This window comes from Triplophysa rosa, linkage group LG18, assembly GCF_024868665.1.
Source record: "Triplophysa rosa linkage group LG18, Trosa_1v2, whole genome shotgun sequence".
NCBI lineage: Eukaryota > Metazoa > Chordata > Actinopteri > Cypriniformes > Nemacheilidae > Triplophysa > Triplophysa rosa.
In genome coordinates this window covers 8,390,714-8,675,087 of record NC_079907.1, presented here as the reverse complement: position 1 = coordinate 8,675,087, position 284,374 = coordinate 8,390,714, and the positions used below count along the sequence as shown (strand labels likewise).

The 284,374-nt window shown below is 38.2% G+C and overlaps 24 protein-coding genes and 1 long non-coding RNA gene across 48 annotated transcripts in view; 12 read left to right on the top strand and 13 right to left on the bottom strand.

Annotated features, from left to right (window-relative positions):
- Positions 1–29,152, bottom strand: part of myo1d (myosin 1D) — a 73,760-nt gene extending 44,608 nt beyond the window's left edge. Inside the window, exons 1-11 of the mRNA XM_057357742.1 lie at positions 28,575–29,152; positions 16,226–16,434; positions 14,845–14,938; positions 12,999–13,164; positions 12,776–12,829; positions 12,343–12,438; positions 10,198–10,314; positions 9,817–10,020; positions 9,445–9,590; positions 9,232–9,346; positions 8,975–9,145 (exon numbers count right to left, since the gene is read on the bottom strand). Coding sequence (XP_057213725.1) covers positions 8,975–9,145; positions 9,232–9,346; positions 9,445–9,590; positions 9,817–10,020; positions 10,198–10,314; positions 12,343–12,438; positions 12,776–12,829; positions 12,999–13,164; positions 14,845–14,938; positions 16,226–16,434; positions 28,575–28,669 — 1,467 coding nt within the window. The 5' untranslated portion in view covers positions 28,670–29,152. The remainder of the gene's footprint in view (positions 1–8,974; positions 9,146–9,231; positions 9,347–9,444; positions 9,591–9,816; positions 10,021–10,197; positions 10,315–12,342; positions 12,439–12,775; positions 12,830–12,998; positions 13,165–14,844; positions 14,939–16,225; positions 16,435–28,574) is intronic.
- A 560-nt stretch (positions 29,153–29,712) lies between these two features.
- On the bottom strand, positions 29,713–32,719 carry LOC130569481 (uncharacterized). Of its 2 annotated transcripts, XM_057359154.1 has the most exons (8): positions 32,671–32,719; positions 31,977–32,051; positions 31,808–31,873; positions 31,649–31,711; positions 31,480–31,543; positions 30,630–31,076; positions 30,457–30,552; positions 29,713–30,354 (listed from the first exon to the last, which is right to left on the bottom strand). In XM_057359154.1, the coding sequence occupies exons 2-8, from the start codon at positions 32,049–32,051 to the stop codon at positions 29,951–29,953; spliced, it is 1,215 nt and encodes a 404-aa protein (XP_057215137.1). In that variant the 5' UTR covers positions 32,671–32,719; the 3' UTR covers positions 29,713–29,950. The 2 variants fall into 2 exon arrangements, with proteins under 2 accessions (XP_057215137.1, XP_057215138.1); XM_057359155.1 differs by lacking the exon at positions 31,808–31,873 and having other exon boundaries at positions 31,649–31,752; positions 32,671–32,687.
- Positions 32,720–36,104: 3,385 nt separating this feature from the next.
- On the bottom strand, positions 36,105–43,199 carry pdk2a (pyruvate dehydrogenase kinase 2a). Its single transcript, XM_057359297.1, has 11 exons — positions 42,950–43,199; positions 42,365–42,506; positions 41,483–41,554; positions 41,162–41,346; positions 40,993–41,082; positions 40,802–40,879; positions 40,588–40,664; positions 40,391–40,489; positions 37,789–37,899; positions 37,542–37,655; positions 36,105–37,434 (listed from the first exon to the last, which is right to left on the bottom strand). The coding sequence occupies exons 1-11, from the start codon at positions 43,065–43,067 to the stop codon at positions 37,291–37,293; spliced, it is 1,230 nt and encodes a 409-aa protein (XP_057215280.1). The 5' UTR covers positions 43,068–43,199; the 3' UTR covers positions 36,105–37,290.
- Positions 43,200–45,187: 1,988 nt separating this feature from the next.
- Positions 45,188–91,612, top strand: tbkbp1 (TBK1 binding protein 1). Of its 2 annotated transcripts, none has more exons than XM_057358477.1 (10): positions 45,188–45,405; positions 63,670–63,911; positions 66,421–66,486; positions 73,035–73,139; positions 73,812–73,956; positions 77,715–77,914; positions 80,915–80,976; positions 85,457–85,572; positions 87,585–88,363; positions 88,449–91,612. In XM_057358477.1, the coding sequence occupies exons 2-10, from the start codon at positions 63,687–63,689 to the stop codon at positions 88,578–88,580; spliced, it is 1,830 nt and encodes a 609-aa protein (XP_057214460.1). In that variant the 5' UTR covers positions 45,188–45,405; positions 63,670–63,686; the 3' UTR covers positions 88,581–91,612. The 2 variants fall into 2 exon arrangements, with proteins under 2 accessions (XP_057214460.1, XP_057214459.1); XM_057358476.1 differs by having other exon boundaries at positions 45,190–45,405; positions 66,361–66,486.
- A 26,144-nt stretch (positions 91,613–117,756) lies between these two features.
- Positions 117,757–133,313, top strand: tbx21 (T-box transcription factor 21). The gene is made up of 6 exons (XM_057358772.1): positions 117,757–118,550; positions 128,046–128,200; positions 129,418–129,539; positions 130,381–130,539; positions 130,848–130,909; positions 131,132–133,313. The coding sequence occupies exons 1-6, from the start codon at positions 118,009–118,011 to the stop codon at positions 131,913–131,915; spliced, it is 1,824 nt and encodes a 607-aa protein (XP_057214755.1). The 5' UTR covers positions 117,757–118,008; the 3' UTR covers positions 131,916–133,313.
- Positions 133,314–133,444: 131 nt separating this feature from the next.
- osbpl7 (oxysterol binding protein-like 7) lies at positions 133,445–147,618 on the bottom strand. Of its 4 annotated transcripts, none has more exons than XM_057358769.1 (23): positions 146,311–147,617; positions 145,180–145,408; positions 144,744–144,884; positions 144,587–144,640; positions 144,390–144,503; positions 144,141–144,296; positions 143,753–143,873; positions 143,149–143,267; positions 142,986–143,069; positions 142,650–142,676; positions 141,572–141,731; positions 141,298–141,428; positions 141,023–141,115; positions 138,722–138,878; positions 138,081–138,367; positions 137,662–137,799; positions 137,528–137,591; positions 137,328–137,406; positions 137,103–137,247; positions 136,858–137,008; positions 136,591–136,717; positions 136,009–136,131; positions 133,446–135,931 (listed from the first exon to the last, which is right to left on the bottom strand). In XM_057358769.1, the coding sequence occupies exons 2-23, from the start codon at positions 145,309–145,311 to the stop codon at positions 135,823–135,825; spliced, it is 2,712 nt and encodes a 903-aa protein (XP_057214752.1). In that variant the 5' UTR covers positions 145,312–145,408; positions 146,311–147,617; the 3' UTR covers positions 133,446–135,822. The 4 variants fall into 4 exon arrangements, with proteins under 4 accessions (XP_057214754.1, XP_057214752.1, XP_057214751.1 ...); XM_057358768.1 differs by having other exon boundaries at positions 147,438–147,617; XM_057358771.1 differs by lacking the exon at positions 141,023–141,115 and having other exon boundaries at positions 133,445–135,931; positions 147,438–147,618.
- Positions 147,619–147,786: 168 nt separating this feature from the next.
- mrpl10 (mitochondrial ribosomal protein L10) lies at positions 147,787–150,315 on the bottom strand. Its single transcript, XM_057358767.1, has 5 exons — positions 150,208–150,315; positions 149,581–149,750; positions 149,202–149,366; positions 148,921–149,065; positions 147,787–148,817 (listed from the first exon to the last, which is right to left on the bottom strand). The coding sequence occupies exons 1-5, from the start codon at positions 150,284–150,286 to the stop codon at positions 148,582–148,584; spliced, it is 795 nt and encodes a 264-aa protein (XP_057214750.1). The 5' UTR covers positions 150,287–150,315; the 3' UTR covers positions 147,787–148,581.
- A 160-nt stretch (positions 150,316–150,475) lies between these two features.
- Positions 150,476–153,198, top strand: pnpo (pyridoxamine 5'-phosphate oxidase). 2 transcript variants are annotated; one of them, XM_057358644.1, is made up of 7 exons: positions 150,476–150,682; positions 150,992–151,116; positions 151,247–151,346; positions 151,483–151,497; positions 151,597–151,725; positions 151,850–151,920; positions 152,086–153,198. In XM_057358644.1, exons 1-7 carry the CDS (start codon positions 150,494–150,496, stop codon positions 152,249–152,251), a joined length of 795 nt encoding a protein of 264 aa, XP_057214627.1. In that variant the 5' UTR covers positions 150,476–150,493; the 3' UTR covers positions 152,252–153,198. The 2 variants fall into 2 exon arrangements, with proteins under 2 accessions (XP_057214627.1, XP_057214625.1); XM_057358642.1 differs by having other exon boundaries at positions 151,444–151,497.
- An 872-nt stretch (positions 153,199–154,070) lies between these two features.
- On the bottom strand, positions 154,071–154,385 carry prr15lb (proline rich 15 like b). Its single transcript, XM_057359227.1, has one exon. It carries the CDS (start codon positions 154,383–154,385, stop codon positions 154,071–154,073), a length of 315 nt encoding a protein of 104 aa, XP_057215210.1.
- Positions 154,386–162,057: 7,672 nt separating this feature from the next.
- Positions 162,058–165,890, top strand: cdk5rap3 (CDK5 regulatory subunit associated protein 3). Of its 2 annotated transcripts, XM_057358629.1 has the most exons (14): positions 162,058–162,223; positions 162,482–162,527; positions 162,714–162,845; positions 162,950–163,050; positions 163,147–163,195; positions 163,284–163,462; positions 163,550–163,686; positions 163,773–163,917; positions 164,036–164,143; positions 164,232–164,307; positions 164,555–164,643; positions 164,728–164,933; positions 165,060–165,231; positions 165,530–165,890. In XM_057358629.1, exons 1-14 carry the CDS (start codon positions 162,218–162,220, stop codon positions 165,593–165,595), a joined length of 1,512 nt encoding a protein of 503 aa, XP_057214612.1. In that variant the 5' UTR covers positions 162,058–162,217; the 3' UTR covers positions 165,596–165,890. The 2 variants fall into 2 exon arrangements, with proteins under 2 accessions (XP_057214612.1, XP_057214613.1); XM_057358630.1 differs by lacking the exons at positions 162,058–162,223; positions 162,482–162,527 and having other exon boundaries at positions 162,756–162,861; positions 165,530–165,889.
- A 1,655-nt stretch (positions 165,891–167,545) lies between these two features.
- On the bottom strand, positions 167,546–170,706 carry si:ch211-194k22.8 (uncharacterized). Of its 6 annotated transcripts, none has more exons than XM_057358511.1 (7): positions 170,294–170,706; positions 170,084–170,167; positions 169,271–169,336; positions 169,075–169,183; positions 168,733–168,983; positions 168,267–168,453; positions 167,546–168,185 (listed from the first exon to the last, which is right to left on the bottom strand). In XM_057358511.1, exons 1-7 carry the CDS (start codon positions 170,378–170,380, stop codon positions 168,001–168,003), a joined length of 969 nt encoding a protein of 322 aa, XP_057214494.1. In that variant the 5' UTR covers positions 170,381–170,706; the 3' UTR covers positions 167,546–168,000. The 6 variants fall into 6 exon arrangements, with proteins under 6 accessions (XP_057214494.1, XP_057214495.1, XP_057214496.1 ...); XM_057358512.1 differs by having other exon boundaries at positions 169,075–169,180; XM_057358513.1 differs by having other exon boundaries at positions 169,271–169,308; positions 170,084–170,706.
- Positions 170,707–175,749: 5,043 nt separating this feature from the next.
- nfe2l1b (nfe2 like bZIP transcription factor 1b) lies at positions 175,750–182,656 on the top strand. 4 transcript variants are annotated; one of them, XM_057358380.1, is made up of 8 exons: positions 175,750–175,917; positions 176,127–176,312; positions 176,420–176,459; positions 176,746–177,580; positions 178,219–178,446; positions 178,587–178,676; positions 178,767–178,925; positions 179,351–182,656. In XM_057358380.1, exons 4-8 carry the CDS (start codon positions 177,029–177,031, stop codon positions 180,719–180,721), a joined length of 2,400 nt encoding a protein of 799 aa, XP_057214363.1. In that variant the 5' UTR covers positions 175,750–175,917; positions 176,127–176,312; positions 176,420–176,459; positions 176,746–177,028; the 3' UTR covers positions 180,722–182,656. The 4 variants fall into 4 exon arrangements, with proteins under 4 accessions (XP_057214363.1, XP_057214362.1, XP_057214361.1 ...); XM_057358379.1 differs by lacking the exon at positions 176,127–176,312; XM_057358378.1 differs by lacking the exons at positions 176,127–176,312; positions 176,420–176,459.
- A 1,532-nt stretch (positions 182,657–184,188) lies between these two features.
- On the bottom strand, positions 184,189–186,572 carry cbx1b (chromobox homolog 1b (HP1 beta homolog Drosophila)). 2 transcript variants are annotated; one of them, XM_057358384.1, is made up of 7 exons: positions 186,424–186,572; positions 186,055–186,115; positions 185,891–185,957; positions 185,415–185,589; positions 184,796–184,946; positions 184,573–184,667; positions 184,189–184,430 (listed from the first exon to the last, which is right to left on the bottom strand). In XM_057358384.1, exons 3-7 carry the CDS (start codon positions 185,934–185,936, stop codon positions 184,286–184,288), a joined length of 612 nt encoding a protein of 203 aa, XP_057214367.1. In that variant the 5' UTR covers positions 185,937–185,957; positions 186,055–186,115; positions 186,424–186,572; the 3' UTR covers positions 184,189–184,285. The 2 variants fall into 2 exon arrangements, with proteins under 2 accessions (XP_057214367.1, XP_057214366.1); XM_057358383.1 differs by lacking the exon at positions 186,055–186,115.
- A 7,662-nt stretch (positions 186,573–194,234) lies between these two features.
- LOC130569212 (uncharacterized) lies at positions 194,235–199,222 on the bottom strand. Of its 2 annotated transcripts, none has more exons than XM_057358701.1 (10): positions 199,088–199,222; positions 197,198–197,768; positions 196,810–197,108; positions 196,499–196,706; positions 196,320–196,412; positions 196,104–196,237; positions 195,808–195,990; positions 195,502–195,722; positions 195,179–195,397; positions 194,235–195,072 (listed from the first exon to the last, which is right to left on the bottom strand). In XM_057358701.1, coding segments are annotated over exons 1-9 (1,725 nt in total). In that variant the 5' UTR covers positions 199,102–199,222; the 3' UTR covers positions 194,235–195,072; positions 195,179–195,395. The 2 variants fall into 2 exon arrangements, with proteins under 2 accessions (XP_057214684.1, XP_057214685.1); XM_057358702.1 differs by having other exon boundaries at positions 199,093–199,222.
- Positions 199,223–202,176: 2,954 nt separating this feature from the next.
- phkg2 (phosphorylase kinase, gamma 2 (testis)) lies at positions 202,177–211,075 on the top strand. Its single transcript, XM_057359141.1, has 10 exons — positions 202,177–202,321; positions 202,603–202,706; positions 202,803–202,978; positions 203,064–203,118; positions 203,213–203,278; positions 203,617–203,780; positions 207,533–207,623; positions 207,760–207,913; positions 209,476–209,601; positions 209,687–211,075. The coding sequence occupies exons 2-10, from the start codon at positions 202,612–202,614 to the stop codon at positions 209,930–209,932; spliced, it is 1,173 nt and encodes a 390-aa protein (XP_057215124.1). The 5' UTR covers positions 202,177–202,321; positions 202,603–202,611; the 3' UTR covers positions 209,933–211,075.
- Positions 211,076–211,094: 19 nt separating this feature from the next.
- cfap119 (cilia and flagella associated protein 119) lies at positions 211,095–214,104 on the bottom strand. 2 transcript variants are annotated; one of them, XM_057359142.1, is made up of 9 exons: positions 213,986–214,104; positions 213,838–213,872; positions 213,384–213,449; positions 212,625–212,788; positions 212,463–212,533; positions 212,235–212,351; positions 212,058–212,130; positions 211,857–211,970; positions 211,095–211,255 (listed from the first exon to the last, which is right to left on the bottom strand). In XM_057359142.1, exons 1-9 carry the CDS (start codon positions 214,007–214,009, stop codon positions 211,095–211,097), a joined length of 825 nt encoding a protein of 274 aa, XP_057215125.1. In that variant the 5' UTR covers positions 214,010–214,104. The 2 variants fall into 2 exon arrangements, with proteins under 2 accessions (XP_057215125.1, XP_057215126.1); XM_057359143.1 differs by having other exon boundaries at positions 211,857–211,958.
- Positions 214,105–214,561: 457 nt separating this feature from the next.
- Positions 214,562–223,576, top strand: rnf40 (ring finger protein 40). The gene is made up of 20 exons (XM_057359287.1): positions 214,562–214,607; positions 215,295–215,438; positions 215,700–215,867; positions 216,043–216,346; positions 216,775–216,966; positions 217,074–217,195; positions 217,343–217,489; positions 217,884–217,958; positions 218,067–218,186; positions 218,333–218,512; positions 218,611–218,746; positions 219,024–219,145; positions 219,572–219,834; positions 220,119–220,236; positions 220,328–220,477; positions 220,622–220,834; positions 220,978–221,103; positions 221,233–221,373; positions 221,462–221,563; positions 222,445–223,576. The coding sequence occupies exons 2-20, from the start codon at positions 215,301–215,303 to the stop codon at positions 222,619–222,621; spliced, it is 2,994 nt and encodes a 997-aa protein (XP_057215270.1). The 5' UTR covers positions 214,562–214,607; positions 215,295–215,300; the 3' UTR covers positions 222,622–223,576.
- A 766-nt stretch (positions 223,577–224,342) lies between these two features.
- LOC130568911 (tumor necrosis factor receptor superfamily member 12A) lies at positions 224,343–230,255 on the top strand. The gene is made up of 5 exons (XM_057358137.1): positions 224,343–224,733; positions 226,941–227,045; positions 227,284–227,421; positions 227,519–227,570; positions 228,050–230,255. Exons 1-4 carry the CDS (start codon positions 224,640–224,642, stop codon positions 227,557–227,559), a joined length of 378 nt encoding a protein of 125 aa, XP_057214120.1. The 5' UTR covers positions 224,343–224,639; the 3' UTR covers positions 227,560–227,570; positions 228,050–230,255.
- Positions 230,256–230,473: 218 nt separating this feature from the next.
- Positions 230,474–240,065, bottom strand: znf646 (zinc finger protein 646). Of its 2 annotated transcripts, XM_057358133.1 has the most exons (5): positions 239,953–240,065; positions 239,556–239,704; positions 234,984–237,871; positions 233,504–234,586; positions 230,474–232,926 (listed from the first exon to the last, which is right to left on the bottom strand). In XM_057358133.1, the coding sequence occupies exons 3-5, from the start codon at positions 237,626–237,628 to the stop codon at positions 232,026–232,028; spliced, it is 4,629 nt and encodes a 1,542-aa protein (XP_057214116.1). In that variant the 5' UTR covers positions 237,629–237,871; positions 239,556–239,704; positions 239,953–240,065; the 3' UTR covers positions 230,474–232,025. The 2 variants fall into 2 exon arrangements, with proteins under 2 accessions (XP_057214116.1, XP_057214117.1); XM_057358134.1 differs by lacking the exon at positions 239,556–239,704 and having other exon boundaries at positions 239,953–240,058.
- A 40-nt stretch (positions 240,066–240,105) lies between these two features.
- On the top strand, positions 240,106–243,268 carry znf668 (zinc finger protein 668). 2 transcript variants are annotated; one of them, XM_057358136.1, is made up of 2 exons: positions 240,106–240,220; positions 240,940–243,268. In XM_057358136.1, exon 2 carries the CDS (start codon positions 240,950–240,952, stop codon positions 242,879–242,881), a length of 1,932 nt encoding a protein of 643 aa, XP_057214119.1. In that variant the 5' UTR covers positions 240,106–240,220; positions 240,940–240,949; the 3' UTR covers positions 242,882–243,268. The 2 variants fall into 2 exon arrangements, with proteins under 2 accessions (XP_057214119.1, XP_057214118.1); XM_057358135.1 differs by having other exon boundaries at positions 240,108–240,220; positions 240,943–243,268.
- Positions 243,269–249,631: 6,363 nt separating this feature from the next.
- gjz1 (gap junction protein zeta 1) lies at positions 249,632–254,178 on the top strand. Of its 2 annotated transcripts, none has more exons than XM_057358530.1 (5): positions 249,632–249,731; positions 251,493–251,533; positions 251,622–251,670; positions 252,162–252,305; positions 252,480–254,178. In XM_057358530.1, exon 5 carries the CDS (start codon positions 252,509–252,511, stop codon positions 253,205–253,207), a length of 699 nt encoding a protein of 232 aa, XP_057214513.1. In that variant the 5' UTR covers positions 249,632–249,731; positions 251,493–251,533; positions 251,622–251,670; positions 252,162–252,305; positions 252,480–252,508; the 3' UTR covers positions 253,208–254,178. The 2 variants fall into 2 exon arrangements, with proteins under 2 accessions (XP_057214513.1, XP_057214512.1); XM_057358529.1 differs by having other exon boundaries at positions 251,622–251,691.
- Positions 254,179–254,342: 164 nt separating this feature from the next.
- On the bottom strand, positions 254,343–255,350 carry LOC130569125 (uncharacterized). The gene is made up of 4 exons (XR_008964791.1): positions 255,297–255,350; positions 255,094–255,161; positions 254,708–254,839; positions 254,343–254,626 (listed from the first exon to the last, which is right to left on the bottom strand). It is a non-coding gene; the product is annotated as an uncharacterized LOC130569125 (long non-coding RNA).
- Positions 255,351–255,472: 122 nt separating this feature from the next.
- On the bottom strand, positions 255,473–268,155 carry cd37 (CD37 molecule). Of its 3 annotated transcripts, none has more exons than XM_057359411.1 (9): positions 268,096–268,155; positions 258,331–258,398; positions 258,176–258,239; positions 257,945–258,075; positions 257,593–257,667; positions 257,280–257,387; positions 257,005–257,178; positions 256,836–256,919; positions 255,473–256,227 (listed from the first exon to the last, which is right to left on the bottom strand). In XM_057359411.1, exons 2-9 carry the CDS (start codon positions 258,394–258,396, stop codon positions 256,156–256,158), a joined length of 774 nt encoding a protein of 257 aa, XP_057215394.1. In that variant the 5' UTR covers positions 258,397–258,398; positions 268,096–268,155; the 3' UTR covers positions 255,473–256,155. The 3 variants fall into 3 exon arrangements, with proteins under 3 accessions (XP_057215394.1, XP_057215395.1, XP_057215393.1); XM_057359412.1 differs by lacking the exon at positions 268,096–268,155 and adding an exon at positions 267,287–267,306; XM_057359410.1 differs by lacking the exon at positions 268,096–268,155 and adding an exon at positions 259,074–259,250.
- gall (galanin-like) lies at positions 260,138–262,370 on the top strand. The gene is made up of 6 exons (XM_057359413.1): positions 260,138–260,249; positions 260,823–260,897; positions 260,995–261,049; positions 261,120–261,218; positions 261,411–261,464; positions 261,540–262,370. Exons 2-6 carry the CDS (start codon positions 260,823–260,825, stop codon positions 261,587–261,589), a joined length of 333 nt encoding a protein of 110 aa, XP_057215396.1. The 5' UTR covers positions 260,138–260,249; the 3' UTR covers positions 261,590–262,370.
- Positions 265,770–276,909, top strand: valopb (vertebrate ancient long opsin b). The gene is made up of 5 exons (XM_057359409.1): positions 265,770–266,139; positions 268,110–268,320; positions 268,833–268,950; positions 269,155–269,394; positions 275,967–276,909. The coding sequence occupies exons 1-5, from the start codon at positions 265,770–265,772 to the stop codon at positions 276,171–276,173; spliced, it is 1,146 nt and encodes a 381-aa protein (XP_057215392.1). The 3' UTR covers positions 276,174–276,909.
- Positions 276,910–284,374: the final 7,465 nt, after the last annotated feature.

Sequence of the window (284,374 nt, the reverse complement as noted above, 5' to 3'; positions counted from 1 at the left end):
GAATCACAAACCACATCCCATTATGCAAATTGGAGTGCAAAACAAAAAGGGAGATGAGTCACAGCAGGAGATCAAAAGGCTTGGTCAGAGAGGTCATATCTTGAAATGTAGGACACCCTGCCAATGAAAGCTTCAGGTACCAAAAAAGAAAAAACATCCCTTTATGCTGATAAAAAAAATCAATGCCTTTATGCAAAAGAACACCTAAAACAAGATCCATTAAGGTGCCTTACTGGGAAATAACCAGCAAACAAGCTGATATATAAACATTTAGTGACCACATCTGATCACATAAATGAGAATGGACCCATCATATACAGTACAACATTCACATCTCATCTCAAAAACAATGCATAAACCATAAATACACAAACCATGTCCTGACTCAGGGCAGCTTTTATAAAAGTGTTTGATTGTACTGACAGGTTTAAGCCTGCATCCTGCTGGTCCCACAGATGTCTGTCCATCCTCCTCTCTCCACTTCTATTCACACCCCCCAGGACCACACCATCCTGTCTAACACCTGCGGTTCTCACTACAGTATGTTGGTTAAGCCAACCAAATAAATACAGGCTGCGGCAATGGCACCTGCCACCAAAGCCCGAAATCTGCCATTCACACATCACTGCAGCCAACAGGAACCAGGTATCTAAATCACACGAGTCTTGATTTAACACAGCGGGTCAATGTCTTCATCTTAAAGCATTAAAACAATGAAGGAAGGAATGCAAGCCAGGTTCAGTTTGCACAACCAGTTGTACGCGAACAGGAGATAAAACTAAAAACAAGAAATATGTGAACAAGAAAAAGACTAAAGTAAGGCGCAATGCTTCAGGAATTGATCAAATTGTGAAAAGCGAGTGTTCCATAGCTGAATGGACTCTCACGTTGCTGTACATAAATAAAGAAAATCACATCTAACACTGCACTGCACCAAAATTAAAATCCTTGGCTGATGCCGAATATAAATGAAACTCTTGGCCGAAGGCCGAATACCGAACACTGAACATGGCCTTTTGTATTTCTTCCATTTATTTAGCCAATTTTTTCACTATTGCATAAACTGAATGGTCAAAATGTGCTTTTTATATTTTGTCTTGCTTTTCAATATACAGTAATACAATATAACTTCAAATAAAATTGAGCAAAACAAGTAGGCGAAATTAAAACAAGAAATTCTTGAATAGCCTATATTAGGCCTATGACTGACTGCTGAAAGAATGTACTGTACTCTGTACCCCTACAGCATTAAAAAGTGTCATTCAACATTATAAGATAAAAATATGAATAAACGAAAACTGTCTGCAAAATGATTTAAAGAAAAAAAACATCCATGCAAGCAATTCTGACTGACGACCATTTCAGTTCACGTCTATCCCCCAAACCCCAGCCACAAAAGATGACTGTCATTAGCTGCGTTTACATGGACACATCGGATTAAATTTAATCAGATTGTGCAATCTGAATGTAGTGTTTACATGAAAGTAGGGCTGTCACGATTATGAAATTTGATTGACGATTAATTGTCTAATAAATCATTGCGATTATGACGATTAATTGTCTGTTTTAGGGCTTTGACGATTATGACGATTAATTGTCTGTTTTTTAGCTTTGACATTTTATTCTTATTCATTTTTGATTCAGCGATTGAAACGACCATATTGTTCTGAATACAAGACTATGTTTTTTCTTGGAAATACATCGGAAAAAATTGGGTCATCATATATTTAAGGTTTAGGCTTTTACCTGTCAATAATACAACCACCAAATACTTGTAAATGAAGTAAATTGATCAGGTGTGAATTGAAGCCACCATTAAAATTTGATTTCAAATTTTTTCTCACTTGCAAGACTACAGTAAAATTTTACTTGTGTGTTAATGAAATTTTGGTAGACTGGTTTTCACACTGAGATTTGCTTAAATAATATTAAATTGTACTGCAGGTAATTTGTATATGTTTTAGTTTTTTTTTTAAGTGATTGTGTTGTGGTGGTACATTTTACAAGTATTACCATGCTTTAGTAACAATATATACACTAAAATATGCAATATGCAGATGCACTACAGCTCCCCCTAGTGTCTTCTATAGAGATGTGCGATAATTGCGATGATCTGAAATCATCGCGATGAGGTCAAACAATCGCGATGAGACGATTATTTAATAATCGTGACAGCCCTACATGAAAGGTAAATTAAGTGATCTGATTAATGTGCGTGTTTACATGACAAGCTTCAAATCCGATATAATCTGCTGACATGCGCACACTGCAAAAATGTTCACCTAAATACCCACTAAAACAGTGTTTTAAAGCACATGTTGTGTATATTTTAATTTAGAGTAAATTAAATGTCTCGTGCCAATGAAGCACGAGCACATCCGATGCGGTTTTACCATGGTAAAACCATGACAAAACTACCAAGACCCACCAATGTTTAGAAACTGCTAATACCGAACTTTAGAAGTGATTATATGCGGATTCATATATCAGCATTTGGTAAACAGAGACGGGTGCGGGGGACGCGGGTATCATTATAATATTCAGAAAACGGCTACTCAACCAATGTTGTAAGCACAGATGTATTTATTTTATGTCACAGACACCAGCATAATAATGTACAATTCATAAACGCAAAATAAGGTCATATCATTAATGAAGCAAGGTCGTTACAGCGACTTACCATGGTAAAAACAGTTAATCCTTCCAAAGCACATAGTAAACGATCAATAAAATAAATGTTCGGTAGCCTACTACAAATATAAATGAAATTTTATCATTAGATATTTTAGCCTACATTATGTTTGTACATCAGCAAATGTATCGTGTTTTAAAAAGGAACTGAGAAATTGCGGTTAAAAACTCACTCCAGGGAAACAGTTAAGACATTTTAAATGCATAGAAACATTAATATGTTCCTTTAGAGGTGACAAGCATATGGATATTTGTACCGCTTTGTCAGATTTATGGTTTTTGGTTTCTTTAGCAACAGCTGCTCCGTTCCGTGCGTCATACGCCCTTACGAGCCAGCGTCGTCTTTGCACATGCGCACAATTTCCTACTTCGGTTTTTAATCTGATCAAGTGTTTACATGTCCTATCAAGCAGATTACAAACGGCATAAACCACCCCTTACAATCCGACTGAAATTTCAATCGGTTTGGGCATTTTTAATCTGATTGACGTGTTTATATGGAGCGTTTTCATTCGGATTGGATTTTTAATCGGATTACATTGGTCCATGTAAACGCAGCTGCTGTTCTCTCAGAAGGAGAATGTGCACTCATGCCATGGCTGGGATGCAAAGAACATACTTTGACAAGTTGTTTAGTGCAGGCCAGGAATTTTGCGCACGCGACCACTGTATGATGTCAAGGATGTCGCGAGTGGCGGGGCTTCAGTCAGAACGCCCGCTCCAGTCTGAAGTCAAGTTACCGACCGGTAAAGACGCTTTCATTCGGAAATTTACTCTGGCGCTGCAAGTTCCGTGCTGTTTCTCTGAAACTTTAAAATGCTCCACACACTGCCGACATGTTTGCTGCATTAAAGGAGTCATTCGCCGAAAGTACGTGTTTTCTTTGTCTTTTGTGTGTTATAAGTTGCCCATGCATGTATTAGACACGTGAAATTGAAAAAATGTAAGTGTCGGAACAAAAAATGTACTTTATCTAGAAGCGAATGCTCACCCAGACCTGCCTGAAACGCCTCGTGTAACCACACCCCCACAACTTGACGTCAGCTCGTGGAGTGATTTGACTAAAACCACCCAAATCCACACGCAAGTAATGTGGATGGTCTTGTAAATCTCATTGTACCACCGCCGGAGCAGCCATGTCATTTTCAACCTCAGTGGGCATTTTATTACAGTTTTCACATTTGCACCTACACATAAAAGGTAAAATAATAAAAGTATGTTTTTAAATTTTGTTATAATTCGTTGTGATTTCATTACACTGACGCCAAATCTTTATAACGTCGTATATAAAAGGTAAAACAGTTAGCTATAGTTTTAAACTATTTAAAGTAGTTTTTAATAAAAACTTAACAATCCTTAACATCCTGCTAGAGTCGCACTGGCAAAGTTAATGTATCGGCATGATCTTCATTCTCCGGATCAGATTCGGGTTCGAATTGATAGGGAAGTATCGATGCCATTTTATCACTTGTCATTAGCTTTGAAACCTGATGTTCCAAATATGGTAAGAGGCATCACATTTCCGTCACACAACTGCAGTATTCCACCAATCACTACGCAGTAGTGAACTGGCCAATCATAGCACACCTCGCTTTTCAGAGCGATGAGCTTTGTAAAATATCCTCGAGTTTCAGAGTAGTGATGGAAATTATGATTCATTTGAGTGATTCGTTCTTTTTCAGTTCGTTCAACAAAATGATTCGTTCAGATTCGTTCACTGATTCGTTCAGTGACCATTTCTATAATACGCCAGCAGGTGGCGAAAAAGAGTTGTGTTATGTCAACGAACGTATTGATGGACGTATAAACTGATTACAGGCTTTATCAAAATGTGTGTCTCTGATCTACTCATTAAGTAAATAAAATAAGTCTAAATAAGTGGTTCAGATGACCAACGCACAAGGTTTTTCTGCATAATTAAAAAGTTAATTGTTTGGTCATTTACACATTCATAAATCTGGGATTATGTTAAACGTAAAGTTTATGTATTTTAAATAAACAAGCGTGCAAAGTAGCCTACTGTAACTGCGCTTTGCATCCACTTTCTGCTGATTGCTGAACGAGACTCACATGCTAAATGACCGACCTACCCTGTACACTCTCGTTCATTTCGTTCACGAACGAGATCTCTCTCTCTCGTTCAGACTCAACAGCGACCTGGTCAGTGTGGGCGTATATTCGTTCATTGGAAGATCTAACCAATTACACGTCCCTTCACAGCCGGAACTGGAATGCTATTTGCTGACGTGACACGAATGAGAGCTAACCAATACTTTTTTGTTTTACAGTTTTTAGAGAAGACTAAACGTAATGAAGTCGTTTTTATTTGAAAGAACAATAAATGATACAAAATGCACCCAAAACACCTGTGCTTGCAGTACAATAACTGAGTAAACAGGGCTTGACATTTTCCATGCAATAAAAATGACAATGTTCATTTGTCTTTGTTACATTTAACCATCAGCTTGCATTATTTTATTATTTTCGTAAGGATCTTTACATTGTGTCCGTTTCTGTACTTTTTGAACAAGAGACCTCATCTTTCATTTCGTTTACGAGTGAGAAGTAACAGCTCGTTCACGAACGAGAATCAGCGGGTCCTGTCGTTCACTTACGAACGAGATGACTGATCGTTCATTTCGTTCATGAACGAGAATCAGCGGGTCTCGTTCAGACTCAAACACAGGCTCGTTCAGTGAAGGGCGTATTCGTTCAGTACATTCAACCAATCATATGCTTTGTCAAAGCTCACCCTCGAACGCCATTGGCTCGTGCTTTAGACACTCTTTTAAGCCAAGACGCTCTGTGCTCGAGGGAGAGATTTCAGTGAACGAGAAATATGAGTCATTGCATTTCGTGAACGAGAACGATTCGTTCACTTAAAAGATTCGTTCAAAAAAGAACGATTCGTTCACGAACGAAACATCACTATTTCAGAGAGGCGGGGCTAAGAGGAGATACAAACATGCACAGTATGTGGAAAATACAGCGTTTTTTTTTTACCTTAAATCGTGTATACACATTGTAATACATCTAAAGCAAACAATAATATTCATTTTAGCCGCGTAAAATGACTTCTTTAATAAAGCACGTCTCTCTCTCTCTCTCTGCGCTGGTTGCTGCTTGATCATATCACACGTCATTTATCACACACATTCATCAAAATTTATTCGGCCATTTCACTTATTTTCGCTTGCCAAACATTCGGTGAATCCCTACTTTTTAGATCTCAAAATTAAAATCCTATGACATGTCCAAAGTACATTACTCTCAATCATTTTCATCCAGCAATTATCTGCTAACATACGTGCTAACCGTGATTCGCACATCGGCGCAAAAACACCGCAATTACTTCCACTGCCATGCAAATGAGTCATGATCTCTTCCTAATGAACAGTTGTGTGGAACAGAAGGCCACAGAGGCTAGAGAAGCTCTTCACCGGCAACAGAAATCAGCGGCTAATTGGCTGGTTGCTCCGGCCCAACAATCCCCCTGTTCCAAGAGCAGGAAAGCTTGATCTGATCGGATAATGAGCTTGCCATCGTCTTCGCACGACCAGGCGCCCGTGGCAGCACCCGCTCACAAGGCCACACCTGCATGTGGCACGTGCAGGGAACAGGAAAAACAAGATGAAGAGTGGAAGAAAGTGGGATCAAAGAAAGAAACGGGGGAGAGGCAAAGCCCCCGACGCGTAACGTCAGACGAAGAACGCAGACGTCTGTGTCAGCAAATAACAGTAATTAAGATCTGATGGTGAAAGAGGCATTTTTATAACGCATCTGGAAGGATCAAAGCCATTTTAAGGTTGTGGGAAGCACAGAGAGCACAAAGAGCCTGGAAGGCACATGGAGGAAGAGGTAAACAAGCCGATAAAGAAAAACGAGAAGGTGAAAGTGACGACAAATAAAGCATCCTATTGAGATGGATATGGCAGCTCTAGGCGGGATCAAGCATTCTGTCTGGTGCGTTTTATCCTGGATAAAGTGTAGCGCATGTAAACACTGAGGAAAGTGAAGATGACAAACCAAACGCTTTTTTTTTTTTTGAAGTACTGCAAATATGAAAGAGGGCTTTCCTCTGTCAGAAGAAATACTAAATATGTTTAAAGGATGTTCTTTATTGACTGTTTTTTGGTTACCAGCATTCTTCAAAATATCTTCTTTTGTGTTGCATATACACTGAAAAAAACATCTGTTGGATTAACATAAAAAACTGCCACAGTTCATCTGCTCCGCAGAGCTACTTGTAGTCAACCGAGAGTAAAACTTTCCTCCTGCAGAGAAAAATAAGGAGGAATTTGCAGGCCACAGATTTTTTACAAGCAGCCATTAATTATGCCGCGAAAGCGGTTTGCATATGTCACGGCTTCCGGAGAGGATGTCTATCACCATAAACAAGTCTGGAAACATCTGTGAGGTGGCTGTGAAAGAAAGTGTTGGTCTGATTTAAAAACGTGAAATTGGCCCGTTTAAAAAACACACCCCTGACACGCACTCCCACCTTTAAATAAGAATATATTAAAGTCATACATATTCACCTGCTTACCTGTCCGTTCCCCTCTCATCCACATTTTACCAGCTGTAAAGCCACTCTTAATGCTTGTTGCTTTGTGTATCTAGAGTAGATGCTATTTTCCTATAGTTACTTTGTGTTAAAGGTCCATTGTATGAAATTTAGCGGCATCTAGTGGTAAGGTTGTGAATTGCAACTGATGGCTCATTCCACCCCCCCTTTTGAAGCAGTACGGCGGCTGACACAGAACTAAGATGTCTTCGCTTCTTTGCCGAAGAAGATAACGTATTTACGAAACACGCTCTGTAAAGCAGTTTGTCCGTTTAGGGCTACTGTAGAAACAACATAGCAAATTCCATACAAGGGGATCCGCTGTGTATGAAGACAGAAATAGCTCATTCTAAGGTAATAAAAATATTAATTATGTAAGGTCTTTAGACACCTCTGAAGACATAGTTATGCATAGTATATTGCATTTCTGTCAACAGATCCTCCAAAAAATTACACACTGGACCTTTAACTTTGGGTTAATCGCAATGGCAAACGTGAATAAAAACAGGTAAACTAAATACACACGTGCAGATTCGTGTCTGTGCTCACTCGCAGCAGGAGAAGGGCACATCATCAATCTCTGCTAAGCTAACAGGCCTTAGATGCCTTCACACTGACGAGTAATCCTCTGCATTACAAATGAGCTCCGAAGGACACTTATTATTCCTGCATCCAGGGAGACTTTTGATTATTCAAACTGTGTGACACTGAGGAATTGTCGGGGGGCAGACGACGCCTGCTCTTCTCTCACCCACCCCACAATGTGAATGCGGCATGTGTAAGCCAAGGGCAGATTGTGAACCCAGAGAGATAAAGTCGTACACCCTCAGCTTGGTCTGTGCCCACTGCACTGCATGATACACTGATCAGTGTAGAGAGATCAGGTCTGTGTAGAGCATACAATGTAGGTTTAGGTTTCCACCTTATTTTGCTTTGTTCCATTCTTTTTTATTTTGAGAGCTCTGCCTTCTATCTTGGTCTCGCTCTATCCATCACTCTCTTTCTGCCGTACTCACTCTCCCTTTCTCACTTTTGCCAAGGCTGGGAGACATTAGTCTCACTAGCTTCCATTGGTTGCCAGTGACATCACCAAAGGCTGGTAAAGAGAAATATTTGAGAAATTGTTTTCACTGGCTGTTACTGCCCCCTTGTGTTGATATAAGGTAATGCAATGAAGCAACGACTGATTAAGGGAATAGTTACCCCCAAAATAAAAAAATCAGTCATCATTTATTCACCCTTGTGCTGTTTAAAACCAGTATATGACTCTTTCTTCTGAGTAAAGCAAACAAAGATATTTTGATTAAATGGTTTTGTGTCCACACAATGGGAGCCAATGTTGTTTACCAACATTCTTCCAAATATCTTCTTTTGTGGTTTGCAGAAGATAGAAAGTCATACCGGTCTGGGTGAGAAAATAATGTAAGAGATGTCATTTTTGGTGAACTATCCCTTACAGTAAATGGCCCAACTGAAATACTGTATTATATGAACACTTGTGCAGTATTTAGTACGTATACCATGCAAACAAAATGTAAAGTGCAAAATGCAGTCTTTTTGCCAAAATGTGCACAATTCGCTTAACGTGACCTTCTTTTTCCACTGTGGCAAACAAACAGGAAGTACTTGCAGCCATGATTTTCAACAGCTCTTTTCTCACTCATTCTCACTGGCGAAACTTATTACACTGTATTGATTTGAAAATACACGTTTCAATACCTTGCGGCTCGTGTAGTGCGCATGCTTCGCCAGCTTGCCATCGAGCGCTTGCAGGAACATCTCATCCGTTACTTTCCCCACATTCATACACGCCTCATCCAGGACAGCAAAAATGCCTTTATGCTGTTGTTCCACCAGATCCACGATGATCTGATTGTTAAAGTAGTCGATCTGATTCAAAACACAAAAAAACATAAATAAAGACGTTACAAATTGCTTGCGTGTCAAACCAACATAAAGCAGAAAACAAAACGCACATGTTTCCAGGGTATTCCCTCTCTCTGATATTCCTCCTGCTCTTGTTTCAACACCAGCTGAATGAAGAGTTGCTGCAGTTTCTCATTGCAGTAGTTTATACAGAATTGCTCAAAGCTGGACAAAACAAAAAAGATACAAAATAATATCTCACTATGCTGAATGCAAAGCATTAGAGAATAAGATATTATACTGCATAGTGTGTGTGTTCTCACCTGTTGTTCTGGAAGATTTCAAAGCCGTAAATGTCCAGGACTCCAATGACTGTGTTTTTCCCATGAACCCTGGCATCATAGTTTCTCACCTCGATGATGTCATTGATTCTCCCCACAATCCAACAGAAAAGTCGCTCATAAATGGCCTGTGAGAGGCAAAACAAAAGACGACTGGTGAAGTACTCCAACTAGACTACCCAAGTCTCTCTTTGTGTCTGGGCGTCTTTTTTATTATCAACATACTGGATGCAGTATTTACATCAAACTTTGGCAAAGAGTTCTGGCATTACAAAGATTGTAATACATTACATACAGCTGTGCTAACACTCGTTTTATTTGTCTATAATAGAAATCCACAGTCTCTATTCATACCTTGGCCAGGGCATCGCGGCCATAACTGGCCTCTTTGTCAGTGTGCTGTTTGTCAATGACATCACGGCCGGTGGCAACCGTACGGTAGAGCAGGGCCTTCTCAACGTTTTCATCTTTGGTGGACAGCAAATCTCCCAGCACCGCCACTACCTTAGAGTTCTCGATGAGGATCACGTCTCCATCACTTCCGAATTTCAGATTGCCCTGCACCAAGAAACACATTCCACATTATCAGGTAAACAATAGGAGGTAATGCATTTTCCACTTATGGTCCAATGGAACAAGTGGTGTAAGAACTCAAATTTTGTGAAAGTTCATAAACATGACAAAAAGCAAAGCAAAGATGAGAACACAAATCTAGAAACAAAGAAAATACTAAACCAGATGCAAGATGGTAGCCAGGATCTTGTAAACTGTCTGAATCTCCTCTGCGGTGAAGCCTATCACCCTCATGGCGTCATTGACAGCTTTAAAATCAGCACTGTCATTTATAGAAGACTGCAAGTAAAGAGAGATTCAAGTGAGTTTTAGTTACAAAAACAAAAGAACATGCTGTTAGTTTTAGCCAAAGCCATTGAAAGAGAGAGTCACGACAATTGAAGTTCAACTTTTTTATGCGTAACGTGATTCACAGAGCCTTCAGATATTTCCAGGAAGTTTTTTCTTTGAATTCTTTATTTTGTTCATTTTTCTATTCATTAAACAACTTGCATCTTTAAATGGGTTCAAAGTTCACCTCAATCGGTCTGTTTTGCTGCGGCTCCATGCATTGCTAGTAACTTTCAGGAACTATTAAGAGGCTACATGAACCCGTAGCCTCTTAATAGAGGCTTTTTGAAAAAAAAACTGTTCCATTGGAGTCTACGGAGTTGACACGACTCTCTCTCTCAGTGGCTCTGGTTTTAGCATCCCGCCTAAAACTTCCTGTTACTGGTATAAAAATGAGGCTTTCGAACAACAGCCAGTTGGTCTTTCCAAAATACAGACGGGCTGAAACCCCTCAGTCGAGGCAAATCAATTCTTCTAAATTCCTTAGACTTGGGAGGTCATTAAACCTACTATTACTTTCATCGAATTTACAGCCGAGCAATTAAAACCTGAAAACTGCTTATGCGGCATCTACATCCCCTTACTTCCAGAAACTAGAGAGCAACGCTGGAGCTGCTAATTATTCTGGCGTGCCGGCGACTAACAGATCCTGCAGAGAAACGCTGATTTCATACAGCAGGAACCTTTCACAACCACCGTAGTGCTGGATGGAGTGTGAATGTGAGCTGGCATGTGCGCTAATAAAAAACTGGCAAAAGTTCGAACTGCTAACAGGCTGTCGGTGTGTTCCATGACGACCTTGTTTGTTGCTATAAATTTGTTTTCGCTCCGACTCATTAAACTCCCTGCAGATGCAATAGAACATCGCTCAGTAATCTTGCGTTCTGACTGAACAGGCTAGAAACATACAAGAGAATTACACCCAGAGTCATTGTGTGTTCTTACCTGTGACCTCTAAAGGAACATTATAATCATATTCACATAAACAGCTTATGATACCATTTCTGATTTTTTTCCTCCGCAATCCCAAGAGGCCTTGACATCCTTTATGACGTCTTTAAATATCTGGGAAATTTTCCGTACAACATTACACAAGTTGAAGTCGCATTAAAGGGTTCATATGGCACGAATACGTGTTTTTCTGTGTCTGTGGTGTGTTAGAAGTTGCCCATGCATGTATTAGCAAAAATGAAAATTAAAGTGTCGGAACAAAAGATGCATTCTTTCTAATAGCGAATGCTCACCATGACCTGCCTGAAATGCCTCGTGTAACCACACCCCCACAAATCTACTTCAGTTCGTGGTATGATTTGACTAAAGCCCATTGCACATTGCGTCCGAAATTTCCGCACGTTAAAAAATAAATGCGACCTCACGTTATGTCAATCACATTTACACACTGCCTCCGATATTTTCGTCCATCATAAAAAAATTCGGACTGGGTTCGATTTTCTGCGTTTTTCGCATCCGTAGCAAGCATTTTGAGAGGCCTTTTTTAACAATTCAGAGACACCGTACAAACGAGCGCCAAATACGAAAAAACGCTTATTTTACGCATAAATTACGGACTGTATGTGCAAAGACCTTAAGACCGTCCAAATGTATACGCAAGTAAGGTGGGTGTACCTGTCCGTACAATTGCTCGGGAACATGATGTTCCAAATATGGTAAGAGGCGTTACATTTACGCCACACGTTTGCAGAATTCGACCAATCACTACGCACTGGTTAACTGGCCAATCATAGCACACCTCGCTTTTCAGAGCCATGAGCTTTGGAAAAAATCTGCGCGTTTCAGAGAGGCGGGGCAAAGAGGAGATACAAACATGCACGGTATGTGGACAATACAGCGGTTTTGAACCTTAAATCGTGTATACACATTGCATTACATCTAAAACAAACGATAACATTCGTTTTAGCCGTGTCATATGACCCCTTTAAGGCCCACAACAGTCTTCATTTGTTCATGATGCAATACCTTTATTTGGCCTCCGACTTTAATGTAGCTGTACACAGTGGGATCTCTCTGAATGTGCAGTGACCGCAGCTGAGTGTCCGGAGCTCCTTTGACCATCTGAAAAAATATATTTAAATAAAAAATATTTTTATTTGACATGAAACAGGGAGAGCATGCAAATGACAGTCTTTATAATAATGGTCTGTATGGCATTAGCAGGCAGGCAAAATAGTTCAAGATGTTTTGATGTCTTAAACATGTTTTGAAGCGCTAGGATATTATTTTTTAGGGGCAATAATAATAGTGCTGAACCAAAGCGCTTTGACTCTATAGTCATAACCACACGTTCACATCTGTCTGGTATGAATGTAAAATTATAGGCTGTGGTAGAAAAACAGAAAGACTGGCAAAACAAAATAAAGGAGTAGCTTCACTTCTGACACGAAGTACATACCTGGTAGAAAGAGTGAAAACTTCTCTCTCCTTCTTGCTGGAAGATTACTCGAGACTAAGGGAGAAATGAAACAGCTGTGAATAATGGGAATTTAATACAACATAGTAAAAACGGTTTTGTACATCACAGAATAACAAAATACAGTACATTGCAAGACACTCCGGACAAAGTCATATGAAAGATGTACAAAAATATGTCGTGTCTCTTCATCGCTGCCCCCTACCTTCTCAAGCAAATAGTTGTTGATATGGCCGCCAATGGGGTCTCCTTTAAAATCAAAGTTGATATCCATGTACTTGCCGAATCGGCTGGAGTTATCATTACGATTGGTCTTGGCGTTCCCGAAAGCCTCCAGGACGCAGTTGGATTTCAGCAGCATGTTTTTCACCCTGTATAAACATGCACTCGTTTCATTTCTGCAGTTTTATTAGCTACTCGTGCATCACCACTACAGCTGAACTAGTGTCTATTTCAATACGAGCATGAAGAATATGATTGCTTTTGACATTTAGTGCAACGACAAATACACACATTTTGGTATTATATTACCTTAGTCATATGCATGTGCCCATGGTCATATCTGGATATTTTAATGTATACAGTATCACCATGTGGTATCCAGCACATGGGGTTGAAAAGGTTTTAGAAGATTATTTATGGGTTTTGCTGTGTGGGTCAGACCACAGAATGCTTAGCAATGGTTCTCCATGTATAAAGCCATCTACAGTATCATTTAAACTCGTATTGGTTCTATATCCAAATGACATTTTTATTGCTCAGAGGCGGCACTTACCTTAAGAAGCTCAGGAGACTTGAACTAAAAATACAGTAACTGAGAACTATATTATGTATGAACTTGCAATACACTGCATACAATAGCTCAGATACAGTAGTTTGGTTTTGGAAGAATTGCATAACAAATGTTAGAAAGTAAACTAAAACCTTTTACTTTTGATCACAGACTTTGGGACAAATCAGGTTAAACATTAACATTTTATCTGAAGCTCTTTGTGAGATATCTAAGGAATTCTCTTTCTGTTTATTCTTCGCCGAGTATAAAATAAAGATATTTAAGAGATTTCACTTTTTAGTTTTATTTCTATCCTGGTTTTTAGTTTGACTGTGCATGTCCTGAAAAACCCTTTCCACTGATCAACCCGCAGTTTCCACAGACCTGAAATCTTTAGCAGGCAGGTAAAATAAACCATATCTACAGGGGCAAAAGCACAAGACGTGCTGATAAGATAAAGGACTATATACTGTATATTACAGTGCTTAGCAGTCACTTTTTCAAGGCAGTTCCTATAGTCAAATGAAAGAAGATGCATGGCACGTTGCCCTAGAGCAATATAAAAGTTTTTATGATGAAGTAAACATCACAAGCACTCCTACAGTACATATTCTCATTTCAGATGTTATATTTCTCAAGCAATAAAGAAGAGATACAATGTAGAGCAAAGTTAGTTCCGTAAGTAACACAGAGAAGGATATTTAGAAGAATGCTTGTCACCAAACAGTTCATGGCCACCATTGACTACCATAGTAGGAAAAATTACAATGGTAGTCAAAAGTACAGTACCCCAGAGCTGTTTGCTTTCCTACATTCTACAAAATATCTTCTTTTGTGAACAAAGAAAATATACAAAGCAGTTTTTTACTATGGTAGTCAATGGTGGCAAAGAACTGTTTGGTTACAAGCATTCTTCCAAATTTCTTTCTCTGTGTTCATCAGAACAAAGACATTTACACAGATTTGGAACTTGAAGGCGATTAAATAAAGACAGATTATTCATTTTTGGGTGAACTGTTCCTTTAATCTCTGCCCTGTATTTAACTTCTGTCACGTTTATCTTTGCCTCCGAGGTCAAATTATTATTCACTTTTATTTAGGTCTGCTTCTACATTAGCGATCTGTTCTCCTTAGGCATTCCTAAATATTCAGTGATATGAATTATTATTAGAAACAACATCAAAGGGGTAGGAATGCAATGTTTTGCAGAATAGTCCTGACATGACTCATGACTGCAGCAGCGTGGAGAGAGAAACAGGAAGCCTTTTGTTTTACATACCTCTCCACCTCTGCTCTTTGGCTGGGATTGGTGATAGCAGCAATATATTGCATAATGTATTTACTGGCCTCTGTTTTTCCAGCTCCGCTCTCCCCTGCAAAACAAACAAACATTGACTAATGCTCAATAGATATAATACAACGATTTGACATAACAATAATTATTGCTACATGAGATAAATGTAGTCATTAAATCATTTGAAGGTGAGGTGTGTGATTTTGACGCTACTAGTAAAACCAAACAGACTTGATAACATAACGACACGTTTGTCTTCTGATGCTCACTATTGGTTAAGCCAATTTGACTGTGTTGGGCCGGACGGGTCACTCAAACAAACCGAGCACCACAAGTTTTGAAAGCACCACAGAGCTATTTTGTGTTTTTCGTAAAGTAATCTTGCTAAAGGTTATCCATATGACAAAATAGCAAAAAGTATGTTATCTAAAAGTTATAGAAGTCAGCTTTAAATGTGAAATTCATTGTATATAAATCATTCAACTTTTTTAGGGTAGATGCCAGGTGTAGAGAAAGAAATTATGAAGTACATAGTAATTCTAATAACTGTTTATATAATATATAATAAAACAATGAAATGAATGTATTGATGATTATATTTTCATATAATACTATAATACAATATAATTCCTAATTCCAAAGATGAACACTTTTTTTTCAATTCTTTAGCAGCACACATGAAACATATTAGGTATACAAAATAAAATGATGCTCATCATACAACTCATTCCAAATAAATAACTTGCAGGTCATTATGTTGGCCACAAGAGGGCACCACAAATACCAAATACTTTTGCAGTGTTGTCACAATCTGTGGTCACTCTCTGGATAACAATCAATGTTTTCTTATTGAGGAAACATTTCTTCATCTCAGCCGTCTCCAGATGATTCCCCTGAGCTATGTGTCCCACCTTCAATATAGTTTCACATCGCCCCAGACTGAAAACAAACATTGCACGTCGACATTTGTCGTTGGAAATATGAACCAACCATTTTTTGGTCAATCTTATTCACACAATGAGGTTTCTTGGGAAAGCGAATCAAGCGATTTGCTCACACACGCCACTCCATTGTGAGCAATCTCTGCTTAAACAGTCAACTGTGACTCGAAAACCACACGCAACAGTGCGTCAGCGCCTAGCAATTCTGATCTGACCACGAGTCTAATCACATCATTCCCAAACTGCAGAACTCACACAAAGCCTGCATTAAAGTCTGTGATTTATCACGATGAGAAAAGTATTATTATTGGAAATGAGGTAGCTTTAAGATGTTTTTCCTAATCCCACATTTAACATCCCTTCACTGCCTTTTTTCAGATCAGGGCTGAAGTTCAAAATCCATGGCTCAAAGCTCAATTCAATACCTGAGATAACAATGCAGGTGTCTTTGTTCCTCCGCTTCATGGCTTTATATGCAGCATCGGCGATGGCGAAGAGATGGGGTGGGCGCTCGTACAGCTCCCGGCCTTTGTACTGCTCGATGGTGTCCCGTCCATAAATGTTCAAGGCGCGGTAAGGGTTAACCGAGACCACCACCTCTCCGATGTAAGTGTAGATGCGACCCTTTTCAAACCTACGGCAGAGACACAACAAGATCAGCTGTATTCACTGTATTTTTTTACTGTAACCCTTCAGTAAATCTGTTTTGTGGTTTGTACAGAGTTCATGACCTTATGTAAAGAAAGACCAGACTAGGGCCGTCACGATTATGAAATTTGGCTGACGATTAATTGTCTAATAAATCATTGCGATTATGACGATTATGACGTCTGTTTTAGAGCTTTGACTTTTAATTCTCATACATTTTTTATTCATTTTTATTCTGAATATAAAGACTATGTTCTTTTTCTTGGAAATACATAGGAAAAAATTGTGTCATCATGCATAAGGTTTAGGCTTTTACCTGTCAATAATACAACCGCCAAATACTTGTAAATTAAGTAAATTGATCTCGAGTGAATTGAAGCCACCATTAAAATACTATCAGTCATAGAAAAGCTTCTAGTAGTCTGTTTTTTTCTCACTTGCAAGACTACAATAAAAATGTTAATGAGATTTTGGTAGACTGGTTTTCACACTGAAATAATATTCAATTGTACTGCAGGTTATTTTATGGTATATGCTTTATTTTTTTAAGTGATTGTGTTGTGGTGGTACATTTTACAAGTATTACCATGTTTTAGTTACAATATATACACTAAAACATGCAATATGCAGATGCACTACAGCTCCCCCTAGTGTCTTCTATAGAGATGTGCAATAATTGCGATGATCTGAAACCATCGGGATGAGACGATTATTTAATAATCGTGACAGCCCTAGACCAGACTGATGAATTATCTCTTTCAGCAACTAAAAAGTAAATACGACAGAGTCGAGGTCATGTTTTGTGAGATCCGCATCTGTTTGCGCAATAGTAAAAACTAAAAAGCATTTTTCTTTTTGACTTTTCATGAACTCTAACAAGAGAAGATTACGGACATCTAAAAACAGTCTGGTATCCGCCCTACAATGCAAACTCCTGCCTTCCACAAAGCCAGTAGTTAAAGTTCACTCTGCCTCGCAAAAGCAGGCCGTTTTGAGCTCCGTTCCCAAAGGAGCTGAGATCACACTTCCCTGTTCTTCTGAGCAGACCTGGGTCATGCCTAGAATAAGGCATCCTTTCTTCTCAACCTGTGGGTTTGCCAAGCCTCCCTCAGCTCCATCCTGCCCCAGTCAATACGCTTAGAAGTTTGATTCATGACTTCATAGTTACATTCTGAATCACTGGTACACTACTGAAGCTTAGCTCTGAGGATTATTTATCCTCCTTTAAAAATACAAGGCTTTGATTTTATCTACTGAATAATTTAATAAGAAGTAGCATCAAGTTATATTTTGCCTCAGAACTGATACGGTCCTTGGAGAGCGGCCTACCTTACCAACACCCTGCATAACACAACAACATTCACACAAACAGCCCATAATTCCCTCAGGTCTTCTTGCAAATACATCAAGGGAGTCATGAAAAGAGCAGTGACCCTTTAAATCAAAATTATTCACCATGGATGCAGATTACAGCGTATTTAAACCGCTTGCGTGTTTGCTATTTAAAGCTCACTTAAAGAGACAGTACACCCAAAAATGCAAATTCTGTCATTATTTACTCATCATCTGGTCCTTCAAAACCGATATGACTTCTCTTCCATGGAACACAAACGCTGCTATTGTTTCTCACATAAAGAGAGCAGCTCGAACATTCAGATTAATTTCCCTCAGATATCAATTGAAGAAGCAAAGTCACACAGTTTTGGAAACACAAGGGTTATTGAGTAAAACGGGATTTTAAAGGTCCAGTGTATGAGATTTAGCGCCATCCAGCGGTGAGGTTGTGAATTGCTCCTCTCCTCCCTTTCGAAGCACAATGGTGGCTGACACAGGACTAAGACGTTGTCATGTATTCGCTTCTTTCCCAAAGGAAAGATTTATGAAACGCGTTCTGTAGAGCAGTTTGTCCGTTTAGGGCTACTGTAGAAACAACATGGTGAATTCCATGTGGGAGACCCACAGTGTATATATATAGAAAAAGCTCATTCTAAGGTTATAAAAACATAACACTTCATTATGTAAGGTCTTTAGACACCTCTGAAGACATAGTTGTGTATATTATATTGCTTTTCTGTCAATAGAGCCTCCAAAAAACGACACACTGGACCTTTAAGTAAATGTCCTTTAAGCAAATGTTTTAGCTTAGTCAGTGATTCAGCACTGTGTGTTATACGTATATCAGTGTTTGTGTGCTTGGTGATGTCAGCAGATGGCAGGCAGGGTGGCACGGGCGGCCCTCAAGCAGCGTGGATGAAAAGGCTCTTTTGAAAGAAGCATGTGGAGTGGGATGCTGCAGTGTGCCCGCTCCATTGTTCTTCTGTCAATGCGAGGTCTGTGTGTAAGAGCGCAGGCCAGACCTCCACACCCCAACACGGCAGGCTGGCTCTACTCACCCACATCATCGCTTCAGGGAGTACAATGTCATCTAATGACAATGAACGATAATTTCCATAAATAATAGTTCTACAGCTGTATCTTAAAGCTGTGCTATTTTGTAATATATACTATTATTTATTATTGTCCACTCATAATGGTATTTTAAAATTTTGCATTTCACTTTTAGATGTGGAAAGAAAATTGACATGTCTCTGATTTTCTAAACCTGTTAAAGGGGTCATATGACACGGCTAAAACGAATATTATTGTTTGTTTTAGATGTAATGCAATGTGTATACACGATTTAAGGTTAAAAAACGCTGTATTTTCCACATAACTAGCATGTTTGTATCTTCTCTTTGCCCCGCCTCTCTGAAACGCGCAGATTTTTTCCAAAGCTCATGGCTCTGAAAAGCGAGGTGTGCTATGATTGGCCAGTTAACCAGTGCATAGTGATTGGTCGAATACTGCAAGCGTGTGACGTAAATGTAACGCCTCTTACCATATTCGGAACATCAGGCTCCAAAGCAATTGTACCGACAGGTACGCCACCTTACTTGCGTATACATTTGGGCGGTCTTAGTCAAATCATACCACGAACTGACGTAGATTTGTGGGGGTGTGGTTGCACGAGACGTTTCAGGCAGGTCTGGGTGAGCATTCGCTTTTAGATAGAATGCATCTTTTGTTCCGACACTTTAATATTTGCAATTTTACGTGTCTAATACATGCATGGGCAACTTATAACACACCAAATACACAGAAAAATACGCATTCGCGCCATATGACCCCTTTAAGTCCCACAGCAAAGAAATCAATTGTGCATGTAACAGAACACAGGGAGTGGCAGAGGCTCTGACATCTCATCCTCTCACTTTCCTGGAAGGTCTGGGAGGGGTTGCCGTTTCATGGAGATTACTAGGGATGCGTGTCGTGCTATAACCGGCTATTTTTTTCTAACAGCTGGATGTGCTCCACAGATAAAGATGTCCACTCGAGCACTCCACTAGACTTTGTGCATACCGACATTAACTTTTCTTTCTTTACATCAATTCAAATAGAAAGACTTTCTGTAGTTTGGCCATCAAGTCCCACACTCCAGGACAATTGACACCATTTTTAGAATGGGATCACTTGCCAGGCTCAGTATAACTACCGGTTTCAGCCTTGTTTGGGTGGGTCTCTTGCGGTTATTTGCCTGTGGTCGACCGGGGCGGGGTGCAGCCACTGACATTCCCTTTATAACAGTAAAAAGTGAGTGGAGTGAAAATTACTGGACAGCAGTTGCAAGGGTACAAAGATTATATAAAGACGGTACCACAAACAGGCCTCAAAGATACACTGAATATTCATGATTTATATAAAGCATAACATAAAAACCTGAATATACATGCATATTTGTCCTTGTTTACCAAAAACGTACAACTCTTAATGTCAACGTATAACGTATGGAATTATGAGATGATCCAACCCCTAGATAAGCCTGTGTATTCACAACCTCAGCAAAGAGAGGATAAGCTGTCCTTGATCCATGGTTATCCCTGCACACAATTTACCAACAAGCAATCAGTGTTACTCGGTCCACAGCTTAACACACATGCTGAGCATGCTGGGTATGACCTGATAGCAAATCAGCCTCCGGACTGTTTATCATCTCTGTTCTGTCTGATTTATTGCTCAGAGGTTGCTCTATCAAAGCTCATGAGACTTACTGGAGATCGCAGTAAACTTAAGGTATCAACTTTGTCTCAGATGTTTCTAAAGTGGATAGCTGGATTCTGAAACTTTAGCAGAAAGTTCCCCAAAAATGAAAATGATTATCCTCGTGTCATTCCAAACCTGCATGGCGTTCTTCTGCAAAACACAAAAGAAATTTTGCGGTGCAATAAAAACCAAACAACCCTGTCCCCTGTTGACTCGAAATAAAAATTCTGTCATCATTTACTTACCCCTTTTGTCATTTCAAACCTATATGACTTTCTTCCGACATTTTGAAAAATGTTGTTAACTGGACACCATTCACTTGCATTGGTTTTGTGTCCATACAATAGAAGTGAATGGGGTCCAGTGCTGTTTGGTGATCAACTTTCTTCAAAATATCTTTTTTTGTGTTCTGCGGAAGAAAGAAAGTCATAAATGTTTGCAATGACAGGAGGGTGAGTAAATGATGATAGAATTTTCATTTTCACTATGACTTTAAAGACACACTTTAGAGCCATTTCACAAAATATCTTCTTTTGTGTTCCACAAAAAGTCATATAGATGTTTTGAATTACATGAGGGCAAATAATTAAAATATTTAATTATTTTTTAGATCTCAATGTCATCAAGTAGAAACAACAACCAACATATTATTTATGAAGAACGCAATTGGACAGTCAATGCTTTCTGGCATAGCTTACTATATAGAATTATTGTGAAACAAAATTCTCTGCTACTTTTACTACAGTACATTTGTTCACTGTTAAAAACCATCTGCTTCTGTACTTGCTAAGATCCTTAAAAGCTTAACACTCATCCTTCAACAGAAAAACTAATTTTTCTGAGAAGTTAAATTGTTCACGCCCGTCCCACTGTGCTCAGTTTTTCCTCGCTCAAGTTAACCTCTTTTACAAACATGCTACCGTGGACAAAGCCTGAATAGGGAAAATGTGTGTCCCACTTGGCAACGCTTTAACAGTTTGAAACGTGCAGCTTTCACACTAACTTTCATTAGCTTTGCAGCGACTTTCAGGAAATGAGAGCCAGGTGTAAATGCCAGAGCAAGCCAGCGAGCTGAGGTTTTTTGTTTTGTTGGCCCACTCCCTTCATTGTCTCCCTGAGATCAGAGGAATGTTTTGTTCTCCAGTCAGGATGAGGGGAAGGGAACGATGGAAAAAAGGCATGTTTCGCCGATTACGTTTCAGAGGTCAGCGGTAAAGCGTAAAAGGGGTTTCTGGTGGCTGGACGTGGCCCTGAGCCCATCTCTAACACATCTGTGCTTTTAGCACATGGTTCGGATCCCAGTATGATGTCACTGAACAGTAGCGGATGAAATGACGGCCAACTCGAGAAAGAAAATAGACAGAAATACAAGAACAGCCAACTGGACTCAGACGTTACTCAGCAAGCTATTTCAAGAAGTGATCTCCGTCAGGGTAAAAGGAAGGCGAGTACCAAAACAGACAAGAGGGGAAAAAGAAATACACATAATGAGATAACTGGCTAAACAACAGAACGAAGAAGAAAGAGTGAGAGTGAAACGGAGGAAATTGGTCTGAATGTTTTTAAGGAGGACCTGAAATTCGAATAAAAGAAAATGAGAAAGAGCTCTTGCTCACACATCCATCGTTCTGTCTCATCTAAATGTTATAAGACAGAACAAAGGATATATAATATCATTTATTGGACTCTGTAATGTAATCAAACCATCGGTTGGAGAGAGGAAATGGGCTTCCATGTTAATGGGACTGGCAGATGCACAATTTGGGATTTATTTAGGGGCCACACAAATGAAATTTGGGTTTCCGTTTTTAATACAAACCTGCCGATAACTGTAAACATGAGACAGAAAAGGGTGAAGTATAAAAATATAGAGACCGTAAACCCTAAAGACAGGGAAAAAACCCCTAACATGATTCGTCGCCTCAGCGCCCGTCGCCAAGTCACACAGTCCACAAATGAGACGTCTGTGGAGTTTAAAGCTTATTCTGGGGGAAAAAATGCAAAAAAAGCGCAGCACTGTTTATGTAAGGCCGGGGATATGTTTCAGATTACAGGGGGTTGTACGGAAATTCTTAAGAGCAGACGGCTCTTTTCCTTCTCTGTAGAGTAAAAGAAGAGGCTGTTTGTTGGATCAATTGACACAGCATCCCTTTGCACCATTAAAATCTTCAGATTTAAAATAAAAAAACCTGACTAAATGTAAAGCCAGTGACTGAGCAACAAGATGGGATACGTTGCTAAGTATTTAAAGAAATGGGAAAATCATCCTCCACAACAACTGGTATAGAGTAGGATCCTGTCATAAATGAAAGAGACAAATTGCACAAGCTATTTTTATATTGTGGTATTTTTCAGTTATGATGTACTCCACGCCAATGGAAATTTATAGAGGAATTCAATGGAAACAGCAGCTGCATGATGGCCTAAAGTAGCCTGACCATGTAAACTTCTGCAAAACTTTTTTTTAAATGACACAGTTGTTGTCTCCATATAAACTTCAAAAATATACATTTATGAAAACAGTAACATAACATATGCACACATATTACAGTACGTTCAGAGGTCACCACCACCAATGTGTACTGTATGTGCGCAGGTACATACTGTTTATTTACAAAATAGAATGCATGCAATATTTTGACAACACTGCTGACTGTATGCAAACATCTTTTTTTTGTACACTGTTGTCAGTATAAACCACATTAGACCTTGGTTTAAGGTCTTAGAAAAGGTCGTCAAGCAGATAAAATCCAAATGAAATTAAAAGAGGTTTTTTACTGTCTGTGTTGATGGAAATTAAGTGTGAAACTCAAAGCAGGTCAGACAAAATGTACTGAGTCTTTGGTCTGAGGCCATTTACATACAGTATGGCATCATACAGCAAATCTTTCGGAATTTCAACAGTTTTTTTTCCCCATTGATATTCTTTCTCTCTTTTGCACCAGAAATCTAATCAAATCTATGCCGATCAGGGTACCTGAAAACTACACTTGTATACTGTAGATAAACTTAAATAAATGTAACAAATTTCTTCCTTACAGGACAAAATCCATCTGTAGATGTTAGAGAAATTAAATCTTCGACCTTATGTCTGGCTCGGCACAGTGCACCTGAGCTTTGAGAAGACTTTGATCCCTCTGTTTGCTTTGCTGGACTGGACTCAGGTTGCCATGTGTCACAGCTGGACTCCACATGGTCCTGCTATAAAGGCAACAAATGGCTTTTTACACCGCTGATATGGGAGAGGCTGTGTTTGTATTCAACAAATAGTTTCACAGCACTGAAATAGTAAAAATAGACTTTACCTGTGATGGAAGATCAAACGTGAGTGCTACAAATTTCCAATTCTAGTCTATATGATATTTTGCCTTAATGAAAATGTATTTCACATCAAGATAAACAGACATCTTTGTTTTCTTTAGTTTAAATGTGTCTACATTTTTATATTAGTCAATTGCAAGTATGGGACAAAAATAGGAACGTGGGCTTAGTTTTCATAGTTTGTAGGGGAGGAGTTGTAGTTTAAAATCTAATTTTACACCCCCACTTTTGAATACTGTCTTTTGCTCAACAAAAAACATGATAAAAAGCAGTGAGAAAACAGCAAAACTAAGCTTTGAAGGTTTTCCTCTATAACTCTATAACCACAAACATGTCAACTACTAGACAATTTTCTATGCTGGATATGCAGTTATTCTAGGAAGAAAATAAATAAATTCCTGTATACCTAAAAACAGATGCCTAATATACTGCACATAAAAAAACACAATGTTTAACATTTGCTGAATAATGTGAAACAATAACTAAAATGCATCATACAGTAGAGGTGGGCGGAATGGCCAAAAATCTATTTCACGGAATGAGTCATTTTATTTCACGGTAACGATATATTTCATGAAAATATAATTCTATATTTTATACCTCATTTTTCTTAGATTGATTTAACTAATTTATTTATTACAGTTCATTTAAATGCTCACCATAGTTAAAATGTAGACAAGTTATGAAAATGTACTAAAGATATCAAATTAAGTTCTGATAATCAGATGTATTATTTATTCATATTTATCTTCTGGCTATATCATATGTATACAGTAGGAAGATAGACAACATATATAACAATAAAGTATGAATATGCACAAACAATGAGAGTACAGTATATGACTAGTGTTATAAACTGGTGTTCATGGGGTCTGTACTGTAGGTCTTTATCGCTCTTCACTCTCTATTAGATGAGCAATTTTAGTGTGTTGCGACTCTCTGTCTTTAGGTTTGTTTTTGCACTGCAATTCTCTGGTGACTCCTCACGCGTCTCCCAAAACTGGAGGTAGAAGCGCGTCACATCAAAGCGCTCGCCCGCTCGCGAGCATCATCGCGCATTTCAACGCAAGTTTCACCTTGGCTCGCCTGAAGTTAAACTTTATAAAACTATTAACAGCTTTTCAAAACAACCTGACTTCTGAAATACGTGTTGAGAATGAGCTTTTCTAAACACTGGCGCAGATCCCTGCACGAGCACTGCGGGTGAGAGAAGCGCCGGACTGGAGCGGATCACTAAACTACAGACTGAAAGAAGGTCAAAAGAATGTTTGATACGTTCATTTGTTACGGGTGGATTAATTCATTCGTTTTTTTCAGAATAGCGCCTAATTTGCAGAGCCCCGAGTTAACCACGCCTACTTATTTACATTCCGCGGAATACACGGAATAGAAAAATCTCTTACGGTTGACATTTTATTCCGCAGTAACGGAATATTCCGTCATTCCGCCCAGCCCTATCATACAGTATAAATCAATTCAACTAAGGTTTATAGAATTCATTTGTAATCTGTGACTTTTTCAACCTTTCTCTCGTACACCAGACAGAAACCCTGGAACAAAAAAGCTCATTACTCTAGTTGGTAAATAGCAAAGGACTGTGTGAGGGTCAAAGGTGACGTCTCCAGTGCAGGAAAATGTCAATAGGAAGTGCAGCAAGACCTCACGAGTTGACAACATCTTTTTGTCAGCCCATTCTTCCTGTCATTTCCAGCAAACAGAACAGTACAACTACATGAGAGTCAAAGGTTAAATACATAGTGTAAACCGAGTGGAAATGTCACACTGTTAAGGAAACACTTAACCATATACTGGCCTGGAGCCTCATACGACTGAATCGGAGTCGTGCTGAAAAATACAGCCACCCACAACAGCACAATTCATCCTCCAAAGCCATCAGACTTCTCAAAAACCTGTGACTGGCAACAAATACATGTAAATATAACCTTAAACAATCTATGCAATCTTTGGACATTTAAGTTCAAAGAGGCAATCCTACTTAAAAGCAAAACCTGAAATACATCTGACCCACCTCAGGCCCTAGTATCAAAGACTTTCAGATTTGGTTTCTGTGCCACCTTTGCTTAAAGATACCTTGAGAAAACAGAGTTTCGTAAAAGTGTACAAGCAGCTACAAGGCACTGACATGGTGTAGTGGTTATCAGCCTTTTTATCTGCAGTATCAGAGCCAGAGTATGAAAGAATTCTGAAAATGTCTCGGGCAGGCAGCACTTGTAATTGTTTCAAGGAAATGCGCAGAGGATTGCCTAAAATTCCCCAAGATCCTAGGGGCAGACAAAACAACACTGCCATATAAAGTAAAGCACTGAGCACACATCAATTTAGCACTGATTCCAGAGTAACCCCCACATATTCTTGCTTGAATTAGGGCATTGTGTAAACACAAAACTATATTTCACCAGTCTTGAAACTTTTCTGCTTTTCTGTAAGTGATTTAAGCCCCTTACAATGAGGTGGTAAACTGACAGACTTACTTTAAATCTCTTGGCAAAACATTTTGTCACATAGTTTTGCTAAGAAAGGTTGAATTTCAACTTGTTGGAGAGCGTTTTAAGACTTTCTTTGGGGGAACCATCACAGACTGATCCACCGCAGTGTAAACACAGCTGATTTTACTGGATACATTTTCCATCTCAGAGGACGACCAGATATATCTGCATAGCCAGGTCAAATTCAAATGAGTTTCATTAATTCATAAACTGCGCTTTGTCAACACAAATGGTCTTCCTGAAAACGTCCTTCAAAAAGCATCGCAATAAAAACACATTCCAGTTTAACAACAGTTCTCTTTATCACTCCAGAGGGCACAGGATGTGACCTGGCATCACGTAGCTGCAGCTATTCCAGCTGTAGTCCCAGACACAGATGTGGAGACTGAAGAAGCAGGACGCATTTGGACACACCCTCTGCAAATAACAAACTGCACACCATCTCCAAGCTACGGAGAAACCAGGCCACGGCTGTGAGGTGGGAAAAAATAGACACCTTGTGCTATGCGTCACTGGAACCTGTAAGCATCCTTTGCTGCTTGTTTGTGGGCAACATGTTTATTCACAAAACTGGAAATTCCATGAGTGTGGTCTGAAGAATGAATTCAGAATGCTTTATATAGACGTTTCATCAGACACACACGCCTGGCTCAAAGTGAACTTCCAGTCTGTGTTTGGTTATAATATAACTTAGACAAGGGTTAAAGGTTTCAAGGTATACTGCGGTTTGGAAACGTCAAGGTTTTAAAACCACTAAAGTTTATGTTATACCGTTCCAAAGGAATGAGCTGTTTCGTGCAGGAATCCATCAGGTTCTGTGCTATATTTTGTTTATGCTTAATTAGTTGTTTGCTCATCTGCATTTAATTTATTTATGTATATGTATATATATGTATGGATGAACGCATGTAAGTTTAATTACTGGAAATGCATTTAAAAGAAGACTAGAAAGGGGTGCCATGCTTCCAAAATGTTCAGGAAGCACTGATTTAACCTGACATACTGTACATGTTTGCTATTGTTCCAGATATTTTGTGTTGCTTAAAAATCAAATCTATTGCGTTCAAAGTTTTTTACTCAAACATTTAAAATAACACATTTTTAAGCTGCAACAGCAATACCGCGAAACTGTGATAGTTTGACTTAAGGTTACCATACCGTCAAAATCTCAATATATTTTATATTCAATTTATATTCATATCAATTTATATGAATACTTATTGTATATCAATTTATATGAATACTTATTGTATATCAATTTTATTTTATTAAAACTACTAAACGGTTATTTATTCTTTGCGAAGGTCTACCGGAATGTTGTCTGAACTGCATATGTATCTTTCATCTGCTTTTAAATCGAGCAATATTTCACAATTCACCAAAAGTCACTACTATTGATATTATCAGAACTATAACCAAAGGAATAAGAAAAATAAGAATATCAAATATTTTAAAGCAAATTTAGTACTGTCGTGAGACTTTTATAAATAGGTCACTCGCAAACATCAAAGGGTGATAAACAGGAATGAATAGCAGTTTTCATATAGCACTGTTATATTAAACATGAACAAAAAAAGTGAGTTACACTGCCCAGCCATACTGCTCATCTTATCAATGCCATCAAGTCATTTATTGACAGCGTGTTGATAAGGAAATGCATGTGGAAAACTGAAAACACAAAGAACAAAGGCAGGATTTCCACTGCAAAGTTGCTTGAACAATAAGGCCAATCAGAAGGGGGTGTGTTACCATGACAGACATACTGAACTCTGGCTCAGCAGGTGCAGCCAGTTGGATGAATCTCACAACAATAGAAAACAACAACAATAGCATGTATTCATTTAAGGACCTGTCAGATGTGTATTGCGTCATTGTTATATTACCCCCTAAAAAGCTATGAGCTAATCTATTCCAGATCTGATCAGAGAATCAATGAATTTTCCCTTGTCTTTTCAGATCAAAGCCTTCCAGGTCATTTTATTTTGCACTTCATTCATTTTTCTGTTAAACAACTACAGATCACCCATTGGACAACTGCACAGTGATAATATGGCAAACACAACGGGCCACAACATTATGCATCACACGTCCCTTAATTATTCTGCAAAACTAGATAAAGATGCGAACTTGCCGCTATAATACAGCACGTGTTTAGTTGTGATAGCATCGTTCAGCCCGTCTGCTCTTAAATGGCAAAAGGAACCTTGTCTTGTCTTACCTGAGTTTCAGGTTGGCCATAAACTCTTCCAAAGACACGTTGTCCAGAAGAACAAAGTCCGCCTTCCCGAACTCCAAACTTTCGTGTTCTGCCATACTAACGCGTTCACACAAAAAAATACAAACGCAATAATCTAAAACTCGTCTTTGAATATCCCACGAATACGCAAATCAATTCGACGGTGCCAAACTGGAGTGTTATTGCAATGAATTTGTTTACATTTGCCTAAACCGCGTTATGTCGGCTTGCATTCATGTCAGTAGGCTATTAAAGGGAAATGTAAACACGCATTGACTATAAGTTGTGTCCGTATGTTCTGCTGTTAAAATCCTCAAAGCAGTACGCTCCTCGCTGGCTTCGAAACTTCACACAACTTTGAGAGCCTCCCACCGTTTACGAAGTGATAATCCGCTACATCGAGCCTCTCATACCTACTTCGTGAACTACGCTGGTCTCTATCATACGGTGGCTTCGGTAACTACGATTGGAATCCTGCCTGTCTCGCGGTCGAGGATGCCCCTCCTATTTCAGGCAGAGTTCGACGCGAGCGCTTCACCTATGACTTCTACATGTATGAATGGCTATGTTAAAAAGTTAGAACGTTTGGCGACCAACTCATTATCATAAGAAATGTGAGCGGGGAAGTCACGTCTAAATATGCTTAGTTACATCATCACAGAGATTGTCCCAGGAATGTCCGTTTGTCCTTTAGCCATATAAGGAGATGGTTACAATCTTATATATTTTACAACAGAATTTACCACAATTAATAATTTAATATAACATAATATAATGTAATATAAATACCAACTTTAATTGTAAAATGATTCCCATTTAGGCTACACGTGCTCGCGGGTTAAGCACGTTATATGGTTAAAAATCTTGTCTGTTCATTTTTTTACATTGTTAAAACATTGTGTTACAGCATTGTGTACACAGGCGCGTGCCGCCAAAGTGTCTATGGTAACCTCGAGACAGAGGACGCGTTTAAGTTTAATGAGAAGTGAAGATGCGGCTTCAGGTTCCTCTGTGTGCAGTTTGTCTGTGGTCAGTGTGTCATCCGCCATTGAACAAAATGACTCTGCTGCCCCCCATCTGTTACTCAGAGACTCCGACAATATACACAACAGTTCTTTATTCGTCTACCAAGGTACTTCTCCACTGTTTAGTATAATAATTATAATAACAATAATGTATAATGCATATTTTAAAATGAAAATTAAGATAGAAGTTGCAGTGTAGCCTTAAAATGTTTTTGGTTGAAAGAAAAAAAGGTAAAACAACGAATACACAGCAGAACATCTGAAGTCATATACTGTACGTGTATTATCAAACTGGCTTCTCATTGAACTAAATGCTCATTCATTCATTCATATTTAGATTTTTCTCACCATCAGTAATGAACCCCCAAAAATGATGGTGTTGGATGAAGTGTTGGCCCAAGAGCGGCCACGATTATGGGTCACATAAACGGTAGCACCCTTGCGCAAAGTTGTCATGTACGTAGACAGATTTCCAACTGAGTTTGGGCCCTGAACATTGCTATGGGAAACAGCCACCCAATAACCATTTACAACGAGCCATAGGTCCGTAGACCCACTACCACCAGTCTGTGTGGAGAAAAAGAACTGATAGACCCCTGATACTGGAGCTCTGAATATCCCGGTACGATTGTTGAAAGCCCTGCCTTGATTCACATACACTTTCCTGTATACAATCTTGTTCACTCTTCCTGAGATCTGGCCCGGGAAGGAGGCAAAAAAGTGGATTTTTGCTTTCACTGCATAAAAAAAACATCCCATTAATCATCTTTATAAGGGAGAGTAAATGTAATGAAAGGATTCAGTTTCACAGGGATCTTGGATACAAAGACAGGCCTCACCTCTATTTCTGTTTTTCTGACACATCCAGGTGATTTTGTCTCTGGTTATGCAAGATTCACTTTTTCTGCACTTTCCACACACAAGTGTGTTGATATCTAAAAGAATTGTCATGCAACAATCAGTAATGTATGTTGTTCACCCTGCAAAAAATATGAGATGTTTTCGACCTTACCTGCACAGTATGCCGTATGACACGCTACCGGTTTGACAAACTTGTAGACGTAGTAATTTCCCATACATGCTTTCACTTGAATAGGAGGTGATCTGAACAAACAGCAGTTGTTTTTCCAGTTTCCACACACTTTGCGAGTGACCACTCCGTCTCTTATCCGTGGGTGACCCCCGACGAGCCACAGAGGCGCGTGCGTGCCACACCTCTCTTTTCTCACGCACCTCTCGGGCATCTGGATGGTTTGTCCACGGTAGAAGAGACGGTACCAGCCCTTCCACTGCATGCTACGGTCACAAACAACTTTCTTGGTGGTGTAGTTTGTGGCTCTCCAGGCCTGGTCAAGTGCGGTGTAGTGATTGCAGGGGTTAACGCCTTCATCATTCTCATCCTCACCAGAACCCTCTTCATCTTCAAACTGGCTGAGGGTATTGAATAGATGCTCGCTGCCTTAAAAAGAATATTTTTCTCTAATTCAATTTTTATCCAATCGCTTATGATTAAACGCTTGAAATTAAGTTTTGTTAACAAAAATATATTGCACTCGGAAAAGATATTGCTGTCTTTTTTTAAGTATCAAATACAAGTCACATAAACGTATTCAATTTTTCTGTTTCGTTTCACATTAATTTAACTCAGCAAAATAAGTTAAGCAATTTCAAATTATTTTTATATGTTGCAGCAACTCACCACTGGACAAATTTTAAATTAGTCAATCGAAATGACTTGCAAAGCCAATTTGACTGTACTCAAAAATGTAAAAAAAAATACAGTCTGCCTGTATGAATTTTTTTCATGTCTACACCTTAAATAAACATTAACAAACTAATTACTATTAACTATTGTCACTTACCACTTAAGGATGTCAAATTCATGTCCACATCTGTATTGAGAGGCTGTGAACAGTGCGGCAACGCCTGCAGTAAAACAAGAAAGTTTCACAGAATCTAATGTAAACATTTTCATTTGTCAAAAAAGGGTCTCAATTTACATTCAGTCAACAAAGAGAACAGTAGTATTACCTGACAAGTGACTTCTTGCTTTTGCTTCATCACTGCTTGTTCATGTTTCAAGTTTTCCATCTCCTACAGAAATAGATGAAACGCAATGTGTGCATCATTCATTCCTCAAAAAGAAAAAGAAACATACACAAAAAAACATTCAATGTTCCAGTAGCCTACCTTATACACAATAGCTAGCTGCTCGTGCAAAGGCTTGTCACCCATATTCCAAGCACTAAACACAGTCTATAAAACACAGTCATAAAAGAATGTGAAAAAAAACATATTATAACCTACTTACAGTTGTTCTTATATGTTCATAAAAGAAATGATAAACTGATCTGCTTACTGAAATATCTTTATTCTCTGTGCCAGTTGCACAGATCACCAGCACAGCTATCACTTGGATGCACAAGGCAAGCATCTAAAGTAAAGAGTTAAAAACGGCATGTAAAAATTGGGCATTTCTATTAAAGAGACAGTTCACCCCAAAATAAACATTCTGTCATCATTTACTCACCCTCGAGTTGTTTCTAATCTGTATACAATTTGTTGTTCTGATGAACACAGAGAAAGATATTTGGAAGAATGCTTGTAACCAAACAGTTCATGGCCACCATTGACTACCATAGTAGGAAAAATTACAATGGTAGTCAAAAGCCCCCCAGAATTGTTTGCTTTCCTACATTCTTCAAAATATGTTATTTTGTGTTCAACAGAACAAATAAATTTACTAGGCAATTTTTCCTAATATGGTAGTCAATGGTGGCCAAGAACTGTTTGGTTACAAGCATTCTTTGGAATATCTTTCTCTGTGTTCATCAGAACAAAGAAATGTATACAGATTTGGAACAATTTGAGGCTGAGTAAATGATGACAGAATTAGCATTTCTTGGGTGAATTGTTCATTTAAGGTCCTAAAGCAAATTTGAATGTATACTCTTGATGTTTACAGCTAATTAAATTGCTTTTTTTGGCTTTTTTCTTTCATAATTATATGCCTTTTCAACAACAACAAAAAACTGTAAACAGTAACAACTTACCTTGTCACAGAGAGCAGATCTCTATGTGTTGTATACAAGTTAACAGTTTATATACTGCATCTGTTTAAGGGTGGATGTTGTTGCCATGCAAAAGGAAGTTACTGGTTTGTCTTTCACACCAGTGTGCTCTTACATCCCAACATGGTCACACTGTTCGCAGATAAGGTGCTAACATGCACTTAAAAATCGCCACTGGCCGTTTTTGAGTTCATGAGGTCAGCAAAAAATTCTGTGCAAAAAAACATTCACATATTTACAAAATACTGTTCACAAAACAAGGTCCACAGTTCTACACGTTATTTTGATGCATTGCATATGTGGATTTACTCAGGCACACTCAAAGATAGAAATAAAGATGTCCAAAAAGTAATAGTAAGACATTAAGTTAAAAAGGGTGAAACATTTTTTTTCACAATAGTAGACTGCTTCGATAGCATTTAAGTGATAGTTCACCCCAAAATGAAAATTCTGTCATCATTTAATCACCCTCTTGTCATTTCAAACCTGTTTCAGGCATTCTTTTTTGCGCAAAACACAAAAGGAGATATTTTGAAGAAAGTGCCGGCACCCATTCACTTCTATTGTATGGACACAAAACCAAGTGAATGGGTACCGCCGTTGTTCGGGTTCCCAAATTTTTTTTAAAATATCTTATTTTGTGTTCTGTGGATGAAAGAAAGTCATACAGGTTTGAAATGACTATGGTGAGTAAATGATCACAGAATGTTCACTATTGGGTGAACTATTACTTTAACAATTCTTTTGACTGTTATAGATTTTGCTTTTGTAAGTATCATTCAGAAACCACATGACAAGTCAATGGTTAGAGCAATTCTTGCATTATCAGCGCAATAATAAGCAGAGGCACATACTGTATAGTGGCTGCACTTTTTTGTGCAATAACGGCACTCATGGCCTGCAGTTGATGTCTGATCTAATATTGTGTATTAGGCCTATCAATATTTATGCACTTTTAGATCAGTCTATACTATATTAGATCTAATATTACAACCTACAGATACTGTATATAAAGGAATGTGATTACTCTCACACTGGGAGAGACAAAGAAAACTGGAGTTCAAAATTAACTGGTGGCCATTTTCATGAAGATTTAAGTCAAGTTATTGCAAATATGTACAGTAAGTTAAATATGCACTTGCTTTCACTAGTGAATGAAGCTCTAAAGTGAATGCATTAAGATTGTAAGTATCTGCAGTTACAAATAAACGACACAAGGTGGTGACATTATTTCATAAGAATTGGGCTTGAAAAATAGTTAGCCTACTATGATACTGTAGATACAGAACATAATTCACAAACCTGCATACTCATGTACACTTTGATGTGCTATTCAATAATACAAAATTCTGATGATAGACTTATTATGTAAGTGTTTAATACAAACAGATCAAACAGACTGAATGGGGATTATGGGAGTATAATGAGTTTCATTAATGGCTCATTAGGTAGATTAAACCCTCTCTGAATACATTGATCTGCTCTTGTCTGATCTGGGAATATAAATCTGAATAGAACCAGCAGGACGTTGTGTTTTGGTTCATTCACCTCTCATTAACTGTAAAAACGTACCATGACACATCGTTTTGTAACGTGTGAAGGCATCTGGCAGCCGCCTCGCCTCTCGCTGTCAATGCCGCAATGAGCAGTCGATTGCATGATTAGATAAAACCAATTCAATCAGTACAATAGTCAACCTGGGTAAACAATGTTCTTGTTTTGATGTGGAACACGGGCACCAACCTTTTAACATAAACAAGCGAAATCAGTAAACAGCCCTGGGGAATGACAAGCACAGCGGAGAGATTAGCTCCCGTTGAGGCCTGTGTGAGATGTTTGCATACATAACAAACCCATGTGCTCACCACTACCTCACCATATGACCCCCGCCTCCACTCGGTCCACTCGCCCGAAGAAAAACATGTATACCTAAACGCCATCATTTATGGGCTGCTCTTGACGGCTGTGCTTCTCCTATCAGGATTCCTGGAACAGGCCCTATACGGTTTGTCGATGCTTTACTCTCACGTTCCTGTAAATTCTAGCACATCAGAGACACAGAGGCCTGGAGAACTGGACATTCAGTAACACACAACTCAAGTTTCTTTTTAAAGGGGCAAATTCTGTCAATATTTACTCACCCTTGAGTTGTTCCAAATCTATATACATTTCTTTGTTCTGATGAACACAGAGAAAGACTTTGGAAGAATGCTTGTACACAGTTCTTGGCCACCATTGACTAACATAGAAGGAAAATTACAATGGTAGTCAAAAGTGCCCCAGAACTGTTTGCTTTCCTACATTCTTCAAAATATCTTCTTTTGTGTTCAACAGAACAAAGAAATGTATAAAGTAATTCCTACTGTGGTAGTCAATGGTGGCCAAGAACTGTTTGGTTACAAGCATTCTTCCAAATATCTGTCTCGGTGTTGATCAGAACAAAGAAATTTATACAGATTTGGAACAACTTGAGGGTGAGTAAATTATGACAGATTTTTCACTTTTGGGTGAAGTACTCCTTTAATGCTTGGATCAACAAACTGGCTTTGACACCTGTTTGCACATTAAGAAGAAGAAAAAACTATTGAAACTGTGCAGAGACTATGGATGTAAACAAGTTCTATATATGGAGGACCAAGTGCCATGTGTATGTGATATGTCAAAAGAGCAGCTGTCTTCCTCTGAAGTAGTTCTTCAGAATCTCTTTTTTTAGTGAGAGCATAGGACTCTGTAGGCAAAATGGCATTGATGTCATACTTTATATTTGGCAAAAGACAATTTAATTTCATGCACATTTGACCTACTGAACTTACTAGGTTAATTTTAAAATAATTAAGTCGCTTCTCTATTTTCTTCAACGCTTGTTTTTTCCAGTCATGCTTCTCGTTGTTACTCAATGACATTCACTTTCCAAATAACCTGTGGCCTTTACCGGGATGTTGTTTACTATGAAATGTAACCTCGGCTCTACTGGGCAAAGGAACAGCACGTAGTGCCTCACTCCACAGCTGTCACCTTAGCTTTACTGTAGCTCAGCTGGTGGAATGTGACGCGAAGGTCATGGATTTAATACCCAGGGTGGTTCCCAGGCTGGTATTATATGATCTGAGTCACTATGGATATATATTTTTATCTTTCTTTCATTGCTTTAATGAAATTAGGGGGATTCTGTGCTTCGACCTGTCATTAAAGGCGTAGTTCACCCCAAAATATGTATACTACTCGTGCTTCTTTGGAATTCATAAGAAGTTATTTTGAGATGTGATTTGGTGTCCATACAATGTAAGTCAATGGGGTCCAATGTTGTTTGTTTACCAGCGTTCATTATATGAACCAGTAAACTTGTGAACCACCCTTAAGGAAACATACAGGTTCAGTACTTGTTGACTCATAAGGGACCACATATCACAGTGCATTATTCACATAAGTGTTTATTTCCATTCCATATACGACGTTTGTTTTAGATGGAAAACGTAATACAAAAATATATCTTAGATTTTTTAGTGCCAACATGTTTTAGATGAAAACAAAACAGACAATTAAATACATAAAACACGGTCTTTATGTGTACGGTTACAGGTAACAAACATTACATGCTCCCAAAAATAAGGCTTGAAGTTGCTGATTTGAAATCTTGACTTTCTTGCATCTGACCTTTGTATAATCCAAAACTAAGGCTGAAAAAGCTAAACAAAGGTCTTGAGAGTTGGCAAACGAACTCTCGATGAGGTATCTAAACTGCTTTAGCATGTTTAAAAACACACATGACCAAAACACTGTTTGCCAAGCTTTGGACATACATGCTGCGAACATGAAATGTTTCAAGTTTAAACTTGAATTATTGAGATTAGTGGTACAGTACATTCTTAACTTGGTTCTTAACACGTCTGTGATCCCATCTTATACATTGAAAGCAAAACTATGAGACGGACTTGTTTGGCAACACACTTGAATCTCATACAGTATGCAGTGATATTACAATCTCAGCTTAATCTCACAATAAAAATACCTTATGTAGTACATTATGTACTCTTCGTTTGCATAATAAAAGTCAGTCATATAATTAGGAGTGTTGTGATGTCAGTGATGCTCGTGCGGTTTTTGCGGTTTTTACATTCTGTTCTTCAAGTACACTCCAACATATATTATCCATCATACGTTTGATATTGACTTTTATTGCCCTGTCATCTGAATTCCTTAGCACAGGTCTGTTGTTATGTGCTAGGTCCAAAATCCAGCCTAGAAATCCACACCCCTTTCTTTTAACACTGCTGTAGATTCCCTTCTGGCCCACGACACATCTGAAATCTTCCAAAGACGGAAGAGTGATTTAATGCAGAATAAAGTGGCGCTCTACCAAAGTCACACTTGCTATGGTCTGCAGGTAACACTGTGACAAAACCTACTTTCTGAAATCAAAAAAGTAAATGATATACTCATGACGCAGAAGAAAACCATCGCATGCGACAACTACAGTATTGCAGAGAGATTACGCGGATTCACAGTGAGTGCAGAGTTGGGGCCAGGCCCAACATGTCCATCCCCCTCACTCCTGTCAGTCATGGAGCTGTACTATATTCCTTCTGGAGGTGCGTTCACTTCTCACTTTGCCAGCCGGAACACAGCCAGGTCCAGAGGCTCTTTGCTGGGGACGCACCAATCATCTGCCCCCTGGCTGACTTCATAGTTCCGTCGAGCTGTCTTGTTAAATACTGGGAGTCTCTCAACCGAGTCAGTAGATAAGGCCTGAGGAGAAAACATGGTAAAGTGCATGTATTACTTTATGTTCGGCAGAGTAAAGAGGGTTCCGGCACCCATGTGTTCCAAAAATTCTAAGTAGGGTTCAGACGTACCTTTAAGTGGATGACTGCATCAGTGCCATGGCCCTCCATTGAGTAGAGCTGGAGATCACCCTGGAAGTACTTGGCATAGAGCCGCGAGATGGGCAGCCCATAACCAAACCCAGCCTGCAGATAAAATAAGACTAATATTTAAGAAACAGAGACTAAGACTGTTGAGGCCAATGTTTCTCACAGAATGGTATTTTTGAAATAGCTTAATGTTTTTATGAAGGATTAAAAAAATGAAATACTGTCTGACCAGAGGAGCTCTTTGTTTCTCGTCCATCTGAGGGGTAGGGGCTGTGGAGTACATGTAGCTGAAGAGATTCTCCATCTTCCTGAAAGGAACTCCACCACCTCCGTCACTCATCTACAAAGATGAAAAGAACATTCTTTTAGAAATAAAACTCAAAAAAGGACAAAAAGAAAGTGAATAAAGGGATAGTTCAACCAAGCATGTCTATGAAAACGAAAATCTTGTCATCATTTGCTCACCCTCCAGTTGTTACAAACCTGTATACATTTCTTTGTTGTGCTGAGCACTAAGCCGTTTAGGGTCACCATTGACTCCCATAGTAGTCTTTTGTCCTACTAAGGGAGTCAATGGTAACCCAAAATGGCTTAATTAGAAACTTTCATTAAAATATCTGTATAAAATATGTTTAACACAACAAAGAAAAGTAAACAGGTTTGTAACAACTGGAGAGTGAGCAAATGATAGATAGAAACAAACAGCTACAGTCTGAGGTGCCAGACAGACTTTGGCAGGCCCTGGCATAAGTACTGTACCAGTGTTTATCAAACTTCATCTGCCATTCCCCACTTCGGAGGTAGGGAAGGGGTCCGAGCCCCACCTGTCCCCAATTGCTAAAAACAAAATGGTAATAAACTTTAGGTCCACTGTCTGTCTTGGTTTTCTCTGCTGGTGCCGAATCTCCAGTTTTCTTTTCATTCCGTGTCACAAACCTCAGATGGGAAATCATTCTGATATCAAGTTCAAGTTCATTTATTTATAGAGCACATTTAAAACGGCCACAAGACTGACCAAAGTGCTGTACATTAGAATGAAAATCTAAAACCACATAAACAGTAATACAACCAGAGGAAAAACAGAACAGCATACAGAAAACGCAGTAATAGGAATAAAAATACATAGTAGAAAATGGAAGAAAAGTGGATTAGTGGTAGGCCAGATCAAACAAAAATGTTTTTAAACGAGATTTAAAAGTGAAAAGAGAGGGTGCCACTCTGATTAAAAGCAATTCTGGATTGAATGGGCAGCCAGTGGACGGCCCTCAAAATAGGGGTGATGTGGTCGTATTTTCGGCTTTTTGTAATGAATCTCGCAGCAGCATTCTGAACCAATTGTAAGCGGATGATTTGTGACTGAGCAATACCATAGTACAGTGAGTTGCAGTAGTCTAGACGTGAAGTGATACAAGCGTGGACGACCATCTCTAGCATTGTAGCGTTTAAAAAGTGTTTGATTTTAGACAGCAAGCAGAGTTGGTAAAAACTGGAGCCAATTACATAGGAGATATGCTTGTCTAATTTTAACGACTCATTAAAGTGGACACCCAAATTGCGCACACGAGAAGATCTAAAGGCTGATAAGCAGCCCAGACCAGGACTGGGAGCCTGAGAATGAGCAGACGGGCTGAAAACAATCACCTCTGTTTTATCTTCATTTAGTGTTAAAAATGTTTGACCTAGCCAGATTTTAACCTCATCTATGCACCTTAATAGGGTATTCAGACCTGAAGGATCATTCCTCTTAATAGGAAGATAGATCTGGGTATCGTCAGCATAAAAATGAAAGGACACCCCATGCCGTCTAAAGATGGAGCCCAGAGGAAGCATGCACAGGGAGAAGAGGGAGGGCACCAACGTGGAGCCATGAGGCATGCCACGTATGAGTGGGGCAGTGGAGGATGAGAAGTTACCTAGTTTGACAAAAAATGTTATGTCAGATAAAAAACGACTGAAACCACTTTAGGACCGTCCCATTCATGCCCACATCAGACTCTAATCGGGATAATAAAATAGAGTGGTCCACTACTATAATATACTACTTTGGTTCCACGTGACATTTTCTTTGCAATCTGATGTTGTTTTAAGTAAGGCTTACATTTAAATGTGTCGTTGTTTTGTTTTGAGTGTATGGTCAATAAATAAAGGAATTATTAGAGATGGGCACAAAAATGAACAAATTTCCACCCATTTGTCACACCCCACTTGTCATGTCTCTATTCCCCGCCAGTGGGGCCCGCCCCACACTTTGAGAAACGCTGTACTGTACAAACTTTAAATCGGCATATCACTGAGGTAACCGAACAACAAGGTCAGTCTACTGAGTTATATAACAGCAGGTGTGCTAGTTTGTACTGCGTCACTGCTGGGAAAATTCAATGCTGGCTCCAGTTATGTCATGATCGAGTTATACAATCGATAAGCATGTTTAAATAGGCAGTTACAAATCAGGCTATAAAAAACGTGGGGTTTCGGCATAGTCTGGCTACAGTCCCAATCTCTCAGTCCAAGTACACGACACAATTGTGTAACTGGGTAGCTGAAGGAAGTCACGTACAACACACAGGTTTTACAACATGAGCGCAATGCATAGTCCAGTTGTAGAAAGATTAATTTGTACACAGTACAAGCTGGACGAAGCTGAGCAACAGTTGCATTATCCTGGTCGGATTCAGTAGGAGATCTTGCTGTACATGACATTTTAAAAAGTCATTGCTTTAGTCCGGTTGAAAACAAAACCTTATGTGTATTGTGCTATTTGAATAAATATATGTATCAATATATATCATGAATAACAAATCATTGTAACCATTCAGTTCAGTTCAAATCACCTTAATAGTGAGGTCTTCTCCTCCTATGGCCACCATAACTTGAATAGGTGGAAGACTGCTGACTTCTTTATGATTTTCAATGGTTGCTCTCATTGCATTCTGTGGAAGAACACATACTGTATTATATATGACAACATTTAGTTTGCTGTGTAAACCGCATTGTCTGGGAACAGAATATGAGATGGCCTATAGCTCACCTTGAACAGTTCAAACAGCATATGGTAGAGATGGGAAGGCACATAGACTATGTTGATAGGCTGGTTCCTATTATTAGCTGAAAAACAAAACATGAAGTAGGATTAGAATCACTGTTATACTGCATACTGACATCAATTTTTTCAATACTACATTATGGCAGAATAGAGACTACTGTACATAACTAATACTGGAATGCAGTGCTTTTGTTCTTACTGTTAAGTTCTTGTAGCACCAGGTCAGGAGAACTGAGGTAATATTGATAACACAGCATCTTGGCACTTTCATAGGCATCTAAACGAAACATGTGATGACACAACATTTTTAAAAACAAATACATGACAAACACTTACTCTACAGCATGTTTCAGGTTTTGGGAATCAACAGACTTAATGCAAATACTGTACCTTTAACAACTTCTGCCACCTGACAATGAGGGTCTATACTGCCAATGGTGTTGGGGTGAACTGGATTTGTGGCACCATCAAAAACAAGAGCTGAAAACATTTAAAATAAATTCAACTAAACAATTCAAGAACAAAACTCACAGATTTTTTTTGTCAAATGTGTGCTTACTGTGCTGGTTGATGAGCATTCTGATAGATATTCGGCTCATGTAGAAACGGTCCATGAAATACTGAATATTCTGATTGGTTACTGGATCTTGATCAAAAACCTCTTTGTATTCAATCACACCTTGGGCCATAGTGGGTACGACATCATTGTGCCTGTTTCGGATGTCGACCAAGGCATCCACAAACCTGTGTGCATAGTTAAGAAGATTAAATTTTGTTGCTTCTGTTAAATGGACTTATGTTTGGGTGAATCTCAATTTCAAGTTATATATTTTTAGCATATTTTGTTTATTTATTTTAATTGTTTTAATGAGATACTTACTCTTCTAATGCACTGTGGTCATCTGGACTTTTATCCAAGAATTCCAAGATCTCCATTAAACTCTGAATATACCTTAGCACACAAACAAAAGCACAGGTTTAGAATTTCACTAAGGTAAAAAACTTTTGTTCGCTTTTAATATATTTTCTTGACACCCTTTTGTAACATGATATATAATCTCTTATTAACTGCAATGTGCTAAATGCAAATTACACTATAAATCTATGAAATTTAAATTAGGATGGACAAATTTATTAAATCATAGGGAAACCTACACAAAAAAACTGACCCTACATCTTTGAAAAACAACTGTACCACAGTTGTGCCACCTCTATGCATGTTAATGGAAGTTTTACTATGTCTAAGTTTCCAAGTTTCCACTCTTCCTTAAAGGCATAACAAGGAGAGTAAACAAGGAGAATGTGCCGCCGGAAGGCACGAGGTAGTGAAAATAGGACAAAGTTCACAGAGACCCTACTGGAACTGGAAGAACCCATCCAGACACCTAATGTAGGACAAAGTTCACACGCTCTACGTCAGCGAATTAAAATAGGTTTGTTTGACTTCATGCGGCGATGCGCAGACTGACAGGCATGTGATATCAAAGTACCGCGATAGCTATTCGAAAGCACAATTTCCGAGTCGGTCTCGCGTTACTTTAATGTCAAATGCACATCGGATTGCGCAGCGCCTCGTGTAATCAAACAGTGTTTGGCCTAATCTTAAGTAGACCACAATGTTTACCGAGTGTGCTATAAATATCCAACTTGTCAGCATGTCTCTATCCATCTCATCACTGTTTTAAACAAAAGTCTGTTGTTTCTACGCCAATAACAGCCGATCCAATCCCTTAAAAAATTAGGTAAACGCTGTATAATTTACCAGCTTTGAACCATCTGCACAGAAGGAGTTGTAAGTAGTTTTTTGGGGAGCAAGTTGATTTCCTTCATGATGTTTGACAGACGTACAGGCAACTCTTGTCTCAGAAAAACAAAAGACGTCTTCTCACACGCGTTAGTCGAACCTGTTCGAAAATAACATCAAATAAAAAAAATCGATTAACAATACACACGAGTCAAAAATGTCAACAATGTAGTAGGCTTGGAACTGAAATGCACACATAGTCTTCATTTAGCTATTAAATAGGGTAATGTACATATCGCTGTGACCCAACACACCAGCAGCGAAATGATGCAACACTACAGCCATAACGTATTCGTTACATTATTTCTGAAATCACTGGAAGTCCAACCTAACCAGCTCATGTAATGCAACATTGTAGCCATGGACAAAACCACAATCATACTATTGTACATAATAGTAACATATATAAGCGCCACATTGTCTGCCTGCTCACGATTGCAGCAAATAGCTAGGCTATGCATGTAATTCTTACAAATCTGAGAATACATAATATTTGATCTACTGCCACATTATAACAAATAATACAACACAGGGATCACTCACCAAAATCGAGAAATTGTTTCATTGAAAGTGGTGAAGGCGAAAATTTGGAAAAGTGCTCGATGTGTTGGGGCGCATTGGCCAAAGCCGCATTCTTCATAATAAACCTGACGAACTTCATTTCGATGACTGGTTTATAACTGATTTAAAGCAAAACCCAAGCTGCAGTTTTTCAATAGATATGATGCTGTTTTTAATGTATCTGCTGCTGCGATGTATGGGGCTTTCTAAAAGGCATCTGTTTGTCCATGAGCACTTCCCAACCAATCAGAGCCCGAGTTTTCCATTACTACCCCAGCTCCGTCCAATAGCATGCGAAGGAGGGGCAATGCACTACTCACGATCATATAAATATGAACAACAGTAGTTGGGGTCAGAGGGGTAATAAACACGTGCAGGTATTTTATGTGCTGTGTCCTTTTTGACCATTGTAAAAAAACATTTAGGCAAAGTAAATTTCAGAATTGCATAACGCATTCACAGTAAGGCTATGTTAATACATTGACTACTATTATAATACCACGGTAAGTTAGAATTTTATTTAATATGATTTTTTCCCTCCTTTTATTCAGAGTACTGATATTTTCAAAATTCAGAATGTGCAAAATTTTCCTGACTAAGGTTTTCGGATATGAATAGTAGTGAATGCATGGTCGAGGACATTATGTTCCATGAAAGAGTCCAAGAACATGAACCGACCAAACACATTCTTGCATAACCAGGACAGTCTCGATAAGAGGCAAATCAAAATGCGTATTTCACCATTTCCATCCAGCCAGCAGTGTGCTAAACAAGCCAGATACATTCCTCTTCGTGGACCTCTTTTACAATATATATTTAAAAAAGTCTGTAGGAAAAATCAGTAGCCTATAAATGTTCGGGGTTGAACCTCATCAGAATTTAATTGTTTTTAACAACAATGGCCAGAATAAATGAATATGTAGTGGCTCATTCCATGATTAAATCATAAAGAACGTTTCCCATATGTTCTAAGCCTACAACTTAACCACTGCGCAACAGCACCACCTCATGGTCATTGTGGGAATATTTAAATTTTCCACAGTTGACGTAGAGCTTGGTATTTTGATGCAGGCTACACTTGTTCAGTCGTTATGCATTCATGCATTTACACACTAATTACGTTTGGAAGAAAAACAAAACGTTGTGTTTTTTCTTATTATAATAACATAAAATGTTAAAATAAAAGATGGTATAAGAACTTTTCATTATTGCCCTACATATTCACAACTCACAAAAAAGCTTCTGTTAAAGCCTATATGATCAGACAAATTGCAGTATATGTTCTTGCCACAATCTCTATTTTGTCAACTCTAAAGGCTGTCTGTGCTGTAGTGATGTAGTGTAGCCTATAGTGCCTACAACCGTTAAGATCTGGGGCATGTGGAGAAGAAAACATTCCCAGTGGAAATTTCTTTTATGGTCAGACACGGGCCATTGGTGTCTTATTTCCATTGTTTTCGAAGGGAGCAGGTTTGATACTCAGATCAATTTCTCTAGCATACAAATGCCTTTACCTTTTTAGTAGAAGTTTTTATGTACAAAGTAGGCTAATATTCAAAATTTGCTGTGTACTGTTGCCTTTCTTTCTTTCTTTCTTTCTTTCTTTCTTTCTTTCTTTCTTTCTTTCTTTCTTTCTTTCTTTCTCTCTTTCTCTCTTTCTTTCGTTCTCTCTTTCTTTCTTTCTTTCTTTCTTTCTTTCTTTCTTTCTTTCTTTCTTTCTTTCTCTCAACAGGTATTGTTCTGGCTTTTGTGGAAACTAGTAACTTGGTATTAGCACTTATTGTATTAATGCCCCTGTATGACATATCGCTTTATTGCTCCCTGAACTCTCTGTAAGTCACTTTGGAAAAAAGCGTCTGCTAAATGACTAAATGTAAATGTAAAAAGATACACATCTATCATATATTAGGTTATTTTCTGTTATTTAGATTTTAGATCCAGATCCCTAAATGAAAATGCCCTCATAAAATGGCTAATGGCTTTTATATATCCTACATGATTCAAAATTTCAGTCATGTTTCCTTACTTGAACACGCTCATCTTTCTAAAACGTCTTGTAAATGTTTAAAGCTTCAGTATCTTCTGGATTAAAATGAGGTCAGAGGACATTTTTGAAAAACTGGTTTATTTTTCAATTATTTGTCCGCACAGAGCAAAGTAAAATCCTGTAACCTCAATCTCAACAGACCGTGAGGGTTAGATGATGCTGTACTGCCAGTGTGTATGGTGTTTTATGTTGACCTCCTTACAATGACGCTCGTCGCTGCGAGAGACGCGCAAACTCTCTCCGATCTCGCGCTGAGCGCAGTTGAGAGAAACTGAACCAATAACAGCAGCGGAGAACAGCGGGCATCCGGCATATACAATTAAGCAGCTCTTCTGGGGTGCCTGGCCCTAAACTGAAGACATGACAGAAAAGGACCGATCAATGAGAGATCGTGAGTGCTTCTATCTTTATTTTTAAATGAATATATCTTCGGCTTTGAGTATTGCAGCGCTGGCTGCATATACAGTGGCATACAGCGCACAGCCATGTTTTACAGAGTGCTCTACAAATGTCCGTGTAAATAAAAAGCAAGAGGACACGAAAAGCGTAGCGTGTTTAAAATGCAATGACAGCACATTTGCATATTTGTATATAGTTCCTTAAAGCCTTCGTTTGTTACTGCTAATACAATAAATACAGCCAGTTTTGAAACAAAAGCCTGTCTTAAAGGAGACGCTCGAGGTTTGACATCAGCATTGCTCAGCCGCTGCAAGTACATCGTCGAAAACTGCACATCGTTATGAAAGCGCAACGGATCAAAATTGAACAACCACGCGAAGGTATTTAATAATATTTTAAGCAGGCAACGAGATTAAAAACAAACTGAATTAGAATAAAGCATGACGATAAATTACACGATCACGCAGGATAGGTTTGTCCCGAGGAACACTATAAATAACTTTTTCCTACTGTACCGTAGAATCAACGCATGACACTTATTGACAAGGTTTATGCCTAAATTCACATGCATTTTGGAGAATGTGGGGGAATTGTTGTCGTAAATAATAAAGAATTCATCATTGTCAACATCTGCAGGGTCTGTTGTGTAACAAGACTAAAACATTACCTGCGCAACGACGTTATAGTGAACCGATGTGACAAGTGAATAGGAAATTCCAATTAACGATGTAATTGCTTCAAAGCGTTGCATTGTTCAAGACTGGCAACTATTCAGTAACGAATGACTGTTGTACCTCCCGTGTAAATGTGGTCAAATTCGGGGAGATCCTAAAACCACAGTTCCAGTGCTACAATTTGTCTCATGTCATCTTTGTTGTAGTAGGCAGTGTTTTGTGGATGGATTAGTGGACAGCAGGCGTTGAACCAGTTTAAAGACTGTGCGCTCTATCACACTTGGCCAATAAATAGATCTAACCTTTTCAAAAGGAATAACGTACCCAAACTGACAGAGCTTGTTTTTAATATCTTAATAAATGTTTGCATCATAACAGAAATGGCTTATATGCAACATTCATTTTATTATGTAAGAGTACTTTGCTTTTGAGTACAGTATTGTTTTTAGGGAAAAGTAAAGGTACAGGCACAATATTCTGCTTGATGCATTGTTATTCAACCACTTATTGATTTCTAATAGCTCACTCAGTAATATATTTCATTTCATTAGCATCATCTTTAGTTCATTCTGCATAGGATTCAGCTTAAAACCAAAATATAACCGCATATACAGTTTCAGTTCTGAAACTAACTACAGCTTTGTTCGTCAAAAGCTTGATTTCCTTTCCTGACAGGCATTATGCGTTCTCAGTCGGATAGCTTATTTTAAAGCGTGGGATGGCGGTCTACATCATGCTTTAGAAATTCCTTGTAAGGAAGTATTGGCAAGAACAAACTGGACATTCGTTTTACAGAAACTGCCCTGCATTTTCATCATTTTCGTTATGTTTGGAGTCTTGAGTTGATTATTATGCACTTAATTAACAGCGCCGCCTTTTTTCTTAGCCCCGAGTCTGTCTGCAAGAGCTAATTTGAGAGTCTGACGTTGGGAGGTGAATCATGTTAGCCTCACAGCATGGTCACAAAGCCCTTCTCATGTTGGTCATTGTTGCAACATGTTTTTATGATCCACGTGTATGGTGTTTTGTTATCAATCCTGTGAAAGGACATCAGATCCAGCCTCTGTTTAGAATGCTCATTGGTTCATTGTTTTCTCTGTATCGACCTACGAGGGATTGGCCAATTGCAAACAGAGTTGGTATGTTAATGATTTGAGGATGAGTTTGTTGAGAAGCAAAGCGCTATGTAGATTTTCTGAAGAGGGTCGTGAGTGGCCAGAAGAGTGTTTGACCAAGAGAGGATCCTCAGACCTGAACCTGTCGTGAGGTTGTAGCCTCATTTTGCTCTGTTAAGTGTTGAGTAAATGGATCAGAAAGCTGGGCAGTTTGAGGCTTTCTCTTTGCTTTAATTTTGTCATTTGGCATAAATTAGTTTGCATTAATTAGCATTAATTCAATAGTTTGGGGAATTTTCCAAATGCTTAATCTTGCACTGAGAGCAAAAGAATTTGAATGGCTTATTGGAGTGACCCAGAGGTCGACTGTAATAACAGTCATTAGTTTCAATTAATGTTTCAGTGGTCTTAGTCAGGCACTGATTGTCTTTAGTTATGCTCCTTTCATGCTAATACATCATTCAGTTTTATCCTTTGTGTTTTGGAGTTTTCAAAGCACAAATTATGAAGCAGTTTTGCAGGAATAATCTATTGCTATTCTGTAGAGGATATGCATTTCTATTATTATCACAATGATTTTTTAAACATTTTATCTCACGATACAATGTTGATTTTTCACTCCAAAAAAATCACTTTTTAATATAATTTTTATATACAAATATTTGTTGGGGAAAGAAGATTGACCTTCATTTAGAGCAGGGGTTATCAACCTTTTTGACTCCAACTTACAAAAATTCACACTGGAATTTTTTAATTCATAATAAAAATGGCCAAATAATAAAACATATCTTGATTTTTAGTTGTTGCTTTTTTACGCATTTCAGTGCTCATTTTGTCTTCATTTTAAATTATTGGTCATCTTGAGGCGTCCTTGTGGGCCACGACCCCCCTGTTGAGAACCACTGATTTAGAGCAAGTCTATAATGTGGCGTATTGTACTGTAGCATTAGATCAATGCATACTCAATTACTCTCATTCGTCCAAAATCCAAACTCTATAATATAATTGCATAACGGTCCGAAACCCAATGCAGATGAAAGATAAACTACACAGTTAAAGACTGCAGTACATTCAGTTTGAACATAAAAAATCGCAATCAAATCATATTGTGACCCAGATATCGACATAATATTATATCCAGCAGGTCTCTGCTGATTTTCACCTCTTGTGTTGAGCTATTCCTAAAGCTGTACGGAATTAAAATTATTTCATAAAAGTGGAACATTTCACCTTTAAGAACTTTCCCAGTGGGATTTGGTTCTCTGGGCAAAACAGAGCTAGCACCTCACCATGTGCACTTGTAACACACTTACACAGTACTTCAGCACCACGTATAGACGATAATCATGATTCACGGCCAAACTCGCATGATTGCATTACTTTCTCGAGTTTCATACCTCCCATGCATAATTTAGAGACAAGTTGGTTTATGTAAGGTACTCGCAGGTTGACAAATGTTTGCTCGTGGGCCACAGCAGCTCACAATGAGCTCTCCAACAGGAGGATATTCACAAGCGCCTGGGCAGGTAAATGTGACCAGTGTGAGAGGTACATAGATATAATAGATACAGAGAACTAAAATAGGATGAGTGGTTAAACCCAAGGTGATATGTTGCTGTTGATCCATCCTTTAGAAATTTGACAGACCTGGCAGAGCTGTCGGAGATTTCAATACTTTCTTCCTGCTTTTTGTTCACATTCCCCTTTTTTAAATCAGCCTGGGGTCCCTTAGCACAGAAGGTAATAAAATGTTCCTTTTGATCTTCTCTTCAGATTTCAAGAATTTTCAGGCAGTTGCACGAATCACAAACATGCTTTGGTGTTTTGAAGACACGGCCTGTTTTTAAGTGCGGGGCATTAAAGGGACACTTCACGCAAAAACAAAAATTCTGTCATCATTTATTTAGCGTCATGTCATTCAAAACCTGTATATGAACCTGCAGAACACAAAAGAAGATATTTTGAGAAATCTCTCATTGGTTTTGTGTCCATACAATGGAAGTCAATGGGGGGGCCAGTGATCTTTGGTTACCAACGTTCTTCAGAATATCTTGTTTTGTGTTCTGCAGAAGAAAGTTGACTAACTTGTGTAAATTCTGACATGAATTCTTTAACTGGCTATTGGGTTATGCTGCTTTTTTTGCAGTCTGAAGGCTTTTTGAGTTGATTGATTGCCAGATTATCAGAGACCCGGCTGTTTGGTAGAAAGTGTTTTTTTCTCGTTTCTGAGTACTTCAACATTTCGGAGTCAAGCATACGGAGTGATTTTTCAAAAATGACATCTCCATCCTGCTCCCGTCTCTATGCCGTCCCCGTGGTTCACATTCATCACCACATCACCATACTGCTGTGTCCACACAGGCTGAATGCGGGTCAATAGCAAGGTGACAGTCATCTGATTGAAAGCCAACCAAATGCTCCCGCATGCTATCATTTATAATGCAGGAACAGTCGAAGCAGATTCACAGTCTAAGCTCACTTTGGAATGACCTCTAGATGTGGTTTGAAGGATGGACAGATTCTTCCTTTCAAAGTGTTGACGCTCTTGCAGATATGTGACCCCTCTATTTTGATCTGCCTTGTTATCTACCTACACAGTTTGTGTTTAGATTATGTACAGTTTTTGAGGTGCTCAGTTGTTGTTTTTCTATCATGTTTAGTTTGTCTATTAGGCCACTTACACTAATTGTTTTTTATCCCAAAATAGGGCCTGAAACGTTTTCCTTCAGTAAAAGGAGGTGGTTGTTTAAAACATCGATCATCAACCTCAGGAGGTCAAACTACAGTAAATAGTATAAACAGTTCATTTTACGGTAACTATACATAATTATACAAGATTATTTTTCAATATTGTGAACTAGTTTATAAGTATTTCAGGTTGGAGTGATGGCCATATTTAGCCATATTTATCATATATTTAGAATATTTTGGAATTTTTAAATATTTTGGAATATTTAAAAAAAAAATCATGTTTAATATTTTTGGTATTTTTTTATTTTTGAAATATATTATATTATTGCTGTTATAGACTGGCCACCTGTTCGGAGTAGTTCCCTGGCTCAGTTGAGTACACTTTGATTGATAAAGACAACATTTTTTTGTATATTCATTAGAAAAATAAGTGCTTGAAAAAAAGAGTACTTACATTTAAGTGTATTTTAGTGCACTTATTTCTCCTGTGAAATAGGAATAAGTGGGACAGATGGATGATTTTGTACAGTCATGTGTTTAAATTATTTTTGCTTTGGTTGATTTTTTTATTCTAGGCATAAAAATCGGCTTTAATTCTGGCTGTATGTAGTGTAATTGATAAAAAAGATGGGATCTGTGCCTTAAAGGGTTAAAAACCTATATGTGCAAAGTGGAGCAACTATTTATCTACATTTACATTTAGTCATTTAGCAGACGCTTTTATCCAAAGCGACTTACAAACGGGGTTAACAATGGAAGCAAAATCTAACATAGATGTAGTCATAGATGATGACCTTGACATTGACATTTACATTTTTACATTTACGACGCTTTTATCCAAAGCGACTTACACTGCATTATCCTATACATTTGTTTCTCCATTCCTTGACAGTCACTTTCAAGGAATGACTGGACAGCCACAACAGCTGCTGTTTTCCATTTGATTCCCCATTTAAATCTGGTTTAGGCCGTTTTGAATGGCACACCAGAGGTGCTTTTGCGCCGCATGGAGGGAGGTATGGATTGTGTTGTTCCTGGCATGACCTTTAAAATGCTTCCAGACTTGTCCACCCAATGCTTCTAAGGTACAGCAGTTTCTTTGGAAGCAGTTTTTAAGTGTTACTGAGTTGCTTAGCATTGTTACCCTCAATAATGTCACTTTTTATTTTCCAATTATTAGTAAAGAAGGACTGACTAAAGTGTTGACTGTGAAAGTGATGTAATTGTATACATAGTGATAGCTTTGGTGATCAACACGCATAACACAAGACCTTACTATGGAGGCGTAACGTAGCATATGTATTTGCAATTGAAAAGAGCAAGAAAAAGAGGAGGTGGGGGTTGTACATTAGGGTGAAAAATGACTAGTGAGGACATAATGAGATGAGGCGTATGAGAGTATGAGGCGTGTTTGCTAGACAGCGTGTTTGCTAGACGTCCCCTACTTAAAAATATTCTTGTCGTGATTCTCCGGAAAACCAGGTTACCCACTTGCATTGCACTCGGTGCTGGACTGCTCAAATTCCCCCAGGTGGCCCTAAAAATAACAAGAGTCCACTTTCCTATAGTGCTATTTCCACAGCATTCTCTCCCTTTCTCCCTCCAGCAGTGCCGTTGTTGACAGAGATGCTATCAAGGGAACGAAGGATATTGCAAACTCGCACATGCAGCGTCGCCATTAATATACTAGCAGAGTTATTAGCAATTGCCTTATAACAGGATGAAAAGGAAGGGGTGTGCCTGTCGACATTAGCGTCAGCCAGCTGTGCCATTCAAAGTAGCTATAATGGATGTAGCGGAGGGAAAAAATGCTCAACGCAGAAAATGTTATCTGTGTAGCAATCATTAGCGTGGTATTGGAGCAAGTGCAGAGAACAGAATGACAGATTCTAAATTGCTGAGGTGCAGTAAAAAGCTCCCTATACTTCATTTTCCCCCTGACCAGACATGTTACTAAATCCCATTCTTGTACTTTTATTGAATGGCTATGCTGTACTTAGTTTTAGCATAATTTTAAGAATATTTAATCTAAACTTTTTTTATAATATATTAACATATTTATTAATATAGGCTATATATATTTTATGTATTAGGCCTGTGTGGAAATATCGATTTATCATATATTGCAATCAGTGTTGGGTGTAACTAGTTACTAAATAATAAGTTACTGTAATTTATTTACTTTTCCCTTGAAAAAGTAAAGTTACTCTTATTTTTTCTGTAATTTAATTACAGTTACTTCTGATGTAATTGAACTAAATACTGAGTAATATAATTTTGATGTAATTTCCACTATTGAATATAAGTATGTATATAAGTATATATGTATATTATATATACACTCACCTAAAGGATTATTAGGAACACCTGTTCAATTTCTCATTAATGCAATTATCTAATCAACCAATCACATGGCAGTTGCTTCAATGCATTTAGGGGTGTGGTCCTGGTCAAGACAATCTCCTGAACTCCAAACTGAATGTCAGAATGGGAAAGAAAGGTGATTTAAGCAATTTTGAGCGTGGCATGGTTGTTGGTGCCAGACGGGCCGGTCTGAGTATTTCACAATCTGCTCAGTTACTGGGATTTTCACGCACAACCATTTCTAGGGTTTACAAAGAATGGTGTGAAAAGGGAAAAACATCCAGTATGCGGCAGTCCTGTGGGCGAAAATGCCTTGTTGATGCTAGAGGTCAGAGGAGAATGGGCCGACTGATTCAAGCTGATAGAAGAGCAACTTTGACTGAAATAACCACTCGTTACAACCGAGGTATGCAGCAAAGCATTTGTGAAGCCACAACACGCACAACCTTGAGGCAGATGGGCTACAACAGCAGAAGACCCCACCGGGTACCACTCATCTCCACTACAAATAGGAAAAAGAGGCTACAATTTGCACGAGCTCACCAAAATTGGACAGTTGAAGACTGGAAAAATGTTGCCTGGTCTGATGAGTCTCGATTTCTGTTGAGACATTCAAATGGTAGAGTCAGAATTTGGCGTAAACAGAATGAGAACATGGATCCATCATGCCTTGTTACCACTGTGCAGGCTGGTGGTGGTGGTGTAATGGTGTGGGGGATGTTTTCTTGGCACACTTTAGGCCCCTTAGTGCCAATTGGGCATCGTTTAAATGCCACGGCCTACCTGAGCATTGTTTCTGACCATGTCCATCCCTTTATGACCACCATGTACCCATCCTCTAATGGCTACTTCCAGCAGGATAATGCACCATGTCACAAAGCTCGAATCATTTCAAATTGGTTTCTTGAACATGACAATGAGTTCACTGTACTAGAATGGCCCCCACAGTCACCAGATCTCAACCCGATAGAACATCTTTGGGATGTGGTGGAACGGGAGCTTCGTGCCCTGGATGTGCATCCCACAAATCTCCATCAACTGCAAGATGCTATCCTATCAATATGGGCCAACATTTCTAAAGAATGCTTTCAGCACCTTGTTGAATCAATGCCACGTAGAATTAAGGCAGTTCTGAAGGCGAAAGGGGGTCAAACACCGTATTAGTATGGTGTTCCTAATAATCCTTTAGGTGAGTGTATATATATATATATATATATATATATATATATAAGTAATATAAATGTATGCTTTAATGTATCCTTCTTACATTTGTAATACTTTGGTCAGTTAATAAGAATAATTTATTTAGTTATTTATTTGAATGAATTAAATAAGCCGTTTCTATCCTTGAATTAATTCTAAACAAGGTTGATGTAGGACAGAAAGTAATTAATAATAAGTAATTAAATACTTTTTGGAGAGAGTCATTTGTACAGTAATCTAATTACATTATTGAATATGTAATTAGTAACTAGTAAGAGTTTCAGTTCAGTTTCAGAGTAACTTACCCAACACTGATTGCAATGTAAATAAAATATGTATTGTAAAGTTATGAGGATTGTTTCATGATTGTTATCATTTTTAAAAATATGTTTTATTTTTCAGTGACATCAATTTGTATTAATTTACTTACAGAAGGTTCAATTAAACATGAAATGTTGACAGTTTTTAACAAAAAACAGGTTAATGAAAATTCTCAATGTTTTGGAAATTTATTAAATTAAATTTTAGTTTCATTTTTTGTTAAATAACAATCCAATATGTATTTTATATGTTGTGTTCAAATCAGATAAACAAGTTTACTTCTTGCCCCATGTTTGACATCAAAATACCCCAACGGTTTACAATTTTGTTATTTTGTAATATAACAGGTAAATGAACAAATGCTTCAGTTAATTTTCCAAGAATAATATATGCATCGTCATCCTGTTTAGGGCTGTCACAGTATCCGATTTTCACAACAATATTATCACAATATCTATTTAAATGTTTTTTTTATCAGTCAAATATCATTACTGCACATTATTATTCAGGGTAGCACCTTAACCCCTTGTCCCCTATTGTTTTTTGTCCTCAACAAGAAGTACAAAACTGTGCTACGAAAACAAAAAAAGCGCTGGCACCCAAATTTGTTGTTTAAACTAAAGTACACTGAGTGTTAAGAAATATGGTAGGTTTAATGGGTGTGACAGCTTTCAAACAGCTTATTTCCTTTTTGTTCGAAGTCAGTCAGTTCACACTAAGGAAAATTATTATTCTGCCTTTCTCCTAAATCAAAATAATATCTGGCATTGGATATATAGATATTTGCGTGTGGGCGTTTGTTTATTTGTTTACATGTGTGTATATCGTGAAACTGCTGTCACGCTTCTGTGCGGGAATCTGAGAGCTAACATCATGACTGTCACTTCTTCAATCACCGCTTGAGATCTTCTCTCTTCTGTTCTTCTTGTTTCTCGCAATGTTGCGTGATCAATTCGTCCCCGGGGCTCCTCCTTCAGATTCTTCCTTTCATGAAAGAACGACAACGCAGATGCTGCTCGCCATCCATATGCGTGCGCGTGACGTCAAAGCCCGCCCGCTTGCCTCTGATTGTCTCTGAGGCATTTATTACGATCCGTTCATCTCCGTTAGGTTTACTGGTGTGGGCGTCAGACTACAACATCCCTTTTGTAACACCCAGTTTATGGCTGTTTCATCAGATCCAAGTGTTTATTTCATACCTCCCTCTCTCTGTCTAACCATCTGTCTCTCATTGCCTTGACCTCTTGTCTGTATACCCCCATAAACCTGATTTCAAGCGTGGATGTTTTGGAGATATTCACTGAAAGTGCTAAATGTCTTTGCCAAGTACGCTTCAGAGATTAAATTTTGGTAATGCAGTAATATATCAACACGCAGAGCGTGAAACCCAACGCACACATATATGAAGTGCATTACGTAAAAGCAGGCCAATGTTTTCCGATAATTCAGTTGCTGTGTGACGAACAATGAAGCAGAACAGCGCTGAGAGTGCTGACTCCCATTATCGAATTTAAATCATTACGGATCTGACTTTCTTACAGGTGTGGACCGGGCGCATTTGTTTTATTTATGTATCTGCAGTATTACAGTTTACATTTTGTTTGAATAATGTCCCCATAGGCTTCATGTGTTCCTTACTGGAGCGTTTCCACTGTGAGCCATTAGTCATTTCTTTCTGACTCACATTCAGATTGTCACTGTGCATATAGATGAATGATTGGATTATAGGATAGACAAACAGACACATAGATGTACATGACTTTAAAGAAGTACTATTCATTTCTATAATAGTAAAACTTTTGATAGATTATAAAAAATACTGCAAGTGCACCTTTAATGGCTTATGTAAAAAAATCAAACCTAATGTTCAACCAGAAATTAATATTTCTCTTTTAGAGGTATTGCTGCAAGGGTAATACCAGGGGAAAGCAAGACTTGTGCTTATATTGCATGAGATGAAAAGATGAGGCAAACAGAGAAAAGAGAGGGAGAAGACCTGGAAATTGGTAGATAGATGAGATTTAGGTGGAGACATCAATAGATGAATGGACAAAGTGTGAGTAAAAATTGAACCCAGGAATAGGATGATGAGAAGTAGGATGGTTCGAGAGAAAGAGAGAGAGTTGTGCAATTTAACTTAATCTCTTCCCCCAATCCATCTCTAGTTCCACCTACAGATGCAGCACCCACACCTGTTCTGCCTCGCTTTCACTCTGCTCACCTTCCATATGCATCCAGCTGCACTGAACACACGCGATTCACTGTATTACCGAGGCCTTCCAGTGTTTTCCTACCAGATGCGTTTTTCATCCCTTACACGGCTATTGATATTATTGTATTTAAAGGAAAACATGATTGACCTTCTCTTCTAGTAAGAACCAAAGCTGCAATCCATAACTTCTGCTTTTATATTGTTGGTTAATTTACAAGCTTGTCTTTATGTGTAAAGTCAAATGATGTCAAACCAGTTTTTTCCCACTATTCAGAGCTTGCATGTATATACAGCCCAGAAAAATTAAGAGACCATTTCACAATATTTTCAGTTTTTTACTTATTATTGGCTAATGGTTAGAGAGTCGGACTTGTGACCAGAAGGTTGCCGGTTCGATTCCCAGGGCCGGCGGGTAACGACTGAGGTGCCATTGAGCAAGGCACCTTACCCCTACTTGCTCCCCGGGCGCTGCAGTGATAGCTGCCCACTGCTCCGGGTGTACGGGTCTTCACCACTTGCTGTGCGTGTGTTCACTACTCTCTGGATGGGTTAAATGCAGAGGTCACATTTCGGGTATGGGTCACCATACCTAACAAATAGGTCACTTTCACATTACTATTAACAATATTTATCCCAAATTTCAAATAAAAATATTGTTTCTGCGGAAAACTGGAGAAACAGGTCCAAATAACAGAAAAGATGCTCTTTATTTTTTTCAGACCTTAAATACTGCAAAGAAAACAAGTTCATATGCACTTACAATACAACAGTAATATTTGTACGTTTAAAAATTTTCAAAAATGATTTTCAATGTAATAACCTCAATTTTTATCACAGTTTTCATGTATCTTGTCATGCTGTCAGTCTTTCACATTGCTGTTGGATGCTGTTATGTCACTCCTGAGGTTTGATGTTGTTGAAATTTAACAGACACAATACATCTAGAAATGCCGACTAAATAAAAATTGGGAGTGGCCAAATGACTGTATGCAATCATTTTTTAATACTTTATGTAGCTACACAAATTAAGCATGAACAAATAAACATAGAAATATAAAAATTGTAATATATAATTATATAAATAAAAATTCAATCACACATTTAAAGATTTTTCGTTAAAATTGCACCTACAACCATCCCACTATTTATTTTCCATTTCAGCAATGTGTTACTACCATATGCTTAATAACTTTTGTTATTTTTTAACGTCACAAAAAAGTTACAGATTACAGCTTTAAAATGTGTTTTTGACATTTATAAGCACATTAAGGTATTCGCTGTTGCATTGTTTACATCTAGTGTACATAATACCAACTTTAATTGCTCGATCTGATCCGCACACATCAATGCATCCACTTCCACAAAAGCCACTTCGGGACACATTTTATGCTGCTCATCCATGAGGACACATCACTCGCCCAAATGAGCACACTAGCTTCTAGTTAGCAATTGTGAATACAGTAGAATATATCAATATACTCGCTTGGCTCTCTTTGCGTGGTAAAAATATACATGTACAGTACACGCTCCGATTTGCCCACCAGGCTCGACCATGGTCCCTCCGCAACACCCACTCAGTTGTGCCGCTGCTCTTGCCAACTTGTGCCGGGCCAATCTTCTTTCCAAATGGAGGCGTTTTGCTATCACAGCAGTCAACACAGTGGCTCTTTGGATAGGGAGTTACTCTTTAACAGTCTGTTTATAAGTTACATACAGTAAAAATAACACTACATTTAAAGAAATGAAGAAACGTGTACATTCTACATTTCATGCATTCTATGTTTAAACAACCAGAATGGGCTATTTCTACCAATAACCCATGCATAGATGCAAACGTGTATGCATGTGTATCTTACACGTCTGTGTGTACTGTATATATGGGTGTGAAGGCAAACTAGTGAGACCTGGTGCACCTGTGGAGCTGCAGTGGTCCTTTTTATCACTAGCATTTAAGTCACACTTCCCCTGCAGCCTTGCTAATAGCCAGCCAAGCGAGAGGCCACAAACCATGCCAGGAACACAGAAGCGCACACACACGCACCCCACCGAAATAACAGGTGTGTGTGCGCGTCTGTTTGGGCATCTGTGCCATTATATCTCTAATACAGCGGCCGGATCCCTTTGATAAAATGGGCTTGTGTCCGATACGGCTTTGTCCCGCTGTCTGTAATTGCGTGTGGCTTGTGGTAAATGTTTAGGACGGCGGCCAATGCGTGAGTAAGTGTGACTGTAGAAATTATGCAATATCACTGTCTGCAGAAGAGCAATGATCAACGGGGAGAGCTGGTTGCTGGCGTTCCTAAATTTTGGATGATTTGACGGATTATTCAATTATTCCGACATTGTATGTGTCATTTGGCTTCTGTACTGTTAGCATAATTTCGACAAGTTAAATACTGAAAAAATTCTGGCCACTTCAAGATGCAATTTTTGCACTTACTCGAGGCTTGATCAGAGAGGCACTCAACAATGCTCAGCTGTTGTGCTGTCAGTTCACTTTTATTTTAGTAAACATTTTGTTGTCGCTTGGTGGCAAATTACCTCAGTGCTATGAGAGCGGAAGTAGCTTAGCCGGCTGAGATTTTAGTGGAAGTACGACAACACCCTGCTTGCATATATTCTTTTAACCAATGCTGGGTTGTTTCAAACTAAAATGCTGGAATGTTTAAGCCATTGTTGAGTCAAATATAAACATTTATCCATCCTTTTTTGATCCAACGCAGGACTGAGTGCATAATGTCCAACGTATCATTAATAGCCTTTTTTAGCGTATTTTTTCCCAAATTCCATTTGATTTTTTCCCAAATTCTGTTTTTCCGTATTTAGTATTTTAATACTATTTTTATAATTTTACTAGCATGAGAAACATTTTGTTCAAGTGATCCTTAACTTTTGACCGGTAGTGTATTTCACACACTTTTTTACTTTTTGCCTGCACTTCACCGCTGCGTATTTACTGTATAGCTGCTTTGATACAAAAGCACTATAGATATTTATTTGATATGAATTGAATACATTTGGATCTAAGGCATCTAATGTTAATGCTCTGATACATTCTTGCAGAGTTTTTATAGCTTAATCCTTAAATTACCTTAATACGTTATATATAAACACAGCTATCTTTATTTACCTTTACATGTTTCGCAGATTTCAGAACAGTTTGTTATATTCCAGAACAGCTCTTTAAAAAATTTCTGCAACCACAATGTTGTCATTAATAATGACTGGCCAAGTTGCTGAAAATATCTCTGAGGAAATATGTGTGTGTGTGTGTGTCCGTGCCTTCTAGCCCCCCGGTAACAAATGACTTCCTGTGGTAATTGCCGTAATGAAGCAGGGAGGAGAGCTGTGGAATTCATAATAGGTGAGCACACAGTGCAAGTGTTCATGAAATTAGGTGCAAAAGAGAGCAAGACAATAGGAGAGATTGAAAAGTGAGAGAGATAGATTTGCGATAGATGTCTGGTGAGCCAGCCATGGCAGGAGTGCGCTATTCGGCTGTCTTCCCCCGTATCTTGCCAGGCTTTTGAGCCATGACAAATTGTCAGATCCGTGTTATAATCCCTGTGCTTAAGCCCTTGTTTTCGCTGAGACTTGGAAAGCCGAATGTTTGTGTGAGGCGCATCTCGTGTCCATAGGAGGTCAAGAGGTTTGCTATGAAAAAAACGTCACATGATACGATTGTATCGCTCTGCAGCTCCGTATCTTCACACAGAGAGAAACCCTGAGTGAGAACGCACTTGTATTAATGTAGTGGGTCGGAATGTCTCTGAAGTGATATTCTTCCACCTACACGTTCACACCTTCATCAGCAACGGCAATCTCTATCATGGCCATGCTGCTCAGCCGTGCCTGTGCAAATGTATTAGTGTGGGTGTGTGTTTTTCTGGATTACCCTAAAGGACGAGGAGAAAGAAAACGAAAGAGAGAGAGAGAGAGAGAGAGTAGGATAGAGAGAGAACACCCAGGAAGAGGTCCAAGGTTTCTTTTTTGAACATTCGTATGCATGTATGTGGTCGAAAATAGCTTGCTAAGAAAGGAGCATGTGACTCATTCTGTGTGCAGTAAAAGCTCCTCACACCTCCATAGTTTATCAGATGGACAACCTGATGCTACTTGCGGCTCTATGCTAGCTTTTTAAAAGCAGCTATTGGCGAACATGTTACATTTTCCTGTTTACTTTATGCATGTGCGTGTGGACATTTTTAGTGAATGGATGTTGGTGATTCATCACGGTGTGATGGGACTGTGGTCCCTGAAGAACTGTTAAGGGCATGAAGGCACCTCACAGGGGAGTAGAGATCACTGACTGACTCTGCAGTATTACACAGCCCATAGCACAAATAAATCCCACAACAGCCATTTAAGTCTAAACATCTCTTTAAGAAAAGGAAAGGTGAGGCGCAGTTTCAGTGTATAAGCTTAAGTAAACCATGCTGCCTTGTAAAATACATTATTGGTCAAATTTTAATGCAGCATTGTGTCCTTCGTTAGCAGTCACACAAGTGCATTTCACAAAAAATATAAGTGATAGACAGGGCGAGAGAAATGTCAATTATTAAGGATGTTCCTGTAGCTCTATTGGTACAGCACTGCATTATAAGTGCAAAGGTTTTGGGTTTGATTCCAAGTGATCACACATAAAATGTATATCCTGAATGCACAGTAAGTTGCTTTGGATAAGTGTCTGCCAAATGCATAAATGGAAATATACAGTAGCCCTGGTTATGGATGGTAGAGGATTGTTCAGATACTAAACTAAGCAGACTGTATAATCACTACTAGGAGTTTAACAAAACACATTTGGAACAAAATGGAATTAAAATAACACACACACACACACACACATGAAATTAAAATAAAAAAATATTTCAATAACAGACAACCTGACAACAAGGTTTAATTGAACCTTCTGTATGTGAACGAATACAAATCAAATAGGTCTGTCACTGAAGAATGAAACTGGATTTCAGCACAAATTAAAATTAAGAAAGTAATTAAGAAAGCTAAAGCCTATAATAATCTAGAATGTATGGCTGTGCATGGCAATGCCTCCCGATACGATACATATCACGATAGATGGGTCACGATACAATACATTGCTATGTATTTCGATACGATACACATTTGCGATATATTGCAATACTTTAAATAGAAAATGTAAAAAGTAGAGCTCGAAATACACCATGCTTGTGCACCACCTGGGGTTTTCTGTAAGGATAAGTGTAAACCCTTACTTCTGCAGAGTGGCCATGATGTGCGATGCGTGCTGTAAATGTGCTGGTGTCACAATAAATGTCATTGTTACTTTTTTGAATATACGTTTTGTCTAATGCACTGCAGTAGCCAAGTGACTTGGTTGGTCATGACTTGCGAAGCTTACAAACAGCATTATTTTATATAACCCATTACTCCATGACTTATTTTTAAAAACAAGGCACACCCACACATCAGCTCTGAGAGCTCGAAGCGTTCTTATATTTTTCGCCATGCTCGCTTCCACTTACTTTTGGCCATATGTATATGACATGATTTTAAAAAATGTATCGTAGAGGTATCACTATAGAAGAAAAAAATATTGCAATAGTTACATGTATCAATATTTGTGCACAGCCCTAATAGAATGTTGGTGTTTGTTGGATAAATATCAGTGATAATTTAGAATGTTGGTGATTCTTGGAGTTTGTTGCCATTTGTGGGTGTTTGTTGACGTTTGTCGGATCAATATCAACGAGAATTTAGAATGTTGGTGTTTGTTAGAGTTTGTTGGAGTTTTTTGACATTTGTTGGATCAAATCAAATGAGAATTTAGAATGTTGGCATTTGTTGGTGTTTGTTGGATCAATATCAGTGATAATTTAGAATGTCGGCATTTGTAGGATCATTGTAAACTAGCCTTTATAGCAATAAGCCAGTCAGGATTTAATGCATAATCAAACAAACTCCGCAAAATTTGTGGTAACTTGAAAAATTTTGAGATTGTGGCAGATTTTCTACATAATTTTGCCATCACATTGCGCATTCCGTCAAGACCTGCTCCAAAAGTCAAGCAGAGATACTATAGAAGGGAGATAGAAGGGTCTGTAACACTTACAATTAGCTAACAACATCCATTGCCATCTATTAAAACAAATCTGGTCTCCTTTCCTTCATTCCGCTGAAGGCGTTAGCATTAGCCGTTACACTCTTTTGGCTAAAGGTTGCAGGCTAATGGCTTTGAGTCAAGTCAGCTTCACCGATATGTGTGTCACGTTCTTAAACAACACACCTGGAAACAACATAAAGCCATCTGATCTATGAAGAAAGCTGTCATGTTTATTTCAGTGTCAATAAACATGATGACAATCAACTAAACGCTGATTTCATAAAAGTATGCAAGGTTCATGGCATAAACTCATACACGTTATCCCAGAGACATTTCCAGAACCATAAACATGAAGTGGCATGAAACGAAACGTGATTGGTTGCTTGACCTGTCAGTCAAAATGGCCTCTTGGGCGGGCCTTAAATTTAAAGTGGCCAAGGTTTACAGACCTTCAGTATGAATCCGCTGCATACCTTTTAATCATAGGAAATGCATAAATAATGTTTTTTCACAGGTAGTTTTAAAGAAGAGCCCTATTTGCCAATTCAAGTAGTATTTTTACCTAAATCCCCCCCAACAATTTTTATCGCAAAATTTGAATAAAGCCGCTGCAAAATTAAGCATTTTTGGCTAAAAAAATAAAATCTCAAAAAATCCTATGGGGACTGATAAACTAAACAAACAAAAAATTAACACTTTCTATGTTTTTCGTTGTTATATGTTTTACTTTTTACATTTTATATGTTAACACAGGTCACATGTTGGCAGCTCAACCCGTAGGATTAAACAGACTTTTTTGTATAGCAATATGTGATACATTAATATATCTTTAGGCCATAATAACTACCAATATTTCTGAAATCATAGTTTTGATTAAATGTAATATAAATATTACATGAAATATTAATAAAATACATGAAAAGCATATTTGTCAGCTTTACAAAAGAAGATTAATGTCATCACCACACACAATGTTCAGCTGATTCTGTAAGTGCTTGTCACAAATGGCAACAGTACAGGTGATTTTAGCATCAGACACTGTTGCTGGGTGGTGATGTCATCATCTTAGCAGAACAGCATGAAGTTGAGTAAGGTCATTCAGCTCAGCTCAGTCAAGTGGTTATCTTGAATAATTTAGGTTGTTTCATTGACAGAGAACAATCCCCATTGTCCACTAAAAGGCCAAACTATGTCCACAGATGTTAAAGGGCATGTGATTGAGGAAAAGGAAACTTCACAGCCCTGTGGTAAAATGACTTTGATACAGTGCTGTTTGGTGTTTTGTATAGACATTGATTAGATGTCAATACTAATGAGAGGCAGCTGAGAAATAACATGTTGTCTTGCATATAAAGAGATGCTCCTAGAGCGAAAATAATGGTAAAGATGAAAGAACCGGCCTCCCAAGACTGATTAGCTCACATCTTTGATTCACATAAACAACCTGCCTCTCTCTCTCTCTCTCTCTCTCTCTCTCTCTCTCTCTCTCTCTCTCTCTCCCTCTCTCCCTCTCTCCCTCTCTCTCTCTCTCTCTCTCTCTCTCTCTCTCTCTCTCTCTCTCTCTCTCGCTCTCTCTCTGTGTGTCTCACAGGTTAAGGATCGGGAGTTATGGAGTCTCTCTTTGGGAGCCAGTTGGGCTTGTTGGGGGGTAATGAGGGTCTGAAAGAAGATGGCTGTGGGGTGGGCTGGTCCAGCTCTCCCTTATCAGAGGACATGTACTCGGCCTCCCACTTCGCGCTCATCAGCGCTTACCAGGACATTAAGACCCGACTGGCTGGACTTGAGAGAGAGAATGCAGACATCAAAAGAAAACTCAAGATCTATGAGATAAAGGTAGGTGTAATACATTCAAAGTACGTTTATCCTCAGATAACAGCTGGGTCACCTTAGATGCCAGGCAGTGGAGTAACTGCAGTGCGGGTTGGGCTGTCATACTGGGGTACGGTGACTGGTGACGTCTGGGCCTCCTAAAGTATATTTGCATATATAAACTACCCCATTTAATAGTCAAAATATATAAAGGAAAGGCCTAGTGATTCTATAGTTTTACCCCAATAGTTGCTTCAAGAGGATCTATAATTTTCATTGTCAGTGTCAATTTTTTTAGATAAATACCTCGCTCTAGTAATATAACTTGACTAGACTACAAGTCTAGTAATATTTAGGCAATTAAATAAAGATGACATTTTATGTAGCTAGTGTTGTACATTTCAAGTTATTATTAAATGCAAACAGGGATGGAGACATCTGTGTCCGCACTGAATCTTTTTTCTCCTTCCCCACACTACCATGTTCTCTCCCTCACATAATTGTGAGAAAAGAGGTGCGGAGGCAGTGACCTGGTCAGAGACATAAAGGACATTTAATTGGAGTAGAGCAGAATAGAGATACACGAGCGATAATATGGATATCCGGCACACGACAGAAAATAACGCTGGGAAGGAACATGAAGAAACAGACATCGCAGCCTTTATGCCTCACTCTGAAAGTTCAGAAAGAGTCAGGCAAACTAGATTCGTGATAGGTCAGTTTAACACAGTGTTCTATATTTTTTATAAAAACTACCGGGAAGGGCATGAGGTAAGAAAATCTGTCACCCTGTTTAGGTAATTATTATTAATGATAAATTAACATATATTTACATTTATGCATTTGAAAGAAGCTTTTATCTGAAGGGATGTACATTTGTTTGATGTACATTTTTGTGTGTTCCCTGGAAACTGAAACCATGATCTTGGAATTGCTAGTGTCATACTTCACTAGTCGTAGCTTAATACTGATCTATACTGCTGTTAAAGTTAATGCTTAAAATTGAGCTGATAAATGTGCCCTCATTAAAAGCTGTGCCTGGCCTTTCATGTATGAAAAACATTTATTTATAACCAGATGGCACGGGAGCCTGTATATAAACAAGTCTGTGTCCTATCCTATGCAAATAGGACATCATACAGACAGCTAGCTAGCTTGCAAACTCAAACAAAAACACACATACTACCTTACACAGACAGACACACACAATGCAAGATATTCCTGATGCTGCTCAAACGTAGTTCTTGCTGTCTTTTATCTTTAAAGAAACTTACTGTTACAAGGGCAGAAAAGAATGGGTAATATTTCCGGATTAGATTTTCCTATTGCACTAGCAATGCCTAGGTCATGGGTTTGAATCCTAAGGAACGCATGGGTTAAAATGTATAGCTTCAAACACACTTTAAGTTAATATGGATAAAAGTGTCCACCAATGCATAAATGTAAACCATTTAATTTTCTTACATGACACAACTAAAGTGATGTTTTATCCGTGTGGTGCATCTGGATCATTCGATGTGATCTGTAGATATGACTCTGAAGGTTGGGCAGCTGTTAGGCCTCTTGGGAGAGCTGCAGGAAGATGCTCCAGGCTGGACCATCTTTAAATCTTTTTGGTTGAGCTCTGCCCAAACATATGCATGTATATGCACCAACGGGCGGCTGTCCTCTAAGGAGCAGCTGTTTTCACAGAAGGCGAGAAGAAGAGCGCCTCCAGGGTTCTGTGTTTATTATGGCTCGCTGCCTGGCAGAGGGCTAAATGTGGGGAAGAGATTCACTTAGCTCTCAAAACTCCAACTGCTAGTCGTGGGAGTGAAAAATATATATGTATCACATCAAAGCACACAGTGTCTGCTGATGCCAAATAGTGAGGTGGATGATGATGTAAAAGCTGAACTTGTAGCCTAAGCGGGCCCTTTTAAATGGAAGAGGACTGTTTGATATAAAGTGACTGGCTAAGTGAGTTAAATCCCCCAAATTACAGAGTCGCCCACTCGCATTTATACAGTGGAATGCCTGTTTGGTCCTTTGCGGATATCTTGGTAATTACCTAAGAAAAAACTGAACTGAAACTCATTATATGGATGTTTTGTGTGACTGATCATAAACTGTATTGCTGAATGGGAAATGATCTCATCTAAAGGTCATCTTAAGGACGTTTCAGAAAAGGTTATAATTTAAATTAGCGTTTTTCAGAATAGTTTACTACTATTTTACTTTTACTGTATATATATTATGCATACTGCAAACTATTGCATTGGCCAAACTGACAAGGAATATTATATTCCGCACTGCATGATTTCAACCAGAAAATTACAAATTGTATGTTATTCTTGTACAGATATGTTTTGAATTTTGCATTTAATGTTGTTTAATATGCCTTTTAAACTATTGCATTCTGAATGATTTTGTATAATGGTGGTTTGTGCATGTGATGACCATTGTGTCGCTCTTTGTGTATGTGTGCATGCAGTTCCCCATGATAAGTGAGTTTGGAGATGACAGAAATTCTTATTGCTCCTTTGAAACCAAGGACACTGCCATGCTCCACTCAGAAAATGGCAGCCTGCAACAGAGAGTCAACATGCTGACCCTTGAGGTGAGGGAAACATACACAAATACACACACACACTCTCCGTAGCTACATTCAACGAATGTTAATGTAAGTCAGTGTCGCGACGCCAAAGAAATCATTCAGACCCTCAAGACTGCTGGGATCAACCCAAAAACATGTCTACAGTATGTGAGCAATGAATATGTTTGTGACATCTGATGGTTGTGCACCATTCTGCACTGAATCATTTTTTAACTGAATTTAAATTAAGGAAATATAAAATTAAGGAAGGAGGTTAAAAGTTGTAACTGTAACACATTTCTGCTGACTTTGCTGACTTAATTTTTAAGTTAAATCAAATTAGCTTTACAAGTCATTCAGTTTCGATGTGGTTGAGCTTTTGTAACTTAAAGGAGTCATATGACATGGCTAAAACAAATATTATCGTTTGTTTTAGATGTAATGCAATGTGTATACACTATTTAAGGTTAAAAACGCTGTATTTTCCACATACCGTGCATGTTTGTATCTCCTCTTTGCCCCGTCTCTCTGAAACGCGCAAATTTTTTACAACGCTCATCGCTCTGAAAAGCGAGGTGTGCTATGATTGGCCAGTTAACCAGTGCGTAGTGATTGGTCGAATACTGCAAGCGTGTGACGGAAATGTAACGCCTCTTACCATATTTGGAACATCAGGTTCCCGAGCAATTGTACTGACAGGTGATAAAATGTCAGCGGTACTTTCCTTATCAATTCGAGCCCGAATCTGATCTGGAAAATGAAGATGATCAAGCCGATACATCAACTTTGCCAGCGCGACTTGAGCAGGATGTGAAGGATTGGTAAGGTTTTTAAAAAATATATTATGTTAAATAGTTAAAACTATAGCTAACTGTTTTACCTTTTATATACGACGTTATAAAGATTTGCCGTTAGTGATCAACCAGTGTTACGCCATGTCTCGTCGCGACTCATCAAAGACAATAAACCCCATTATAAACACGACATTTGTTGCCTCTAGTTGGAACATAATTACTGATTGTTAGGACTTATTGTGACGAGGGAGGCGTGACGAGAGCCATGGGAGGAAGAAGCGAGGCCGGGACGCGATTGATAATGAGTGTCAGCTGGGCGTCATTCCGGCCTCGTATCTCTCACGGAGGAGAGCGGAAGCATAAAAGGACGAACGGCAGGAGAATACTGTGAGAGAGGACCGGGCCCGGACATTAGTTAAGTTTTGTTTAAGTTTGTTTATGTTCGTGTTGCCGGCAGTCATCCGCGAAGGGCTGCCGGCTTGTTACTTTTGTGTTTATGTTTGTGTGGCCGGCAGTCGTCCGTGAGGGGCTGCCGGCCTGTTTTATTGCTGTTTATTGTTTATTTATTTTGAATTAAAATGTTTGATTGTTCGCCGGTTCCCGCCACCTTCCTTCCGTTTTATTGAGCTGTATTACACTTATGTTGTCTTTTTTCACGTTGCGTGCGTGTCTGCATTTGCAGATCACACAAAGAAACAACATACACTACAAACACACGACAAACTCAACTCGCATTAGTCCGTAGCAAAGTCTTTTACAATGAAAATATATTTACAGGCTGCGAATCTGAAACGCCAGATTGTCCTTGCGAAGTTGTAATGGTTGGAATTGCCCCACTTTTTAACAAAAGCTTTTGTGCACAGCCGGCCTTGATCTCTCCCAGGTTCATGAAGCAATCATCTGTGAAATGCGCTGCACACACTTGACTTGAATATTCGGATTGTACTGTTCTGGAACAGTATTATAAATAAAATGTAACCATTCGTTTTTAGTTGTCTCATCTTTTGGAAGAGCAAACAAAGAGGCTTTCTTTTCACAACGAAAAACACAGCGTCTCCACAACATGGCTGCAGCGGCGATGATACAATGAGATTTACAAGTACCCCCACCTTACTTGCGTATAGATTTGGGCGGTCTTAGTCAAGTCATACCACAAAATGATGTAGATTCGTGGGGGTGTGGTTACACGAGGCGTTTCAGGCAGGTCTGGGTGAGCATTTGCTTTTAGATAGAATGCATCTTTTGTTCCGACACTTTAATTTTTGCAATTTTACTTGTCTAATACATGCATGGGCAACTTATATCACATCAAAGACACAGAAAAATACTTGTTCACGCCATATGACCCCTTTAAAGCAACACTTTGTAGTTTTTCGACTTTTCGTATTTATTTGCACATTTGAACCTCCTACGAAAACTTTCCGCCTAACTCACAACACGTGCGTACGCACATGGATTTGTTCTTAACCTCGTCCTAATGTTTGTGAATTTGGAGTATTCTAAATGAGCGGCGCGTGCACAAGTTTAGTCATTTGCATAAAACACACCCAGTCCATCTTCATATTAGGGCTTTCTGCCTAACCTTTCCTTTACCACCTGTCGTCAATTAAGTCAAAGTTACTCCAGGCAACCCCATGTGACGCTGTCTACAGACACGCTCTCGCAAGTAATACGCCCTTTTCACATGACGTCACGCATCTTCCGTTCTGCTGCGAAGCAGTGTATCATTACTTCCGCTAGCACTCCAGTTCATAAGGTGGTGGTAATGCACCTATAAGCTGGTTTGCCAACTGCCAGTAAAACTCAAGAAGAAGAATTTACTTCCGCTAGCGCCTCTGAATGGAGTTTACCAAGTCCCTTGCACATCTGCCACAAATACGGCTAGATGATGTACAACGTCTTGCAGACAAATTTTCGCTAACGACAAGATCAAAGCTAGAGAAAGGATTCAAATTATTCGTTGAACAGTACCTGTTTGATTATGAAGGTAAGTGTTTTGTTTTCTTTTTGTGTTAGCGAAGGTGCAAGGATAAGTACTTGAATACGTGTTCTGTCAGTTTTTTTTCACTGTTGTTAAATTCCAGCGCGACCGCAAAATGGAAGTTCTTCTTCTTCTTCTTCTTGTTTGCTGCAAGACAGATGTTATGATACACTGCTTTGCGAAAAGGCGGAAGTTAAGTGACGTCATTGTGAAAAGGGCCTATTCCAAGTGCACAGACTTCAAAGTCAGTTCATACACAATAAAACACCTTTTAAACAGACACACAGTTTGCAGAGTTCTCGTTAGCCGGCTGTAAAAGCGCTGTTATTCAGAGAAACCTTGCATTCTTTCACTGTATATGATGAAATAATTTTAAAATGACATATACATCCACATATATATACTGTATATATATATATATATATATATATATATACTGTATATATATTATTTAAAATATATAACTATTATCCTAAGATGAAACATGCATTTTGTCATTTTGTCTTAGAGAGAGAGAAAGAGAGGGAGAGATAGAGAGAGAGAGAGAGAGGGAGATGGAGAAGGAAAGAAAGAGACTGGTGATTTTTGCGTACGTGTGCTTTCAACTGTTCCTATCTTTTCTCTTATATTTAGTATACATTTTAGTACGAAAGTTTTTGTGAATCATGATTTGTTCGTGAAAGCATTCGTACGCAGGTTTCATGCACAAATTTGTGCGTACGCATGCTTAGTGAATGAGAACCACTGTCTCTAAAATTATTTCAGTGGTAAAACAACTCTTAATCGGATGAATTCTACTGCCGCTTGCTACCTGAGCAGCCTCATAGCGGCTACAACCACACTCTGTAAGTTCTGTGTTCTGGTCAGTACACACAACCCTGCTCATCCCCTGCCTGTGAAAGAGCGTGACAAGGTTTTCAAAGAACGTTTCAGCATTCGCCGTTTCCATCATTTCAGTAAACAAAGTGTATTGCACTGCCCACGGGGAAGCTTATACAGCAACATTATTTACAACACTGGTAACAGGCAATTGCACTTATCAAACACATGGGGGAAGCCGTGAGCAAAAGTTCTATAGTGTTGCTTTAAAAAAAATGAAATTGGTTATTAATTGAAATAATGTATGCATTGACAAAATTTAAAACAATGAGTTGAAATAAATTGTAAAAAACAATTTGATGTACTTAAAAAAACTAAAAGGCAGCAAACATGTTTAACAGTGCAAATCATGTATTTCCAAAAACATAAAGCCAGCTTTAAAAGTTTACTTACTATATATATTTTACATTTACGTTTAAGCATTTGGCAGACGCTTTTATCCAAAGCGACTTACATTGCATTATCCTATACATTTGTGTCTAAGTATGTGCAATCCCCTGGGATCGAACCCACGACCTTGGCGTTGTTAACGCCATGCTCTAACCACTGAGCTACAGGAACATTCTTCCAAATATCTTTCTTTGTGTTCAGTAGAACATCAAAATTGTACACAGGTTTGTATACTTTAACCACCTCCGAGGATAGTGGGGGTCTCGAGTCACTGGGTTTTTTTTGGGGGGTCGTGGGCCAAAAAGTTTGAGAACCCCTGGTCAATGGTGACCCAGAACTGTTTAGAAAATAATTTTCGGACAACTTGAAGATGATAACAGAATTTTTATTTTTGGGTGAACTATCCCTTTAAGTCACACACATATAAAACACGCTCACAAGACCTTGCACAACACCCAAGAAAGTTTTTCTTCTTGCCTATATTGTTTTTTTTTGGACTAGTAAATATCTTTTGTAAATATATGTCTTGAAAATGCAGTTTAGTAAATTTCCTTTTCTCACATTCCCATTCCCCAACTCAACATCCTGAGGGGTTTAGCCAATTCAATCAAATCCCAACTCATAAATCAAAAGGGAGCCAATTTCTTAAATTCTGAATTTTACCCAACCCTGCCAAACATACACACAGACATCCATTTGTTTCTTAAGCACATTCCATCTGTTATTTTGCTAACTGATACAATCCCTTTTTATATTGTAATTTGGCTCTATTTTGTAGTAAATCTGGATTACATCACAAAATAAAAAAAGATTAGAGAGAAAACAAGATTAGTAGGGTCGACTACTCAACTACTTTGTATGCTCAGTCATCCGTGAAAAAAGCCTTGCGTAACACAGACAACAAAGCCTTTGGTTTTGCTTGCCTAAACCTCACTCATAGCAGTCTCTCTCGACTGGCTGTGATGTGAAGTGTAAATGTGATGATCATGCGCTCTCTCTCTCTCTCTTTCTGCATCAGTCGGCTCGTTGCCTGGCGAAGCATCTCATTAATTAATGATGCTTGCTATGTGTTTCCATAGCCACCCAGCATCGTTTTTTAAAGAGCCAGATTTCTCTTTGTCATCTGTTCTTCTCTCTCCCACACCTCCCTCGCTATCGCTGACGTCTGGTGCTTTGTGTGTATATTTCTTATTCTTCTCCGCTGTCCTCACTTGCCTGTTTCATTCTTCACTTTCTGTTCTTCTGCACTATAGCTACTTTGAGATACTAAATTAAAAAAATTAAATTACAGCCCGGCTACCCTAATTTGCTACACTACAAGCTACTGACAGAAAGTAGCTGATAAAATAAATAGTATTAAATGAATCAACATTTTTTTTGTTATTGGAAACATCTATGCTGTCGTGCTCTTGAACAATGTAGTAAGTCAGTTCGCATTGCTTTATAACTCCCAGGCAATAATAATCTGTCTCCAAGATTAGAGAGGCTTTTGAAAATAAAAACTCTGTTCTGTTCTTTTTGTCTCTGTAAACATGCCACTGTATGAGCTGAAAACAACCATTATGTATAAAGTCAAAGGATCAGTGCAGAAAGGTGCGTTATGGAATAATTGAAGTAGATGTTTACACGTCTCCATTATTGCGAGCGCGCAGGCGACGACACCAGCGTGTTTGTGATGGTATGAGTTTTTGTGGTATTTCTCATCAGCTAGAACACCCTCTGTGTCTATAAATCGTTTTATCCTCATACATATTCTGCTACTTTTGTAGCCAGATGGATTACAGAATTACACAGGCTTTGAGTGGTGGCATAAGAACACCCCCACAGCCCCCTCATGCCAATACGAGCCAGTAAAATCTGGTTGGATTTTGGATTTGCTGGGTCAACTGCTTCTTTCCTGTTTGATTGGTTTCAGGCTATCTCGCTGCAAACCAGGTATCAGGACCTTTAAAATTCAAATTTTCACATATTTTTTAAATACAGTAAAAAATGCCAAATTACAAAAATACGACTGCAAATGTCAGGTGTAAAATAACATGAAAAACATAATTTGACTTGACAAAAAGTAATTTTGCGGTATTTTTCTGGTACCCCGCTGCCGGAATATTAGAGGTTTTTACAGTTAGGTTATTATTCATGTTTTTATATTTTCTTGTATGTATCATGCTTAATTTTGTGCCAAGCCACCTTAAATTTCTCCCAAACCTGAGCTTCACAAGACGCATTCAATATTTTGAATGCATCTTTAATAATATATTTGAATAAAGGGTGAAGGCATCAATTTTACTAAGTTGGACATAACCTTTAGCCGTTATTGTATATCGCAAAAAAAACAACCGAAAGAAAACGTTTTAAAATACAAAAGGGCAGAACAATATCCAAAGTCCACTTTTGCAGGCATGATGTCACTACCTGTGGGCGGGGTCTCACTTCTGGGCTTTTTGAGGGGTCCCTTGTATCATGGGACACCTGCCTTCTATATGGCAAGACAGGTGTGCATTAACTGTTTGTGTATATATGTTCTTCAGCTTCAGAAGAGCAAAGAACGTGAAGAACAGCTGGAAGATGTCATTCAGGCCTATGAGAAGATTCACATGGAGAAGACCAGCCTTCAACGAGACCTTGACAAGATGGTGAGAGTTCTCCTCTTAAAACATTCATGTTATGATTCACACCCTCCCCTGACATCCACCCAGGCTAAGTTTGGCTGCGGAGCGGATGGGCAGTTGTGATAATTAGCCTCCCCATGTGCCACAGGCTTTCATCCAACCAGGTGTCCACTTGATTAATCTTTTACAGTGCATACGTTCTAACTGGCTACCGAGCCGAGCGAATTTGATTTGGCTCCAAAATAGCTCAGTCAAGCCCTTCTATTAGTAGATGATGATATACAACCACTTAATCATATGCACATTTGCATCCTCAGTTTTGAACACGGGTCTCGAATGATTCCGGATTTGACTGTGACCCAGGAACTGGGTTTTTGAAAATTGCATGATGCAAGTGCTTCGGCATCTGTGCCTTCCACTTCTCTAAAACACTCAGCCAGCTATCAGCTGTTACATCTGTGCATGTTCTCATCTTTCATTGCTGGAAAAATTCCTTACGGACACGAAAGCAGAAGTCTTCATGGTGAAAGCAATGGCCTCTTAACACTGTCTACCTTTGATCAGTCCCTCATTGCCTCTCTTACTCTCTGTACTTTACTCTATACTTGTGGTGTTTCATTTTTAATCTTTTACGTCTTACTCTTTCTGAATCTCTCTCTCTGTCCCTTTATTTCTTTCCTTTTTTCTTTCTCTCAGACGTCAATGGTGGAAAAACATGTTGAGCGGATCCACAGTTTAGAATCGGTTCTGAGGCAGAGGGAGAGTTCTCTACACAAGCTCAACACACAGCTACACAACAAAGACATGCAGTATCTGCAGCTGCACAGCCCTGACTCGCATAGTAAGTCTTGCGTTGTTATAATATCATGGAAATGAGAAAAACGTTTCATATTAACCTTTATTACTGTTATTACTGTAAGCCATTAACACTGACAGCGATTTCATCGCTGAGGGTCACCAGGTCGCTGTACTGTTGGCTTAAAGTAGGCGTTCTTACTGCTGGAAGCCCTAATGTTATTGGTGGGCTGTGAAACTAGCCATACTGTTGGTTATGAAAATCTCACAAATGAGAGTACTGCTGATAAAAATTAAAATGTTATTCTATATCGACAAGACATCAGTTTTTTTGCTGCCATTTCTATACAACATTGCATGATGATATCATTACAGAGGATGGTTGCACGGTGTACCAGTGCTATGGCAGAATCGCAATGCTAAAGCTTCAAAATAGCCACGAAGCCGCTCTTTTTTTAAAAACCGTGGTATAGTAGTACCGTAAAGTAATGTTGACGCTTCGTTCTTGAATAAATCAGTCATTTTGAACAAATTGGTTGAATGATTCACTGACTCGTGAAAAATTGCTGCCACGTACTGGCCGTTTTAGTTTCACATTTAAAGTAAGCCTAACATTTTCCTTTATAAACATTGCTGTATAAATTAAATTTGTCTCACATTTTAATTAGTTCCACACGAAAAATGTTCTTGTGTACTTTAGTATTTACTACACTAAACTTTACAAAAAATCCTAGACACTCGTGTTTTTGAGTCATAGTAAATATTAAAGTATAGGCCTATACAGTATCTGCTATGATTTATCCAATAGTTAATACAAAATATTGTAGTGTACGGTATAATACAGTTTACTATAATAAATACAAAATGTTTCATTTAGATCTGTGTATTAAGGAAATATGTATATTGTATATATATAAATATAAATATGTATATATATTTTGTAGATTTCAATTACGAACATGGCACTACTTCGTATCGTGATACTTCAGCTGGTATAGTACCGTAAGATGTTTATGGTACCGTGACAACCCTGTGACAGAGCGAACGATTATCAATGCATGAATCAAATTCACATCATAGTTTAGTTGCAAAGTTTTACTTTTCCTGGGCGCACCATGCAAGTGGTCAATGTAAAAAATTGCCTATTCTCATTTATAATTAAATGACTTCCGGTTTCTTTGTCACTGTAAATTGGTGTCAATGTGAAAGGAGCTTAAAACCTAATTCATTCTTTGCCACTTATGTACTTCCTTCATTTGTATTCCATTTCACAACATTGTGTATTGGGCTCTTTGAAGCATCGTTTTTCATTAAATATGAAAATTTCAGACCAGTATTCTATTAAGCCTAATTTGTTTCGAAGAGCTCCTCTCTTCAAGGACTTCAAACAAGCCGAACATTGGTCATCTCATCTTCATAATTTTTTCATGATACCAGTGTTGCCTTTTCTCTCTGTGTATTTCCTTTTCCTCTCTTTACTATCTTTCCTTCTTCAAATTGATGTTCACAAATAACAAAACAGAGAATCGTAACCTCTCACCTGTTACTCCTTCTGGAATCTAAAACATTTTAAGCAATCCCTAGTCGACTCATGCTGAGATATTTTGCTCGGAGGCTCACAGCAAAAGTTAAAACATTTTAAGCAATCCCTAGTCGACTCATGCTGAGATATTTTGCTCGGAGGCTCACAGCAAAAGTTAAACAATCTCAGAGAATTCAAGCCAATTATGCAACAGAAATGTTCTGTAGCCCCATAAAATAAACACAGCACAGGGATGATGTCAGATTTGTCTGCATGCTCATGAATACACATATTACATGCAAATGTCGAAGAGTGAGTAAAAATCCATTTCACTAGTTTGGTGTGAGATGTAGGCGTGCTGGGGTGTGTTACTTTCTGCTTGCTTATTGCTGAACTGTCACAATAGCTGCTGGCTCAAGGACGGATTTTCTATGAGCTGCTGAATCACTGTGCCCATGCCGGGGGTGAGAAGCAGGGTGCTCTAACAGTAAATAGTTCAGTTTTGCATTCTCCTACTTCAAGGTTTCAGATGTGCATGAAGTGAAGGAGGAGTTTAGTTTGAAACTTGGCCCTATTTGTCCTGGAGCAACCCTTTACTATCATATTCACAGACAGTTTCTATTGGCTGAAAAGTATTTAGATTACAAATCTATTTTGTAATAGATTACAAATCTAATCTACAAAGACTATTTTGCACGATGTAAATAAAACTGGTCCAGAAGCACTTCTGTTTTCTAACACTAGGCAAAAGGTAGAACAAAATACAACTAACATATCATTTAAAACGGAACTGAATTGTTAACATCTTTGAGACTTAAAGGTGCAGTTTGTAACAATTTTGCAGTAAAATATCCCAAAACCACTGAGCTAGTATTATATATTTTGTTCAGCTGAGTACTTACAATATCTCAAATGTTTCCAGCTACTTGTAAATCGTGAGAAAAATTGGCATTCTAAACAGTGACACGGGGCTGTGCAGTCGCCTGTCAATGGCGTCATATCCATGTTCCCCTTTGTTACCGCCTTTACTGACGTAGAAAGCGCATGACAACAGTGTCGTGGACAAATGCGGAAGTAGTGTCTAGCGTCTACCAAGCCACTAACTTGTTTCGAGCAGTCACTTATTTATGCACCACAATTATTCGCAACAAGTATAAAACTTTACCTCATCTGCTAACATGATTTCTCGTTCCCGTCTGATTGATGGCCATCAGCGGTGGAGTTGAAGACAACAGATCCCATCATTCCACGCTCCTTCACAGCGTCATCAAGCTACGGCATTGTTGTTGTTTTGATCGTGTTGTTGTTTTTACAAACTGCACCTTTAATTATATAAGTGAAATAAAAATAAAAAACTGAAACATGAAGTGCTTCTGGACCGGTGTTTACGTTTTGGCAAAAAGATAATGCAATTATGGATCATTTTCTCTCTTGGCATTTTGTCCATAGTGAATCAGCACACTCTTCCAAGAGAATAGATCTGATAATTATGTTGTCCCGTTCACTTTTTCTGATAAAAAATATATTCGAAGACAATTATACGTTTGTTTTCCATTTAAGCAAGATATTTGGAAGCCCTATGTTGTACCAGCATTGTTTTGCCTGCTATTCACATTAATACATTTTGAAGTATTGTTATCAATGAAATAAATGTATGGATTACAATCATGTAATCTAATTTGACATTTTGGCAATGCCACAAATTGAAAATAGACCTGATGAAAATTATGTACCCCTGCAAACCGTGCGTTTCTCATTTACAATTTTTTTTATGTGGATAAGCAGGTTCATGAAAACACAACTGTGACTGAAGTTAAAAAACGAAACATTAATTTTGAATTTATTTGGAATAAAGTGGACATAGCCTTATTGTCTTGTTAAACCTTGTTTTGAGAGGCAGATGAGGTCTGTCTTTGAAGTCTGTAACTTCAAAGACGTGTTTATAGACCATTTGTCCACAGTCTCAGATCCGACAGAATATTTTGAGATGACAAGCTGCGGCCCTTTTAGGAACACCTGGCTGGTTTCGGATCGAAGGAGTGAAAAGGCCAGCAGTCAGCCAGGTGCATGTAGAGTGAAATTGTGATGTTTGATTTCATCTGACAGCTAGAACTCAGATATAAAGTACTATTTTAGGCAGCACTGTCTCAATATTTCCTAAGTAATCTGAAGTTAATTTTACTGATTATTCAACTTTTTTCGCTTAACAATAATATACAATATAAAATAACATATTCAATTTCTGATTTACTAATTTCATTATAATTACTGTCCATTCCCAGTGCTAGACTGCCCCATGACCCTACAGAGCTCCCGAAGCCTGGACACCCTCTCTGACCTCAAATTACAGCGTTTGGAGGCGGAGTTAGAGGGGGCGCGGCATGAGGCTCAGGGTGCGTGTCAGAGAGAGGAGGAGCTAAAGGCTGAATGCGAGCGATTAAGAGAAGAGCTCAGCGAACTGCAAAGCAATCAGAGACAACGGGTCAGTCACACACACACAAAAATGGTTGAGTAACAACAACCCAACATAGGTTAATTCATAACCCAACATTTGTTCTGTCCATATTTTACCCAACCATGGTCCTGTCAGGACCACTGTCGTCAAATATTTAAACTAGGGCTGTAGCTATCGATTATTTTAGTAATCGAATATTCTACCAATTATTCCATCGATTTATCGAGTATTCGGATAAGACACACCTTTTCTTTATTAAAGAGCAATACTAAATATACAGGAGAAAATAAGACAGGTCTCTTAAAATGAACAACTAATTTGTTTCCTGTTTAGAAAAATTAACTTATTTATTGCTGAAATTGCATACATTAATATCTGTGAAAACTAAACCCATTTAGTACATTCCATTGCCATATTACATTCAAAATACAATATATTACAAATATATAAATAAGAAACATAAACAAAATATAAATAATGATTTCCTTACTAATGATAAACCTTAATTAGTTTACATGTTTCAAAGTTCTGTTTTTCTATTTTTAACTTTTAAATTGTAATATATTTGTCCACACAAAACTACTTTAGTTTACCAGACTTTTATTTTGGAAGGTCGTCGGGAGACGCTTATTTTTTAGTGTGTGTTTGATAGCTTCACTCAGTAAAATGTTCTGAAATAAACTCTCTGTAGTGATGGGAAGTTCGGATCATTTTACTGACTCGGACCTTTGAGTCTCGTTCAGCAAAATGAAAGAATCTTTTTTCAAGTCATATCGTTCATTTCGTTCATTTTAGCAAAATATAATTAAAATGTTACATGTTACTTTCCTAACACATCTACTACTTATGCAAACGTTGATCACATTACACGCAATACAAAACTATAATGCTATAAGAAACAGAAAAGATTAATTCATTGTTTACCTGGGTCTTTAGTCTATGATTAGCTCACCACACCTCTTATCTGACAAGTCCTCGGGTTTGACTCGTTCGTTCATCACGTGACAGCTTCGTAAGCTAAACCAATGCAATCAGAGCCGGAAAGAGAATTGATTAGTTCACCTCCCGAGTCTTCGGGTTTGAGTCGTTCGTTCATCACGTGACAGCCCCGTACGCTTAACCAATGCAGTCTGAGCCGGAAAGAGAATTGATTAGTTCACCTTCCGAGTCTTCGGGTTTGAGTCGTTCGTTCATCACGTGACAGCCCCGTACGCTTAACCAATGCAGTCTGAGCCGGAAAGAGAATTGGTTAGTTCATCTTTCGAGTCTTCGGGTTTGACTCGTTCGTTCTCGTTCATCACGTGACAGCCCTGTACACTTAACCAATGCAGTCTGAGCCGGAAAAAGAATTGATTAGTTCATCTTTCGAGTCTTCGGGTTTGAGTCGTTCGTTCATCACGTGACAGCCCTGTACGCTTAACCAATGCAGTCTGAGCCGGAAAGAGAATTGATTAGTTCATCTCCCGAGTCTTCGGGTTTGAGTCGTTTTGTCACTAATTCCAGTACAGGACCCATAGAATGTTGCGCAATGCGCATGCGCGACTGAACGAATCACTCCCCGAGATGACTCGTTCTTCCCGAGTCACATTAAAGATTCGTTCAAAATGAACGAATCGTTCAAGAACGACCCATCACTAACTCTCAGTGCAACTCTGGAGATGAAGTTCATGTGTTGTGTTCATGCCCTCATACAGCGCAGACGCGGACAAATCCATGAGAATCATGTGTGTAGCACGCAGTTCATTCACTTATACACGCAGAACAGGTAGATGGCATGTTTAAATAACAGGATTCCGCGTCCACAAGTCCACATCTGGTTAATGATATATGAACTCAATGCAGCCGGACAACAAGTTTCACTCGCAAAATAGACTAAAACTAATTAAAATGGCAGTGCGCCGTAACGTGACACAGAAACAAGCACAACGACAAACGCACTTCAAACAAACAAGCGACTATGTTCAATGCACCTGCCGAACTGTATCGCGTGCGTGCTACCTTGCATGGACAGAGTGGGAGCGCAGCAATACATGTCCCCCCACCTTAGGGAACTAGAACAGTTCATGATGCGTAACAGGATTAAATTAAAATGATCCGACAGATACAGGCAGATATGGAGGAGATGGGGATGGAGGTGGGTTTTTTATGCGGCACGATTAAGCAGCTGAAGAGGAGCAGAGAAAGGCTACTTAAATAGGACGCAGTCTAGTATGTGTTGTATGCAGTGTTGGGTGTAACTAGTTACTAAGTAATTAGTTACTGTAATTTAATTACTTTTCCTTAGAAAAAGTAAAGTAAGGGATTACTCTTATTTTTTCTGTAATTTAATTACAGTTACTTCTGATGTAATTGAACTAAATACCGTGTAATATATTCAATAGTGGAAATGACATAAAAATGATAAGTCTAACTTTAAAATGTATGCTTTAATGTATCCTTCTCACATTTGTATACTTTGGTCATTTAATAAGAATAATTTATTAAGTTATTTATTAATCATTTGAATGAATTAAAGAGCCGTTTCATGTCTATCCTTGAATCAATTCTAATCAAGGTTGATGAAGGATATAGAAAGTAATTAGTAATAAGTAATTAAATACTTTTTGGAGAGAGTAATTTGTAAAGTAATCTAATTACACTATATATGCAATTAGTAACTAGTAATTCATTACTTTTTCGGAGTAATTTACCCAACACTGGTTGTATGACTATTGGTTAGGTTAAGGTTGATTAGCTGTACCTGATGTGATCGGCTGATGCAAGCTAGACTCACGTGACCTGCCAGAACTGACGCTACGCTTGATATTAAAAACAACCCAGCATGTTTAGAGGGCATGCACTCTATACACCAAAGCACAAAGCGCACAGATGGAAATAAACCTACTGTTATGTGTAGCATTTTCCGGAAGATCATGATTTCATGCCACAAGCCACTGATTTAGTTTTACTGTCAGTTACCCAATTACTGTTTTTTTCCAGCACTTTTCACAGCAGATGTAATACATTATATGTTTCTTTTTTGCATAGGAGGTGAGCTCCACGTGTGGACAGTGTGATGTGGAATGGATTAAGAAAGTTGGCGATGAGCAGTAAGTGTCTACTAACTTGATTTTAACACCCACTTCACAAAACACAAGTTGTATAGTCTAAAAGTAAAGACAATTATATTGTTAGATTGTTGTGTGCAGGTCCAATAAGAAGACACCCATGCGGTGGATTTAAATAATTAGATAAAATAAGGTTAGAGATTAATATTAAATTAATTATTTGCTATAATTTACAAGATTATTTGACATTCATATGTTAACAACAATAATTAAACTAAGCCTTATGTTCTTAGTTTCCCTGGTCCTTGTTATGCGCAAATATCCAGCAGGGGGCAGTATAACTATTGGCAAACCTCCAAACCGCTTCATCAGTGTCACAGACAAGTCTACTGTAAGGCCTAACTGAAGATGAAGAGAATACAGGTGAACTGAAAGTAGCCTTTGTTTAAGTGAACGGGGAGTCTTGGAGAGGAAGGTCGTAGTAATGCCTACGTCTCTCTGCACCTCAGAGTTTCACACTTCACTCCCCCTCTCTGTTCGCTGGTTCTTGTAAGAGTCGTGATTTAACAGAAAAAGCCCAAAACCTAACGTGCAGTTACTCAGTGGTAGTTTTTGATGTTTTCGTCTTTTTTCTGATGGGTGGTTTATTAGGAAAATAGTTAGATTTGTTTTCGTTTTCATTGCCACAGACTCATAGAGAGACGAACAAAATGTGCAGTTTGATTCAGCGGTTGACTCATTGTTTGATTAGCCTTCAGAATGAAATTGGCATTTCTGATTGTTTTTTATATACGATAAATATAAAAGCAATGTTTAAAAATATTAAATATTAAAAAATAAAATAAGGTTAGTAATCAAAGTCTACACCATGCTGTTTATTTGAAATGATTGATCAACACTTACTGTACATAAGCACATATTATGATGCATTTTTATTAATCCACGTTGTTTTATTAAAACATTCATCAAATTTAAATTTTTGATATTTAAAAGGGAATGTGCATGTTTTATGTTACCATTTCTTTTACATTTTTCACCATTTGAATGGCCTTTTTGTGCCTTCACTAGTACATTTTGGATGTTCTTGTGGTGTGCGACATTGATTTTTGAAAGGTTTTGGATTTGATTTGAAAAGTATCTTTTCAGTCTCGCAATTATTGTGAGTTCTAAAAACTGCATGCTATGTATATAAGAATTAGAAAAACAAGCTTTTGACAGAGTAAAGCAGGTCACACCGCCCAAAACAACCCATACTGTCACCTAAATACAACTTTGCGGCTGCTTAAACAAGAACCATAGCATTTTCGACACCTACTGATGAAATACGAGTTATCTAGTGACAGCGAAACACAGCATGGTTTAAATATGCAATCTTATTGATTTCTTTTTAAATCACAGCTGTGATCTTGTACTGGGAGATATTCCTCTGTTTATCCTTTTATGTGTGTGATCAAGTTGCTGACACGATATGCCAGTCATAAACCCGAGAGTGTGGTGATACTTCGCTTGGCTTTGGGGCCCATCTAACTTCATTTTGTCGCTAGCAGTGTATATAGAAACTGCCTCGTTTAAAAGTTTACACTTTGAGTAGTTACTGCTGAGTACAGCTAAACCCTTTCCTGACGTTTTGACATGCAAATAAGGTCTTTCACGTTTTCAAGATAGCTAGCATGTATTTTTGACTAGCATCCACAGGCTATTTGGTTTGAATTTAAAATCATACTATAAAGTATTATTTTCCCAAATCTTTTTTATGATCATTATTTCAACGCCCTCTGGGATATTTTGCTTATTTCTTTTTGATTTTGTGGAATTGATAATGAGCCATGTGGGCTGTGCTGATTAAGTTGGATGGAGATTTTATGGCAACGATTGACTGAAAAATGAAAGATACTGTAAATTCATGAAGCCTTACAGCTAACATTTGAATAAGACAAATATTATATATTCTAGTTTCAGAGCAAAGGTCGGGCATCGCTCAACCAGCCCACACACACTTCCTCCCCACACGGACACACACACACGTACGCTCACGCTACATCATCATCAATATTCACATTAAAAACACACACATCCTCCCACTCGTGCTTTTGTTACATTTTGTACTTGTTCTACAGCTGCTCAACAGAATCACTTTCTCAAACTTCACAGCTCTTATTTTTCAGTTCATTAAAAAAGAAACACAAAAAGGACGCACAGTGTTGAATCACGAATACACACCCGCTTTTCTGCACGCTTACATGGCACATACATACCCTGAAGTATATTTGATAAATATGTAGCGGAATACACATTCACACATTCTTCAGACGTGTCCGCTTAGTGCAAGAGGTGATGCATATTGCTCCATAAATTCATAGACGTGTATGTGTGCATGTGTGTGCGTGTGTGTGTGTGGAGGTGAGAAAAAAATTATCACACGTCGTCTAAATCTGCTGTAAATACCTCTTTGATATATAGTCTCTATCAAATGAGAGTTGAGAGTCAGAAAGCAGAGTTCGGTAATGGAGGACAAACGCAACTCAATACCGCTGACTCGGTTGGTGGACGCTCAGACGCCCAGAGGGCCAACTGAAGGACGCATGTAGTCAGTACGGTAAGGATGCTACTGTATGGCTCATTGGCCGCAGCCGAGTAGAACTTAGAAAAACACTAGACGTTGTGAGCTGGTTAAAACTGATTGGTCGGTGGTTTAATCTGACCTCTAGTCTATGAATATAAACTAAGGCTGAAAGATCTGGTGCCTATATAAAGGGGAAAATTGTTTTCAGTAAGTGGTCTTAATAAAGATAGATGCAACTGTGCTGCTGGTTCTCAATTATTTAGGTTTCGCTAATGCAGGTTTATTGAGGCCGTGTGTGATTTGCATGGGGTTGAGAAAGAAATTTAGTCCTGTTACAACCTTCCACCAGAGCGCTTTGGTGGTTGGTGACTCATTTAAACTCTTCTTATTAAAACACAGTGTTCTTAAAAGGTTTGTTGCAGTCTTATGTTTTCATGTCCCTTTCATTTTTAATCAATGTAGTTATGTGCAACATACAGTATACAAATAACTAGTCCCTTAAAACCGCTTGACAAGTTGTTTTATATCGCTGCTGTCCTTCTGAAAGCTTGTATCTCCATATTTTGTGATTTTTTTTGTTTGTTGTTGCCATAAATCATTATTATTAGTCACCCTTTATATTTGTCACTGGGTTGTGCAAATATCTAACTAATAAAAAGTGCTTGTCAACTCTGTGGTTTTTAAATGATAAAATAACGTGTTGTCAGTGTTTTATCGATTTCCACAAGTTTCCCGTCCATCATTGCAGTCTCCGGACGTTTCAACTGTAAAGTTCCACAACGGAAGCCCCGCCTCTCCATTCATTTGATTGGACCATGGAAAAAAGTCATATGACATCAAGCGCTTTTCTGCTCAGAGTTGATTTTTTGTCAACTTCAGGCGCTAAGAGCGCTCCGCCAAAACCACGAGGCACTACGGGGCGATTCACATTTTGCGTCTGAACCGTGCAGTAAACGCGAGCTGCACTGCTTTCTCATGGCGTGCGGCATTCTGAAAAGTTGGAACTATTTTCATCTCGACCCCGTCGCTCCCTATTTGCTCGCGCCTGCCACGTGTCTGCATTTAAAATAACAAACTAAAATCTGAAAAGTTGAACAATTTCCATTTTCCATCAAAAATAAACTAAGCAACAGCCTGGCAGTTACAATATTTATACTATAATACGAATGGCGCCTCTGTGGCTCTCAAATTCATGCCAATGCATGCAAGTCTAAAAAAACGAGTGGTCTCACGTGCCTACATTCCAAGTAAAACTGAAATGTCTGTCATTGTGTATCTGACACCATCTGAAATGCGATGAGTCTTTTTAAAATAAAGCACTGGAGGTTTTTGTAAATTTGGCATGCATGTAATCAGATAAAGCACGTCTGATGTCAGAGTTTCTGTTTCATTGCATCAATGTGAGCTGGCATGATTTCACAGTTACTAAAACTTTCTGATGTCTAACAAAGAAACGTACTCATTTATATCATTTATTTGATTGATGGTGTTTGCTCTGATCATATCTAAATCATTAATAAACACAAAATACTTTAGTTTAATGTTATAATATCAAGAGGAGAGAGTTCTTGTTATAACGGAGGCTTTTTTGACATCTGCAAATGTACGATATGTTGTTTTCAAGTGACTGGTTGCTATGGTACTGACTACTAATATTACCAACTGAGTTATTTGGAAACTACATTGTGTTCTTGCCGGCGGGTCAAATAGGGGGTCAGATTGCTGGTAATTTTTTTACCAACTGTCACAAACTTAGTTGTTACGCACACAAGCGTGTCACATTATTGCATATACAACTATGAGCTGATGTGATTACAGGATATGATGCCTTCATTTTTTGTCATTGTCAGTCATACAGTAATGTGTTAAATGTTACAACTACAGTATACATGCAGCAAACATTAACTGTCTCTCTCTCTTTCTCACTCTGCTCACTGTCTCTCACCCGTTCTACATCAGGGTCAATTTGGCTTTGGCCTACACTGAACTAACAGAGGAGCTGGGCAAGTTACAGGCTTTGACTTCCAAACAGACCGAGATATTGCGGAAGGCCTCACAGGAGCCAGCAAGCCCAGGTATTAGCATCCACAATCATCTTTATTATCTATATTTTACATTACTGAAACATATATGGCTGCTTGTTGTACAGGTTTTAATTTGGAGGGATGAGGGGGAAAACCTACTGTGATGCTGAGGCCTTGAACTTTTGGAAGGTGTTTTTAGCTCCAGCTTCATGTAGTTTTTAAACACAAAATGACATACCCAAAGTATTCATATTATTATAAAAAACTCCACTTGAAGACGTTTGATTTGGCATTTTGTGATCTTTACCACTGACATGAATTATATAAACATTATTGCTGTATCTTTGCTATTGTTTTCAATTAATTATTATTGCCTGTCGGGATTCATTTTCATTTCACAGTTTAAACAAAGATCACATGTACTCATAATGGCCCTTTGACCACCTACACATCGCCAGCTTTATCCAAAAATAATGTTTTTGTGCTTTAATGAGCCTTTTTTTATAATAGATCCATTTTGTCAAACTCGAGCGCTTGCGTAAACTGGTGCTTTTTTTAGCCTCGGGTACTTGTTTGCCATTTCGTTAAATTCCACAAGGATTATTTCTGCTGACATGATTCTGTTCTGATCGCCTCTCACGCCACAAGTCTCTTCAAGACTTTGAGAACATAAACATCCTTCCTCCTTATCGTTTTAGCACCTCTGCACCACACCACACAAGCTTATTTGATATAGGAAACCAAACCAAAAGCAGAAGCGGAGATGGAGATGGAGAGAAAAAACTACTGATTCATAGATAGAGGGACTGATTTCTCTAAATAGCTGATTGCGATCTCACGATTGCAGTATGTTCAACATACGCACGTTAATCCTTATACAGAGAGACAGATGCATTTTCTGTACAAATTTGGTTTGCCCTCTGGTAGGGGAGCAGTCAGAAAAGGAGTAAAAGTAGCACAGGTGGTGGAGTTGAATGTACAGGAAAACAATAAATAAAAATATCTCAAAGAGGAAACATGGGGAGAAAAGGGGAAGTCATTACAGACTCTGTAGATAAAGTCATGATCGGTTTCATTTATTGCAAGCTTATTTTTCATTCATATTCCTTTCAAGCTATTCTTCTGGTGGTAAGATCAAATACTTCATGTATCAGTCATCAAATATACTGGGTGATCCTACATTTAAAATAAAGTTGAAGTTGAAGTAGTTCAGACTAAAATAAAATAAAATAAATATAAAAAATCATATAAAATTAGATGCATCAATACTAAATTTATCCACTGTTACTGATAATTCACAAGGATATCTCCCGATACTAAGATTAAATTAATATTTCTTAACTTTCTGAATGTTACTAATATTGAACATCAAACTGGTGATGTTTCTTAACATTTTCTATATAGACAAAACAAATTCATTGCATTTTCATTGCAGGACCTATTTTGATTGACAGAATATATCTGCCCTGATCATCGGATGTTTCCAAACTATTGTCCTATAGTGTAAAAAATTGCTTGTATCGACCGATATACAGATAATTGGCCGATATATTGGTGCATCTCAAACTAAAATAAAATAAATGATAAAATACAGAAATGACATTTAAAATAAAATGTTATAAATTTGTATTTATGTATTTATTTTGAGGAAGAGGGTTTGTTCCCAAGTAAAAAATGTAATCTTTAAAGGGACAGTTCACCCAAAAATGTAAGTTTTGTCATCATTTAGTACCCCAATGTCATACAAAAAACTGAAGATATTTTGAGAAATGTCTCAGTGGTTTTGTGTCCATTCAATGGAAGTCAATGGGAGCCAATGTTGTTTGGTTACCAACATTCTTCAAAATATCTTCTTTTGTGTTCTGCAGAAGAAAGAAAGTCAAACAGATTTTAAATTACATGAAGGTGAGTAAATTATGATGCAATTTTTATTTTGGGGTGAACTATCCCTTTAAGGAACCATATTTGTTACATTTCTTATAATTGTCTTCATTATTTCTGTTTAATGTGATTCTTTGAAGCTTATTTCACCTATTTTCTTATCATCTGTGTCTATTTTTCAGTTCAGCGCCACTCTCCTGTCCCTCACCAGAGGCATTCCCCCATTCCCCAGCGTCATTCCCCTATCCAACAACGGCATTCCCCAATACAACAGCGGCACTCCCCTGTGCCCCAGCGCCGCTCCCCTGTGCTACAGCGTCTCTCCCCTGACATGCACCGGCGTTCACCTCTGCCCGATCTGAGCGACGGCCCTGCCTCCTATTCATGCAGGCCCACTTCCCACCACCTAAGGGCCAGTTTCCAGGGACGGCGCAGTTACTCCGAAGTGGCCGATCCGTCGGCTTATCAGCGTCCACCGCGATTCACCCTGGATCCTGTGTCGACTCTGCCGAAACCTCGGCCGTATGTGGACAGCTACCACAAGCAGCAACAGCAGCAGCAACAACAGCAGAAGCAGCAACATGGGGGAGGCCAGCACATGTTAGTTCAAAGACAGAGCTCTCAAGGGGTGGGAGGAGATGGGGGTTTGGCCGAAACTCCACGGCTGTCCAGGGAGCTGTCTTTCCACCATTCTGACCACCTGCACTTTGAGTCTCAGCCCAGCCCGGCATCACTTCACCCGTCTCCGCAGCCTCCACAGTCCTCAGAGGATGAAGAAGAGTGGCCCTGCCCTCATCCCATCAGTCCTTCGCGAACACTGGGTGTGTCTAGTCCCTTGTCAAGTGCCAGAGGCCCCGCCTCTTGCTCCGCCTTCCCCATTCCATCCCGCCCCAACACCCTTAGCTGCCACCCACCTGGATACCTGCACGCAGAGCATGCTCAGTCTTGGCCATCTATCAACGTAAGTAGATATATCTTTTTTTTGTACTTAAAAATCATTAAATATCTGGCATTGGAATCTAGCACCGATTGGATGTTTCTTACAGCTGTGGATGGAGACTGAGGAGGAGGGTGATGTCAGGAGCTGCCCACTGTGCCAGCTTATCTTCCCTGTCGGTTACCCTGATGATGCCTTGATCAAGCATATTGACTCGCACCTGGAGAACAGCAAGATCTGACACCCACATCCGCGCCATGACCTTCAATTGTTCCACAGAAACATTTATTCAAAGCTCCCACTATTTTAAGATGGGTGCCTTCACAAAGAATGTAGGCGATGCTGTGGCTGGTCTGAAGAGTCAATAAATGTGTAAAGATCAATGTAACCTTCACTCAACTCGAAAAGAATCCCAAAGAGAGGTTATGAAAGGTTTATAAGCATCCACGAAATTTCTCTATCAGGTTTCTTTCAAACACAAACTGTAACTTATCATTATATTCACTTTAAATTACACATACTAAACCAAACTGACTCTTTAAAGGAGCCAATGCATAGTGCAATATAAGTCATTTGTGCTTCAGTCCCATAATCCTTTGGATTCACACTTTGGCCATGCGGTCAGTGGATAGGAGAATTGAGCTGACATTATGGTTTTATGCAGGACAAGGCATTAGACACACGGCCCATTTCTAGGTCGATATCATTTAAAGTTCAGCACTTTATATAAGCAATTAACATCCAGTTTACCTTTACCAATATTACTAACACTGAGGCAAAAAAGAAAGAATTTATAGATGTCATTTATTTTTTAATACTTTCCCTTAAATCTCTTCGTTTGATAGGACTTCCCTTTAACAAAACCAGATTCTTTGTAATTATGTGTAAATTCACAATTACAGTTATTTTGTTTGTCTTCCGGGGTGTACAAAAGGGAAGATTTTTCGTAAAGATATTCTTCAAGTATACATATTGAATTCAGCTCTGTGCAGAAGGTTTGAACCAATCACTGACAAAACGCCAGTAACTGTGTTGCTTCTCAAGGCAGTAATACTGTGATTTCTATAGTAAACTTTTATTTACTATAGTACAGTTTATTTGCTGAGTATAAGTTGATCTCAGTATGACACCTGGTACATCGTTTCCAGCTGTCAGGTTTGGTTCTGTGGATGGTTTTGATCAATTTGATCAGTTGATGTAATTACTTTTAAGAAAATTGTTTCGATAGAATAATCTATTTGTTCTTTTGATCATGTTACAAAGCTCAATCAATTTGATCAGTTCTAAACTTTTGTAAATGTATGTACTGCAAATGTATAACTGTATTTAAAGCCAACTACATGTATTAATCTGTAAAATAAGCTACATGATATATAGATATGCATTTTGCAAGCTCAGATGAGAACGAATGGATTGCTGAAGATCAAGCTACTTTTTTTACTACTATAATCCTAACAAACACATCACCCAACAAAACAACAGTGGAGTGGTTAGCTATCTTATCGTCTTTGAGGTGTACCCTATACTATGTGTTATAAAGTCTTTTTACGTTCCCGGTCCGGATTGTGACAGTGAGGGCACTGAATATGCTACCAACCCAAATACCGAGGAGCTAAAATGGGAAAGTGGCACAAAAAAAGTCATCAGTGGTGCGAAATTAATGAGCCAAATATAACAAGAGCAAAATGGGAGACTATGCTGTCTGTCAAATAACTGAATCGAGGTTTTATCAAAATTGAAATCTGGGAATAATCTTATGGCAATGATGAAATATATACTGCCTAGTTGTTGTAAATAACAATCATCTACAGTACGATACACCATTAAATATACCATAAAAGACAACAGCGTATGTGGCAAAAACAAAATCACCCAGAATCCATCCCTGCTGAAAAAAATAAAAGCCTGCCCAAATCACAATAGAAAACTTAATGGATTTAAAGGGACAGTTCACCCCAAAATAAAATTTCTGTCATCATTTACTCACCCTCGAGTTTTCAAATATGTATACATTTTTGTTCTGATGAACACAGAGAAAGATATTTGGAAGAATGCTTGTAACCAAACAGTTTTTGGCCACCATTGACTACCATAGTAGGACAAATTACAATTGTTGTCAAAAGTGCCCCAGAACTGTTTGGTTTCCTACATTCTTCAAAATATCTTCTTTTGTGTTCAACAGAACAAAGACATTTATAAAGCAATTTTTTTCTTGGCCTCCATCGTCAATGGTGACCAAGAACTGTTTTGTTACGAGCATTCTTCCGAATATCTTTCTCTGTGTTGATCAGAACAAGGAAATCTATACAGATTTGGAATAACTTGAGGGTGAGTAAATGAAGACAGATTTTTTTATTTTTGGGTGAACTGTTCCTTTAATGGTTATAATGGGAATTGTAACTATAATGGTGTTTCCTGGTATGAGATGGATTCTATTGCTGGGTTGTTATCTGGCAGATGAATCTTATTGGAACAATACCCAAAAACACAAGAAAAGGAAATTTTGTAATGGTTTTAATGGAAAGGCTAATGTTCATAATGGTATTTTAATAGAAACCATTAGCTTTTCTGTGATGGTTTGCATTGGCTTTCTATTGTTTTTCAGCAGGGATATAATCAACCAAAGACAAAGCCTGCTTGGTTTTCTTTTACTTTATAAGATGATGACCAGGTATCACTTATTAAGCGTACTTTGACGGTGCATTTGGAACATGTGAAACGTTTTTAAAAGAAAAACCTTGGAATGTTGCAGCTACAATGTAAAGGCAATCCATTTCTGCACCTTTCCATATCGAACCTGTCTAGCACCTCTGTCCACACACTTGCAGAATAGCAGCAGAGAAACAAGTATAAGCCACTATTCACAAAGAGTTTGCTCAGGAGTTATTTAAAGAGCTATTGCTGTTTCTCGCTCATGAAGACTCCGTTTTCTCATACAAAGGCAAATTAGCAACCACATGCTTTTCTGGATGCTCAGACGGTCTCTCTTTAGCCCTGTTATTTGGTGTGTGACTTTTTGTGATATTCTTAAATAACTCAGGGGATCAAACTTTGTGAATATGGCTCCTTGACCATGCACGACTAACCTCCACAGGGACAACGTGATAACTCGCCAAATCTCGTAAAGAGCAGAGAGGACAATAAGGGGTGGTTGAGATATTTTGTGATAGCAACAAGGTACTTAAAAAAATGGATAAAAGAATATTAAAAACGAATGCATATTGTGTCAAAGATTTCCTTCTGTAAATACTATGTGAAATAAACTGAAACATGCACTGATCTTGCGTCATACTGTGTTTGTGGATAGACTGAGACAGTTGACAGTTTTTTCAAAACACGATGAACAATCATTCTTGCCCAAAAATTTGTTGATTACACACACACTTTCAATTAGACAAACAAAGCATGTGTAACAAAAAATTACAGATTTTTTCAGCGTTAACTTTTCTAAGCCATTTTTGCAATAATGTTTGCAACACTAACTAGTGTTTCAACTATGTTTAAACAAAAGGACCTTAAAAATAACTTTTTTTCTGAAAGCATCGTGCTCTTCTCGTTCTTTGCTTTCGAATAATAATAGGGAACGTTTTTTCAAAGTTCTGTTTAAAACCTCTTGTATGTTTTCCTCTAATACCCCACCCCACTTCCGACCCTTTGTGTCATTTCTCTGCCATACTTACCCACAGTTCACAGGATGACCCGCCCATCCGCTCAAAACCACATGCTCTTGGTGAAGTGCTCAATACTCTTTCGTCTCTCTTTTCTTTCTGCGTTTCTTTCTCTTTTTCTCTGTTTACCCCTCTTTTGTCTCTGCATACACAAACAAACATGCACATGCATAATAACAGGCAAATGCCACCCACCATTTCAACAGGTATGGTCCAAATATAAGTTAAAGTGGAGTTATTTAAAGCAAAAACACAAAGCTGTTCAACAACCACTGCATAAAGAATAATACTTTTGTTTGCACGTTTATCAACATAATTTAAGTTGAATAAGGTTTTTATACACTTTGGCCTGTTCTTTTACAAATTATTAAAATGTATAGAACTTAATAATATTATTGTACTTAATTATTAAATTAAGCACAAATTGTAATTCTTAAAGTCCCTTTGGCAAAGTTCATGAGTTCATAAGATGCATGCCACAAATATTGCAACGGAGTCTTTCAACTAAGTGACTTTCCGAAGTTCCTGGGAAACTACTAGAAACAACTAGATAAGTGTTAGTGGGTCACACCTTCTTCTCTTCCTGACATGTTGCGGTTGGCGTCTTTCACACATGTGTTTAGTCAAAATCATTAGACCTTTAAAAAAATCCACAAATGTGAGGTCCAGCATTATGCATATGCTTGCATTAGTGGCACAGAGGTGACAAACCGAACCCAGGATATGCCCATCAGGTGTGGCACGTAAACCCTGCATACCTGATGTCACCTTTATCAACACTGAGGACAAACAATGCAAAACCCACTTTACACCAGCATCACTCCTGCTAGTGACAATGATAAAGCAAATCCTAGTACCTCATCACAATGGTTTCTGCATCTTCACCCTCGACCAGTATTCGAATAAAACGTTTACCAGGTAAAACAGTGAAATACTGCATGTGTTTGCCTCAGCACGGTTCATTTTAGGCTCTTCTCTGACATACAATGATGTATATATTAAAGGAACAGTTCATCCAAAAATGAAAATTATGTCTACATTTACTCGCCCATAAATTGTTCCAAATCTGTATACATTTCTTTGCTCTGATGAACACAGAGAAACATATTTGGAAGAATGTAACCAAACAGATCTTGCACACCATTGACTACCATTGTAGGAAAAATTGCTTTATAAATTTCTGCTGAGCGCAAAGAAGATATTTTGAAGAATGTAGGAAAGGAAACAGTTCTGGGGCACTTTTGACTATACTATTGTAATTTTTCCTACTATGGTAGTCAGTGGTGGCCAAGAACTGTTTGGTTATTACCATTCTTTCAAATGTCTTTCTCTGTGTTCATCAAAACATACAGATTTGGAACAACTCAAGTGTCAGTAAATGAAGACAGTATTGTTATTTTTGGGTGAACTGTCCTTTAAGCTGAATACCCTTTTCATCAATGCCTGCATACACTTTCTACATTGGGGTTTCTGTATAGTCAAAGAAATCTTTATGTAAATGACCATTTTAATGAGTTGAAGGATTCTGAAATTATTTAACAGAAGTGACAAAAACAGAGACAAGTGTAAATGTCACATCTAAAATAATTATCATGACCTGTCGTAATACACCTTATGAAACTCTTCACATTTTAGGTTGCAATACCAAACATATTAACATATTGTTATGTGAGGTAATCTCACTATCCTTGTCATTGTCTGTGTCGTTTTAGCTAGCACTAGCACACAATTAGATTACATCAAACGGCTTTTTACCTTTCATCCCACGTGCCTGCTATCCATGTGTATCCTACATTTTCCACTAGATGGCCAGGAAGATCACAAGAACGACTTTATGTACCCTCCCTTGTCGAGCCATGCACAACATACAACTGCTTGTGCTGTTTAACATCATAGGCTGCTGCTTTGCTTAAATGCGAATTTGAGGAAAAAATATATGTGACCCTGGACACCAGTCAACCAGTTTTATGGGTCAATTTTTCGAAATTGAGATTTTTACATAATCTGAAAGCTGAATAAATAAGCTTTCTATAGATATATGAGTTGTTAAAATAGGACAATATCTGGCTGAGATACAACCGTTTAAAACTCAGGAATCTGAGAACGCAAAAAAATCACAATATTGAGAAAATTGCCTTTGAACTTGTTAATCAGGGACACTGTGGCAGACCATCCACTCACAAAAATAAAGTTTTTATATATTTAAGGTAGGAAATTTACAAAATATCTTCATGGAACATGACCTTTACTTAATATCCTAATGATTTTTGGCATAAAAGAAAAATCGATCATTTTGACCCACACAATGTATTTTTGTCTTTTACTAAAAATGTTCCCGTGCTACTTAAGACTGGTTTTGTGATCCAGGGTCACATATGTATGAAAAGCTATAAAAGGCATAGTCCCCAAAAAAACCCAAAATGCACATTAATGTAATTGTTTTTTTTTAACTCCAAACCTCATAGATATCTATTTAAAAATACAATCACATGTCCATCATTATGTCCCACTTTAGTCAAATTTGCCTTGCAAAAGGTAAAAAAAGATACTGTTACTAAAAAATTTTTAAAAGCTTAAAATTGCTCTGTAAACAGTAAAGTTGGCACAATAAGCCTATCCCAGTTGAAAAAAAAATGCTGGGTTAGGTATGTTTTGATGCTGGTTTGACCATCTTAAACCAGCTAAGGACCAGCACATGACCAGCTTAAACCAGCACAAACCAGCAAACCAGCATCAAAACATACCAAACCAGCATATGCTGTTTTTTTTCAAAGGGGGGGTTATGTGTGTGACCTGCATTTGAACCACTGACCTGCGTAACTCACCCCTATTGATGACGGGACATGCAAAACCATAACGCTTCAGGAAGCACAGCCTGACCATGGGCAAGAGGGGCAAGGAGGGTATCAAATGTGTTGAATTGGAACTGAGCATATTCTGTAGGACTGTTTAATTTTAGGGACAGAGAAAAACAAAGAGTTAACATAAAACATACCTCAGGATGTGTTCAAAGTATGTATAAAAATATATATAAATAAATATGTATAAGTAAAAATATGAGTTTTTTAAGGAAGAGACAATGGTGTGTAGATTGAATGGCATCGAGTAGACTGTTATTGACAATTATCCCAGCATGCAATGTGTCAATTATTTTCAGGATCAGTTATTCATCTATAACTAATGTTCCGTTGACCTCAATCACGCAACTAAACACTCAGTAGCACAACAAGGGTGTATAAAATGAGTGTGGATGGCCCTGCTTTACTATCCTGGTGATGATAAAAAATAACATTCCAAAAGTCAACCAAAAGTGAAATTTCTAAAAGTAAATAAATAAATTACTGGTCCTTATGAACACTATAAAAAACTGTAATTTTACAGAGTTTTTCTGTTATTTTTTTGCAGATTTTTCACGTAAAATGTAAATAAATAATGTTTGCTTTTTTTACAGATTTTTATGTATTTTTTTAAATACAGTCAAAAACTATAAAATTACAGAACAAGACACCACATTTACAAGAAAAATGGGGGAAACTATTTAATATATATCCTTGTATCCTATAATTTTACAGATTTTTTTTACGGTGTATTTCTTTTTTCCAGTTTACAGAACAATTCATTTTTGTTTACAGATTTGTTTTACAGTGATAGTGCCAAACCTACATTACTTTATTATTTTGGGAAAAATATCCTCGCCACTCTTTCCATCAGGTTTACAATGTAAGAATGAATTTTTAATCATGGGTGACATATTTCTTATACAGCAGTCATGCCACAAATAAGTACATGTATGTTATTGTGAAACCTGTTGTAAAACCTCTTCATGTTCGAACTTTTGGCCAGGTGACCCAATTTCTCTTAGAATTTGACCTCATCAAAGTGATTTGAGGGTTTAAATGTCAGTGCACGTGTCTTCAAAACATTGTCAGTGGAAAAACATTTTCACAAGCATCATAATTGCTTGACCTCAAGTGTTGAAATTGTTGGTTCAACCAAAAAGCCTTCATTTGCTCTTGTGACTGGTACTGAGGAAATGTTCATCTGTCAGGATGTGTTTCAGCTCAGAGTTCCGCAGATGTGTAGCGGAACTTAGCAGTGCTCATCATTAGCCATTGCCACACGGCAAATGGGTGGCGCAGCCCTTTTTTTCCAGGCGGCAGTATCACAGCTCTGATCTGTCACCCTTTGCTCGACTTAATGTGTGAAAGTAAGACGTGTTGCGCCTATTAGCACTTTCAGGCAAAGCAGGCATGCTGATCTGTCCTCCCTGGGGAGTCAGGCAATATGGTGGCCCGCAGCTCTGGGCCTGCCAGACAGGGGGCCCGCTGTCACTCAACATCAGCTCGACATCAACTGCCCAGTCAGTCAGCTATAACCACACATACAAAAAACATGATTAATTCTCACATGCTCTTTCTGTATCACGATATTTAATTATTAATAAATAGTAAACCAATTGGCATTACCTAAAAAAAAAAAAGATAAAACACAAGATCGATTTCAAGCAAAACACACACACAAAAAAAATCATTTTTGCCAGTTCTGCGTTTTTCCTGCAACTGCTGCCACGGGTTGTTTTTTATTCCATGGGTTAAAAGTAAAACAATTTTGTTCATCTGCGCTCATTTTTTTAAATATGAAAATGAGAGAAATAAGAGTTATTTATAGAAACAGACCGTGTTATCTTCTATACAGTGATTTTAAAGAAATTGTGTGTAGTGAATAACATGTTCTGTAAAATATGCATTGAAGGTATAAAATATATACTGTATTTATAAATATTTAATTTATTTATATATATAAATATATAGTTTAGGCATATTTGAGTTTTAGTATTAGGGATGGGGTTGTTGGGCTAATTTCGGGCTGCTTTTGACACAGATCTGGCAACCCTGGTTGGGGTTTCAATTATTTAACAATAGATTTAAAAACCTGACATTCAAAGGTTTGTTAAAGGGATAGTTCACCCAGAAATGAAAATTCTGTCATCATTTATTCACACTCATGTCATTTCAAAACTGCATATATCTCTTTATTCTGTGGAACACAAAATAAGATATTTTGAGAACTGTGTTACGGGTTTTCTCCATACAGCGAAAGTCAATGGGGACCAGTGTTGTTTGGTTACCAATGTTCTTCAAAATCTTTATTTTTTGTATTCTGCTGAAGAAAGAAAGTCAGACAGGTTTGTAATGACATGAGGATGAGTAAATGATGAAAGTGCCCATTTTGGCTACACTGTGTGTGGTTGGTGGCAGCCTGTGGTTTAAATGTGTTTTATTGGCTTAAAGTTGAACTATAAAATCAATAAATCACTTGAAATAATTTTGATAAATGGCAACCAATATAGAGCTTCAAATCAATATGATCTCAGCATGCTGTAGGCCTCATCCTCAACTGCAGAAACACTCCAGATTCTCATCCAACATTACGATAAAGGTCAAGAGAATAAAAACGTCAAACTACATCATCTTCCAACACCATCTGACTCAGCCCATCAGGAGTCACTTTAAAGGCCACAAATAGTTTGTATTTGTTGACAGTAACGCACATGAAATTCACAGTTTTCTTTATTAATCATACTGTGATGCACACTGACTCTTTACAAATTGAGAAATGGAGAGAGTATATGGTGATATCAGGTCACGTAGCTGAGAACAATCCCAACGCTTGTCCGCAATGTGTTAATCGGACATCACAGTTTCCTGTGAAGCTGGTGAGGTATCATAGCCTGGTGCCAGGGATAGGTTGGTTTTTGACCTGAAATTAATTCAAGATTAAGCGAGGTAGCAGGAGCAGGGATGAAGGCATGCTGGGAGCAGAGGCGTGAGGGGGCAGGGCTGTGTGCTGATCTGTCACAGCACCACGCCTGGCTGCTCAAGTTCATATTAACAGTGACGAGACAACAGGGTGACACGTTCCTGCCCACAGGGCCAACGCAGACACACACAAAAGACCTTCACACACACCAAACACACATACACCCGTGCTCATATGCTCACCGGGGTTATTATAGTTACACATTTTTAATTGGGTTTTTATTAGGTTCACTTAGTGTTCTAGTTTAATTTTTGTCTTTTTAATTGTACATTTATTTATGTAAATAAGTTTTACAATAAGAAATTACATTTCTCAGGGCTCTCTAGTACCAACATAATCTAGTACCATTTTCATGTTTATTGAAAGCATGTTCTAAAGATTTTAAGGTAACACTTTACAATAATGTTGTATTTGTTAACATTACTAAATGCATTAACTAACATGACCTAACAATAAGCAATATAGTTTTCAGCATGTATTAATGCTTGTTAATGTTAATACAATTATTCATGTTCCTGGTGCATTAACTGATGTTAACACGATACAGGGGCGGTTTCCTGGACAGGGTTTAAGCCTAGTCCCAGACTATAATTTAAATGTTAGAGGTGTCTTAATCGAAAACAACTTGCACTGACAAATCTTGAACTATATAAATGTGATTGTTTTGTCTCAAGACCGGTAATGTTTTTTTGTAAAATATATTTTTAAAATTGCTTAAATATCCTAATTTAACCAAGACCTAGTCCTGGTTTAAAGTAATACCTGTCCAGGAAACCACCCCATAATGTTTGATTTTAAAAATGTTTTGTAAATGTTGAAATTATCATAAACTGAGAATAAAAAATGCTGTAGAAGTAATGTTCATTGTTCAAAAAACTGATGAAAATAGTCTGTGCGATTTGCAGGTGCAACAACAATTATGTGTACCAGAGTGCAGTGAGCACGTAGAGATGCTCACACACATATCATAATGGTTCATAAACATCTCGGCTGATGGATAGGGGGTGGCAGAAAGCGATGCCTGAGCATGACAAGATTGAACTTTGGGACATCTCTGCACTCGACAGCTTCAACGAGAAGAGGGCAATGGGCGGTCACCAGGGGCATCGCTACGGTAACCGGGGGATGACACGGTGTAGGGGAGGGGCGCTGGAGAATGAGAAAAAAGATGGTTAGGAGATAAAGGAGGGGGGACATAAGGCGTCATAATGTCGCTGTGCTGTCGGGCCATGTCAGCTGCGATCAGCATTAGATTAGATTTTCTGAGCGATTAGAGCTCTTATATTGAGAGATATGCTGGGGAGAAATACGGCAGACACACACTTATTTAAATAATGGCATATTGTAGACTTATGTTGTTTTAATATAAAGTTACTATTAGTATAATTTCCCACAAATGAAAGCTTTAGCGTTTTAAATAAAATCTTATTTAAAGGGTATGAGTCATTACTCTCATTGAGGATACTCTCAAAATTGTCACACCTTTTTTGATACGCCTCTTTGTGTGAAAGCTGTGTTCTTATCATATTGGACATTCAATGACACGCACCTCAAGAGAGATTATGTCTTTGAATGCCCATAATTCTTTAGGTAGACCTGGTCTATCAAAACAAAAAGAAAAACAATGCTTATCAATGAATGACAGTAAGAGTGCTTGATCTCTGGAAACATTGAGTTAGAGGATGAGAGATGTATTGGTAAGGGTCGTTCTTTTACCACAAAAAGGCGGTTTTTGCACCACCTCCACCAACTAGGGTCTACAGAATGATTGTGAATGCATCTTCCTCCACATTCCCCATATGATTAATGACAAATGAAACCTAAAAGATGACTGATTTAGCAGTGCTCCATCTTTACCCTGCTTGGGCGAAATATACATGACTTATATTATAAGTACAAAAGGTGATCATGACACTAATTATTCACCTAAATGTATGTATTAGTATCAATATGTGTAAACTGTGATTAAAGTGTATAAAGAATATATAAAATTCCTACCAGAAAGCAGAGTGAGTCACAATAGAATAGAAGTGATATAAAATGAAACAGGAAAGACAATTGAAGCATGTGGGGAAAAAACTCAGAATAAGAGTTCATAAGAAAAAGGGAACATAAGAACAACACTCCTCTTTCCTCCACCTGCATGTCTTCCTCCACACTGTTCACAGTTGTGCTTCATACATGCCTGATTGAGTCAGGCGACACCAGCAGTGAAGATCTTGAGATGTCTTCAGCTATCAGCTGAAATGTCTAAAGATCCCTCAGAAGCATCATCCATCCAGGCTGAGACCTTCAAAGAGGTTTAACATCCACTGTACCAGAGGGTGTTGGGCCATGTCACCCCTCTGTGTTACTGACACATGTCTTTTCAGGTCCCGAGCTCATACACGCTGCTTCATCTGGCCCGTCCGCTCATGTTGGAGGCATGCACATCACCAGGCTTAGCTCAGCTGGGGCAAGAGGATTCATCACATTTGAAGTTAACACGCGCCTGCGCGTATAAAAAGATGATATGACGCAAACACATTAAAGATCTCAGATGCTGTCACAGATAGGCTTACGCAGAGAAATGAGATAGCAGTAGCTGCATAAATGAGAGAGGAAATGAGTAAGAAAAAAACAAAATCCAAACAGTTCAACAAATAAATGAAAAACTGCAATTAAAAAATATTTAAAAATAAAATAGAAAAATAATCATTTAAAGGGATAGTTCACCCAAAAATGTTTTGTCATCATTTACACAGCCTCAAGTTGTTTCAAACCTGTATACATTTAATTGTTCCAATGAACACAAAACAAATATTTGGAAGAATGCTTGTAACCGAACAGTTCTGGGGCACCATTGACTTCCATAGGAAACGATACTACTATGGTTGTTAATGGTGCCTAATTATTCTAAATATCGTCTTTTGTGAACAACAAAACAAAGAAATGTATACAGATTTTAAACAACATGAAGGTGAGTAAATGATGACAGAACTTTCATTTTGGGGTGAACTAAATAAATAAATGAATGAATGAATAATATTAAAATTAAAATTTAGATATAATAATTTCATTAATACGTTAAAGCTCATTTCTATCTTGCTATCTTCATTTATATATTTGTTCTTGTTTTTTTTATATTGATTTAAAGTGATGAAATGATAAATGTATGCTTTTTCATCTGGAGAGTTGCACTTATCTAAAATTATTAAAATAAAAAATAGAATAAAAAATGTATTGATTGCAGTTAAAAACTTTTATTTACATGAGAAAACATTTCTGATATAGATGGTTTCATCAGTCTGGTCTATGTTTGTTAATCGGTCTGGCTAGTGACTAATAATATAACTATTTATATTTTATTTAATTTATTTTATTAATAATTTATAATAATATGGTTTTGTATAATAATTGTATTAAAGAAACAATTTGCTAATTTGTATTGTATATTGATTTTATTAAATAAACAATTGCTAATGTAATTTACTTGTTATCAGAAATAATCTGCAGGAACTCTAATCTTTGCAGATGTGTACCGGAAGTCAAATTCGGTCGCTGTCATCGGTCCGCTCGCAACCATGTTCCGGGGGTCCCCCTCATTCTTTGACGGGAGAAATAACAAAGACGGGAGTGTTGAGAGTTATGCTTAGACACTTTATTGACCACTTGGTCTACTTGTGTCTCTCTGTTTCATCTTCATGATTGTTTTAATATACTGTACCTGCAGTATATCCATTTTTCTCACTTCCTCTCTGTCCCCTGTTTTTTCTTTGTTCTCATTGTTAAACTCCTCCCACTTTGCTCTCACCCTCTTCTCTCATCCTCCCATCTGGACTGATAGTGGTTGTGATAGCTGGGGCGTGAGGCACTGCCTGGGTCCAGTTCCATTCTGGTCTCACCAGCACCATGTGTACCAAAGGTGCGTATAAATATACCGCAAGCCCCTTGGCCACGCTCATCCCAGCAGGACCCTCTCTGGCCCTCTGCCCCCCTCCTCGCTCCCTTTCAGTTCTTCTGTCCCTAATTAGGATCTTAGGCTTGTTAGGGCCTGAGACCCCGGGGCCAGCTGACACAAAGTTGATTCTATCTGACGCAACAAGTCAATGCTAAGGGGATGCTAATTTTAATTAATGAAATGTAAGGGTCAGTTTGTGCTAAAATGCAAGAAGAGAGCTGAGCGAACAAATTACCAAGAGGTAAACCACAACAACGATCATCATCAAAACTGCCCACAACAGAAAACAAAGTGCATCAGTCTAGGAGTTTGTGACTACTTGTCTACAAAAGATATAGTGGAACCTGTTGATGACTCGCTTAGCTGTTTTAAAATTCTGTCATCATTTACTCACCCTCATGCCATCCCAAACCTGTATGACTTTCATTCTTCTGCAGAACACAAGAGAAGATATTTTAAAGAACAACACTGACATGCATCGAATTCCATTTTATAAAACCAATGACACATTTCTCGAAATATCTTCTTTTGTGTTCCACTAAAAAAAAGAGTCAAATGCAATTTTTAAATGACATGAGGGTAAATAACTGATGACAGAAATGTTATTTTTGGGTTAACTATCCCTTTAAAGATGTTCTTGCATAACAAACAGCTTTCCAGTCAGTTTGAAGGAAAAAGATGTGGTCAAACTTTGAGACCTTTCCACTTCCGAAACATTGCATTTCACCTCCTTCAGCTCATAAAACCTTTTATATGAATGTGAAGATTATGTTCGCTCACTTCAGTATGTGTATCCCTGTCAGAGTCTGTGTAATGAAGCAGTGAGAGCCAGCTGACTGTTTGTGTGTGTGCAGGAACCCAGCTGGGGCCTCCTGTAGTGCCCTGCCATGACTTCAAACTAAAATGATGCCTAATAGAGCCCTTAAACTAATAGCGGCATTGTTTTGTCTTCAGCCTCATCTGTTTTCTGAGAGTGATCTGAAATGCTCTGAGGTGTGTAATAGAGCTTCAATAAGTGCTCATACCCACAACCAATTAAGCAGACAAAGCGTTGGAACTTTAATTTTGTTTTCTTCATTTAGCACCTCGAAACAAAATAAAAGTTCTTGTTCCCACCTCAGCCATTGGATTTGGACATTGTTAAATCAGATGGACTGCCCACAGTCCATTCCAACCAGATTTCACTGGAATTTTGCTAATATGTAGGAATTTGTAAAATGTGAATCATACAAAATCATACAATTATTAGAAAAAAGGCAACACTGAAGCCCCTCCCCCATCCCCACCCTCAAAGATAACATCACTGGCCCCAAAGCAAATCGTACTACAACGTTGTACAAATTCATACAAATTAGCCACCTCATAAAATAGTTGGGAATTCCTGTGAGATTGTGCTGTCCATTCACTTACTATGCTATGCCTCTACACAATTTTAATACATGTGTAAATAGGTAATGCATACTTAATTTATTTCTATACATTTTTCCATATTTTTTGTTGTGGTATGTCTGATAAACCCACATGTAAACAGCACGTCAAAACGAACCGTGGTTGTTTAACATGTCAGTCAGATAAGCATTTCCTTTATAAGTGGGCGGTTCCTGGCCAGACTAAGATGCAATGTGGATCAAACTTTTGCACAAAGCTATACTGTCTAAGGTTGACCACAGTCCATTCCATCCTGACAGGAATTCATACGTATTTTACCAGGTGGTTAATTCGTATGAATTCGTCTAATATGAATACAAAAATGTACAATTATTAGATAAAACGTGTGATGTGAATAAGATGTGAATAAAACGTACGATTATTAGATAAAGCAATACTGAAGCCCCTCTCCTTTCCCCACCCCTAAAGAGACCATAACTTGCGCTAAAGCAAATCGCACTAAAACATTCAAAAAATATCATACGAATTCATACAAATTAGCGACTTCGTGAAAAAGTTAAAGGCGGGGTTACAGATTTCCGAATTACGCTTTAGACAACTGAGTCGGGCCGAGTACCAAAACAACCTTGTAGCCAATCAGCAGTAAGGTGATTTGAACATCAACAACAGCTAAGAGAAATCGGACACCCCGACTTTAAGAATATTGTGTTGTTCATTCACTTACTATCTTATACCTCAGATTTAATGCATATGTAAATAATGCATACTTCAGTTATTTAGATTAATTTTTCCACATTCTCTTGTTGTGGTCTGATAAACCCACGGGTAAACAGCATGTAAATGTGGTCGTTTAACATGTCAGTCAAATAAGTATTTCCTTTATAAGTGGGCGGTTCTTGGCCAGACTAAGTTGCAATGTGGATCAAACTTTTGCACAAAGCTACTGTCTAAGGTTGACCACAGTCCATTCCGTCCTGACAGGAATTCATACGTATTTTATGAAGTGGCTAAAACAAAACTTATGATTATTAGATAAAGCAAAGATGAAGCCCCTCCCTAACCCCACCCCTAAAGATAACATCCCTGGCACTAAAACAAATCGTATAAATAATATCGTACGAATTAGCGACTTTGTGAAAAAGTTAAGAATTCTTGTGAGATTGTGTTGTCAATTCACTTATTATATGTGTCTACAGTTTTTCACGCATGTACAAAACATGTAAATAATGCAAACTTTATTTAAATTCATTTTTCCACATTCAATTCTTGTGGTATGTCTGATAAACCCACTCGTAAACAGCACAGTCAAACAAAACAAACCGTGGTCGTTTAACAGGTCAGTCAGATGAGCATTTCCATCATAAGTGGGCGGATCTTGGCCAATATGCAATGTGGAACAAACTTTTGCGTAAGGCTACCGACTAAGGTTGACCACTCCTGCACCTTCTGACCCTAGTCATCCATTTGCACCTTCTCCTCTACGTCTCACACCTCACCTGTGTTTATTTTAACTGTCCGAAAACTTGGTCCTCCAATCTCCTATTTCCCATCTTCAACACTGTTTCCTCAACACATCCCCATGTTCTCTCCGCTGTCCCTCCAGCACACCCTCCCCCTTTCTTTCTGACCTAGATTTTAGGAGTCGATCCAGACTGGAAGGTTAACCCCTAGAGGGAGCACCTTGTCAGCCCTCCGCCCCATCAGTTTACACACAAAGGGCACCATTTGTCACTTCACATATCCAGGCTTCCTTTGCCTTATTGTTTCATTGTAAGGATCACTCTGCCAACAGGCCTCGGTCCCACCTTTGACCCAGCACAGGTAGCGAAAGCTTGTCTTCAAAAGTTTTAGTTAAAATGAAATAAAAAGTTAAATAAATATCTCCTAATTGATCATAATTTCTGCTCTTCACAGAAACTACAACATTCTGCAACAGGGCCAGTTCTAGGGCAGCTCTAAAAGGAGCCTGCGTGCTGTCTGTACAGCACACAGCATGACTGACTGATGCCAGTGTATGTGAGTGCTGGTGGTAGGAGGAAAGCTTAGGTTGGTTATGGCCCTCCTAGGGGTCAGCACCCATCATACACCGGACCCTAATGCTGCTGATTAGAGAAAGGCCGCCCTGCAGGCCAGTGGTCCCTCGAGGAGTGGGTTCTCAGCATCAACATAACCTGAGTCGACAGACACACACACACACATACATGCACACAGGGCTGGAAACATAAATGTACAGCTATGCATTCTGTATACTAACATAAAACCCATTTGTATTGAAGGGCCAGAAGAGTTTCTCACGTCTGAAAATTAATGTTTCCATGAAGCACCTGGGATTCGTTTCACACACATAGAAAGTACAATTTAAATTACATTTCATGACTACATTTTCAACCTTTCATTGGGTCACCCAACGATTGAGTTGTAATTTAACCCAACGACTGGGTCATTCGTTTTGACCCAACGCTGGGTTAAAAATAACCCCACATTTTTTGTACCCATTTCCACCATTGTGTATATTCACAACTTTTGACTCATACAGTATCAAAAGTTTGTCATGCAAAAAGATGCATCATAAGCCAGATGTCGAGATTCAGACATCGCTTGTCAGAACTCTCTGTGAACACGGATCTTGCAGTCTGGTCACATGGAAGCTAACAGCCTACAAATTAGCGCAATCTTTCCTCACCTTCCCTCTGTGCAGCTGCTGTGTGTTAAGTAGAAGGATGCAAAGCCGTCTTCAGGTGTGCCATACATCTGAGGTGCTTCGAAACACGTTTCGATCAGAATTCCCATTATGATCTGTAAAGATGTCACGTCAAAGCAGCGACAAAACACATATTCAATCCTCTAATGAGGATCATCATAGACCTCATAGCATTACTGAAATGAACCTTATTAACAATAAATGTGGTTTTAATACATGGTAATGAATGCAGATTTCACCAGTGTCATATCATTTGTAATAACACAGTATTATGTGTTTTATTGAACAGTCTGGCTTACAATGCCAAGGTCGTGGATTCAATACAAAAACCTTTCAGCGGCCCTATAGTGTTTGTGTTACACACCGAAACGTCTTAGATGACCACCGGCCAAACCTGCCCTTAGTATGACATCACCATTTATTCTGTCTGATGATACTTCTGAGTATTCCAGCCCATCAGCATTACACTACAAAGATTATTCCATGATTGCATAAGCTTCTCATGAACCACAGCTGAGTTCTTGGGAGAGGCTGCTTTGTAGAGGACCGATTGACCTGAGCGTTCAAGCTTCGGCATAGAATATTAACCAAACATGCCTGAGCTTAGCACTACCCTGATGGATCCCTTAACAGGGTCTTGACCCTCTTAATTTACACCCGCTGCCGAACAGTCTGTAGGCTTCAAGCATTTTAACCTCCTGATCCCTGCATGGCAAGAAATGCATGTATGCATGTCAACCACTATCATATACAAAAAACAACATAACGGTACATGCCACTTTTGTGTTGAGTAAACAAATAAAACAAAAGTTTTGAAATGACGTACACCACCTAGAAATAATTTCTTTAAAATTATTTTGTGGCCATCGGTCCTTGATAATCTACCTCACATCTCCCATTGTATTCTATGAATGAAGAATTCTTGAAAGAGCATTTGAGCGTGACACGCTTTTCGAGTCACATTGGATAAAAGCATTTGCCAAATACAAAGTTAAGGGAGAAAATCATGACAGATATTTTATTTTTGGTTAAAAAAATCCCTTTAATTCAGAAACATATGATTTATTTCATGTACAAATACAAAACCGTATCAATACAAATATACATGTTGTAAATGTTATGTTCTTTTTGAATATCATTTATCCTCCATAAACGTGTGTATACATGTTATTTAGAGATCATAATATACATTTAAGTGATAGTTCCCTCCAAAATAAAAATTCTGTCATTATTTATTCACCCTCTCTTCATTTCAACCTGTGTGACTTTCTTTCGAAGATATTTTGAATAATCTTGTTAACCAAACAGTGATGGCACCCATTTACTTGCGTTGGTTTTGTATACGTACAATAGAAGTTAATGGGTGCCGGCGTTATTCGGTTACCAACATTTTTCAAAATATCTTCTTTTGTGTTCTGCAGAAGACAGAAAGTCACACAGCTTTGAAATGACAAAAGGGTGAGTAAATGATGAGGGAATTTTCATTTTAAGGTCAACTATCCCTTTAAGACGTCCATGGAAAATTGGACATTACATTAGCACTATAACCACCCTAATTACGTATACAAGATGGGAAAGGAAAATGTGTGTGTGTTTGTGTGTGCGGGTATGCTGTAAAGAAGAGTAGCTGAAGGAGAAAGCAGGCAGGGAAACTGAAAGGAAACACCGTTGTGTTGATCTTTAGGAATGCAGGCCATGCCAGAGGCCCGACTTGGCTGGCACCAAACCCGAATACCTTGCCCACCCCTCTTCCTGTGGCTGCTCCCTTTATTCCTCATCCCTGTGGAGAGTCGCCGCTACACCCCTCCTCTCGAACCCCTGTACCCCCACCTCCTGTGAAACGGGAGAGCCCTCGTCTCCACTTCCTCTGACAAGATCAGCAAACACCCTCCCCCCAGAATTCCTGCCCTGGCATTGCTGTTGCTGGCCGGCTGTCACAACTGGCCTGCCAGAATAGCACTGTGACGTCTGCTGAGTTACTAGAAAATTGAACTCTCCCAAGAACCCCGGGAACAACGATACTCAAACGGACAAAATGTATCTGTGCACAGATAGAGCTGCTCAGGTGCACTAGGGTGAAAACACATGCAGGGCACACACACATGCACTATGTTAATTGATGGCACAGAAGCGAATCTAGAGCATTCTAAATGGGGGACACTTGTGGTTTTAAGGGCCAGTTACATTGTAGTTTAAATATCGCTGCTGTTCTTTTGAAACCTTGTCTCTCTGTATTCCGTTTTTTTTTTCTATAAATAATTTCTATTAGTCACCCTTTATGTTTGTCACGAGGTTTTGCAAATACTTAACTAATAAAAAGTACTTTTAAAAAGGTATTTAATCATTTAAAAGTACATTTCTTGAAAAACAGCGACGTTTGAAACACATGCAATGCACAGACATCTGCACAACACAGGGCCCTATGACCTACAAAGTCTGACTTGCTAGACTGTCAGAGCTTAATGTAGCACCATGCTGCTCCCAACAACACATCAACTGTCAGATCTGTCTGATAAACGCATCACTTTCGCAGGTTCTTTGAAAGCACAGTCTGACACAGAGAGTCCAAAAGACACCGTGACCTCAAAGCGCTTTGCATAAAGCTCCTCACAACAAAAGCAAAACGCGCTCTCAGAGTGTGACACGCCGACTCAGCTCTGAAGAAATAATGCGTGTTGACTGTAGCCCTGCGTTCGTCAGACGAGGTGTTTGTCGTAAAACTGCCAAAGCTGGCAGATTGACACTCATTAGCCGGACGCTGCTGGCCACTGCCTGAGGAAACTGCGCACAGACCACATCCCACTAAAAATAAATGATTCAAATGATTGGTACCGTTAAAAGCAGATGAATAAAAATAGAAGAGAGCTCAGGCAAGACCTCTGGTTGGCAGGCTGTTTTCACATGGAAGGCCGCTTAAAGCCTCCATGACACCCACCACCTCCAGCCTCTTAGCGCTGGTGTTGGTCACCCCGAGCCTGTTTCTACACACAAGCACACAAATACTGTAGATGCACAACGCACACATCAATGTCTGCTTCGTGCCAAGGTTTAAAAGCTAGAATGACCAAGGCCAAATCCTACAGGGTGAATTGAGTAACACACAGCCACCCACATTTGCCCTCGCACTCCAAACATACGACATCATGAAGGTCCTGCCCTGGTCTTATGCCCAAGTCATTTGCACTTCATATGGCTTCACAGGCAGGAAGGGCACCTGTCTATCACTGCTTTTGTTCACCAGCCCTAAATGAAGTCATTTATCATTATGCATGTCTTGGTCTGTCAATCATTCAATCAATTGGAACTTTATTACAGTAATTTAAGAATCACGCCCTCTAGCACACCAAACAAAGTAAAACAGGGTGGAAGAAACGTTACAACTTTTTTGTTTGTGAACTAAGTGTGTACTATGCCAATGAACAGTATTGCCTACTGTGTAATTATTTTCAACAATAGCAGCATTACTTTTATTGGAAGATTAGAATTTTATTTTAACAAAACATAAAAAACAACTTCTTAAAAAATCTTAATATAAAAATCAAATGAGTTAAATAATCATTTATATTTAATTTAATTTATGTTCATATTAATTGGTATTATTATTTTACTGTATAATACTTGGATTAAACGATTTGTTGAATTTTGATGTATGTTCATTTTATTAAATAAACAATTTGTTGAATGGGTCCTGTAGTTTGGTCGCATTTAAACAAACCATATGATACATTGACATCTAGCGGTTGAGCTTGGTATCGGAGTCTAAATTCAAAAATATTGGAGAGACAAGTTTAGCCAAGTAACGGTTCTTCTCGGTTTCTTTTGATTGTTATCCGAAATAATCTACAGGCAAGGCACTGTATTGTTTGTGAACGTGTCCCGGAAGTTACGTTGGGGTCACAAAAGTGCACATGCGCAGTAACGTTTGTTTATGTTGTTAGGATGAAACCGTCTATATGTGCTCACAAAAAGCCTTTCTATATACTGTACACCATTTCCTAATGGCTCGATTAAATTAATAATATGTTCAAGAATATAAATGTGGTGTGCATTTGATGATTGCCATCCAACACAGCCAAAACTTTGTCTTCATGAAAACAGCACAAAAGCAAGAGAGCAAATCAAGACGCACATATCATTACCGGATCTGCTCTTTCTAAATGCATCGATGTGCTCCCTGCAGGTCTGTTTTCCCACAGTGATCCTTCTTGGACAGTAACTAACATCCTGGACCCACCCATCCAGTCTGAGCCTTAATGTGGCAAGCTTCAAAACTCTGCCAAGTGTCCTCATGCAGGACTGAAGGGTCTATATTAGAGAGTTACATTGCAACCAAAATTCAGGGATACAACTAGAACATTCAATTAGACATTTGACATTCACTGGGAATCAAACCCATGAATTTGGGATTGTTCCACCAGTCGCAATATACTGATAATGACAAACTGTGATATTTAAAACCATTGATACCATGTTAAAGAATCAATGTGTAATTTTTTGAAGGCTCTATTGACAGAAATGCAATAGAATATCCATAACTAAACAATGTCTTCAGAGGTATATAAAACACCTTACATAATGATGCGTTATGTTTTTTTACATCTACATACACCGCGGGTCCCCTTACATGGAAATCACATTGTTATTTCTACAGTATCCCTAAACGGACAAACTGATAGAGCGCATTTCATAAATACATCATCTCCTTCTGCATAGAAATGAAATGTGACGACATCTTAGTCCTGTGTCAGCTACCGTAGTGCTTCGAGAGGGAGGGGTGGAGTGAGCTGTTGGTTGCAAATCGCAACCTCACCACTAGATGCCTCTAAATTTCATACACTACACCTTTAATTCTACACATATGAAAATATTGTAAAAAAGTCAGCACTGTTTAACGTTTTGCCTTAAAGGGACGCTTCACCCAAAAATGAAAATTCTGTCATCATTTACCCACCTTCGAGATGTTCCAAATCTGTATAAATGTCTTTGTTCTGATGAACACAGAGAAAGATATTTGGAAGAATGCTCATAACCAGACAGATTTTTCACCCCATTGACTCCAACAGTAGGAAAAAAAACAATGGGGTCAAAAGTGCCCCAGAACTGTTTGCTGTCCTACATTCTTAAAAATGAAAAAAAAAAATGTTCCTACTATATGGGAGTCAATGGGGGGCAAAATCTGTTTGGTTATAAGCATTCTTCCAAATATCTTTCTCTGTGTTCATCAGAACAAAACAAATTATACAGATTTGGAACAACTCGAAGGTGAGTAAATGATGACAGAATTTTCATTTTTGGGTGAACCAACTGAGTCACAATGGTTACAAACTCTTTCTCTTATCACTACACTCAAATTTAAGTGTGATTTGTTGAGCAAAAAAGAAGAGAAAACAATATATGCTAAATGTACTGAAATGTAAAAGGTGTACCTGAGTGAAAAAAATAAATATGTCAATGCCAGTTGATGGTATAATGAAAAGTTTATATTTGCCAAACCACTCTTGGGAATGCTGTACATTTCCGATACTGTTCATTACTGCTATAAACCTGTCAAAGCAGAGAGAGTGAGCTGTTATTTATACTGTAGCTCAGCATTTGTGCAGTTCTATAAGTGTCAGCAGTGTAAACATCTCAACGTAAACAAAATATGTCATATAAAATATCATATAAAACTTAACATTTTTGATTAATAACTTAATCTATTTCCACCCATAACACTTTAAAATCTTTGTTTTCTTTAACTTTTCTAAACTCAATATTCCTCTGACCAGAGGAAAAGCATCAGTGTTCAATAAAAAATGATCAATGTTCCCTCTACAACTTTAAAATGTCCTTAGTTTTATTCTTGCCAACATCTGCTTGTAACACATTACCCCAATCCTTTCTGAATTATACACACCGCTGTATTATACACACACGTATTAAGATACAAAAAGATCCTGCTCACATTGCCCTGTTACAGCCCATATACAAAATAATGGGCTTTTGCAGTGATTTATAGCTGTCACGGCCTACCAACGCAAATGAGACTTGACACTGGCCCACATACTTTTTCCAGGCTGCGAGCCAACAGATACAGAGCAAGACACACTATTGCTCATTCATGATTTCAGTCGGTGGGACACGACAGATCTCTCAGATGCTTTTTTAACATCTTTTAGAGTCGGCTTCCTTCACGCAGCTCTCCCAAGAGGCTGCCGATTTTACATTACATGCGCTGACCCCTCTGTGACAGCCGTGATGATTTCTTAATGTTTGCCAAGTGGGCGACAGTGGGGGTCCGTTTTTGACATTAGAAAGTGATGGAGGGGAAAGGGGATTGTACGGTCTTCCGCCCAATGAGAGGAAGCCGTGTTATGGGGGGGGGGTCGGGTCGTTTGGGGCCTGCAGAACGAGCCGTAGGAATGCGAGAGAGCACAGCTGTCTTCTTGTGTCAAACGTAGGGCCTGGACAGACTGAAGAATACATATCGTCTACTGGACCCCCCTCCGACCCCAGAGTGGTGGAGCACATGCTGCATGTCTAGATCTTCAGGGTTTGATCATCATTTCCCATCATTTGCTGGAATGGTAATTTTAGATTTACCATGAATCATGTTGTGGAGATCCAAAATTATAATCTCACCCATGAAGTATTTTGCTGTCTGATGGAAGTTATGTTTATCGTATGTGTGAATCAGATGTATTTTCTTCATTTATCCAGAAAGATGAGATACAAAATCTTTTCTTTCAGGGAGTCCTGATCAAGTTTCACAAAAAGCATCAGGAATTATTCAAATTAAAATGCATGCTGCAAAATAAAACGCAAGTGAGTTTTTCTAAATAATGTTCTGTAAAAAAACGAAATATATAAAATAAAAAGTAATTACAAATTTGTATCTATTTCTGTGGACCCTATGAATTGAACTGAATTGAAAGTGCAGTGACTGTTGACAAGTTAAACATTAAAGGGGGTTTTCTTAAATCAATAAATCATTTGCCAATAAAAAATGTATGGATTAGGAAGTGGGTGCTGCTAGAGATGAACCCTTGCGTGGTGTTCCTATTTTTGTTTCTCAGCCAGTGTTGGTGGGTCTAGTGGACCCACTGCAGTTTAGTTTTTTTAATTCAACACAATCAAACACTTAATGTTAAAATAATTAAAAGATGTATACTTAATTCTAATTACAAGCAATCTAAACAGCACATATGTTTAATATTCGCCTTGTACCTATGTTAGATCACATTTATGAATTGAAGTGCTCCACGCTTTTTTACGGGAACGGCAGGGGCAGAAACCGAAAACTCACACTTCCACACACTCTCAAACACTCTCTCTCACATGCACACGCACATAGAAACACACATAAACATACTAAAAGGAGGCTCAGACATGCCGAGGACACAATAAAGTTACACAGAAACCACAGTTTCCACAATTTTATAAGCCCTGGGTCCAGTGGACCCGCGCATCCTGTATGTAATATAAATGTGTAGGGGGGTGTACAGTGTGCGGCCATTGAAAATTGGTCCTGATATATGTTCGTCACAGAAAATAAGCCAAGGCCAATGAGTTTGAATTTGAAAAAATAATTAATTGTATCATTTTTCTTTTGATGAAAAATGAAAACGGGTCCCACAGACCCGAACACCATACAAGGGTTAAATAATATTTTAAATATTTAAAGTCTTCATATATATATATATATATATATATACATTTGTATATATATATATAAGGAAATATACAAAATAAAGTCACTGGCGAGTCAATAAACTGTTTAATTTTGTGGGGCTTCATCTTTAGCATCAACATAAATCACTAAAATAAGAGGTATCAGACTCAGACACAAATTTGACTTTGTCTCCAAGAATCCTTGCAGTAGCAAAGGTCACGTCTTAATGTCTGGATACATTGCGCCTCAAGGTAGCATACAGCTACAGCGTTCAAGAAGGTGATACAGGGTTCAGTTGCTACTTGCAGAACGCAAACCCCACAATGACTCACAGCACTGAACAACAGCAAACACACAAAAAGATTAATGTGCGTGTCAGTGTTGAAAATCCCTCTTGAAAGATGCGACTGTCTTCATTGGTATCTTTTAAAAGTAAGTGTTAACAACTATGGTTAGCTGAATGATTTGCCAATTGGTGTCACACGTGTAGGGTAAGACTGGGGGACATAAATCCCAAAATTGCTGATTGAAAGATCTCATGGACATCGACAGGACTTCTCTTCTTTCCAAGAGACTCAGCATTGATTACCAGCTAATTATAAACTAAGGAAGTGGCAGCTTGTTTGTTTCTACGGCTGCACTGGAATATATTTGCACGTCTCCAGAGATCACGTGATGTCGGGTGAGAATTCCACATAGCGCTAAGTGCTACCTTCTCTCATCTCTTCTTCTGCGCCACTCTTGTTGTCTTTGTCTTAGCGCTCTCTCTCTCTCTACACCTTTTTATTCTGCTGCATTTCCTCGCTGTTCCGACAACCCCCCTCCCCGCCCCAATTCATCTTCACAGCCCCTGTGGGTGGTGCCTCCCAAAAGCCTTCTTTCACACCCAAAGTGGGGATCTCAATAAACATATGTTGCGTTAATTAGGTCCCTGTGCCTGACAGGAAGACCTGGTGTAAGGCTGAGTTGAGGAAACATATGTTGCTAAGTCTTTCTAATCAGATCTATTCACACTGATTAATAGGCATGATTTATAACCTCTTCACTGTTTAAAGTTCTAGTAGTAGTTCAAAGTAGGGTAGTTGACAAATAATTGTAAATGTGTTCTCTGGTGTGACAGTAAAAATTTTGAGAAAAAAAACTAGCATAAGATAGATTGATCTTCATTGTTATTATATTGTAAATGTAAATATTAGAAATATATATTAATAGGTTGTTTTCTAAATTGTTTGCTTTGTCACACCATAGGACATATTGTCAACTACCCAGTAGCATTCGAATTATTACGTTTTGACATTTTTATTCAGGCTAGCAAACACACAAATAAAACTTGAGTTCTAGGGTTAAATTCTAAAGTTTTAATTTAATAAATGCTTATTATTAAATATTATTTCTATTATGTAAAGGTGGCACACTACAGAACCAAACAAATAGTAGTCTCACGTTAACATTACAAACTAAATTTATATTAGGACCTTTTTTATGTTGGGATAAGTAACATGTTCAAAAAATATTTCACATTTATGGCTAGTATTAAAATATGAAGAATTCAGATGCAAAACCCTCTAAAAGCCACCTCCATCAAAAATGAGATTATGATGTTGAGTGAATGCTCTCCACACATATGCATTACTCAAATAATTTTGCTTCCAAACTCGCTAAATACCCCACTCTGCCCGGTCTGAAATATCTGCTATTGCTGAAAATAAATGCATACGAGCCTGAAAAAAATGCTCATTTAAACGAAAAGTCATATAACGGAGAGTTTTGCATCTGAACTCTTCATTTATTCAAATAGTATTTCATTTTTTATGTTTTTGTAGCATCAAATATTTTCTATCAGGCAAGACTATAATTTTAATGGATGATTTGGATTTTTTCTGAAATGCAGAATTTTGTTGATTTTTTTGTCAATTGTCATTGACCTGTCTGATACTTTAGGTATTCTATTTAATTTTTGTATTATTTATTTTTTAAACTTTACCCTTTACACGAAATCAATAGGAAACAGAAGTGAGACTTGTCATGTGCAAGTGCAAGTGCTGATTTGACAACATGGGCCTTGCATGCACAACATGATGAAGTACAGACAAGAACCCATGCAGTCCATCTCAACACTCAAGTTTCACTGGGGCCTTTCATTAGCCCTGTGTCTCTGTTACTCCATGACGAACAACAGACTGTTGTAATAAAAGCATTTTTACAAAACTATAAAACCCTTACCATACAAAGTCAAAGGTATATAGCTTTGCAGTTACATCAGTAGAGATGGAAAATCTCAGGTGCGTAGAAAAACCATAGCACAGGATGAGTCAGAGTATTTCACTCCACTACCCCACCACATAAAAAACTGTCAACCCCGAAACTGCAGGAAGAAGTGTGATAAAGAAATCTAGCAATCTTTCACATCGTTCAATGATTGATCTTCAACTGAAAACATCAGATTTTTAAAACAGAAAACAAAGATATCTCACCAATAGCATCTTTTTATCAACACCCTCTAAAATAAAGTAAGATACTGGTTAAAGATTCACAGATATACTGGCCACAGATATCAGTGATCTCTTGTACAAATCTGTATTTCTCTCTTGTTTAGATTATACAGAAAGCCGACTTCCTAAAGATTGGGGATAAGATACATAAAGCACAAATAACACCTGTGGTGTCAATGAAATTATCACTGCGCTGAGTACAAAAAAAAACTTTGAAGATGATTTTTACTGATGCAATATTCAGCAAAGAGCTGAATAATTTATCACATCCTCCCATGCTGTTGCTACAAAATGCACCACTTTCACATATAACTACTGTATAAATATTATATACACAGACACATTATATATAACACATCCAGAAAAGAAGATTTGTGCTTATATACAATCTCACCACCCACATACACCATGAACAGAAAACACCTATATACCTGACAACTGCTCCAGGCACAAAATGCTTTAAGTGCAAGGTACTAAGTTGTTGGTTTATAATGTAATACGTGTGACTGCTTATAATCTGTGTTTTGTAGGGTTGTGATGAACTTGGCCTGAAGGACAGCAGTTTGACAAAGGCCTTTACTAGGAGCCTGGCCTGCTGAACGTGTCACTGGGGACAAAATACGTTATCATCCAGAGTGTCAGCACCAATGAGTTCAGTTGGCGACCTTGTTAATTCACCTTGCTTGGAGAGATACAGGAAGTGGAATTAGAGACAGCGCGGAGAGGCGATTGTGTCATACCTGCACTGGGGGGGACATTGCTCTGAGTGAGGATGTGTGTGAATGTAATACTTGTTTGAGGATGTTGGTGAAACGTTTATTTTTTAATTCACACTTACAAATTTTTGGGAAAAAATGAATGAATGAATATAAAGATCATTTAAATTAATAAATGCTATTACATAAAAACAACATTTTAATATGTTTATGTTTAATATGTCTGTTTTTTAAATGAACTGACTTTTAATGATAAATAATCATGAAAATTAACAAAACACCTCTCCAGCTATTTAATTACATTCAATGAACCTAAACGCAACATAGACTTAGGAAATTAAGTACTTAAATATATATATATATATATATATAAAGCCTACTAACCTGCTAGTTCACCTTTTTGTAATTTTTAGTGTAATACGATGATAAGCTTGAGCTTTAAGTAGCTCAGTGGTAAGAGCGTGGCACTAGCAAGGCCAAGGTCATGGGTTTGATCCCAGGGATTGCACATACTTACTAACAAATGTATAGTAGTAAAATGCAATTTAAGTCGCTTTGGATAAAAGCGTCTGCCAAATGCGTAAATGTGATAAGAAAAGTAAGTCTGTTGTGTACTGGACACCTGCGAACATCTTTATTTAATGATCATTAGAGAAAATCAAATAAACCTCTTTTTTTAAACGTTGTTTTGGCATTGTCTAAAAGACAACTGGATAAGTCTAAATATTATAATTAGTTTAAATAATAATGATAAAGTGATGTATTTATCCCTTCCGTCTTTGATTTTTGTATTAGTGAGAAACCTAATTCATTTCTATTCTATTATACATTTTAGAATAGGCTATTTATATAAATAAAATATAAATTTGATCACTTTTATTTAGGCAGAAGTAAAGCCTCTGCAAACAAGGGAAAGCCCCCTGTCCTAAAGCAGCAAGCCTATCACGCCCAGTCTGAGTTTAAAGCCCATCTCCGGACCAATCACCACTCGAGATATGGATATATCATAGAGGCGTATCGTGTGTTTGAATCGGTCCGATTGCTGTTCAAAACACAGAGTAGTAATGTCTTCAACATATTGAGTTAAATCATAGGGAAAATACCAAAGTAGCCTTTATTAAACCGACGCGCACGGCTGACATGATTCAAACGTTAAACGGCTTATGAGAGCAAAGGCACTTAAGTTTCCAGAGAGCTTGATTTAATTAGTCTTATTAAAATGTACTTTGAATGTTAAAGAATACGGACAGTCAACCTATGAAACCGCTGGTAAACTTGGACCGGTGCTGCAGATGGGCGGCATAGGCAGGGATTTTTATCTCAATATGTTGAATGGAACAGACGCGCAAAGTTTCGGCAAAGACGCAGATTTAAACAGCCACCTGCACCGAAACCGGGAGTTAACGGACTTTAAGATGGGCATTCAAGACACGAGATTTTATTATCAGGACTCGATTCATAACGGACAGGACAATTTATCTTTGCCGTTTCACCCTGACCACCACCAAAGTCTCTCCGCCGGATTCGGAGCGCAGACGGGGAGGTTTTACGCACCGGCTGCTCTCGGCAGCTGTCACTTCAACACCCGGAGCGGGACGGGACAGACTTATGTTCCGACCGGAGCGGATGCATATTCAACGAACGGTAAAGACGTTTACCCGAGCAGCGCAGACGGTTACCCGGCGCCTTTTCAGCACGGGTACCCACGAACACCCATGTACTCTATACCTGGTCTACAGGTGTCGGGGAAGACCCAAGTGCTTCTTAACAACTATCCGCTATGGGCAAAGTTCCACAAATATCAAACTGAGATGATTATAACGAAACAGGGACGGTAAGCAGCTTTCATTATTCGCCTCACTTTTTTATACACTGTATGTCACATTTCTGTAAAGTGTCCAATGCGCCTGCACGTTTTTACGCGTGCAAGTGGATCATAACAATTGTTTTACACTTTACTTGTTAAACACTGGTCATACCGCCATGGCTGCAGCCGATGAATGTCAATTCCTCATACTCATTACCAGCTCACATTGTCATTGATATATTTAGTGCAATTTACGTCAAATGTCATTGAAGTGATGAAGAGGAGATGCATGAAGTAGCTGGAGTGCGGTGCCAGCCAGGGCAGGTGGGCATGCTATGGAACACTGTCTATTAAATTTAGAGTGTCTATTAAAGGGACATGAAAAGAGTGGCATTTATTGTGAAATCCTTCATTTTTTTCTACAGACCGCGGCTTGGTTTCAGTTATTGTCAAAAGTAAACAAATACTGTGGTAATTATGTCAAATTCTGTCACTATGCACTTTGACACAAATCTGTTTGCTCATTGACTGTAACAATTTGGAGAGAAGTTTAAAATAACATTGTGCCATTCCCTGATATTTGAGATAAGCTTTTTTTAAAGGTGACAATATTATGAAAAGTTGTTTCTTAAAGAATTTTCTAAATATAATTATTTGTAGTCTATTTGAGCAATTATCAAGAAAACAGTCAATTGGAGACAATTTGACACTTCTGGTAGAACTAAAAAAGTGGAAAATCTAACTAATCAACAACACAAAACAATTCAGTTAAACATCAAAATCGAAGCTTATGCTTGTTTTTGACATTTGTCTAATTTAATGCAATTTAATATCAAGTAAACGGTCATTTGGAGACAATGTGACACTGATAAACTGCTGGCGGTCCCTAAAGACCGCAGAGGGCAAGGACGCTTATGGGAACTTTTGATAGCATTAATATCCAACCTCATCCCTGATGATTAATCTACAAAATACACAACAATTCTATTTCGCAGCTCTTTTGAAGTCATGCAGTTTAATACAGTCATAGCAACAAAATAGTTTGATACAGTAACTTCTAAAACAAAATAATTGTTTCCAAGTAGAATTTTTAAAGCATGTTTGGGACAGTAACAATGGTTTTAATTTTGAAATAAATTCTGAAAATAATTGCTGTTTAGCTGCGTATAACTCTTTTGAATAAGCCGACCACAAGTCACCAAAATATATGTATTAAAACATATGAGAACTTCGTTTTTAACATTGTAAAAGCACTTGAAACTAGTTTGAAATATGTTCAGCACTCTGAGATGGTCAGGAGATATATGACTGGTAACATAAATATAAAAAAAGATTTTAAACCGCTTGCTTATCAGTCTAAATATTTTCACAATAAAGGTAAATGAGAGCAACTCTGACCCTTGGAAATCCACCTTGCTGAAACAGAAAGGTGGCAAATCTTTTTCTTGCAGTGTTTCTACAGCCTAAAATTTTGACCATAACATCGCTATTAAAACTTTGGCTCACTGTTTTTCTGTGTCCCACTGCTGCCATATTAATCATTGATAAGCATCTTTATTTTGTGCACACCTTAATGAAGAGAAAAATACTCCAATGTAGACTTGAATATTTTTAAAATAGATTTTTGATTTTACTTCCTTTTAGATAGTTTTGATATTGATATTTTTAAGGTGTTGACCCTTATACGTATACAGTTGTGCGTCTGTGTGTATAATTGTGAGTAGCATGAAATGCAAAATGTTTGATGTAAACTATAACCTACTAGTGGGTGTCTTGAAACCTTTTGCAATGTTTTATTATAGCTAGGGTCAGTTCACAATTAAACTGTATATTCTGCATATACTCAAATATGCAATTGTTTTGCATTGAACACTTATGTTAGCAAATGAAATGGAATGCAAGTAAAAGAATAAAAAGTGGCTGGCAGAATGTTAAATCTGTTGTGAGTTGTTATGTGTTGTTAGACTTAAAGAATTCAATTAATTAACATACTAAAGGCGTTATACCTTATAAAACGTTCAGTTTGTTTTTGTGTAACAATTGTTAGGCTTGATCAGTCTTGTTAAAGCGGGACGACTTTGCTTGTTTTGATTCAGTGTCTTTGAGCTTCCACGACTACCGCTGATGAATAATTGTTGCATCTGAATCGTTACATTTCCTGTTTATACTTGATCTGTGAAGTCACCTTTTCACTTTGTTTCAGAAACGTCGTCAGTTAGTGTAGCCTTATTAAAATGCATCACATGCAATTTAACACAATCTATTATTTTATGTCTTTGTTTGTGATTTTATGCGCATCACAACATTTATGTTTTTATTATTTGAGAATTTGAGGTAGTGATTTTTATGGCCAGTGAGCGTCAATGCTCAGGTAAATCTGCCCAAGACAGGAAGTGGAAAAGTAAGGAGGAGGTGGGGGGCTTGTGCGCTTGGGGGTAAACTTGGTTGAGCACCAGCGAGACTGTGATGGCCATGCACACCATGGAGGCAGCTTTGAAGTGCAGGAAATGAATGAAACTATCTTCACTTTCTTCCTCTCGCTCTTTCTCGCTTTTTCTTTGCTCTCTCTCTCCTCTGGTCTGGTGCCCTGCGAGCGCAGTGAAGCACATTTCCTCAGAAGTTGAGGTGCAGTCCGAGTCAGAGCTTTGAAATGCGCTGTAAGACCCACAGCCCGAGAGCAGAGGCCGTCGGCCCTTTTCAAGTATAACTCCAAAACTGGCCTCTAACCTTACCCCTGACACCAGGTTTCACAAATTTAAACAGGCATGGGGCCACCACATCTATACATAGATTGGTGTAGGTGTGGTGTCTTGCCTTTTCGTGGTAGTTTTAGAGCCAAAAAAGGCTACGAAATGAGTCAAATGAGACTAATAACTAGACCGAAATTAAAAAAAATATTACCTCACAGAACATTAGTAGGTGGGATATGAAACTACAGATGTTGTCTAAGATCCATTCCACTCCATGTTCAGTGGTTTATGAATACTAACAAAAATGTGTTCAGACAGCACTCTCTAATGTCATATGCTTCTACACTATATGCCTAAAAAGAGGAACTAGGTTTTTTGGTGTCTTTTGTTGTTATGATGGAAGAGGAGGAGTATACTCATATGCTTGTGTGAGAGATTTGAATCAGTAGATTCATGGTTTGTACTGTAGGTTCCGACACAGTTTTTGGTGAATGCCATTCTCAGAGAAGTCATGGGTCATTGCTTTAAGTGTAAATAGAACTGGCTCTCTGCTTCAGTGGATTGACATCCCGTATGAACGTTCGCAAATGGTTTAAAATTTTCCTAGCATTTGTTTATGGCATGAGGTCTACATTTTCTATGAACATGAACTGAAATATGTATTTCTAAGCACACACTCTCACGGTATAACAGAAATGACTGTACAACAAGTGCAATGAAGCAGAACGCTGTGCATGAATCATTTATTGTCATCACTTGCCCTCCCTTTAATTTTACGTTGAAGTAAATCAATAAATGGCAGTTATCTATTCAGTCCCACTTACAAATACTGTATCATAGCATCTGCAAACAAAAGGTGCAAACCCTCCTTTACTAGAACCCTCAAGTTCATATAGGTGCCCTAGCAGAATAACCACAGGTGCAAGTCATCACATTAACCAAGGACATGTTTCACTAAGTTTGACAACCGGAACGTGTCTACTTGATTTAATTTAAAACAAGGTATTTGTTTTAAATTTAAACCCCACCAAACTTACTTTTGCAAACTGTTTTGCTTGAAAAACAGTGCTCGTGCTCTCCTTCTGTAAAATAAGTCCCACTTTGTTGGATATTTTGTTTTATAATGGAACAGCATTCAAGTTTTCTAAGTGTGCCTTAAGTGTCCAAGTACTTTTCGGGACCACTGTAATACTACGGGCCCACTGTAGTACCCACTCAATATAAAATAAATAAATGTGGTGTTTTTAAAGTGATAGTTCACCCAAAAATAAAAATTCTGTCATCATTTACTCATCCTCATGTCATTTCAAACACAAAAGAAGTTATTTTGAAGAATGTTAACTGGCACCCATTCACTTGGATTTGTTTTGTGTCCATACTAGAAGTGAATGGGTGCCGGCACTGTTCGGTTACCAACTTTCTTCAAAATATCTTCTTTTGTGCTCTGCGGAAGAAAGAAAGTCATACAGGTTTGAAATGACAAGAGAGTGGGTAAATGATGACAGAATTTTCATTTTTGGGTGAACTAACCCTTTAATATGCTAAGACAAACCATGTTCAAATTCAACATTCAAAGCAATGAGTATTTTCTCTAAAGACAGTCTCAGAGAACGCGGGTTTCTACATCTTACACCTGAAACCAATCATGTTAACACAGTTGATCGACTGGGGTAGTCAGGTAGTCTGACCTATTATGTAGTGTAAGGATAATGCATAGACTTGAAACGATCATGGCAGTGCTGCTTCAGCTCTGCTTTTGCAACGCCAGCACGCACTGCTCACACAAGCAGTGTGAATGCTCGAACCTGTTAACATCAGCGCCAAAAAAGCACACGTGTGCATTGTGAAACGCTACGTGTCTGGAACTGTTGAATGCGGCATCTATGTACATATACTGTATATCTATGGTCCGAGATTGAGTGGAGAATGGGACAAATTTGCATGTCATCGCAGTTCTTCTGAAACCTCGGATGTCCAAAAAAACATTTTAAATGATTAATTACTGTGTTGTCAAAGTTGACATGCACTTTTTAATACTTTATTTTGGTTAGATATTTGCTAAACCAAGTGACAAACATAAAGGACGACTTATAAAAATGAATTATGGGAAGAAAACAAAATCACGAAATATGGAGATACAAGGTTTCAGAAGCACAGCAGCGATATTCAAGAATCCCTGTATACTAAATCAGGCGAGGTGTATATTCAAGCTATTTTGAGGCACGAAAAAATTATAATCACAAGAAAAACTTACATGCTATTATGATGCTCAAAGATCAGTTTAAAGTTCACATGAAGCAGAAGTCGCGATTGACTTTCTCATTGTTTGTGTAGATTGACTTGCACAGATAAATACTTCACCACAAAACTTGTAATGTGACCTAAAATAGGGTCAATTCTGATTTCATGGGGACTTTAAATTGAATAAAATGAATAAAAACTCTCTCTCCCATGCCACTTAATCTTCTGTTCATTCTCTGCTATAAAGGTGAGAATACATTTTTGTCTTTTATAGCCCTTAAGCAGTTTTATTTTAAACTAACAAATCACTTCCTGTTCAGCTGTATATGGCAGTGCATGCAAGTCTTGCAGCAAAAAGCAAGACCTCAGAAACAACCAACTCTGTTACCTGTTCAACTCTCACCGGTCACCACAAAGCAGATTCACTGAATCTGGATGATTCCTGCAGAATCTCAACAAGCAGCTCCCACAGTAACAAACAAGCTGTGACGGTAGTAGAACAACATAAAGATCAAAGGGATTGTCTGTTGACATGAGGAATGTAACTGTGGTTACTGACTGCTCCATTTTAAGAGACTGTATATCAGCAGATGTGTTTCAAGCTCATCTGTACGGTTATGACAATTCTCCAACATCAGCAATTTTTTAGGGGTTGCTGAACGTGACCACATTCACATAATGGCTTACCCTCTTGTCATTTCAAACCTGTATGTCTTTATTTCTTCCACAGAACACAAAATAAGATATTTTGAAGAATGTTGGTAACCGAACAATGACGGTGCCCATTGACTTGCAATGATTTTGTGTCCATACAATAGAATGTATACCACTTTTGTCCGGCTACCAACATTCGTCAAAATGACTTCTTTTGTGTTCTGCAAAAGAAAGAAAGTCATACAGATTTGAAATGACAAGAGGGTGAGTAAATGATGACAGAACTTTCATGTTTTGGTCAACTATCCCTCTATCCGCGTAAACATGCCGTGCTTTCTGTAAATCCCAATTTGCTCGCGTCAAGGTGGATGTTTTGCCTTTGCCTTTAGATGTTACAAAATGGAAGGCAAAGCTGTGTACAAAACCGGTTTCAGACCGCGGCTACAAGCAAGAGCAGACTGGCATGTAAACATCACGGATGTTCAAGAGTACAGACATAAACTGGACCTGACCTCCTGTCGTGGTGAATCAGTGAACGTACTCAAGGAGAAAAATCCTAAATTGATATCAAACAGGTTTTTTCTTCCTCTCGAATGTCCCTTTCTCTCTTCTGAGAATCTCTTTCACACAATCATCCCAGCCCTGGTTAACTGTAGTTTTAAAGGTCCAGTGTATGAAATATAGCGTCATCTAGTGGTGAGGTTGTGAATTGCAACCAACAGCTTACTCCACCCCTCCCTTTTGAAGCACTACGGTGGCTGACACAGAACTAAGATGTCGTCGTGTTTTTACTTCTTTCCCGAAGGAGATAACGTATTTACGAAACGCACTCTGTAGAGCGGTTTGTCCGTTTAGGGCCACTGTAGAAACAACATGGTGAATTTCATGTAAGGGGACCCGCGGTGTATGTAGATAGAAATAGCTCATTCTAAGATTATAAAAACATAGCGCTTCATTATGTTAAGTCTTTAGACACCTCTGAAGACAGTTGTGTACGTATATTACATTGCATTTCTGTCCACCAAAAAATGACACACGGCACCTTTAAAGCAGTCCAGCTTAAAGCAGTCCAGTTATATCAGCTAAAATAGTTTCTGGAACATGGTTTAAACCAGTTAAAAACTAAATGCAACCACATTCCAAACCACAGCTGCTTGATTCAGCTGGGCAACCAGCATTACCAGCAAAGGGGAAATACTGTACATAACCATTTGGAAAACTGTAAAGTGAACACTGAACATAGTCCTAGATAGCAGAGGAGGCAATTCTGTTTGGCAGCCACCTACTGCCATCACTGAGTCAAGTTTCCAAAGGTTAACCTCTAACTTTTGTCAAAACCTTAACCTCCCACTCATGCAAAACATTTTTTCAGTGGTGAACCTACTGGTTTCCCCATCTCTAGGTACTGATTTCTTATAAATGTCTCATTTTAAATAAGTATGACAATTTTTGAAGCTCAGTCAGATGAGGAAAGTGACTGCCACAGACGGTACGGTTTTAAGTCAGAGCGTGGAGGCAGTGAGTGTAGAACGATACAGCGACGATTCTGGTTTCTGTTTTCGCTTATATTGACAACTGATGTGGAAGAAGAAACCCTTCACCTGCTCGCTCTCTTCACCACCACAAGGCTTTACAATGCCAGGAGTCCATCTGAGAATGATGATTGATTACAGCTGCCTGCGTGTGGGCAGTCGGTCCTGCTCTTGTGTGCTCTGATCCTCGACATACGTCCTTTACCCTACTTGAAAAGAGAAACCGTGAAAGTGAAACTTTTTTCACTTTGAAATGTTGATTTTGTAGTTCTTTACACGGAGTTGATCCACTTGCTCTTTCTGGAGCAAGCAAACACCGGAACATTTGTATCTTGCAAATATGAGGATCTTGCTTATAGATTAGATATTTAATGGGTCATTGCGTGCATTGTAATAAAGTACTTTACAATAATTTTAGTATTTGACTCAAAGTGATATACTCACAACCCTTATGTTGTTTCATACCTATTTGACTTTTTGGTAACACTTTACAGTAAGGCTGTATTTGTAAACATTAGTAAATGCATTAGCTAACATGAATTAACAATGAACATTATAGTTTTTCAGCCTGTATTAATGTTTGTAAATGTTAGTTAATGCCAAAACAATTATTCTTGTTAATTCATGGTGCATTAACTAATGTAAACAGCTACAACTTTTGATTTCAAATGTATAAGTAAATACTGAAATTAACATTAAGATGAATAAATGCCGTACAAATTTTGTTGATAAAAGTGTTATCAACTTCCTTGCTATTTATAAGAATGACAGAGGTATAATCTTTTAAACCATTTTTATTTTATTTTATGTATTTGTTTTTTTTTCAAACCACCAAAGTGCACAGTGATTTGTCTGTGGTTGTCAAGATTTATAAAAGACAAAAAGGCACCAAAGTGCCAAATAACTGATCCATACAATTGCATGAAATTTGATTGTCCTTTAAATGACAAAACAAGTAAGCTTCAATCTCGACGTGTAATTGAATTGTTTTACATTGTTGTAGGGTTTGATTTTCAACTTTTTTCATTCTGCAGTACCATAACACACACGTGTCGCTTTCGTTGAAATATTGAACGTTTAAAATATTTTTTAAAAAGTACAAATTACATCACAATACATTCACAATAATGTATTGTTCATTTGCACACACATTAGATCCTAAAAAAAATTCATATTCATTTGCAGTGTTGAGGTGGTACCTCTGTGCCCTTTGATAACATGCATAACTAATTCAAATATGACCCCATACGTTCTTCTCACTGGAAAAAAGTTTATGGTTTCTCTCAGCAAGGCTACAGGTGCAGGGGCCAGAGAGAAGTAAGAGATTTTTAAAAAACATACTTTTGAATCAATCACGATATGTACTGTATACAGTATAATGATTTGGTGTGCATCCAATTCAATGTATTAATATGACACAGACGCAGATACGAGCAGACAACTGCTCTACAGTGTCACCTGACCGGAGCATCCAGCTGAGAGGAAACGTATAAGCTTGAGCAGTAGACTACAACTGTAGAATCTATTGAATGAGAGGCAGCCATGCGATGCGAATGCCACTGTGCTTACAGACATCTCTGAAGTGTATTACCGAGACTGAAAGCAGAATAGTATTGAGGTTTTTCTTAAAGGGACAGATCGCCCCAAAATAAAATTTCTGTCATTTCCTAATCTGTCAGCAATTGAAATGCTGGTCTTTCCGTGACAGTTTTGAACTTTTCTTGACTCTTTATTCACAACTACAAGAACTTCTAAATGCTGAACTACGTTTTACGTTAAAGTGTCAACTTAACTTCCTCAGTGACATCCGTTCTCTTATAAACATAACAAACAAATTACTTCACCCTAACGTCAGATTATTAGTCATGCAACAAGTTTATAGTGACCGGGGCTGTTAATTTAAATAAAAAGTAAAGAAATGGACTCGGATGGAGACTCAGCTCCAATAAAAATACATGGGAATGACATTGGGGGTGAGTGAATGGTTACAGAATTTATGCGTGAACTAGTTTGCACATAACATTTTTGGCTTTGTTCTAGCCATCTATAAAACAAGTGTGATGGTAAATGTGCGTTCCATCACAAATATTGGGTTTGTTTAACGTCACATTCCTTGCAGAAAGATTCCTACGTTACCCTAACTGCACTACCTCAGGACACCGTGACATCCCGGTTACCTTCCCTTCTTTATTGCATCTTCATCTCCCCAAATCTTTTATTAATGATCACATTAAAGATTCACACACAGACTGCTGCCAAATGCCCTTCTATTGCAATGTCTGTTCCCACATAGTTGTTTTAAACTTCATGTGTGTAGAAATCTTGACCCCAACAGTATGTTCCTGCAGCGACATTAATTCATTTCTCTGTAATCTCACTGAGTTTGATGTTTTCTCTGTTAACAGGAGGATGTTCCCCTTCCTCAGCTTCAACATCAGCTTGTTGGACCCTGTGGCTCATTACAACATATATGTCGACGTGATTCTCGCTGACCAGCACCACTGGAGGTACCAAGGGGGCAAATGGGTTCAGTGCGGAAAAGCAGAAGGAAACATGCCAGGTACCGAACAGACACACACCGGCTTTTCTAGCCACTATCTGCATTTAAAGCCTACAAAAAAGATAAATGTCTTTATCAGCCTTGTGGTTTTCACAGTGTGAGTGTTTTCTGAGCAATGCAGAAAACTTCACGTCCCCGGATCGCTTTTCTTTTTGTGGCTAGAAGTGCATGAGTGTTTCAGATACCACTGTACGCCACAATCAGAGGAACTAAGCATGCGGCCCACCACAACAGCTCTGCACTGCAACTATGATCAGTATGATCGCATGTTAGCGCGCCTGTCAAACGCTTGACATTGCAGCCAATTCCAGTACATTTCCAGAATCATTTTTAATCGGATATAGATCAGTTCTTTAGCCATTTCTAAGATCAAAATATGCCTCTTGTGTTATAATGTGCAAAATAAATCAAATACATTAATATTTTTACGGCTGATGTAATTTCTACTCACCAAACTTCATTTCAAAAATAATGGCATCAAATAATATATTAATTTATAAAGAAATGAAAGAAATAAAATAGTCTACTACTATATTTATCATCTATTTAGCTCGTATTGTCATGTTGGGCAGAAAACAGAAAACCTTACCTACTATGTAAACATATTAAATGGATAGAAGAAAATGCTTTAACTTTAAAATAACAAAAAGTACATCATTTTAATGGTTCTTAAAAACATTAATAATAAACCCTTTCATGCATGAATTTTGGCGGCTTAAAGGGATACGGTAGTTCACCCAAAATACAAAATTCTGTTATCATATTTTGGAGGTAACCGAACAACGGCGGTACCCATTCACTTCTATTGTATGGACACAAAACCAATGCAAGTGAATGGGTACCGCCATTGTTCGGTTACCAACAATCTCTGAAATATTTTGTGTTCTGCAGAAGAACAAAACTCATGCAGATTTGAAATGACAAGAGGGTGAGTATAAATGATGACAGAATTTTCATTTTTGGGTGAACTATCCCATTGAGTGAGGATTTTTGTGCGTTTTTATTGCTCTTAGGAAATGTAAAAGAAGATTTTAACTTTTTTACACACATTCAAAGAGATGTCCAGAACAGCATGCATTTTGATTTTTTGTTTTGTTTACTGTAGCCCTTCACTGTAGTGAACTTATGCATGATAACTTATGCAACTTATGCATTACATTTTCTTGTAGTTATGTCCATTTTCCTTATATTAAAGACTTTTTGTGGGTGTTTTACAGGAAACAGAATGTACATGCACCCAGACTCTCCCAACATTGGGAATCACTGGATGAGACAGGAAGTTTCCTTTGGCAAACTGAAACTCACCAATAACAAAGGCAGCTCGAACAATGTAGCACAGGTACCGCTCACCAGCAAGGTCTTACAATACCATTCTCAGACCTGAGTCATCTATGTATCCCTTATAAAGTATAACTAAAATACATTAACTAAATGTAAAGTAAGATATTTCAAGACATTTATAGCCTATACTTTCTACCAGCAAAGTTAAAGGGATACTCCACCCAAAAATAAAAATTCTGTCATCATTTACTCACCCTCAAGTTGTTCCAATTAAGGTAAAAAATTCTTTGTACCGATAAACACAGAGAAAGAAATTTGGAGGAATGCATGTAACCATGTAACCCTGTGTGTAATCAGTTCTTGGCCACCAGAATCAGAATCAGAATCAGAATCAGAAGAGCTTTATTGCCAAGTGTGCTTGCACACACAAGGAATTTTCTTTGGTGTTGGAAGCTTCTAGTACAGACATTCAACACAATGACAATACAATATAATACGATTTACAGTCTAAAAGATTCTAAATTGTGCATATATAAAATAAAGACTATTTTACAGAAAATGGGGGATACCATTGACTACAATAGTAGGAAAAATTACAATAGTAGTCAAAAGTGCCCTAGAACTGTTTGCTTTACATTCTTCAAAATATCTTCTTTTGTGTTCAACAGAACAAAGAAATTTACAAAGGAAATGTTCCTACTATGGTAGTCAATGATGGCCAAGAACTCTTTGGTTACAAGCATTCTTCCATATTCTCTTCTGTGTTCGTCATAACAAAGAAATGTATACAGATTTGGAACAACTTAAGAATTTTAGAACTGTTCCTAATATAGGCTGCTCCTGTAATGCCACAGCATATCTTTACACCCTCTCTAACAATTGCTTCTTCTGAAACACAGATGATAGTGCTCCAGTCACTTCATAAGTATCAACCGCGTCTACACATTGTGGAGGTGAAGGAGGATGGTACGGAAGAACCCTTCCTGACCTCAAAAGCTCAGACGTTTGTGTTTCCAGAGACCCAGTTCATCGCCGTCACCGCCTATCAGAATGCAGATGTAAGTAGTGTCAGTAACGTAATATGCTGTGGGCTTATTTTCAAATTAATCAGCATAATACCCACAACTTACAGCAAACACAGTGTAGGATGAAGCCGTGTTGTGTCTGCGCCTTGTTATGTTTCGGAATGAACACTGTGAATTCAGAAGCTGTTATCTTTAACTTTTGTAAATAAATTATGAATTAAATGATTTTCCAATATTTCTTTGTCTCTTTCCTGACCCTACTTCTTGTTCCCGTGTGACATTACTCTCTCTCTCTCTCCCTGCCCTTTTTCCAACCCCTTCCACTGCCATTTGTTTCACAGATCACTCAGCTGAAAATAGATCACAACCCTTTCGCCAAAGGTTTCAGGGACAATTATGACACGTAAGTAAGCTCGGAAAAAATTAATAAAGCAAAAGTGGTCTCCGCGGAGCACTACTGAAGATTTCTCACATAAAGAAATGTTTAGCAATGTTGTTAAGAAAAATGACGTTGGAAGTCTATAATTAACAAAGCATGAAGCTATATTCCTAAGACTGACTTGTATTAACATTTCAGAAGGACTTTAGTCAGTTGACTTTTTAACCCTTGCTTTTCCTCGTGCAGGTTGTACCCACCTGACTCCGACCGCTTTACGCCATCCCCAACCGAGGGTCAGCAGCTCCTCCCGGGCACCTGTTTCCCCCAACAGCCCTACCTCTCAGACCAGTACATGAGCCCCCTCCCTCAGAGTCGGTTCTACGGTCGTGAGCCGGTCAGCATGGCCCAGCAATGCCCCAAAGACCCCGCCGCAAGCCCTCACAGCCGCTGGTACCTGCCTAGCCAGCAGGGGGTCCCGCCCAATTTTAACACGTACGATGGCGAATACGCTTCAAACAGTCTCTACAAACCCTTCCCTATTCAGACTTCCTCCCACCACCCGCTGAGCTACTACTCCGAAAGCCCCTTTGCCTCCAGTCCGGTGTCTGGTGCCAGCTCGGGGGCTTGGAGTTCGGGCAGGCCCTCACCGCAGTACCTCAACCACCCCCATCATGGGAAACCTGGGTCCAGCCTCAACTGGCTTCGAACCATCTCCTCTCCAGCTACAATGTCCTCTCCATCAGCAACAAACTCACGTTTCCATCCTTCCCCGTCGTTACTGGAGCCCCAGCGTCAGCCGTTGCTCCAAGACAAGTCCAAAGAGTCGGGGGAGGACCCTTGGATGGAAGCCCCTTCGGTGAAATCAGTGGACTCGGGTGACTCAGGTCTGTTCGAAGGAGGGGAGAGCAAGAAGAGGCGGGTATCGCCGTACACATCCAGCACTGAGAATTCCCCTCCAAACCGAGGTGCGGAGGCATGCGAGAAGGATAACTGCAGTGACGCGGGCTACTATGGCTTCTATACTCACTGAAAAACAGATTTATGTGGCAAGCGAGGAATACAGCCAATTCGATTTTTGAAAGCACAAATGGACCCACCTGTCTGAAATTTTATTGACGCAAAACATGAAATAGGTTTTGGTCTCATAATGGAGAGCAAAGCGCCAACCGATTCACAGCATTTTACAATGTGAAGAGACTCGTGTGTAGGCACCAAACTGGTTCTCTGTATAGTGCCAGACATTACAATAATCTCTGCTTCATGTTCGGTGGCCCCTCTGTGCTTTGTGTTTCATGTGCTAGTTGTCTGGGGTTAAGGTCATGTGGAGGTGTTCTGAAGGTCACCGTAAGAGCCGAGACGATGTGACTGCATTGAGACACTTGCCTGAAGACACACACAGACAGACCTGTGCGACTTCAGACGCATCAGCAGCTAAAGATTTCACAGCACACCTGCTGACACTCCCCCAAAGGAACTGTCTCGTCCCCCTCATCAAACGCAGACACGAAAACACCTCGCAAAACCCACGCATCACTCTTTCACACGTACACGCAAACATACGATCAAATAGATTTCGGCACATTTCTCATCTGCCCTTAAAGCGACCGTTCACCCCAAAAATTAAGACTCCAATGTAGTGTTATGTCGTTCAAAAACCGTGTGACTGACTTTAATATATTTACGCTGAATGTCCAAACTGCATCTATAAAATAATAGTGGATTTGGACTAGCAGTGGTCACTATTCACTTCCATTGTAAGTAAGCAGCTTTTCGAGCTCCATACAATGGAAGTCAATGGGCTCCAATGTTATTTGGTTTCCAGCGTTTTTCAAAATATCTTCTTTTGTTTTCTGCAGAAGAAATACAAGTTTGGAATGACATGAAAGTAAGTAAATAATGAAAGAATGTTCAGTTTTTGGTAAACTGTCCCTTACACAATCTATATTTTAGCACGATCAATGCACAAAGCCTAGACCACTCAGACAACACATGCTGAAATAAAATAGCCACGGTGTCTAAAACAGCATGGCTCTATGCACCAGCTGCGATTCTATCTTTTAATAGACAGACATATTATGGTTAAAGGAGGTCAAACGTTAGACTACATATACTCTATTTAGTTTAAAGAACAGAGTTCACAATAAAGTACTTATGTCTTTTGCATCAGTCCTCTTGTATGTTCAAGCACATAAAACTGCACAACACTTCACAAGAGCGATAAAGACAAAAAAAAGTACAAACTGAAAGAAAGTTAAAGGTTAATAAGTCAGAGAGGACATTAGTGTGCAGACTAGAGTGCGACTTGTTTTTTTATAGTTTAACAAATGTCACCACATAAAACTAAACTCTTTTATACCATAAACTAAGATAACAGGATAAAAGAACTTAAACATACAAAAATTCATAATCTGAATATTGATTCATTTTAGCTAGGGGAATAGTTCACACCAAAAATGTTCCCCATTGACCTTGCATAGTACATTACTATGGTCAAGTCGATGGGGGCCATTTTTGGGTGAACTATTCCTCTAAGGTCTTCATAAAATAAAAAAATAATTTTGCAACTTCATTGTTGTACCATCAAGAAGTAAAACTGGCTACTCGTAAGGTGCTTGTTTTAGGCAAAGCCTTGTAATCCCAAGGTCTCGATTAGTTAAAGTCAGGGTGAGTTTGATTAACTCTCAATCTGATCCGACCTGTAACCGGGACAAACTTAAAGCAACAGCATCACGCCTCAAGGCGTCGCGCATGACAGCATGCAGACAGACAGGGTGGAAAAATGGACACCTGGTAGGGGCTTCAGACTGACTATACATCATCTTTATTCAAACGACGGAGTAACATGCAAACAGCCCACACATAGACGTCAATGACACAGAGGAAGAAAAAGCCTTTAGTCTGAGCCTATCAGGAACGGCTGGCGTTCAGAGGTGAGAATGACCTCAGATAGATAAGTGGGTGACAAAACGCCACAGCAGAAGCCCACAAGTCCCCGCCAAACATCATAATCGTACATGTACTGAAGTTTCCTGCGTCTTCCATATGACACACACGCAATGTATACCCTGACATACACAAAGGCAAGGGGTGACAAATAAATTGAGGGTGTAAAGCTAAACCAACCAGTTCCCCCCTTTTAAACCTTCTTCATCACAATAAATATATCAAATTTAAAATGATAAGTTTGCATTATGTTATTTTTGTTCGTTTCCGAGAAATTGTAACGTGCTGCGAAAACCAACATGACATCTATATTCTGTGGTCACAGCTTTTTAAAAAGTCAGCAAACAGACTCTAACTGCCTCTGTCTTTTATGCGTGTGATGCAAAACCAAACGAAAAAAGAGAGTAAATAGATCTAGAGGCATTATTTTACAATGCCATCACTGGATTCAAAAGCCATGAACAGATATCAGTAATACGTGCCAATAATTATTTATGCCGACAAACAGGTAAAAGACACTGGTTTAATATTCTGTGTCATTTGTAAGAATTATTTGTTAATGGGTTTAGTCCATTTAGATATTAGCGTTTAAAGTGACAAATAAAAACAATGCGGTTACAAGAGAAATAAAACAATCGCAGACCATTTGAAATTTAAAGTGCAATTAAACAGTGTTTCTATGTTAATTTAAAAGGTGTGTAATTCATGTTGCTGTACAGTTACTTTTTGTTTTGTTTTTTAACACTTGCACTAAAACTTTTATTACTGTTGGTGTGCACTTAAAGCAAATTTTCTGATGTGGTCTTATTAGTAATGAATCTATGTTTCGGCTGACCCCTGGTGGACATTATGCTCCTGATATCTTCAAGTGTCAATATCAGGTCTTTCATGGAACCTATTTATAGTATGTTCTCAATGGCACCAACTGATGTTTGTGTATTTTTCTGTTGAGTTAATAGCGACAAATGTTAATAATTAAATAGGTGTCAAATAAACATGTATTTCCTCAAGCACACTGAGCCTCAGATACGGCAGAACGCTGCCAAAATAATGTATATATTAATAAATGATGTTTTTGATTTATTCTTAATGTAATAAAGATGAAACTATACTAAATTAAGTTTGCATTTTCTCTCGTTTTTGCCATTGTAATTCGCAATGCAGCTCGTGACTTTTATTATTAATTGTACATTTGTATACTGCGAAGGTTTTTAAAAAGTATTTTGGCCAAGCGTACACAGAAGCGTTGTTTCCAAAAAACCAACTTTCATGTAAGACTTTAACTGTAAGCTAAATTCACTTATCAACAAACATGGCCTAAAAATATAATGACACTTGCTTTACGAAATAAAATACAGGAGGGCAGAGGATACATCTCACCTCTCCTTCAGTGTAAGTCAATGAGGACCAGAATTAGAATTAATCCATTTACTGCACAATCCTGCTCAGGTTGAGCCGTGACTCTAACAGAAGAAATAACAGACCCATTAGAAAGTTCACCAAGAGTAAATCTTATGTTTAAAAAAAATAGTTAGCAAGCATAGTTCTTGATCTTGGTCTTCTTGTTTTTGGTCTTCATTCGGACTCCACTGAGAAAAACTCTTACGATTGTCTCCATTGTCACACAAGTGCTTTTCTGAACGGAAAAGCCATTTAGCGTAGTTCATAGAAATGTGCGCACACAACAGGTGGTTAAAACCAAACATTTTCAGAGCTCAAGTACATCTGCCGTTCACCTGATAGTTTGTAATCCGGCCTTATATTTTATCCGAAGCGGAAGACAAGGTCACACTGTCCACAAGAGTTTATGTCCTCAACCAACAATTAGAAATGTATCCCATTCCTGTCGGGTAAAAGCACCGTCCTTGCTCAGTGGAAAAATCCCAGAGCAATTCATCCGTGCACCCAATAGCTTCAAATTAACACCGCTTTTTTTAAATCCAGTGCAAGCTGAATTCATCACATGGATGTCCCCGGTGTGCAGCAATCTACCTTTACCACAATTCCAAGTTCTTTACATTGGAAAATCCTGGATTCTCCCTGATCTTCCAATAAGTTCCATTGTACAACCACACTTCCCTTCCAGAAGCATCTAAGGTTTTCCTGTAAGAAAGAGGGCATTAAAACGTTCAGCTTTAATTCTTCAGATCAGCTCCATTCTGATACTGTTGTTAACTAACCTGAAGAAGCGAGGAATGTGTTCCTCTCCTTTCTTGGCCAGAATCTTCCTCCTTTCTCTTTGCTTTTCCTCCACCTCATCCTTCCTTTTGTCAGTCTCATCTAATTTTCCTTCTTCAAGTAATCTAACAGTACCAACACAAAGCATGAAGCATATATAATGATGACCTCATATAAATGAAACAGATGATGCAATTAAAAATGGTCTTATGCTGAAAAACCCCAGGATCAAAAGCTCCACTCGAGAGGCAGGAAAAGGCATCTGATTGATATGTGATCTGACAAACACAGTTTTGCTTTACGTGCTGTTTAGCAACAGGGTAAGACATATATTAAACCACAATAACAGAAAATCTTGACATTAAATATTAATAAATGACACTTGACTCACCAGAAACAAATATGCATAAAACGGTAAAAAGAAAACATCTATCAACTACTACTGGGTGCCCTTTGGCAAAAGTTGTCTAAAAGTCTTCCAGTATTTGTGCAGTTTGCAACAGACTATTATTTAAAAAGCAAAAAAGAGGACGAGACTAACATATATGTAATATATATGTAACAATATTAGTTAATAAATTCACCTTTGGTCTGGGCGTAAACGTGTATCTGTAGGGGGCAGCAGAGGCTTAAGTTCATGGGTCAGCTCATTCATTTCCATAGCAAAGCTGGAGAAGCCGTAGTAAAGCATGTAGTTCTTGGGCTGTGGATCTACAAGAAAGCATAGACTCTCTGATATACAGTATACTAACATATACTATCACAAAATTGGATTTTTAACATCCCTGATCTGTGCTTTCAGCTAAATGTTTACAACCGTGTTAAGACACATTTGGCTCTTCTATACTCACTTGGCTTCCAGATACACTGTGGGTTGGGCAGGGTGTCACAGAAGATCCCTTCGTGCCAAAATCCACCAAATCGATGAATGACCTTACCAGTCTCATCAAGAACTTGACCCTGCACTTCATTTTTGGATCCATCTGAACCCCAGTAACGAGACTGAGAGCACACAAAACGTTTGAAACACATAAAGATCAATTGGTAGAATGTACTGGATCAGTTTATAAATAAAAAAGTTACATCAAAAACACACCTTGACAAATGTGATCTTACAGGTGCAGACTGAACTTTTCAGGTTGCGGATGATGACCTCACCATAGTGCTCGAGGTATCGCTGCTGACTGAGGACATTGTGGATGCATGTCACCACTTTGTTCCATTCGTAGTGGTCCCCGTACCTATGGGTACAACAAAGATCTGTTAAAACTCCTCGCACCAGCAATCTGGATGACGATGACACCAAAATCAAGATACTTGCTTTTTTAAAGTCACATTCACCATCCCAGTTGGCATGATCTCCAAAGACTTGCCCCAAAACTTGTTCTTCCATCTCTGGTCTGTTTTCAGCATGATACACAATGAACACATTCCATCAACACAATGGAATGTGATTATTCAATACAAACATGGAGTAATTGTTTACGTTACTCATAAGTGTAACTAGGGCACAAATCATACCCTGCCAGAAGCTGAAATTGTTCGAATCTGCGTGACAAGCCGATATGGGGGGATGATGTGAAACCTGTGGACACACACAGAGTTAACAACTCCATAACAAACTTCTATGACGATCAGTGTGGATGGCTACTTACCTGCTCGCTAAGGTAACGGAAGCCACGGTCCTCTCTGTTACACTCAAATGTCTCTCCCAGGACAGGATTGAAGGGTTTGTAGCGATTGCGATATTGAGCTGTGGCATACCCAGATATGGCAAAAGCAGCAATATAAACCTACAGAGACATAAATGTATTATCAAACTACAATTGTTCAAAAACTATTTCAAAATGCTGGTGGCTGTGTTAAAAATAATTATACAGAACAAATTATACAAAGGAAGATATTTTGATGAACATTGCTAGCGTTGGCCCCCATTGATTTCAAAACCACAAAACCACTGTGACATTTCTCAAAATATCTTCTTTTGTGTTCCACAGAAGGAAGGGTCAAGTTTTGTATGACATGAGGGTAAAAAAATAATGAATAATAATGAGCATCTAAAAGCAGTCATTACCATTCTCTGATAGGGGTCATCAGTATGGTTGGCTGTGTCCAGAAGCTCAGAGTATTCCAGTTCCTCACAGAGTCTCTGCAAGAGACATACGGGTTCATTCAGAGCTGCCGGCATGGAGACGTGGGACAGGTCCTTCCCTATGTTGTTGTAGAGGATGGTCATCAAGCCAACGTGACTGTTGTCAGGACAGACCGCAGGCAAACTAGTACGCCGTCCGGTACATTTGATGGTGTTGAGTTTAGGTGGCGCCTTTGAGAGACTGGCACGGTACTTGCGTGAAGCGATTGCTGCGGAGGATATTTTTTAAAAAGACAAATGTTAATGCAATATACGATACAACCAAATATATGTATGCACACATCCATGTCCATAAATAGGGAGCTGGGTTTTTCCTAAGAGCTGCCACGTTGTCTTCACTGAAGTGAAGGGAACTAAAGACCAATCTATTTATTACTCTGGGCCATGTAGAGTAGAGTAAAAATACAGCTAACTAACACAGTAAAACACAATAAAAACATGGTAACATAATAAAAAACATGACTTTTGAAAATGTTTAAAAATGGAGGAACCAAACTCTTCATTTCTTCCTGGCATTATAGGTCACTTCTCCCACTAGTAACAGAGAGCCGATGTTCACTAACCATGAGCCTCATCAGGTTCTGAATTACTGGACCCGTCACTCAGACCGGACTCATCGGACATCTCAGAAGAGCTCACGCCCACGAGCTCATCACATGCATCAAAATACTCCGCTGCCGAGTCAGCAACTGACGGTGCAGAACTGCGGACTGAACCAAACTGAGAGAAACAAACACAGAGATGCGATGTCAAATTGTAAATCATTATTGACTACAAGACATGGGACAAAACAGGTCCCAAAACTTCTATTCGTTTCTAATTGATCATTTGTAATTGATCTAATGATCATATGCCAAATTATATAAACAGCCACAGAAATGTTTGTAAAAATACTCTACAGATCTTTACTTTGTCCTAAAAACAAACAAAATAGACAACATATACATTATTTTTAATATTTGTCATTTACCTCTGTTAAATCGGTTAAATATATATGAAAAACTGCTATTATTTATTTGATTTTTTTTTTTTTTGAAAATGGCTCACAGAACAATCACCACATAGGGTTAAAACTGAGAATGTTTTAGTTAACATTTTAGTAATCATTTGATGAATTTTAAAGTGGAGATTTGAGAGAGAGAGAGAGAGAGAGAGAGAGAGAGAGAGAGAGAGAGAGAGAGAGAGAGAGAGAGAGAGAGAGAAAATGAGAAATTAGAATCTGTTTATAAATATTTAAATAGGGACAAAGATATGTAAATTTGGGCCAATAACGATAACCGAAAATTATTTGACATGTGAAGCCAATAACCATTATATTGCCCGATATACAGTAGCCTATCTAAATATTAATATACAATTTTTGAGGATGAAACAAAAGGCAAAAAGTGGCGGATAATTTATGATTTTTGAATGCACGATAATTTATTGTGCATCTCTAATTATATTTTCTATGCATATTTCTATTTTATTTATTCTTTCCTATATTTTGGCCCAATACTGAGAGGTGAGAACGAAAAACTGTTTTTTTTTAAATCAGGAATTAAGAAATCATAGGTAAACACCTCTAAACATGTTAAAATGAATACACTCCTTCCTTGGTATTCAAAATTACACAGTGGGTTGCACCAACAAGGATTCAAGTAAACAGAGTTTAGAGCTGATCTAGGGTTTGTTGGGTTTGGATTTAGGGTTTAATTCAAATTGCGTTGCACCACTTAATTTTAAACAGAGATCAACAAGTCGTTGATTCAAACTTTAACCTGTATTTAAATCGTAAATTAATTTTGTCCGCCATGATGGATTTGCCGGTGTAACTAAACATCGACAGTGTTGCACTGTCATGTAAAAAGGAAATAAACAGCTCGTGCATGTAAAAGAAACGCAATTTTGCTATTTAAAACCTCTCTCTGGATAATTCGTTGATCATCATCCATAAACACATTTCACAAGCCTTGAGGGATATGAGAGCATACAAATATGACAGTTGAGCCGCATCATTATACTGCAGCTCGCGACAGGAGAGAAGAGCGCAGTACGTGAATTCACAGAACATCCGGTCCGTGTTCTGTGGCTGTTTGCGGCAGCACCGCCGGCTGAGGTGCGCCTGTTCGGGACCGGATCACAATTTAGACAGGGCGTCCACAATGCCGGTGTCCCTAGTCACTGGTGCCGCTAAAATACTCTTCTTGGTCTTTTCCATTTAATCACAGAAGTTGTGCTTGTATGTATTGGATAAGAAAGCAGGGCATCTTGAACTTGACGCTTCACAGCCGACCACCCTATCAAACCAGGGTCGTACTAAGGTGTTTTGTTTATTTTCATTTTTATTTACAATAAACACATCACTGAAGCATGACATGACGCTTATGTGTCTGTTTCTGATCATTTTCCTGCACATTTCATTATAGATATGTGTTTTTTTATTATTTAAACCTCCTCAGTAGCAAGTTTAAAGTTAATCCCTAACTGAGAGATAAATCAGAGTTTAAAATAATGGAGCAACAGAATTAAAGTTAATCTAGGTTTACTGTAAAATTAAAACCTGGATCAAACGATAGTTTAAATACGAAACCTGATTATTTTAAAAAAAGGTTTACAGTTTGGTGCAACAGAATTATTCAATAAACCTTGATTTATTCTAGATTTAAGATTAATCCGTGTTGGTGCAATCCACCCAAAGTCTTTTTGTCCCAGTACTCAAGACTCACTGACTACTTAAACTATGACAGTACAAAAGAGCCAGTTTGGCATATGAAGTAGGTGAAACCGTCCACATCTAAACAGAATGAAGAGGTAGTGGGAGGAGAAACAGATAAATCAATGCATGAAACTGGGTGAGTAGGTTCTGGTAGGAGGAGACACACCTTCCTTTGTAGCACAGTGCGGTAGGAGTCTTCAGAAGATTCAGAGGACACTGACAATTTGTGGATTTTGGTGTGACGGGAATTAACATCTAACTAAAGATACACACAAACAAATCTGCAGTGAAGCATAACATCTAAAGCAACAACACAGTATCTAGCATTAAAGAATAGCTAGTACTACAATACAGATACAGCTGTAGAAAATAAATTTACTGCGTACACACACGTACACAAGGTAATTTCAGGTAAAAGAGACTGCGCTATGGATATTTTACCTCAGCCAGGCTGCAGAGGTTGTTGATCTGAGCAGATGTGGTCTGGTGGAGCTCTCTGCTGGACCAGGTGTCCTTCAGCCGCTGGCGCTCCTGAGCAAGAGCCTCGTGTGCAGAACGAAGAGAGGCATGAACTGTGACAGTAACAAACACGGTCAGTAAATACCTTTTGAAGACTTCAACACTATCAGTGATGTTTCAGTATAAACAATTTTATCATTGATAATATTTTTAGCTTGTGCTTTGCAAAATTATTTATAAATGTCTCATGTCTAACCTTTCAAGGTAATGGAGCAAATATCCTGATGAAGCTTCTTGCCTTCTGTTGAGGTGGGGACTGTGGGGACATGTGGGGTCAGCTGGGTGGTTACGTAATCTGGGATGGAGGGCACAGAGGTTCCCAGGTGGGAAGAGCTGTTTAGGTGGCTTGATGATAACTGCATTGAATAGGAGGACAGAGAAGAGAAACGAGACACCTTACATTAGCAAGGCTAGAAATGAACTGTAGGAATATGTACACGCATGCATTCCTTGGCAAAAACTGTAAATATAGGACTACTGTATATAAACAGTAGTGACCAAAATCAACTTGTGTGATCTTTATTCAAATGTGTTGTTAAGTGAAAGTGAAAAAAAAAAAAGTGAAAGTGAAAGTGACCTATTAGTCAGATATGGTGACCCATACCCGAAATGTGACCTCTGCTTTTAACCCATCCAGAGAGTAGTGAACACACGCACAGCAAGCGGTGAACACACGTACACCAGGAGCAGTGGGCAGCTATCACTGCAGCGCCTGGGGAGCAAGTAGGGGTAAGGTGCCTTGCTCAAGGGCACCTCAGTCGTTACCCGCCGGCCCTCGGAATCGAACCGGCAACCTTCTGGTCACGAGTCCGACTCTCTAACCATTAGAGATGTTAGAGATGTATTTCAAATGTATTAGAGATGTATTTAAAAAATATCCAATGTCTGTGTGTAAACTGAAGCTCAGCTTTGGAGAAAAATGCCAACGAGACTTGGCAAAAAAATTGGCATAGTCATGCTTTATTTGATATGAGCTTTTTTTCTGTGCATTTTTTTTTGAGTGTGTATATTCAAATAAAACACACTTCCTAAAACACTGTCATTTGCCTTTGCCATAGAAAAAAGTCCAATAAATACCATAAAAGTTACATTTTTATCATACAACTCATACCTGGGTGCTTTTAAAGCAAATGTTGTGGGGCCATAAAAGTAAATTTTGTACAAACTTCCCCTCTGGATATCACTTTTGGCCACTACTGTAAATATATCAAAGTACCACGGTATTACCCATTCTGCAATATTTTTGGAAAGTCATCAGCAGTATGTTCACTTACCGATTTAGTAATCCCACGAAATGGCATCATGTAAAAAAAGTTAACTAAATTACTGTGTTTTAAAGCTCAAATACAACAAAGACTTAATGATGAGTCATTTCAAACCATGGCTGCATGGGTCCAAATAGTACAAACACAAGCATTGGGTAAAATTGACCAAGAACATCCTTATTTGACCCAACCACGGGCTGAAACAACCCAGCAGAGTGAACATAATATAACACTGAAATTTTGGGATATTCCATAATTTTTTAAAATTTGGAAAACATGGAATTATCCCAACAGGAGAGCAAGATTACAATTCCTTCTAAAGCTTTTATTCAGCAGCCTCACCATTCCAAGAGCTTCAACTCGAGAGAGCGTGCGAGAGTGACCCCAGATCTTGCCAGGCTTCTTCTTGGGCTTGTCTAGAGAAAGATTCTGTAATTCAAACACATTACATTGTGGCAAAGTTTTTCACAAACCTTTAATGGTTGTCACCATCTGGTTTATTACAGACCTGCATGCTTATAATCCTTTGAAGGTCTTTGTTATTCACTGCTTGGCCTGACTCAAGAGAGTGCAGCTTCTGAACCAGCCGATGAAGTTCATTCAGCTCCAGTTGACAACGGTTAAGCTCTGGAAAGAGAAAGAAATATTACGTTGGCTAACCTGAGAGCTAAATATTCATCTGTGCTTGTGTCCGTTATAAAGGGATACTTCACCTAAAAATGAAAATTCTGTCATAATTTACTCACCTTTGAGTTGTTCCAAATCTGTATAAATGTCTTTGTTCTGATGAACACAGAGAAAGATATTTGGAAGAATGCTAATAACCAGACAGATTTTGCTCCCCATTGACTACCATAGTAGGAAAAATACAATGGTAGTCAAAAGTGCCCCAGAATTGTTTGCTGTCCTACATTCTTCAAAATGTCTTATTTTGTGTTCAACACAACAAAAAACACGCTAAAGTAATTTTTCCTACTATGGGAGAACAAAGACATTTATACAGATTTGGAACAACTCGAAGGTGAGTAAATGATGACAGAATTTTCATTTTTGGGTGAAGTGTCCCTTTACTGCGTATAGCTACGTTGAAAACCAACGGAATTCTACAGTACCTTGGCCGCAGACGTCAGGCTCTTGGGTCTGGAGCCAGGCTGACACTTTTCCATTGACAACAGGATTAATGCAAGGCAGATTCGCTCTCTGAGTTTCACCCAAGTAAGATGCAGACGTGCTCTAGAATTAAAAGCAAACATGTGGCTTCCATTAATGAATTAATCAAACTAATTCACTCGGAAACAAAATTACCAACATTGTTTACCCAGTCATTTCATTCTGAATAGCATAGAAAACAGCACACGAGTTCAGAACAAAATGGTGATGAGTGAGCAATGCCAAAGTTTTGGCTATTTAACTCCCTAAGAAAAGCTATTAAGGGAATATTTACAGTCACACAGCAGGACAGGATGAAATCTTTATAATACTCGTAAATGTTTTACTCACCATGTCCGGCATGGCACTGTTTTTCTGAGATAAATGGCTACTTTGGGTCAGGGCCTGTAGAAAGCCATTGTGAACGTGTGCAGCCTCGTTCTTCTTATACATTCTGTGGGCACTCAGCTTGGTGACCCATATATAATATAACTCCTGACTTTTGGCCTAATGGGATATTAAAAGAAATTGATTATAAATATAATAAACATTATAATTAAAACAATCAAACATTAAGAACATTACATTCAAAAGTCATACTTTCATGTGATAGAGATTGTCTCCAGCATCCAGATCTATGCGTCCTGCTTTTTTGTTTACTGACATAACTGCAAGACTGACATCCATTGAACCATGCATCTTCCCTTTGGAAAACTTAAAATAAAAACTGTGTTTTAAAACAGTCTGGATCCAAGATATCTGTGACTTGTGAAAAAATAAAGGATCAGTATACTTACATCATACTGGTTTTTAGAATATCGTAGGGTCCCTTTATCCAGGTAAAAGTATCTCTAAAAGTGTGAATTTTCGTTAGACAAAACTGACCAAAGATATTGTTGACCAAAGATGATGTTGAATCTTTGTTGTATTACTCTCTTTCAATATTCCTCATACCTTATGCCATCCTTTCAGAGGCCACTTTCTCCTCTTCATCAGGTAGCCTTCACAAATTCCCCGAGGATTTGAATCCTGCATGCTCTCTCCGATGAGATTCATATCTGGAAAGTCATCCATCACCTCCCAATGTTTTATGTTCTATTAGGTAACAGATGAGAAAAAACAGCAGCAATAATGTAAAACAAGGTGTTTCCCATTTACAGCATACGTGCATGTGACACATATAATCCCTATGAAAAAAACGTTACAGCTGAGCTTCGTAGAATACATAAACTTGTTGGATTGCCTTTGACACCACCTGATTGGACACTTGCAAGATGTTGAGGAACTTGTTTCAAACGACCCAATCCTAACTTCTCACCCACCAATTTAAGGAAAATATTTGGGCGTGTTCAAAAATAAGTACTTTAAGTACATCTAAGAAGGTACAAACCAGACGTGAGTGGCGCGATGATGCCGTGCTGCTGCTTCTGGAATGAGTGGGCTTATACCAGCCGCCAGATGTCTTCTCCACACCACTCATCTGTGATGGGTTGTGGTCCGCTGAAGACCCGTGGGGTTCCATTTTGACAATGTTCTCTTGTGCACTTATTAGCTGAGCTTGATGTGTCGATAAGCTCTGTTAAAGATTTACTGTCATTGTACACTAGAGCACAATATGTCTGGAAAGCAGAAATACATTATTAGCGAGAACAAGGTTGTCCTTTCGTCAGAATGATGAAATCCATCTGGGTTAGAAACATTAAGAGAATGGTCTCCCTTACAAAAACAGAAGTTTATTCAAGTGTGCTACTACTGTACTGCTTTTAAACCAAACATGAGAAAGTATACTTCTCAGAAATCTAAATTATATATATACATTTACATTATACTTCATTATACTAAAATTTAAGCATATTTGGACTAAAGTTGTATAAAAACGTATAAACTTTTAGTGTACTTCAAAGTATAATTTTATGAACTTAAAAATGCCCTGCCGGCATCTAGATACTTAAATACTTGTATTTAAGCAAGGAACATAAAAGAGCAGTTTCTAAATTCAGTATAACAAACTACACTCCTAAGAAAACCAACGCAACACACTCCAATTTACATAAGAGAAGTCATATTAAAACTATGACGTGTAGCGCAAGGAAACACCTGTTTTGACGTCAGTCTGATATAATGTTAATTACTAATATTAATGATACATTTTATAGAAATGATACAGATTGTAGAAATAATTTCTTCTGAATGCAATGCCATCTCAGGGTGTGATAGAAACCAAACATGTTTGCTAAAGCCTTCCGTTGTTTTGATCCTGACAAGCTTAAACCTGTCCATTCATCTAAGTAAGGTCGAACCAGAACAGTGTCTTATAATAACGGTAGAATTCATATTTATGATATAAACCACCAGACTTATCATACATAACATAACTAGCAATGTTCACAGATAATTAGTAAATAAATTCAAGATATTTAGGCAGGTTATGTGGAAACTTATACACTGTTGTTAAGTAGACTATAAGAAGTTTAGAATTGTTTACAAGACGTCATATATTCATGATTGTTAGTAACCTTACAGAGGTAACATCCTTCATTGAGGAGGCTTAACGTCATTAAGCTAATTGGCTTTGAATATCCTTTTTTAGCAGCACTTGGTAGCTCTTCCACATAGACATGTAAGGCCACCCCTGCTAAAAAAAAACAATACAAATTCCATTACAGATACCATTATGAACCCTCAGGTATTTACCATTAAAATCATTACATCATCACAAAATTATCTTATGCAGTGTGTTTTGGGTTTTATTCCAACAGGATTTAATGTTATCGTGTTGGTTCCCATCCGCTAGTGACATCTAAGCAAGAGAACTCAACACACATTAGAGACCCACAGAGACCAGTTTCCATTATACAATTCCCATTATAATAATTAAATCTATCAGAATTCCTGTTGTGCATTCTGTTTTCAGCAGGGACAGCAAACAAAATGTATAGCAAAAGTAAACACTTCTGTCCTACCAAGGAAAATCTACTAGAAGTTTGATGTGCATCAAAAAGAATTTTAGAAGATTTGAAAGAATTGAACATTTGCATGCACAAACTTGAGTAGTTTAGCAAAACATTACTATAAAATTGACGCTAAAAAAGAAAGCATGTTCCAGAAACCTGTTTATCAATCGCCACATTTTTACAAGACGTATATTTGAAGAGTTTGGTTCCAAAATGAGATAACTATAAATCATATTTTTTATTGTGCATTCCAATTAATATCAATCAAACTGCTGTTGGTTTCTTTTGATTTATGCAATAATAACTAAAATAAAACATAACATAATAAAAGCATGATTTTTTAACATTTTTAAAAACGGAGTTATCTCATTTTGCAACCAAACTCTTCATTTGTACTGATTTTTTGCGACATTAAAGAAACGGATAAAAACGAGTGGTAGCCTCCAGGTTGTAAGTGGGAATTTAGTAACACATTTTCTTCTGAATTGTAGTTCGTAACGGAAACATTTATAAACAATATGAAGCTAGCTATTTCTCCAGTTCTTCTCACCGGACTAAAATGATAAAAGCAAACATCCTCCTCAGTTTTCGAACAGAAAACGAAACCAACTTGTAAAAGTTTTAATATTATAACCACAAGTGACATTCTACTCTACAATTACAACATAGGTTTACTTGCATTACATGCACTCACCTGAGACTCCTGCTCTTGACCAATGTGTGATGTATTTCAGAAGCATCTTCTCGACCTTCTGCCATTGATACTCGTGCGTCACACTACGTGACGGGCCAGACAACCAGTTTGACCACTATGTCTTAAAACGCAAGAATGCATCGGCCTATATTGCATGCGTATACAAACATTCAGTCGAACAGAGAGCTCCTGAACCGTCCTCTACCGGTGACTTAACATCCTCCCAATCATTATCCGCATTAGTGCCTCATAGACTGGAGGAATTACATGCACCCAATTGGATCCTTAGTGCCAGCCATTCAGATTTAATAAAAGATACTGACAAACAAAAAGATGTTATATATATTGAGATTGTTTATTTCAAAATAATTAAAACTCGACCATCAAATAGGCACATCATTTTTTTAGAGATTCACAAAAGCACATGTTTCTCCTAGAAAGAGTTCCATAAACAATTGCTTAACTACACTAAAACCAAATAGCTGTGAATCACATTAAGGTTTATACAGCAAACCTGGAATTGCAAACTTTAAGGGCTAACTGACCTAGATTAACATGAAGTAATCCAGAGATTAGCACTAATCTGAATCCATGACCACCACTAGCTACTGTTTACTTCAGCAGAACAGATGCATGTTGTTCTTGACGTTCAAATGTATTAAAACACTTGTGTTCCAACTAATATAGGTTTAACTAAATAAACTGCCTAATAAATAGGTTTAGCCTATTATGTGTTATTCCTTAAACTATAATTGTCAAGTAATTCTGAATACTTTGATTAACTTTCTTAGGTGTGTCTGAATATGGTTGGAGCTATCAGAAACAGGATTGTCCCATGCCAGAAAACAGAAAGCTAACAGAAACGTTTGAGTGATGCCTAGGCAAATTAACTCCTTTTCTTACACTGTGTGCATTAGTGGTGCAATGTAAATTTCAAATCATCAAACTGCCAGTGTTTTGCATACAAATGTTTTGATGGAATAGAATGCAGCGTCTTTGTGAACCGTGATGAACTTGTCTAGATACCCCTTTAAATAAAAGTTTTATTTTGTGCAAATGTATGTGTCAATCATATACAGCTGTCCCAAACACATACTGTGACTCTGCACAAAATGACACTGCATCTGTCATTCTTTAATAAAAATTATGCAGCATCTTTGTCAGACACACCATCTGTTGTTTCCCCAGAGCCCTGCTGTTTGACATACTGCTGAAGCAGCGCAGAAAGATGGGCTGGATGACGATGTAACATTGAGACAGTCTGTGAGGTCATCATGGCTAGACCACTAACCAGCTCACCATGTATGGTTGTCATAGAAGGGAGTTTGGAATATTTGAGAATGCCTTGATACGACAGCAATGTGTTCTCTATACAAGCTCCTGAAAGGAAAGGTTTGAGAAAGCCCTTTGTTAGACAATAACAAGCTTCCTAAAAATCCTTTATAAATAAATTTCAAGTCAGTGCATAATATGACAGACTTACCTAGAAGCACCATCTGTGGACTGCCCCTCAACACTTGCAGCATCTCTTTAACTTTTGGTTCTTTACTAACAAATATTACAGTCTGGCCGATTACTAGAGGCAACATGTTACTATATATACTGTCATTGAGAAAGGACCTCATCACCTGCAAAGAACCACAGGTAGAAAGTTGTTACATAGCATTTTAAATTCAATTCCAGCCCTTAAATGTGACTGAACAAGATGTATTCTAAAAGAGGTGATATAAGACCGCAGCAACCAAAGCTATGGCTTCCCATTACCTGGTTTGGGAAAAATTTGACATTGATGTTGTGTCTTTTCAGTCTGTGTTTTAGAAGTTGCATGTCTTCTGCATTAGAAGCGTTGTTCTGGACCACAGCAATCATCTTACATTCCTTAAACAAGGTTTCCAGGTCTTTCCTCAACAGAATGGCCAGGCCACTTTCCTTAAAGGGAAAGATGTCAAATTCATTACAACAGCTTTTCACTGCCAGCTGCATCTACTCGACCATTAGTTTAAACCACTGAAAACAAAGTTTATATTATGGATTCTTTTCTGATTAATACCTTTTACACAAGATTCGTTTAACAAGTTAAATTAAAGTGTGCACTAATTAATTTCTATCTCGACATACAATTTTAGCCATAGTAACAGTTCACCTCTTCAATCTTTCTAACTCGTGGAGTCAGGGCACCAGGAGGAGCTACAGGCGTAGGAGGAATGTACTCTGTGACAGCCATGAGTTTCTGCTTAAGAATGTGCATTGGCCTTCTGTGGCGTGTGACTGCTTTGGAGCCATGACGAACACTCTGGGTTAATGGCACCCATCCTGTGGTAATAAAACCTAGCATATTAGTAAGAAAACCATTGAGGCTGTAATGACAAAAAATGAATGAATGTAAAGACCATCATTATTGTAGCACAATTAAGACAAGTTCTTGCAGAAACTGTACTACAATAGCCATAATAGAGTGGATGAGAGGTGACAAGCATTTAATAATTATGTAAAGACATAACTTAAAAAACATATATCTTAAATAAATTACAAAACACAGTCATAATAGGAGACCGTAGATCACATGAACATTGTAAATCAGGCAGCATCTCAGATATAGTGCATGAACGTTGACAGTAATGATGTTGTGCAGTACCACAATCTAGACTTATATTGTCTCTCAACTACATTTTAACCTTTACGCGTTTATAGCATAAACATAAATCTCATGCATCATCTGCCATATTCAATTATTATAGTACTCAGTAATTATTTGAAAACAGACATTTACCCGCTTTTGGAAGAAGCCTGCCACACAAGGTCGCTGCCATCTTTATCCGGATGTGACGTGTGACAGTAGGTCCTGTCATACTTTCAAAATAAAGGTTCTATGTATAACTCTTCTCGGTCACTTAAATGTTATTTTGATAAATTATTTAATGAATGTTCATTAATAAATACATAAACACCATATTTATTTTATTTACGGCGAATTTAAAGTATAATTTCAAAACCGAGCTTTCGTAACATTTTACGTAAGAGCGTAGTGACGCAAGTGGGGAGCTTGAGCTTCAGACATGAGACTTCTCTTTGGTTTCTGCACGTCAAGAAATATTGGCAATGATATTAAGTGTTTTAATCCCTGTGTTTCCCTGGCAACCCGTGATCGCTCATTAAATACCTCGTTTGTGTGCAGAAAATATACGGACAGAGCCACCAGCATGGATCTGAGTAACATGAGAAAAAGCTATAAGAGCGACCAGGAGGTGAGATTCAATATTATGTATACGCAACGTTATGGACTTATATTCATGATCTCAGACCCTGTTCATAAATGAAGACATGGCACAGGTCATAAGTAGTGATTTTTTCAATAAAGCCTAACCATGGAATCAAGTCCAATTGTTATGCATTCATTCGTATTACATTGATAATTGTGTTTATGCATAATCAATTGTACTGTAACTGTAGCCCACCAGAACTGAGACAGTCTTTGTAGGCCTTTGCATGTGCTTATGATACACAAATGACATACTTTATGTAGAAAATCATTATGTTCACATGTTCTTCAACAGTGTTTTGAGGAGGACCAGCTTGCTTCCCTAGATCCACTAAAGCAGTTCGGCCACTGGTTTGATCAAGCAACTAAATGCCCTGAAGTTGGGGAAGCCAATGCGGTGTGTCTTTCAACAGCCACCAAGTAAGAATCTCGGTGCGGTTCAGTAGTAGCGATCAATGTACAGAGTAATATATTCATAAACTGTTATTGAGTAAATCCATCAATAAAGCACTTGTACATTTTCAGTTTTGTTCCTCTGTCTCTCTAAAAGAGATGGCCGTCCTTCTGCACGCATGGTCCTTCTGAAAGGTTACAGCGAGGAAGGATTTTGCTTCTTTACAAACTACGAGAGTCGGAAAGGTGCAGAACTGGTATGTCTTTAAACTGTCCTTTCATACTTTTAGCTTCTTAAACTACATTTTTTATTCAGTCAACGTCCACGTCAATTTTTCTTGTCCATTTATATAGGAAAGTAATCCCTATGCCTGTCTTGTATTTTACTGGGAGCCATTAAATAGGCAGGTGAGTATTTCCTCTGTTTGGACATTCTGAATTAATTGGAAGAAAGACCCAAGTGCCCCCCTAAAATATATAGTTTTAATGTAAAGTTTTGTGTCGCAGGTTCGCATTGAAGGCACCGTAGAGCGGATCCTGTATGATAAGTCGCGTGAATACTTCCACTCCAGACCCAAGAGCAGTCAGATCGGCGCTGTTGTTAGCAGGCAGAGCACAGTGATCCCGAGCAGACAGGTGAGCTGACTCTCGCCACCATATATTTCAGCATTTGCTATTCACACCATTTAGTGCTATAACTTTTCTCCTGCTTTGATACGGCACCTGTTTATTGGTTTATTTTTGTGTGTTCCCCTTTAAGTACCTGAGAGACAAGAATGCAGAACTTGAAGAAAAGTACAAGGACACAGATGTGCCAATGCCAAGTTACTGGTGAGCCTTCTAAAATGATGTCATCTGAAATGCTTCACTGTGCTAGAGAAATTCACTGATCCTTATAGGTTAATCGAAGATGAAACGCAGATTAGAGCTTATTCATGTACTGTAAAAAACTGTGTTTCTACTTCAGCGTGTTTTTTTTTGTGGCTGTCTTTACAGGGGTGGATACATTGTCAAGCCTTTTCTGATTGAGTTCTGGCAGGGTCAGACTAACAGATTACATGATCGAATAGTCTTCCTGAGGCCGAAAGAGGGAGAAACCCAACTGGGGGATGTGCAGCATCAGGCGGAGGGGGGCTGGGTATACCAACGGTTGGCCCCCTGACCAAGTGCATGGTATGGAATCAATGTCATCATCTGTGACATCATTACAATCATATTTTGGTATAGGCAGTAACTGACTTGTGACAACATGTCAGCTGTATTTATTCTACTGTACATGAGTACTGTCCAGAAGGAAGGTTTGACAACTGAAGATATGATTTTATGAAAATTAATCATGCTCATTGTTTATAATTCATCTCAACACATTCTTAATCTCACTTTTAAGTGCAAAGTCTTCTGCTTGTTGTTGATTAATAATTGAAAAGCACAGCTGACATGCAGTATTAACTGTAAATATACAGTTAAACTTAGCCTTTGGACTGCTGTTAAAACAAGAAAACACTTTCCGTGAAAACCTTGTCCTGTGACTGAAATTGCATTTATATGTTGCCCTGATATTTAGCACATCTTTAGATCATAAATGCTCATTGTGTGAGTTCATCTGTATCAGTGGATTTTGCAGCAAATGTCAAATATTTGAGTTAAGTGATTGTTCACCCAAAATTGAAAATTATGTGATCATTTACTCGCCCTCTTGTCATTTCAAACCTGTATGACTTTCTTTCTTCCGCAGAACACAAAAGAAGATATTTTGACAAATGTTGTTAACCGGCACCCATTGACTTGCATTGGTTTTGTGTCCGTACAATAGAAGTGAATGGGTGCCAGTGATGTTCGGTTACCAACTTTCTTCAAAATATCTTATTTTGTGTTGTGCGGAAGAATAGAAAGTCATAAAGGTTTGAAATGACAAGAGAGTTAGTAAATGATGACAGAATTTTCATTTTCGGGTGAACTCTCACTTTAGAATTGCCTTAAATAGTTGCCTTAAATTTATTAGTCTCTTTGCTGTAACTCTGTGTAATTTAGTGATGACTGGTAAACTGTTCTGTAACAAAGTTCAAACGGTAAAGAAAAGCGAACTAATAAACCTGTATAAAAATGTAATTTTCCAACAGTGTCATTGTGTTATTTCACCAGCAGATGGCAGCGGGACACACAACTTTGTGTGGCTTGTCCGCTACAAGATTTTCCTTTGTATTCAAACACAATCACAACTCAGCAATGACAATTAAACTAATTAAATTAAATCTTTATTTAGCATATTTTAACTATAGCTCATACGTTTTGCAGGAAACAATAGACAAGTACAGATTAGGCAAATTAAAACTGTTGTGGTAGTTGGAGGTAGGCTATAGTCTTATCTCCTTTACGCTCTCATATGACTTGACTATGGCTGTCCACGCCCCAGTTGAAACTCTTTTATTGAAAGCTAATAAAAAAGAGATAAAGGCCATATGTAGGAATGAAAGTTAATCTGAATCATGTTTTATCATTTCAACCACAAAACATTTCTTAAAAACAATACAAAATACACATCATCAGGTGATAATCAAAAGGCACAGCAGTTCATTAAAAAACAAGTGTCCTTCAAGTCTGTGATTGGTTACTGTATGTAATAATGTACTTGTATGACCATATTCTAAATGCAATGCAAAAATAAAAGAATAATGGAAAATGCTATTTAGATTTTTGGGAACGGAACATTTCATGTCTTTAACACTTTTATATGTCCCACGGAGATAATATCGTGCTTAATGAGCAAGACAACACCATGTTTAGTGGTTTACATAATCTGTGAAAATGAACCCTTTGAGGGTTTTGACATTTTAAATACATTTTCTGTTCCAGTTTCTTCCATGAATCAGTAGTAAATTTCCTGGTATTGCCTGAACGCAGCACCAAAAAGTCTTGCAGGGAAAATCGTCATGATCCCATTTAATATAAATTGCTTTATAAAATCTCATAATAGGGATGTGTTAATTTTCCACCACTTGGTTCTTATCTGTCCGAGCCGTTTCAGGGAAAAGACCAGGGTTCTCAGCCAGAGTCGCTCGAATCTTTTTCTTCTCTTTGAACCGCCCAGAATGGGAGACTTTCACATGACGACCCTTTGTGGCAGATTTGTCCACAATTTTTTCCAACCTGGCATCTAAATTGTTATCTGCGGCATCATTGCTTAATTCATTATTTCCATTGTTGGCGCTGAGGTCAGGAGGTATCTCGTACAAGACCTTCGCCTCTGACTTCTTCTTCCGCAGGAAAGTCAGCTTCCACCATGCAGGGTCAGCCATGACAGGTGCAAGTGGGGGGCTGATGGCAAAGAGGCCTGTAACATGGGTACATATTTGTTAAGTCTGTTAAAGCGACACACACTAAATAAATTAGTTCCAAAAACGTTCCAAGTAAAAATACAGAATGTAACAAACGCATCATTTAACAGTGAGTCCACTGTTTAGTTGTTCATGCAGTAGCATCTCCCTCCAAAAAACATTATCTGGACTTAATGACTACAGGCCTGTTGCTTTAACATCTGTCATCATGAAGTCATTTGAGAGACTTGTACTGGCCCACCTGAAGGACATCACCAGACCACTTCTTGATCCCCTCCAGTTTGCTTACCGAGCAAACAGGTCTGTGGACGATGCAGTAAACATGGGACTGCATTACATCCTACAACACCTAGACAGACCAGGGACTTACGTCAGGATCCTGTTTGTAGACTTCAGCTCGGCCTTCAACACCATAATCCCAGACCTCCTCCTGCCCAAGCTTACCCAGCTCTCTGTGCCAACCTCTACCTGTCAGTGGATTATTAACTTCCTGTCGAACAGGCAGCAGCTAGTGAGGTTGGGAAAATTTAAATCCAGCACATGTACCATCAGCACCGGAGCTCCTCAAGGATGTGTTCTTTCTCCACTGCTATATTCACTCTACACAAACGAATGCACCTCTACAGACCCTTCTGTCAAACTCCTGAAGTTTGCAGATGACACCACAGTCATTGGCCTTATTCAAGACGGTGATGAATCTGCCTACAGAAAGGAGGTTGCTCAGCTGGCTGCCTGGTGTAGTCAAAACAACCTAGAGCTGAATGCATTCAAGACAGTGGAGATGATAGTGGATTTCAGAAGGAACCCTCCATCACTTCCTCCCCTCACCATCCTGGACAGCACTGTGGATACTGTGGAGTCATTCAGGTTCCTGGGCTCCACCATCTCTCAGGACCTGAAGTGGGAGTCCCACATAGACTCCATTGTAAAGAAGGCCCAGCAGAGGTTATACTTCCTCCGTCAATTGAGGAAGTTCAACCTACCACAGGAGCTACTGACCCAGTTCTACTCAGTGGTCATCGAATCTGTTCTGTGCACTTCAATTACTGTTTGGTATGGCTCGGCCACCAAATCAGACCTACGAAGACTACAACGGACAGTTCGTAGTGCTGAGAAAATTATTGGTGCTCCTCTGCCCACACTTCAGGACCTGTACGATTCCAGAGTGAAAAACAGGGCAAGAAAAATCATCATTGACTCCACACACCCAGCACACAAACTCTTTGATCTGCTGCCCTCTGGCCGGCGCTTTAGAGCACTGAACACCAGGACTTCCAGACACAGAAGCAGCTTCTTCCCCCAGGCAATCTCCCTCCTAAACAGATAACTGCTCCTTAAGAGCAATATTCCACTTCCACTACTCCTATAGTGTGCACTATAGTGCCTTATTATATCTACATCTTATGTATACATGTATATAACACTACCTCTACTTACTAAATTATCCATTTGCACAAGTGTACATACAATCTGTTAATATGTTTATTCTACTATATACTACCCTGTACAATGTCTCTTATATGTTATTATCCCCCATTTTCTGTAAAATAGTCTTTATTTTATATATGCATATTTTACAATCTTTTAGACTGTAAATCGTATTATATTGTATTGTCATTGTGTTGAATGTCTGTACTAGAAGCTTCCAACACCAAAGAAAATTCCTTGTGTGTGCAAGCACACTTGGCAATAAAGCTCTTCTGATTCTGATTCTGATTCTGATTCTGATTATGACTCGGATTATTGCTCTTTTATGGCTCAGGACTTTTCATGTTTAGTTTATGTTTTAAGTTCGGTTTCTCCTAAACGATGTTAACAGTGAGACAAAGCTATAAAATAAATGTCTGTAGCTTGGATAATTTGCTCTTGGGAGAATATGAAGAAATGTTATAGAGCTCAAGTAAATCTGAACAGTTTGAAACATTTTTTAAAAACTCTTTAGTTTTCTAGAGGTGATACATTTTTAATTATTAGGGGACAATATAGGAAGCACCCAGAAGTTTCAGTTGAGATCTCACTTGTGTGTTTTTTCTCATTTATCACCAAGAATATTAACATATTCGTGATACTATATGTTACATATATACCACGAAATATATTCCTCATGGTTAAATTGTGTTTTTATAACAACATTTCAGTAAATTGCTTTCTTGGTTATTGTTCATACCTCAAGGTACACATATCAACACAAACATGGTGGATATAGTATGTCTGGAAAATATGCATACTTCACCCACACATACTACAGTATATACAGCATACTGTTTAAACAAACATGAAGTTGGTACTTTATCTAATTCATTACCCACTGTCACAGTATGCGATTTCGGACACGGTGTTGGTCTCTACATGATCATGTGTGGTTCCCTTCATGCGATGATTAGATTAGAATAACAAGAAGGACACCTGACTCTGCCGCTCAACTGTTGAATTAATGAACAGCACCACTGGATCCCCTGAGACCCGAGATGCACACTAACACGCACCGTCCAAGATACACTAACATCATTTTTGATGGATGACTTTGTATTTCTCTCCGCTCTGATAGTCTTGTTATGTAATATTGGACAGATAGTGTACAGCTATTGTAAATATCACAAAGCATGTACAATGACCAGCCCATGTGATACCAAACAGTGTAAACACAGGAGACCCACACACCTGCATACTGGTAACAATAGCAGAGGGCAGGTAATGCTTATAGTTGGTGTGGCTTGTTTCACACTAGGGTGTGTCATTTGGTCCCCTAGCAACATCGCCGTAGTCAACATCAAATGGAATGCATTAATAAACGGGTTATCAGTGCGACAGTTTGGCCAATGGATGCAGCATGTTTTATAGGGTTGTGGTGCGATAAGATTCAAGTATCAGGGGTGATGTGCATAAAACACTAGTTAATCATAAAAAGTATAATCGCATACACACCTTCTTATTGGGGCACTTATGGTTGGTCTATATACTTTGAAGTTTCTGGGATAATTACTCTCTCACAGGTCACGGCAGGTAAACAAGGTTTCAACATGTGAATTATTTTATGGGGAATCCACAAACGTGACAAAGTTTCTGTCTGTCTGTGGGGTGGACAGGACAGCTTTCCTGTAACTGATGAGTATGAGAGTAGCAATGCCAAGGTCCTGGGTTTGGTTCCCAGGGAATGTGTATACTGTACTTGTGAAATGTATATCTTAAATTCACTGTAAATTGCTTTGTGTCTGACAAATATACAGTATATATGAAAGATGTTAGATACAGTGGTCAGATTTTTTTAAGTTTAGTTTGGTTCATTATTGTTTTAGACTGACCTCTTCAGTCATCCTTTTTTATACAATACAGTTTTTATAACACAATGCATATTGTTCCTGTCTTTCTGAAAACCTCATGTCTCCATATTTTGTGGTTATTATTTTGTCATATTACATTTTATTAAACATATACAAATATAATATAATATAATAACAAATAAATATTGTAACAAACATTTTATTAAATTAATATGTTCTCAATATCTTATTATGTCATATTAGTCTCTCTTTATGTTTGTCACTGGGTAAAAATCCAACAATTAAAAAGTATTAAAAAGTGCTTGTCCACTTTGACAACACAGTATTTAATCATTTAAAAAGTACAGTGTGTTTCCCATTTCCTGAAAAACTGTGAATTTGGACATCCACCGTTTCAGAGAGACGGTGACGATATGTTTTTAATAGTATAAGGAAACTGATTCAAAAAAGACATTGAAAACATAATGCATGCTTATACATTTCAAATGTAGCCTAAATACAATATGGCTATATCAACATTCTGAGCAACTCTGAAACAATGAACAATTAAAAGTCAATCTTACATGAACCCTAAAAAACAAATAAACCCATTTAAACTTTTTCCATAAGTTGAAGTGGGCTGTGCTTTAATGTAAAACAAGACATGTTGATATGATGTCTGCCCATCACAATATAAAGGAGCCTTTATATGACATGGGAATAGACCCGTTTTATTGGACGGCAGACACTCCCACCGGATTTGTCACTGATCTTCTGCAATTACATAATGACAGGATTCAGTCACTTTTAGAAGCATCTACTACTCTTTCACCCTAACTGCACTTAGTTTATTGTGGCCAAGTAGATTGTGGAGTCATATTGCACTTCTGAAATGACTGTAAGATTTAATCCTGAGGAAAAACAATGCAGGTGCTTTCCTCAGCTGTCCTGGTGTGACGGTTTTTGCACTCCCAGTTTATTCATAATGATTTTATTGTTGATGTTTATCAATAATGATTAGACTGCCAAAATACATGACATGACCTGATTTTGCAGGACTTTTGGATATGCGTTTTAGACTTTAGGGAGGATTAGTCACACATTACCAAAAAACTTCAATCAAATGGCAAAAATGTGTCAAAACCAAAATGTATCTTAGCAATGCCGTCTTACCTCAGAGTCACCTGACCCTCTTCAAGTAGCCCTTATACTCAGGAACCATATCCCTCTAGATAATAAGTTACTTTGTTTTCCTCCTTGTGTGGTTAAGAAGCACTTAAAAGTACCTCAAAGATCACAGAGAATGTACACGGTGCTCTGGCTAAACCTAGGAAATCACTAACCAAGTTCAAAGCCTTCCTGGTGATACAATGTTTGAGGAGAGGAGAGATTAACCCAAGGCCATCCAGGCCCAGCCAGAACTCTGAGAAATCGTGAAGGGTGTCAAATTTGCTTGCAAGGCCTTTAGATTTCCATTGTTAAATCTTCCTCATTTGGGTCTGAAATGAGTTTTTAAGATTCTCACGTAGATGCTGACATGCTAAAGAAAGTCTTCGCAGTTTTATTTCTTTTCTCTTTTTTAAGGAGAGGTTTTCCACTTTATTATTGTAGATGCTTTTTAAAGTGTAAAGAGAGATTCAAAACGACTGGTGTGTTTGTTAGTTTCCCGAACGAATTTGTTTTATGCTCAGTTTTATTTTGGTTCAGAGTTGCAGAATTGTTAACACTTTAACTCTCGATTGCTTCGGCTTTATGTCATCCACCTCCTAAAAAAACACAATAACATTTTGCACAAACTATTCCAGTAAGTATTGAGATTTGAAATCCTTCTGTGTGTTTTACTAAATCTGGCGGATTAGGAATGTCAACTCTAATCTTCCTAGCTATGTCAAAAAATGCATAATGAACAAAACCACACAACAACTGTTCGTTCTTTATCACTCTTTCTCAATTCTTCTATTCATTATATTAAATTGTTCTTATATATCAATATTTAAAGAAACAGCTTAACCCAAAATAAAAATGCTGTCTTCATTTGTTCAATTATCCATTCACTTATTCGTTCTTCCAAGAATCTTTCTCTTTGTTTATCAGAACAAAGAAATTTGAAAATACAAATTTGGAACAACTTGAGGATGAGTAAATGATGACAGAATTTTTATTTTTGGGGGAACTGTCCCCTTAGCACTGCCAAACTATATTTCTAAATTTAAAATAAATAAATACATGATCAATCCTCACCTGAAAAGACGTTTTCAACCCTTTCAAAAGTGGTCTTGGTTTGGAAGAACAGGTGTTCAGAAGAAGTTAAACCATTGTTGCGTTGACAACCAGCTCCCTGTGTTGAGTCACTAACTTCAGTGCTCAGGTTCGGTCTTCCTTCTCACCTTTTTGCTTCCCCTTTCTTAATTAATCTCACTGCTACTGAATGTCTGCATTGAGTGCAACGTCTAATGGTACAGGTGTTTTATTTCTCTCTCTTTCCCTCTCTTTATCTCTCATTTCCTCCCTCCCTCCCTCTCTCTCTCTCTCTCTCTCTCTCTTTCAGTTGCTCAGACAGCAGTCCATACAGCCTCACACAAATACACTGTTTCAGTCCAAGTTGAACATTAGGTCGAACCCAATGCAACATGAGTAAATGTTACAGTCATGTGATCTAAGGGGGAGGGCAGCGATAGTCAACTAACCTCATGGGAGTATGAATTTGGTTTAACATTCACATGGTAAACCAGAAAGGTATTAACCTTCCCAAATTACGACAAAGTAAACTGTTTTACTACAGTAAATAAATGTTCAGGCCAGCATGCTGTTTTTTTATTTCTATATATTATGTAGCTTTGCATTCAAATAAAGGATCATCTCTTTCCTATGCTGTTACAAAGGCCAGCGTCCTCTCTCATGTTATGAGCAGCATCACCCACTCAAATGAAACAACAATGTAATTCTTTGAATACGATTTTGCAACGCAATCCTTTCATTCTGCATGGTCTTTGGTTTTATTATTGGCACAGATGTTACAAGCCTTAAAAGCATTGCAGACAAGTATGCCATTAAACTAAATATGCGTTATACCTATCCCAGTCGTCAGTTTATTTAATAAGCGATAAATTAGTGAACAACAGATTTAAAAAGCGGAGACCATGGTTTTAATTCACAAATAGTTTGCATGCGTTTTTTTCACAAACATGATTTTTTAGATCATAGGAGGGCTTTTATAACAACAGGAGGACCTTTGACATCTGAGCTTGCTCATGTTTAACTTTGTCTTTGAAAGGACGCTAGATGATGTTCACATTTGCATTGTGTGAGGAAATCACAGACGGATACTCGATTCTCAGCTGCGATAAGAGGGGGTTTGAATGCCATTTAAATATGGAAATGTAACTTTGGTTCCCCTTCACTGTTATACAGCCATCGTGCTTCACACGACCATAAAAGAGCTTAACTGATTTAGGATTAAATGTCTGATTTTCAAGAGTACAGTTCTACTTTGAGTACAGTATAACTGTATTTTCAAAGGCGTCTCCTAAAGAAGTTTGCTGAGCAGTGTTGCAGAACCTTTAAAAGCAAGCACATTTTTTGTGAACTACAATTTTGATTTTAACATTGCATAATAGATGTATCACAATGGTCAATTGTTCAAAACCATTGATTAGACTGTTTTCTTTGTAAATGTTAATGGTCTGGTATTAGAAAGCAGGAAAAGTCTAAAAAACTTTAATCTCATTAATAACATCTGAGACACCTGCAGTCATATTTACAGGCAAAGTCCCACTGGGCACTGACACATCAGATAAGGTGCGCTGTGAACCAGCAAACAGAAAAATCTTTAAAACCACCCTGTTCAAATAAAACAGGAAAGAGCAGGATATGAACCATATACTTATGTAGGCTACACATAAGTGTATGTTGAAATACATTAACGGTGAGTATAAAGTGAAAGGTGTGTAAAGTGAAAGGTGTGTAAGGTGAAAGGGTTGCAAATACAATGCACATGCTGCAGTCATTGCCTATGGATCTGTCTCCATAACTGCCAGGTCTGTGGGTAAAAGAAAGTAAAATTGGCAGCTATTTGTAGTAACGCACGTTGCGCTATGTATGCTATACATATATATGAATATATAAAGGAAGGTGTGCCATCTGGTGGACAAAACCAAAAGTGTATCAAGTGGTTAAACAAGATACGACCTTAAACGAAAAGAGCAGATATAAACTTATATAGCAAACAAATAAACAATATTCAAAATATGTAATAAAATATTAAGACTGAAGAATAAAAAAGCTTCTTTTCTGCCCGGAGTTGATGGCGACTTTTATTTTGGCTTTATACGGAAGTGAAAGACAGGTCCTTTATTCGCGTAGTTCATTGGCGTTTTAGCAGACGGTGCGTGTAACGCATGTGTTGATAGGTCAGCTGTGGATGTACGTGTCAGTGGAAATGTAAACTTTAACTGTATCGAAAAACGGCCTGAGATATAAGCATGGATTCGTTTTAATTATTCTTTTAGCAAATTAACGACAACGGCCGGTGTAATGGAGGTAAAACTAGAACATATCTGGCTAACATTTTCAGTTTTTCGGTCTTGTATAACGTTACTGTGTTTAAAGAAAAGACAACATGCATGACCAGCTGTCAAAATTAGTTTAATTCAATAGTGTTGCAACATTATATTCAGCATTTACGACAGCATTAAGACAACAGAATTTAACTGTATAATTTACAGTAAAAAAAACATAATTTATGTGATTATTGTAATGTGTGTAATGTAACACGGATATTGAAATCTATTTTAACAGAATATCCAGAATCTCCCTATTGACATCCAGACTTGTAAACTCCTGGGTAAGGCTGCTTTACCTTGATTTATACAAAATTTTCCTACACATTTCTTCCAAATATGGCATTGTTTACCTCTCTTCTATGTATTGTGCATATTAATACATAAACCAAGTACTTATATGTCAACACAAATGTACAAGTAAACCAAAGTCAAATCGAAGATATAAGGTCTTTTTCTCCATCTTTCAGACTGGTTGGTGGACAGGAGGCACTGCACACTCAAATGGCAAACTGCAGTTATGGCCATTAGAGAGAAAATCAATGCTGCCATTCAGGATATGCCAGAAAATGATGAAATCAAACAACTGCTCTCTGGATCATGTAAAAATATATACATGTATACTTAATAGTTGTCTGATATTCATTCGTTTGGTGTTTCTTTTTGGATCTGTTTAATTCATAGTTTTTTATCGCTGTTTTTGCAGATATTCATTATTTCCATTGCTTACGAATAATTGAAATATTGAAAAAAACAGAAGCGTCCACCAAAAATATTTTTGGCAGATATTCATCACAAAGGATGAAGGTAATGCCGCACTCCTGCTGCTTTGTTTTGCTTTGAATGCATAGTACATGTGGTGTAAAACAGAAGGTTTTATGCATTTTTATTTTACATCACCAGGACTGGCAAGAGATAGTATGCAACTATGAAAAAGACAATGTCTATTTAGGCAAGGCAGAATTTCCTTTCTTCTGTAATATTATGTTAAACAAACCACAGTCAGTGTAAATGATGTGCGTTTTGTTTTTTTACCCTAGCTGAAGTGGCCAGTCTGTTAGTTCGTAATGTAAATTATGAAGGCCCTGCTTTAAGGAAGCAGGTGTCCAAAGCTCAGCAGCTACAGCAGGAGCTGAGTCGACGAGAAGCGGAGTGTCAGAGAGGCGCTGCAGACATGAGGGAAGGGTATTACATGGCTTGTAAGCAGTACGGTATAAAGGTATGTTGGTGATGGTTCATTCAGTTACAGCAAATGTCAGTTTATGGTGTTTTACTAATACTAACCTATAACTTGACTGTGTTACAGGGGGAAAATGTGGCAAGGGAGTTACAAGCACTGGTTAAAGATTTGCCTGTGGTTTTAGAGGAAACTGGTAAAAAAGCAGCCTGTCTGGAAGAACCCATAGAATTTTACACAGCCTTCACAAATTTCGCCTGTGGCTGGTGAGTGTTGTGTTGTCCGACAATCCTTTGTATAAAGCTGTGTATGTCAGAGGTAGAAGCCTGACATATTCTACCATTTTTTTTAGGTCTGAGGAAGTACTGTCCATGCTGAGGTTTGTCCAGAAGAAAGGAAACACAACTGTGTATGAATGGAAAACGGGAAATGTGCCCACAGTTATTGAGAGACCTGTGATGGAGGAAGCCCCACCTGATGTTGTCACCGAAGAGACAGTGAGATTTTTGCGATGTTTAAGTTAGATTTTTATAAGGAACACTGATCTGATAATAAATACAATTGCAACTAAATATCTTTTTTTCTAAAACTGATTTCCCGTTGTTATCTCTACAGATTGACTGGGGTAACATTGGCAGTGGTGCTGCGACAGAGGATGTGAATTTTGGGATCACTGTGGAGGATGGCGTGGACTGGGGCATAAGCCTGGAGTCTGGCACTGGGGTAAAATATTTTCTAGCTTTGGATTTTAAATATCACAGTTAGAAGTCTCTCATGATGTAGTCTAAGATTGTGAACTAATCCACTTTAGGAAACTGGTGGTGTTGACTGGGGAGATGCTGAATCTGCCCCGGTGGAAATTGAAGTCGTGGATGTGGGCACCGATTGTAAGTGTGTTGGATTTACTGGAATTAACCTTTGTTATAACTCTGGTATATTAGAAAAACCATGTTTATGTGTGCACAGTTTTTTAATGCCTTACCAATTCACACATTTTACTATGATTACATTTGTAACTTCAGAAGAATTTTGCTAATTTTCTTTTTAAATTGGCAGAGTAAATATTTTATCTGGTTCGGGTTGATGTGTCTCAATATTTATAAGACATTCTAAGGTCTGGGGTTTTGTTGACAGGTCCTGATGGCATTGCCAGAGGTGAGGATGCTCTTTCTCTTTTGGAAAACTCGCAGGCACGTGACCAGTTCATCGATGAACTGATGGAGGTACGACAGCTCGCTCCTGCTACGAATAAATAAGAACAATTTCAAATTCTTCTTTAAACCAAACTTTGTCTTTCTGTGCGTTAGTTGGAAGTGTTCCTGTGTCAGCGACTGGGTGAGATGGCTGAAGAAGGTAATGTGGTTTCTATGAGTCAGTTCCAGCTCGCGCCCTCAGTGATCCAGAACCAGACTCCAGAGCGCGTACAGGTCATGCTGAAAGAGTTGCGTAACCTGCTCAATGGGCTCACATCGCAACGAATGCAGCACCTCTTTATGATCCAGGCATCACCACGGTAATCACCTCCACACAAAACCTTTACAAACTATTTGGACTTCGGACATCTTTCTTATTGTTTACACGTTTTCAAAGTGAGCGCAGGAATCGCACATGAACTGGTCTGTGTGTGTTTGTGTCTCAGTTATGTGGAGCGTGTGTCCGATATACTGCGACAGAAACTCAAGCAGTCTGATATCTTACTGCTGAAGTGTGGCACTTTGGCCGAAAAGCGGCAGGAGGCACTTGAGGAACAGGCTAAGTTGGAACCCCGCATTGATTTGCTGGCTGCCCGCACTAAGGAACTCCAGAAACTGGTACGGGAACTTATTATCATATGTGGTGTATCATAAAACGTGGTGCGATTTCTTTCTTATTTACTTCTCTATCTCTATAAAAATGTGAATAGCATCTTAGCTATAACATAGTTAAATAACATCCGTTTCTCAAGAATGCAGTTCAAATGGCAACAGGGTTAACATAGAAAAGCTTTTGTTCAAATACACTGATTTGGTTAAAGGTCATGGTGAACATAATTTACTGAAGACAAATTGATCAGGTCTGGCCAAGAAACAAAAGTTAAAAGCTCTCTCTGTCCCTCTCTTGCACACACAGATAGAAGCTGACATCTCAAAACGATACAACAACCGGCCGGTCAACCTCATGGGTGTTCATGTGTGACCAAGAAGACATTTTTTGTTCCACAGATATATCACAAAAATAAATGTTTTATACTCAATTAAATTGTTTTGGCTTTTGTTTTGTTGTTATTGCTTGAAAAGCTGTAGACTTAAGACTTTGTACAGCTCAAGTTCTGATTTAAAGGCACAGTTCACCCAAAAATAAAAATGATGTCATCATTTATTCACATATTATATTTGTGTTGTCATTGTGTTGAATGTCTGTACTAGAAGCTTCCAACACCAAAGAAAATTCCTTGTGTGTGCAAGCACACTTGGCAATAAAGCTCTGCTGATTCTGCCACGGTGGTCGAAAGTCTCAGAACTGTTTGCTTTCCTACATTCTTCAAAATATATTTTTTTTGAGTTCAACAGAACAAATACATTTATAAAGCAATTTTTCCTACTATGGTAGTCAAGAAATGTATTTTTCCAAAGATGTTTCTCTGTGTTCATCAGAGCAAAGATATTTATACAGATTTGGAACAGCTCGAGGGTGAGTAAATGAAGACTAAATTTTCATTTTTGGGTGAACTGTCCCTTTAAGAATATAAACTGAAAAGAGGGCAACATTTTAATTGCGGGGCCTAGTTAAGTAAAGAAAAACCATAAATATTTACATTCATTTTTTAGATCAGAGTTTTCATATTCACTACTGTTGTGAACATTTTAAACATACTTGACGTTTTCCTTTAATTCTTCACCTATGGAGTTAAACCCCCATTAAATTGTAAGTAATCTAATTAAATTTTACTTAAAAAAAAAAAAAATCAGTTTTCTTGTAACCTCACCACTCAGCTAAAAGCGTCTAAACCATGAATCACCCCTAATGCTTTAGCACTATGTTGTGTCTCTTTTGCCCTGGAGCAGCTGGTTTAATCACATGGCTGAAACACATTACGCTCACAAGATTGAGGATCTAATGGCAATAATCTTTACACACCCCCTACATCTAAAACAAGACAGCGAGTGTAAAGGATTACAGCTCAACACATTTTGCATGTCTTGGTATTAGAGGTTGTGTTGATCATGGTGACATTTAACCACTTATTGCATCCCATAGCTGAAGTGGTAGAGTATGCGACATACTGATAAACGTAGAGCCTGAATGACCTGTAAGTGTGTTGGATAAGTGTCCGCCAAATTTCATAAATGTGAAAATATTATCTGTGGTATATTCTCCGGTGGGTTTCAAAATCAGAAAGTCATGCTCCAGAATTACCCATGCATGCACGCACACGCATCCATCATCTCGCTCGCCATTCTCCTTCCCCCCTCGTCTCTGATGAAGCTATGATAAGTAGAGGCTTGCGTTCTGCCCAATCATTGCCTGTGCCATCAATCAGATCAGACAGACCCCTGTTTACTGACACAAAAGCCTCAAACGCTAGCCATTACAAACACTTTGTTTTCCTCCTAGTAGACAAGAGCAGAATAACAAGACAAAGATCTAAGAATAAATCAAATATCCCACTGAAACACCGTTCTCATACTGATTAAAATCCTGAAATTGTCAACGGGTAACCGATCAAATTTTTTCCCAGCTTAAAAGCTTTTCGCTTGTTTTTTGTTTATTAAAAATCCCCTGTCCCTGCAATGGGCAGATGCTCAGAGGCAATGGCCAGGGTAGGACCCAGACTGCTGTGGCCCAGAAGGGTAAGGTTGCCAAGACAACTGGCCCAGCACCCCTGCTGTTGTCACTCTGCCTGAGTCGCTCAGTCATTGATTCTCTCCATCTTACCAGCTCTCCACATGCAGCTTGCATTGTTCTCAATGGCCCTCATTGAGAAGGCATTATCCCGAATAATACACCTACCATCTCTCCCACATCTATTTTACCCTTTCCATAGTGTGACACATAAATAATAATATATCAACAGACAAAGATGTTTTCAAACTAATTTTAAATAACGACATCGAAAATATCAAAGCTCTAATAACAAAAGGCACATTCATGTTTCATTATTTAATAACAAAAACTACTTACATAAAGCTATGTTGTCATTAAGACCATCATCAAATAAGAAACACATTGAAAATACGACGTGAATAAACGTTCACACTATATGACGTTCCTTGCGCACGGATATATCCTGAAATTCTACTCATCCATTAAATACAAAATATAAAAACGTTCACAGAGACAAACATTAATACCTAAACATTTGATATCTACGCATCACCTGTGCTCTTAGCAGCCAGAGGCCTTCATGAATACAACATTTTGATTTATCTGGAATCTCTACGCTGTTTTCACATCAGTAACGCCACATTGGTCAGTAGCCAAATGACTATTGTGAGATGATCGTGACATTCTTTGAAGCACATTATTGTCTAGAACTTTTTTATAATTAACACAAATAGTTTAACTGAGAACACAAAACTGATATCCAATAAACATACATTTCAATTCTGGTCCATCATATCTAAGTGCTGACTGTTGGATCTTGATAGACTATGAACTCTAGACTCATATTGGCCTGAGGGTGAAGGTTTCTTTCTCAACCTCTTGGCTTCGTTTTGCAGTTTCTGTCGGATGTACCCCTTGATCTCTGCATCGGTCTTGCCAGGAAAGAAATACTGAACTGTTCCTGCAACATTACAATAGAAATCTCAATACGTTGCAGTGTGTCAAGAACAAAAGAAATAAAATGAACAGAAAAGTATCTTACTTAATATTGCCTGGACCTCTTCGGAGGGAAGAGCAGGCTTTGGTTGGCCCCTTTTGTTGTATACGACTCCAGATATAGAGTGGGAAGCTAGGCAGTCTCTCTCATAGAGTCCACGGAGAAGGTCATTGGTCAGTTTTTGGGCAGTGGTGCCTGTGTTACACCTCTCCAAAAGCTCAGGGGTGATGAACTGGGCAGGACATAAAATATTAATATTATATACATTTATGAATCTACAGTTGATAATGCTGTTTCTTTAGATATAAATAGTTGTACAATACAATAATATATGCATTATAATATAATACACAATTATAGGATACTCACGAAAAAATTATTAATAAAAAAATATATTGATTCAATTATAAATAATGTGTCGTCCTATCTTATTTCAGCTTTGACTCGTCTTTTGGTCGAGCACCCGCTGAAGGTTTTCTGGATGTGCGCACAGTCCTCTAAATTCATTTACCTCTGTAAAGAGCCCGTCTTTGTGAGGATTCTGAATGGTTTCATTAGGTTTCTGTGTTCCCGGTCCCTGGTTTATCCAGTGTCCATTCACAACAGCTGGAGCAGACCGCATGTCTGGTATTACTACATCCACCTCAACAGGCACCTGTGCCACGCTCGGAGAAACTAAGAGTGAGGCCCCGTTGTCCACATTTGACCACATATGGGTCTTCTCGATGAGAACTTCCAGGTTTTTGGCCAGCTTTCCACATGCTGTAATGATTAAATCACAACAATAACAAAACATTCAAGAAATATATTCAATACATTCAAACAAAAACGAAGGAAAGTAAAAGATATTCACCTGTAAGGCACCTAAGTTGTTCTTTCAAGTCCTCCATTTCCTTCTGCATGCATAAGACCATGGCAATGAGCTCCTTCTTCGAATAAGACTGTAAATAATGAGCCTCCTGCTATAACAAACAGTACACAAAGCTCACGTCTAGAATGTCAACAAGCAAATGTCTTGAATACTAAGTGAACAAGCAACTCTCATCTACCTCGGTCTCAGAAGCAGGTGGACTGTCAGTGTAGAGGTCTGCGGAAGAACAATCCAGCTCATTAACCTGTCATGACAAGAAAGAGTCCTAATATTCTCTATTTAGCCAAATCAGGTGTAACCACAGATTCTGCCATTTCTTTCATATTTAATATTATAACGATAATATTGTGACTTGGTCGTTGCCGGTTAATATTATAGCTTTAAAGAAGATGAAATGATTTGTGCATCTCTACTGCAATGGTCACAGGTTCGATTCCCAAGTGAATGTACTGTAAGTCTGCTAAATGCATAAAAATCGAAATATTTTAGCTACTTGTATTTCTCATGGTGCATTTTGCAAGGGCACCACCAAAAATTTTGAAAGGAGGTGCTTTCAAACTTTAGAAACTTTTAGATTAAGATTTCAAATGACAAAAGTTTTATACAAGTCGTGTACTTGTTTTTTAAGGGAAATGATTACGAGGCTGTTGTGGTGAACGCCTGATGAGGTTTCGATCAAATGGAGTATTGTACCATGCTTTACCCTATTGTTCTCCATTAGAGGCCGGGCATGGCTGGCTGCCTGCCCTGCCTCACACCACTGCTCCGGGGTATCAATCTACAGTCTGACGGTGTTTTACCGAAGGCGCGAAAAGTGTTGTAGTACACCAACAACAGTAATTGGAGCGATTGTTGAGTAAAATGTTGATAACAACCGACGAGTAACAACTAACGTTAGGGCAATCAAAACAGAAAGCATTCGCGGTCCATTTCCCTTGTCAAAATGCATCAAAATAAACATCAAACACATATTTTTAGTAAAAGCCCAAACCTTCATGTCTAACTTCTGAAAACCGACATCGGATGATATATTTCCTCCTGCTTTCTCTTTGGCAGGATACATTTTTCTCCGTTTCTGTGCACCGTTGGACAGACAGTCGGGTTGACATGATACAAATGATTATTTTGGGATAAAACACATGCCATTAACAATTCCAAACCAACAGTGAGGTATTAAACACTTAAAACGCGTTCGTCTTACACTGAAGCAGTCCGGTTTTTGTTCCTCTTCCTCGTCTTCTTCATTTTCGTAGTCAAGAATACGCTGGGCTTTTGTTTTCCTTCTCATTTCTCTCCCATTATTTTATTTGCGAGCGAGAAAAAGGGACTCCACTCTGCATAATGCAGTTACGCTCTATTAGACTAAAAATAATACAATCCCCGTCTGAGGTTTGAAGGCAATCGCTGTCGGTCTACAAGAGATAGCGACAATTATGTTGCTTGCGATGATTGTACTTCGGATCAAATACTTCAGAGTGAATCCATGAAGAAGACTTTACCGAGAAATTACACAGACACATCTGAAGCAAACGCACCGTAGCGTAACGTGGCACGAGCTCGAGTCCCGTCTCGAGTCTAACTGCACATCCTCAGAACAACAGGAAATCCCTTGCAAAAAATTTACCATGGTAACCCTAGTTTCCGCCAAAATACCCTAGTTAGTACGTTTAACGTTATAGTTACTGCGGTTGAAGTATAATAAATTAAACATAGAATAATATTCAAAGCGCGCAGAAGCTGTCGGAAACATAGTTTGTTTTTTTTGGGGGGGAATAACAAGTTACCACAGTTTTACTGCAATAACGTGAGTAATTATGGTATGTTGGGGGAATAACAAGTTACCACAGTTTTACTGCAATAACGTGAGTAATTATGGTATGTTGGCGGAAACTATGGTAACCATGGTAAATATTTTTAAGCAGCGTCCTTATAAATCAAATTTCCATCCTTTATAAACGCTGTAGACTACATTATTAACTATTTGGTATTTCCACTGGTGTTTTCGTGGGTATTAATGTCGGCAGACTGACGTTTACATCATATTTATCCTGATAATTGAGAAAGTTAGATTCGTCATGCACTTTTATGAAAGATTCTTTGAGGCGTCAACAAAATAATTCGCTAATTACTTTACAGCAAATTACAGATTTCCACTTGAAAAATCTATTTCTTCAAAATACCTGTACAGATGTGGTAACTGATGTGGTAACTTAATTAAATAGTATAAAGTCTAAACAATAACTGCAGTAGAATTTTGAATCAACTTTTTTACCATGGTAAACATGAAAAAAACAAGAGTTTAATTACAGCTTTTGTCCACTTTCATAATGGTGGGGGTCCTAAAATTTGTTTTCATAAGGTTTGTTCAACTTCTAAAACATTGTCACCTAGTCTGAAAAGCCATAGGCACAAGGTCACTGTATTTACACTGGTAAGGGAGGATGCTCAAAAGAAAACAGTAGGCCTATGCACTATTTAATTCAGCTGCACTAGTTTATACCAATAATGATTCCTGGAACAAAGAGACCTTCTTTTAAATGTTGTCTGACCAATTCATGTGACCGATGTTTACTGACGTTTTTTCATTTCCAGGATTCTTTTTCACTAATCAATTATTATGCTTCTCTCTAATGTTTCTTTGGTAACTCCTGACTTGTACGGCATAGCAGCATGTTTGTTTGGAATGAACAAGAGTATGTTGTAAAGTAACACACTCATACCCACAGTAATATGCTAATATGCATCTTTTGTCAAAACCACTAGACATATTCCAAAATATATATCTTGTTAATCTCTTGTTGGCCATGGTAGTCAGTGATTATAACTTCTAATTTATTTGATATTATAGCATAATATTCTTTTCATTAAATAATCAAATAGCATTTCAACAGTTTCAGGTGTAGTTTGAAACACTAAACCAAAAACTCCTAAAATTCAAAGTTAGACTAATCAAAATTTTAACATACGAATTCTTAATGTTCTTGCATCCCTTTATTAAAAACAACTGTATTTCTGAGGATTTAGATCCCAGCTAACATAAGGCTGGCGGACCAGTGGCGGGTCACCAGTGGCAAAGTTGGCAGTCCACCTGCGGGAACCACCTGCGGGCCACCGGCTTTTTGCTCATCGTTTTTCCAGCGGTCCACCGACGGCAGCTGCCATATTTCCACCGGTGGTCTGCTGCTAAGCCGCTGGTTTATCATTAATGTTTGCTGGCGGCCCACAGTCTGTCCGCGGTTTATAATCGTTAAATCACGCTAACCAAAATGTCAATCAACACAAAAACCAATGTTCAATAACAACTGCAAATTTAATATTTTAACAGATTAAATACACAAACGCATTACATTTATCAGACCAACACACAAATACAGTATTTGTACCCATATTGAAGTTATCCATGTTTTTTTACAGCATTTGCAGTAAGACCATACAAAATCTACTACAATGATTGATATTTTGTAGCAAAACCACAATAACTATGACATTACTAAACCTATACAGACTTTCACCATGGTTTCAAAAGCATCATAACCATTTTTAAAACCTTGATTTGAAAAAAGAAAAAAATATGATTACATGGTTGCAGTGTTACCATAGTAAAACCCAGGATAGCTGTCGTAAGGGTATAGAGCTTAACAATGCATATAATTTCAAAGCATCTTAAAAATGCATGTTTCAATGTTGCAATCAAAAAATATATCCTTTAATCAGCCAGAGGTGGGTGTGACTCACTGAGAAACAACAAAGTGATGTTCATATCACAATAGCTCTAAGACAATACAAGTCATGTGTTTAAAGTAATGTTCAGTTAAACAGGCAATATTATTATAGGTTAAGTTTGCAGATTTTCAACCCATATCCGGCCTTTTTTTGTGGACAAGTAAATGGGAATATCTCAGTAAGTAACTAAAAAAATAAGGGTAAACATTGTCCATTTACATATACGGCCATTATTGTAACAATACAAAGTGGATTGCCAATCAGCAAACTTTCACTTTTATAGGCAGTGTAATCAGGCAGTGATTACAATATTTGGCAGGTTTTTTGCCTTTATTTGTACAGTATAGTATGAGAGAGGACAGGAAGTGAAGTGGGAGAGAGAAGGGGGTAGGGTCGGGAAAGTACCACGAGCCGGCAATCGAACTTGTGTCGCCCAGAGCACAACCACGCCATGTGTCGGAGCACTGCCCACGAGGCTATCAGCTCTTACATATTTGGCAGTTTTGTATGTCCATCTATAGTTGCCATCATCTGAAGTCTTTGTGAGTGTTGGCATCATCTGAAGTCTTCACAAGTGATGCTGTATCCAATCTGGAGCTGCCGTAATCTTAAAGTGTAAACCCTGATAGATTGAAACAGGAAAGCAAAGGGAGAAAGATTAGCACTGCTGCTGTTCATAATATTATTTTAAGCAAAAGATGATCATGTACACTTTTTACTATTTCATTTATGAAGATCAAGGTTACAAGATGTGTTATGGGAATGCTTAACTAAATGTGAAAAAGCTCTGGCTCCTTTAACGGACTCTGATATCCTGGATACTACCAATACTCCAGAGCTTGTGATTTATCTTATTTTGGAATTATCTGGTTTAATAGCCATCAGGTTTTTTCTAGGTCCCTTAGTAAATTTGTCATCATAATTTGAAGAACTGGAAAGTCTCTATGGTACAAACTATGCAATAGTATCATTTAAGTGGGAGGAACACGCAATCATAACTATAATTTACACTACAATTCAAAGGGTTCAGACTTTTTTATTTCTCTCATTATATGAATATATTGTAAACTGTACTTTATTGTAAACTGAATTTTCAACATCATTACGCCAAAGTTCAGTGTCACATGATCCAAGTGACAATTTTGTTGCTCAAGACACTGAAGACTGAAGTAATGATGTTGAAAATTCATACTTGCATCACAGAAAAAAATTACACTTTACTATATATATTCAAAAAGAAAACAGCTCTTTTATATTGTGGTTAATTAACAGTATTTCTGTTTATATTGTATTTTTTGTCAAATAAATATCAACATAAATAACAATAGCTAGCAAAATAGACATAAAAAGGAAATAAAAATATACACTACTGTTAAAAAGTTTAAGGCTATAACTTTAAGGTTTTTGTTACTTGTCATTGGATTCATACTCGTAGCACCTTGGAGATGTTTTCTGACAGGAGGTCTACTCCACTTCTACTGCACAGCCATCAGCATGGAAAATCTACAAACATAACATTGAATGTTAAGGAATGACAATATAGTTAACTGGGTTTGCAGGTACAAAACCGACTGTCAGAGAAGCTGCAATACATACACAGCAAAATCGCCAGTGTTAAAAAAGGTCAAATTAACTCTCACAGTGTATATATAAGACACACTTCGATAGTGTGGATTTAACATTTTTTAACACTGGCGATTTTGCTGTGTATGAACTCTCTTAAAAGCAGTTTTAAATTGGCTAATGCTAATCAGTCTGTCATCAAGGCTCATTTTATGTAGGCCTTCAGACCAAAGTAACCCACCCAGTCCCTGACTTTCATCACATCTGAAAAGTATTTCTTCTGCAATTACTTTAGAATTGGAATTGCGTACAAATCACAAGTCATTCACAATGACATGGGGAAATATACTGTTGAACGAATTCTGAATGTTGAATGAAACTGTATGTATGGTTTTTATGTTTGTTAGAATGAAAAAGCCCCAGGGAAGGGGTTTTAATCTAAATCAGCAGTTGCAATTTCAGTACATCAGACAATTGTGCCACATTACAGCAACTGATTGCACACAAAAATACCGTTAAATATTTTGGGCTATTAAATGAGAACTAAAGGGAGGCTATGGGCTAATTTTCACTCTTTTAACTCCAGTGAATATGTCATAGATATAATGTATATAATGAGTGCCATCTAGTGGCTCGTAGTTCGAACAGTTACTACAGAAAAATAATATGGGGATTACAGATTATATCCATTAACAAATACACATCAAAACCTTATTTTAAATTTTTAACAAAATAACAAAGGCATGCAGTTAAATGGCCTTTTGGTTGGTGAGTGTGTGTCTGCGAGTCCCCTCAGATGAATTGCATGATGTGAAACATACTCGGAGTTAGCCTAATTCTCAATTTACATGAGAAAACGGCATTAATTTAATTAAACAAATTTCAAGTAGTTGAGAAAAGTATTTTGCGGTTATCTTCGGATTTAAGTTAATGTGTTTTCACACTTTAAGTTGCATCCTAATTTTTGACACTCCATACAGAAGTGGAATTGCTCAGTTACAATTACCGTGACTGCATATAGCCAAAACAGGTTGATACAAATATAAAAGAAATTATGTGTATATAAAATAATTGCATTCAGATTTTTTTTCTCATATACAAGTATAAATTACATCGTCTATAGGCACAAAAAACGACTTATATTTGTATAATTATTGAAATATCACGTGAATAGACGCAACTTTTTTCTTAAATGGACACAGCCTTTTTCTTGTAAGTGTACACTGAATTATTTTAAAAGAAGTACATTGGTGTTTCACTTACGTTTATTTACATATAAAATGTTTATTTTTAGGTTGAGTATACAACGGGGAATTTTGATGAATGATCTCATCTAGCGTAGGCACGAGAATGTTCTACGCATGCGCAGTCTCGGCATGTTTCAGTTTCAGTCAAGTTGTCGGCTAGAGGAAATTTTGCAAGTCATGGTGGGCCATTCAAAGCAAGAGGGGAGTGACAACGTAGATATTTAGGAAAATTAGAGCTCAGTTAGTTGAAAGTGAAAGTACTCTGAGTGATTTGTCAGCAAACCGTTCCAGAGTAAGTATAAAAACAGACTATTTAATGCTATGCTAGCGTGCTAACTTAGCTATAGCTTCCAAACCCGGTAATGTGTCCGTGTGGATGTTGCAAATGCATTAGACAGCTTTGCTTTAACGGCAAGAATCCACTTGAGTAGTTGGGCGTTACCAATACACACAACTTAGTATTTAATAAAGTTGTTATTAGTAATTCTATGCCCCTTGTAGAAACATGTCAGGGCCCGCCTCCGCTATTGGCTGTAAATCGTAGAGAGCATGAGTGACAGACTTCTTAACCAATCAGCGGCTGTTGCGCCACTTGTTGCCAACGGGGCTGCTGGGCTCAGTTAGCGGAAGTGTGAGAGGTCAATACTTCCCGGTGCATGGACAAGTAATTTCGTTTAGATTGTATGGGTGAGTCAATAGATAACACCAGATCAAAGCACAACCGCTGATCTGCAGTTTATTGATGAAGAACTCTGGCGATTTTTGATCGTAATTCTGCTTTTGGTTATTCTAAGATTAACGGGATGGATGAGACGACGTGGGTGTGATTGAGAGGTGGGTCTGTGCGGTGGGGGTCAATGATGCATTCATGTTTAATAATAATCTCACACTAAAACTGTAAATGGGAATTTTACTATATCGTGTTGCATTTTGTTGTGATTTTTGATGTTCTTTTAACTTTGTTTACCATTGATTATTTTACTAGGCTGTATTAAGATTTGTTGTGGTCTTTTTATTGAATTTGATTATCATTTGGATAAAGAGAATTATATATTTGATTATTATAAATGGACATTGAATTGAAATAAGCTTACCTTCTTTCTTTCTTTTTTCTATGCAGGGTGGATTAATCAAAATATACCTATAAGGTGGATAAAAGTTATTTGGATGAAAATACTTCAAGCACAACAAAGAGAAATACGATTTATTTTACCTTCATCTTCTGTTTTATTTTATTAAAATCATATGATAGTGAAAAGAGAGAGTAGTTTCTTTTTTCCTAAATCTACTTTGCTTTCTCGTATATAAAAAACTGACCAGAACCTAATTTGGTCTGACGTTTGTTTGCGTGTCATTTTTGTTTTTGCTTTTTGAGTTTTTCTTTTTTGTTCCTTTGCAAAGAAATGCTTTACTTGAAAAAGTACTTCACAGAGGGTCTTATTCAGTTCACTATCCTTCTGAGTCTAATTGGGGTACGGGTGGACTTGGACACTTACTTAAATAATCAGCTCCCCCCACTTCGTGAGATCATCCTGGGCCCCAGCTCGGCCTACACCCAGACGCAGTTCCACAATCTCCGCAACACCCTGGACGGCTATGGGATCCATCCTAAAAGTGTGGACTTGGACCATTTTTTCGCCACCCGTCGGTTGCTGAACCAGGTGCGCTCCCTGGATCATCTGCGCTTGCCCAGCACCGAGCTGAGCGCCTGGCTGGTGCATCGTGACCCTGAAACTGTGGTTTCGGCAACCAGCCAGTCCGGCCCCAGCATTGCCCTGGACAATGGGGGCAGCCTGGAGGACGTGAACAACTCCGAAGCCTCGGCCATGAGAGGGGCTGGAGGTGCTACTGAGACCACTTACAGCCCCAGTGGAGAGGACAGTCTGGGAGCTGTGGCCCCTGAGGACATTCAGGAGCAAGCGGACAGAGAGACCAGTGACGATCTCTCCAAAGAGGTACAGTAGCTGTGTGTTTTTAGCTTAGCATACTGTAATTTGATTGGTTTGGGTCTCATGTTCGATTATCTTTCAGCTTTATGCTATTATCTCTATTAGATTTACTGTATCACATATGTGCTGGTGAGTGGGTTTGGAGGGGTACTGTTTCTAATTTTGTGCTTTACAATAGTGGCCTGATAGGGTGTGGCCACAGTAAAGCCTCTCTCTCAGAGTTAGAGCTGTGTCTTTTTTTAAAGATAGTCTGCTATAAATCATAGTATGGCTGCTTGATGTCAACCCGTGTATTGTATTGTTTTCTAGCAATATCACAGTTGGATAATGTGAAACAATTTAGGCTGCACAGACACGTGTTGTAGCTCTAAGGCTAGTTTTTTTTGAAGACTTGCCCTTCAGAGATGGAGGTCAGATACTCTTATGATTGAAACATAACCTTTTTAGCTTTTAGTTGTTTTGAGGAAAGGAAAAGGCAAGTTTGTTCCTAAACTATGCTTGAGACAATTAGATCAACAAGAACGGAATAATCTGTGTCGTGTTCCTCATTAAACATAATTTATTGACGTTATCTTGTAATCTTAGCCCTCCAAGGGTCTGTCTTCATGCTTGATGACCACCCTCTTTGGTAATTATATTTATAGGACATTGACCTCATAGACATCCTTTGGAGGCAGGATATTGACCTTGGTGCTGGACGAGAAGTATTTAACTATAGCAGTCGGCAGAAAGACAGTAAGGCTGGTAAACCTAATGAAGAGAACGAAGAGGCAGGTGGAAGAGAGGAAAACTGGAGAAACGGACTTTATCTACAAGCAGTGCAGAGCCTAACGCATGTTGATGGAGAGACAGGAGAGAGCATACCTGAAGAGGTATGTGCTGTAATATGATAGGAAAGTGATGGCCACAGCGAGGTTTTGTTTATGTATGCTTTAAGAAAGGGAGGCTGGATAGTTGAAATTGCAGATAAACAGATGTCTTGTAATTACAATGAATCTGTTATCTTTTCTAGCTAACCAGTCTCGGTGCTCAGACCTCATTATCCCTGCAGGAATGTCTGAGGCTTCTGGAGGCTACCTTTCCATTTGGAGAAGAGTCAGAGGTAGCAGCAACAGAATCATTGCTTGCTTACAACATTGCTTGAATTAACATGGTATTGTTTTAATTTGATTGTCGTTTCTCTGTTCTTTAGTTCCAGAACTCTAGTTCCACCTCACAGCTGACAGCTCCAACCGAGGAAACTCCATCTACATCACAGGGGCTCCCCATACAAGCCCCTATATCCCAGTCTGATACACCACTAGACCTGGAACAGCAGTGGCAGGACATTATGTCTATAATGGAATTGCAGGTTTGTACACTTAGGGCGTACTCACATTTAGCCCGGTTGCTCTCAACTGTGCCCAAGCGCGATTATCCCCACTCCCCCGCTGGCCTGCGCTCACATTGCTCTTTACCATCCACACCTGGGCACGCTTTCATCATTACGATGCGACTGCTTCGAAGCAAACGTAAGCAAAGCGATCCCTCTCAGCACATGTGTACCATGCCCGAGCCCAACCGCACCATGCTCTGGCCCACCTCTTCCAAGCGAGCCAGGGACCGCTAAAGAACCATGCCCGGGCGCGATACGGAGCGATCACACTAGTAAAATGAACCAGGCTTTGGGGGTCAAACGTGCTCAGGCACAGTTCAGATTGCCTAGTGAGAGTACACCCTTACTGCATACATCAAAGAAACATTAAGCCGTTGTTAATATAGAAATTCTTTTTTTAGGACATGGAGGTGAACAACACTGCAGTAAACGTCACCACGAATAATGACTCCAATAACAACAATGCAAGCACCACAGAATCAGCCACAAGTTTTGGTGTCCTACCATCCAGTCTCATTAACCAGGATGTTAGCCTCCACCAGGCGTCACTTCCCAGCTGCAGCCAGGACTTCCCTACACTCTTCAACCCTGAGCTGGATTCCACTGAGGGCCAGCGACCTACCTTAGTCAGGCTCTCTTCCAGCAACTCCTCCAACATCAACTCAACATTTGGAACTACTAACTTGACTGGACTTTTCTATACACCACCTCTAAACAGTTCAACCAACCTATCCACCACTCCTGTGCTGCCCGACCCTTTTACCAGTCTGCTTGAAGAGTCCATGCTAGATGAAATTAGCCTGCTAGACCTCGCAATGGAAGAAGGCTTTAGCCAAGCCCAGGCTTCTCAGCTTGAGGACGAGCTCGATTCAGACTCCGGTCTTTCATTAGACTCCAGCCATAGCCCGGCCTCCCCCAGCAATTCGGAAACTTCATGTTCATCTGCCGCGTCGTCCTCGTCCACCTCCGCAACGTTCTCAGAGGAAGGAGCTGTGGGGTACAGCACAGATTCAGAGGCAGCCACAGTCGAAGCAGAGGAAGGAGCCGTCGGAGGCTGTCAGCCAGAGTACAGCAAATTGTGCCGCATGAGCTACCAAGATCCCTCTCAGTTTCACGGCATACCGCAATTGGAAAGTGTCAATCACAACCACACTTATAATCTGCCACTGGCATCTCCCTATTCCGAACACTCCCAGCTGTCTGCGTCCAGCAGCAAGAAAGGTAGAGACAAGCAAATACAGCAGACGAAGCTCCAGCCACCGCAGGACTTCATAGACAGGCAGACAAGCCGCGACGAACGTAGGGCAAGAGCCATGGACATCCCATTCTCCAATGAGAAAATCATAAACCTACCCGTTGAGGAGTTCAATGAGCTTCTAGCCAAACATAATCTCAACGAGGAACAGCTTTCCCTTATCCGTGACATCCGCCGTCGTGGCAAAAACAAAATGGCTGCACAGAACTGCCGCAAACGCAAGCTAGACACCATCCTCAACCTCGAGCAGGGTGTGCAGGATATGCGACGTGATAAAGCTCGGCTGCTGAAGGAGAGGATGGAGTTCATTAAGTGCATCAGACAGATGAAGCAGAAGGTTCAGAACCTTTACCAGGAAGTGTTTGCACAGCTGCGGGACGAGGAGGGCAGACCCTACTCTGCCAGCGAGTACTCGCTGCAGTACGGCCCTGACGGCAGCGTTCTTCTCATGCCTCGTAGCATGACAACAGAACAAGGACACAAGCCTGAGAAGAAGCAGAAGGACAAAAAGAAGTGAGGAGCTTGAACTGCTGCCCTTTTATTTTCCGCAAAGGCACTACCATAAAAAGTATTTTAAAAGGCAAAGGACGCCTTTTTCTTTGACGAGATTCTAGCAAGGAGAAGAAAATTGCATCATTGATTACTCTTCCTGCATTGGGTTTTCTTTGTTCTTTTTTCGGTTCAGAAGTTTTTTCCTGAACGCGGCATTAAAGCAGATATGCTTTGAGTAGTTCAGATTTTTCATCGATGCACACGTAATGAGAAGGATACTTTCAGATGAACTGAAAGACTGGTGAAGAAGGCGTCCCTCACAAGATGCTCTTGGAAGAACTGATTTGAGGCTCATTAATGGTCCTAAAAATGTAGTCAATGAAATGCAGTTTTAGCATTGGCCCAGCACTGGCGGTGTTTGTTAATACCCCGGGTTTACGTTTGTGAATGAGGAAGAACCCCTTGATGCTAAGAGCTGGAAGGAAAGGCTGTGCTAGAAGTATTGAGAAACCCAAAGAAAATACAGGCATGCCAATACTAACTAAAGGTTGTGTTGTGCGATTCTCTTGTTCCCATAACAAAATCATACTGGTCTCTCTGTGGATTTTAATTCACATGTCACGTCAATTAGGGACAATTTCTGTCACTGGACAGAAGTTTCACCTGAAATGTCTCAATCCCATTTGCCAAGGAACTGAGATGAAGGGGAAAAGAGAGTGTTTGGATTTATCTTTGAGGTTTGTGGAATTGCATTGTATTATAGAGGTACAGATGGAGGATGGCTGCACACTGCATTACTAATAAATCAGCTTCTGTACCCTCTTCTGCACTGTAAATCAACACTGTAGTTTGCCTATAATAAGCTTCTGGTCTTCAGCTTTTTCCTCTACTGCTGGGGAAAGGGTGTCTTAGTCCCTCAGTCAGCTTTAAACGCTACTATCCCATGTGCATAAACTTTTGAATGAGCCATCAGACCTGGACACCTGATTGGCATAAATGCAGATTGCTCCTGAATTATGTGATCAAGTCTGGTGTGTCTTGGTATACAGGATTACAAACCATTCATGTTTAGCCTTGGTTGCAGGGCATAATGCTTTGTTTCTTCAGCAATTTACGCTAGTTCGTTCTGTTGTAGGAGTTTGTTGGGAGGACACATTTTATGGAGAGGCTTTTTGTTTCAGTTGTATGTCACCTGGAAAATAATAAAAATGCACACTGAAATTTCATAGTAGCAGACATTTAGAGGTTTAATTCTCTTTTGCTGGGCGAATGTTAAACATTTGACGTGAACCTCTGTCCCAGAATTCTTTACTTCATTAAACACTACTTTCACACAACCTTTATTGGCATTTAAGTCAGAATGGTTTGCCAATAACCATCTAGATTACGTTTTACCACAGCCTAAGAATATAGCTGACCTGACGTATCATTTAATTACAGAATGGGATTAAGAAACAGTAATACTGATGTGAATGTCTAATCTACATTATGTTCGTCTTCATTCGGTCTCTGTCGCTTCCATCTACACTGTTCACATAGTACCAAGTACCATGTGACACAATCAGTGTCTGGTTTGGTGCAACATAAATAAATATGCAAGAAAAAAGTAATTTTTGTCTCAACTTGGTAAGAGACAATCTTTATGTTACTGGTTACAAACAATTAGTGTAGATGGGATAGAGACAATGGTAAAAAAAGAGTGGTTCATTAGATGAGTATACGTATTATAATGTCATAACTACTTGTCATCATTAAGCACTGTTCTTTTTGTCCGTCTTGTTTGTTTTGTAAATATTTTTATGTTCTGTACGTCTCGTCCCAATTGCTTGGTTAAACCAGGCCTTTTTGCACCTTCTTTGAATTTGCCTGTTCAGATTTATTCATGTTTGATTCACATTAAGAGATTTGCTGGCAATCTGGAATTGTTATTTTGTTAATTAATAAACTTTTGTTTCATTTACTGGTTTTTCCTCTTTTAAAGTGAAAAGATTTGTGAACAAAGTATGGAAAAAATAATCTAAATAAAATGTATTAAAAATACAGTGTGGGAGGATTTGGTTATGCCGTAAAATCTGAAGATTAGTTTCCCAGTTTCTTAAATCCTAGTTTTGTCAAAGGGATAGTTCACCCAAAAGTGAAATTTATTTAATCATTTACTCACCCTCTTGTCATTTTAAACCTGTATGATTTTTTTATTCTGACAAACAAAATATATTTTTAAGTATGTTGGTAATCTGAAAAACAGCGGTACGATTGACTTTCACTTGTTTTATGTCTATACAATAGAAGTGAATGGGTAAACATATAAAATATATTTTGTGTTCTGCAGAAGAAACAAAGTCAGTCAAGTTTGAATTGACAAGACTGAGTAAATGATGACTGTCACTGAATGATTAATATTCATTTTTGGTTGAACTGTCTCTTTAATGATCACTGATGGGAGCTGATTGTTTCAATGCTGTGCCATGGACTGCATTATGGATTAAAAATCAAGTGAAAAGGATCGGGAATACACTGCCTAGACTAAGTATACACAATTTTATATTAACTATTTTGACAACAAAGCTTTTTATTTTTTTAAATGAACTCAATGGCAGTTCTGATAATATGCAATAATAGCATGGTTAAACAAAACATCCTTAAAAGTTTTTTTTTTTTAGAAGAAAGAATGTTACAATTCTACTTTGCTGTTTGACAGTAATAAGACAAGTATCAAGGTAACAACTAAACTGACTGTACATAGTGATGTTTACGTTATAGAAAATGGCAAACATATTTACAAACACAATGTCAAGACAAGAAAGACTATCATATTAGGGATCGTCCACAAATAGCACCTATGGCAGGACAAAACATAATAGTTCATGGATAAATAAACACTGGATGATAATAGCTGTTGGCATGTCTTTAAAAAACCAATTGTATCAAAGCCAGGTCCAAACATTTAATAAGACCTATATCATTTTCTCATGAATCTGTCTAAATTCATGCATACAATGATCACCTGTTTTGACAGATTTATAAAATTGTCATTTTCTTAATATTCTGTTAAGGCAGTAACATTTTAACATTAGTTAATATATATACATAAAATTTAAGATTATGGAATATATATATATATATATATATATATAAGGACGTTTTTGAGACCGCTACAGCATTAAACAAAACAGATCAAGTATGATCAACACTGATAAAATACTGTAATCTACACAGGGGGAGGATACAGGTTGAACATTTTCGACTTGATAACTTTAAAAGACCTTCACAATTTCACATGAAATAATTACAATAAATGAATTATATAAATTTAAATGGGAATGGGATTTAAATGTTTTGGTGTCAATAAAATGTTGCAAGAAAGCATGAATACATTTAAAGGTAGAGTCATGTCACCTATCAAGCAATTTTCTATTTGCTTTCACATACGGTAATGGTGCCAAAACTAAAATATGCTTAAAAACCTATGTAGATTACAGTTTATACTGTTGCTTGAGTTTTCGACTCAATTTGTTTTGTTTTTTTAAACAGGAAATTAGTCAAAAACACATTTCGATGGCCACAATTTAAAACCAATGTCCCTTACATTTTAATTTTTATCATCTTTTTTTTCTTCCTCTTCAGTAGGGTACGAATGCCAGGTGAGGCGTTCCTCGTAAAAGGAAATGACCACTTGTGGGCACTTTACATTCGCCTCTTTGGCTGGTACAAGATCAGCTTCATCAGAGTTTTTCCTGTAGCAAAACACATACATAGACATTAACGTTCATTCTTGTATTTTTTTATCCGACATGACTTTTTTAACCAGTATTGCTGCTCAGGAACTGTCCTTCTAATCCAGCACTTTTTTTTACAGGTGACAATTTCTATACAAACCATTTCATGAGGAACATGAGCTCTCCACTGGAGTCTGTAGCACCAATAATCCTCTCAGGATCCAAACCACGTGCAAAACCTCTGAGTTTCTCAGGCTAAATTAAGAGAAATGGCATGTAAGACACTTTTAGCCCATGTAGTTTCGTTTGGTGTGCTAAATTTTTTAAAGACACTTCCTGACCAGCTTATACAATCAGACACGGAATGATGAACTTGAACTCACCTCATCCTTGCGCTTTTTAGACTCCTTTCCATCTCCGTCTGTGTCGGCCCGTCTCTTGCTTCCAGTTTCGGCAGTTTTCTGTGACTGTAGGAATTCTGCTATGAGGTCAGGACAGTCCAGGTTGTCCTCTGGTTCCCAGGTGTTGTCCTCACTGAGGATCCAGTCATGCAAAATAAAAAAATATACTGTCAAATTTTAACACCAAAACAAAACGCAACTGGTGGTTACACTTTAAAGGAACAGTTCACCCAAAATAAAAAATTCTGTCATCATTTACTCACTTTCGAGTTGTTCCAATGTATACATTTTTTTTGTTTCATTTTTGGGTGAACTGTCCCTTTAAGTACCTAAGAAAACCTGAATCCTTAAAGGCGGTGTGTCCGACTTCTCTTAGCCGTTGTTGATGTTCAAATCACCAAAACAAACACACCCCTACCCCCATCTTTCGCTTTTGTCAGCGCTCGGCTCGGCTAATGTCCGTCCTGTGCACTGTGCACTTTACTGCTGATTGGCTACAAGGTTGTTTTGGTACTCGGCCCGACTCAGTTGTCTAAAGCGTAATTCGGAAATCGGTTACCCCACTTTTAACTTAACTGAAAAACTAATTGCAGGTACTCACTCAGAAAAGCCTTTCCATTTGAGAAGGTATTCAACTCTTCCCTTCACAACACGCCGATCCAGGACCTTCTCCACAACGTACTCCTCCTCTTCTTCCTCCACCACCTCGTCCACTTTCTTTTTGTTTTGTTTCTTCCCGGTTGTTGACTGCTTGGTCTCAGATTGTGGAACAGGAGCTACAAGAATGACAGGTGGAAATAAACAAATGAACACAGTGAAATACATATTGTCCAAAAACAACATACCACAATTTACACCAAAATACCATATTTAAGATTACAATAAGACTGTCGTAAATTGAAATTTGCCAACAGTCATTTAAAAATAAATTAAAATAAATCATGAAAACAGATCTAATGGCTAGGTGATTCAGAAAAGTTTCCATATTAACTTATTATGGGTGTACAGTAAAAGTGAATCAACTGAAAGGTTTTATGGTTTTAAATGCTATAAAAAACTATAACAAATAATCCAAACCTTCAGTCACAGCAGTATCGGCTGGAGACTCTGACGTTTGGCTCATATTTCCAGGGGCTCTTAAAAGCTGGAAATATATAAAATCCGGATAAATAACGATAAAACAAATTAATATATTATCTATATTGAGCTATATTGATTTAAAAGATTTCGTAATCATATACTCATAATTTCATCTAAACGTCACGTGTTGATTCAACCCTGTGATGCAGCTGCACAGCACATCTGCATGCATAATATGACAAACAATAAAACCGTTATTTGACTCAAGGCCACAAAATTATTTTGCACAGCATTCTTCATGTGTTACGCTCGATACGATGGGTCAGGGGGACAGTGCACTGCACTTGCACTGTACGGAAACGGTCGTCCATGTTGTGAGAGAGAGTGCAAGCACGCTATATTCGATGTCTGCTATGGTCAAATCGGCTTGCATCCCAGCCGCAGCACATATTGATCACTGCGATTTGCTCATATAAACACAATGTGCATAGGCCCGTATATCGCCAGGACACAGAAACAAATGCACTTACTTGCACGTCTCCGAGAAAAAGATGAAATAAAGCTGATCTGCATGTACTTAAATACGAAGAAAATGTGTAGCAGTGATTATTTACGAAAGGTAGACCGTGCTATGATGCTGCTGAATGTGGCAGTTGTTCACGCCCACTTCCGTATTAGAAACGAGACACAACGGTAACTTCCGGTGTGATTTCTTACGTTGCTGTTTGCTTTTTAATTAAAGTTCTTTCCAAATATACAGAAATACATATAGTATTAACAAATCTTCTTTCATCAAGAGATTAATACAATAATAAAGACACCATAAACATGGATATATAAAACAAACGAAAAATTAATAACAATAACATAATTAAATAAAAATAAATACATAAATAAAATAATGAAAAATAAAGAATGGGCATTAAATTACAAAAGTTGAAAAACAAATCATTTCGTTTTTTCAAGTTTCTTATTCTGTGTATAAACATTTAAAATGTTTTTTTTTATCAAGATCTGTACGGCAGAAAGTAATATAAGATGGTTTTGATTGCGTTATTTTGGTTTTATGAATGTAAAACTTGGCTAAAAAGGTTAAGAATAAAATTTTGTTTGTCAGACAAACAAGGGTTCTGTAGCCAAAGTAAAACATCACATGGCTCAAAATTTAAGGCGTTAAGGGGGGAATTTTTTGGTCATATTCATTTAAAAATAAATCCAGAATGAAAGGGAATAACGGCAATAATAAAACAAGTGTTCAATATCCTCAACAAATGTATGCAAAAATCTACTAATGGTTACATTTACAGGGTACCATTTATGAACAATTTTGTACATTGTTTCTTTTATTTTGTTAGATATCCTGTATTTATAGGGCATTGTCCAGATAATATGCCATGCAATATGGTAAGGCTTGTGCCACCTTGATTTGCATGTAGGATTGGAACCAACATTAAAGGAGTTTCTAATGAAGTTATTATTAAAACGATTATCAAACAGAGAAAGACCATTTACAATAAGTTGTGAATTTTGTAATGTTGTATCACTAATATCTACCTCTGAGTGTTTGGTTAAGGTTATTATGCCACTGGAAATGGCCTTAATTACTTTCTTGAACTCTTTTTCATTTACAAAAAAAAACAGTTGTATACAAGTGTATAGTTTCCCATTCTTGTCAATGAGTTCATTAACAATTACTATATTTTGGAGGTGGACCCATTCCTCGATGTAAGATGATTTGTTGTAAGAAGTAATATTACCATTATTCCAAATATAATACCTGCTGGTAGAAGAAATACTGTATGCTCATACAAAAGTGACCAAAACAGTAACGCTTGCTTGTGATAGCTAAAATAACAGGAAGTTTGCCAGTTATGTAAGGACACTGTAACAAAAAATGTAACCCTCTTAACTTATCAAACAAATAATAAGGGACAATATTGAATACACGTCTTTTATGTTTTAAAGAAACTTTTAAGCCAATTAAATTTTAAAATGAGAACATTGCTGTTTGCTTGAAGGATGTAATATTGACTCGATCCAAAAATCGATCCAAAAGTTAAAAATAATCCAAAAAATTTTCTGGTACTCAATGCTTCATGAGGAGTATAAAAAATGAACTGAATGGAAAAAAAATGGTGCAACACTGACTCTTTCTCGAAAAAGTATCAAATCTTATTTGTTAAAATGAATGAAGTTTGGCCAAATCTCTCTTATTTAATTGATGTTTACAAATATGTCTGACTGTACACCTCAACCACAAATAATACCATAACTTGTAAACGTTGTTCTTTGAAAAAATGTTAAATGCTTTCCATAAAAGCGTCTAATTAAATACATGTAAAGGAATTCATATTTCTTAAGGCAGCATATAAAATGTAATGAAATCAGAAAATCTATAATCAGAAAATCGTTGAGGTGATTAACTGTCATTACATTATCTTATCTGCCTTGGGAGATGCTTGAGGTGTAAAGTATTGTGAGACGGGAGATTTCTGTCGCACGTCTGAGCAGTGACGTGCGGTGGGGTTCATGGTACGAGGCACTTTTACTCCTACAGAGTCAGATTTACAAATATATGAGCCCAAAATAGTAGTTTATTCACTGTTCAATTGCCAGCAGCACATTAAACTGTTTATGTTTTATATCTCATCAGCATACTTTACACACACACGCGCGCACGCTTTGGTTGACTATCCCCGTGGGGCAGTCCATATGCGCAATGTTTTTTATACTGTACAAACTGTATATTCTATCCCCTATCCATAACCCTATCCCTAAACCTAAAGATCATAGAACACTTTTTGCATTTTTAGATTTGTAAAAAATATTGTTCTGTACAATTTATTAGCTTTTTTGCCCGTGGGGACCTCAATTTTGGTCCCCACGGTGACACGAGTCCCCATGTGTTGGTGTGTATTCAGGTTTAGGTCCCCACCGGGATATACAAACATGAACACGCACACACGCACAAACACGGGTAAGGTAATTATTTGGCTAAGAAAGAACGTTAAATTTATAGCGGCGAGAGAGCGCATTTGCTCTGCACCCTTCGTGTGTTCTAAATTTGTTGCAATTTCACAATTAATTTCATAATCATACATTACAATACAAATGAAAGAGTGGTGAACAAAAAAAAATTAGTTGTTTAAAAGCTGTTCGTTTTGATGCTTTAATCATTTTAATACAGATGTCCAACAACAGGATAACAGGAAAAACTAAAAAAAATCTATTTAAGGTCAAAATTTAGTTTTTAAATATTTAATTGTTTTTTGTTCTGGTCCTATTTTTTGTCTACAATTGAAAACCGTTTATGGTCTTACCTTTATTTATAAACGAAGTACATGCGCCTATCCTTCTTCACGAAAATCTCCGTCACTTTGTTGTAAAAGTCATCCTGACTGTTTGGCTCATATCTGCCCCCTTCAGTTGCGGCACGGTAACTGTCTGCCTCACCTTCTGCCTTTTCACTGCAGTTTTATGTCCCATTAGCAAGACTACTTATATCACACACATTCATGAAAGATATTAGCCAGACTGTTGAAAGTGAGGTTGTATAATAAACGTGCCTGCAAACATTATATTGGCGACATACAGAGAGACAGCAATAGGCACGCGTTTTCTTGAATTTCTCCCGTTTATCGGAGCAGGAAATGTGCAAATTCAGCGATTTTGACTATAAAAATGATCAAATTATTTGAAATACATACAGAAAACAAATGTATAGCACAGAACAGGTTTCATTTATTCAATTTTATTTTATATGATGTTATCATTATTCGTTTTTTTTCATGACGACAGGTGTGTCACGACTGGCGTGAAAGAACCCTAACAGGCAGGCGGTGGTGAAGGGGTTAACAAGGATTTTATTAAACAAACAAAAACACCCACGATGGGGAAAACTATAACAAAACACGAACTATGAACTTAGGAACAAAAAGGAGGAATACAAAACAAAACACTTCCCACGTGGGGGCAAAAGACTAAAATAAACTCGACGTCTTACAAAACACGGATGGGTAAATAAGGCAGGGCACAAAACTCACAAATGACGGACGAGGCAAGCAACAGGATCTCGGACAAGAACACGTGAGCACGACCACGGTACAAGAACACACACGCAAACGTAATGCACGAGCACAGGACAATGAAACATGAGGGTATATAAAGGGAAGACAGACAAAGGATAACGACACGGGGCGGGTGTGGGTAATTAAACACTCAAGGAAAGAGGAAACGAGAGGAACGGGGCCAATGACGAGACACTGGAGAGAACGTATATTATTGTCAAAAGGACAATAATATGTTTCTCTCCACACATAACCAAAGGCTTTGTCATGACTCTGCTACAGGACCAAGAAAAACATGACTAAATGAAGCAGAGCCATGACAAGGTGAGGCGTCACTGTGACAGAGAACACGCACCGACTAATATTGCTGTTGACAGACAATTTCCAGCCAAGTATTTAATTGCTCAAAACCTCTTCGGTACTTTTGCATCCAATTACGTTTCGACGCTGGGTATCCGGAGCCGCATCGGCCATTGTTCTAAATCGACTGAGACTCTCTCTGCCAAGATAGATACCCGCGCCTTCCTCTAACTCTGCTTGGCCCTGAAACTGACCGTATTAAACAAACCAGTGATGGTAGCGATTATTACCCAATCAGGAGTAAAATAGGACGAGCGGCAGAATGCGGATGGGATGATGGGACGCTGATTTGACAACTCTGAAATACGGGACAAACCTTCATTCTCAAAAACGGGACGATTCCGTATTTTAAGGGACAGGTTCATTTAAGGGACCCTTCAGATATTGGCACACAGTTTTTTTAACATTCATTGGCTCTTTTTAATTTGCTCCTTTCCTTCATTGTTTATTTCCAACACACAGACGTTTGTTCTTTAAATCAGATTTCCATCTACAACATTTACATTACATTTGATAACATTTACATTACATCTACAAAATACACAGATGATACATTTACTTAATGTTAGCATATTTATGCATTCATAAAAGAAAAATCAAAACGATACAGCATATGTAAATATAGCTTGTTATGCACGGGGCTGTTGAATGCTTCAATCTGATTGGTTGACAAACGTTCAATATCAATCGCCCATTCATGAGTATTACAGTCATTTCATTTATATTCATTAATGCCATTCATTTACAGGTTACAGATGATGCTCTGCAAATCACTGCATGATCTGATAACGAGCCATAATGAGATGCTCAGCCTCCATGTATTTAGGGTACTGATGTTGTTTTCACACTAGTCACCCAGAGCATTTGTTATGTAGTAGCAAAGTAGAGCTCCCACACTATGGCTGGACATCTGACATCTTGCTGACTCACCTTGGTGGGACAGCAACAGCTATGCATGCTCTGCAGTTGGAACTCCGACGGTAAAGCCACCAAAAGGCCCTTTTAAGGGCCAACCACTCGTTCAAATAAAGAGCATTTCCCCAATAATAAAACTAATGTTTTATTCATCAAAACACGAATTTATTTTTGTATGCCACACTTCATCAACTCCAACTTACTGATAACAATCGTTTGCACTGACAAGTACCTCATTCATTCATTGATAATGCCTTCCACCAGTACCGCCACACAAGCACCAGCTGTGGCAGTGACTGAGGAGAGTGAGCCGTCTGAGGTTGACAGTGACAGCAGCAGCGGCGTCACCTTTAAAACGAAGTAAAAATATGGCAATCATCACATAATCAGTGTTTTTCTTATCTTTTTATTTATAGTCATTAGTGCTTCCTTCTGCACAGTCTCTTGTCCACATTTGTTGGGGTTTTACTAAACTCACAAAATTTTCAAGTCCATGTGTAGTTCTAGTATTCATGTTTATGTTATCTGACATCCAAAGCTTGCTGTGAGGAGGATGTCATTGAACAAACAGTAAAACTGTATGCAAAACATAGAGGACAGTGACAACCCCTAAAAGCTTGATCCTTCTTCTGATGATCCCTCTTTTAAGAAGCTTGAAGCGCCAGTACATGACACAACTTTAGAGTGCATTAAACAACTATGTCATGAATCACAGTAGGCCTTGTGAGCATTACTCATAATGTGCATTCTTTGGCCCAAAAGTGAAGATCCATTTTTATTTAAAATATCATACAAAATTTAAAAACATTTAAACACGTGCACACAACTAAATAAATAAAAAAACAGTCAGAGAAATCTGGGTCCGGCACGTCAGCCAGCAGGTCAGTTGGGGGAGGGTGTGTCAGATAATGTAAGTTACAGTCTTTGAGTTATTGTAGCACCCATGGGCTGACATAAACACAAAAATAAAGAAGTGACCAGACACATTTGCATTCCTTTGTGTATTCTTGTGATGGGGGTTTTGAGAAGAAACTGTGAGTCCAGCTAACTAAAACATGCAACACAATGCTTAAAGGGAAAGTTCAACCAAAAACGAAAATTCTGTCATGAATTACTCATCCTCAAGTTGTTCCAAACCTGTATGAATTTCTTTGTTCTGTTGAACACAAAGAAAGATATTTAGAAGAATGTTAGCAACTGAGATTTCTGGGGCACCATTGACTATCGTAGTAGAAAAACAGATTGTATATTTTTGTTCTGTTAAACACAAAAGAAGATATTTTGAAGAATTTAGGAAAACAATCCGTTCTGGGGCACCCTTGACTATCATTTTTTGACCACTCCAAAAAGCTGTGTTGCTAGCATTCTTCTAAATATATTTATTTGTGTTCAACAGAACAAAGACATTTATCCAGGTTTGGAACAACTTGAGGTTGAGTAATTCATGACAGAATTTTGGGTGGAGTGTCCCTTTAACTGCTAAATAGATGAGTCTGTAAAGAAAAATTAGATGAACTAGGCAAGAGGGAGAGAAAAAGAACCACAGGCCTGTTTGCTGTGGGGTCATCTCAGAGATTAAATGTTTGATTGCATTTAGCAGCTAATACAGCAGTGGGTTAGAATCATGAAGCAGAACAAAAGAAATTGGCAAACAGGTTTTCATTCGCTGCTGGGTTCAAAATCTTTTTATAACATTTTTAGAACAATTTTACCAGCCATGTAATGACAAGATCACCATAGCAGTTTTGGAGCAAGTGAGGAAACTTTCCTATTCTTAACCCTCCTTTGTTAATAGGCTTGAAAGATTCAATGTATGACACCCATTAACACCAATCCACCAATCAGGCATTACCATATCACTGTCAATTAGATTAGAGATGATGCTATGAAAATCACTGCACGATCTGCTAATGAGCCATGTTCTTCTACTACATAACAAAGGCTCTGGGGGACTTTATGGAAAACAAAACTTCATGTGAAAACAACATCAGTACCAAAAATATACAGCTCCCACACTATTCCAGAGATGGCTGGACACTGCACTTCACGTTTACGGACTGCATGCTCACCTCCTGAAAGACTTGGAAAACCAAACAAGAACCAGCTGCTGTAGTTTATTATAGGAGGACTTTCCCAGTCAAATATTACAAAGAGAATATGTAACACCAACGTTCCTTTATTTTATTTCATTTCAATATATTGTGTCAGTCACACACGCGGCTTCACAATTAGATTGTAGGAAAGTACTGAATAAATTAACTTCCTACAATCTAATTGTGAAGCCATGTGTGTGTTATTAAAGCAAAACTAAGGAAGAACCTACTGCATAACATGAAAGTTCTTCATACAATTTACAGCTGTGCCACAGCCACATAGCTGCAGATTTGTATGTAGCTATCATTTCATCACCGCTGTTACATATTGTGTATTTGAAGCAGTATGCCTGATCAAGAGTAATAAGAAGGTTGGGAAATAAATGTATTTATCATTCAGAATATGCATTTGGATGGAAAATGTATTTATAGGAACATTTCAGCAAGTTGAAGAGATAAACGGCCTCCGTTTCGAATCACATACTGCAAACAAGCGTACTCTTGCATGTTATTTTAAAAGAATGTACTTCATCTCACTGTATCAGTCTCACCCATGCTTTCCTCAAATAAGTTTGTATCAGGAAATTGTGAAAACTAAGGTAAGGAGGTCGATGTTTAGCTTTAAAGCAGCAGTGTGCCGCAGTAAGAGTAAGCGGATTCAGCCATTAGTTTTATCTGTGTTGCTATGCTACTGGAAATAGCGATGCTGCTTCGCTTACCGGATATAGGAAGTGAGATAAAGGTCCATCCATCAGAACTGTGCTTCAACTTGAGTATTTATTGATATGTTACCTTTGTACGCAAGTGTGTGTGCCTGACGAAGATCTCAGATCGAAACGTTGCCACTTTTAATTTTATATGAATAAAGGGAGAACAACCATATGCAGATCTTTTTTGTATTCTTAAACATCATCTTGCAACTACAAACCGCCATTTTTCAGCAATAAACAAGTGAATTTTGCCAAGACATTTTCAGAGACGATAGAAATTATGTTATAGAATAATAATTTAATGCAAACACAATTTTGACATTTTAACATCCAACCTACATTTTGACATATATTCTTGAAAAATGTCCCAGTGCGACATCTGACGGTCTTCCCAGATTGCATCACATATAGAAAGAAATGACAATCAGAAGAAGAATACAGAAAAAGACATCATGAAGATGAATATTTGAACTTATCTTGGCATAAGTTTGTCTGCTCACTGTAAGTGCGTGTAGGGTTTTTGTGGCAGGCAAAAGACGAATGGTTTGTGAGACCTACTCATTCACCTTCGTGCAGCCTGTCAGGAGGGGAGAAAGTGTAGTTTGAAAGGAAGTCTAGGAATGGCTGGTTATCCAGCCATGTCAGGTAGTGGGCTTCTTCTCTGAAATACATTCTGCCCACTCCGTAGTCAAATGTCAGTTGTGCGTCAATGCTGATGTCCTGCACCGCCTTGAAGAGAATGACAGGCCTGTCCTCTCCATTGATCTTCAACACGCACTGAAAGGGTTTTATTTTAGGCCTCTTAGAAGAATGATTAATCCTCCTGCCAATCGTCTTTGCGCCAGGGTGGCACTCGCATGGGACGGTCTGGGCATCAATGCACAGGCTGCGCTGTCCGACTTTGAAGAAGAACAAGCACATGGCCTCATTGTGTATGCCCTCCAGCAATGCCTCCCCCTCAGCACCTGTGATTAACTTTCCATGGAAATCGCACACAATCTCGTCTTTGGAAAATGGACGGGTTGCAACCACTCCTAGAATCAAGAAAACAATATTTTCAGCAACTGAATAAACATAACACGTAGACAAACATTTCATGGTTTAAGTTTGGCTCTTGGTACAGTTAAATGGTTTTCTTACCATGACCTTGTTCAGCACCAAAGTCCTTTATGGCCAGGCCTGGCCAGACCTGCTCAGAAACGCATCTTATTATAAATGTGTCTGTTTCAATGGTGCGCTTGGGAGCCGGTTTCCACAACCATTGGATCTTTTCAGGCTTCGGATAGTTGGCCTTCCAACCCTCCTTGGCAATATGCCTTGCCACTGTTGCGGCTGTTGGCTTGCGAAGAGTAAAGTGTTCTGAAGGAAGAATAAAATAATTTTTAGACATGAAAGTCACTTGCCACAGTAAATTAATGATCTAGTTTTGATTGATTGTTTGTCAGTGATGGATTAAGACTTACACATCAGATATTCCAATCGCTTCGCATACTGGGAAGCTCGCCACTTGAGGTAAAAGGTGGCGTCTTCAGGATATCCAGAGTCGACCCGCTGCTTTTTGCACGGTGGCTGGCCCTCCAGTGAAACTGGGAATCTGGCCACAAAGGCAGAAAAGTCTTTCTGGAAAGTGTGTTGCCCCATGATGACGTCAGATGTAGCTGCTGCAGAAGTTTCTTCACTCTTGCTGTAGAAGAGAAAAATAAGGTTTAAAATAAAAGTCAAACGAGAACAGCTTTCCAATTGTTTGTGCTGTGTTATTTGAGACCTACCCAGACAAGGAATCCAGCAGCACGGCTGTGTCCACAATTTTGTGAGGCTGCAGCATTTTAGAATCTGCAGTGCCACAAGCCAGGTAAATCCTTATGGCCTTCTGTTGGTCCGCCGTGAGGTTTTTTGCAGCCGTCTCAACAGCCCTCCGCACATCCTGACTCTTTGAGGTGGAGAGTTTGTACCTGCAGTAAGAAAATGTGACATGAAATATTAATTGTGATATGACCACGATTGACAGGATGTCATGAAGTGCTTCCATTTAAACACGTGCACATGGATCTATGTTGAAACATACAATTCATGGAAGTGGTTCATGTCTTGTGAGACGCTGTGAACAGCCTCGCCGGACGATGAAAGGAAAAAACCTCTGGAGAACTTTCCATGCCGAATGCTGTCAGGCCTGATCTGCTTGTAGTACATCTGAAACCACTATGGAAAAAGACAAAGAGAATTATTAAACACACAACACTGGTGATAAGCAATCCACTCATTACATCATGCCGAAACTTACAGCTTCCTCATCTAGCGTCAACGCAATCTGCATGCTGGAAGTCCCAGTCACAACCCTGCCACCGTGTTGAATTCTCTTCACCCACTCTGCATCCTTGAAACATTGAAAATGTTTAATTTACTAATGCATATGAAGCACATGTTCAAACTGATCACAATGTACAAAACTGATGCACTTACTGTCAAGTTTTCCACAGCTTGAGGACGCTGCATGTGGCAGAAGACCAAGAGCGCTTCACAGTAGTAGCGGTACATCGTCTTCTCTGTATTTGAGAGCGCTAATCCATTCTGCAGATTCCCATTGATCCTCAAGAAGTCTGGCTCTGCCACTCTCAAAATCCTCTGGCAATCTGTAATGCTGGGCACTCCATCAACATCCTGTCTGTGTCTAGATTAAGCGTAACAAACAAGACACAAGTCTGGTGATTATGTGAGGAAGGAACACATTAAGTAAAAAGAGACTAGGCAAAACAAATGTTTAATCCATTAACCTGGTATCACACGTCTTGTTACTGTATACGGTCTTCCGCAGAGTGTTCAGCAGTTGCCGGTAGTTCTTGCAGCTGCTCTGAAGCTGTGAGTCTGCTCTTTGAAGATCCACCCTTGTCAACAGGTATTCCAAGAACTTGTAAATGCTCTTGAAATATTTAAGGATGGTGGCTGCATTCATCTTAGTGTGCTGAAGGGTCTTCACAAACTCCTCGGTCTCTGTGCTTTTGGACAGGAAGTCCAGAGTCGGCTCGTCCCCAGTGGGCTGCATGTACCGCAAAAAGCGAGACACGTTGTCCACCTTTGAAGAAGAATGAAGAGTTAACATCAAGACCAGGAAAGAAGAAAAGACCTATGAAACACTGCCGAAAAGATGTAAAGAGATCTTACCTGCTGTTGCCAGTGTGGAACCCTCAGTGCCTCAGTCAGGTACTTTTTAAAGTCCACTAGGAGCTTGGCCTGAGAAGGGAACTTTTGATGCAGACCTGCCCCTTTCATCTTCATCCACACAGAGGAGGACTTTGTTCTGCCGTCTTCCTCATCAGATACACATGAAGACGATGAATAGTCAGCCTCTCGTGTTGAAGATGTGGCAGATCTGGCAGCGGCAGCAGTGGTGGTCATCGTAGTGGTGGCAGGGGCAGTGGTGGCAGAGTTATCGTCAGGGTCTAGCGTCACGTCAGACTCCTGGGGCTGGTTCTTGATGAAAAAACCACGCCGGAGAAGCTCCTTCACCATGGTGATCCGCGAGCGTCTATCAGACAGGAGCTCACATAGCTGCTTATAATCCCAGGTCCTGTTGCTGCGGATCCAGTCTCTGTTGGAAGCCCTGGCCTTCTGCACCTCAGGCGCTCTTTCTTCTGGTGTGCTTTTCTTCATGCACTCCCTGGCCAGGTGAACAGGGAGGTTGTCCTGTGGCTTGTGGCACAGCAAACAGTACACGTCGTTGCGCTCAGCAGCTCTGCAAGACACAAAGAAATGGTTGAAATGACTGCAAACATTATACATTTACATTTGTAAATAAAAATATCATACAGCAAAACACACAATAAAAATAAGTTAACCGACATAACTTGTGGTCTTATCTAAGATTATACCACAGGGCTGTTGAATGCTAAAAATCTGATTTGTTGACAAACTTTATTTAGGTAAATGCACACCTATGAAGGTGTTCCATGTCTGCCGACCGCATTACGGTTACACATCCCTTCACCAAGTTTAAATAACCGAAATGTTATAGTGTAGCCGTTATAGTGTAGCCTAGGCCATCACCTCGCACAGCACCTTGCTCTTGATCTGACGTTTATGTCAAACTTTACTGTTAATGGAAACGCGTGCACAGTTTCGTTTCAATAAACAGAGAATTTCAAACACAATATAGAAATACATATACTGAAATCGAAAATATAAAATAACTAAATAAAAAAAATGAATTAATAAACACTAATAGCCTACTGGTTCGTTATCCTCTTCATGCTTCTTATAACTGATAACAAATATATTTTGATAGACCTATTCTTTCAAAAGTTTGAGTGATTTCTCTCTCTCTCACCCACCCACCACGTGGCTCAAGCTTCCGAGTCCGTTCGCTTTAACGGACGCTTGAAATGAGATGCGCAAGAAAGTAGTCCTACCATCAACAGCATTTTAAAGACGATAACATGACAAACGTTGAAATTAAACATTTGAACAATGTCCTGTGGTGTGGTAATTGTGGTATAAGCGGAATAATTGACTCCAGTCCGTTCAAATATTCGAAAGTTAATGCACACGCGAGGTCACTTCGCGGCCGCTTTATCAACTCGGGGTGTGCCTTAAAGGCGAAGTTCTTGGTAAAAAACGGCCATTAGCGTTGTATTTGTGAACTCACACACGGACAGCACTTATAAACTACATCAGCATTCTGTCCACTACTTTATAGAGAAATGGGATGATGATTTTAATACTCGACGTCGGATATTTAGCAACTTTATTGATTCAGTTGTTGTGACAGTAAACCACTGAGCAATTTTGAAAATTATGCAGGGTTTTCTTTACATGATGTCGATTGTGTGCTATTTAAAGATGTGGTAAATATATATTTTTTGTATTTGAAAGCGAACTGCAGGCGTTAAAAAGTTACACAGGCTGCGTGCACATATCATAAAGCTGCATGCTCTATCGTCAGATGGCCATTAATCTGATAAAATTTCAACTAAAGATCACGTGCAAAAGCTGCCTTTCTACATTTTTAACACTCTACGTTTTGTTTATAAGATGATAAGTGGAAGAAACACATACTTTACATCAAACATATCAGATGAGAAATGTAGTCCACGTGGTGTGTAAAACGTAATTCCAACAGATTGTCCCGACGTGATATAAGAGAGTTTCGCCTGGTTGTAAGTGTAGCCAGCAACTAACAGTATTGTTCATCTTCTTTGTCTGCTTTTTGGTTTATGGCTGGTAGCACTAACTTTAAGGTGCATTATCGCCACCTACTGTGTTGGAGTGTGGACCAACCCCCTTTATTAACAAACACATAAAAAAATCAAACCAGTCCTTTTGAGATAAAGAAATAAACTCTCTAACCCATATTCATATACTTTTAATCTTACATTCTTTCATTCCCATTTGGATCATTCTTCATTGCTTAGGTGTTGCTAATCAGTTTTGAAATTATTTTTTAATTGATTACCACATGAAACCAACAGTATTACAATTCATAATATGAATCAGTCTCATTTTCCAAGTTATTCAACGCTGCAGTTAGTGCAGTACACTACTTCCGCCGCTTCACCTGACGTTTCACAACAGCTGGCTGATCAGATTGCAGACACAGAGCAACAACACCCGGAGTTTGTTATAATCATTCTTGGTGACTTTAATAAAGCAACTATCTCCCGTGAACTGCCAAAATACAGAAAGCACGTTACATGTCCTACAAGAGACAGTAATATACTTGACCACTGTTACACCACGATAAAAGATGCATATCACTCTGTCCCACGGGCAGTTTTGGGACTCTCTGATCACTACCTGATTCATCTTATACCGACCTACAGGAAGAAATGGAAATCAACTAAACCCATAACAAAAAAGATGGACTACCGAAGCAGAAGACTGAGGCGGATGGTGCAGTGATGCCCAAGGCTGCGATCGACAGGACGCGATCCTCCGGGATCACGACCAACGGAGTCGGAGAGTAGGGTTGGGCTGAGACCCTGGGCTCAGGCCGGTTCATGGCAAACCTTACCATGTCCTCGAAGCCCAGGGGTCTCACCAACCTCATCTCCGACTGTGAGAGAGGCTCTGTGAGGCAGCCGTTGAACACCACCTTGAGTTCCGCCTCATTAAAGTCCGTCACCCTTGCAGCATTCAAAAACTCCCCAGTGAACCCCAGTATGTCCGGGTCTCTCTGGCGAATGCCAAACAGGAGGTGAGTCTGGCAAGATCGAGCACATTCCATTACTGCCTGCTGGGTTCTATTTTGGCTTGTTCGTTATGTCACGGATTTGCAGGAAGAACCCAAGCGCAGGCAGTGTTAGCGAAACATGAAACTTCAATTGGCAAAATAAAGATCAATGGTGGGGGTAAACGGTAACGGAACAGAAAGGCTACTAAACAAATGTAAAACAAAAACTTCCCTCAAGGGGGCAAAACAGAAAGAAAGGTTAACTGATACAAGGCAGGAACACGACAAGGTAAACTTGGCAAAGACAATACTGAACCAGACAGAGTATATGATGGACACCAAGCAAACAAGCACAACGAACGAGCACAGGACAGCAGACACAAGGGCATTAAATAGGGGAACTATCAAAGGATAATTAACAAGGGACAGGTGTCGGGAATGAAACACTGAAAGAAAGCTAAACGAGGAAACGAGAGGGGTGGGGCCATAGACGAGACTGGAGAGAGCGCATGCTATGCTAGAACCAACACTAACATGCCTCTCTCCACACAAAACATGAGGCTCTGCCATGATTCTGCCTCAAGACCAAGAAAGACATGACATGATGAGGCAGAATCATGACAACAGGTCTGTGTGTTTGACAATGTAATGTGTCACTTTAACATCTTTAGTTGTACAACCATTCGATATAATATGCTTGTAGCGAGGAAGGCGGGACGAGAGCCGTGGGGCAGGAAGGCGGGGCGGTGGCGTGAGTGATAATGAGTATCAGATGGCTTCACAAATCTATGATATTACTACTACTGTATGTTTCACAATAGAAACCTCTCTGGGTTTTTACTGGTAGTTTGTTGGCTTCAGCAGGCATGTTATCTGGTAGATATTAACCAGTGAAATACTTTTCAGTAGCTCATAGATCTTTTGTTGAAAGGATTCCATATACATTGTACATTGAATGTGGCCCAAAACACACAACATTTTGTAATTGTTTGGCTGTGGAGTCCTTCAGGTTCCTGGGCTCCACCATCTCAAAGGACGTGAAGGTTGAGGTTTGCCTCGTCTACTCAGTTGATCACAAGTGGACAAGAATGGATAGTCCAGATTGCTGAAAAGATCATTGGTGCTTTCTTTTCCACTCTTGTAAAGTGCAATCATTACAGACTTGATACACCCTGGGCACAACATCTTTGAACTGTTGCCCTCTGGCCGGTGCTTCAGAAGGAGTACTAGAGCATCTGGACAAATTGCTTTTAATAAATTTGTATATTCGCTAATTTTCAATCTATTTTACATACAGTATATTACTTCTGTACAATTGTCTATTTACAATTGTATTTTATTTATATTTTTATATATTTTGTACTCTGTTTTATTATTATGTGTCTGCTGATGCATTTGGATGTCTGCACTGGAAGCTTAAAAAAAATACTGAAAACTGAAAACAAATAACTAAAATATATATATAACCAATCGCAATTGGTTTGTAAAACCACTGAGTTGCATTTACACCATTCTAACCAGCGGATGTCACCAGCGTGCGGTGTCCTGACTGCACTGCGCAAGTGCACGTTAAGTCATAATTTTGACTTTTTATCTCATAATTATGACTTTCAATCTCATAATTATGACTTTTTATCTCATAATTATGATTTTTAATCTCATATTTTCGATTTTTTTTATCTCATAATTATGACTTTCAATCTCATAATTATGACTTTTTATCTCATAATTATGACTTTCATTCTCATAATTATGATTTTTAATCTCATAATTATGACTTTTTATCTCATCATTTCGATTTTTTTTATCTCATAATTATGATTTTTTAGTCTGATTTCTTATCACGTGGCGGAAATGGGCTTCCATAATTTGCTGTAAGTAACTGGAGACGTTTTTCCTATTACCCGCTCCGTCCTGTGGGTGGCAGTGATGAATAGCGTGTGTTTAGCAGGTGTCATTGCAACGACGAGATAGAGACGTCGACGGTGGTGTTGTTGACATTGCAGCAGATCTACAAGCTTTCGACAGTTATGTGGCAATATTGTCAACACATTTTAGTACTTGTTTTCAGTCGGACACTTAACTGTCAGATGCACTTTATTTGATTTGTGGCGCTTGTTGTGAGTACACTTTATGTACTTTGTTTCCTAACTAACGTTATGAAGTACACGAGCTCATTGATAGCGGGAAATCATTTCTCTGACAGTATGACTGTTTATTTAGTCCAGTTACTTCGTTTTGGATGTATTAAACTGCTTGCACGCATGTTACTTAACCGTGTTTGCACAAACATAATTGATTAGTTGGTTGAGCAATCAGTACTGCTAGTACACCAGAAGTCAACAACATACATGCTAAACTCTCTGAAACATTCTAAAATCATGTCATTTGTCTTGCTTAGGCTGTCAATATGACTCGTGATCTCATTCTTGGAGATGAACTGCCCGACTGGGTGGGAGCAAAAGAATTTTATCAGAAATACGATCCCAAAGAAGTCATTGGCAGGTGAGTATTTGTACGGGACAAAAGAATGGCCATGACATTGGTTATTATAGCATTGTTCACCTGAAATGTGTATCAAAATTGTTCCAAATTGAGCAGAGGTGTGAGCAGTGTGGTGCGCAGATGTGTACACAAACACACAGGACAAGAGTATGCGGTTAAAATCATTGAGATCACAGAAGAGAAAATGACAGAGCAGCAACTGGAAGAAGTGAAGAGCTCCACACTAAAAGAGATCCACGTGCTCAACCTAGTGAAGGGTCACCCGTCCATCAGTGAGTTTGAACTGTGCCGCTAATTTGTTTCTCAGTGTGTTTGACTCCTCAGTAGTAAGTGATCTTTTTGTGGCCTGTTTTGTAGTCACACTTATTGATTCCTATGAGACAACTACCTTCATATTTTTGGTCTTTGACCTGTAAGTATAGATTTTTGTGGATGAGTATAATTCTTGATAAAAATGTTTATTTCACACTGCGAATACAAAAAGTAACAGTAAATATTGCCTACAGCATGAGAAGAGGAGAACTCTTTGACTACTTAACTGAAAAAGTCACTCTCAGCGAGAAAGAGACAAGGCAAGTTTTCAGTTTACTTCTAGATTTTGCCATTTAAGTTTCTGTAGCTATAATATTCCAAATAAACCATAACGGATACAGAACCAGTCATAAGGACACACATTACGTATTCATTTTCATTATTACTTTTTAATATTTTAGAATAATAGTATATAGTCACCAAAATGAAAATCATCATGAGCTATCTGGGGTGAAACGTACTGCTGGAAAAGCATACATAGGCCTTATTTATATTGGTCATCAAATGTCAAGTATTGGACATTTCAAGCCTTCAACTCAAATCATAATAATTTAAAACATTATCGGAAAAATTACTGATGTCATGTTCTGATGTTTAGGAGTATGATGCGTGCTCTTCTGGAGGCAGTCCAGTATCTGCATTCTCTAAATATTGTACATCGAGACCTCAAACCTGAAAATGTTCTGCTAGATGACCAGGGACACATTAAATTGTCTGACTTTGGTTTTTCGGTCCAACTGCAGCCTAATGAAAAACTAAGAGGTGAGAGATCCAGTGCTGTGCTTAGACAGCAGCAAATAAACTTTTCTCTATTTTCTCTATGCATGCAGGCAGTTTCTGGTTGGGGAGACTTAAAGCAGAGAGAAATGGAAAAATTAGAAAATAATTCAATTTAGCAGATGCTGTACATTGCAGCACACAGCAGTGATATATAGAAGTGGCGTTCTACCGTATTTGAATGTTATAACGAAATGTTAACTTATGAAAGTATCATTTCAAATACGGTAGAACAGCACTTCTATATACCGCTGCTGTGTGCCGCTACTTGACTGACTTTCAAATGATTTGTTCTGTAATTCATCTGTCTAATACCCTTCTTTCCGCTAGCCTAGTCTGATGTGATTGGTCAGGTGGTCTAGTCTGCTGTGATTGGTCTACCGCGAATGAGGCTCACGAGCCACAGTATTTGGGGGAGAAGAGTGAAGTTTTCGTGGGCAGTCCTAGCAAAACGTAGGCGGGGACTATATGTAGTGACGTAAATCCGCGGCTGTTCGCGAATCGGACTAGGGACTAGGGCTGAAACGATTCCTCGAGTAACTCGAGTTATTCGAATACAAAAAATCATCGAGGCAATTTTTGTTGCCTCGAAGCCTCGTTTAATCCATTTAATTACAGTACACACGGAGCACTGCGTTTCCCCACGGACCGTTATTACTGACGCACAGCCCGCTAAACTATTCATGTTACAGGGCTCTCAAGTCTCATGCAAATGCATTCACCGTGAGACACACGCGTTTTAGTATGTTCACACGCTCACACGTATTTCTCATGCTGATAAATAACTGATAGCTTATAGGGCTGTGACGGTTGCCGTAACAACCGCACCACCGCGTTGGTAAAGTGCTATGACTGTGGTTAACTGCCACCGGCGGTAGTGCACGTCACTCTGACAAATATAGGTGTAATAAATATGAGAGTTGCGATAACGATTGCTAGTTGTAGCCTTTCAGTTGTGGTTGGTTTTATTTAAAAGATTTTAAATTAACAGAAATTATTGGCATACGTTTCCGTTGGTGCGTTCGAGCGCAGGCCTGCACGGCAAAACCCAGGTTATTCTGCGGGTTTTGCAATGGATCTTGTTGTGAAATGTACAGATACGTAAAATCAAAACTGGCTATGACCCGCTTGCTTAGTGTCGGAGCGCGCGCAGGTTTTGCCGCGGTTGCGGAGAGCATCTCTTCATTTGCGCTCCTGTGCACATCTTCTGAACGCGCATTTAGTGCAGCTGTACTCATTTTAATCTGGACAATGTCAACAAGTAAATTTCACATCAACGAGTCGGAAAAAGTAAAGTTTTTATGGACTATATCTGAATAGGAAAGCCAATGTAGGTTCAAACAGTTTGTTTCAAATGGAATTGTTAAGGACTGTAAGGGTTAATACGCCACTGACTGAAGTTACTGCAACAAGAGCTTTTTTATTTAGTATTTAGCTTTCTTATATCATTTAAGTTTTCATTATTTACTGATGTTTATTTAAATGTTTTATATGCTGTAGTGTGCCGTTTCACTGATGGATTTGCGCGTTAAACATTGACGGATGTTTCATCCTCATTTATTTCAGAAATCATATTTCAATTATTTAACAATTTCAAGTATTTAAATAAGGTCTATATTTCTCTTCCACTCGTCATGTGGTTGCTACACGCAAATATAATAATATAAATATTATTTATATAAATAATATATATTTCTCAACCACCGCACCATCTATTACCACCGCAGTGGTAAAAAACTGCCACCGTCACAGCCCTATAAATAGCTTATTGAAATGGTGAACTGATATTTTACTTAGTTTTAGTCTATTTTACGAGTGAAACTTCACCTCCAGAGTTGCTCTGAGAGTTTATTTCACAAACATGTTATTGTTTGAGTGAAGAAACAGACATAGTAAAAAATAAGTGTCTCTGACAACCTGCCAAAATAAAAGTCATAGGCTATTGTTTGAAATTATTATTTCCATTTTTATTCATGTTTCTTATTTATATATTTGTATTATATTGCATTTTGAATTTAATATGGCAATGGAATGTACTAAATGGGTTTAGTTTTCACAGATATTAATGTATGCAATTTCAGCAATAAAAACTAATTGTTCTAAAAAGGAAACAAATTAGTTGTTTTACTCATTTTAAGAGACCTGTCTTATTTTCTCTTGTATATTTAGTATTGCTTTTTAATAAAGAAAAAGTACTTATTATCCGAATACCCGATTAATCGATGGAAAAATCAGTAGAATACTCGATTAGTAAAAGAATCGATAGCTGCAGCCCTACTAGGGACGACTCGTTTGTGTAATTCAGAGTCAACTTTTCCAAGCCAATAACTTTGTTATTCATTCACCTTCGGATTTACAACTTGGCAGACTGCTTACTTTCAAACACGGCAACATTACACACTGCATGAAATGTAATTTTCATGATCTCATGTTATGTACTCTTTAAAGGAAAAGTTCACCTCAAAATCAAAATTGTGTTATTTTTTACTCACCCACATGACGTTCAACATGTTTTAAGACCTCCCGGCATCTTCGGAACACAAAGAAAGATATTTTAGGGGACATCCGAGAGATTTCCAGGCCTCCTCATAGACATCATGGTTATAGTTGTTGTCAAGGTCCAGAAGAGTACTAATGACATTGTTAAATTGGTCCATCCGCTCCCCAACCGGAAAATGCTTAGGGTTCTTTCTGTGAAACACGGAAGTCACACATGCATATAGCCCATTATATATAAAAACTAGTGCTGTCAATCGATCAAAAAAATTAATCGGATTAATCACACATTTTTTCTGTGATTAATCACGATTAATCGCACATAACAATTATATTTTAAAATATACTTTTACATTTTAATAATTTCACATTTAATCTTCAAATTGATGTAGAAACAACATATTTCTTTAACAGCATCATTTTATGAAAGCTAACATTTTGATATTAGTATTGTAACTGATGTCTCTATTAAATTGATTATTTTAACATGAATTATAGCCATTCAACAGTATAATTGAGAGCTCATGTAGGAAACATACAGAAATTGAAGGACACTTTACAGTCTTTAATGCTAAGTTATAAATTAAATGCAGAAGAATTCTCATTAAAGCTACAAAATCACATTGATTTCTTCTTTTATTTTGTTCTTTGATTAACATTAGTGACAGGAGTCACAGCAGCACGTTTAAGAACGTGGCCCCTTTAAGAGCTGTCTCAGTACGCAGATCTGACCGTCACCGCACTCCCATTTTCACAACACTTTGCATTCATTTAAGATTTTATTTTACACTTTGAAGTCTGTGCTTAAGAAAATGCTAGACAAAACGGGCTTTCTGACAAATCTTGTGTGGTTTTATCTATTCAAGCACGAAAGAGAACTTAACACGGATGCGCCTTCTGACAGAGATTCACCGACGCAGCCTTCAGCCCATGACTGTACACACCAGACTGGACCTCGCGTTGCGTTTTGCCGCGTCCCACAGTTTAGAAGCTGTCTATCTTCATTGAACGCGTCAAAGCAACTGTTTCAAATCGCACTTAAGTGGTTTAAAAGCCTGTACACGAATAAGAGCGTTATTACATAATGTAACGCTAGACAAAGGATGTCAAAACAAACGGATGTTGCGTTAATTGCGATAAATATTTTCTGACGCGTTAATTTGAAAAAATTAATCGCATGCGTTAACGTTGACAGCCCTAATAAAAACATATATTCTTTGTGGAAATTTTTTTTTTTTTAGAGTTATGTGGAACTCCAGGCTATCTGGCACCAGAGATTCTGAAATGCTCCATGGATGAGACACATGAGGGGTATGGAAAAGAGGTTGACCTGTAAGTACATCATCTCTCACATGAAAGGAATTAAGCTTGCTGTTTTTCTTTACAATATAACACTTATGATTTTTAATAATGGATGAATCAACATTCGTGCAGTGTGAAAAAGTTGTTTTTTATTTTGTCCCCAAAGGTGGGCATGTGGTGTCATCCTGTTCACACTTCTGGCTGGATCTCCACCTTTCTGGCATCGTAAACAGCTGCTCATGCTGAGAATGATCATGGAAGGCCGGTACCAGTTTAGTTCTCCGGAGTGGGACGACAGGTCGGACACTGTCAAAGACTTGGTGAGGTTCTTTTTGTAGCATACATTTTAAATGCCAGCTGTAGGCACTTATAATCAGGTCCAGGCGGAATATCAGGGCTCTAGACTCATTTTTCCCTCTGGTCGCACTGGTTTCCCTCTGGTCCCTCTTTCTCAGTTGGTCGCACCAACTTACAATTTGGTCGCACCCTTTTTTATGGTAATCATAATGACCTTGCATAATGACCTCAGTTGATGAATCGTGCTGTTAATTTGTCACTCTGTCTTTTAAAATAGTTGGATATAGACCGCTTCATATTTGCACTTTTACACTTGCGAGCCCAATAAATGCAAAGAAACTTTGTATTTGTTATTTTATACAGTTGTAATTATTTAGTTTTATATTCAATATATATATATTTGATATGAAATGATCTGACACAAATACAACCTGTCACTCTTCACAATCCTGTATTTTTGCCACTGGCCTTCTTTATTTTTACCACATTAAATTAAATTAAATTAAATTAGCTAGCTCAAAACTCAAAAGTAACTCAGAACTAAATTATTATATATGTACTTTATTACTACACATTGTCATAAATAAACTTTAAAAACTTACAAACCACTCTTGTTAAATGGTCTAAGCACGATTGTGTTCTGAGGTGTTTTGAGTGACTGGTTTGATGGGTTTAGACAGTGAGTCTTGTGAGTTCAGTGTTTGACATATGAGTTGTTTCAACAAAATGAATCGGTTCAAATGAATCATTACGTCGCGAATCGGACATTAGTGGACATTGACGCGCTGTTTGTTATTTACAGCTGTTAGGACATCGCAAAAGATAGAAGTTAACACGGAAAACACTTCATTGGATAGAATTTTTCCTTTATGTCGGCTGCATGTGCGGAACACTTGTCAGGGAAGAAAAGGCAACATGTTGTAATTTGAGCACATTCACACCCAGCTGTCATTCAGGTAAAAATATTCTCAAAATGCGGCACGTGAAACATCGATTCCGTCTTCCGACCTTGCTTTTGATTAACGTGTGAAGGAGAGAGACCGATGTGATCGACTTCATTAATCGCTGCAGAGAACGATCGGAATATGACATCAATGTTCCGTGAGAGCGTTTTAAAAGCACATGGAGCGCTCTGTCCCACGATGCTTTTATGGTGTTCGGTCTCAGCAACACCGAATGAAGTCAAACATTAAATAAATCTTTGGCGGGGCAAAAATTTGTTTTACGCACTCGCACCAATGCGACCCTGTGAAATTTTTCCTCGCACATTATAAAAAACGATCACATTTGCGAGCATTTTGGTCGCAGTCTAGAACCCTGAACGTACAGGGTTTTCTATGCTGATTTTGGGGGAAAAAGGTCAATGTAAATCAGTGGAATATATTTAAACATGGTAAAATATCTTAAACATAGCTAAGAATAGTACACTCTTATTGGTTGCTGAAAACATTGTCAAACTAAATTACGAAGGCTCATTATCTATGCTTTTGTTTTATGTAAGAAACGACTGCAAGAAACTGTGTATCTGTAAGGTTTAACCCTGTATGCATTAAACACGTTGTGAAAAAAGTTTCTTGTCCCTTAGATCTCAAGGCTTTTAGTGGTTGAACCCACATTTCGCCTCACGGCCGAGCAAGCTTTGGCTCATCCTTTCTTCTGTCAGTACCAAAAGGAAGAAGTGCGGCTCTTTAGTCCCAGAAAGACGTTTAGAGTGAGTTTCACTCTTACAAAATAGTTGGATGCTGAATTGGTACTTGGTGTCAATACTACTTCACAAGTATCGTTTACATTTTCAGGTCTTGATCATGACTGTTTTGGCCTGTATACGAATGCAGTGCCGCTACAATCGAGCCAGACCGCTAACAAAGGAGCTTCTGGCAAGAGACCCGTATTCCCTGCGTGGTGTGCGGAAGCTTATCGATGGCTGTGCTTTCCGCATATATGGACACTGGGTGAAGAAAGGAGAGCAACAGAACCGAGCTGCTCTGTTCCAGAACACAGCTAAAATCGTTCTGCTGGGCCTTGAAGACCTTGAAAGCTAAAGGTCATTTCTTAGGTTTCTAGAAATATATTTAGTTTATCCATGGTCAGTTTTATTGGTTTTCTTTTTTTTTTAATAGATTATATAGGCCGTCCAAAGGCACTTAAAACTAAACACTATTTACAAATTATTTATAGACTTATATTTTGTCATTAAATTACGTCACTGAATTTACATGTCATTCAAAACCTTCATGCCATATGATTTTCTTTCTTCCAAGAAACACCAAAAAAAAGAAGGTTATCAGAATGAGCTGCTTTCTTTATACAGTGAAAGTGGATAAGGACCATGAGCTGTCAAGCACCAAAAACGAAAAAAGCCCCATACAAACATTGTGTTCCATTCAACTATTACCATTCCAGGTTATATGATAGCTTAATGTACAGATAGCTTGCTTGATAGCCATGGTCAATATTCACTTTTAATTTGATAGATAAATCAGCTTGGTTAAACTCCTTTTGTGTAGAAGAAAGTCATATGGTTTTATAACTGAGGGTGAGATTTTTCCATTCCTTTAAGAGGTGGTGCTTTTTGATTTAATGTCATGTGACCTCACTTTAACTACTCATTGGTTTTTGGTTTGCTTTTAAAGGCTCTTGTTTTAATATGTTTGTGTTATCGTCTGCTGTTGCTGAGATTATGGACCAGGTTACTAAAAGTTGGTCTCACATTCAAGATTACCTATTTGATTGGACAGAGCTTTTTAAGATCTCTAGTTCAATTCATATGCATCCTTTGACTGTTTTTAAACAAAACTTCATACCATTATGATAAAATCAAAATAATTCCAGACTAAAATATGGATGGACAATACAGAGGAAAGTTTACTTGAAATATTGCAGTACAGCTGTATAACCTTAGGTATTATACTATACTATATAGGAGTTATTATACTTTCAAAACTGTATGTAAAGGTTTTTTTTTAAATGATTACTCTTCATATGTTTTATCATATTCCTTTTTATTACAGTTGACTAGACATTATTAATTCATCATCAAAGTACTGTACTGTTTCTAAACAACAGGCATACATATAATAACTGCTGTGTTTTGTGTGTTTTTACCTTTTGTGTTACTTTTTGTGCATATTTAGCTTACAGAATGAGTTCTTTAAAAACAGTAACTAAATACGTATATTTATATGTACACACATTTATAAAATCTTATTTTATAACTTGAATGTTGGCCTCAAGTTTACTAAGGACACCATTAAGCTGCTCGGCACTTTCCTGCAGCCTTTTTTGTAGCTGAGCATTCAAGCGCATCACTTCTTCTCTCACCTCCTTTTGAACTATAGTCCTGACCTCAGACTTTGGTGTGGAACCTGAAAAAAAGCAAATATATATACATACGTTAAGTTAATCTTTATAATATTATGATTTCATTTAAATAAAATTAAGTCAACAAAAATGTTTTTTTTTTATTGTTTGCCTTCTTAAAAAACACCTAAGTGGCAGTTGTGGCCTTCTATAAATTTGTCAGAACTGTATACTGTACACTGTCAGTAAAACGTTTGTAAACCGTCAAAAGATTGTATAAAAACTCATGGATACAATCAGAAATGTGACCCTGTCTGTAAAAACCCAGCTAGTCTTTTTTTGTGATTTATACAAAGAATGTAAAGAACATTCTGTGATATAAGTTAATATAGACTGAGTTAATATATTGCCATGTCAAACAATGAAATCTATAGTGAAATTAAAGTTTGAAATCAAACTTAGATGCTTGATATCTCATAATCAGGTTTTGAGACTTCAGCCTGGTTTTCACAGACTGGGTCACAAATATTTAAACCAGTCCGAAACACTGTGCACGCAATTTACTAGCATTTTGATATGTGCGTGTGTTTATACGTGTGTGTGTCTAGACATACATTTTAAATATTTGTGTTAACATGAATTTTAATAAAGCAATTGACCTATTACCTTGTTTAGGATTGTCTGTCTCTGTTGTCTTCATTATTGGTGTTGCAGCACTTTGTTGATCTTCATCCATCACTATCTCCCTTTCAAATTCTCTTGCATCATCTGCAGCAATTTCTTTAGATAATATTTTACGGTGTATGATTCAAAAATAACTTGTATGGAATAAAATATAGGATGGCAACTTGTCAAAAGTTATTTTACCAGATCTGGCAATTTCCTCTTCACCTGTGAGCTCAGGTATTCCAACATAGGACAATGATAAATCCAAATGTACCTTTATCAAGACAATGAGGTGCTTTAATTCATAAACCTAACTTTGTTTACACCATAAATTAGAAGTTAATTCTAAGTTTCTGATAGACATAACCTCACACATACCTCTGGTGTAAAAATGTATTTGTATAAAAAATAGTGTCTTATATATGTGTTGATAAAATTGGTTAAAATCTCTGTCACTTGATCAGCGTTGAAAAGATCAATACTGAAGGGAGGCCTCTGTATTTAATGAGGGGAAAACAAAATAGAGATTTTAAAAGAATGTTTATGCTCTAAATTTGTGACATTTTTAAACGCAGTTACCTCTGAGCAGATATATGAGACACTTACTCTGACTGAATGACAAAGCAGAAGTTCACTGCAGTAGTTAAAACAGTGATCTGTGTTGTTAAGGGGTGTTTCTGGAATAGTGAAAAGAAGAGATATATCTCATATAAAGATAAAATTAACTCTTTAGTAACATGATTGCCACACACAGAACAAACCTAACACCTGTGTTAAACTGATGCACATTCTTGACAATGGAAATGAGAACAGAAGTTTGTTCCCTGTTGAAATGTTTCTCCTTGCATAACAACACTTGATTTGTGTAGAGCTCGAGCAGTATTCTCCGCTTGGGCTCAGGCACATCCGGGACCAATGCACGACATAAAATCCTAAATGAAAACAAGCAAACAATGGGCGTTCACGTGAGGACAAGCAATGTTCTGAACATTGTGCATCAATTATTGATTGTAGTGCAGTAAGGTTTGGCTGTTCTTTCCCTCCCACAGAATATGATATGCAAGTAAATTTACTTTCTCAAGTGACTTGTGTAGGCAAGCAACATTATACACAATATTCAGTACGCAAAATGATAGACAATACTGTATATAATAATACACTTGTGTTAAAGGTATAGTTCACACAAAAATGGAAATTCTTTCATCATTTACTCACTCTCAGATTGTTCCAAACCTGTATATATTTCTTTGTTCTGCTGAACACAAAGGATGATATTTGGAAGAATGTCAGTAACCAAACAGATCTCTTCCCCTTTTTTTTCCTTTTTTTTTAAATTTTTTTTTTTTGGTTTTAATTGGGGATGAGATCTGTTTGGTTACTGACATTCTTCCAAATATCATCCTTTGTGTTCAGCAGAACAAAGAAATATATACAGGTTTGGAACAATCTGAGAGTGAGTAAATGATGAAAGAATTTCCATTTTTGTGTGAACTGTCACTAAGTGGTATAACATATATTTGTGTAAACCTTTCAATCTCTGGTATAGACTTGGTCCTCTCAAGCTCTTCTAAGTCACTCTGCTTTAGATCTGCCCTAAAAAGTAAACAAGAATTAGAATTATTATTATTATTATTTAGGTTTATTTGAAAGGGACCATGTACAATTATAAAATTAATGTTTCCATATCATGCATTGTACCGAATTTAGCCCACGGGCTAATTTCCATCCGCATTCCCTCAGCAGGTAAACATAAATTTAAAACACACATATACAGTACATATACAATACACTAGAGCAATATAATATAGTTACTTATACACATCTCGCCAGAGCAATAAAGAAAGATTAAACATTAAAAAAATCAATGGTCACAAATTTGTGTTAATTTAAAATAAGATTTCAATTTTAATTTAAACAAATTAAGGTTTTGATGTCTGTTACTGGCTATGATCAAAATTAAATCTATTTTTTTGGAACTTACCATAACAACACTCGGGCTCTTGGAGGCTGGGGCACCTATACAAACACATTGCTATTACTGTCTACTGATAACTGATACAATATCATAGACAATTTAACCTATTATTGATCTCAAGTTGCATGATATGAAAACAGAGCTTATGTCTTACCCTAATTTCCTCAAAAGGCTTCATTTCTAATTACTCTGAAACGTGTATGCTACCAGCAAACCCTTGCTGACATACTCTACAACTGTCTTATGTAAAAACATAAATCTAAACCACCTGTATGTGTTGTGCTGTGTGTTGTATAGTATCCTAGCAACTGAGAGACTACTTCACACGAGGAAGTCTGCTATGAATGATTTCAATTAAAATAGTAGTTAACAGGTACAAATACCAAAACAGTCAAAAATAGAAATATAATTGGTTTAAACTTGTTTAAAAAAATACATTTGTTGTTATTATTAAGGAATTAAGCAGTAAAATAAAGCTAAGACCGACATTTGAGACCTTTTATTTTATAAAAGTACAACAGGAAGTGACATTATGCACTAGCATAGCTTGAAAGCGTTCACAGCCGTACGTTTTTCAAATCATTCACTTCAAGCAAATTCACCAGTGAGCAAATGTCCAAAAAGGTACGAGTATTACAAACAAAGCCTATTTTATACAGACTGGCCTGTCCCGCACAGCGCACAACACTTTTATTTTGATAGGCAAAATTTTGTTCCGTAGTCCCCGTCATCACACATCTGTCGTTCTTCCTGTTTTTTTTTTGGTCCGCACAGAGGTTTGTTTCAATGTGCAGAGAAATAAAAAACACAAACAAATGTTGATTATACAACACCGGACTAACTTAAACGTTGTTAAATTACATAATACTTCAAATTATAACATAATGCAATGTATAATTTAATACTTGTAGAGTTTTGAAGGGTATAGCTCGCTAGCTAGCCTATAGCTACGATCATTTGTTAGCTAACGTTACCTCTCAAAAGCGCCATTGGTACCTAGAATTCATAAACATAATGTACATTTAAATGTAAAAAACCGTCTGTGGTGCGTTTAAAACATCTGTTATAGCTTCTTGAGTTGTTAGGCGACAGAAATTTGTAGTGAGTTTTATACCTTTTTTGTCGCAGCCGGTGGTAGCCCACATATAGTGTATATCTCATACAAGTAAATTTGTAATTTAGTATAAATCATGTAAATATTTTTCATAATTGAACTCTATAATGGATCTTTTCTGTGTGTATGATGAGTAAATTCACGAATTGACAGTTTTAGGCCTGTGTGGGGATTGTTATCTGTAGAAAATCTCTTCACTGTGTCTGGTCATATCAAGTAACATAGTGATACAATGTATTTTAAAATACCTCCTGTAATTCAAACGTAATTTATGTTTTTTTTGTACGTTGTATGTGTTGTAGTCCTGAATAATATTTGTTCAAAGTCTAAAATTGAATGTATGTTGTAGGGAAGCATGTCTGGCACTGGGGGTGGGAAGCGGACCTCAGGAGGGGATAGTCCCCCTGGTCCGCCTGAAAAAAAGACGAAAAAAGAGGAGAAGACTACTACAACTCTTATAGAGCCCATTCGGATCGGAGGGGTTTCTTCTACGGTTAGTGTTCTACTAATAAAGCAGGATATTGTGTATCTGCCAGTTTAAATGCATTATTGTTTGTTCGCTTGCAAAGTATATTTTGCCTAGAATTATTATTGCAAAGAATTCACTCAAGACAAGCATGTATCTTGGAGGTTTTATTTCACTACTGTGACAAATCAACCTTGCATCCCCCGGTAAAAGCATCATGACATGTGCTGTCATAAACTAACCCTCTCCTGACTTTTTCAACAATGGTTTCCACTTCGGTTTGTGCAGGAGGAGATGGACATGAAGGTCATTCAGTTCAAGAACAAGAAGCTTTACGAGCGCCTTGAACAGAGACAGGCTTTGGAAGATGAGTTGAGAGAAAAGATTGAGAAGCTGGAGAAGAGGCAGGCCACAGATGACACCACCCTGCTTATCGTCAACCGCTGCTGGACTCAGGTTCACATCTCAGTTTTCTTTTAATTTGTCTATTTATTACAGTGGCCTTTCTCAACATTAAGTATTGCATATGTTAGTTGGTTCCTATTCTTTTGCTTTCTTGCAAGTACCGGTGGGAGCAAATATATTTTAGGTGCTGATTTGAACCCATCACTTTTATTTGTCCATTCCACAGCTGGAGGAAAATATTCATGACTTGCTGCAGCGTGTAGACCCTAAGGATCCCCCAGCACCTGTCCAGACTCCTGCCACACCTCCTGTCCCTGCAGATGTGCCTCTCGCAGCTGCCGCCCCATTGCCGGCTCCTGAACCTGCTGCTCCATTACCAGCTCCAGTGGAGGGAGAGGACGGCCTCCCCCAGCCTCCTGCAAATAAGGGTGAAGAACAGAAAGAGCTAGCGCAGGACAAGGAACAGGAACAGCAACAGGCTGACACTGAGGAGAAGCCACCAGAGAAACCAGTGGAGGATGGAATCCCTGGTAAATGTTATAATGAACTTCCCCATGGTGACCCATAACCGAAATGTGACCACTGCATTTAACCCATCCAGTGGGTAGTGAACACACGCACTGCAAGTCAGACGGGGGTTGCTCAAGGTCACGTCAGTCGCTACCTGCTGGCCCTGAGAATCGAACCGATGAACCTTCTAACCACTAGGCCACAACTTCCCCATGTATAATATTCATGTTCATGTTATTTGTTAGATGTTCTTATAGATTTTGTCCCCCACTCTATTCATCAGCCTGACATTCTCTCTGTTCTTCTATTTCATAAAGACTAAAAGACAAAAAAAAGTAAAACTGATAATGATAGAATACTCTGTCTTAAGGTCTCATAGCTATAAAACCTGTTCAGACCTATTTGTACCATTCTCAATTTTTTACTGAGTCTGTTTTGTGATTTGTAGCTCCTCCACCGCCTCTCAGTGAGAGTGCAAAGTCTTTCCTAGCCATTCTGGATAACAGTAGTGAAGAGGAACTCGCCCTGCAGCTGCAGGACAGAATGCAGTTCAGCAAGGGGGCTGTAGCCTGCGTGGTCTGCATCTTTGACCGTCTGCACAACAGCATTGAGGAGCTGTGCTCTAGAGTGAAAACAGCCGGTAAAAAGATTTTACAGTAACCGTAAAGAGCATGTTTGCAGTGTGTCACTTTGGCTTAAACGCTGTGTGAACAGACAGTGAACTTGTGCGCTTTGTTGTCTTACTAGTTTGTGAGGATGACAGTCAGCGAGAGATAGTCGCCACAAACCGCACACTTCTAGAGGAAAACAGTCGGTTGCAAGACCTTGCTTCCTCTCTTCAGGGGAGACACCACAAAATGTCTTTAGAGGTAAACATCTTTTGGATTTTTTGGGTGGTATTTGTTATAATTTTATATTAGGTTAAGTTAAGACTTACCCAGCTATTAATGTGGGACTATTGCAGTTTTAAGTTCTGTTATCTTGGCCATCCTTAAGACCAGTTCTTGCCTTCACAGTATAATGAACTAGTGGACAAAGTCACAAGTTCCGAGACTAAAGTGTCTGAGATGGAAACCGCTGTGGAGGACCTGCAGTGGGACATCGAGAAACTTCGTAAGAGAGAGCAGAAGCTGAATAAGCATCTAGCAGAAGCTCTGGAGCAGGTCAGCTTGAGTTCTTAGAAAGTAACAGTCTCTTATCCTGTTTGTTAACTGTAATGCTGAGTCTTACATTTTTATTGATCATCCCAAGGTGGGTGCTTTCATGTTTATGCAATATAGTTTTTCTGAATTTTCTTTGCCATTCAAGATCCATCAGTGTATGATGTGCTAATGTATTATCAGTACTTCCTTTAAGAAAGGAAATTGACAGATGAACCATTATTGACAGTAGAGATATGCTGTAATATTCCCTTACTATGCTGTAAAATATACAGTTACAGTATATCATACGATGTGATAATATTCTTGTTTGTAGGTTTCTGTAGGTTCCTTGCTTGCTTGTTTGTATTATTAATGTAACTATTTAAATACATTTTATTTCATTTTTTTTTTCAAGCTTAATTCAGGCTACCATGCCACTGGCGGTTCTGGTGGATTACCTGGTGGTCAAATCACACTCAGTATACAAAAGGTAAAGCATATCAAAATTAATTTGTTTGTTGAAATAATGTAGACCCTGTTCTTTAATCTATTCCAATCTGTGATTGTATGTCAGTAATAAGTATTTCTGTATTCTCAGTTTGAGTCTCTGAATGCAGAGCTGGAGCAGAACCAGGAGCTTGCCAACAGCCGTATGGCAGAGCTTGAGAAACTCCAGCAAGAGCTACAGGAAGCTGTTCGGGAGAGTGAGAAGCTTAAGGTGCGGCAGCACACACCAGTCCAGCTTTCTTTATTACGATTTAAAAACCACACGAAATTATTGGATGATAGCGTTTTCTGTTAAACGGGAAATTGCTAGGCACTTGAATTTGTTGTGACCTATTGTTGACTTCTGCATCCACTTAGATGGATCTAAGAAATATACCAGAGGAGGTGTTGAAGGAGACGCCAGAATATAAGTGCCTCCAATCACAATTCTCTTTGCTCTACAATGAGTCTCTGAGTGTGAAGACCCAGCTGGATGAAGCCAGAGCTCTACTGCTCACTGCCAAGAACGCTCACTTGCGGCAGATAGAACACATGGAGGTAAAAAAACAGATCATGGGACATCAATTATTGCTGGTTTTATAATTGTGTATATTTGAGTATGCTTTTTTGCAACAATCGGATGTTATTATTTGCAGAGTGACGAGTTGTCTCTTCAGAAGAAATTACGTACTGAAGTCATCCAGCTAGAAGACACACTAGCCCAGGTCCGAAAAGAATATGAAATGCTCCGGATCGAGTTCGAGCAGAATCTTGCAGCCAATGAGCAAGCAGGTAACGGCACTCGTGCTTTTCATTGATCCCTGGAGACAGATTGACATTCCCAGCAGTGTAGGTCAGATTCCTTAGCTGTGAATTTCCCAAGGCACGTTTGTTTTACAGTAACCGTGGCTGCAGCGAGGAAGTCTGTGGGGGGGTGTATCCTGTCATCACTTTAGTGATGGTTCATGGTTTTGGCTGGGGTTAGCTCTTTGCTCATAAACCGAAACGTCTGTCAGTGTCTGAATGCTATCTGCATCACCATCTCTCTCGTTTCTCAATGTTTCCTCAGGCCCAATAAACAGAGAAATGAGACACTTAATCAGCAGTCTGCAGAACCACAATCACCAGCTCAAAGGGGATGTGCAGAGATATAAGAGAAAGTTGCGTGAGACACATATGGAAATTAACAAGGTATTTATTCAGATCAAATTTTATACATTTTATAAGTTTGTATCTTAAAGTATGCACTATGTATATGTATTTCTGGGTGTATTTTATATGTAGGCCCCTTTCCTGTGGTAAATACACCCTCTTGTGGCTGATTGTGTTAATGCTTTCTTGAAAGATTTTTTTAAGCATAATATCCACACCTTATTACCAGACTATTTTTGGGGGGTATTTACATAATTTTTCACACACCTGGCAGACTCTTATCCAAAGCGACTTACAGTATATTCAAGCTCTACATTTTATCAGTATGTGTGTTCCTAAGGAGTCAAACCCACATCCTTTGTGCTGATATTGCATTGATCTACCAGTTTAGCTACTGTAACACCATATGTATGTTGTCTGTTGTTGTGTCTAAAATGAACCTGTGGTGCTCCTGTTCTTTTACAGTTCAAGTGCCAGAGCAGTGATGCAAGTGCGCAGATGTTGGAAGAAAGCTTGGGTGATGGTGGACTGGAGGTTAAGAAGGAGGAAGACGAGGACCAGGAGGAGGAGGAAGAGAGGAGGAGAGAGCTGGAGAGGCAGCGAGCTCGGGAGAGAGAGAGGGAGGCCGAGAGAGAAAGGGAGAGAGAAAGAGAGCGCGAGAGACAGCGCAGCGAGGAGATGAAGAGGAAAGACTCAGACACGCTGAAGATGCTCAGAGCAGAGCTCAAGTATGTCTTATTTATCAGAAATGATTTATATCAAGCACTCACTGAAAATCATGCTGAATCTAAATCAGGAGTCATAAACATACAGTGGCACTTAAAAGTGTTTGGAAACATACGATACACAAAAATGTGTGTTTGCATTAGATCAAATATATAACTGCAAGTGATATTCATATGAAAAAAGTTAGCTGCTATACGATGTTTACCCCTGCAGTATCACCTCATTCTGAATCAAAGATGAACTTCCGATTTATATCATCATCTCACCATCTGCATTTATCTAACAGAAAAGCTCAGGAGTCTCAGAAGGAAATGAAACTGCTGCTAGACATGTACAAATCGGCTCCCAAAGAGCAGCGGGACAAAGTCCAGCTCATGGCGGCAGAAAAGAAGTCCAAAGCAGAGGTACACAAACCCAGTCATCTACTCTGTGTGCCAGAACCATTATCATGCAGATGGTCCTTCTCTTACTTTTGATGTCGACACTGTCTGGCAGGTGGACGAGTTGAGGCAGCGAGTGCGAGAACTGGAGGAAAGGGAAAGGAAGGAGAGCAAGAAACTGGCGGATGAAGATGCCCTCTGCAAGATACGCGTGGCCGAGGAGACCATCGAACACTTGCAGAAAAAACTGGCTGCTACGAAACAGGTGTGTTCAATTAAACTGAAGGATTGTCAGCGATCTTGGTTGAAATGCATGTGTCATTTGTTATAATGAGATGTGTCGTGCAAGAGTCAATCTGTGCAGTTTAAAACTTGACGGACTTGACGGACGTTATTGCGGACGTTTCAGGAGGAAGAAGCTCTGCTGAGTGAAATGGATGTGACGGGACAGGCGTTTGAAGACATGCAGGAGCAGAACAGCAGGCTCATGCAGCAGCTCAGAGAAAAAGATGATGCCAACTTCAAGCTGATGAGTGAGCGAATTAAATCCAACCAGATTTACAAGCTCCTGCGGGAGGAGAAGGAGGAGCTGGCGGACCAGGTGCTCACGTTCAAAACCCAGGTACGTTTCTCACGTTTAACTCAAACTTGTATTAAATCTAAATTGAAGTCCACCTCTCTTTACGAGGCAGAAAATCTGCACGTAAAAGGGATTTACAAGTTCTGCTTTCGCAATACTGACGTAGCTTTTACTGCTGTTCCCAGGTGGACGCGCAGCTGCTGGTCGTGCAGAAGCTAGAGGAGAAGGAAGGTGTCCTGCAGAGCACGCTGGCTGCTCTGGAGAAAGAGCTCACGTTGCGTACTCAAGCGCTGGAACTCAACAAACGCAAGGTAAGACGGGAAAGAACGGAGACGCCCACCTCTGTTCCGTGTCGTTGACGACCATGACTCAGATTAGCCGCTGTGTAGGGATGTATTTCCAGATGTGTGTTCAGTGATGTGTTTTCCTCTATGGCTCAGGCGGTGGAGGCAGCCCAGTTGGCAGAGGACCTTAAAGTGCAGCTGGAGCACACTCAGACCAAGATGAGGGAAATCCAAGCCTCTGTGTTAGATAATCGTAATGCCCGTGAGAGAGAGAGCGCCAACCTTAAGAGAGCACAGGTATGGGGTAGTTGTGGTGTGTAACACAGATATAAATGGGTTGGGGATAAAATAAGTAAAAACTGTGTTTGTTCGGTTGGTTTTACAGGAGGATTTGTCCAGACTGCGGCGTAAGCTAGAGAAGCAGAAGAAGGTGGAGGTGTATACAGATGCTGATGAGATTCTGCAAGAAGAAATAAATCAGTATAAGGTAAAGATTTGCTGTTACAACTGTTGTTTTGATATGCGCTACAATTCACAAGTTTGGTTGTATTAATGGGATAGTTCACTCAAAAATGTAAATTCTGTCATCAATTACTCCCCTCAAGATGTTCCAAACCTGTATAAATTTTATTTGTTCTTCTGAAGACAAAATTAGAGTTTTCGAGGAAGGTTTGTAACCTAAATGTTCTGGGGCACTATTGACGACCATAGTAGAGAAATAAAACAACTATGGAAGTTAATGGTGCCCCAAAACTGTTTAGTTCCCCACATTCTTCAAAATATAATTGTGTGTTTAACAGAACACAGCAATTTATTCAGGTTAGGGACAATTTGAGGGTGAATAAATGATGTAGAATTTATATTTTGTGGTGAACTATCCCTGTACAATAATAGTAATATCAACAGAAATGTGAAATAATACAAATGGAAGTGTGGGACTTCTGTAGTGACCAAAAACAAATCATAACGGTCATGTATTTTAGCTCCTTCAAAGCAGCCACCCATTGCCTAGATTATAGCTCTGCACACTCTGGGCATTCTCTCAACCAGCTTGAGGGATCCAACTGGGATGCTTTTTTTTTGTTTCAAGGAGTTCCCATATGCTGGCCACTTGTTTGGCTGCCTTTCATTTACTATCCGGTCCAACTCCTCCCATACATAAATTTATTTTTTACTTTAAAACCTTTTTTCTGCATTTAGTATAGGGCTTTAGATCAAGATGTTCCTAAAATATTAAGACATATTTCAGTCAAGTGTATCTAAACTTTTGACTGGCAGCGTAGCTTTATAAAAGATACTTATTTATAGCTACTTCATTTGCTTTTGAAATTTATTAGATTATGCAACTAACTGACGTCTCTCTGCTAGGCTAAACTGCGGTGTCCCTGTTGTAACACCCGAGACAAGGAGACCGTCCTCACCAAGTGTTTTCACGTCTTCTGCTACGAATGCTTGAAGACCCGTTACGACACTCGGCAGAGGAAGTGCCCCAAATGCAACGCTGCTTTCGGAGCCAATGACTTCCACCGCATCTACATAACTTAATTTAGCAAGAACGACGTGATGGACTGAATCCTCCGAGAGGGATGAAAGATGCTGTGGTATTTTAATATGCTCTGAAGGGCCACTTTAACTCCCATCTGTGAGAGGTGGCTCTGATGACCAAACAGACAGTGACAGAATGGAAACTGTTGTGATGAAGTTACAGTGAAAGTAGTTCATGGTCTATAGCACACCAGCAGCGTTCATTCATTGTGGAAAAATGCATCGACTCCTGTCTCCCTTACTGTGTTCTTTAAAGTTTTACAGTGTATTTTCTTTTTACTTTCATTTATTTTTTTACGTGAACGTGAATCGCCATAAAAAAGTGGAAAAGGTACCGAGTATCATAAATGTCAACTACACATGACACACACCTTTAAAGTTCACAGAATATGTTTTGACAATTTTAAGCCTTATTTGATTGAGTCATACAGTAACTCTATCCAATAATGATCAGAGCCAGTTTCTACGGTGACAGTCAGTGTTACTAAACCCTGTTCAGTTACTAATGAACAGATGTGATGGTGTAGTAACTCAATCCAGTAATGATGAGCGCTGGTTTCTATGGTGTCACTTCCTTCAGATGACCAATAAACACGTGATGGGTACAAGAGAGAAGAGAACTGCAGACATTGAAACATGAACATTGAAAGTAAAAAAATAGGATCAACTTTTTAGTTTAAAGACACAGTAAATGATGTAGGTGTTTTCTAGAAATAATAGAAATGTGTACATTCATTCAAAAATAGATCAATAACAAGCACAGTTTTATAAAAAAATTAAGTGCATTTACATCAACTCTGTGTGATTTGATGTCAACCAAGAAATCACAGACATTATGTAATGTGTTTATGCAGTTGTTTCTCCTTATCAGCCTTGTTGAAACTTTTGTGTGGTGTTAAACGATTTGGCATTGCAGGTTAATGTGACAGATAAACATGAGTTTTCATTCTAATAAGCTTTTAATGTTATTGTTGTGAATAGTGCAAAAATATATCGAGCTGTCCAAATGTGAAACCCTGAAATGTTACACTCATGCTGTCTGCCAATACAATCCCGTGAAACATTTCTTTCACAATGTATGTGTCTTAAGTAAATGCAGATGTCTACAAATGCTCGAATATTAGGCGTTACTAGAGAAACAGAGGTGGGGGTGAAAGACAGCATATGCATTCCCTTTTCTTGCCCTGAATATCTATGCACATATTTTCCATTGTATTGCGCAATTGACCTTATGTTATTCTCCCGCGCCCATGATCATCCTAATAACTGTTGTACTGCTTTTTCTCTCAGTCTGCGCGCACTCTGCCAAACACTGAACTGTTGTTTGCTCTCTTGGACCACAGACAGCAAATTACGTAGTTGGGTGGGGTGGCTTTAATGTGCCTTTTTCCCCTCAAACATGTACTGGGGTATGTCTTGTGTCGTCTTACAAAAAGCACTTGTTTTTCACACAACCGACACTGCGTCAACTTTTAAGCCTGAAATTCTTTCGTTTTTCTTAGTAACGTTTCCGCGTGACATCAAATAATCACGTCAATATGAGTGACCCGTAATGTTAAGCAGGTTATATTTCCAATGAATGGAGAGTCGGGTTATTTGTTACCTTTTCGCGGAAACACCACAAAAAAGTAAAAACGAAACCACGTGAACAATAATAAGGGTGTCAATGACGGTTCACGCTCGTATAAACTGCTGTGTCGTGCTGTGAAGACAGATTAATGCTCGTGTCCCAAAGCTAGTGCGCTGTCTACTTAGACGTGATTTTTATCATTCAACTCGCATTTGATGCCCAAAAAACGTTGTCTGCCTAGTAGTGTTAGAGGGATTGAGGCAACCACAGAATCTCAGTACAGTACATAGGAAATGACTCATAGATGAGTTAAACCAGCGCGTGGGTGTGGGCGCTATTAAAACAAGGCTGAAAGTTAGGGGTGGGCCATTCACATGCGCTGCTTTTGCTATGCTAGAAACCCAGTTGTGGCTTTTAATCTTTTGAAATCGTTGTGGGATTTCAATATATGTATAGCTCAATGAATCCCGATATGGCGCGTGCCCTCTGCTGGATTACGTTAGTGGCCACTACGGTTGTGACTGGAATAAACGCGGATACAAGTAAGAATATTCAGATATACTTTATTAATATCTTTGCGTTTCTGAATCTATAATATAGAGTACTCGCGGTGTGAGGTATTTTAGTTTTTTTCTGTTAGTATATAAACTTCAGGATTTTAATGAATTAAATCTGTCCTTTTTCGCTTGTCCTCTGAATTAAATCTGTCCTTTTTCGCTTGTCCTCTAAATCTGTCCTTTTTCGCTTGTCCTCTAACTATGAAAATGTAGAGACCTGGAAACAGTGGAGTTAATGCCGATGCACTGTCTCATTCGTAATAACTTCCTTTACCCGTTACAGTTCCCACCGGTTCCGCATTCCAATGCTCTTATTTCACTCCCGCCTGCTCCATGGGCTGTATTGTGCCCCACTGAGAACGCTGCAGCACAAGAGGGCTCAGGTTTCCACCATGAGCCATCGGTTCGGCTTTTAGTGCCTTGCTTTTGTTGCTTTAGCAATGTTTGCTCTTGAATCTTAAAAACAAGTGAACAGTGCATTGCACCTTATGAAAATGATCTATGGTTTTACCACAGTAGGCTATCCATAGTTAAACTATGGTATTTCTAGTAAAATCACAGTGACCACCAATTTACTCATTATAGGAGCCATAACTTAACCGTGATATTTGTACTAAAACTATGGAAATACAAATAGTAATCGATCTACCAATACTTTTTTTAAAACGTTACTATACTTACTAATAAAACTGTATTCGTAAGGGGCCATTTAAAATGTTTATCTAATGTCGTGTAATATTAAGTGACTACAAATAATATTTAATAAAGGCAAAAACTTACAAGATGTATAAGACTTGTGGATGTAATCATACAAAACCCAAGTATGTTTTGACCATGAACATGAAGGGGTTAATATTTATACTTTATATTCATTTTAGGGTTAATACTAATTATTAAGCTTGTTTTGTTATGCACTACAAAGCGTACAAAGCTTTACAGCTTTTTTCCTAATGTTGCAGCGTGCAGTTGTAACAGAGCAGGACTGTGATTTTAGTTACATCATCGTTTCCAGGGTAACCCTTGTTTGGAAATTCATGTGAGAAACATACAAGTCCACCATCTGCAGTATGCTGAAGTGTAACTCATTGTGCCCCATACAGTTAAGTGTTCTTTACAATATAAGTATATATGAAGAGTTTGGTTCCAAAATGAGATAACTCCGTTTTTAAAAATTGTCAAAAATCATGTTTTGTATTATGTTATCATGTTTTGATTGTGTTTTATTGTGTTAGTTAGCTGTATTTTTTGTAATTATGGCTTAAATCAAAACAAACCAACTGCAGTTTGATTAATTGGAATGCACACAAAAAAACTTAAAACGGAGTTATCTCATTTTGGAACCAAACTCTTCATATGTTTAATGTTATACTACTCATTTATGTTACAGTGTGATTTTAATGGGTTCAGTGAAATGGATAAAAAAAATGCAACCTTCTTGGGTCAATATAAAACTGCAGTTAACATAAGCAAATATTTAAGTTTTGAAGTATTTAAGTTATGGCTTACAGTAATGCATTTACTGTAAGCTCACAGGACATCGGTTAACTATTAGAGGAAGTTGTTTATGAACTAGCATGACTTCATTAGAATCAGCCCGTTTTCTCGAAGTCATGTCACATTCTGCTGCAGGTGATATTAGCCAGCAGATGTTTATCATCTGTAGACCACAACTGTAGGCTTTGTGAAACACGTCTGTTATACCTCTGTTACCATTTTCTTACTTGTACTAATTGCACACATATGTGAAAAACGTTCAGTTCCACAGCTGGATAAACTTTTCCCAAACTATTAGATTTTCTCAGAGTCACTTTTCCATGTCCTCAGTGCTCACGGTGGGACACTTTGCATGCACTCTGGGGCTGCATCATAGTCTGGCTGTCAGCTTAGCCTTGCTTACGCACTCTGAGCATGAGTAATACCATTTCCCCAAGAGCGCACCACCACATCACTTAAACGGAATTTCCCATCTCATTTCAAATGAAATAGAGGCACAAACGCATAAGGCTCTTGAATTTTATTTTCTTGTTCAGATGCAAAACATTAGATTTTTAAAGTAGACACCCCACCTAACCCACCCCTTCTCCGAGGTATCAGGAAATGTGTGCACAAAGATTGTTATTGTTAGTTTCGCCTGTAATGCGGTAGAGTTATTTGACACCTTGTTGTGTGCTCTCTTTGTTCATTTTCGTCAGGTTCATCCCGCTGTGCGAAATCAGAATTTTGGAACAGAGATTCTGAACAATGTGTAGATTGTTCTTCGTGCAAGCAGTACCCAAAAACACCAAATTGTGACACATGTGAGTACATTTATTTATATGAAATCTTTCACACACACATTTGGAATGTGTAATTTTTACATTTTATGTCATTCGTTTAGTATATGGCAAACACCAGTTTACGATCATGAGAATGTACTGCACTAGATGGAAACAGGTCGGAAGAGCTTATATACAGAGAAGGAGTGGTTGGATTCCTTCTGTAAGATCTTGAGGAAAAAGCTGGAGGTCATCCAGTAACATTGTCCTGTGTTTTAAGGCACACCCACAGAACCTTCGGATTCCTGGAGGGTGGCAGCAATTACTAGTTTGTCTGTGCTGGCAGCTGTAATTGTTTTTGGAGCCTTGCTCATAGGAGTGCTGGTACATCAGAGCAGGTCCAGGAGGACCTTACGTGGTGAGATGTTACAGCACAGTTTTTTTACAGACAAACCATGTTTCTGAATATTTGTGTTGTTTTAAATTAACCACATCATTTTATGTATACGATGTAGAGCCGATAGAGGAGACTACAGGACCACTTTATCCAGCATAGGTTCTTTAAAGGTCGGCAATTGTTAACATATTTTCTTGTGCTTACCTCAAAATGTATGTTTCATTAAAAAAATGGTAATTAATTACTCGCCCTCATCTCATTCAAACCGTAGATGGCTTTCTTTGTTTTGATTTTTTTAGAACTGAACACAATTAAAGAAATGTCGTAAAATAATTGATTGTTTTTTTAACCAAACCCATTTGTGTGCCTTCAGGACACTTTAAATATACGGTATGAGTCGCATGGAGATACTGTACTTAATGACATTTTTGCGTCTTTTTGAAGCTTGTGAAGAACCAGTCCCCATTCACTCACATTGTAAACAAAATCTGTTTTGGTTCCAATGCTCAAAAAAAGCCTTCTGGGGTTTGAACAACATAAGGGCGAATAAATGACAAAGTTTTCGGGTGAACTTTTCCCTGAAGGAAATTAAGTCAACAAAATTTGTATGACAACTGTAATGTTGAAACACATTTTTTTATGCTTGCAGCTTTGCGGAAAACCCAAGCTGACAGGATATGAAAATGGACTGTTACTCCAGTGAATTAATATTCCAGTTAATGAATCAATGGCTGGTACCTCAACCACAGTGTCCTATGAGTAGTGTTTGATTTTCTAATTTAGCCTATTACATTGCTAGGCTGTGTAATGCATTCTGAATGGTTATGCCACCATGCACTGAGACCTTGTTATTCACTGTGTGCAGAGTGTGTTTGCAAGCCTTGGGTGCTAAGAGACATCATTTTTGAAGAACATTTTCAAAGCATGTTTTTACATTCCTTTGTTGGAATCCTAAAATGCTTTAGCCGGTGATACTGTTTTTTACACTGTTTTATATATATATATAAATATATATTATATTATATTATATATATATATATATAAGGCCATTTAAACGATTAATGAATCATTTAGGCTACAACCCTTGGTTATGCTGCCTTCAAGTGGTGGTGTCGGAAGTATCGTAGTCGCGTTGACCAGTGGGAAACTCGGGATTAATGAGACACGAGATGTGACGTTGTCGGAGGCGCGTCGATATCCAAAACGATGGAAAGGTTGGTAATGCATGATTTTGCAAAGTTATTTCAATTTTACATGCGGTATTTTAATAATTATATGCGCGATGTACGGATTAGTTTATGAAAGCTAAATATTTTGTAAAATACCGGTGTAAATTACACGTTATCGAAAAAAAAAAAAACATTTCTTTTGTTAAGGGATACATGCCTGCGCACTTCAAAAATGAATAAAATGGATGTTGTAAAGTTAATTAATCCATAAAGTACACAGGGAAACTATTGTCGTGACATTTTGTTAGGTTTACGCTACGTGATCGCTTGTCGTCACAACGAACGCCCACTTGATGGCACGAGCTTCCCAGGCTCACGTGAAGGCAGCATTAGATCTGTGAACTTTAAACAAAAATAACCTTCATTACATATTGTAGAAATACTGTCAAAATTGACCGTTTTCACAATTATGCCTCCATAACAGATTTGGAATGGCATATAGCCATTTGAATGTATTTGTATTCATCATTTGTACAGTGTAATTATATATTTTATAGTGTACTACGGACTGTATAGATGTAGCCATTTTTGCAACAATGTTCTGACACTGACCGGCTCAGCAGCCCGTCTATGGCCTTGAGGAAGATTCTGAAGAGGTGGAAACGAGGACCAGCAGAAACCAGTGGTGTTTTAAAGACTTTTAAAAGAAATGCCATCCTGATACTTAAAGTTCTCTCTGTGCTTAGTAGATAGTTTAGACTAAGCAATGGTACTCAAACTGGGGAACTTGGCCCCTGGGGGGCCCCAAGATGGATTCAGGGTGACCACAGATTTTGTGGCATTTTATGAAATCTAGAAATTTATCATAGATTTTATACAATCAAACATCAGAAAAATGAGACCACCAACCCAAAGAATTGATGTTCCAGCATTATAACTGAATATGTTTTTGGTTGAATTAAAATTCTAAGTTTAAGATTATAAGTCTTTATTTGGGGGGCCGCAAAACTATGCATTCTACACAAAGGGAAACAACGAAAAAGTTTGAGAACCACTGAGCAATATATGAACATGTATCTCCATACATTTTAATCTCTTCTAATTAGTTTATCTTAATTAGGACGGGATAAAATCACCAAGTTTCAGTGTAGCCAGCAATGGGCATTAGAAAATGTATATTTTTATAGAGAGAAGATACTTTGGACTAAAAGTGACTAAAGGGTTGAAACTCATAAAACCTGTCAAAACATGTCCATGTCATAAATGTATGTTTTACTTAAAACGAAGCCAATATTTAATGTAATTAATGTAATTTAAATAAAATTGTATTTATGAATTGTGGTAGTATGTGCTCCTTTTTTATTTCAATTAACTGTATTACAGTAATGAGAATGTTGTATGCTTTGTCATAAGATAATGCAAGGCTTCATTTTTATGCAGTATGTATATGACATGGACATGTTATTCACTAAGAATAGGTTTGGCATGCAGGATAATGCATTATTCTAAAACACAATACCCTGTACCTCATATATTGAGAATCACTGCCATGTTTGTCAGATATCTTAGAATCAAAAAAGTTTGAATCTGTGAAGCATGCACATCGCTGCCACAGTCTTGAGTTGTTTATTCATGCCTATTCCACAGACTGCGGAGCAAACTATTCAATAAAGAGACAAATATTGTACTGTATTCATTGTGAATGAATTTTGTGAAGCCATATGAAGATCTGCCAACACAATTTCGCAATACACATTTTTAAGACAACATTACAGCAGAATAAAAAATACACTCATTTCTAATTTGCATGTTCTAAATAAATCTTGCAATGCACTGCAATTTTGTAACATGCAAAGGATTCAAGTGTTAAAATAGATAAGAGATCAAGCACACGCAGTCAAATAAACCTTGTTACATTGTGATTTTATTAGATTCAAGAAAGTGAGGGCATTAACACCTACGAATTAACAGCATCTGCTTATCAAGGTCCCTACTCGAGAAAAAGAAACATCCATCATGTGAACAAAAATAAATATCTTGTATTTGTTTAAGATATATGCAACTGAATACAGGAGATTTAGAGGTGTCAGTTCTCTATCAATGTGATGAAGCCATTAATACGTGAAGGTTTGCAACTTCTATTCTTAAACAATCAGTACTGATCTATATGCTTAAATGAAACTATCTTACAAATCCTTTGAACAGGGAAATGTTATCAAATGGCACATGTAAATTCATTCTGGCATAAAAAACAGACAGAGGTCTTGACACGATGGGCATTAAGGTAAATGTGTTGCATCTTACATTGCGTCCAAGGTTGTGAGACCTGAGCATCTTAAAAAAAACAACAACAGTTGAAAAGTGTTCAGTCTATGAATTCCTGCCCTAATAGAGCCCGACCGGTCATAGATTTTTGGGTCTGTTACTTTCTGTGCTCTGATAATATTTAGCAAAGAACATACCCCCACTGATAAAACATTTATTAAAACAGTATGCGCTACAAACAGAAAAACATCTGTTGTTCTTCAAAAAAAAACTGATGTGAATGCATTTTAAGAGGTATTTCTTAACCGTTTATAACATTATTTAGTATACCCAAGTAGTCAAAAAATCTAGTTTCTACCACACTTAACCATGCATAACGTCTACTACATTAAAGACAAAATAATTGCCTAACTTTCAAATATTAATGTAATGTATAAATAGTTATTTTTAAATAAATAAATATCTTTGATATTTACTACACCACAGGCCTCAGGGAAGGGCTGTTCACTTGCTGTTTAACAGCCTTACCAGTGTCGTCCATGAAGAAACCGCAGAAACATCCAGAAAATATCAAGTGTACATTGGTCTTAATGAGACAAAGATGAAGTGATATACCATACGCAGTACAATAACCTGAAAATATGGAAGCTCTTAATACAAAATTAAGTAAAGTAGAGATCCTTTTCAATCCTGTAAAACATTTTACAATTTTTTGACCCTGCAAACTTAAAAGGCAATGCTTGCTTTTCTCCCATCCCCATTTATGCATTTGTTTCTGTCAACCAAATAACCGGTCGGACTCTAATCTTAAAGGCATCGCTGGGTAAGAACCTGGATAGAAAAACTCATCCAAGCCCTCAGTCTGAGGCCTGTCATAGTACTGTGTGGGTACACAAAACAAACGAAAGAAAGTAAAATCAGACAGGCACTGTCACTTACTCTAATATTTCTACAGTATTACTGTCCCTACCAGAGGTAGTATCTATCAATGCCAGTCTATAGTGTCCTTTAAAAAGACAACAGTAAAGGAGGCAAGTCTTACCAAGATGAGCATCTGCATGTGACACTATCTTGACAAGTACAGCAGAAAACCTGACCGTTATCGGCATTGTGCCTCGGGTGGAGGAAAAGTCTTGCAAGACAATATTGTTTTGAAATCTTCCCTTGGAGCAACTAGCGGAGCATGTGGCCTCAGAGGAAAGGGTCCACACCCAGTCCCATGAATGCATTATCATCCATATTAAAAGAGGACTCGTAAGTCTGTTGGGTGTTCTGATGCATCTTTTGGTGATGCCGGAGGTTGGACTTGCTAGAGAAACGCTTGTCGCAAAGGGGGCATGAGAACGGCTTCTCTTTGGTGTGGATGCGCCTGTGGCAGATAAGCTGGGTGGAGACCCGGAAGGCCTTGCCACACTCCAGGCACTGATAGCGTTTGGGCTCTGTGTGAATACGCCGGTGATTCTTCAGCGCCATCAGATTAGTGAACTCCTTTTGGCAGACCGAGCAGAAGAAAGATCCGGTCTTGTGGCTGTTCTTGTGGTTGAGCAGCGAGCCGGCGTGGCGGTACGTGCGTCCGCAATGCTCGCAGACGTGACTCTTCTCCTCCCTGCCGTCTCCCTCTGTACTTTCTTGCTGCTCGTGGGTTTCAGGAAATCCATGCACTCGGCTAAAGGCCGAATCGATCTTTGGAAGGCTTTGAATTCCCATCTGTTGATCCAATGCGGAGTCCCAGCCCAAATCTTGTTGCATCTGCATATCCTGCTTATCATGTGACTGCCCTTGCAAGTTGACATGGACCTCTTGGTGCTGCTGATAACTGACTAGGTTTGGGAAGTTCTGCTGACACAAGTTGCAGTAGTACGGGAGGCTTTTACTATGCACCTCCATGTGGCCCTGCAGATGTGCAAACTCGCAGAAGGTTTTCCCGCAATCTGGGCAGCAGTGGCGAGCCATTTGAGAGTGGCTCTCCAAATCCAGCGGGTCGGTGAAGGTTTTGAGGCAAAGAGTGCAGTGCAGGAGATCGGCATTATGGGTCTTCTTGTGATTGAGGAGGGAACCGGCATGTCTGTAGGAGCGTCCACACTGATCACATCTGCACAGAAACATGATAAATGTGTTTTTAAAGAGAAAAACAAATACAAATACTGAAAGTAGGCTTTGTTACATCTGCACATTTATGTCTCAACCTGAAAAGTTATTAAATACCAAAAAACTAAAAAGGTTAACTGTTGAAACATAAAAAGAGTGAGAATGTTTAAAGGTCCGTTGTATAAAATTTAGCGGCATGTAGTGGTGAGGTTGCGAATTGCAACCAACGGCTCACTCCACCCCTCCCATTCGAAGCACTATGGAGGCTGACACAGAACTAAGATGTCGTCACGTTTTCGCTTCTTTGCAGAAGGAGATAATGTATATACGAAACACGCTCTGTAGAACAGTTTGTCCGTTTAGGGCTACTGAAGAAACAACATGGCGAATTTCATGTAAGGGGACCTGCAGTGTGAGTAGATAGAAATAGCTCATTCTAAGGTAATAACAACATCACGCTTCATTATGTAAAGTCTTTATACACCTCTGAAGGCATAGTTATGTATATTATATTCCATTTCAGTCAATAGATCCTCCAAAAAATTACACACAGCACAATGGAAGAAAAGGAAAATACTCACGTATAGCATTTGTCACTGCCATCTTGATTGACAGTTGAGTTTGGATTGCCGTTTTTGTAACAGCGATGCCTCTTAAGTCCAGACCTTCCCTGAAAGCTTTTGCCACATGTTTGACAGCTATAGTGAGAGATTCCCCGAGCATGGATTTTCTGATGGTTGTAGAGGATGCTAGAGAGCCGGAAAGCTTTGCCGCATGTAGGACACACATACTTTTTCTTCTGCGTGTGAATGCGAGTGTGGTTTCTTAAAGCCATGGGGTTGGAGAAGGGTTTGGCACAAAAGGAGCAAGAGAAATGGCCTGTTTTGTGAGTGTTCTTATGGTTTAACAAGCTACCTGCGTGACGGTAACTACGACCACAAATGTTACACTTGAACGGTCGTTCTTCTTTTTCTAAAGCCACGCTTTCACCGTCAGCATATGCACTTCCTGCGGGGGCCGAATCAGTGCTGGGCTCTTCAGTACAGCCGTGTCCTAAAAGTAGCTCAGTATCAGGAAACACCAAATGGCAGCGCTTGCATTTTAAGTCCTTTTCTTGTTTATGACCCTTGACTTTTCCTCGCGCTGCTCTGGTTTTTTTATTGGTCGAACAGGTGTGGTTAAGTAACTGTTTTTTTCCCCTGAATGCCTTCCCGCAGTCCTGGCAGCGGTGTGTTTTGACCGAAAAGTGTATTCGTAAATGGTTCTTCATTGCTAACTGGTTGGAGTATGTGTTGTTGCAGAGAGCACAGTAATATTCACCGGTCTTATGTGAGTTCTTGTGGTTGACCAAGCTCCCTGCGTGACGATAGCTTCTTCCACACTGATCGCAGACGAAAGGCCGTGGGTTGCCGGGATCTCCCATACGGCCTTCCTTTTCGTGGTTGCTTAGGGCTTGACGTTGCTTACGGCGTCTGCCGATTCTCTTTCTGATTGAATTAGGCCCCTGCATTCCGCTCCCTGAGGCATTCCCACTCATCTGCATGAGCGTCTGAATCTGTCTGTTGAGCTCCTCAATCTTAGCCTTGTTTTCCTGATGGACCCTCTGGTGATTCAACAGTTGTTTGTGGATTTTAAACGCCTTCCCACATTCTGTGCATCTATGCCTGAAAGAGAAAAGAACAACCATTAGATAAACAAGTAGAGGCTAGAGGACAATCACATTTTGGATTGTTTTTTTCTTAAAGGGACAGTGCACCAAAAATATTTATTTAGTCATTTATTGACACTAATGTCATAAAAAACCTGTATGTGACTTTTTCTTCTGTGGAACACAAACTAACATATTTTGAGAAATATATCTTAGTGGTTTTGTGTCTGTACAATGAAAGCCAATGGGGGCCAATGTTGTTTGGTTACCAATGTTCTTCAAAATATCTTTTTATTTCCAGAAGAAAGTCATACAGGTTTAAAGTGACACAAGTGTGAATAAATGATGAAAGAATTTTCCTTTTTGGGTGAACTATCCCTTTAAATCATTTTATGATGGATTTTAATACTTGCTTTTTGACGTCAAAGTGTGTCCTCTGGTGGTTCTTGAGGGCCAGCAAATTATAAAACCGCTTTTGGCAGACAAAGCAGCGAAACACCCCAGTTTTGTGAGACTTTTTATGATTGAGCAGGGATCCTGCATGCCGGTATGAACGACCACATTGATCACACTTGTACTGTCTTTGTCCATCACGTAGGCTCTCCTGTAAAAGTTCGCGTTGAAATGTACTTCTAAGAAGTGGCTTCATCTCAAATCTTTCCTCCTCCTCCTGTTCTTCTCTTTCTCCTGTGCAGTTATTAAGGTGATAAACGTCACTGCAGCTTATACCACACTTCCCACAAATAATACTTTCTACTTCCACTTTAGGCTTGAGCTCAGGCTGGTCGTCTATTACATTTTGTTCAGTTGCATCATCTTCTGTATTGCCATGCAAGAGCTGGTGGGCTTGTAGGTCTTGTTTCGTAGCAAAGCTCTCTCCACAAGTGCTGCAGATGATCAGACTGCCATCACCCTGCGGATTGTCAATGGGTTCGTCTTGCTTTACCTCAAGGGAGGACAAGGATGAAAGACCGGATGCTGAAGGTGTGGCGTGACTCTGAGTGTGACCTCGCAGGTGGCTTCGTAAAGCACGCATGCTAATGTAGTGATTCCCACACACGGAGCACTGATACATCTCTCCATCATCCTCATCCTCACCGTCATCTTCTTCGCACTGAGACTCATTTTCATTGTCACACGTCTCAACGTGCATGTTGTGAAAAGACGTCTGCTCTCCAAAGTACGACTCATCTTCACTGCCGTTGTGTTCCTCAAAACCAACATGCTCCTCTGACTCTCCTAAAAAATCTTCATGCTTTGTGTTGTTAAACTCCATGTGACCGGATGAGACGTTCGTCGGATATTGATGATTCAGGAGGGGACACATATGTGACTTGATTCCTGCGATATCGGTAAATGTCTTTCCACAATCGGCACACATGTGCCTCTCCATTAGAGGTTCAACCTGAGGTAGGTGCATTGGTCTGTCATCTGGAAAGGAATTGTCAAACTGCTCACAAAATTCAGTAGCATTCGATTCGTGCTCCCCATCGGTCGAGTCAACCAGATCCTGAGGAAAGCTTAACATCCCGCTTATATCTCTCTCATGTGATGAAAAGCAGCTCTGCTGATTCTCATGGGTCAGGGGCTCTGAAGAAAGCCAGTCACCCTCGGTACTAACAGGCAAAGAAGCAGGCTTTCCTTTATGTATCCGAAGGTGGCTTCGCAGAGCCGCCAGATGAGGGTAATTCTTGCGGCAAATGGAACACTGAAAGATGCCGGTTTGATGGGAGCGTTTGTGATTTATGAGACTACCTGCATGCCTGTAGCTTTTGCCACAGATGTGGCACTTGAAACGGCGATCGCAACTGTCAGCATCTTCTACTTTGATGTTATCAGTACCCTGTGCTGACTGACCGAGGTTGAGGTTCTCTGATAGGGCCATTGCCTGTCCCTGAGCATGAATATTCAACGAATTATCATCCAAAGAGTCGGGTACATATGCATGACCATTTTCAATCGGGCCCTCTGACTGGTCAAAATCAACGGCTTTGTCGAGTAACGCAGGCAACGGTGGAGTATCGCTGGAGGGGGGATAGGGGTTAGACTCTGGGGATTGAGTAACACTATCACTGTAAGTGAAACTGTGCTCCTCTGATAGGTTCGTTGGTAACTCGAATGACACAGAGGAGGAGTTGTGCAACAAAATATGATTTTGAAACTCATCATCATTAGGGAATACAACCTGACAAAGGTGACAAAAATGTACATTGGCATCACCATTTTGTGGCATGGCATGGGAGGCCAGCTCTGACTTGCAGTCTGGGAGGGCAGCATTAGAGGTCTGAGCAGTTGGATGACCTCGGGTTTTACTGTGGATTCGCTGGTGGCTATTAAGGGCAGCAAGATTGTTAAATTGTTTAAAACAGACTGGACACTCAAAAAGTCCCATTTGATGAGTTTTTTTATGATTTATCAGGCTTCCGTGGTGTCTGTATGTCTTGCCGCACATGTCACATTTAAACGGCCTGTCTCCAGTATCATCGTCAGCGGCAGTGTCACTTCCTGGTGTTGAGCTTGGAACATGTTCCGATAACGTACCGTTACTAAGGCTGCTTATAGGAGCAATGTTCAGCTGCATGTCTGGTTGCAGATCTGGTATAATATCAAAATCCACCTCATCTAGATGTGGCAAATCTTCAACTTTAAAAGCACATTCTGGATAATTCTCTGTTCTGCTCCTCCCTTGAGACTCTTTATTGCGATGGACCTTCTGATGGGTGGCCAACTGAGTTGCCAGACGAAAGGCCTTTCCGCATATCGTGCATGAGTATTTCTTTCTAGATGTGTGGATGCGTAGATGACTCTTCAGAGCCAAAGCGTTAGAGAGTTTCCTGGAGCATATATGACACTGAAAAGAACCAACCTCATGGGTTTTTCTGTGGTTGGCCAAACTACCCGCATGCCTGTAGCCCCGCCCACATTCCTCACATCTGAACTTGCGTTCCTCTTCAGAATGATCATAAGTGTCAGTATGCTCCAAAAGTCCAGCCATGCTTGCAAGTACTTCACCACGCCGCCCACGTGAAACGCCTTTGGTCCCACCAGGCTCTTGCATAGCCGTAATGGTATAGTATAATAATGAGAAATGTCAACAAAAGCCAGTTTGAATGATTGTGAGGGACACACCTTTTAGAAAAGGTAAGGTCCTTGCCCTCACTGTTATCAAATCGGCCTGTTCGGTGGGGTCTGAACGTGAAGGCAACATTTAAAAACTTAGCTGAGAATACATTCTGTTCCATTCCATTGGAAGTGTGTCATTGAATTTGGACGATGATGAGCGCAGGTTCTGGATGGGAATCTGTAACAGAAAAACCCATACATTATTCACCAGAAAGTTCACACGGGGTAGTTGCATAAGAGAAAGTCAATAATCATGAAAAACAAACAAAAAGAAACAGATTTAAAAGTGATTAATTAACAACACCAGCTCATAGTTTATATAACCAAGTCAGTACATAATAAATGTATATTATAAACAATGCATCCAAACTTGGAGAGAACTACTGAAACATAACCGCAGAATAATATTTTGTGTAGACTTAACAAAAACGTGACTTTTCACATGTATTTTTTCAAATAATAAAACCAGTTAAAATAACTATTGCAGCTGGGTAGTTAACAAATATACTGCAAATGTGTCCCATGGTGTGACAGCAAAAAATTTGAAAAAACTAACAATGAAAATGAATGTCTCTTAAGCTATTTTATATTAAAAATACAACATTAATATTACAAAATAATAATATATTCTTAAAAGTTTGTTTTCTGCATTTTTGCTATGTCACACCATAAGACAAATGTACAGTATGCAGCCGCAGAAAAAAATACGAGACCATTAAAAATTATTTTCAGTTTTTCTGAATGTACTATTCATAGATATTTATTTAGGTAAAATTATCATTTTTGTTTCATTCTGTGAACTACAAACAAAAAGTCTTCTAAATTTCAAATAATAATATTGTCTCTATCTGCATTTATTTACAAAAATAAACATGGAGAAACAGGTCATTTTCAGAAAAGATTATCTGTATTTTTTCAGACCTCAAATAGTACAAAGAAAGCAAGTTTGTATTCACTTTTAAGCAATACAACAGGATTTGTACATGCATTTAGGAAAAGTAAAAACAAAAATTATGAGATACACTCGATTTTTATGATGGTTTTCTTGTGTCTTGTCATGCTGTCAGTCTTTCACATTGGTGTCGGATGACTTAAAAGTCACTCCTGAGGTTTGATTTTGTTGAAATTCAACAGACACTGTACTGGAATGGCCACAATACATCTAGAAATGCTTATTAAATTATTATTATTATATTTGGAATGGTCTCTCTTAATATTTACCCCGGCTGCATGTGTCAACTATCCAGCTGAAAACATGCAAAAAACACCACTACATACAGACGTTTTAAACAAGCAACTAACTTGAAGTTTATACATGTTATAACAGTCCGATACATGAATGTGATATTAAATTTAATCAAACATCCATAAGCCACTGAAGTCAATTTAACATGAATAAAATCAAACTCTTCTTGACACATGGGATGTGCTTAGTCTCTCTCGTTCGTAAAGCACAATTTTAAAGGATCCAAATATTTAAAGAAAATAACGCTGACACAGCGAATTTGTCGGGACGTGGCTGAATGAAGGATCAACTTCAGCGGCCAACTTACGTTAGATGACAGACTGTGCCACACAATGGAGCTCTATTTACACAGTAAACATTTCCCAAGCACATTATCTTAACAGCTAACTACATACAACATAATCATGACATTGATATCAAATCAAATCAAGCGATTTAATAGTCATCCTAACAAATTCAGTAGACAAAACATCACTATTGAGATTATCCGTATAGAAATACATCTGAAGGCAATAGCATCTGATAGCTTTGTGAGCGAGTTAGCATCTGGTGGCTAGCAACTGCGGCTAACTGAAATCAACGGAAGCTGCGAAATGTATATTTTAAAAATACGTACTTAATGCTGTAATCTCCTTCGTGTTGTTTTGGTACATGTAACGTTTGCATTCCATTCAGTTAATTTTAGTTTCAGGACGGGCGTGTTCGTCCCCCCTTTTACCAATTGTCTTTTCCCCATCCCACTCGACTCACTTCCTGCTCTTGTTGCTAGGAAACAGGAAATGTGCATCAGTGAAAGTAGTCCGTCTTGTATTCTTATACGACTTCGGACGTTTTAAAGCTGTTATTAATAACCACATGAACTCTTACACATGATTAGATAGCACACATGCCACACATAACCTGACCACGTCATTTGTGCCCTTTTTCTATTTTCATTTATTGTTAAAATTGTAGTGGGCATAGATCATTTCTCCTCCCACATACTTTCTCTCCACCCATTCTGCCCTACTCACCGTACATTGTAGTCTGTAGATACACATCGGTAGGACCATCAAAAGATCAATGAGGTGACTCTGTTTAAATTAAAATAGCAGACAATTTTAAATGACATTCCCAAGCTGGCGACGTGAAGTCATTAAAGGCTCACATCTCTGCGCTCGCTGGATAATGTCGTCATGGTCCTAGAGCCGTCGCACCTTTCTGGGATTGAACGATTAATTCACGATTAATTCTTTTTCAAAGATTTTAAAGAGACAACCGCCCGACCTGAGAGGACAAACGGTACGTATCATAAATAATGCGTTTTTCAAAATAGTGGTGAAGCATAACCGAACCTGTATTGACCAAATATAGCTATTATGATGGGGGTGACAGAAGTATATGACTGTAAATTGCTTCGCATGTTCAGCGGTCCTAAAGCCAGCCATTTTGTGTTGCACTGCTTGCTGAAATAGTTTTTGTTTGCCTTAAAAGGCCTGCTGATTATCATTTGAACTGCCACTGTAATCCATTTGCATCGCTTCGATCTGATCAAAGTCTTTGTGGCTAACGTAACGTTAATTTCTATTTAGGCTTAATTGTAATGCAGTTTTGAACTCGAGCTGCCCAGATGCCAACTTCCTTTGACAACAAGAGCGCTAATAGTCCCGGAGGTCCTAATGCCGGCCATTTTGTGCCGGCCCCTCTATTCTAGCTCCTTTTACCATCAATTACAAAAGTACCATGGTAACCATAGTTTTTGCCAAAATACTGTATAATAAACAATACAGTTATTGTTATGAAAATATATCTGGGTTAACCTGTTAGCCACTACAGTCATGAAAACTAAAACCAAAATAAATAACAGAAATATTCTGAAGACAATAAGCTGTGGCAATGAGATAGAAATATGGAAACCATGCACCATAAATTTATAAAATAAAGTTTAAAACAGAGTAACAATTACTAAATTGATTTAAGGTACAAACTGAAGACACTCATTGTCGACCTTTTCTCCCCAGCAGTTTCAAGATGACCTCAACCCAACCAGGTAGCCCACCAATGGCAGAGCAGTATACACCACCACCTTCAGAGACTGAGCCAAGCAAAGGTCAAGAGAACGTCTCAGAACAGCCAACGAGAAAAAGAGGCAAAGGACGACCAGCAAAAACTCTGCACACTTTTAAATGCTCAACATGTCAGGAGGCCTTTGGCAGCCCTTCATCTCTACAGAGTCACAAGCTCTCGGTACACGTTAAAGACAAACAGCAGCAATACACCTGTGCTAAATGCACCAAGACTTTCTCCAACCGGGCACAACTTTCCAAGCATCAGCGCTCCCACTCTATTCAGCGTCCGTTTCAGTGCCCGCAGTGCCATAAGGCTTATAAAACGCAGACAGAATTACGCAACCACAGCCGTTCCCACACGGGAGAGAAGCCTTTTGTTTGTACTGACTGTGGCAAGGCCTTCATGCAGGCCATTTGTCTGCGTATCCACATGACGCAGCACAGTGGCGAGAGGCCGCACACCTGCCCTCATTGCTCTAAGAGCTATCCCACCTTATCTAAGCTTAAAGTGCATCAACGCACACACACAGGGGAGAAGCCTTACTTTTGCACAGAATGTGGCAAGAGTTTCGCAGACCCATCAGTTTACCGTAAGCACAGGCGTAATCACCAGGGCCACCGACCGTATTCTTGTGATCAGTGTGGTAAAACGTACACAGAACTGAAGGACTTGAAGAACCATGAGCGTTCACACACGGGGGAGAAGCCTTATCTGTGCTCTGACTGTGGCAAAGCTTTCTCCCGGTCATCCTCTTTAGCTTGCCACCTGCGAATTCACTCTAAAAGCAAGCCGTACCAGTGTGAGCAGTGTGGAAAAGGTTTTACTCAGCTCTCCTCTTACCAGTCCCACCTTCGTACGCACTCGGGCGAAAAGCCCTTCCTGTGTCCACAGTGTGGCAAGATGTTCTCAGATCCCTCAAGCTTCCGGCGACACCAGAGGGCACATCAAGGATTCAAGCCGTACCCGTGCGATAAGTGCATCAAGAGGTTTCGTCAGCCGGCTGACCTGGCGGTGCATCAGCGCGTGCATTCTGGTCAGCGGCCCTACAAATGCCAAAGCTGCGATAAGGCTTTCGTTGCTTCCTGGGATCTGCGCCGACACATGCTGGTTCACACTGGCCTGCGGCCTTTCTCCTGCACGGAGTGTGGCAAGTCCTTTGCAGAACGCTCCAGTCTTAACAAACACAGGAGGGTGCATTCAGGGGAACGTCCTTTTAAATGCCAACTGTGCTCTAAGTCGTTTGTTGTTGCTTCTAGTTTGCGTAAACATGAGAAGACGCACTCCTCAGAAAGGCCCTTGGAGGACCAACCTGCTCCGGTGTTCCCCACCACCCTTCCCCAGTTCTCATGCTCTCATTGTGATTTGATATTTGGGACATGGGAGGAGGTGCAGGCCCACGCCGGTCTTCACACCATCTCTCCTCCAGCTGATTCTACAGTATCAGCATTACCCATCGGTACACACGTTTGTGTGACCTGCCAGGCAGAGTTTGTTCAGCTGGCTGATCTGCAAGCTCACGAGAAAATGCACCCTAAGCCACGCCCCCACATTTGTGACAACTGCGGTAAAGCTTTCCTGAATAAAGCCGGCCTTCGTAAACATCAGCGCATCCACTCGAACAGCCGTCCTCATTGCTGTACTATCTGTGGCAAGGCCTTTCTGTTCGCCGCCTACCTTCGCAAACATTTACGCACTCACCGCGACACAGAGTCCTCAGTCTCCCTTCCACAGACAGACATTGTACACAGCCGACCCCTACCGTCTCCATCAAACACTGCATCACCCGAATCAGAATCTGCTACTATTTCTCTGACTGTTCCTGTGACTGTACCCGCATCGGCATATCAGACAATGCCAGCCCATGTATTTATGGACAAGGAAGATGGGCTTTGAAATTATTGGTGACTGGCTTCTTTGAACACAGAAAGTGTTTTCAATGTTGTTTTTGCTCTTCTGTATTTAAAATCTTTGAAAAAAATATTCATTTTTTAATTTGACAAAATGCTTAAATAGCAATCAGAAATGGTCTTAATTTGCCCTGTGATAGAAGTGGAATCACTTCTTTGTTAAAATTTAATTTTCCGTAAAGGTGTGCCAAGGTGTGCTATTTTACGAAATGTCTAATAAAAATGTAGTCAGTTCATGTCACACTTTTGTATCATAATCACAGGTGTAATCTGATAAATTATGTTTATACACTTTAAAGGGTTTAATATTTAAAAGATGGTTTTATTGAGAAGACCAATGACTTATTTAAATCAATAAATATCCCTCAGATGACAACAGAACAATTTTGGACTGTATTTTTAATTCACAGTGTAAATGGTGGTTTGAATCATTCACTGTGATTACATGATATAATGTTTGTATACTGTATAATTTGTTTGTTGAATCTAATTTCCTGTCCACAGTTTTTCTCAGATTTATTCCAGACACTCTTGTTTTTTCCATCACATGATTTCAGACATTCAGATCTGACCCATTTAAATATTGTTCACTTTCTTTAAATAGAACTAGAAGTTAAAAGGATTTATGTTTAACAAGTCTAATATTAAATGTATAGCTTTATTAACTATGAAAATTATTTAAATTGGATTAAAGCCACAATATGGAATATTTGGACCGCTAGATGGCGCACTTTCGAAACAACAACAAAAGGCGAATTGACGTTATGTAGGAGAATAGAATTATGGGACATGTCGTTTTCACCATCCTTAGGCGTATGGAGATCGCCCATCATGTTCACGGACGAGGTAATGAATTAATTTAATTTTATGTCATCGCAATGAATTAGTTTGCAAAAAACATGGAATCTAATGCTACGTTAGCCCGCGAATGATATTGGACTTTGTCAATTGATTTGGTAGCGTAATGCTACACAGTTTTACGTGTTTAAAACAGTCATACAGTTGTCGTTTAAACAGGGGCGGTTCTAGGGGGGCAGAGGGGTCCAGTGCCCCTGTGTCAGCACACTTGGCCACCCCACTGCCCCCCTAAATCTGGAATCGTTTCTGGAATTTTTTACCACAACCAAGCAATTTTGGGTGCGATGCACAGTTTGTCCTGCGAGTGACAGTAATGATGCTTGTGTGCCAAAAGGAAGATTACGCAAGCAAGACGCAAACAATGTCGAGTCTGTGCACCTTCAGAGAGATTACAGCTGTGTCCCAATTCGAGGGCTGTGTGCTTTGAAGGCTGCATTTTAAGACCAATTGTGTCACAGCAGCGCGACTGAAGGCTGGTAAGGCTGTCCCGATTCAAAGGTTGCTTCAAAAGCAGCCCAAAAATGCGACCTTCAGGGTTCCCACTCTTATTGAAAGTGCTTGAAAGTATTTTAATTTCTGACATATGAATTCAAGGACTGGAAAGTATTTGAAAACAGACATAGGTACTTGAAAGTGCTTAAATTAAACAAACTAGATTTTGTTAGTTGCATTGCGCTGTTAAAAATATTGGTTAGTGTTGCCGAAGCCAGAACAAAACAACGCTGCTGATCTGGGGGAAAGCGGGAAGAACTTAAAAAAAGAGGCTTTGAGTGGATGGATCGTGATCATGTGCAGTCCTGCATAAAACAGTCAGAGGCGTGGAGTTATTTAACTCGCTCAATGCCAGAGAAGTGCAAATTCAACGATGCTTGAGCTATAATAAAAATATGGTTTATCAAAGTAAAGATGTGGAGTACACCAGCAGGTTATGCATCAAGCAAAACGGTTAAGATCATTGTATACAGTCAAACATATGTTGTATTAAACCACTGCTAAATAAGTTTATTTTCAACTACGTTCATTTCAAGAATAATTTCAATAGTTATCATTATTCTTGTCAGTGAATTTGCCTTAAGAGTTTGAATCGTTTTTAGGATGTAAAGAAACACTGAAATGCTAGCTAGGTAGCATTGGTTTAGCGAAAACAAAAACATGCTCCCAGCAGTGTTATCTGTTGCAGTAATGAACTTTTGCTGTGTGTTTTTAGGCGGAGGTTTGGCTATTTGAGCTTGCTGTGTCTGAAGTCACTCAGTCATTTTTGATCAAGTTCACCATATCAGCAGTGATGGAATGAAATGTTTGAATGCTGGTGTATTCCTGCACGCGTCAGAGATCTGTACCTTTTAGAAACTGCTTTGTACATAATTTTGAATATAACAGTAATAATAATCATCACACAGTAATATCATATATTTTTATTTACAATTTATTTTACATAATGTCTTGAAACTTTCCAGAGCACTATTTACGCAGATTGACAGATGACATTGAGCGTACATAGCGTCCTCAGGTCACCGTCGATTACTTGTCACATTGAATGCTAAATAAATAAATTGAAAATAAAAATATTCAAATGAAAGGCGAATTCCAAACAGAAGTGAACTCACCTATGTTGTACTACTTTTGAAGGGCAGAACCCTTTGAATTAAGCTCCTTGAGGGCATTCTCATCTGTTTATTATCTAAACTAATAATGCACAATCATCCAGGTACTTGTCATTCTGACAAGTACAATAATAATAACATATATGAGATTATATTTACAAATGATTAAACCAAATTGAATGTTTGTCTTTTTTAAACTTTTTTCTTGCCTAAAAACCCAAAGTAAACATGTTTTCCCTGCAATAGGTTTGCATTTGTTGGAAATGGTTTAATAAAATATTTTAAATCAATACATAATACATGATATAATTTGCTCGAGGCAAGTAGCCATGTTAAAATCAGGATAATGTCAGGATAACTGACAGCCAGTCGGTTGTCATCGCAAAAGAAACCCCTTCTGTGTGATGCTTGTCTCCGCTTCAGTCCTTTATTCTATCATGATAAGCGGGCGCCTGTACTGTACAGTATCCCATACTTACATTGGAATATCTCCACAGTTACTATGAAAAATAAGCCAAATCACTAATTGACCAGTGTGAATTTTCTAAACTCCTCAAAACAACGAACAATTTTCTAAGTCTGACTATCTATATTATAAGTAACTCAAGACAAGACATTTTTATACTCCATGTAGACTGTAAATCATTAAAAAAACGATGTGAAATGTAAACGTTATTGTGCTTTTTATTCAAAGAAGCTCTCTTTTGTTTATGTCTTGTCCTCTCCAATATGGCAGCGTTGTTGAACCCATAACAGCAACAGGCCAAAGCCTTCAATGCGGTGTCTATTTATGTCTGTGACTGCATGTACCCTTTGCTAACAGACTTCTGAAATGGCCCTTTGTGAAGAGAGAAATCATAAAAAATTGTATCCTTTTCCCAAAGTGCCCGGCGACGGCACAAAAACACAGTTTTAAATTTGGCCAAAATGTGCTTGAAAAAGTCCTTGAAAGTCCTTGAATTTGGTGTTGAGGAAATTGTGGGAACCCTGGACCTTATTTCCGCAGGTTTTTAAGGATACAACAAATGTATCCTTCACAGCTTTGGCTATCCCGAGATTCATTGCGCGCCTATAACGGCTTGAAATTTTTTAATAATCTATCAAAACTTTAGTTAAATAAAAGTATGTAATTCACAAAAACAGTCAATTTCAGTGTTTTAATATTATATATGATACTGTTAATTAACATTATTGGTGCATTATTGTGTTTTTTGAATTTGTAAGGTTGGTTAATTTAATATACTGTTGGGCTGTTTTAATCTACATATTCTCGAAAATAAAATATAATTTTTCTGGCTCCGTATTTGTTTAAAAAAGTCAAAAACGTCTCTGCTGTGTCCTGCTGGCACCACGCAACAGGAGCAGCAGGTGACGCAAATCACGCAATTAGGAAATCCTCCGCGAGGCTAGACCATCTCATTTCAGTTCGCTTCTTGAACTTTTGAGGCTGCGTGCTTTGAAAACCAAGTCCTCGTTTTTAAGTCCGCGACCTTAAAGGTTGCAGTCCCTGAATTGGGACACAGCTTACGTCTACATCATACAGGTAATGGAAATATTTTGTAAAAATATAATGAAATGCATATCATTACACATCATATTAAAACACTGACCTATATTTTCCGTTGTTGCGCATGTTAAATCTACATATAAAGCAGTAGGCTAGTCGTGACTCGTGCCTATACAAAGAATCAGCAGCTGAACGTGTGTAACACACTAAAGAAATTTGATTTGTTAATGAAATGAGATAAAATATAACTTACATTTATTGGGGTGAATGTTTGATAAAATGCACTTTTGCCTTATAATTAAAATAAATGGTCTGTCATTCCCAAGGAATTAGCAGAGTTCAAGTAATCAATACATCTTATTCTATACTGTCCTGTATATTACATTGTATTTGAGAGTCCTCTTCATTTACACATTTTCATAATTTTCCCATTTGCAGTTAAAATGAAGAGAAAGAATCCTAAGGACATAATGTCCTTTTTTAATGAGAAAACTAAAGATAATAGTCAGTCAAGGCTGGAGAAAGAAGATGCTTCTGAAAAAGAGTCAGAAATGCACAATAGCTTAGAGAATGAAGAAAGTCCAGAAGAACAGAGGACCCATCAGCAAGGTGATTTAGTTGTGCAGAGAGACAACTTTTGTAACCCTGAAAACCCATCTGAAAAACATAAGTTTTTAGTTAACATGGCATTCACACGAAATTGTGCCAAAACCACATATATCACATGTGAAAATTTGGAAATTCATGTTTTTTTTCTTTGTGTAAAGGAAATACCTGATCATGTGACTCATGTTTAGATGACTGCTTAAGTAGATTTTTGGATATCTTGTTTGTGGGTAGTTTTTCATTCATGTATGTACATTTAAGGTGCAGAAAAGTGCCTAAATGTTATTATTGTTGTCATTGTTATTTTGACTATAAACAATGTGTTGTGAAATAAATGACCATGGAACATTAATTTGAGCTAAACTTGTTTTATTAGCTTATTAGTTTACTTCTAGAGAAAACAGTAATACATGACAGTGAAAAATGACTGAAAATGAATCATGACACATGTTAGTGTACCCCCTAAAAGCATAGTGTGGCCCCTGCCTGGCGCCCCCAGTTAAAGTAGTCTAGAACCGCCACTGTGTTTAAAAAGTAAATTGGAATGAACCCACAGTATTTACAAGTAACGTTACTTGCTGCATATTTTTGTGCGACATATACTGTATTTCATAGGGTAACTGCATTCATAACTATTCAAATAATCTGTGCATGAGTATTTCATGTACAATAAAAAAATGTGCTTACCTGTCTATTAAAACACATGCGAGAGTGGAGTCTGTGTCGAGTCCAAGTTGGTCGCGAAGCTCTCTCCATTTATAAAACGCTTTTATTAATATTAAAAAGGATATTAATCCTTGTTTAGCTGGCCTCCGTTACACCTGCTTGACTCATTTGGCCTACGTTACACTTTTTGGGGTTTCCTTGTTGCCGTATCGAAAAGGATCGATCCTAACATAAAAATATCGATACTAATGTGTTTTTAGCTTTTACTACTGATTTAATTTATTTACTAATGTAGCTAATAATTGTATAATGCTTTTTTTTTTTATTTTATTTTTTTTGCACACGTTGCTCCTCCCTGCCTTGCTGTGTTTTGTAGTCCGCTATCACGTGACTCAGCAGCATTAAGCGCAAGCACGCAGACGCTGCTGCAGCCCGCGAAAAGAAGAGGAGCGTTGTGTGGAGTTTTCACATCGGTGAATAAAAACACTGCGAACTGCGATGTATGGCAGTGGGCCTTTGGGGGTAAAAAGCCAAAGATTGAAAGTACTTTATTATTTAAGCACTTTATTTACTTTGTGTCGCAAACAATTGTGTGCACTTTGTTTATAAATTCACTTAAAAAAGTGTAATGAAAGGGAAACATGTTAATTTGTTCTATTATTTTGTCTAAACATAACACTGAACAAAAACGGAAAAGCAGTTTTAAAATCTTTGTTCTTGAGTAGGCTAATAATTTTGTCCACTTTGGGTTTTTTAAAAGCTAGAGAAGTAGTACTGGGAAAACGAGAAATTGTTTTGTTATATATCTTTTTTCTGTTCTGTTAATCTGTTATTGTTACCATTTTCCAGTAATAATTTGGGGCAAAGTTCATGTTTGCAAATTCGATTACAGGAATATATAACTAAATAAATAGATTTATTTGGTTTAAATGATGTCCAGTGTTTTAACATCTACATGATTAATTAGCCTACAGGCACATTAAGAGCACAAATCACAAAATATTTTAGTGGTCATGAAAATGTATTCAGATTTAGCATATTAATGATGCATTCATCTGATAAATCATGACATTTCAACTACAGGAAAGTAAATGTAAGTTCAAGTGAATGCTTTTTAAAAGTAAAAAGTATTGGTATCGGTATCGAAATCGGCAATACTGGCCCTGCATTTACTTGGTATCGGATCGATACAAAATTTTACAGTATCGCCCACCACTAGTAGTTTCTATAACCGGAAACTGGTGGTAGTGCGGAGCAGTGGATATTAAGTCACTGATATGCGACAAATACAAGGGAGACAAGGGACGGGCCATTATTTTAAATAGGAATTTCTCTGGATTTGCACATTCTTGGGAACATTTGGGATAATGTAAGTACACAACTGCATGAAATATATCACATGTGCAAGTGATTTTTGGATATTTCATAACAAAATTCTTCCATATTGTGGCTTTAAGGTCTGCCCAATATGCGCATGCCCGAAACAAGCTCAGGCAGCACCACTGCGCGCACAGGTATGCGACCGACCGCAGTTTCCTCATTCTGGCTTTGCGAGCACCTACTCAGCGTTCCATTCTTTTGGAAATTTGTTTTTGGTAAGTATTATTCATTTTTCAGTTAAGAATTGAGCTCTCTGTCTAAGAATGTATTTCATGTTATGTGATCAAAGAAAGTGAAACGTGGGCCATAATTGTTGGGTACCCACTACCTACTTCTTCAATTGAGACTTGTCAGTTAAGCAGGAACAGTCTAAAACATACTTTAGGTCTCGTTCCCCAACCCCATGTGACACAACATTTAAACACACGTTCAAGTTCATGTTGGTCTGTTTTTGTGCATTGTATAAACAAAGACGTCCTGATGCGCTTGTATAAGCTATACACTCTAAAAAATAATTCATGGCATCTGTTGGCACAACTTAATTTAATGAATTGGTGCAAGTCAAAAATCTAAAATTTTGGTATAATTAAAACTTTTAAGTGTGAAACTCTATTTTGATGAGTTGTGCTGACTTAATAATGTTGATAATTACTTAAGCTTAATATTGTGTGTAATTTTAACCTAAAAATCTGTGTTTATGTGTTTACGACAATATTTAAATTGCAGTAACTCAAAGTAATTGGCTAGATAACTTAATATTTCAACACCAATTGAGTTCCGGATTTCAAGACTCCTCCCATGTAACATACGTAAACAAGTTCAAACTCTATGTGTCAAGTGTTTGAAAAGCGTAAAATAAATTAGTTCATGTTCAATCATTTAACTTAATCTATTACAGTTGAGGGTACATGAATGATGCTTGTTGTATCAAAGTATAGCATTGCTGAGGATCTCCATTTCCCATCATGCTTTGCATGGTACTGGATAATAAGAGTTAATGTAGAAATACAAGTTATTTTATGGATTTTTATCAAGATGAGAACAGCATGAGACTTAATAATGTTTAATATTTTGTTCTCTCTGCATTTAAAAGGGTTTTAGTTGTTTTAAGAGGTTACCATTGTCCTGAAGGATAGAGCATTTGCTTAGGATATGGTTAGGCTCAAAGAAAATGACCACCAATGCTGTTTTACTCAAAAGGCGTCTCATTGGAGATCCTAGGTACAATCAGCTCTTGCTTTTAATCGTTATTGAGAATTTTGTAAATTGAGATATAAAATAAAAAAGTGTATTTGCAACCAGTGTGTTTGATTAAATCAGTATTAAAAAAGAGATAGAACAACTTATTAATTTCAATAATGATCAACAATTTTTAAGTTGGTGTTACTTAAAAATACATTTCATCTAAGAGAAAAAAGTAATCTGTCTGACCCAATGTAGTTTGTTGGATGAACTTAAGTTTGTTAGAAGTTGTCACAACTCAAAAATATTGATGCAAACTGTTACGTAATTTTTTTTGTTGAGTCTACACAATATTTTGTGTAGTAAAGTATCTTTTACTATAGTGCCCCAGGTAAAGTTTAAATCAAGACTTATTTTAGCGAATGCGACTGACATCTACGGAATTGCATGATCCTTCAGCTGGATAGAACATTAAATAATTTAAAACAAAATATTTATGTTTTATATGCTTTTCCGTTTTCCATTTCCTTATGTAATATTGATTAAACTGTGTTCTTAAAATAAACCTTTAATAAGTAACAACTTTGCTTGTGAGAAGGGTAATCACGAGGAATGTCCGCTTTAAATGAACATGGACAATGTAATCATGTTAACAAAAGTATATGTTTTAGGCTACATGTTTAAACGCAAATATTAAAGTGTATTATTAAAGTTTATTTAAATGAACTTGAGACAAGATTTATGACATTTTAGGTACTTGGTCACGCCTGTAATGTAAATATTACTTTTCACAGTTTGTTGAACAACAAGGGAATGTGGAAATCTCCTGCTGATAGTAAGTCATTTTTAGCTCAAATAATCAGATGTACTTATGTCATTTAATAAATATGGTATCTAATAATACTTTTTATTCTTCTTTTTAGGATTGTGAATGAGGCAGTGTAACAAATGCATATTGCACATAGCTAGCAGGTATCTTTTGCTTTGGAGCAGGTATTTAGGCAGACTTGTGTGTCACAATTTCAAGCTAATTCTTCAAAGTCATCAGCAAATGTTTATTTAGCATATTGACCATTTTGACAGCTATATAATATCTCCTGTTTCTAATGTTTCTGGCTGTTGTAGAGTAAATAAAAATCTCTTCTGATTGCATACCTGTTCTATTCCTGTTGTGATGAGTTTTCAATTAAAACACCTCAACCAAGTTTTGTCTGTCCTGATAATTAACTTTTTAATTTGAGGTTTACAAGCATAAACGTTTGACTTTATAAATGTGTACATTTCATTTAAACTGTATCAAGATTAACTGTATCAAAACAAGTTATACCAACACCATTACATTTCATTTCATTTATATCTTCAAGTCATATTTATATATATGTAATTTATATTGCAATATATCAATTTGATAGCATACGTAGATTTAATTTATCTCATTCAACTAACCGTTTAAATTCAATTAGGTTTCAGTTAAGAGTGGAGCTGCTAAATGTGTGAGAAACCATACTGATGACACTTACAGTTTAGCAGACTATATACAAAAGGGAAGCTCACAATTACACCACTGTTGGACAAACACACAGACCCGCCAACGCCCTAAGAAACAGGTATGGTTCTTTTTCTTTTTTCAAATCAAAGAGCTAAACAAACCTATTATAGACTGGCCTGATGGATTTGGTGACATTGATTCATTTTTTTGCAGTTAACTCCAGAAAGTTATCAATGTATTAAAATAGTTTTATGCAAACAAATTGTGCTTTCTATTTTCATGACTGAAACAGAAGAGACCTCAGAACCACCCTAGGGAACAATGGCAGCTATTGTTACAGGTCTGATCCCGATCCTCCGTACCGCAGTGGACTCCACCGCCACCTATAAAGCTCGCACCGTGTGGTTCGGCCTGCTCTGCATCCGCCTGGTCATGATCTTCCTGGCTCAGTTTCCCTGGAAAGCCCTGAACGAAGACTTTCAGTGTAACGGCACGGAAACCATCTGCACTAAATTCTGTTTTAATAAACATTTTGACCAGTCTATAATGATGACATGGCATTTTCTCTTCATCCTTCTTGTACTCTCGGTTCTTCTCATGGAGATGTTCTCTTCCCATGTTCGATCTTCAATCTTAAGGAAGAGGCAGAAAGAAATGTCTTCTCAAGCCGAGGAGGGGGATTCAGTGGATCCCACCGTGACTGTGGGTGGTAAGATGATGATAGATCTTCATAAGAGCAAAAAGAGCGTGTTGGTGTATATGTTTAGCGTGATACTGCGGATCGTTGTGGAGGGTTTATTCATGTACATCTTGCTCTACTGGGTTCTGCCTAAAGTGAGTGAGAACATATACCTATGTGATGCACAAGAGTTAGATAAATGTTCACCTGTACACCAGTGTGTTGTCCGTGGAGTAGCTGAAAAGAGAATGTCTGTCCATTCACTGCTGTTTATATCTGCCCTGGTCATTATTTACAGTGGTATGTTCTGTCTCTACTCCATATGTCACTATCTCTGTTAAAATGAACAAAAGTGCAGTGCATCTGACACTGAAAACCCTGATGTGTTGTTGTTTTTTGAACGCATGAATTACAAATCTTAGTTCATTTAATTTATTTACTTACAAAATCCATATACCTTTTTTGCTATAAAATGTTGATATTTGCATGCTATTCAGGTCATTTGTGTTTGCTGTGGTAAACATTTGGTTCAATGCAGTCTATTTATCTCCACAATAATGACAAGGCATGTCAAAAATGCAGTTTAGTGTGTTTCTGTGGACAACCAAGTTCATTCAGTGACTGACACTGAGGCGGTCCTAAATTTCTTTCAGTACTATTAAGTACATTGTATGAATACCAAGTTAAGAGAACTTAAATATATAGTTTTTGGGAGACCCATTAATCAGTCAAAAGGGGGAAACAACTTTACTAAAATAATTGAATAGTCAACTTTTTAAGAATTTAACTCAAGTAAAGATTTCCAGTCACTAGTACATAATGATACTTGATCAACAAGTTTACATTACAAAGGTTGTCAAGTTTTGCCAACTGAAAATTAATTTTTAATACACTTTTTCAAACACTTATCTGTTTTAATATGTCAACTTATTACATTTTACTGTGACGTGTATTGCAAATAATGTGATTGTTTTTTGTAATGTAATCATATTTGTAATTTGCTATTTATCTTTGCTATAAACAAGAACAAAAATTGGTTAAAATGCTAATAAGAGCTGTATGTCATCTTCCTTTTTAGAATCTTTGACATGGTGTTTCTGCATCAGCCATTTTTTGTGTGGGTTGGGTGAGAAGTCGTTTTGTGTGCGTCCATGTCACTTCATGTGAGTGCTGACCTAGCTGTTTCATTTCAGAGTCTAACAGTTGTTCTTAGACTTAGACTTATACCCAGGACATTTATTCAGTTTTCATAAACATGCCCAAAAGCATACTTCTGTGCATTTTGAGACAAAACAATGGCACTGATGAATTTTAAGACTTGTCCACGTAAAATGTTTTCAGTTTAGACAGCTATTTATTTTAGTCTAGGACTGGTCTTAAGCCCTGTACGGAAAACCACTCCTTAAACTTCTTAACAGTGTATGTGACACAATAGCTATTGATAAATGAACTAAGAGGAGAAATAACAAAGTGCCATCATTGATGCTTGCTTTTGCTGGTCAAATTTTATTTATAACATCTCTTCCAAAATGTACATGTATATATTAAATAAAGACCATTCTTAACTATAGCTCCATGTTTTGAGCATTTTTAAGTAGTACAAGTTTAAGGTAATCACAACACATTTGGCTGGTTGAAAAAACATTTGGCTGGTTGTGCAGGTTAGTTGCAGAGGTCTGTGCTGCAGCAGTGTTTGTCAACCTGTTGAGGCACTATAGCATCACACTCCGTATCGGTGGCACATCTGCGCACTTCACCATCTATGACAAAAAACACAAAACAGCTTTCAATAAAGAGTACAAGTTTTAACATTTGAAATAATGAATATGGCCTATACTCACAAGCTGGAGGATACATTGTGATCTTAATGCAGTTATTAAGACCAGAGGGGCATTCCTTCTCTTCCACTGTATCACAGGTGGGATTCACTTTGTCAATCTTTTGGCAGTAGTTACACCTCAGTGCCTGTGCAACTAATGACATCAAAAGTTTTAATAGTTTTTAGTTTTTACTGCCAAATTAAATATGAAACTTTCAAATATCTTCTGTTGTGTAATAAAAATCATAGTGCTCTTCCCTACTGTCTGCTATAATTAAACAAAAATAGGCTTTATGTGTATTGTATGATGTAACATTTTTATTCTATTATGTTAAAAAAGCATAGCCCGTTTGCTGTAGTATAAGCAGTACAAAGAAATTATTTTACAAAAAATGCTCTTTCACTCACCGCAGACGACACCTAAAAACACAATCACAACCAATGCACGCGATTCCATGTCTGTGCTTTAATCTAAGCTAATAGAAATGAATAGAAACCATTGATATATTAGTGAATTTAAAAGTGCAGAAATACAATTTTTTTGTTAATAAATGTCATTAACTAATAAAAATAAATAAAGAAAACAGGTAGTATGACACCAAATCTCTTACCTTCTTAGCCTGTACTGTTGCCCTATGAAATTAATCTTCGAGATCAACACAGCATATATATATATATATGACATGTGAGTCCGCCTCCCTGACCTAACAATACCTGCTCAGGTGTATCACACATCCTCTGTGCCATTTGAGTTAAAGACAAAGATTTAAAACCAGCTTTTATGGCATAAAGACAACTTTACATTGTCGTTTAATATTTTATTTCAAATAATAGTAACAGTTTTATTACAATTACTCACAGTATATTACTACACAGTTTTTATATTTGAGTACATTGACCTTTTAGGAACTCTTGATAGTTAAATATGTACATAATGCTACAGCTATGATGTAGCTTGTCATATTAAGTAAAGAGTAATATAAAAACGAGAATACATTGAGAGCATATAGAGTGTATATATATATATATATAAAGAAAAAATACTAAAGTTTAGATATGAAAGGCATATTTATGGGAACAGTATCTCACAGTTTGCCACAATATTCAGGTCATATGCTTTGTGTGCAAAACAATGGTGAAACATTATACGGTCCCACCCAGATGCTCTTAGTCTTTCTTATACCCTATGGCTAAAGCAAACATCTAAATGAAACACAGTCTTAGTTACAGCAACAGCAGATTAATCTTTAGATGTAAAAACTTTTAAAAATTACATGAACAGATTTACAGGACATGATCTGTTTCATAAACACAAAACACTCACAAACAAATATTGTTGTCTATTCTAAAAATGACTGCATTAAAATCTGTATCAATATCAAATCTGTATAAAAATATCAAACACTTTACAGAAAATAGACTCATTAAAATAGCACATTGACACTTCGTGTTGTTTTCCCAGTGGTCCTCTTAGTACGGAAATGCACTGTAATCCACCGAACTTTCTTTATACAGACACATCGAAAGGGTCATACCACATATCTACAGAGAAGACAGAAGGTATGTTCATAAATAAACACAAAATATCCAAATCTGACACATCAACAATCCCACCCAAACAATGCTGATGTAACTCAAACAAACCCAAGGGACGAAATAATCACACATTTACTCTACAAACTAGAAAATTCTAGTGTATATAACTATCACACCTCAAACATGATATACCTTGCCAATATTCCACACTGAAATCTCTGTGAGGAAAGATAAGATTGATAAATAACTTTTGTACAATCTGATTCTGGTACTCTACACTTACAAAACAAACATAAAAAATAAATGTTGACAATATTGTAGCATTTCCCAAGAAGCATGCATTAATAGATCATTTCTTAATATTAAACCACTAAACCACACCACACAAGTCACACACAGTAACCTTGATAGCTGAACATGGCTGCCATGTGATTCTCTATGGCAACATCGCCAGGTACAGTTAAGGCAACAGTGGGACATGAGGCAAATCCATTGAATAAACTATAGGACATACAACATCATTTTGTCTAGAATTACTGTATAGGCAAAGACCATTAATGATTTCCACACAACACTTAGCGACCAAAATTGGGTTGATGACTTGAATTTCCTACCTCCACAACAGCAATGGCCAAAATAACCACCAAGATGAAGAGAATATTTTCGTCCAGCCATTTCTGTATATTCTTATTGCAACCCTGTGGAACAAAAAAGATAAAAGTAGTGTTATCAAAAAAACATTCATGAATTGAAATATGTGGCAGTAGCAGCATCCAAAAATACCTGATCATAAATTCCACAGGTGTGATTTGAAATAGAAACATTTGAAAAACATTTAAGGCATGTCTCTGGATGGCTTTCATATGTTGTGTTGACATCGCTGATGATATAGATGCATGAACAGGGTACAAAACCAGGAGCCCAATCGTCTTTACCATTCCATCCGCAGCATTTGCCCTGCAGATGCATGAAGCAAGGTTCATCATATCAAAATGTATAAGTGACCTTTCTTTGTTTTGAGTGTTGTTCTGTATGAATTGTGCTTATATGCTTCTTACCTCCTGCTGAATGTATTTGAGAGTTTGCTCGAAACCCTGGAGACTGGAAGAATTCCTTCCAAAAGACTTTATTAGGTCAAGGGTTTGCACCTCAAGCGACTTGTCCAACTGATTTAAAGGGGTGGGAAAAAATCCCAAGATTTTGGGACATGACTGTATTAGATTTCCACAGATAAACAGGTATGAAACAGATAAATCAATCAAGTCTGATTAAAAAGCCTGACACCATGATGAACCATAGTAGTGTACTTGTTATGTAGAAAACCCCAGAACTAAAGCTGGGTGGGACCTGTGATCTTCATGCTTCAGTTACCTCAGTCTTCTGTGTGTAGAGAAGAACACCACCCACTATCTGAGCCGCGAGGAGGACCGTTAGAAGAATAAAGTACTGCAGATAAATAATAAAACTCATATTAACATGCCGGTAACAGCTCAATGGAGCAGATCGTATGCATTGGAGCATATCATCTCACTGCTGAATTCTAAAAATAGGGTGTAGAGGTTCTTGCACACAAAATACGTACAACCTCCAAGGGGTTTTTATTGACTACATGCTAGATTTAGGGATTTGCGAAAAATTACTAACCATATTGTTGTAAAATGAGTATCTACACTGACTCAAATCTCAAATCTCATCTCATATGCATATCATATATAAAACATACAGTTCCTAGCAAGCATTTGACTGCTTTCAGAGATCCCAGACACCCTAAAAAGCCCAGCGACATGGTCACAGAACCACTGATGATCAATAAGTTGGAGAAGAGAGAGATGGAGATGTAGGGAGTGGCGGATACTGCAAAAAAAAAAAAAACATGAAACAAATGCTCAACAGATCTCAAGATACTAAACCAATTAAGTTTTGTTGTATAAAACATAAAACTACTTTGACTCACTGAAAAAACTTGCGTCTGAAAATTGCATCCATAGTCCCAAAGATAATAGTAGCGATCCTAAAATCTAAATGATACACAAGTTCAACGAAATCTGACTGTATTAGACAATTTCTTATTTAATGTTTTAACGTTGTATGGACTCATTTGCAACTTACAAAGAATATCAGGTTAAAGAGGAACAGGAAGTATTTGGTGAGACTGAGGCAGCACTCAGATGCCATATCTGTAAGCACAGAAAAGAAACAAAATTAAAAGTTCAAATGTTCTAACGTCCAGTTCTACATTTAACAATGTGCCCGTGTTTCCAAAATTAGTGATTGTAAAGTCAAATATTTGTAATGCTTTTCAGATGTTAGTGTGGCACGATTCTGCGTTTTATTAGACTTTTACTGTCTTTTGGAACAGCATGTTTCTCACGTTTTTTTTTTTTAATTTGTTTACACCGATTTGGTGCCCAGAAGCAAACGGTGTAAAAACCCCCACTCCTCTCACAAAGCACATAAAACAGGGTACAGAAAGTCCGTATTCTCATATTTCCTTGCCCGTGGTGATGAAACCAAAGCTATCATTTTACACATTAACTTTTCAAGCACTAGCACATAGGACAAAAGTGCTTTGTTAGCTGTGATGACAATGTGTGAATATGTCCTTTTCCACTTACGCAAATTCAGAATGTCTTAAGCATTACTTCCTGTTGTTTACTGTAAAACACCTAAAGAGTTTTAGATTTTAGATTTTGGTAAGACAGAATCATATTCAACACTTACCAATGTCAGTTTAAAGTAAAGAATGTTTCTGATCAGCATGTGTAGTCCGTGGACTGCTTTTAACATTTGAATGAAGTCTTACATTTATGCTCGCATATTTTTTCCAAAAGAAATAATAATTTACAACTTACCTTGAATGAACAGGGGCAAGTCAGAAAGATAACAAAGGAAAATGAAACGTGGTTGCCTCTCTTGAGATCATGTTAAGTAAACTTTGCATAAATACAACTTCTTAATTCTGATTCGTTGTATTGCCTGAAAGTTCCAGCTTGTAAGTCAAGCCTCACAGACTCCATCAGTGTTAAGCAGGTGCACACAACACCCAGCATAAATAAATGATCAGCTTCCTCTGCCTTTAGAGATCTCCTGTTTTTGTGTTTTGTGAGGTTCATGAGCAACTTTTAGAGCTATAAAAATGTATTAAAAATACTGGTTTGTATTTGATGTAATTTTTTGATTTTTTAAAAATACACTTACAGTAATAACTCACACACTTGATTTCAGATAAGAGCTTGCGCGTAAGAGTGATGACATGAAAATTACAGTACACAGGGGCAGAGATCAGGATTAATTCATCAAGGGTTCTATTATACCTCCCACAGAAGCGGAAATTTCAGCTCCCATTGCCTGTTTCAACATATTTACTGGTATGTGTGCTTTACCTCCACCCCCGCCCCATATGTAGCTGTAGCACAATTACCGCCAATTAGGTGGGGTGTTTTAGGGTCTCCTTGTTAATGGATTGTAAGGGGTAGTATAGGGCAGTAGTAATTATATCTAGGTCAAGGTGCAGTTATACTGTAAATGGAAAAACGTCACGGATTACAATGGATTTCAATGATGCCTCATGAGGTCAGAGGGACAGACAGACAAACAAACAGACAGAAAGACAGACAGATAGACAGACAGACAGACAGATAGAAAGATAGATCGACAGACAGACAGATAGATGGTTCTTTACTTTTATTTTTTCCTGCTCTCTGCTCTACAGTATAACTGTAACCCCATCCAACAGTCCGAATAATTCGGTCTCATCATTATCTATCCTCTTCATTTCTCATTTCTCTGTAAATGGCACAGAGTAATTATGAGAAATGAACAATAATAGAGTCTCATTATGTTGATATGTTTCATGTCACCATGTCTATAAAAGAAAGACATTCCCTCATTTAGACACATACTGTATACAGTAAATCCTTGTGGCATAGCTACATTTTACATTGTGTCACGAGTGGAAGGAGAAATAGTCACATTTTCTGGAATCCAGGGTTTGAATTAGTGTTCATAAACAACAATTCTATCACAAGGTAAGCATTGTTTATGTTTTATGTTGTTCATTTACTTGTTCACCTTACTGTTTTATTATACATCCAGCATTAAGTGAAACAATCTTTTTTTGATATGTTTTGTTTGCATGATTTATTATCTTCTTTTATCAAGTGAATTGGTACAATTAAGAATTAAATGTTATCAATAAAAATGTTATATAATGATTTATTGCCAGAGGGCAGGCATGAGCATACTTTTTCTCGAGCTAAATTTAACCTGAGCTATAAATATATATTTCAACTTGAAATTATGAAAATTTCCCCAGTTTGGTATGCGATGTGTTTGAGTATTTTGTCTACAGTATCTGCAGGATGATAGTGAGAGAAAATGTATCATCATATTACGAAAATGTTTTTATTGCATCTCTATTATGCAGTTTTACAATTACGATACCTACAAAATGTTGTCCATACACTTTGGGTACTCAATACAGCATGTTAATACAACAGTAATTTCTTCTTCATTGATAAAATAAACAAGTTCTTTCAATAGAATGCTTTCCTTTACAATGAAAATACTTGTATATTCATTGTCTGTATTTACAAATGCAGATGAGCTGGGCTCTGTTCTTTACAGTCTGTATCTTGGCATCACATCTCTCAAAGACGTATAGCATGACCCTCAGGGTACATTCTCTTCTCTAGAGCAACAAAGATGATTGTTGTTGTTTTTTATGTACATCATATCTGTTTTATGTATATCTGTTTTATGTCAATCCCATAGAATCCAGAGAAAAAGGGCTGGACTCTGAACAGTGCCGGGTACCTATTAGGACCTTGTAAGTATAATAAAAAAAAAAAACTAAGCATATTGTGTGCATAATTAAACCGCATTTTTTTTCCCCGTAGATGCTCACAGAAGTCTTAATGTAAAACACAGAGCAGCGGTGGGCAAAAGAGATATGTGGAATGATATTTCCAGTTTACCAACATACCGCAATTCATACAGTTAGTTTTAAAATCATTTACTGTACATTTACAAATTATTATTATTTATATTGAATTAATAAGAAAACTGGCATAATGGACAAATTTAAATAGTAAAGGTTTTATTTTTATTCATGACTTTTTGTATTATTGTAATCCTAGAGTATATTTTCATTTAGTTCCGTTATTAAATCCTTATTTATTTATTCATAGATGATTCATATCTTCCTTCATTACTGGCTCATCTTGCCTACCTGCAATTAAAAGGTAAACTACAGAATCATTTAATTAATTAGTTTCCTTTAATTTAGTTGTTTAATATGTGTTGTTTATCTTTTTCAGAAATGGGAATGACTGAAGATTTCAGCAGCACTACACACAATGTAAAATAATAACAAAATCTAGTTCGTAAAAACTATTTTTCATCAGTTAAATAGTTCATCTTAATAGCATTATTTATAGTAAAATAAATAGTACTCTCATTTATAGTATTTTTATATGTGCAAATCATGCTCTTCTTTTTACATTTCAAATGTTGCAAAAGTCATATGTAGGTTAAAATGGGTACAATGCACATCCATATTCCACACTGTTTATTTATTTCTCTTCCTTGTGTACAACCAAATTTGTTTGTTGGTGCATAGGCTCTTCCTCAGAGTTTAAATAAAGTTGCAATTCATTACAAATAAAAAAGGCAGAATTTTATATTTATTTCTCATATGGCCAATTTAGGCTTTTTATTTTATTTAAATTTTCTTCAAAACAAGGTGTTAACGTTCCTCAACGTTCATCTAATTGAAGGCTCCATTACTCCCTTAACATTTTTTATCTGAGCAAAGGAGAATGCTGCAATAACGCCACCTAGTGAGAAATATTGGAAATGACTTAAAGATGCCGTGAGACAAGAGAGAGACAGAGAGATTTTTTAGTCCTTTTTGGAAAAATACTTAATGTAGGTTCACAATTAATATGATGTCACGCAAATACAATAGTAATTCGAAAGCCCTATCTTGGGTGTAAACTGGTCAAATGTTCCCAATTGGCCTTCCCAAATCCCCATTTACTTTAATAAGACTGTGTATTCTTTCCATCAATAGCTGGCGTCTAGGGAGTGTTCTGGACTGCTATGGATGAAAAACATCCCCCAACTAACTGTGAGTCAAAGTACTGAAAAAGTGCAATATGAACATATGGTATCATTTATTTGTTTATTTGAGGAAAGTCTCACACTTTATGTGTAAATAAATATGCTTAAATACCATAGTTTTGTGTTTGCTATTAACTACATTTAAAATTTGAATAAACACATCAGAATTATCTATTGTAGCTTATAGTTATGTTATGTCTATTGTAGCTCATAGTAATTTAGCAGACAAATATTTAAATTTAGTAGGCACTCTATGTTGTTTGAGGTGGTGACATGTAATATTTTGTTTTTACATAAAAAGGCAATTGTGTTCAATAATTACATATAATTGATGTAAATTGTTGTATACATTGCAGTATATACAAAACATTCTTGTTGGAATTGACACTGACACAGTTGCTAAGAAGTTGTGATACTTGTCTGCTGCGTTCACCTCTTTTCTGCATTTAAAGGGATAGTTCACCCCCCAAAAATTGCTCACACACAAGCTCTAAAACTGAATAAACTTTTGTTGTTCTGCTGAACACAACAAAAAAATTTGGAAGAATGTTTGTTACCAAACAGTTATAGATCACTAATGACTAGTAGTTTTTTTCTGTTAGCAGTTTTTATTAGTCAATGTTGCCCTGAAACGGTTTGGTTTCCCACTTTCTTCAAAATATTTGTGTATAATATATATATTTTGTGTTCAACTGAGCAAAGAAAAACTGATTTGTACTGCTGATGTTTGGTATCTTATAAAACCCATGTAATCTTAAAAAGTAGTAATAATTCGCTATACCTCCAGGCCTGTTTGACTAGTGAGTGTAATAAATTTAACATAGAAAAGAAAAAAGGGTCGTCAGATTTGCTGTGGGTATGAGGTATGAAGTGGCCCAGATAAGTGTGAGATTCCGGGCCTGAATTTATGTCCCAATCCAGCCCTGAAACAGACAGATTAGAAGGAAGCTAGGGGCAGAATACAGCAGATGGACGTGGCAATTTAAGGCTGGGGGGCAGATGGGGTCCCTGGAAGGTTGACTGCCCAGTTCCACATGATGATGGAAACGGAAGCTTCCAGCACAACATCTGAGCTCGTGGAACATCTTTTTAAAAACCATTTCAAACATTATGTCCATGCTAAATGTGTCCCATGCGTTCGTCAACTCCACGCAGAGGCTTTTAACCTCAGTCACAAACGGTCACCATTCATAATGGATGGAGTTTCCAGTGTTACCGCCTCGCATAGTTTTCTGGGCAAATAAACCATCGCTCTTTGATTGCTTTGTATCCTTTCATTAAGTCAACAAGAATTTGTCAGATAATGAGATTTCAATCAATCATTTTCAGGAAATGCGGGCTGACATTTTTCATCTTCTTGGCTGATGCTGCGAAAGGCCAACCAGCCATGGATTGCGTGTGTAATGATTCTGCAATGAAAAGGTTGACTGACAATCACAATGTTTACAGAAACACTCGCTTGATGTGCCATTATAGCTTCTGTTCAATAAACGGTTCTGGAATTAAAAGGTTATATGTTTGATTTTGCGATACCTGTTGTCGCATCAAGCGACAATTTACAGATACTGAAAAGTTAAATAAATACCTCCCAACCAAATCAATCAAAATTGTGAAAAAAGAAAAAAAGATGATTAAAAATCTAAAAAACAAATAAAAAATTCAGGGTCAGTCCATCATTTGGCAGACACTTTTATCTAAACAATTCACAATACATTCAAGCTATATATGTTTTATCAGTATATGTTTCCTTGGAAATTAACCCAATGACCTTTGTGCTGCTAATGAAATGTTCAACCAACTGAGCTACAGGAACACTCACTACAATCACCATCATTTTGCCAGAGGTCACAGTAAGTCACCATTTAAAAGCGAAGACATTAATTAAGTCGTATGCAGACTTCTAATGACAGACAGCCTGTCATCTTCCGCCAAGCGCCTGTGAGATGGAGTCAGAATGCTGATAAGAGGGTGCAAGGTAAATGAGAATATTTAACTGCTCAGCAGGACTTGAGTCATCTTAATGCCACTGCGAGCAAGCAAATGAAAAAGTCAGCTTTTTTGACGCGTGTCATTACATTTTGAAAGGTCTTGAGATCTGCGCTGTGACTCAACTGGTCAAGTCACGGCAAGGACTGAAATTAGTATCACTGTAAATCTCTAAGCACAGAAAAGATCTATTCAAACTGTGAGGTTACAGACACAAGTGTAGACACGCTCACCCAAACACACGCAGACTCACACTGACAAACATAATCTATCCTCAAAGAGTAAGATCCGACCTCAAAGCATCTGTGCGCTACAGATGGACCCTACTCGAGTTAATTAAATTTCCTCAAGATCAATTAACCCTTTCTTTACAGTAATATAAGGATTCATTGAAAACTCATGCCGGGTCTATGACATCTGAGAAAACCTTTAAGCTACAAAAACAGCAAAGGAAATCAATTTTACAAGCTAGTCTCAATCAGTTAACCCATGATGCATAAATTGTTTGCATATTCAAGGGATGTTGTGTTGTATTAAGATTCCAAGCATATGATGTAGGAATTCGAGATTGTGGAGAAGAAAATGAATGCTTTTAGGATCTTGCTTTCATTTGCTTTTCAACATGGCTAGTTATATATTTTTACTTTGGAAATGTGCACAACCAATCATGTGTAATCTTAGTGAAAGACTTATTGTGCCTCTTGACATGTTTTGTCCTTTTCATGTTTTCCATGGAAGAAGATTTTGTCATGTTGACATTTTCCGAGCAAATCATCTCTTAAAAATCAAAAATGTTTTGCAGAAATGTTGAAAGTTTTTTTCTCTCATGTGCAGCATGATTTTTAAATAAGAAACATGTCATTAAAATCAGCCATCAATGGGGTAAATAACTTTGGATTTTTTAGTCTGTCTTCTCCTGCAATGGCCTGTGCAGCATCATTACATCCTTCAAAAACTTCTGTGAAGTTGAGCACAGCGTGTGATGCCCCACTGATACGTTTCGTCAAACTCAGCAAAGAATGAGCGAGATGCATATGCTGTCCGACTCTATATATAACGGAGGACACGATTAACATACCTACACCCGGCAGCAGAAGGAAGGCGAAAGGACCTGTGATGCTTTCCTGCAACCTTTACGCAAACGATTTCTAAGGGGGAATGCGCACCTTTCCATCGACTTCTACTTCTTCACGTGGATTGCTTTACTAGAAAACTCTTTCTAAACGCATGCATTTAATGGTAAATCTTTTTAGGCTATTGTTATTTTGATGGTTAGTCATTGCGCTCCACCGATATTTTATTTTGTGGCATTTCTAAGCGCGCGCAGTTTGACTCCATTCACGTCGCTTAGTTTATAAAACACCTGTTTCCGACTTTGTCCACAAGCTCCCTGGTGATGATTTTATGAACTTTTCCTCGTTTTTTTTTGCTTCATTCAAATGCCCGCATTTGTAGCTGTCATGGAATCGTCTGGGTCTTCAGTCACCGAGTCCACCGACATCATCAAACCCGACGATCCCTTCTCGGGTCCCCTAAAGTCTGTCGCGCCCTGGAATTACACTTTCCTCGCGTGTCTGATGTTCATAGTGACGTCACTCTCTCTGACAGAGAACTTTACTGTGATGCTCGTAACCTTTAGATACAAACAGTTGAGAAAGCCGTTGAATTATATCATCGTCAATTTATCTGTTGCTGACTTTCTAGTTTCACTTACAGGAGGCACCATAAGTTTTTTAACTAATGCGCACGGCTACTTCTTCCTGGGCGTCTGGGCGTGTGTGCTGGAGGGATTTGCCGTCACTTTTTTCGGTGAGTTTTATGAGACAGTTTTGTGCTTTTAGCCCAATGTATTGAATATGTGTGATTATAGGCTATTTCTAAAATAATATATGCTAAATATTTTTACCTTAATAAAACTGGACGTTTTTACTCTGACGATCAATAGCCGTGATTTGAGCACAATAACCACCAAACCACTTTATTAATAGCTATTATTGCGCAGCATGGTCAATCGTTACTGGTACTTTATCTTCTAATAAAAATATGGAATTATAGGCCTACTCATCTTTAAAAATACTTAAAATATAATTTAAAATAGCTTGTGTCCTTGATGGCATTCTCAAGCGATGACTATTTTTAAATCACTGTATTCTGAATGTAGCTATATAGCACAGCATCTCCTACATTATTTCATGTTTTACTTATCAGCTACTCTCATTACATGCGTAACCTTTGGCTACGAGTAGACAAAACCCCGACTACGCCACCTAGGTTATTTCTCCACCCAGGAAAATAATAAAGAATTAGGCTAACACAAAAAAAGAAACTAAACAAAAAGGAGTTAAAATAATATGAAGGACCCTGCTGGTTCGAATGGGATTGAAGACAGAGACGTGACTTTCAGGGAATAGTATAAATTTGACCAAAAACAATCATTAACTTGATGAATAAAAATATTTTAACTTATAAAATAAAAAACTTAAAAATAAAATTAAAAGAACTTAAACAGTTTACCAGTTATTTACCCACAGTTGATAAGAGACTCAAATAAATGCACCTCAACAGAAGGGACAAACCACACAGCAAATCAGTGCATAATTCTTAACGCAAGTGATAAACCCCCCAAAAAGACAAAAACATCAATACACACAAATAGACTCTCCCTCTCTGTTAAGCCTCAACATCACACCAAATAAATCACATGTGGATATATACCCGGCAACAAACACTGATACAAAAAACAAAAAAAGAAAATCACAATTAATATTTAAAAATAGTCCAAGCTGCTTCAACAAACCAGAATAAGAATATAAGGCTTGTTAGTTCCATATATTTGCACAACAGACGAAAATGTCCCACACTCAGTCAAACATATCGTACAGATGAACTGGGTAGAATAGCCTTAAAAGCACTGTAAATCAGCGGTTCGAACCCGCGATATCACAGTCCGCCGTACCCGCAGGGCGGTGAAGCAGCAATATGAAACCGGTATAAGAAACCGGTCCAGGAAACAGCAGCTAGCGCTCTTATAGGCCGCACCTAAAATATAAATATAATTAAAAACACGAATAGTCCAGCATTTGCAAGCAATTTCCCCCTTCCAAAGAAAAGAGAACCCACATTACAATTTCTTACCTCCCAGATTATCGTAACTTTTTGCTACCTGCGCTCGTCACTTCACGCACACAGATCCCTAATAACAAACACATATTTACACTATGATCGGCAACTGGATAAAACGGGAAAATAAATCGAGCAACTCACCAGGGGAAAGCAACAGGAAATAAACCCATAGTCCTTTTCTACCCACACAACATGCGCACAGGAGAAGAATCAAAACGCCACGCTTAGACATGCTTTTATAAAGCCACTAACACCTCGATAATCGCACCGCACAGGTGTGCTCAACATCAGGACGCAGCTCCGCGCCAGTGGGCGTATCTCCCCATTTGAAATATACGCCATTGAGAAACAAATAAAAAAACAAAATGAATATGAAAAACACTTAACCTGTCACACATGCAATATCTAATTTTGACTATAGAGGTGGGACAAGACAGCAAACAGGAAATTTTCCTTATGTGCATTGTAATGTAGCCTATATTTAAATGCCTTACCCCACACAATACATTTTCATCATAGTTCATGCCACTGTTATTGCTTTTTTCAGTATTGAACTAACATTTGATTCTCACGCATCCATTCACTTTCAGTAAAGTTATGACTATGAATATGACAGAGCACAATATTTTAAACAGATGTAACCTTTTGCTCCTAAGGGATTGTGGCGCTGTGGTCTTTGGCAATCCTGGCATTCGAGCGTTTTTTTGTGATCTGTCGGCCTCTAAAAGACGTCCGGTTGGGTGGCAAACATGCAGCTATGGGTCTTGTTTTTGTATGGATCTTCTCCTTTATATGGACCTTTCCGCCAGTTGTGGGCTGGAACAGTTACACAATCAGCAAAATTGGCACCACCTGTGAGCCTAACTGGTAAGCTCAAAATACTTTTTTTATTAAATTTCTCTTTTTTATTCAGTCTGTTTTATTCTCTCTGTCTCAGTTTCAGTGGGCACATTATTCACAGGACAACTTCCGCTGTAATACTAAAATATGCAGAAGGTCACTGTTGAATATCAATATATCTTGCATGTATCCCTTAGCATGACTTAAAATCAGAGTTCAAGTCAAGGAGTTTTTCTGCGTAATATTATGGAAAAAAGCAACCTGTATATAAAACCAAGGCTGATGTCATGCATCATTTGAAAAACAGCTTTCAAGAGAGTAGTACAAAACTTTGGCTGTGCGGCTTTGCTTAGCCTTGTCCTTGGAATACAAACAACAGCCTGGCACAGAGAAACCTATAGGGTGTGAAATATATTTACTGTACGAAACGCCTGCGACCATGTTGATAAGTTTTGTGACTGTTTCTGTCAGTTAGTTTCAGCAGGTAAATATAATATAATATAATATTGTAATATAACACCCTTTTTTCTTTCTTTAAGGTACTCCACTGATTACTATGACCACACTTATATCATCACCTTTTTCACCACCTGCTTTATCCTTCCTCTCGGTGTGATCATTATCTCATATGGTAAACTTATACAGAAACTCAGAAAGGTTAGTCTTACTGTATCTTGGGTCATCTGAACGTATTTATATATTTAATCTATATATATTTAAGGAAATCTGTGCCAGACATAAAACTTTGGAAATTCTGTGTGGTTGCGTTGTCTATTGTATATGACAAGATCTGCACGATATAATAACTGATGACAAATCACTGTTGGAATGCAACTAACCTTACATCTCGAATTCATTCAGGTATCAAACACACATGGAAGGCTGGGTAACGCACGTAAGCCTGACCGTGAGGTGGCACGGATGGTCATTGTGATGATAATAGCATTCATGGTTGGATGGACGCCTTATGCAGCGTTCTCAATTACTGTCACCGCTTGTCCCACAATCCACATTGATCCTCGCCTGGGCTCTATTCCGGCCTTCTTCTCCAAGACAGCAGCTGTATATAATCCCATCATCTATGTGTTCATGAACAAACAGGTACATCTTAATCTTCTCTTCTCGGGTTTTTCAAAAACGTATACATTTTAGTTGTTCAGCATGCCATGCTCAGGAGCACACCTGACAAGACCTTCATATATTAAGAATTTATTCATGGTTTTTTCACCTTTAATCGATACGAAAGCAAGAGAAAGCAAAGCCAATAAATCTTAGGTGGTTTCCCGGACAGGGTTTAGACCACAGAACAGAAACCATATAATAGTTATTGCAAGTCCAGAGGTGAACGGGTAAGTGCTCCACAAGTCAAACAGGCAGTGGAGGTTTGGTGAAGGGAGTTCTGAGCATACTCGGCCCACGCCAGGTACCGGTGCCAGCTGTGTTGGTGGTCATGGCAATAGGCTCTCAGGTATCTCCCAATGTCCTGAATCTTCCACTCAGCCTGGCCGTTGGCTTGTGGGTGATATCTGGATGTGAAGCTGACGGTGATGTCTAGCTGATTGAAGAATGATTTCCAAACTATGGATATGAATTGGGGCCCCTGTCCGACACAATATCCTCTGGAAGACCATAATTCCGGAATACGTGGTTGAAGAGGGCTTCGGCCGTTTTCGGCCGTGGGTAGCTGAGGTAGAGATATCAACTTGCAGGATTTGAAAAAGCGATCCACTACAACCAGCACACAGGTAAAGATATCAGACAAGGGAAGGTCGGTGATGAAGTCCACTGCAATGTGTGACCACGGACGATGAGGTATTGGAAAGGGAAGCAGCTTGCCTTCTGGTAGACGATGGGGAACCTTTGAGATGGCACAGACTGAGCATCCTTTCACGAATTGGGAGATATCCTGAGACATGCCCGGCCACCAGTACCGAGGGGCTAAGAGCGAGAGGGTCTACTGGCTGCCTGGGTGTTCAGATCCCAGAACAGAGTGTGCTGAGTGTCCATGAGGGTAATTTGGAAGTCCGGGGGAACATAGATTCGACCCTCAGGACCTCCCGGCAGAGCAGGCTGGTTAGTGGGCACGATTTCCTCATCCAACGACCAGATGATGGGGGTTAACGAACACGGCTGGAGGGAGAATGTTCTCTGGAGCAAGATTTTTGGGTTCTTCATACTGCTGGCGTGATAAAGCATCCGCTTTGCCGTTCTGAGATCCGGGTCGATAGGTAATGGAGAAGTTGAAGCGGGTAAAAAATAAGACCCATCTGGCCTGACGGGAGTTTAGCCGTTTGGCCTCCTTGAGGTACTCCGGATTGCGATGGTCAGTTATTACCATAAATGGATGTGTCTCCATTCCTGCAGGGCAAGCTTAATGGCCAGGCGTTATCAGTTTCCGATATCGGAATTGCGCTCCGCCGGGGACAGCTTCCGTGAGAAGTAGGCACATGGATGAAGATCCATGATCCAACTCCAGATCCACTCCAGTGGTAGAGGCAGGATCGGGGAGGCATAGAGTGGGGGTGGTACAGAAAGCTTCCTTTAACTGTTGAAAGGCGTGGATGGCTTCGGGGCTCCAGGACAGAGATCTGGACCGTTTAATAATCATGGCAGTGTGGTGTGATGATATGGAACTGAAGTGGGAGATGAACCGGTAGTAGAAGTTAGCAAACCTAAGGAATCGTTACAGTTCCTTAACTGTTGTAGGTTGTGGCCAGTCACGAACCGCATCTACTTTCCAGTTTCATCTTAACTCTGTTGTGGCTGATTATGTAACCGAGGAACTGGATGGAGGTCTGTGGAACTGGCACTTTTCCCGTTTGAGGTACAACTGATGTTGTCAGAGTCACTGTAGAACTTGCTTAACGTGTTGGGTGTGTTCAGGGAGGTTCTTAGAGAAGATGAGGATATCGTCAATGTATACGATAACCGACTACCCCAGTAAATCACGCAAGATCTCGTTCATGAAATTTTGGAAAATGGTTGGGGCATTGACTAATCCGAATGGCATGACCAGGTATTCATAATGTCCAGATGGGGTGATGAAGGCAGTTTTCCACTCATCTCTGGACCTGACACGTATGAGATTATAGGCACTCCTTAGATCTAGTTTGGTGAAAACTGTGGCATGGGCGAGTTGTTCCAGGGCGGACGGGACCAGAGGAAGAGGGTAGGTGAACTTCTTGGTGTGGAGATTGAGTGTCCTGTAGTCGATACACGGTCTCAGACCTCCGTCCTTCTTACCCGCGAAAAAGAAGCTGGAAGTGGCAGGGGAGGTAGAAGGTCAGATGTAGTTTTGTGCCAACGCCTCGGAGATGTATTCATCCATGGCTGTCTGTTCCGGGATGGAGAGGGGATATATCCTTAATTTTGGAATGACGGCCCCAGGAAGCAGCTCGATGGCGCAGTCCCATGGCCGATGAGGGGGGAGTTGTGTAGCGAGGTCTTTGGATGATACATCCTGGAATGCCCGGTACTCCGCAGGGACATCAACAGGGGTGAACACCTTAGGGCTCTCGACAGAAGTGGTACTCACAGGTAAGTTTGCAGCAGGGACGGGTGTTAACTTAATGTTCGGTATACAGTCTCTGAGACAACGGTTACTCCACTTTAAGACTTTTCCTGATGCCCAGTCAATGTGAGGTTGATGTACCTGAAGCCAGGGTCGTCCCAGGATGATGTCCGTGGTAGAACCCTCCAGAACCCAAAACAACATCTCCTCTACATGAGTGTCTCCGACCCAAAGCGAGATGGAGGGGGTGTGGAAACAGACACGGCCACAACCCAATGGCTTTCCGAAGACGTTCTGACGAAGAGTCTTTCAGATAACATGATGATGGGACCCCCTGCGCTCCAGATACACTGTGCCCAATTCAACACCTTACCGGAGAGCCATGAGATGATGACTCGAACTGACGTGCATTCATCTAAAAAAACAGCTCACACTGTAGAATAAACCCGTTGCATTCCTTCACAGACCCGGAGAAGTGATTGTGTATGGCGTTGGGACTGGTAACAGGGGATGAGGCGGAGGGACTGGACGGCAGAAGTTGTTGACAGAAGGTATTGACCAGATCTTCGAAGGGGTTGGGTGTAGCCGCTGAAGCGGACTGCTGTGGTGTGGACATCGTTGCGTTAGGTCAGGTCTTCTGTCAGCAGGTTTACTGGACACAAGACAAGCCACACCACAGGAACCATATAATAGTTTATTGCAAGTCCAGAGGTGAACGGGTAAGTGCTCCACAAGTCAAACAGGCAAGTAATCCACAGGTAAACAAGTAAGTAATCCACAGGTAAACAGGTACGTAATCCACAGGTAAACAAGGATTGTGACTACAGGATGTGTATCGAAACGGGTACGTAATCCACAGATAAACAAGTAAAAAATAACTACTGTGTTGGCTCTAAACAAACATAAACAACGAGTAGACCTGATAAAGAACATGGGCGGAAATGCGTGTATAAATAGAGTCCGGGTAAATGGTCTACAGGTGTGTGCAATCATGGACAGTGTGGCGTGCAAGGTATTATGGGAAGTGTAGTTCAAAAGTCCGGGGATCGTGAACGGGTGAATCCGGAGAGGGATGCTGGTGCAGGGGGCGTGGTCGACGTAGGCATGAAGTCCATTACAATCAGTGCCTTTGTGTTGTCTCAAAATGCACACAAGTAATGTTTTTCGTAAGGCATGTTTGTTATAACTACTTAAATTAAAACCTAATTAAAGTAAGGCCTATAGTCCTGGTTTAAACTAATCTTTGTCCGGGAAACTGCCCCTAGGGGTTAGATTTTACATTGCAAATTTGTGCAAAATTGTTTTGGAGCTGTTTCATAATATTTCAAAATATAGCTCAGTGGTAAACGCATTGCGTTAACAACGCAAGGTTGTGGGTTCGATCCCAGGGATTGCACATGCCTATGTATAGGATAAAGCAATGTAAGTCGCTTTGGATAAAAAGCGTCTGCAAAATGCATAAATGTATTACCCTATATTTTGTTCAAAACAGTGGTTCCATATTTCTATATGTCATTTTTAATATTTTAATATCAAGTTTCATTTATCATTTTGTGCTTCATAATTATTTTTGTATTTAAATTTGGCCAGTTTTTTGCAATAGCAATAAAAATGAAGATAATGCATAACAAATATATTGTAAATATATTTTACAAAGTCAGAGTTGCATTCCAGTATTTCATTTTACATTTTATCCAAGTATGCCACACACATTTTTCGCATGTCAGGAAGAAATGACAGGTGTCCTGACAGCTTCGGTGAAGTAGATTTTGTTTTTTCTTTGCTCAATAAATGATTAAACATATTTATATTTAATGACCAAGTTCATAAGAGTAGAGTGGTCCATACCTAATGAAAAATGTATCATTTCTCTAGAGTTATAATTCCACTTTAGGAAAAATGTGTGTGCCTTAGGAAGTCTCAGGCAGAAGCGTCAGTTTGACATATCAGTCAAACAAAGATGTAAATCTCTGACCGTTTTTATTTCAAAGCTATTCTGCATTCTTAGGGGAGTTGGGTGTTACGAGCATATGGTCAAAGGCCGTTTCTATATGATATCTAATCCTTTATCACATGCGTACTCCATTCAGCTTTCAAAGAGAAATCATAAGATTTACTCTCATTGTAGTGTGCCGTTTTATGCAGGGAGAGAATCTGAGGTCTTTTGTGGCCCCGCTGACCACCCCAAGGATTTGGGTCCCAGGTGGTTTGTAACTGCAGGAGCAACTGCTTCAAGAACCCTTGAGCTGTGCACATCTTTCAGAACTCACATACTTCCCTCCCAGCTATTCAAAGAATAAATTAATGTCATAGGGTCACAATATTTTTTGATGCGAGAGAGAGACAGACTGTATATGGAGAAATGAGAAAAAGCACTAAATAGCAATCAAGAGAGATGGTTCACTCTTGGAAATATGGGATAGTTATTATATGGTTGGTTTCTGCAACAATGTGTGCCATAGCACTGGTAATTAAGTTTTTAGATTTTGACACTGTAAGAGCTCTTGAGTCAACAGAGAATCCAGAGAACATGTAATGTATGGTCCGTGTCTAGGTGCTGTTGACAATGCTTGCTGTTGCTTTGTAGTATATTGAGTACAAGAGATTATAGCTTTGTGTTTATGAAATGAAAAATACTGTAGACATTCAGAGACCACTTCAGTTTTCCTTTAAATTTGCTACAGTTTAAAAAACAAACCTGAGGAATCGCATTAAGTCGCAACTGATACTAAACTGAACTGATACTAAAACATTAGTATCGTGTTGTTTAACATGAATATAAACTTTTCTTTTGCAGTGTTCAATATCTGCAAACATTGCACCTTTTTTTGACCGGTTTGTCACCTTTAAATTTTCTACAAATCAATGCTAATAAAAAACAATATTCTTATTTAGCACTTGGGAGAAATGTTATCGTAGTTTACAGTGGTCTCTTCATTTTTTTAGTGTCTATATACAGTAGAAATATAGCAAGGTTATGGGTTCAATTTCCAGGCAATGAACACTCATAAAAATAAAGGCGCTTAAAAGTTTCTTCACAGCGATGCGATAGAAGAACCATTGTTGGTTCCACAAAGAACCATTCAGTCAAAGGTTCTTTAAAGAACCATCTTTTCTTGCCTTTTTATAATCTGAAGAGGTTTAAGGTTCTTTATGGAACCATTTAGACAAAAAGATTCTTCTATGGCATTGCGAAGCACCTGTATTTTAAAAGTTACGTTCTCATAAAAATATGTACGGTGTAAATTACATCAACGAGATTAAATGAAACTATCATTATTTTACTCATTTTACTTGTCATTTCAAACCTGTATGACTTTCTTTCTTCTGCAAAACACAAAAGAAGATATTTTGAAGAATGTTGGTAACGGAACAACGGCGGTGCTCATTCACTTCTATGGACACCAAACCAATGCCAAAGTCAATGGGTACCACCGTTGTTTGGTTACCAACATATTTCAAAATATCTTCCTTTGTGTTCAGCAGAAGGAAAGCCATACAGGTTTTTAATGATATGGGGGAGAATAAATGATAACAGAATTATATCCCCTTAAATAGCTGTGGTTTCTTTACAGTTGTTCTTCATGTATATTCTATCCATATTTGTTTTTGTAAAAGGATACCTACCACAGTATCTCTCTACAGTACATTTAACTAGGATTAAGATAGGAGCAGATGTTTTAATTATCCAGAGTACCTCATTCTTTGGTTTAAATGAATATGCAGAGATCTCCAAGCAGGTGCTAACTGCTTATGACCTTATCCGATTTAATTACGGTCAAAATGTCCTTGTTTTTTCATGGAGGCATCTTGCCTAACGACCTTTTGAGGGCAGACATTTGCCACCTTAGGTCTCTGCTGTTTATCATCAGCATAATTAAGAGCGTCATTAGAATCACATTGTGGGGGATTCCTTTATACATTTACATTTACACTAATGCATTTGGCAGACGCTTTTAACTAAAGCGACATACATTGCATTGTACTATTTCATTTGTTTCTAAGCTTGCGCAATCCCTGGGATCGAACCCACGACCTTGCCATTGCTAGCACCACGCTCTGACCACTGAGCTACAGTCACTAAAGGAAGCTCAGTGGAGCACTCCGAATTGCTATGATATTCAAACCACCCTTGCATTCACACTTATTTATTTTTCCTCAGTTCAGGAAGTGTCTGATCCAGATGTTCAAGGGCAATGGCACCAGTTTGAACTCAACCAATTTAAATCAGACATCAGACAAAGGGGCCATCACTGCAACAGCTGACAGTCACCTCGTGGAGATGTCCACTATTGCTGCCCGCGTTCCCATTTCCATGTGCCATGTGGAAAAAAGTGAGGAGGATGAGGAAGAGGAGGAGTCAGACTAGAATGGGAATGGAGGTCCAAAGCAACTATCTGTATCTGATAGCCGAGTCTGTCCTTAGTAAAAGAGCTAATCGGATTACCTGTACCAGTCTAACCCCCACTATTATTCTAATCTGTTGTCTTAGTCTAACCTGTAGAGTGCAGTTGTTACCTCTAAGGGAGTGTATGTGAAAATGCATAGTTTGTGTTTTTATATGTTCTCTGTTGATGTTTGTATGTTGTGCCCATGTGCAATCAATCTTGGTGTATGTATGCTCTTGTCAGCATGTAAATCACGCATACATCCAATACATTTCTGTGCTGTCGTCTGAGAGTGAGTTGCTGACTGTTAATATATGGAGACGTTTACAGATGTTTTTACAAAATTTTAAAGAACAAAAGTTTCATCATAAAATTTATATGAAAGACTAAAAACGTATTAGTATTATCGTAATGGTCTGATAATATTGCCACTCTAATAATATTTCTCATCTAATAATCTTTATGGAAAAAGTAGGTTTGACTTGAAATTTTGATAAGCCACTTTAAAAGTAATTGTAAAATGACTATAAACACACACCACTTATTCTATGTATTCTATGTAATGCACCACATTGGTATGTTGTGCATAAAACCATGGTTCTTTCTTCTGTGAAACACACAAGAAGATATTTTGAGTGCAATCTGTAAAAAAATTAAAATTTTATGTCAGATGGATTGACAGAAATATACCGTAAAATAATATTTTTCCCCTGTAAAATTACAGGTAAATTACATAAAATAAATTGTTTTCCCCGTTTTTCTTGTAAATTTGCGGTCTTTTTCTGTAATTGTACAGTTTTTTCAAAAATACATAAAAATCTGTAAAAAACAGTTAATTTTCATTTTTTCCCCCATTTTACGTGGAAAATCTACGGAGACCTTTTAGGGACATGGTGGTGGAAAAAAATGAGAGGGAAGAGAAAAATATTTTTTAAATCTTTTGCGTTATCTTGCAAAACTTTTGCGTTCCTCCGAGAAACATTGCGTTCCCTCGAAAAACCTTTGCATTCTCTCGCAAAGATATTTGCGTTCCCTTGCAAACATATTTGTGTTATTTCGCAAAACATTCAAACGTCCTGTTGTCCCGCTCCGTACATTAACAATGGAGCGGTTCATAGTAGATTCCCGGACCAATAACTCGTGAGCTAAACGTTGTTATAACACAAATAACACATAATTCCTTAGATTAGGATCTACAACCCAGTCTTCCTCAAAACGAGAATATAAATTGATATCTACCTGAGCAGGCGACATGGACAAGTGCAAAGGAACCGTCTGCAAAGTGACTGTAAATCCGAAAAGGGTTACTACAAATTAATAACTTATTTTATAAGTTAATAACTTAAATGTCACACACTGAAGTCTCATCAAATTCAGTTTACACATTAATGCTAATTTAAACTGGTTTTAGTTATACTACAGTATGTAGCACTGAAGTTAATGACTATTATTAGTAGCCTAATGATATTCGGGTTTTGCACTTTGCAGACGATCTCTTCGGTATTGTCTCAGCCGGCTCCCGCCTGAGATCTATAAAAAGCTCGCTTTGTGGAAAATTAAGTTAAAGTTCATTGTTTACGTTACATAGAATGAGGTGTAATTTGTGTTATAAGAACGTTTAGCTGACGAGTTATTGGTCCGGGAATCTGCGACTATAGACCAATGTTTATAGCCTACAGAGCTAGTCTTAAATTCTGCCAGCGGGCAGAGGTGGGTAGAGTAGCCAAAATCTTTACTCAAGTAAAAGTACAAGTAACTAGAGAAATTGTTACTCAAGTAAAAGTAAAAGTCACTATTTTAAATTTTACTTGAGTAAAAGTAAAAAAGTACGCAATGAAAAAACTACTCAAGTAGCTACTGATTATATAGGCCTACTACATAAAATTAATATTAACGCCAATATTTTAATATTACATTTTAATCAATATTTTTAATTATCATAAGCAGATATCTTTGCAATATACTAGAGAGACTAAAGAATAGACAGACACAGAAGAGACGAGCATTTCTGTAAATTTCATCTAGTCCTGATGTCAATGTAGTTTACACAACTTATTTAGAATAGACCATGTCAAACTAAAGCATGAACTAAACTCAGAGCATTTCCTAAGATGATCTAGAACATCTGCAGTGCTCTCTTAAATGAAATACACATTTTTGAACAAAGCTCATGTTTTCTCATGTTGTGTCACGTGTGTGTTGTGAAACGCTCTTACTTGTAAACAAACAGTAAACAGTGAACCACACGCCCATCAACAAGTTTTCTTCCTTCTGTTCTTCAAATGTATATTTCTGCAAGCCCACGTCTGTGTCTGACAGGTAACGCGCATGTTGCGGTGTCTGACGAACAGGTCGCGCGGGTGCGCGCATATGGCCGGCATTTATCATTGCTGGCAAACAATATGACACATTTGCAGTTTTGATTGTATAGATATAGATTAATATCCACTTCATCCAACGCTCTTTGTGTTCTGCGTGTTCTTAAATTTCGCGCTACGAGGAGTGAGTAATCCTGCTTCAGATGATTCAGATCGTGCTGCGAACTGAACAAATCATTTGAACTCATTCATTAGCCTATTCAAATGGTTTTGCCCATTGTTCAATTAATGCTTTCAAAAGAATCGACTCAAAAGAATCAATCACTCGGGAATGCCCGTAAAAAGAGACGACAACCTTGAAATAAACAACGCGTTTTAAAAAGCATATTTTAAAATGAAGGAACGAAGGAACGTCACGCAATGTAAGTTATGTAACGAAGTAAAAGTACAGATTTTCTATTAGAAATTTACTCAAGTAAGAGTAAAAGTACACACTTTTAATTTTACTTAAAAAGTACATATTTTCCAAAATGTTACTCAAGTAAATGTAACGAAGTAAATGTAGCGCGTTACTACCCACCTCTGCCAGCGGGACATTAAACATGAAGTGTTTGCGAGATAACGCAAATATGTTTGCGAGAGAACGCAAAAGTTTTGCGAGATAATGCAAATATGTTTGCGAGAGAACCCAAAAGTTTTGCGAGTTAACGCAAAAGCTTTAAAAAATATTTTTCTCTTCCCTCTCATATTTCCCACCACAATGTCCCCAAAAGGGCTCCATAAAAATCTGTAAAAATAACAATAACAATACAAAAATTTTGTAAAATTACTTTTTTTTTACAGTGAATGTAACCCAATGGGTCCAGTGTTATTTGTTTACCTATGTTCTTCAAAATATCTTTTGTGCTCTGCAGAAGAAAGTCATACAAATCTAGAATGATATGAGGGTGAATAAATGATGAATTGTCATTTTTGAGTGAACAATCCCATTAATGCAATAAGTCACTCAAGGCAGTGATTTTGGTAATATGGCTTGATTCAAAAACAATATAAAACAGAGAGAATGAGAAATGCACCTTATGTTAAAACTATCAGTAAATATTACCCTCCAGGTTTAAATTCATACACATACAGTATAATCACCTCCTACGTGTCTATATAGAATATAACACGCTGCTAGATGTCATACCATAACAATAACAATTCATTTTCGGTAACATGAGCTGCAGTGTTTCTGCTTTGCTGTAACATTAACAACAAAATTAATATAATATCGTATATTATACAATATACTATCTTTATTTTTTAAACATCTCAATGAAAGGAGTATTTAATAGAAATTGTGTTTATTTAGCATGTATGTACACTTTTGAATATGTATGTTGTGTTTGTATGCTCATGTTTTAAAGGTAAAACAATGTCTTATTGTGCCAAATGTTTGGTGTTCGCTCATACACGTTCTGTCCAAAGTAAATATTGAGATGTTTATCTGTGGCATGCCAATGAATGGTTTACTTTAGTACATATCTATCAAGGTCTTTATTTTTGCTGGCTAATAGAATTTTTATTTGGTAGCCTATATTTAAATAAATAAGATAAAGTTTTTTGGAAATATTTTTCTTTGTCAATGTTGTATAGTATCAGAATGCTAATAAAGCAACTTATAACTTTTTAGTGTGGTTAAACTATTAACACTCGTTTGAACACAAAACTATGACTATCCAAGTCCAAACCAATTAGTCAGAAAAAAACATGAAATCCATAAAAGTTGTGTTTTTCATCAGGGTCCAAATGTCTTGTTTAATTGCAGTGATGGCAGCAAAAGACATTAGTTCCTGTTTTTGACTGCCATAAATGGGTAGAGACTAGGTAAATGCGTTCATGAAAAACATGACAAGAACATGTGCTCAGAATATCCAAATTTAACAAATGCAGTGCCTTCAGTACATCACACAGAGAAGATGAAATAACAAAGAACCTTTGAGATGAGAGTGGAGCTCTCCAGGTTCCCTTAAGCTCAGAAGCAAGCACTCTTTCAACATCAGCCCGATGAATGAAAACATCTGAATTCAATTTCTTATGGCCATGGTCTGTTATCACCCTAGGTAGCGAGAGGCACAAAATATCAGGGCACAAAAGAAGTTTCATCAACAGAGGACCGCCATGCCTGATCTCGTTCAAGGGAAAAGTTAGAGGAGCTAAACAATTGTAGCCTGGAGCCTTTGACGAGTTATTCAGAACTTTAAAACCTGACTATTTTGGCCATACGAAAAAAAGACAAAAACAACAAAGGAAGCAATGTTTTCTTTAAAGCCAGTGTCTGGAGGAAAACTTAACATATCTAAAGGCAATTGAATTAAATTTAATTAGATAACAGCTACAATCTAATTAAACATTTCAATTCTCTTAAACTCTGGCTGATGACATTTTCTGGCAAATTAAAGCTACACATCAGCACTTTCCTAATGGATACAAACAAAGAAGTTTTTTGAACAGATGTCTTTTACTTTACTTTTTCCATGGAACATTTGCAGTTTTCGAGCCCGCAAGACTCTAAAACTAGAGCCAATTATTACATTGGGCTTGTGAATTTCACATGTGCGATGGATGACAATTCCAAAAATATAAAGTAGCATACATATAAAGTAGTATAAAGTGTAAAGTAGCTGTGGGCTTAAAGGAGGAAACATGTTCGGCACTTTTCAGTCCCTTGTTGTATCATAACATGCATTATATATCTGGCAGGGCCATGATTGACACGCATATATATGTATTTGAAGAGGCCTTGTTTATGCATTACAACCTGTTAATAGAAATGTCAAAGTACTGTACTTTCTACCTATATACTGATTAATGCAACAAATCATTATAGCGAAATCAAAGCATCATGTCAACCTATAGATCTTTCAACACAGAGCTTAATGCAACAACTGTAGGCTTTTATTTTGAAAAATGTAATGCTTTTAGTTGCAGCCCTTAATGTATATAATAATAGACTTTACATTTTATATACTAAATGATATGATTTGATTCCCATTGCAGCTTGCATTACTGCAATCTTTATCTATTCACATTTATCTGATTTTTTTATGTAACATTACCATGATGTCATGATCCTGTCCTCCTTGTCAGGAGTTTTCTAGTTCTGTGAACAGGGTCGTGACAGTACCATGTCTTTTGTGCTTGTTGTGTTTTATGTGGAAGCACATGGCCTTTGTTGTTGCTTTGTGCCATGTGCTCTCCTGTCGCTGTCTTGGCCCCGCCCCCTTGTTTCCCCGTCAACCTTACTGTTAGTGTTTCATTCCCCTCACCTGCCCAGTGTAATTATCCCTTGTTAGTTTTCCCCATTTATGGCCCTCTTGATTTCAGTCCTGTGCTGGTTAGTTTTGACTTTACCCCGAATCCTTGTCTGCCTAGTTCCTGCCTTGTCCCCCAAAGAAGTGAGCCTTGTTTGTTTTCGGTTTAGTCCTTGTTTTGCACCCTCATGGGAAGTGTTTTCTTTAAGTGTTTTTTTATCTACCCTTGGTTCTTGTTTATTTTCCTGTTTTGCCCCATCGTGGGTTTTTCTGTTATTTAATAAAAGTATTTTGTTTCATTCTGCGCCTGGGTTCTCTGTCAGCACCATGACACATGATGGATCTATATGCATTTATGTCCTGCGTTGAATGTACTATTGCTTTGCATCATCTCTGATCCTTTTTGCTCCCCTTTTTACATTTTGGCTCTTACTTGGCATCTCCATTTCGGTCCATGTTTTTCCTCTCATCTCTGTTTTAATTTCCATATTCCATTTGTTTTTGTCAAGACCTCAGATTGTTATGAATTAGGATGTCCTGGTCTAGAAACCTGCACTGCCTGGGGTCCTCTGCTCTTAGAATTCATCAGACATGCTGACCTTTTAGGTATTAATAAGAAATGTACACAGAACCATGAGATAAAAGTACTTAGCTTCGCCATAAGGTCAACATCCCTGACCACAGGGCTCATTTGAAATAAAACATTTTCTGCAGTACATCTCATCAGATGCTTTACCCTTAAAAATAAAGGTGCTTCTCGATGCCATAGAAGAACCTTTGTGGTTCTTTGTGGCAAAAAAAGGTTCTTCAGATTATAAAAAGATGAGAAAGAGATTGTTCTTTAAGAACCTTTGACTGAATGGTTCTTTGTGGAACCAAAATGGTAGCTCTCCAAGCAAATAATGAAGACATGAACGTTTAGTAAATCGCCACAATAGAATATGAAGAATAAACCTCTTTCATTCACTTTTTATTTATACCGCAGCAGTTTTTAAGGGCTTCTAAATTTTGGAAGTATAACTTTAACTTCAGAACTCCTGAGGTCATGGAAATGAAAATCTGTCTTAAATCATTTTAAATAGTTACTGAACACAGAATATAACGTCTCTTCATTTTCAATATTCTATTATTTTCTCCTTTTCCAGTGGAACATCTTGTCTTTCCCACAAATAGCCCTTGGGGCCCCATATGAGAAAATGCACAGCAGATATTATCAGCATCTGTCTCTGATAAACACAATTTTTATTTTGTGCAGGAATGTGAGAAATGAGGTGAAATTAAACTTAAGATGTTCAAAATCCTTTACGTGGTAAATCTAATTCACATAATAAAAGTCTATAGATCATATTGTCAACTTAGGGAGCTAAAGATTTCCCTCAGAACTTTTCCTTTGCCATATTTGCAATTACATTTACAACGCTTTTCTGCTGTTAGCAGAGGAACAACCAATGGAGTTCATCACATTAGCTATGAACGCTATCTTCCACCAATATATTACTTTTACATATACCTATTCTTAAATTATAAGAATTTCTATTTTAAGAATACCTATTTTAAGAATTTCTAATTTAAGAATACCTATTCTTAAATTAACCTATTCTTAAATTACATATACCTATTCTTAAATTACATATACCTATGCTTAAATTATGATCTTTTGAAACCTAACAAGCTTATCTTTCTAAAATATATTTGTGTGTAATTTGTGCTGTTGTTCTTTAAGATAAATTACATTTGCTTTGATATGCTGTTGACTGTAATGTTATGACATTCACGTGTGTGGGATAGTTCACCCAAAAATAAAAATTCTGTCAAAATTTACTCACCCTTTTGTCATTTTCAACCTGTATGACTTTCTTTCTTCTGCAGAACCCAAAATATGATATTTCGAAGAATGTTGGTTGCCGAACAATGGTGGTACCCATTGACTTGCATTGGTTTGGTTTCCATACAATAGAAGTGAAGGGGTACCTCCATTGTCTAAAGCATGAAAAAGGCAAAAAAAGATTAGGCTTTCTGCTTAAATTATGAAGCAATGTGCCCTCTTGACCCCACCATTCACTCAGATGAACATATACTCTTGAATCAGGATTAAAAGTCAATAGTGCCGATCCAAAATACAATGACACCCGAAACTAGTTCTCTGACTACATTTTAAAATCCTGATCTTCATTTGTTCACCAGATTGAAAATGCAGATCAGCCATCAGATATTAATAAGATTCTGTTTAACTTGTGGTCACTGATGGCATAAAATGATTTAATTCAAGAAGACAAATTAATAGAGGTGACTCATGTAAATTTCAGTCTTTTATTGAAATTTCTTTGAGGAGGTCACAGAGGACACAATTATGGCTGTCGTCTGAGCTTCTTATCCCAAAACACAAAGCCAAACATTGATATGTTAATTAGGGATGTAACGATTCACTCAGCTCACGATGCGATGCGAGTCACGATTCTGATCTCACGATGCGATTTATTCACGATTTATTTTGAAAAAATGAGTTGAAACAAATTAGAAATGAACAATTTCCCTTGCATTATTTCTTAAATGCTTCACGTTTCTTTG

What these genes read in the sequence shown, in the direction of transcription:
- pdk2a (XM_057359297.1), bottom strand. Translation starts at nt 43,067, where the DNA reads ATGAAGTTCGTCAGGTTTATTATGAAGAATGCGGCTTTGGCCAATGCG. An exon ending in GTGCAGATGGTTCAAAGCTG is followed by an intron (nt 41,555 to 42,364) that starts GTAAATTATACA and finishes TTGTGTGCTAAG; the next exon opens with GTATATTCAGAGTTTAATGG. An exon ending in AGAAACAAAGAGCTCCTCTG is followed by an intron (nt 37,656 to 37,788) that starts GTCAGACAGTAT and finishes TTTTATCTGCAG; the next exon opens with GCTGGGTTTGGTTATGGGCT.
- valopb (XM_057359409.1), top strand. Translation starts at nt 265,770, where the DNA reads ATGCCCGCATTTGTAGCTGTCATGGAATCGTCTGGGTCTTCAGTCACC. An exon ending in TTATACAGAAACTCAGAAAG is followed by an intron (nt 268,951 to 269,154) that starts GTTAGTCTTACT and finishes GAATTCATTCAG; the next exon opens with GTATCAAACACACATGGAAG. An exon ending in ATGTGTTCATGAACAAACAG is followed by an intron (nt 269,395 to 275,966) that starts GTACATCTTAAT and finishes ATTTTTCCTCAG; the next exon opens with TTCAGGAAGTGTCTGATCCA.
- tbkbp1 (XM_057358476.1), top strand. Translation starts at nt 63,687, where the DNA reads ATGGAGTCTCTCTTTGGGAGCCAGTTGGGCTTGTTGGGGGGTAATGAG. An exon ending in AAAGCAATCAGAGACAACGG is followed by an intron (nt 77,915 to 80,914) that starts GTCAGTCACACA and finishes TTTTTTGCATAG; the next exon opens with GAGGTGAGCTCCACGTGTGG. An exon ending in AGTCTTGGCCATCTATCAAC is followed by an intron (nt 88,364 to 88,448) that starts GTAAGTAGATAT and finishes TGTTTCTTACAG; the next exon opens with CTGTGGATGGAGACTGAGGA.
- LOC130569212 (XM_057358701.1), bottom strand. An exon ending in AACAAGACGTGTGATACCAG is followed by an intron (nt 196,707 to 196,809) that starts GTTAATGGATTA and finishes CGCTTAATCTAG; the next exon opens with ACACAGACAGGATGTTGATG. An exon ending in CTGCTGGATTCCTTGTCTGG is followed by an intron (nt 195,723 to 195,807) that starts GTAGGTCTCAAA and finishes TCTCTTCTACAG; the next exon opens with CAAGAGTGAAGAAACTTCTG.
- si:ch211-194k22.8 (XM_057358511.1), bottom strand. Translation starts at nt 170,380, where the DNA reads ATGAGAAGGAAAACAAAAGCCCAGCGTATTCTTGACTACGAAAATGAA. An exon ending in AAAAACCGGACTGCTTCAGT is followed by an intron (nt 170,168 to 170,293) that starts GTAAGACGAACG and finishes AACGGTGCACAG; the next exon opens with AAACGGAGAAAAATGTATCC. An exon ending in TTCAGAAGTTAGACATGAAG is followed by an intron (nt 169,337 to 170,083) that starts GTTTGGGCTTTT and finishes TTGTCATGACAG; the next exon opens with GTTAATGAGCTGGATTGTTC.
- nfe2l1b (XM_057358378.1), top strand. Translation starts at nt 177,029, where the DNA reads ATGCTTTACTTGAAAAAGTACTTCACAGAGGGTCTTATTCAGTTCACT. An exon ending in GTGACGATCTCTCCAAAGAG is followed by an intron (nt 177,581 to 178,218) that starts GTACAGTAGCTG and finishes TTATATTTATAG; the next exon opens with GACATTGACCTCATAGACAT. An exon ending in TGTCTATAATGGAATTGCAG is followed by an intron (nt 178,926 to 179,350) that starts GTTTGTACACTT and finishes TTCTTTTTTTAG; the next exon opens with GACATGGAGGTGAACAACAC.
- cfap119 (XM_057359142.1), bottom strand. Translation starts at nt 214,009, where the DNA reads ATGAAGCCTTTTGAGGAAATTAGG. An exon ending in AGAGCCCGAGTGTTGTTATG is followed by an intron (nt 213,450 to 213,837) that starts GTAAGTTCCAAA and finishes TTTACTTTTTAG; the next exon opens with GGCAGATCTAAAGCAGAGTG. An exon ending in GACAGACAATCCTAAACAAG is followed by an intron (nt 211,256 to 211,856) that starts GTAATAGGTCAA and finishes GCTTTTTTTCAG; the next exon opens with GTTCCACACCAAAGTCTGAG.
- gall (XM_057359413.1), top strand. Translation starts at nt 260,823, where the DNA reads ATGAGCTGGGCTCTGTTCTTTACAGTCTGTATCTTGGCATCACATCTC. An exon ending in CGTATAGCATGACCCTCAGG is followed by an intron (nt 260,898 to 260,994) that starts GTACATTCTCTT and finishes TCAATCCCATAG; the next exon opens with AATCCAGAGAAAAAGGGCTG. An exon ending in TGCCTACCTGCAATTAAAAG is followed by an intron (nt 261,465 to 261,539) that starts GTAAACTACAGA and finishes TATCTTTTTCAG; the next exon opens with AAATGGGAATGACTGAAGAT.
- mrpl10 (XM_057358767.1), bottom strand. Translation starts at nt 150,286, where the DNA reads ATGACAGGACCTACTGTCACACGTCACATCCGGATAAAGATGGCAGCG. An exon ending in CAGGCTTCTTCCAAAAGCGG is followed by an intron (nt 149,751 to 150,207) that starts GTAAATGTCTGT and finishes TTATTACCACAG; the next exon opens with GATGGGTGCCATTAACCCAG. An exon ending in TCCACAGATGGTGCTTCTAG is followed by an intron (nt 148,818 to 148,920) that starts GTAAGTCTGTCA and finishes CTTTCCTTTCAG; the next exon opens with GAGCTTGTATAGAGAACACA.
- osbpl7 (XM_057358769.1), bottom strand. Translation starts at nt 145,311, where the DNA reads ATGGAACCCCACGGGTCTTCAGCGGACCACAACCCATCACAGATGAGT. An exon ending in GCCTGACGTCTGCGGCCAAG is followed by an intron (nt 143,268 to 143,752) that starts GTACTGTAGAAT and finishes TTCTCTTTCCAG; the next exon opens with AGCTTAACCGTTGTCAACTG. An exon ending in ACAGTGTATCTGGAAGCCAA is followed by an intron (nt 136,718 to 136,857) that starts GTGAGTATAGAA and finishes GCTTTCTTGTAG; the next exon opens with ATCCACAGCCCAAGAACTAC.
- LOC130568911 (XM_057358137.1), top strand. Translation starts at nt 224,640, where the DNA reads ATGTATAGCTCAATGAATCCCGATATGGCGCGTGCCCTCTGCTGGATT. An exon ending in AACACCAAATTGTGACACAT is followed by an intron (nt 227,046 to 227,283) that starts GTGAGTACATTT and finishes CTGTGTTTTAAG; the next exon opens with GCACACCCACAGAACCTTCG. An exon ending in GTCCAGGAGGACCTTACGTG is followed by an intron (nt 227,422 to 227,518) that starts GTGAGATGTTAC and finishes TATACGATGTAG; the next exon opens with AGCCGATAGAGGAGACTACA.
- cbx1b (XM_057358384.1), bottom strand. Translation starts at nt 185,936, where the DNA reads ATGAGCCAAACGTCAGAGTCTCCAGCCGATACTGCTGTGACTGAAG. An exon ending in CGATACTGCTGTGACTGAAG is followed by an intron (nt 185,590 to 185,890) that starts GTTTGGATTATT and finishes TCATTCTTGTAG; the next exon opens with CTCCTGTTCCACAATCTGAG. An exon ending in CTAAAAAGCGCAAGGATGAG is followed by an intron (nt 184,668 to 184,795) that starts GTGAGTTCAAGT and finishes CTCTTAATTTAG; the next exon opens with CCTGAGAAACTCAGAGGTTT.
- LOC130569481 (XM_057359154.1), bottom strand. Translation starts at nt 32,051, where the DNA reads ATGCTTGCCTTGTGCATCCAAGTGATAGCTGTGCTGGTGATCTGTGCA. An exon ending in CAGAGAATAAAGATATTTCA is followed by an intron (nt 31,874 to 31,976) that starts GTAAGCAGATCA and finishes TGTGTTTTATAG; the next exon opens with ACTGTGTTTAGTGCTTGGAA. An exon ending in AGCTAGCTATTGTGTATAAG is followed by an intron (nt 31,712 to 31,807) that starts GTAGGCTACTGG and finishes CTATTTCTGTAG; the next exon opens with GAGATGGAAAACTTGAAACA.
- prr15lb (XM_057359227.1), bottom strand. Translation starts at nt 154,385, where the DNA reads ATGGCTGACCCTGCATGGTGGAAGCTGACTTTCCTGCGGAAGAAGAAG.
- znf646 (XM_057358133.1), bottom strand. Translation starts at nt 237,628, where the DNA reads ATGCAAGAGCCTGGTGGGACCAAAGGCGTTTCACGTGGGCGGCGTGGT. An exon ending in ACACACTTTGACGTCAAAAA is followed by an intron (nt 234,587 to 234,983) that starts GCAAGTATTAAA and finishes TTTCTCTTTCAG; the next exon opens with GCATAGATGCACAGAATGTG. An exon ending in GGCAGTGACAAATGCTATAC is followed by an intron (nt 232,927 to 233,503) that starts GTGAGTATTTTC and finishes GTTTCTGTGCAG; the next exon opens with ATGTGATCAGTGTGGACGCT.
- rnf40 (XM_057359287.1), top strand. Translation starts at nt 215,301, where the DNA reads ATGTCTGGCACTGGGGGTGGGAAGCGGACCTCAGGAGGGGATAGTCCC. An exon ending in GGCAGATAGAACACATGGAG is followed by an intron (nt 218,513 to 218,610) that starts GTAAAAAAACAG and finishes TATTATTTGCAG; the next exon opens with AGTGACGAGTTGTCTCTTCA. An exon ending in AAGAAATAAATCAGTATAAG is followed by an intron (nt 221,564 to 222,444) that starts GTAAAGATTTGC and finishes TCTCTCTGCTAG; the next exon opens with GCTAAACTGCGGTGTCCCTG.
- tbx21 (XM_057358772.1), top strand. Translation starts at nt 118,009, where the DNA reads ATGGGCGGCATAGGCAGGGATTTTTATCTCAATATGTTGAATGGAACA. An exon ending in AGCAGAAGGAAACATGCCAG is followed by an intron (nt 128,201 to 129,417) that starts GTACCGAACAGA and finishes GGTGTTTTACAG; the next exon opens with GAAACAGAATGTACATGCAC. An exon ending in GCTCGAACAATGTAGCACAG is followed by an intron (nt 129,540 to 130,380) that starts GTACCGCTCACC and finishes TCTGAAACACAG; the next exon opens with ATGATAGTGCTCCAGTCACT.
- pnpo (XM_057358642.1), top strand. Translation starts at nt 150,494, where the DNA reads ATGAGACTTCTCTTTGGTTTCTGCACGTCAAGAAATATTGGCAATGAT. An exon ending in GCTATAAGAGCGACCAGGAG is followed by an intron (nt 150,683 to 150,991) that starts GTGAGATTCAAT and finishes GTTCTTCAACAG; the next exon opens with TGTTTTGAGGAGGACCAGCT. An exon ending in GGGAGCCATTAAATAGGCAG is followed by an intron (nt 151,498 to 151,596) that starts GTGAGTATTTCC and finishes TTTGTGTCGCAG; the next exon opens with GTTCGCATTGAAGGCACCGT.
- cd37 (XM_057359411.1), bottom strand. Translation starts at nt 258,396, where the DNA reads ATGGCATCTGAGTGCTGCCTCAGTCTCACCAAATACTTCCTGTTCCTC. An exon ending in TCAAATGCTTGCTAGGAACT is followed by an intron (nt 257,668 to 257,944) that starts GTATGTTTTATA and finishes ATTTATCTGCAG; the next exon opens with TACTTTATTCTTCTAACGGT. An exon ending in TCTACACACAGAAGACTGAG is followed by an intron (nt 257,388 to 257,592) that starts GTAACTGAAGCA and finishes CCTTTAAATCAG; the next exon opens with TTGGACAAGTCGCTTGAGGT.
- gjz1 (XM_057358530.1), top strand. Translation starts at nt 252,509, where the DNA reads ATGGCAGCTATTGTTACAGGTCTGATCCCGATCCTCCGTACCGCAGTG.
- znf668 (XM_057358136.1), top strand. Translation starts at nt 240,950, where the DNA reads ATGACCTCAACCCAACCAGGTAGCCCACCAATGGCAGAGCAGTATACA.
- phkg2 (XM_057359141.1), top strand. Translation starts at nt 202,612, where the DNA reads ATGACTCGTGATCTCATTCTTGGAGATGAACTGCCCGACTGGGTGGGA. An exon ending in GCCTAATGAAAAACTAAGAG is followed by an intron (nt 203,781 to 207,532) that starts GTGAGAGATCCA and finishes TTTTTTTTTTAG; the next exon opens with AGTTATGTGGAACTCCAGGC. An exon ending in GTCCCAGAAAGACGTTTAGA is followed by an intron (nt 209,602 to 209,686) that starts GTGAGTTTCACT and finishes TTACATTTTCAG; the next exon opens with GTCTTGATCATGACTGTTTT.
- cdk5rap3 (XM_057358629.1), top strand. An exon ending in ACAAATTTCGCCTGTGGCTG is followed by an intron (nt 163,687 to 163,772) that starts GTGAGTGTTGTG and finishes CATTTTTTTTAG; the next exon opens with GTCTGAGGAAGTACTGTCCA. An exon ending in CGTGGATGTGGGCACCGATT is followed by an intron (nt 164,308 to 164,554) that starts GTAAGTGTGTTG and finishes TTTTGTTGACAG; the next exon opens with GTCCTGATGGCATTGCCAGA.